The following is a 288358-nucleotide window of genomic DNA, read 5'->3' on the forward strand; positions in this document are numbered from 1 at the left end:
GTACTCCCAGCCAGACTCTGACCTCTGCTGCCGTGTCTCAGGAAGGAAGATTCCCTCCCGCATAATCACCAGCTCTCCCTGGGGCTGAGGGTGACAGCAACCCTGTTTTGTGTGGGGCTGGGCTGGATCAGTCATCAGGGCCTGGGAGACCAGTTCCACTGTAGAGATGGTAAAAAACATCAGTGGCATGGACAGAGCACAGCTCTGACAAGCTGTGGGGCCTTGAAGAGGCCTGTGCAGGGCTCACTGCATATTCCATCTCTGTGACCCCCACATCCTTATTCCCCAGTGCCTGACATACGGCAGACAATTTATACATGTTTGTTGAATGAATATTGTGCTAAGATGGGGAAGAGGAGAGTAAGAGAGAGAGAGATTGGTTGATTTTTAAAAAGGAGACAAGGTGGTACGTGGGGTACCAGGGACACAGATGTACCAGATAACACCACAGGGCACATGTTAAATGCCAGGCCTGCTGCAAGCACCTATGGGTATTATTAACTCTGTGAACCCTGCCAACAACTCCATTTTGCACTTGAGGAAACTGAGGCAAAGTGAGGCTAAATAACTTGCTCAAGGTCATGCAACTCATGCCCATGGAAGCTGGGTGTGAACCCAGGCAGTCTGCACTGCTAACCCTGCAATGTGATAAATACTGCAGTCATGGTAGGGAAGCATCTTCATGGGACACAGAGGAGACTATACTCCTGGGGGATGGGATCACTGACCAGGAGGGAGAGTCCCTCAGTGATGTGCTCAGAGCAGGCTCTGGCCCTCAAACCTCTGCACTGGCTTCTTGGATACCAGATCCTGCACTAATTGGCCTGAGAATTGCTCATCAGGAGTGTTGGGGTCTCTAGCAGGCCTTGGCCTCCACTGCCAGCTGTGGGAGTTCAGCTCTCAAAGCCTCTGACATCATCTATTTCATTGTAGATACGGCTGGCCAGATGGTCAGCTCATATAGCCCGGATCCCTGCCATATGGCTGCCACAGGGGGTCAGCAGAGTAAGGATGGGTTCCCACAGTGGCTTTCAAAGGTCACTGAGAAATCCTCTTCTCCAGAACCCACTGTTACTTCCCTCAGTAGCTGTCTTTGTCTTCTCCCTGGCCTGATACCCCCACCCCATCACCTCTGCTCCTCAGTGAACATTAATCACCGTCATTTGAGTATCACCTTGCACCAAGCCTATTGCATGATTCATTTAGTCTTCATTTTTTATACTGGGAGGGTATCATTCTTTGTTTGCAAGCAGTGAAGGGAAGCTTAGGGCATTCCTCCTTAAAGACTCCCTGGTAACACAAACGCTGGGTGGTGGAGCTGGATTCAGACCTGGCCACATTGGGGCCAAGCCCCAACCTTTAGCCTGGGCCTTTGTCCTCTAAGAGCCACTGGGAGTCCTGCGGCCTTCTCTCTCTTAGCACTTGCTTAGAGCCAATTTTCCTCATCTCTGTTGGGAAACAGTCAGAACAAGGATGCTTGCAAGAATGGAGCCAGTGGCCTCCATCACAGGTGGCTGGAGCCCAGGAGAGTCATTTAAGTGCTAAAATACCCCCAAAGGGATCAAAGGGGCTGCACACACTGCCCGCTACAGTGGTTCACAGAGGTCAAAGGGCATGGCTGCACAGGAGAGGCCTGCCCAGAGGAAGGGAAGACCCACTGTGCTGGGGAGGGCAGAAAGGACAAGAGGATCACTGATTGAGCAGTTAACTGGTCCCATGAGAAACCAAATGTGACGGCGGGGGGTACCTTTTCAGGGGGCACACACCCAAGACTAACAGGAAGTGGAAACCTAGCCTGGATCTACCTACTGGCAATCTCTCAGGTGTTGCCCCACCTGACCCGGTTTACTGCTAGGAGCATTCTCCGGGACACAGCGCCATCTGCAGGCAGCCCCACAGTAATGGGGAGGCAACAGGGACTGGTCCTAGGAGCTGTTGGTAGTCAGCTTCCCTGCAATGACTGTGGGCGACAAACCCAGCACTACTACAGCCCTTACAGCTCAGGCAGTCTTACAGCCACCAACATCCCCCTTTCCAGCAATCTTCCCAATGATTTGGGCAGATACTATTGTACCCGTTTTGTAGATGGAGAAACTGGACCTCAGAAAGCTGGAGTCACCTAACTAACTGGTGGTGGAGTCAGGTGGATTCCAGTTTGGGCCCTTTGACCAAAGCCTCTGTGTTCTACAACTGTCTCTCTTGTTGCAGAAGAAAGAGAAGAAGTTGGAAGGTGGGAGACGGAGTGAAAACCTGCTGGTCGGAAGGGTCAGAGAGCCAGGAGTCGTGGCTGGGTTCTGTCACACGTGCTCTCAGAAAGGACCTGCCGCCTGCCAAGCCCCAGCCACCCCGGCCAGGGAGGGCAATCCCCAGACAGCCCACCCTTCCAGGCCTGTTACAGATTAAAATACAGGGAATTGAACTGCTTAAAGGGGACTGTCGAGGTGGGTGAGGTGGATTTTTTACAGGTCTCAGTAACTGGCAAGATAATTGAGAACATTGTTCTCTACTCCCTTCAGTGCCCATCTCAGCAGTAAGTCCTTGTCAGCCAGAACTGAGACTGTCTGTTCAAATGAGGAGAAGATACTCAAGTTGTCTAAATTCACCAATTTTTTTGAAATTTGAAACCTATCATTTCCTGAGCCACACTATTAGCCACCCAAATTCTTGAACTTATGGTTACGTGTCACTGATACAAAACCGAGCAACCCAATCAGGTTTACATTGATGGGTAATGTTTCATCAGCCCCATGTGGAATACTCACTCAGAAGTGGTTCACAGTGAATTTATTCCTGGGACAACCTCCTACTATCCAACTTAAATCTCTCAGGAGTTTGTTCCAAGAATAGAAGATAACTCTTACACTATCCCCAGCTAACTGCAGTATTGCTGTGATGGAAGCCTAACTAGAAAGGTTATCTGCATAGCTAGCCAATGCTTCCTCCTCCCTAAACACAGAGCACGTGGAGAGAGATTCTCCTGCTCTAGGGTAACTTTGTTACTTGATTGTCTATAATGCAGCTCATTCTAATTTACCACTTTTGCATATTTATACCCCTTAATTAGTCACCATTTATTAACTGCCTACTGCATGCTTATTCCTAAGATATTTGCTTTGGGTTGGGGTGCCTAAATGAGAAATATTTGCTCCTTTGGGGTGCTGGTCTCTTCTGGGGTCTTTAGTCAAATGAACAAATAATATATGTTGAGTAGTCTTTGTGTGCAAAACATTTGCCTGGAAATCCACACATCTGTGAACAGATGCATTGTGGAGACTTTCTAGGATCAGTTAAAGGAGAAAGAAATATAAATGATATTGGGGACCCTTCTCTACACTAGCCAGCCAGAAGAGCATAAGGAGAACACTTTGATTTCACTCATTAATTCAGCAAATATTTGTTGAACACCTACCCAGTGCTAGGCTCTAGGAGGCAATTTTGCAAAAAACAGTCCCTTATCTCAAACAGTTTGACAGCACAGCTGCGGAGGCTGTAACTTTTTTAAAATGCAAATCACAGAATGGAACAGAAGATCCTGAAGAGATGAGGAAATCCAGCTCTTTGGAAATCATTAGAAATGCTCAATCTGTTAAAAGTAGAGCATCCTATAAGGTCTTACCTGCGAGTTGTCAGCCTCAGTCCTTGACACATTAAAGAATTAGGGGAAAGAGTCTCGACTCATTTCTGAACCTCACTGTTGAAAAAAGAAATGATATGTGGGGGGAGAAAAAGGACCAGTAGGATCTATAGTGATATATGAGAGATTTATTATTATTTATTATTAGATTAGTTGTGGACGCTGAGATATGCCATGACATGATGTCTGCAAGCAGAAAACCCAGGGAAACTGGTGGCATAATTCAGTCTAAGGCCAAAGGAGGATCAACCTGGTCTAAGTCTCAGAGTCCAAGGCCCAAGAACCAGGAGCTCTCATTCCAATATCCAAGAGCAGGAGAGATGGATGTCCCAGAACAGAGAGAGAGAGAATTTGCTCTTCCCCCACTTTTTTGTTCTATTCTGGCCCTCAATGGATTGGATGATGGCTGCCCACATTGGTGAGGATAAATTTTTTTCTCTGTCTACTGAGTCAAATGCTCATCTCTTCTAGAAATACTCTCACAGACACACTCAGAAATACTGTTATTTATTTTTTTTTTAAAGAAATACTGTTTTACTAGCTATCTGGGCATCTGAAAGGATCACAATCAAGTTGACATGTAAAATTAACCCTCACAGATGGGTTCTAGCCTGCCTCCATCCAGAATGACTTCCTTCTCTCTACTTCCTGACCATTCTCAGATTTTAACCTTTGGACTCCTTACTCCTAGGGCCCAATGCTCAGCCCACCTCTCCACCTTCTGCTTCCTTCTGTGGTTAGATTTTAGCTTCTCTCCTCCCTTACACAGCCATCAATTACTCTGAGTTAAGACACTGCACTGTCCATCCAGCTCCAGAGAACCATCCCTTACTGGAAGGCAGGACCCCTCTATACCCAGCTGTCCTGGCCTCACAGGCAAGACACACCCACCCAGGAGAAAGCAAAGAGTGGTAGATTTTAAAGAAATGCCAAGTGGCCACACTGGGAGCTCATAGCTAAACTCAGATTTTTAAGAGGACATGAATTAGAAAAACAAAAGGACAGATTATAAGAATGGATGTTTTCATAAATGTTTACTAATGAGATGAGTATGTGTAAGGCATTTAACACAGTGCCTAGAACATGGTAAGTATACAATAAATATTAGGTGATATTAATGTTACTATTATTGAGTCCCAGAATGGCAAGGGCTTATAATAAAATGTAACAAAAGAAGTCTTTAAGAGCTAAACTTTTCAGAGCCAGAATAACAGAGATACTCAAGGCACATGACATGATGTTAACAAAAGACTGGAAAAAGTTAAAGCCTCCTTTCTCCCAATTTTCTTCCATTTCCTTTGTTAAAGAGAATAATCTTCAACCTGGAAAGGTTAACAAACATGATTATGGGGTAACTGGGACCCAAGACAGATGCTGCAGTGCTCAAGGAGGGCCCTGCTGCTTTACATGAGTCCTCTCCTGATTCTAACTAAATATATCCAGAACTTTCTGGCGTGATTTCAGAACCCCTACTGGTAAATGCTGAGAAATCAGGAAGCTGAGAGGAGTCGGGGGGAAACTGGAGGTGGAGAAATAGTGCCCAAATGTGACAAAGTGGATTCCAGATATTACAGATTGGTATGTCTGATGATGCAGATCTGTAGGCAGCTAGGTTTTGGGCTCTTATAAAAGATGGCGGTGTTTCTAGTGGACCGGTGTGACTCCCTAAGGGTAACTGATCAATTAACCTCATTTCCATTGTTGATAGGTACACAGAAGCACTGCTATGCATATTCTATACTTAATTTTAGTGACACACATGAGAATCTTTCAGGTTTCCTGGTGGGCAAGATGAAGAAATAAGGGGTAGATTTAAAATGCAAGGCTCAGAGAGGTTGGTATTTTTAACATGGGCACACAGCTGGCCTGTAGTGGAGTGAGGATTTGACCCAGAGAACATTAACTCTAGGATGCAAACCACCACAGCACTGGGCTGGCATCTACAGAATATTGGGCCCACCACTGGCCCCTCACATTTTAAGAAGGATGCTGACAGATCAAAGCAAGTGTGGCAGAGAGATACCAGAATGGAAGAGACTGGAAACCTAATCATATGAAAAGCCTTGGGGGTCTGTATGGGATAAAAATGATTTTAGGAAAACACAATGACTGATCTCAAGTGCTCAAAGAAATGTTACATAGTAAAGCAAAGAGGTTTATTCTGCACAGAATAAGGAGAAATGACAGATTCCAACTTTCTAAGGATTAGAGTTATTGCAAACTGGGATGGGCTGCTTTATGAGATACTGAGCTCCCTGGCACTGGAAGCATTCAAGCAGAGGCTGGACAGACATTGGTCAGGCTTTCTACTCTGAAAAGCTACTCTCCCTCTCTCTCTTCTCAAAGTGCCTACAGCACTGCTGAGACCTACTGATTCTGCACCCCTATTGGGATTGGTTTCGTGATTATAAATTCCACACAGCTTTGTTGAGGTATCATTTATGTACCATACAATTCACCCATTATAAGCAAACAATTCACTGGTTCTTAGTAAATTTATACAGTTGAGTAGCCATTACAATAGTGATTAGTTTTTGCTTCCCAAAGAACATTATTAGCGTCCAGAGTAGGTCCAAGTCTCCCTTGGCTACGATCCCCACTGGCCTGTGCCCCGGCTCCTCCTGCTCCGGTCACTGCTCATTCCCCACTCATCCCCCTTGCATGTCAGCTGGCGTGGTACTTTGCATGCTGCTCAGTATCCCTGGGCTCTGGACCCTCCCTAGATGTCACCACTGGGCACTTTTGCTTCCTTCCCTCCATGTCTGCCAAGCTCTGGAAGCCAATGTCCATGTATTAGCAGCAGTGTAAACTGAAAGGATATGGGCTCTGGTGCCCAGACCCGCATTTGAATCATGACCACATGGCCTTCAGCAAATCACTTGCTCTTCTGAAACTTGGTTTACCCCTTTGTAAAGCATATGTACTGCACATGCTTGCTGGGTGTGAAGATTATAGAGATGATGTATATAAAGTACATAGATGGTATCCAGTATGCTCAATAAATAGTAGTGATTACTGCTTTACCATGAAAATTACTGCTGCGAATCCTGCGGCTGCTTTTATTATTGGCAAAGTCCTCTGCTCTAGGTGCCTATTTTGCCTTTCTCTTCCAGGCATATCTATGGCATTGTCGCTGTTTTCTTGGTCACGTTTGGTGTCCAGATAAGAAAATGGATTCTCCTATTCATGGGAATCCCCATGGCCCACCGCAGCCAGGGCTGCCTGTGGGTCAACAGGATGGAGCATCAGCACCACCTAGTGGGCAAACACAGCAGCAACTGCTTACTGGCCGGACCCGGGAGGCCATCTGCTTCCGGCTCCATCCAATGCTTGCCACAGCATCGTCCTAGAGCCCTTCCCGCACCATGCATTAGTGTAAAAGAGGATGAGAAGAGTAAGTCAAAATAGGAGAGACATTCTTAGTGTGGTGCTCCTCAGAGACCAGCAGTGGTGAAAAGGCAAAGTTTAAAAAGCATCTCCCCAAATCTACAGAGACAGAAAGGGTCAGTGCTTAGCGGTTGCCTAGGACTGGGGGGTATGAGAAATGGGGAGTGGCTGCTAAAGGTACAGGGTTTCTTGTCAGGGCAATGAAAATGTTCCAGAACTGGCTGCTGTGACGACTGCACAATTCCATGAGTACCCTAACACCACTCATGTACACTTTCAGGGTGAACTGAATGGAATGTGAATTGTTCTCAACAAAGCTCCTACTGAAAAAGGTGGAAAATTTCAAAAATTTTAAAGGGATAAAAAGCATTGCCACAGCATGTATCATCAGATTCTCTGCATACTGTCTGACAACCTCTGCCACATACCTATGGACAAAGGACCCAGGTGTCATATTTCATTCCACTTGAACCTTCCACAGGAGGGAAAACCCTCCTGTCCTGTGAAACACACAGGCAAATTCTCAGCCCTGTTTAAGGCGTTACTTAAAACAGTTCAAATGACATGATCCACAATATACAGCTTTGACCCATGGAGCCCCCACATCACCCCAAACTCTTAGCATTCAGAAAGCCGCACCCCGGGTATGCCTGGGACCTTCCATTTCCAGGGGAGGAAATCAAGGGTCAGTGCTGAGTAGTCCAGCTCAACTCAGCTAGTGAATGGGCAGAGCTCTAAGTTTAGCTGCAGCCTGATTCCAGATTCAGAGCTCTTGCCATTCTGATACAGGATGACATCTCAATTTTCACCTGTCATCCCTACGTAATTATTATCCTGTTGCCTCTGCAGATAATAAATCCCATGGTCACCTAACTATGGCTCTTCCCTGGGGCTCCTAACTCAGACTGATGCCTCAGGACAGCTGCTGCCGTCAGGTCAGGCCCTCGGCACCCCAGCAGTTCTAAAGCACCCACCAGCTTACCCGCCAGAACACGCAAATCCATGGAGACAGAAAGGAGCCTAGTGGATGTCAGCGGCCGGGGGAAGGCAGGAATGGGGAGTGACACTAATGGATCCAGGGTTTCTTTACGGAGTGATGAAGAGCTTACAATTAGCACTGGTGGTCGCACAACTCTGTGAATATACTAAAAACCACAGAATTTTCAACAAAAAAAAAGCGAAAAAGAAGAAAAAAGAGGAGAGAGTGGACATAGTAATGTGCTTTTTAAATAAGCATACGAGCTGGTCTCATTCTAACCATGGCTAAAAAAAGGACTGAGCTGATTAGGTGAACAGAGCAGGACAGAGAATAAATACAGCCCCATCCCATCCCACTTCCCTTCTCCTGTAAGTAACGCTGATTAGTTTGCAGCCAGCGAACTGGCCACTTTGGACATCAAGATGTCCTTAGGGAAACACCAGAGCCAGGCATACAAAGGTCTGAGACATGTAGTCCTCACAATCTTACTAGGTAGGTATTGTTATTCCCCATTTAAGAGTCAAGCAAACTGAGGCTCAGACAGATGGAGGCTAAGAGTAAATGGTCTGAGCCAGCAGCTAGTGGGGGACACAGCTGGGATGTGAATATGGCTTTCAGGGGCCCAGATCTCTGTCCAAAGTCACTACACTGAAGTGTCTCTCACTTACCCTGCTCACCAGCTCCAAAATCATAGAAAGAGTAAGACTGTAGTTGAAGGTGCCGCGAAGAACAGCAGAGAGGAATGATGCTACAGGTGTAAGGGCAGCAGCACCTTCATGGTTGTCTTTTGTACAAGTACCCTGGGAGTTTTCAGTAGCAATCTGCTGAGATGGAGGAAAGGGGTTTTAAAGTAGTTCAAGACATTTAGAAGCACCTGGCTGTCCTCTCCTCCTTCCAAAGCAAGTTCTTTATTGGCCAACCAATCAGCAAGTGTTAAACGAGGCCTAGCGCTGTACTAGGTACACCGTACTAAGCATAAGTACAAAAGTGTGAGACACCGTCCCTGCCAATTTGAGGTGTACACCTAAATACTAAATGGTTAAAAATCACATCTGGACTTGGTTGCCAGTAGTGCAATGAACATTCTTTAAAGTTAGTATTTTAAAGAAAAACATTATGCTCCACATTTATCATGGTGTGAAATTTCTTCCTAGTAAAATCAACTTCATTGTTATCAATAAACAAGGTTCACTTAGGTTAAAACTCACCTTCTGTTCCCCTCCTCTGTAATTTGAATAAAGATTTTTTGAAAAAGGAATTTTAAAAGGTAAAGTAGTGGAAGCGCTTGGGTACAAATCTGGCCAACAGCTATCTGGGCAAAAGAGCTCTAGACTACTGAATGAACCTAGCTCATCTCCAGACCATTTTTATTAATATTTTGAGGACATCATAAAGCACATTTCCACATAAGACATTATTGCCATCCAGAAGAGGGGGTCAGTGCCACAGAGAGCAGTCTAGACTACACAATTTTCATAGCAAAATTTAGCACCAACTCAGGGGCAATACCAGGGATGCTGAGAATCTTGTCCCCAAAACTAACCTCTTGATTCTCTCACACTCTCTCAGAACTCACAGGTGAGTGGTTCTGGGCACAGAAACTAACCAACTGAAAGTTGGGCTAACATAACTGTACTTGGTGATTCCATCCCAGGAGTGAGCCTCCTGCTTCGAGCACAGCACATTCAGAAGAGCAGAGAAGTGGGAGCAGCAGTCTCAGGAGCCTGAAGCCTGAGGTGGTGATGCAAGGACACAAACACGACTATCACCTTACTTCCTTAACCTGACCCTCTGCTTGGCTGCGAGGCCCCAGTAGAGCCTTAGCCTCCCCGCTGGGTTACTACCCCACACAGTCTCCATTTGGCAAGTAAGAGGCAAACAAGGGAAGGAACCAGTGTAAGGGAAGGGCTGGATAATATTCTAGTGTTACGGAGTCTTGATCCTCTAAAAAAAGAAAAAGACCACTGAGTCCTTTAAATAAAGCATGTTAAACCAGGAAGTCTAGGCTAGAATATAACTTAAGGGGAAAGTTCAAATCTGAACCTCAAACTTACAGTAAGCCAAGTGCCTTTTCTTCTTGAGGATCATTTGCTTTAAAGCACTGAAAAGTGAGTTGCTAGCTCTGGCAGTGATGGGAAAGAATGAATTCCTTACTTTTCACAAAAGGACACCAAAGTCTAACAGGACTCTAGGCACGCAGGAACGCCAGGTCCAGGACTGCACAACTGAACACGGTCCACATGCCGACTCTCCTCCCCCTCCCCCACCGCACCGAGACCACGCTGGCTATCGTGCACCAATGAGCCCTCTGGACTTCACATCAACGACAACACTGATCGTCAAAGTTACTGACATGGAAGGTAGCACTTAAAATGTAACACTGGTTTTCCTTAAAATGTTAAGACTGGTTTTCTTATAGCATGTATAAGGCACGGTGTGAGAAAGCTGCTCCCACTCCCAGCCACACATCCACACTTGGCTCCTCACACGCACACATGCACACAGAAGAGGCCAGCTAATTCTGCCACGATGCACAGGGAACGGGGCGCTTGCAATCACTTCTGGTTTTTGAGCTGGTTGGAGAGCCAGTCCAGGCCTTCGTAAAGCCCATCTCCACTGGTGGCACAAGTAGCCTGAATGTACCAGTTTCTCTGGCGGAGGGAATGTAAGCCAAGCTTGTCTGTTATCTCTGCTGCATTCATAGCATTGGGAAGATCCTTGAAAAAGAAAATTCAGAAGTCATATTTTATTTTTATATTCAAAAGTCAGTTTGTACTCATATAATGAAATCTTATGTTCTTTCCCAAAAACCTATTCCAATCCACAGTCTTACCTCAGCTAATGGTAACTCTAGGCTTCCAGTTGCTCAGAGTCACAACCTTGAAATCATCTTAATCTCTCTTATTAACCTCACATTAGGAAATGCTATCAGCTCTCCCATCAAAATATATTCAGAATCTGACCACTTCACACCACCTCCACAGCCACCACCCTGATCCCACCACCATTTCTAGCTTAGATTCCTGAAATGACTTCTTAACTGGTCTCACTGCTTCAGCTCCTCTCCTCTAAAGTCGATTCCCAACACAGAAGTCCCTGCAAGTCAGATCAAGTCATTCTTCTCTCGGAGCCCTGCAAGAGTCCCACCTCTTCTGGGTAAGACCCCGAGTCCTGACGATGCACTGTAAGGCCTTCAGGACCTAAGCCCCCTTGCCCCCATAACCCCTCCTAATGGTCCTGCTTAATTTTTTTAAATACAGCACTCACCACATGTTACTATATTATAAAATTTGTTTATTTAGTATGTTTATTATTTATTATCTGTCTCCCTTAACTAGAATGCAAGCTTTGACAAGGACAGAAATCTCTTATCTTGTTCTCTGATGTATTCCAAGTGTGAGGCACATAGTAAGCTCAAACTAAATTAGAATAAATTAGCATTAAGGAGCAAAGCAGGTCTAAATGTACTGATATGGAATGACGTCAAAGATATGCTACGTGATAAAGAATGATGCAAAATGGAATACAATATATGATCTCCAGAATTTAAATGTGAATACAATCATATAAACTGCTTATATAAGCATAGAAACTATATATACCTCCAGGAAGTTTAACAATGTTTGACCCTGAAGAGTGAGGCTAGAATATTTCATTTGACATTTGGAACTATTTCCATATTATACCATGAGCATGTTCTGTTCTAATAATTTTAAAAAGCAAATGTTATTTTCTTTTTTGAAAGTCCATTATGTTCACTAGTGAAATTCTGGACTGACATCAACCTAACAGCAGGGTAATGGTTAAGTGAATGATGATCCATCCACCACTTAAAATCACATTTATAAAGAGTTGGATGACAGGAGAAAATGCTTTCAATAAATCTGAAGTGACAAAACAGGATGTAACACTGTCAGAACAGTATGATCTCAATTACCGAACAAATGTATTCCTGGAGGAAAAAGCTGAAGGAAACACATCAAAACGTAACCATGGTTATATTAGGCTACGTTCCACATGATTCTACCTTCCTTTCTGCGCTTAGTCCACCTGGAGTCCTGAGGCTTGGCCCTTCCCCCACCTTCTCTTACTGTTGTACGTTACCTGTACAGAGAAGCCCTCCTTCTTCCTGACCATAGTCCCCACTGATGTGATCATCTCCTGCCTTGTCACCTCCCACCCCCTTCCAGCTGCACTGGCTGACTTGCTGTTCCTAGACCCCTGTGGCTCTCTTCCTGCTGGCCTTCAGGTCTCTGTTCACATGTTATCTTATCAGAGAGGCATCTGGCTCTTCCCTGCACCCATCCTGACCCCTTCCTCTGCTTTATCTTCCTCCACACCACCTCCACCAGACACATTACCTACATTACCTATTATTTATTGACTGACTCTCCTCCCATTAGAATGTAAACTTCACAAACATGGGGATTTTTGTCTGTCTTGTTCATCTCCTATATCACCAATAACTAAAGTAAGGCCTGGATCTTAGTAGATGCTCAATTAATATTCGTTGAGTGAGTGACTGAATGGATTTCAAGACATATGCTAAATAGGACATGGACAGAAAGGTTATGGTAGGGACTGGAGAGAAAGAGGCAGACATCTCATTTCAGTATCTATATTTTTAAGTGAGCACCTGGCAGGAATTTCAGTCCCTGTATTCAGAAAGCCAACAACATACCTGTTTATTTACAAACACCAATAAAACTGCATCTCTGAGCTCATCTTCTGCTAACATTCTGGTTAGTTCTTCTCGGGCCTCATTGACCCGCTCTCTGTCATTACTGTCAACCACAAAAATCAGACCTGGAAAGAAACCCAAGCACGTTAGTAATCTGAACCTGGAAAGGGCAGCTGTTTATATGTCCTGACAACTTTTCCCTGCTTACATGTGCGGTTTCACTGAAAGCAATCAATATAAAAGGATACATAATCTCTAGAGGTAGGAAGTTTGCCTTGCATTCAATGAGCCTATCTTTTTCAGAATCATCACAGCCTTTACTAGATCGACAATTAAAAGAATTTACAGAGAAAAGGTTAAGCTCATTTTTAATCATTTCATTTCTACATCATGCCTATATAATAAAGCTCCAATAAAACCTATGGACATCAAAGTTCAGATAAGCTACCTTGGGGGGCAATACTCTGCATGTTACACACCAGTGTGCCAGAGGGTAGTGCATCCTGACTCCACGGGAAGAAGACGGTGAAGCTTTGTGTTTGGTATCTCACCTTATGTGTCTCTCCCTTTGGCCCATACATCCATATCCTTTTGCTATAATAAACTACAATTTTAAGTATAGTGCTTTCCTGATTCCTGTGAGTCATTCTAATGAATTATTGAACCTGAGGGGGTAGTAGGAACTGCCGAGTGTGTAGCCCATTGACCAGAGTGAGGGTGGTCTGGGACCCCTGAATTTGCAACTGGTATCTAAAGTGAGGGAGTCTTGGGCCCTTAGCCTGTGAAGTCTAGCCCGACTCCACATAGTTGGTGTCAGAAGTCTCTGCAGCCTCCCATGCTATATATCATCAGAGAAACAACAGGAAGCAAAAAGAAAGGTACATGAGCAAAGGTGTATCTGAGCAAAGATGGCTGAAACCTGCACAGACCTGGCACTGCTACACTGGCTGGAGGCAGAGGTGGAGCCAAAAGGATCTCCAGAGAAGGTGCCCTGGAGGAATCTAACACACTATCCAAATACAGAACAGAGAAGACTCTGCCACAGCAGTCCACATTATTCTCGGCCTGTCTTGTAACTGGGACATCAGTTTTCTCTTGCCTTCAGACCAGAATTTACACCATCAGTTCTCCTGTTTCTCCAACTCACCAACTGCAGGTCCAGGGAGTACTCAGCCTCCATAACCATGTGAGCCAATTCCTTATAATAAATCTCATATATATATAAACATGTATATATACAGTTGACCCTTGAACAATATGGGTTTGCACTGCATGGGTCCATCATAAGTGGAACTTTTTCAATAAATATATTAGAAGTTTTCTTGGAGACTTGCAACAATTTGAAAAAACATTTTCTTTTCTCTAGCTTACTTTACTGTAAGAATTGTATATAATAGGTATAACATAGAAAACAAGTGTTAACAACTATCTATATTATCAGTAAGTTTCCAGTCAAAAGTATGCTACTGGTAGGTAAGTGTTTGGAGAGTCAAAAGTTATACACAGATTTTCAGCTGCACAGGGGGTCAGCATCCCCAACACCTGCATCATTCATGGGTCAATTGTATAACCATCCATCCTATTGGTTCTATTTCTCTGGAGAACCAGACTAGTAACACAGGCTCCTATCTGAGTACCTATTACCTTCCAACCACAGAACTAAGCATTTTACAAAATTAATCTCATTTAAGTAGGTGTTACCTACATTTTATAGATGTGGAAATTGAGACAGAAACTTTTCCAAGATTTCATAGCAGAGCTGTGGTTTAAACCCACATTTTCTAGTTTATTACTGAGGAGGAATTGCAATAGTTTGGCCAGTATGGCAACTGTCAATCCAAGATAAGTGGATATTCTTAAGTATCAAAAAGTCTATTCTGCAATGGATTGAAACACAAAGATATAAAAATCTAAGTAAGAGTCATCACCGAAGTTGCTAGAGTATCAAGCTGTTTCTCTGAAAATAAAGAAAAGTAAGTATTTCTCCTGCCTTTCTTGTATAAACTATATTTCAGAAAAAACAAATATTTGATGAAGGAATTCTTTGTTTAGAAGAATTTCAGCTAACAAATGTAGATGGAATAACAAAATGTAGAAAAATCACCATTTTGTAACTCCCAATGAAAATAACAGGCCTAGGTAATAGTATTCAATGAATGCTAAAGTCATTGGGTGAAAGGTTAATAGTGAACTTCATTTTGGGAGAATTAGGCTGATACTATCTAAACTCACTCAGCATCACTGCAAGTGTGACAACGAAACTTTTGTGCTAAGATGTGACACAGTATGAAGTACTTAGCACCACTTATGAAGTATTCTTGCCCCCAAAATGAATCAGAATGTAATCAAGCCTCTAGAACAAACTACCATTTTACAAGATATCCATAGACAGACTAACAAGTTAAATGACATAACAATCAGCCAAATTGTTATCTCTAAATGTGAGATAAACATCTGACCAAAAAATGGCATAGAAAAAAAATGGAGTGGAGAACTGTCACAGAAATAAGAGATTAAAGAGACATAATAAAATGCAATGTGTAGACTCTGATTCCTGATACAAACAAATCAAACTAGGAAAGGACATATTTGACACAGTTGGAGAAATGTGAATAAGGACTGGGTACTTAGATATTAAAGAATTAATATTAATTTTGGAGGTGTGATAATGGCATGCAGATTGTTTTTAAAAATGACTTTATCAGTTTGAAATGAACACTAAAGGATATATGAGTGAAAGGCATCACATCTGGGATTTGCTATTACATACTCTGGCCAAAATGTCAATAAATAAGTGTTGAAGCTGGGCGATGGGTATATGGGGGTTTGTTACATATCTTTTCTCTTTCTGTAGCATTTTTTTTTTTTTTTTTTTGTGAGGGCATCTCTCATATTTATTGATCAAATGGTTGTTAACAACAATAAAATTCTGTATAGGGGAGTCAATGCTCAATGCACAATCATTAATCCACCCCAAGCCTAATTTTCGTCAGTCTCCAATCTTCTGAGGCATAACAAACAAGTTCTTACATGGAGAACGAATTCTTACATAATGAATAAGTTACATAGTGAACAGTAGTACAAGGGCAGTCATCACAGAAACTTTCGGTTTTGCTCATGCATTATGAACTATAAACAGTCAGTTCAAATATGAATACTCATTTGGTTTTTATACTTGATTTATATGTGGATACCACATTTCTCTCTTTATTATTATTATTTTTAATAAAATGCTGAAGTGGTAGGTAGATACAAGATAAAGGTAGAAAACATAGTTTAGTGTTGTAAGATAGCAAATGTAGATGATCAGGTGTGTGTCTGTAGACTATGTGTTAATCCAAGCTAGACAAGGGCAATAAAACATCCACGTATGCAGAAGATTTCTCTCAGAACGGGGGGGTGAGGTTCTAAGCCTCACCTCTGTTGATCCCCAATTTCTCACCTGATGACCCCCCTGCGACTGTGCCTGTCTTAGGTTGTTCCTCCCTTGAGGAATCTTACCCGTCTCTGGCTAACCAGTCATCTTCCGGGGCCATACAGGGAAATGTAAAGTTGGTAAGTGAGAGAGAAGCCTTATTGTTTGAAATGGTTAGCTTTTTATTTCTTTGCATATTTATGCCCTGTAGCTTCTATGCCCAGCATTTGTCTTGAGGTATCTTTACCACTTGGAAGAATTATGATACTCGGTAAATTTGATATGAGGCATGAGTTCTATTTAAGGGTTGTAATTAGGAAGGAAAAAGAAAAGCTATAGAAGTAGCAGGCGGAAGAAAACATGGGAAGATTGATTATTTCTTTGACATATCTTCTTGTAGAGTAACTTCAGCATGTATAGGTTTTAAACTACTACTTAAATTGTGCACACACATTAACATAATAGGAGTATAGTTACATAACCAAAGCATATCTGTAATTACCAGCCATCTCCAGTGAAACCAAGAAAACCAGTTAGGCACCTTAGGCATTTGTGAAAACTTATCTATGATATGGTGGATATTGTCCAACTGAACTTGAACAGTCTGAGAAAAATCCGACAAATTAAAACAACCCATTCCTGGGGAATGTTCACATCCCTTATGTTCTTTTAACAGTAAATAGTCTGTAGTTGTAAGATTTTGGAGCGCTACAATTTGCACTTCTCCTACTTCTTGGTTGAGTTCCAACAGTATAGATCCAGTCAAATTTGTTGTTTTACTGTATGCACAGGCCAGCTTAGATATCTCCTTCATTCCCATGGCAAGTCCAGGAACTGGTGGGGTGAGTGCATCTACAGCTGTAGCAGTGCGTGGATCTTTGTTGAGGTTTTTTGATGATCATCTTCTGGCATGAGTCTTCCAGAGAGTGCTGATGTTGGAAGTTCTTTCATATCGTATCTTAGTTCATTTTCGGGGTAGCCCAATTAGGCTTTGATCTTCTGTATAAACGCAAACAGACCCTTTGCCTACACTTTTATATGCCCTTTATACCCTTGTGTAGAACTCACTGGAGGTTACCACACAGGAACTGCCCTTTTTTTTGTTGTTTTTTTTTGTTTTGTTTTTGGTATCACTAATCTACACTTACATGATGAATATTATGTTTACTAGGCTCTCCCCTATACCAGGTCCCCCCTATACACCCCTTTACAGTCACTGTCCATCAGCATAGCAAAATGTTGTAGAATCACTACTTGCCTTCTCTGTGTTGTACAGCCCTCCCTTTTCTCCTACCCCACCATGCATGCTAATCTTAATACCCCCCTACTTCTCCCCCCCACTTATCCCTCCCTACCCACCCATGTAGCATTTATTTTTAATTTTCCACTAACAAAAGTTACAAAAAAAGATAAATGCACTATTTTGAGGAAAAACATTCTAATATCTACAGGCTGATAAAATAACTGCAGATAAAATGCTAAAGGTAACATAGCTAAAACAATGATACAAAACAAAGGGACAGTCAACTTGGGTATTTGGTCCTAAAAGACTGACAAATTTAAGCCTTTGCTATGAAACACATGCAATGGAAACATCACAGTAGTAGAATCTTCAAAATAAAAAGAATCCAAATAAATTGTAAAATGAGTATGGAGATGCCATATGGTTATGATTCTACATGAGAATCAGGGTGTAAAAATTATGTGAACAGTCTACAGATATCTTGATAGACAATGTTCTGTAAGATATCATTTATCCAAAATATCCACCAATGAAAAAAATTCAGATTGATGGGCAAGTGGGACACATTAAAACTCAACTTTTAAGAAACCAATGATAAGGAAATATGGTAACGATCTGGAATATTCATGCTTATGGATGCACCTGTAGACAAGCAGGGCAGCAGGGGAAGGACTGTGGCTACACAAGATGCTGGAATTTGGGGTTCTAGCCTTCCCTGTGTATCACTTTCTCGCCAGAGGAATGGTATTTAGACATTCTCGATGATTTAAAGGAGTTTACCGAATTCAGATTCTTCAAAAACTGGTACTTTGTCTAAGACACACATAGTTCTCAATTAACCAAAAGACAATATTCATCAGGAAAACTATTTTCTTAACTATTCTGGATTAAGAAGATTTTCCTATGCAGGGAATTAAAGCCCAAGTACTTTTTCCAGGAAGGCAGAGACCATTTCTCAAGAAGAAACCCTGCCAGTAAGTGTAAATGGATCATCAGAAGAGAAGGAATGACTTGACAGTCCAAATAAAGCAGAGCACCACAAGGTTTTGCTTCAAGCATCCATCTTTAGACATATTTAATATAAACGGTTCCCAGGCTACAGACTGGAAAATCTTTACCTTGGGTGTTCTGGAAATAATGTCGCCACAAAGGTCTGATTTTGTCTTGGCCACCAACATCCCAGACTGTAAAGCTGATATTTTTATATTCTACTGTCTCCACATTGAAACCTAAATTGGGAAGATGGAGGAAATTTTTAATGAAGACTTTTGCTGGCTGAACAACTCAAATTAATTTCAGCTAACATTTGGGCAGTAATTTAATTTATAAAGCAGCTTGCTAGTCAAAGATCTGCTGCTTTACAAAACAGAGTACGTTAGTCAGCTTGCTTTTCCATTCATCACAACAGGTGTCTCAACCTCCCCTCCTTTCCTCGGCAGATCTTACAGTGTACTTCAGAGCAAACAGAAGCCATGAATGGGACTGACTTCCACTTCCCACCACACAATGTAGAAACCTACCTACATCTTCACCCACACTTTTCTCCAATCTTTTTGAAACAGCAGCAGGGGACAACTATCTAAAGCCAGTCTCACCCACCTATGTGCATCCACCCACACTCTGGAAACTTTTACTATTGTTATTCTCTCACCCTATCCAAAATCTCCAACTTGTTCTACTCGGCATGGTTAAGTCTTTCTCATCTTTCAAAAAAACCCTTCCTTGACTCCACATCGTCACCTCTACTACCCTCTATTTTCCCTTTTAAAGTTAAACTTCTCTAAGAAGGTTAGCCACTTCACGGTGTCATGTCATCTTTCACCCAACAGCACCTTAGCTCAGCTTTACTGTGTTTACAAAGCTAGTCTCGCCAAGGTCAGCCACGATCACATCAATAAATCCAGCAGAAGCACTCCAGTTCTTACATAATTTGATTTTCTATCTGGCACTATTGCTCACTCCCTCCTTGAAACTCTTCCCTAGCTTCCTTCTATTTCTCTGGCTGTACTTCCCTGGCTCCTTAGTGCGCTCAGTCACATTTAATTGATCCTTAAATGACAGAGCTTGCAAGACTCTGTCCTGCCCCTTTCATTGTCCTGTTTCCACAAGGTAATCTCATTCACACTTAGGGCCTCATTCCCATCGTTGGGCTAACAACTCTCAAATTTATATGACCTCAACCCAAATTTTCTTCCTGAGCTTCAGGCTCATGATCCTACTTTCCATCCAACATCTTTGGCTAGATGTCTCTCAAAGGCTCCAATAAAGGCCATATGCCAAAAACTAACTTTTAAGATCTTCACCTCTTCAACTTGCTCCTCTACTAGCCCCCTTCCCCGCCCGCCACCCCCCCCCCCCCCATTGACTTCATTCCACAAGCTGGGAATCTGGCTGGCATCCCTGACACTGCCAACTCTCTCACCCCTAAAAATGCATTACCAGATCTTATCAATTCAACCTCTAAATATTTCAGTCCCCCTAACCTAAGAGACTGTCATTTCTAGCCTCCATTACTGAAATAGCCTAATTTATCTGTAGCTACTCTTCCTCTCTCCATCCATTTAACATTTTCTAATCAAAGCTATCAAAAACATATAATGTGGTTGTATCACTTCTCTACACATTTATGTTTGAAATCCTTAAAGAAGAAGAAGAAAAGAATCTCGCCTTCGCTTCCCACACCCAAATCCCAAACATGACTGTCAAGGCCCACCACAACCTGGGCCCGCTAAATTTCCAAATACCACTTTGAGTCCTGCCTTGTTGCAAGGAGAGACATTCATTCCATTGCAGCAATCTAAATTCTTGCTAAACAGATGTATAAATTCAATGCCATTCCAATCCTAAAGTGATGGGGGAGGGGGGTAGAAAACTTAGCAAAATGATCTTAAATTTAACCTGGAAAAATAAACAAGCATAAGCAGGAACTCTGAAAACAGTGAATTGTTTTTAAATATATTATCAAACTCTAGTAATACTTGAAGTACCTGAGTTTAAATGACTACAACAGGAAGTTGTCCAGAAAAAGACACACACATACCTATGAGAATTTCGTATATGATGAAAAAGGCATTTAAAATGAGCATGGCAAAATTATTCAAAAAATGGCATTGGACAACTCTGTCTCCCTGCACATGTCTAACATATGCGTAGCTCTTTAGATTTAACAAAATTTAAAAGGTGAACAATTAAAAGTTCAGCTCCTCCCTCACACTAGCCACATTTTAAGTACTCAAAAGCCACATGCAGCTAATGGCTACCACACTGGACAGTGCAGGCAAAGAACATTTCCATCATTGCAGGAAGTTCTATTGGACAGCACTGACCTACTCATTTGAAAAACGAGACTAAATACCTGCTTTACTCATAACAGAAAAACAAACTTCAAATAGATAAATGGACATTTAAATGTTTTAAAATTTGAAATAAAAATAACCCATAAAATCAGCAGGAAACATTACTGGTGAATATTTTTATGATCTTGGCATGGGGAAGGACCTTTCTAAAAATTACACCAAAACTAAAAAAAGAAAAAAAACAGGTAAATTTGACTACCTCTTAATATTTAACTTTTGTATGGCAAAACACAGAAAAACAAAGCTGAAAGACAATTAACTAGCAAACAAATAACACATGACAAAAGTTGTTCTTGACCCACGATGGCCTTCAAATTGCTCAGAGACAGATAAATATCCTAACAGAAAACAGTTGAACAATATTAAAAACAAGTACAGAACAAATACAAATGGCCAATGGACATTTGAATATATACATTTATAACAAAAGAAATCCCAGAAGAAGTCAGGGTTTTTTCCCTATCAGATTGGGAAATTCCCTGGAGAAATGAACACTTTTAATAGTTGGTGACACCATCTTTTTGGAGAGCAGTTTGACAATGTGTACCCACATTTTAAAGGTACATTAGTTTTAACATAGCAATCCTTCCTCCAGGGATTACTACAAGGAGAGAAAGTACATGTTTGCAGAAATGTTCAAGATGCTTACTTCAGCATATTTTACAAAGAACTGTTGCAAATGACATACTCATCCATCACTGGAAATTTATTTAAAACATATCCACATAATGGAATATTATCCAGTTACTAAAATTTGATGTTGCATTCAGCTAGTGAGACCACTGGGGGTTGGTCTGGGCACCTCTTTCTATACATGGTCTTTTTATTCTCAAGGAACGCTGAGCTTCCTTATAAGGTGGGGGCAGTTTTCCTACCCCCAAGGCCCAAGCACTTACCACATCTGTGTTTGAATTACATTTGCTGATGTCCCCTTGGCCAAAGCAAGTCACATGGCCAAACTCAGCATCACTGCACTGGGACTGCACAAGGGCATGGACACTGAAGGGCATGATTCACTGGGGACCACCACTTTAACAATCTACCACAAGATCAGCATTCAATTCATTCACCAAATATTTACTGGACATCTACTATTTGCCAGGTGTTTTACTAGGTGCTTGGGGACTGTGGTAAGTAAGACAGACATGATTCCTGCTCTTATTTTCACTGTAGGGAGGAAAAGAGACAGTGAGCAAGCAATGACAAATGTGCTGAGAGTTACTAAGAAGTCCAGGTTGCTATGGAAACTTATGCCAGGGGAAAACCAGTCCAAGGAGTCAGGAAAGGTGTCCCTGAGAAATAATGTTTAAACTAAGACCAAAAGAATAGCTGGCATGAGCTATATAAGTGGGGGAAGGGAGCTAAGGAAGAAGGCAGGAAAGCATTCCACAGAGAGGAAATAACAGAAAGAGCTCCAAACATATTGTCTAATGCAAAGTAAGCTGGAAAACAACATGCATATGATTTTATAAAGAAATTCTTAAAATCATAATAGTAGAGTGTTTTTAACACTTGTTTATATTTTTCTGTATATATGACATTATGGAAGCATGAAGTATTTTTATAATTGGAGAAAGTAAGCAATTATGATATTTTCATTTTTGGACTATAACACTTTTTAAATATGGGGGTTTGACTATTTTCGCCATCTGGTTTCCTCCTCCTTCAAATGTTGCAATCTCTGATGATACTGCCCAAGTTGGAAGATGATCATTTGGTTCCTGTACCCACTCCAATATTCAGAACACTACTGATGTTCACACATGCCATCTGTGGAGCCTATTCTTGCCCGGGAGTTTAGATCTAGAGGCAGTTCATAAGGCAAAGATTAAGTTCTGTCAAAACTGCCTTTGTAAAACTCTTAAATAGCCCCTAAAATACAGTGCTGGTTTTCAGGAATAACTAAACTGCCAGACTTCCTCCAGCAGTGGACAAATCAGGTTCTTCAGGTGATACCAGCTCAAGTAGTTGGCTTGAGCCAGAGTGAAGAAAAAATAAATCACACTGCATCTTTAAGCACTAGGTGTGGAGAAACGCTTCCATTTAGAAAAGCTGGAACAGTGACTGAGGAGGCAAAGCAGGTTCCCATTCCCCAGCCTCCATCTCAGGCTTGGGATGGAACACACACTGTGTCCCACACAATTAGTAAGAGGAATGGAGGGCCTAACTGCCCCCACTGCTTTAATCATTATCTTTCTCTTTTTTTGCCAAGAAGAGTGAAATATGCTTAGCTTAATGTGTTCATCTGACTCCCCTGTAAACCATGTACTAGAGAGTCTGGGGAGCAATTAGGAAATTATGTATAACCTAGTATGGGCCTCAAAAAGTTTATGCTCTTGGGGCAGACAAGATTTTCAAAAAGAAATATTCAGTAATATAAGAAGCATGTAAAAGTACAACATACTAAATTGTGAACTGATCTTGTCACAGGTCTTAACATACCTATTGTAGGGATGGTAGTCACAATCTCTCCCAGCTTCAGTTTATACAAGATGGTGGTTTTTCCAGCTGCATCCAAACCTACCATAAGAATCCGCATCTCTTTTTTCCCAAACAGACTTTTAAACAGTTTTTCAAAAACGTTCCCCATTGTAGTGAATTCTGTTACCTGAATAAAAAAAAAGGCAAGTCAAGTTGCAGAGATATGGAAACAAATACATAAAATACAAGTCTCTATTAGAGGTAGCTCCTAGCAAAAATTTTAAGTACAGTTTGGTCTATAAGAAGTAGTGTATCTTGTTTTCAAAGGGAAATTCAACTAAGCCTTTTGATGCCTTGCCACACAATTCTCTTTTCCACTGCAGCATCTAAGTGGGATATGTGGAAGAGAGTCTCAATGTACCACTATGGTGGCAGGTTTTAGTCACCTTATGAATGGAAGAAATGCCACAACAAATACATCTGAGTTTTCTTGAAATGAGAACTAATGAAGCAAAACCAGTTTACTAGAAAGGACATGAAGCAAAGTCCTTAAGGCAGGTTAAATACCAATATCTCTTAGAAACGTAATAGTTGCCTTTGGCTAGCAGACAGTATCAATATCCAGAAAAGAACCTAAAAAATGTCAGAGGTAAGTAAATAGAGCACTGGGAAAGTGCACTGCTAATAGAAACTAACTAGGCAAAAAAATGAGGAGATGCCGTAGCATCCAGAGTTGACCATAAACTTACTCTCAAACAATCTTTTTAAGTTTTTACTTAAATATAATTTACACATATGTAAACACACATGGTAACTGTACTGGTCAATGAAATGTCATGTCACAGATCAAAACAAGATGATTACCAGTGACCTAGATCTCCCACCATTATCCCCGAAAAGGTAATCACTATATGGATTTCTAACAACATAAATGTTCAATATTTTATTTTTCAGTAAAGTGAACGATAGATTCTATAAAAGAAGGCCATAGTAAAGACAGAGTAGCTTTGCAGAAATTTGGTTTTTTCTTTTAACATATCAGCCTCTTTGAAGTGTGAGCTTGACATTCTAATTAAAGACTTCTAAGTAGTACTGGGCCTACACCTCTAGCCAAGCTCTTGAAACTCTACGAAGATTTCTTTTTAAAAAAACCTTGTTACAAAGACTACAATTTTCCTTTTAAACTGCCAACTAAAAAGGAAAACTACTCCCGGACAGAGAAGGGAGAAGATGCAGTAAAGACAGCAAATCTCCCATCCATAAGGACCCTAGAGACCTCAGAGGGGAGGTCAACAAACTCGAGCAGCCCCACCTCTGAAATTCAAAGGTTTCCCGCAGTTCTTTAACATCACGGATAATGTCTAAGCACACACCATTCCATTCTACGACCAGAGAAAAGGAGCACAGCATTTATCCTGTACATAAATGAGGTATAGGTGGACGGCTGTAACCAAAGAATAATGACTGCTTTAATCATTCATAGACGACCCATATAGCAAGTATATAAAAGGCCAGTGCATTGCAGCACTCAAAATCTTCAGATGGACGACAAAACTAGAGATTCCTTGTTTTTGCTTCCGAAAAAAGACCAATCTCACAGATGAGAGAAGCCGTAAGGAACAAGGGTGAGGGAAGGTACTTGCCAGTTAGATTTGAGGCAAATACTCATTCATTCTCGATTCCCCCTCCGAACCAACACACAGCACACCTCCTAGGTTCTCGCTACTGCTTCTGTATTCTTCTTCCTACTCATCTACCAGAGGCGCCCAGACTGCGCTGGGCCGCTCAAGACCCTCTGGAAGGAGACGCCGCCGACCCCGGCGCCTTTCTGGCGTGCTTACACTCCCCGGCCCCGAGCACCAACGTCCATCAGGTAGACACTGCCAGAAACCTCCCGGGTACGAATCAGAGCGGATGGCCAAGTGCCCGGTACCGGAGAAAGGCCTCCGAATGCCCTCTCAGCCGGCAGCCAGGCCGCTCCCTCTCAACCGGCCGGCGCTCCAAGTCTCTCTCGGATGCCTGCAACCCCTGACCCACGGAGGGCGGAGAAGGGAAAGGGAGCCCAACCCCTTTCCGCAGGCCAACCGCTGCTCTCTAGTTCCCCTGCTGACCGGGCAGAAATCCAGCCAGGCCTTGAGTGCCGCGAACCCTTTCCTCCAGTCACAGACTCACCTGCCACCACAGTGAGCACCGCTACTGACACCGCTGCCTTTCCGATTTGGGTTTCGCTCTGCAAAATGGCGACAGGAGCGGGGGCGGGAACAGCAATCACCAATCACCCACCGCCTCTTGGAGCTTTGCGGCCTATGAGCTATGAGATTTGTGAATGACGACATGGCTGGCCAATGCCAAGGACAATAAGAGCCTGGGCAGGAGGAGGCCCGCCCCTCGCGACCTAGGCGACGGCACGAAGCTCTGGAAACGCCGAGTTCATCTTCCAATGACAGCTCCTCGCGTCCCGACGAGACACGCCCACGTGCCCCGCCCCAATGCCGCGCGTGACCAATCAGAAAAGTAAGGGGATTTCCTATTTGCCCCGCCAATCAACTCGGAGAAATCCCAAGGATTGAATTAACGCCCGGAGCACTCGGACCAACCGGGTGAGGGCATGCGGGCGGGTCCAAGTTCATAGTGATATTTAAGGAAATTTGCCGCGGTTGAGCTAAAAGTAGAAAGTACTTTGGGGCGGCTTTGGGTGTGGGAACCGTGTAGACGCCAACACCGAAGTTAGGATTAGGGAAGGCTTCCTATTCAGTCTGAAGCTAGACTGCAGCCCTACCTCTAAATATATTTTCAACAGTTGGGCAAGATACTAGCCGTCCGCACCTTCAGACATCGCAGTGCAGCAGTCCTCACTTCTCTAATAACTCAGCTCCAAAACACCAACTTGATTAGGTAAGATTACAAACGCCTATAAATGGTACACAACTGAGGTAATCAAAAAAACTAACATCTATTGAATGCATAATATGTTACAAGAACCATGCCAAGAATTTTACGTACCCGTATAACCATAATGCCCGGTGAGTTAGCAACTGTCATTTACATTTTACAAAGAGGAAAATTAGCCGGACAGATTCAAGCCTAGGTCTCAATCTTTTTAACAAAATTCTTTCCTAGGCACAGTAATTGTATATATGACGTAAGCGTAAGTACATATGAGGGAATTTTCTACATGACTCTTTATAAATTATATTTTCTAACTATACCATTTACACAAAGTAATTTTTAAAAGGCATCCCTCACCAGAAAGAGAAAGAAAAGGATGGGGAGGAGAAAAGAAAACATCACCCATCGTCCTAAGCAGAGGCAATCACCGTTATCATTGGTTTATTTCTTTTCAGGCATTTTTCTATGCAATTTTTACATACTTCAAATTATGAATCCATACAAATTTTTTCTAGTTAACATTTTAATCTGGCATTTTCCACATTATTTAACATTTTCCTTATACATTTTTGATAGCTGTGTGATATTCCATCATATGGTTGAACCCTGATTTATTCATTTTCAAGTAGTTCAACATTTAGATCGTTTTTAAGTTTTTCTATCATGAATAATGTTACAGTGGACATTTTTTCCCCTTCCTGTATTCCTTGATATTTTTTTAGGAACGAATTCCAAAAGTGGAATCACTGGACCAAAATATGAAGATGTTTAAGGCTGTTGATACGTACTACATTGCCAAATTATTTTCTGAGTAGATTATACAAATTTACACTTCCATCACCTAAGTGAAAGCAATTACTTCATCATTTGGTAAGCTCTTTTTAGAAATAAGGTTTTAAGTGTTTTGTTTGCTAACTTGATAACAAAAAAAGTATCTTATGTTGGTTTAATTTTCATTTCTTTGATCACTTGGGTTTTTTTTCAAACGTTTACCAAATATTTTTATTTCAACTCCTACAAACAATCTATTAACGTCCTTCTGCTAATTTTCAAGGCAAAGATGTAACATTGTTTCGCCAGCAATTGTGAGATTGTTTGAATGGAGTCATCATAACATAAAAAAAAGTGAAATAGCATAGATAAAGTTTTTACCTATCTCTGTTTCAATCTACAGATGGAATGTTGTAGCTGGTAATAATGGAGCTTTAACCCTCCACCTCATAATATGTATTATTTTCTCAAGATCTGCATTGTGCCTATGAATAAAACAAAGTCCCTGCCCACATGGCACTCAACTGTTAAAGGATTACAATGATATACATACACACATTCATACACAAAGACATATGAAATATATATAGGTATGGTTTATACACGCATATGTTTCATGTATATATATTTTTAACATATACATGAGAATGGTATGACGAGGAGACTAGAAGAAAACAGATTTAATTTACTAGTGTTTGTACTCAGGGGTTGGGGCTGTGATTTTTTTTTTTAAGTGATTGAGAGAAAATACATTAATTTTATAATGCAAGACTCAACTTATTTTTTTAAAAATACAAAACTATTAGGAAGGAGGCTTAATTGAAATCATGATAGCTGTTCAGGGGAAGTTTGTTAAGCTCACCTGTGGTGACTCAATAAACGTAAATTGCTTATGGTGCTATTGAGTGGGGTTTTTTCTTAACAGAAAGCATTCTTGTCAATATAACATTATTTGTCAGCATGGAAAGTACAAAGTCCCCTTGGGAGAAGCAGAGAGATAATTTCACCCTGAGAAACATCTTATTTGGAGATAGTTCCCTATCTCTGAGTTAGACTTTAAATTGGTTAATAGCATTATTAGTATCGTTATAGTTATGGTACTGTTGGTAGTGGTAGAGTCTGCTGTGTAACTGCTGGGTCAGATGGTGAAGTATTAGATGCTCTGTGATAATTATCTCATCTAATTCTCACATGAAAACATTAAAGTTCAGAGAGTTAAAATATCATGCGGTATATCCAGACCACCTTCACCGGAGTATCACGGAATTTATCCCTTTATTCTGGTCATACTTCTGCTCAAGAGATATCTTCTCCCTCTCTTGGAAAGCCCCGCTCTAAGTGTTTCTTGCCTTAGAAACAGCCCTCCAGTAAACTTAGCCTTAGGCAAAACCTTACGACACACCTTCACTTTTTCTCAGGAGCTCTCTGGAGAACTGTCACAGATAGGCAATATAGTCATCCCTAACTGTGGTTTGTGGGCCTCTAGCGCTCGTAAGGTTTTTGGCAACTCAGTCCCTCCCAGGAGACTCTGATTTCCTTTTCTCAAGATGCATAGAAGCTCATCCGACGAATATATGAATAATCTCTTTAAAAAGAGATGCAGGCAAAACAAACAAACAAACAAACAAAAAGAGATGCAGGCACCTCTCTGGACCCACAGTTAATACGCAGGGTTAGGCAGCCTGGCAAGTGCATTGGGGCTGGTACTAAAGGATCATCTGGTTTCCATAGCAACATTCATTCCTTTCCATGGAGGATTCTGTCATCTCCTACCCACTCAGATTTTCCAGACTGAATTGATTTTTTGTGACTATAGGTGTTTGTCCTTGATCATCTAAAGAGAAAAGACATACTTACAAAAAATAAAAAATCTGACTGCAGCTGAAATGCTGCATTGCATCAGCTGGTCTTTTTTTCTTTTAAAATTCTATTTTCTTTCTCCACTTTGCTCTGTTTTCTAGCCTTATCCATCATTTTGGGAAATATGACAAAAAACAAACAGATGGCAACTCCATCTTCCTGAAACTGGCTATGAGGGGCTGTAAAATGAAGTTTTCAACAGGGCTCCCTGAATGCCTGGGCTTAGGGCATGGGTGGCTGATCTGTGGGTTATGGTTGAAAGGGCAGGAATAAGGATCACTACCCACATATAGCTCTCCATAGAGATATCATGGTCTCTGAAGTTTTGCCATTAGAGATTTGTTTCCTTAGGTTGAGCATTGCTCTCTCTGGCAATATTCTCTTAAATTTTGTATACTTCTGGGAAGAGAAATATTTAAGGTTACTAATGCTGGAAGAACTGGGGAAAGAGTGAAGGTGGTGCAGAGGGATGGGCATAGAAGGGGCTCTGTAGACCACCTTTGCTTCACAATGACATCTGCAAGAGAAGCAGTGCAGATTCTTGTTACACAGTCACTGGAAGATACCCTTTGACATTTACATTGCAGTGGCAAATGTACAGCATAGTTCTATTCTGTGAAACACCTGTATGCAGTCTTGCTGGAAGACTTTGAACCCCCACCATGAAATGACTAAAGTTCCTCTTTAGTCCCCAGCACTATTTTTTTAACCCTTGAGTTTTCACAGACAAAATGTAGGAATAGGGATAGTGTCAGAGAGGAAACTTCCTTTGGGTAATGTGGAAAGGAACAAAAAGTCATGTTGCTTTCTTAAACTGGATGACATTGAATTGATTCAATTCTGTATAGCTTAATATTGCCCTCACTCCTTAAAACACAGAAGAAATTAATTTCCCCCCAGTGTTACCATAACTGTTACAACTAAAATGCCTGTGTAGCCAAAAAGTTACTCAGCCACATTCTAATGGAGCATTTATTAAGTGATATTTAACAGGATCTAATTTGAACATGGATTTATATCCATAGAGTCTTCAAATCTTTGAGACAGGCCTCTACCTATAGACGTTGCTTACCTGTCAGGAAATAACAGGTGATACTTTCACTATGTTAAAGCCTGGAATCACTTCCTTGCCACTGATAGGAAATCAGGTGTAACAGGTTTATCTGGTGAAACAAAATCTATAGGTTATATATATGCATTCTTATATATTATACATATATATATTCATACACACAAACATATATCAATATATATAGAATTATTTTAAGGAATTGGTTCATGTAGTTGTGGAGGCTTGGTGAGTCCAAAAACCTGATCAGGAGGCTGGCAAGCTGGAGATTTAGGAAAGAGCTAGAGTTTGAGTCCAAAGGCAGTCTTCTAGAAAACCAGCAAGAGCTGATGTTACAGACAAAGACAGAAAGCAGTCCATTGGAGAATTCCCTCTTGCTCAGGGAACTCAGTCTTTTGTTCAATTCAGGCCTTCAGCTGATTGGATGAGGCCCACCCACATGCTGGAACATAATCAGCAAAGTCCACTGATTTAAATGTCAGTCTCACCCCGAAATACCCTTATGGAATCATCCAGAATAACATTTGACCAAATATCTGGGCACTGTGACCCAGCTAAGCTGACACATAAAATTAACCATCACAGTGGTTGTGTTCAGTAAGAGCTGACCTTGGTAAAACCCTTACCCTTTTCCCTCCATGCCTCATTGTTCTTTATGGTAGGTCCTGCTATCTCCATTTCATCACTTCATTTTCTCTCCCTGCGCTTCAAGTGCCTAGTACCCCTTTCTTCTTTGACACTATCCCTAGTCCTACCTCATCTATTTCTTCTCCCCCTAAAAAGCTCTCTGGCCCTTAGAAAATGTTAGTCATTTACACCTGTGGATAAATTTAAACCATTGTGAGCAGTCTCACTTTTGTTTTCACTGTAAGAGGAAAGCATATTAAAAGGTTTTCAGGGATCAGTGAAGACCTGAAGGAGGTTTTTTTTGAGGAAGGGAAAGAAAATAAATGACCAACAGAAATCAAGACAAAGGGGAACAACCCAATTTTGCAGAAGATAGAAACCAGTACAATTTCAGCGGTGTAGATAATTAGTGTATGGACTTTTTTAGATGGTCACCATTGGGGTACAGGAGCTCTAGCTGTTTTCTGTCTTCCTCCATATTGTCAAGATTGCAGTTGCTTGAGAGAGAGAGTATCTGCTCGACTGAGCCTGGGTTCTGTGCTCCCTCCTGGGCCAGAGGAGGGCAAGGGTACCTTGTCTGACAGTGTTTCCACAGCTGCATGAATTGGGGGAGCTGTGATCAGAAAAGCAGGGAATGAATTTAGGGCAGCACAAGTATTTGTTGTCCATTGACCATCAGTGCAAGAATTACTCAGAAGGTGAAGAAGAATCAGCTCCACTCTGTTTTGAAGATGACCTTGAATATCAGAGCAAGGCACAGATGGGATGTGCAGACACATGACAGCCTGGTAATGTCTCAGAATCCCTCCGTCCAGCCGGATGCTCCCCAACCCATCCTGTTTTTGTAGCTTTTTCAGGTAAAGAGATCAGAGTTCAACTAGTTCCCTGTCTTTCCTGATAAACTCTCTGATCCACTGATGATTTAGTTAACATCTCATTTGTTCAGCAAAGCACTCTGGTTCTCAGGTACAGTATGAGAGTTTATGAAACTGGCCTGATTTTTTCTTCTGTTCCTGGCCCATCTTCAGGCACCTGCTGATTTTTCATTAGTTCTCAATTTTAAATCACTAAGAAGGCCCAGCTCTTCTTTCTTTCCATTCCTCCTATTGGAAAAAAAATTTTCTCTAACTGTGATAAATGAAAGTTAACAAATCCTATTGTTTCTTGTCTTCCGTAAACAGGAGGAGAAATATGATATTGGGGGCAATAAAAGCATCAGAAAACCCATTAGGCAGAATCTCTCTTCTTACAGGATGCTGTTATAACTATTCTGAGATTCCAGGGAGGAAACGGTAGGGTAGAAATCAAACAACGAGGTAAAAAAAGGCAGAATTTAGGGCATATTTCATTCAAGTTCCACCACAAATATTGTCTAAAATGAAACAACACTGGGGAATGACAAAGATTGTTAAACATAAAGATTAACAATAATAGATATGTATCTATAATAAAGATACAGAAATTATCACAATTCTCTTTTAAATTTGAAGAAAATACTGAGTTTTCCAGGCTACACATAAACCAAGAAATAATGCCACGACGATTATCTTCAGGAGATAGGAAAACAAATCCGCTCAAGGAGAAAAGCCAGAATTCACGTAGAATTAGAATTCAGAACCAAGTACCCATACAGATGTTCCCTGGGCGCAGGCCAGTACCGGCACCGGGTGCTGTTATGCACAATGTCGTATTTCAGTGGGTCTGAAAGCTCAAAGCTAAAGGTCATTAAAGGGCAAAGAGAAGCAGGGGCTAAGTGATTACAGCATCAAATGCCGAGCCAAATCCAACGCAGACGGCCGGCTGAGAAGAGATTCGCAAAAGAAGCCCTTGAGGAACTCAGCACAGGACACACTTTGCCGAAATATTGCCACACGTCGTTCTGGCCCAACAGTCATCGTTCAAAATGGCGCCGCCGCCCGACCTGCCCGGGGCGGCCGCCGAGCCCGCGCGATGCCCGCGGGCCGGGAGCGCCGGGAACGCGGCCGGGCGCGCGCGTGCCTCACGGCGGCTGCGCGCCTGCGCGAGGGCGCGCGGCGGGGGTGGGCTCTACCCAGCGCCCGGCTGCAGTCGCGGAGCCGGACGTATCGGCGAAGATGGCGGGCCGGGTGAGTGCCGGGTCGGCAGCCGCGGCTCGAGGCGGGGGCTCTGGGCTCGCGGGCACTCGGAGGTCCAGACGGCCGCAGGGAAGGGGGAGTGAATCTGAGCAAATGGAAGTCGTATGGGACGGCAGGCCAGAAGGGCTTAAGGGTGGGAAGGGGGGCTGTGACGGGGGTTAGCCCTCCTCAGAAACTCCATCCCCCTAAGGAAGCTCGAGGGGAAGTGCCTCCCTCGCTACCCGGGTCTCCTGCGCCTCCCTGGTTCTCCCTTTCCATCCCTTGGGGCTTGTTCCCCTCGTCCCTCAAGGCAACCGCAGAATTGTGGCCGTTCCCGCCCCGTCTGATGGGCTCTGTGGGTTCCTCCGCACCCCCTTGCGAGGACTTATTAGATGCGAGTGTTGAGTAACTGCGGGGCATCCGTCTGCTGCTTTGGGGCGAAGGCTGTGGGAAGGATCATTAGGAACCCGTTTCTGGTTCTTCACAATGAAAGGTCTTGGGAAAGGAAGAGGGGGTGCAAATGACTTTTAGTGTTAAACCCCGGCCATTTGGAGGACCTGTCACTGTCGGAGCAGGCAGGATGCCTGTGGCTTGGAGTGGGTATAGAATTGGGGGGTCGCGTTTTGCTTTTCTGAGTGACAGTCGCTTCGGATGCAGCAAGATATGTTGTAGTTTCAAGGGTTTTAAATTTTACTTCCTTCTTTAGCTTCTACGATCGCGGTGTAGTATGGGTTTGGCGGGGGAGATAGGGCTGATTCTGTGCTGTATTGCAGTGTGCGTTGGGCTAAAAGCACTCTGAGGAATGGATCCTGCTCAGAGATTATACTGGTCATAAACCTGGGACATTAACTGCGTCACTGGGGGATAAGGATGTGCTTAACTGATTTATTGATACTGGAATATTTGAATAAGTTTGCATAGATGTATGCATACATGTAAATATCCTATCCAAAGGAAATTGTAAGTCATGAGATTCGAGGGTGAGGAGAGACCTTAAAGGTCATTTAATTCGGCCTCTTTCTCTTCATTTTCCCGGTAGCCTCTCCTTTTATCTACCACCACTCCTTTCACTTATGTTCTGATTCTCTTTTCCCACCTTCTGAGGAACCCCACTTCTGTTACTTACCTGCTTTCTCTTAACATACTTTGCTTCTCCCATCTTAAACCCTCCCTCCACCCCCACAGCTGTCATCTTTTATTTAATAGCCAGAAATCTTGATAGAGTTGTCTTCATTTATTGTCTCTCATTTGCTCACTGCCTACTCACCCCTCAATCCACTGCAGTCTGAAGTCCCGCCCTGTCATCACATTGAAACGTGACCCTAAACTTAATTGACATTTTTCATTCCTTGTCTTGATGTCTCAACAGCATTTTACATTGTTGACCGTTGCTTCCTTCGTGGAAAACACTGTTCCTATGGCTTCTGTGAAGGCTTGCTCCTGTTCTTACTCTTACCTCTCTTTTGCAGACTCACCGTCCTCTACCCTGCTGTTAATTCAATGCGGGTATTTTTCAAGCCTCTCTTCTTAGTCTCTATTTTCTCCTCAGGCAATCTATCCTAAACCCACAGCTTCAACTACTACTTATATGCCAGCAATTCTCAACATTTTACTCCCAGTTCAGACCTAACCTTTAAATTTCAGATCAGTATGTTAGACTGCCTATTTAAAACCAAGGCAACTCAAACTCAACTTGTTCAAATCCAAACCCATGATCTTAGCCCACCTAAATCAGTACTTCCCTTTGTTTCCAATTTCAGTGAATGGTATCACCATCCATCCACCTATATAGGCTGGGAACATGGAGTTTGGCGGGGGGTGGGGTGGGGTGTTTCATCCTTTATACCTCTTCTCTATCACTGAATCCTCTGTCCCCCAGTAAAATTCATCACTGATATCTGTGCACCACTCCACAACCCCCAGAAAAAAGGTTTTAATAGGGCCGAAGAATCTGGCTTGGTTTAAACTATACTCAAATAACCCACTGGACTGGTCACACAGATTCTGACATTTTAACATCCTAAAAAATCTGTCCAGTCTGTCTGCCTCTTACATCTTTATTCTCACCTCCTTTTCCCAAACTACTGTTATTTCTGGCCTGGACTACTGCGGGAAGCTCACAAGGGGTCTCCTCATGGCATTGTCCACATTGATTGTCCCTCCGGTGCCCACAGCTACTTAAACCCCTCCGTCAGTAGAGTTTTGGGAGAAGACCATATCTTAACCAGGCCTTTAAGGCTCCTTGTGCTCCTGCTTCTTTCCACTCACCCCCTTACTCCCTGTGCTCAACTTACATAAGCCTTTCATTTCCTTGAACCTGCAAGGTTCTTTTACCGCAAAGTCACATGGGCTGTTTCCTTTCTTTGTGATGTTCTGCACCCATCCATTTACCTTCTCCTGATAGATCACTCAGGTACTCTAGGGAAGCCTGTTATGATCCCACACTACAAGTCAGGATACTGTGTTATATGCTCTTGAAGAACTGTATTCCTTTCCTTAGAGATTTATGTTTGTGTCTTTTAAATTTACTAGTGTGGTTATTTGCCTCTATCATTTACCTTCCGTGAAAGTAGAGACCGTGTTAATTTTTACTTACTCTCATCACCTGTGCTTTGCACACTGCCTGGACCTAGATACTCAATACATTTTTGTTGAAAATGAATCTAATGTCTGTTTGAGTACTCTAGTGATAGAGTGTGTTGCCATAAAGATAGCCCATTTTAGTGTCATGTTAGAAAGGTATTTTTAATATGGATTTCCATATAACTTTTATACATAGATACTATTTCTGTTGTTGAGAGCCACGTAGAACTAAACACAATTCCTTTTCCATTTGATAGCTTCTTAGATATTTGAAGACAGGTTACATATTCAATGAGATTTTCTCTTTTGCAAATTAAACACCCCCAATTCCTTAAATAGCCTACATTCCAAACCCTTCATCATTTAGGTTACCTTCCTTTGGAAATACTGTTTTGTCAGTCAGTCTTCTAAAATGTGCCTGGAGTGGAACACAGTGATCAGTGAAGAATGTACTTGAATTCTAATTCTCTTGAGCTAGATGCTAACATTATTAACAGAGTAAAATTGTATTTCTTTTTCTGCTGTAAATCACACTCATGGCTCATATTGAGCTTATAGTCAGTTAAAACTCTAATGTTCTTTTAAAATCAGTTCTTCCACCCCCATTCGAGGTGCTGTGCAATGGTTTTATTGAACCTGTGTAGACCACACTTCATTTTTTAGGTCAGGGCATATCTGCTACTTGTTAAAGGTCTTCTTGATTTTTGATTGTTTCATGTCATGCCACACAATAGCTTACTCTTCCCATTGTGTTTCATCTATAAGTTTAAAATCATGACTTCTATGCCTGCATTCAAGTCATTAATAAAAGGTAGAATAAGACGGGTCAAAAATAGCCCTGGAGCTTGGTGCTAGAGCACCTCCTCCAAGCTGATCCACATCAATAAATACACTTTGGTTACCATTTCTTAACTACAAATGGATCTCATTTAATGCTGACAAACCCACCCTGCAAGGTAGGTGGTATTAACTCTTTTTTTTTTTTTTGGTATTAATTTTTTTACTCAGGGAGAGGGGCTCAATAATTTGCCAGGTTCTTAGCTAGCAAGAAGTAGAGTCAGGATATGAATTCAGGTCAGTTTGATCCTCTTACCTAGCTCACCAGTTTAATTGCAAGGGTATAAAAAAGACTAGATTTCCCTTACCAAAAACTCTTTGGAGGTTGCTGTCAAAGTTTCATTTTCAAAAACTACCTGCTACTTTTTGGAAAATCTCAACACCTTTGGCCCATCTCTGATTGTCTTATCTTTTCTTCCAATAGTCATAATTTTCTAGTGACTACTTGCTGATGTCCAGAAAATAGAGTTAGCTTTGTTATAATACTCTTAAAATGGGTTTCTGTATTTGTGGGAGAAAAGCTATTTTGAATGATTATTGTTGCTTATGGTTAGAGAATTTTGGCTTTCTGGCGTCATCTTGTAATGGTATTTGTATTCACTATGTAATTGAATTTTTTTTTTTTTTTTTTTTTTTTGCTGTATCACTGATGGTTGCTGCTGATAGCATTAGTAACCAGTTTAGCTTGTCCTTTGCTTTTTCTGGCCAAAAAAGAAAGCATCATGTTTAGTTCATCTGGAAAATTGGCTGAAGACTAAAATGTGTGATGTTATTCATTGTATAGCATCTGGGTCATCAGAACCTGATTAATCCCTAAACTATCTTGAAGCCCCTAATATGAAAAGCAGAGAACCTAAAAGAAAATAACTTTTGTCATTATTCTTTTTGTGCATTCACTATATGAGGAAAAATATGGTGTATTCGGATACATTTTATAATAAATGGTCAACTGATTTAAACTTACCTTTGGCCTTTCAAAAGATTTAATTAGGTAGTAAGTTTTCTCAGCTGTTTTAAGTTTTTGCTAGTAATAAAGCAGATTCCTAAAGTTACAATTCTTATTCCTTACATTGAATACAGACTCATGTATAAATGAACTCCACGTACAGATGGCTACCATTACCCCAGGGCTTTACGCTGTCTTTCAGAACACTCATGTTACAGCTGCTCTGGAATCATGAAACCAGAAGGAGAGGAAAGAATCTGAAATGCAGCCTAAATAGCTTAGGGGAGCTGACTCTGAGGGAGAGGCTCCTTAGGAAAGCTACTCTATTTGGTGTTGCTTTCTAGGCCGCTTATATAACCACCGCCACCCAACTACTGAAAAGAAGTAAGGCTTTCCACATTGCCTGAACTTTTTTGTACTTTATCACTTAAAATTGCCAGAAATCTCACTGGAGGAGAGTCAGCAGTCCCTTTCTGAAGACATATGTACATTAATGCAAATAAAACCAATGAATCACTTTCTTCATAAGTTCTAACACCTAGTTGAGGTGATTTGTTGTGAAGAAATAGGAGTGAGGTGATGTTAAATAGCTATCTAAGGGAGAGAACTCTCTTAGGGGTTGAAAGGGATGTAGTAAGATGTTAAGAGTTAAAATTTACCTAGTCCAATGTTTTGACCAGGGCAGGCTAGTATGTTTAGTATCAGTATATTGAAGAAGCTTTTGTAGCCTAGTCCAAAAACCTAGCCATTTATAATGTTTTATGGGTGAATGACATCTTTTCAAATAATCAAACTTCAGATGAAGTTTTGGAGCACAAGCTGTAAATTGGGGATAGCTCATGTGCAGGAACCACAAGTCAAAACAGCTAATGTAAACCGTTTCATAGCCCCATTTCCTAAATCAACATTTTGTTATCCAAAGCACACCAACTTTCTAAATCTTAAATATTGTTTTTGTATATTGCTTTAGTGGAGATTTTAAAAAGTATCTTCAAGTGCAACAATACAATAGAATTCTTCATAGCATTATCAAGTAGTTTCTTATTTCTGAAACCCAGAGGAATTTAAGATGGTTGCATTCTGAAGTGTTTAAATCAAGGTATGCATGTGTAAGGTAAAAGTATATTTTCAGACTGTTGAAAATTATTGAATTGACCAAAAAGTGAACCGAAACACCTAATGTTGGCAATACACTAGATTCTTGCTATAATGCTGTTCGTAAAGGTCCATACTCTGGGTGTGGATTTTAGGTAAAAACCTCTTAATGATATCCTTTTTCATACTTTCAGTACTAACAGACTTTAATGGCCTCAGAGGCTTACCTTATGCTGCCTTCAGTTTTCCAGTGACTTAATCTCCTGATTTCCAACTTACTTTTTAGGATGAAGACTAAATATTTCTTGTGTGATTATAACTATTTATAAAAGCTCTATGAATTTTAAACAAGTATCATTCATATAAACTGCAGAGATGTCAAGCATGGTGAAAATTACAGCAAGTAACATATATCTGTGTGCTCATCATCCAAATTTAGGAAGTGTTAACATATTGTGATACTTACTTCAGAACTTTTAATTTTTGGAAATAAAATATTACAGATCCAATTGAATCCCCTTTGTATCCCTTCTTGATTCCACCAACCTTTGCCAGAAATAACCACCATCAAAGTAGGTATAGGTCCTTTCTGTTCACACCAGTGTGTGTTTGTGCTCAAAATAATATATTGTTTTGTGTTTGAAAAATGTATATAATGGTGTCATGCTGTGTATTTCCTTCTGCAACCTGCATTTTTTTCATTAAAAATGGAATTTGAAATTTAGTTGTTTTGATATATAGATAGATAGATAGATAGATAGATAGATAGATAGATAGATAGATAGATATAGATATATAGAGGGCCAGTTATTTCTGGTTAACTATTGTCTGTAGTATCCTATTTTGTGAGTATATCACAATTATCTCTTTTCTTATCAGAGGACAATTTAGGTGGTTTCCAGTTTTGTTTTCCCTGGAGTGCACATCCTTGTATATGTCTCCTTACATACATATGTAAGAGTTTCTTTAGGGTACATGTCTAAAGACATAGACATAGCCCTGTGTAGAATTGTTACATAGAATTGCTGGGTGATGAGCTACCTTTATCTTTCCTAGTTAACAGATCAGTTTGCATTATTACCAGCAGTATGAGTGCCTGTTACACATGTCCTCTCTAGCAATTAGTATATGCAGACATTTTAATTTTCATAATATGATAGGTGTAAAATAGTCTTACTGTTTAAACTGCACTTTTTTCCTCATTGCTAATGATACTCAGCATTTTTCATGTTGGTCATTAGGATTTCCTCTTCTGAGAATTACCTTTATATATCCTTTGCCCATTTTTTCTGTTGGGCTCTTAGCTTTCTTTTTTTAAAAATTGATTTGTATCATTTTCCTTTTAGGGAATACAGGGTATGCTTTGCTTTCTAATACTTTGTTAGTTGAAAACAGCCTCTCCCTGACAGTGATTTTATTATAGTTATAATTACCCATTTTTTACCTCTGTGATTAGTGTGTTTGTGTGTTTTTAAAGAAATCTTCCCCCACCTTGAAGTCAGAAAGATTTTCTTCTAAAAGGTTACAAATTTTGCTTTTCACATTTTGGTGTTTAATTCATCTGGAATTTGTTTGTTTGATGTGAATTAGGAAGCTTATTTTATCTTTCCATATGTATGACAATTTGTCCCAATATCATTTATTGAGTCCATCCTTCTCCCCACTGATTTGTAATGCTATCTGTTTATATATATATATAGTCTAAATCTGAACAGTATTTTGTTTCTTTTTTTGTTTGTATGTGCACTATGGACCACTATTTAATAATCGTAGCTTTAAAATTACTCTTGCTATTTGGTAAGGTAAGCCCCCTCTTTATGTTTCTTCATTTGGCATCTCTTGCTTGGTACTTTTCCATATGAATTTTAGGAGCAACTTAATTTCTCCTCCTTTAAAAAAATTATCTTTACATTTAAATTTACCTTTATCTGTTGCTATTGATTTTGACCTGTTTTTTCCCTTATATTTTACAAGGCCAGATAGATCATTGCCGTAAAATTCAGCTGAGTTACTCTAGGATGCTGATTTTCTTTTCCTTTTTTTGACATTAAACCAAAAAGTGCTAATAACTTATCACAACTTTGTGTGCCATAGATTTGAAACCAAATGAATTAGCATCAGCTGTTTATGAGTAATGTTGGGTATTTTGGTCCTTTGCTAAATTCAGAATGAAGTGCTAAAATTCTGATGTATTTTGCACTAGCCATATATAGATCTTTGGTAACAGAGAAAATAGGGAAATTATTAATATAAAGTAAGAAGTAACATCATTTTTGAAATCCAACATTCACTTACTATTAAACACTCTAAATAATAAAGAGTATTTCAGGGTTTCAATAGGTTTTTTTTTTTTAATTGTACACTGTTTTTAGTGTCGTGCATATGAACAAACATTTTCTTATTTGGTTTTGGCAAGTAATAAAAATAGCAATTATCAGTAATTCTGGGTCTTCCAAAAGAACATGTATGGTGTGGGGGGGGGATTTTTAAGATTTAATTATTGTAGTTACTTTTCTCCTAGAGAATAATATTGACAAAATTTTGTGAGATGATAGCAGACTTAGTTCCCACTGTTTAGAACAGAGCCTGGCATGGAGGTATTATTCAGTAAATTGTTGAATGAATAAATGAACATTTATTTCAGAAATAAATGTTGGACAAAGCATATAGTTTGAAATTTAATGTTATTAATGTCAAGCTTTTGAATACTCTACTGTTTATTCTGTTATCCAGATCACTAATAATATAGCATAGATTTAACTTTACACAGCTGCTGGACTCCATTACTGTTGTTTTTCTCTACCTGCAGATGTTGAGCCTGATAACTTTTTTGTGTATATACTTTTCCAATTTACTGTTATCAATTTTTTACTACTTATCAAGCATTTACTTGATTTACTTACTACTTATCAGGCATCTAAATGAACAATTATATTTACCAAGTTAAATTTTGAAATGGCTAAGCAGCCTATTTCTGAAGTTTATTTATCCTTAGTTACTACAGTGATTCTCAAAGTGGAGTCTACAGATCAGCTAATCACATCACCTGAGAATTTACTAGAAATGCAAAATCTTAGGCCCAACCCCAGGCTGATTAAAGTAGAAACTCTGGAGTTGGGCCCCTGCAGTCTCTTTTTTTTTTTTTTTTTTTTTTTTTAAATAATTATTTTTTATTGAAGGGTAGTTGACACACAGTATTACATTACATGAGTTTCAAGTGTACAACACAGTGGTAGAACATTTATATACATAATTCTAGGTTCCAGCTATCACCCTACCAGGCTGTTACAATATCTTGACTATATTCCTTATGCTATACATTACATCCCGGTTACTAATTTATTTTACCATTGGAAGTCTGTCCTTTTTTTTTTTTTTTTTTTGTGAGGGCATCTCTCATATTTATTGATCAAATGGTTGTTAACGACAATAAAATTCTGTATAGGGGAGTCAATGCTCAATGCACAATCATTAATCCACCCCAAGCCTAATTTTTGTCAGTCTCCAATCTTCTGAGGCATAACAAACAAGTTTTTACATGTAGAACAAATTCTTACATAATGAATAAGTTACATGGTGAACAGTACAAGGGCAGTCATCACAGAAACTTTCGGTTTTGCTCATGCATTATGAACTCTAAACAGTCAGTTCAAATATGAATACTCATTTGGTTTTTATACTTGATTTATATGTGGATACCACATTTCTCTCTTTATTATTATTATTTTTAATAAAATGCTGAAGTGGTAGGTAGATACAAGATAAAGGTAGAAAACATAGTTTAGTGTTGTAAGAGAGCACATGTAGATGATCAGGTGTGTGCCTGTAGACTATGTGTTAATCCAAGCTAGACCAGGGCAATAAAACATCCACGTATGCAGAAGATTTCTCTCAGAACAGGGGGGGTGAGGTTCTAAGCCTCACCTCTGTTGATCCCCAATTTCTCACCTGATGGCCCCCCTGCGACTGTGCCTGTCTTAGGTTGTTCCTCCCTTGAGGAATCTTACCCGTCTCTGGCTAACCAGTCATCTTCCGGGGCCATACAGGGAAATGTGAAGTTGGTAAGTGAGAGAGAAGCCTTATTGTTTGAAAAAGTTAGCTTTTTACTTCTTTGCATATTTATGCCCTGTGGCTTCTATGCCCAGCATTTGTCTTGAGGTATCTTTACCACTTGGAAGAATTATGATACTCGGTAAATTTGATATGAGGCACGAATTCTATTTAAGGGTTGTAATTAGGAAGGAAGAAGAAAAGCTATAGAAGTAGCAGGCGGAAGAAAACATGGGAAGATTGATTATTTCTTTGATATATCTTCTTGTAGAGTAACTTCAGCATGTACAGGTTTTAAGCTACTACTTAAATTGCACACACACATTAACATAATAGGAGTATAGTTACATAACCAAAGCATATCTGTAATTACCAGCCATCTGCAGTGAAACCAAGAAAACCAGTTAGGCACCTTAGGCATTTGTGAATGATTTGTGAAATCTATGATATGGTGGATATTGTCCAACTGAACTTGAACAGTCTGAGAGAAATCAGACAAATTAAAACAACCCATTCCTGGGGACTGTTCACATGCCATATGTTCTTTTAACAGTAAATAGTTTGTAGTTGTAAGACTTTGGAGCGCTACAATTTGCACTTCTCCAAATTCTTGGTTGAGTTCCAACAGTATAGATCCAGTCCAATTTTGTTGTTTTACTGTATGCACAGGCCAGCTTAGATATCTCCTTCCTCATTCCCATGGCAAGTCCAGGAACTGGTGGGATGAGTGCATCTACAGCTGTAGCAGTGCGTGGATCTTTGTTGGGGTTTTTTGATGATCATCTTCTGGCCTGAGTCTTCCAGAGAGCCTGCAGTCTCTTTTAACATATTGTCTAGGTGATTCTGATGTATGCTGAAGTTGAGAACTATTGACAGTATTTTGAGCTCTCTAATTTAGTTCCTTACAAATTGTTGAAGATAAATTTTCCAGATTTCTTCCCAAATGCATACTACTCAGCCTTGTTATTTCTAGGTTTCAGGGTTATTGTCTTTTCTCCTCTTTAATAGCTTCACCTATATCCAGTTTTCAGACATTTAAGAAAGCATAGTTACTACCTGCAGTATCGTGGATTTGGTGCCCTGACTGACCTTCCTACAGAAACAATTTAAAATGCTAGATAGCATGGTAACTAACTATAGTTAATAATAATATATTATATATCTTAAATTTGCTAAGAGAGATCTTAAGTGTTCCCACCACACACACACAAAATGGTAACTATGTGAGGTGATGGATATGTTAATTAGCTTGATTGTAGTAATCATTACACATGATCAGAACACCAAGTTGTACACCTTAGGCAAAATTCCCAAAAGCTGAACATACTCGTGTATGCCTATGACCCAGCAATTCTAATGGAGGCTGGGCGGGAGGGTGGGTGGGGGCAGGGAATAGATCCAATAGAAGTGCATACGTGTATTATTCAAAGGACATGTACAAACATGTTAATATCAACAGTATTCATAATTAAAAACTGGAAACTCAAATGGATAAATAATGGTGGTATAGTCATTTATACACTATAAAAAGCAATGAAAATGAACTGCTATATGCTATAACATTGATGTATCTCACAATGTAATATTGAGGGGTAGAGTCAGACAGTAATACATGCCCTATGATTCCATTTGTATAAAGTTTTCAAAAAATAGGCAAAACTAATCTGATTTCTATCTCAGGTGACAGAAACAAGATAGTCGTTATCTGTTCTTGGAGGTGAAAGGCTAGTGACCAGGAAGGGGCAATAGAGGATGCTGATTAATGTTTCCTGTCTTGAACTGGGTGTTGGTTACCCTGGGTGTGTTCACTTTGTAGAATTGAATCAAACACTGAAAATGTATGTACTTTTCTGTATGTATACTTTCCTTTAATAAAAAGTTGATTTAAAGAAGTGGCAGTGTTCTTTTTCTTAAACTGGTTGGTAGATACATGGTGTTTGTTTAATGGTGTATATCAATATAATTTATAAGTAGTTTATTCTTAATCAGTGTTCAAAAAATATAAAACTTAGTCACTGTGTCATTGTTGAGTATCTCTTGCCTGGAATTCAGTACCTGGGACATGATAGATATTCATTAAATATTCATTCCATTAAACAGAATCAGGCTGGTGATTACTTTTTGCCTGCCAACAGCCAATCTTTTACTCAATTATTTGTAATAATTATTCCTAAATAATGTATATAATAGCCTCCATTGTGTTTGTGTTTGTTATCAAGCTGATCTGTTAAATGAGAAACCTCTCAACATTACAAGCACTTACATCATGAATTATTAACATATTGTGTTTAGTTATAGTGACTCAGATTAACAACAGCAGTTTAAGTAAGTATAGTGTAGACTTATGGACATAAGTCAGTAGATTTTGCAGATTTGAAGATGTGAAAGTTATTAGACCTTCTGATATTTTCAGATGTCTCACTTTTTTTTCATTGGCTTCTAAGCAACTGAAATCACAACTAACTTTTTCCACTGAAACTTGTGGTCTTTCCTCTGTAACATGATGCCTTTTTGCTTCTTGCCTGTCTTGCATATCTACTTTCTGCTTTCCTGTATGCCCTGCATCTTGCCAAGGGAAGAGTCTGTAGGTACAAGACTTAGGGGGTTGGGACTGGGGAGAGACTCCAGGCCTAGTGTCTTTGTTCTGATTCCATCTCCAGGTTCTTCTCTTCCCCTTCACCCTTCAGAAGCACATTGGTGCTAAACTTTCACTGGGATGTTGGGAATTTAAAAAAAAAGAACTTCACATACAGTGTTTTGATTTCTTTAACAATGTTCAGAGTAAACTTTCAGAGTAAGAGCACTATACTGAATACAAACACCTTAAATTGAATGGTATTTTAGTTTTGAAAACTCCTTCATAGATCTTTTCTTGTTAGATACTCAGAGCAACCTTATGAGTTGAAACTGAAAATTCAGCTCAACAAAATTCAACTAACAGAAGAACCCACAGCTAACATAATACTTACTGGTGAACCCTGAAAGTTCTCACCTTTAAGATCAAGAACAAGATAAGGATATCTGCTCTTTCCACTTCTGTTCAACACTGTATTGACGATTTTAGGTAGAGCAGTTAAACAAGAACAATTTTTTAAAGGCTTTCAGATTGGAAAGAAGAATAAAATTATTTGCAAATGACATGATTTTATATATAGAAAATCCTAAAGCATTTACAAAAACAAAAATTATGTTACTTAGATTTTGGCAATAGGGAAGAGATTGTGGGCTGGGATGCTAGCAGGTATGTAAACCTATTAAAACAGTGCGTGGTACATAATAGGCTCTCAAAACATACTAGCTATTATTATTAACACCCCCATCCCAAATACAAATGCCACAACATGGAAAGTCAGTTGTCTTATCACCATTTATTGAATAGTTCAACTTTTCCCACTGATTCTAAACTTAATATTAAGTTCTCATGTGTATCTGGTTCTATTTCTGGGATGTTTATTCTACTCCATTGAACTCCTCCTCTGTTTCTGTACCAGTACCACATTGTTTTAATCACTGTATATGGCATGTTTTGATGTCTAATAGGGCTGGTCCCCCTCATTCTTCCTGAATTTTTGTTGGCTACTTTCACAAAATAAAAAAACTCCCTCCCATTTCCCCTGCTACATTTACTTTGCTAGTTGCAGTTTAGATTGGATTTATGAAAGACCCATTGGGGTCTATTAAATTTTGCTTATAATTACATTAAATTTATAGGTTAATTTGGAGTTGATGATCCCTTACAGTACTGAGCCATTGTATGCAGTGACATCATCATCTCTACATTTTTTGGATATTCTTTTATGCACATCCATTGGTTTTCTTCATATGGGTCTTACACATTTTTGCTAAACTTTTTTCTGGTATTTAAAAAATTGTTTCTGTTGTAAATGAAATCTGTTGTCTCTTTCCTATTTATAGCAAACTCTTTTATCTGTTAAGATAGGTATTCATTTTCTTTATAGATCCTTTAGTATCTCTGAGTTATCTCTAAGATAGACAACTTTACAGATTTATTTCTCCAAATTTTAAAAAATACAGCAAATATTTATTGAGTGCCTATTAGGTGCAAGATATTGTTCCAGGTACTTCTCCAAATTTTAAAGTAATTTATTTTGACATTGATGAATTTTCCTAAATTAATACAGTCTTGGACAGGAAATTATTCACAGAGCCAAGATTCAGTTAACTGGCTTATGAGTCAGTGCTCATTTTGATGCTGTCATTGATTAACCTTCCCAGTATGAACAAATCTTTATATTTATCTGTGCTTTAGACTGTATTTTATAGCATCTTACTGAGTTTACTAGAAGTCCTTTTTCTTTATTTACAAAAATCCTTTCACTGTTATGAAAGAAAATTAGATTTAACCAACATGATTTATTTATGAATAAAATACATACAAATGATGAGGTCATATCTTGTATTTCATGGATAATAACAATGGCCTTTCATTAAACATGGCCTTTGAGTTATTTTCCTAACGTGCATGGTCATCACTGTCTATACAGAAGCCAACAGAGGTCTGAAATGAAATATACCTTCAGTTAACTTAAATACAAAATTTTTAATTTGGTTAATAACACCTATCTGTATTTTTTAAATTGGACAATGCAGAAAAGACACAATTAAATTGCCCATAGTTCAATTATTCAGTCACAGTTGTTTTTTACATTTTGGTGTGTTTCCACTTAGTTGGTTTGTTAGAGCTTTAAAAAAAATCAGGCTAATAATACCCATTATCCTTAAAGTTTTCCAAAAAATAGAAGAGGAGGGAATACTTCCAAATTCATTCTATGAAGCCAGCATCACTCTAATACCAAAACCAGGCAAAGACACCACAATAAAGGAAAACTACAGACCAATATCCCTGATGAACGTAGATGCAGAAATACTCAACAAAATATTAGCAAACTGAATTCAAAAATACATCAAGAGGATCATACACCATGATCAAGTGGGATTAATCTCAGGGATGCAAGGATGGTAAAACATTCAAAAATCCATCAACATCATCCACCACATCAACAAAAAGAAGGACAAAAACCACATGATCATCTCCATAGAGGCTGAAAAAGCATTCGACAAAATTCAACATCCATTCATGATAAAAACTCTCAACAAAATGGGTATAGAGGGCAAGTACCTCAACATAATAAAGGCCATATATGACAAACCACAGCCAACATCATACTTAACAGCAAGAAGCGGAAAGCTTTTCCTTTAAGATCAGGAACAAGACAAGGATGCCCACTCTCCCCACTTTTATTCAACATAGTACTGGAGGTCCTAGCCATGGCAATCAGACAACACAAAGAAAGAAAGGGCATCCAGATTGGTAAGGAACAAGTTAAACTGTCACTGTTTGCAGATGACATGATATTGTACATAAAAATCCCTGAAGAATCCACTCCAAAACTACTAAAACAAATATCTGAATTCAGCAAAGTTGCAGGGTACAAAATTAATACACAGACATCTGTTGCATTCCTATACACTAATGATGAACTAACAGAAAGAGAAATCAGGAAAACAATTCCATTCACAATTGCATCAAAAAGAATAAAATACCTAGGAATAAATCTAAGCAAGGAAACAAAAGAACTATACTCTGAAAACTATAAGACACTCATGAGAGAAATTAAAGAGGACACTAATAAATGGAAATTCATCCCATGCTTTTGAGTGGGAAGAATTAATATTGTCAAAATGGCCATCCTGCCTAAAGCAATCTACAGATTCAGTGCAATCCCTATCAAAATACCAACAGCATTCTTCAACAAACTGGAACAAATAGTTCTAAAATTCATATGGAACCACAAAAGACCCTGAATAGCCAAAGCAATCCTGAGAAGGAAGAATAAAGTGGGGAAATAATGCTTCCCAACTTCAACCTCTATACAAAGCCACAGTAATCGAGACAATTTGGTACTGGAGCAAGAACAGACCCATAGACCAATGGAACAAACGAGAGCCCAGATATAATCCCAAGCATATATGGTCAATTAATATACGATAAAGGAGGCATGGACATTGTATGTCTTCATGCAGCTCTTCAGCAGCTGGTGTTGGCAAAACTGGACAGCTACATGTAAGAGAATGAAACTGGATTATTGTCAAACCCCATCCACAAAAGTAAACTCAAAATGGATCAAAGACCTGAATGTAAGTCATGAAACCATAGAACTCTTAGAAAAAAACATAGGCAAAAATCTCTTGGACCTAAACATGAGCAACTTCTTCATGAACATATCTCCCTGGGCAAGGGAACCAAAAGCAAAAATGAACAAGTGGGACTATATCAAACTAAAAAGCTTCTGTACAGAAAGGACACCATCAGTAGAACAAAAAGGCATCCTACAGTATGGGAGAATATATTAATAAATGACATATCCAATAAGGGGTTGACATCCAAATTTTCTAAAGAGCTCACATACCTCAACAAACAAAAAGCGAATAAGCCAATTAAAAAATGGGCAGAGGAGCTGAACAGACACTTCTCCAAAGAAGAAATTCAGATAGCCAACAGGCACATGAAAAGATGTTCCACATCCCTAATCATCAGAGAAATGCAAATTAAAACCATAATGAGATACCATCTCACACCAGTTAGGATGGCAACCATCCAAAAGACAAACAACAACAAATGTTGGCGAGGACGTGGAGAAAGGGGAACCCTCCTACACTGCTGGTGGGAATGTAAATTAGTTCACCATTGTGGAAAGAAGTATGGAGGTTCCTCAAAAAACTAAAAATAGGGGGCGGAGCCAATATGGCGGTGTGAGTAGTTCAGTGGAAATCTCCTCCCAAAAACATATATATTTATGAAACTGCAATAAATACAACTATTCCTAAAAGACACACCAGTGGATACAGTAAAACAGCCAGGATACATCTACATTTGTGAGAACTCAACATCACACGAAGGGGGTTAGATACCAGCCGTGGCCTGGTGGGACCCGAACGCCCACCAACCCCAGAACCCGGCGGGAAGAAAGGAGTCGGAACGGGGAGGGAGTGAAAGCCCAGGACTGCTAAACCACCAGCTCTAGAAATCTGCACCTGGAGCGCAGACACAAGGTGCACGGGGTGCTGGATATTAGAGAAACGGAAAAGCAAAACCTGCGGGCAGGTCCCTGAAGCCGGCGCCCCTGAGACAGAAGAAAAGCGAATGCTTTTTGCAAGTCTTAAAGAGACAGGGACCCCACAGCTGGATGAAGTCGTCCTGGCACACTTAGCCAGCAGCTGGGAATCCTGGGGAACTTTAGGTGCCCTAATCCCCTGGTCGGCAGTGCAGCTCTGAAGCCCCTCACAGCACTAAGCAGCCTGCTAGTCATTCCCCCAACTGGCGCAGACCCCGACACACCAGCCCAGTAGTGGGAGAGTGGCAGTGTGTGCTGGGGGCGGCCCGTGTGTGCCAGCAGTGCCAGAGGGGACCAGGAGCGGCTTGTGCGAGCCCACCGCAGCAGCGACCGAGTAGCCCGGGAGCGGCCCGTGCATGCCGGTGGCAGCGTCGCCACAGGGGCCCAGGATAGGTCTGCACAAGCCCACGGCAGCGGCGACCAAGTGGCCCAGGAGCAGCCCGCTTGTGCCAGTGGCAGTGGCAACGCCAGAGGGGCACGGGAAAGGCCCATGTGCACCTGCAGCAGTGCCAGAGGGAGCAGCCGCGCTCCCAGCAGCTGACTGGAATCCCAGCCCAACGCACAGCCACCCAGGCCAGACCCAAAGGCTACTGCTGGTACATAGCTGCCCGGTAGGGGCGCCACTATCATGGAGGAGCGCACCTGGCATGCCTGCCACTCCCCGCAGGGCTCTGCACTGCTCTGATGGAGACCCCACCCTCAGCAGCTTAGGGGATTAACCCGGTGGCTGCTCCAGGAGTGCGGGTAACCGACACAGGCAGCAGAGAAGGGCAAGGCATCCAGCAAGCAGGAAAGGACTTTCTTCTCCCAGCTGACACACCCGCAACCTGCCTACAGCCACTGCTATCACCATGAAAAGGCAGAAAAATTTAGTCCAGTCCAAAATAGTCCAGACAACCCCTGAGAGAGGATCTGCAGAGACAGACCTAACCAGTCTCCCTGAAAAAGAATTCAAAATAAAAATCATAAACATGCTGACGGAGCTGCAGAGAAATATACAAGAGCTAAGGGATGACGTCCGGAGGGAGATTACAGAAATGAAACAATCTCCGGAAGGATTTATAAGCAGAATGGATAAGATGTAAGAGGCCATTGATGGAATAGAAACCAGAGAACAGGAGCGCATAGAAGCTGACGCAGAGAGAGATAAAAGGATCTCCAGGAATGAAACAATATTAAAAGAACTGTGTGACCAATTCAAAAGGAACAATATCTGCATTATAGGGGTACCAGAAGAAGAAGAGAGAGAAAAAGGGATAGAAAGTGTCTTTGAAGAAATAATTGCTGAGAAATTCCCCAAACTGGGGGAGGAAATAGTTGCTGAGACTACAGATGCACACAGAACTCCCAAAAGAAGGGACCCAAAGAGGACAACACCAAGGCACATAATAATTAAAGTGTCAAAGATCAAGGACAAGGACAGAGTATTAAAGGCAGCCAGAGAGAGAAAAAAGGTTACCTACAAAGGAAAACCCATCAGGCTATCATCAGACTTCTCAACAGAAACCTTACAGACCAGAAGAGAGTGGCATGGTATATTTAATGCAATGAAACAGAAGGGCCTTGAACCAAGGATACTGTATCCAGCACAATTATCAGTTAAATATGAAGGAGGGATTAAACAATTCCCAGACAACCAAAAGTTGAGGGAATTTGCCTCCCACAAACCACCTCTACAGGGTATTTTAGAGGGACTGCTCTAGATGGGAGCACTCCTAAAAAGAGCACAGAACAAAACACCCAACATATGAAGAATGGAGGAGGAGGAATAAGAAGGGAGAGAAATAAAGAATCATCAGACTGTATTTATAATAGCTCAATAAGCAAGTTAAGTTAGTAAGGTAGTAAAGAAGCTAACCTTGAACCTTTGGTAACCACAAATCTAAAGCCCGCAATGGCAATAAGTACATATCTTTCAATAATCATCCTAAATGTAAATGGACTGAATGCACAAATCAAAAGACACAAAGTAATAGAATGGATAAAAAAGCAAGACCCATCTCTGTGCTGCTTACAAGAGACTCACCTCAAACCCAAAGACATGCACAGATTAAAAGTCAAGGAATGGAAAAAGATATTTCATGCAAACAACAGAGAGAAAAAAGCAGGTGTTGCAATACTAGTGTCAGACAAAATAGACTTCAAAATAAAGAAAATAACAAGAGATAAAGAAGGACATTACATAATGATAAAGGGCTCAGTCCAACAAGAGGATATAACCATTATAAACATATATGCACCCAATACAGGAACACCAACATATGTGAAACAAATACTAACAGAATTAAAGGAGGAAATAGAATGCAATGCATTCATTTTGGGAGACTTTAACACACCACTCACTCCAAAGGACAGATCCACCAGACAGAAAATAAGTAAGGACACAGAGGCACTGAACAACACACTAGAACAGATGGACCTAATAGACATCTATAGAACTCTACATCCAAAAGCAACAGGATACACATTCTTCTCAAGTGCACATGGAACATTCTCCAGAATAGACTACATACTAGGCCACAAAAAGAGCCTCAGTAAATTCCAAAAGATTGAAATTCTACCAACCAACTTTTCAGACCACAAAGGTATAAAACTAGAAGTAAATTGTACAAAGAAAGCAAAAGGCTCACAAACACATGGAAGCTTAACAACATGCTCCTAAATAATCAATGGATCCACGACCAAATTAAAATGGAGATCCAGCAATAAATGGAAACAAATGACAACAACAACACAAAGCCCCAACTTCTGTGGGACACAGCAAAAGCAGTCTTAAGAGGAAAGTATATAGCAATACAGGCATATTTAAGGAAGGAAGAACAATCCCAAATGAATAGTCTAATGTCACAATTATCGAAATTGGAAAAAGAACAAATGAGGCCTAAGGTCAGCAGAAGGAGGGACATAATAAAGATCACAGAAGAAATAAATAAAATTGAGAAGAATAAAACAATAGAAAAAAATCAATGAAACCAAGAGCTGTTTCTTCAAGAAAATAAACAAAATAGAAAAGCCTCTAGCCAGACTTATTAAGAGAAAAAGAGAGTCAACACACATCAACAGAATCAGAAACGAGAAAGGAAACATCACGATGGACCCCACAGAAATACAAAGAATTATTAGAGAATACTATGAAAACCTATATGTTAACAAGCTGGAAAACCTAGAAGAAATGGACAACTTCCTATAAAAATACAACCTTCCAAGACTGACCCAGAAAGAAACAGAAAATCTAAACAGACCAATTACCAGCAACAAAATTGAATTGGTAATCAAAAAACTACACAAGAACAAAACCCCCGGGCCAGATGGATTTACCTCAGAATTTTATCGGACATACAAAGAAGACATAACACCCATTCTCCTTAAAGTTTTCCAAAAAATAGAAGAAGAGGGAATACTCCCAAACTCATTCTATGAAGCCAACATCACCCTAATACCAAAACCAGGCAAAGACCCCACCAAAAAAGAAAACTACAGACCAATATCCCTGATGAACGTAGATGCAAAAATACTCAACAAAATATTAGGAAACTGAACTCAAAAATACATCAAAAGGATCATACACCATGAGCAAGTGGGATTCATCCCAGGGACGCAAGGACGGTATAACATTCGAAAATCCATCAACATCATCCACCACATCAACAAAAAGAAGGACAAAAACCACATGATCATCTCCATAGATGCTGAAAAAGCATTCGACAAAATTCAGCATCCATTCATGATAAAAACTCAACAAAATGGGTATAGAGGGCAAGTACCTCAACATAATAAAGGCCATATATGATAAACTCACAGCTAACATCATACTGAACAGCGAGAGGCTGAAAGCTTTTCCTCTGAGATCGGGAACAAGACAGGGATACCCACTCTCCCCACTGTTATTCAACATAGTACTGGAGGTCCTAGCCATGGCAATCAGATAAAAACAAAGAAATACAAGGAATCCAGATTGGTAAAGAAGAAGTCAAACTGTCAGTATTTGCAGATGACATGATATTGTACATAAAAAAAACCCTAAAGACTCCACTCCAAAACTACTAGAACTAATATCGGAATTCATCAAAGTTGCAGGATACAAAATTAACACACAGAAATCTGTGGCTTTCCTATACACTAACAATGAACTAATAGAAAGAGAAATCAGGAAAACAATTCCATTCACAATAGCATCCAAAAGAATAAATACCTAGGAATAAACCTAACCAAGGAAGTGAAAGACCTATACCCTGAAAACTACAAGACACTCTTAAGAGAAATTAAAGAGGACACTAACAAATGGAAACTCATCCCATGCTCCTGGCTAGGAAGAATTAATATTGTCAAAATGGCCATCCTGCCCAAAGCAATATACAGAGTCGATGCAATCCCTATCAAATTACCAACAGCATTCTTTAACGAACTGGAACAAATAGTTCAAAAATTCATATGGAACCACCAAAGACCCCGAACAGCCAAAGCAATCCTGAGAAGGAAGAATAAAGTGGGGGGATCTCGCTCCCCAACTTCAACCTTTACTACAAAGCCACAGTAATCAAGACAATTTGGTACTGGCACAAGAACAGAGCCAGAGACCAGTGGAACAGAATAGAGACTCTATTAAGCCAAACATATATGGTTTACAATAGCCAAGATATGGAAGCAACCTAAATGTCCATCAGTAGATGAATGGATAAAGAAGATGTGGTACAGATACACAGTGGAATATTTTTCAGCCATAAGAAGAAAACAAATCCTACCATTTGCGACAACATGGATGGAGCTAGAGGGTATTATGCTCAGCGAAATAAGGCAGGCGGAGAAAGACAAGTACCAAATGATTTCACTCATATGTGGTGTATAAGAGCAAAGAAAAACTGAAGGCACAATACAGCAGCAGAATCACAGAACCCGCGAATGGACTAATAGTTACCACAGGGAAAGGGACTGTGGAGGATGGGTGGGAAGGGAGGGATAAGGGCAGGAAAAAGAAAGGGGGCATTACAATTAGCATGTATAATGTGGAGGGGGTACGGGGCAGTCTCTACAAAACAGAGAAGCCAAGTAGTGATTTTACAGCATCTTAGTATGCTGATGGACAGTGACAGTCAAGGGGTATGTTGGGGGGACTTGGTAAAGGGAGGAGCCTAGTAAACAATGTTCTACATGTAATTGTAGATTAATGATACCAAAATAAAAAAAAAATAATAAAAAACTAAAAATAGAAATATAATTTGACCCAGAAATTCCACTCCTAGGAATTTACCCTAAGAATGCAGGATCCCAGTTTGAAAAAGACGTATGCACCCCTGTGTTTATCACAGCACTATTTGCAATACCCAAGAAATGGAAGCAACTTAAGTGTCCATCAGTAGATGAATGGATAAAGAAGATGTGGTACATATACACAATGGAATATTACCCAGCTGTAAGAAGAAAACAAATCCTACCATTTGCAACAACGTGGATGGAGCTAGAGGGTATTATGCTCAGTGAAATAAGCCAGGTAGAGAAAGACAAGTATCAAATGATTTCACTTATCTGGAGTATAAGAACAAAGAAAAAACTGGAGAAACAAAACAGCTGCAGACTTACAGAACCCAAGAATGGACTAACAGTTAGTTACCAAAGGGAAAGGGAACGAGGAGGGTGGGTGGGAAAGGAGGGATAAGGGGAAAAAGGGGCATTACGATTAGCACACATAATGGGCGGGGAGGCATGGGGAAGGCAATATAGCACAGAGGAGACAAGTAATGACTCTATAGCATCTTACTACACTGATGGACAGTGACTGTAATGGGGTATGTGGTGGGGAATCTAGTAACCACAGTATTGCTCATGTAAGTGTATATTAATGATAGAAAAAAAATCAGGCTGTAAAGTAAAATTTATATATGTATACACATGCACACACATTCATATTTTGTGGTATGAATCCCTCATTAATATATTATGAGGATTTTGATGACTGTGATATGTAATTAAGTGGATATGTTGTAGTTTTACATAACCATTACTTGGAAATAGGACTTTAGGTTGCATCTGTGCATTACTGTTAAAATAATGTTGTAGAGAACAACTTTGTAAATACAATTTCTGTATTTAAGATTATTCTGTATTTAAAATAACCCTAAGACAAGGGTTATTTATTGTAAAAAGTTCCAACAATTCAAAACTGTGAAAAGTGAAGGTGTTTCCCCTACACCTAGTTTTTCCTCAGTGGTAACTACTGCTAAAATTTGGTGTATAGTTTATTTATTTAAAAAAAAAAGCTTACTCTACATATTGTTTTGTAACTTTTTAAAAGCTTACAACTATATTATGGACATTTTCCTTTGTCAGTGCATTCAGAGATATCTTGACCTTTTAAATGGCTGCATAGTTGTGATTCTTTTAACCATGTTCCTATTTATAGAATTTATTTAAGTTTAGGTTTTCTATGATTTTTTTTTGCTATTTCAAGTAATTCATTCCTGAGTTCAATAATTTCTCTAGGATAGTTATAATAATAGCTGAGATTTATTAGGTATTTACTCTGTATCAAGTAAATGAGGATTATCTCATTTAATTCTCGTTGTGTATGTGTGGGTAGGAATGCATTTCTTCCTGTTTCCTTATGTTTCCATCTCTGCCTATAGGGAGGGTAGAACTTCAGTTCAACCTTCCTTGTCTCTTAAGGGAAGACTTAATATTGGGGGTGAGGGGGAACCTTAGTTACTTTTCTCAGCAGGAGAAATTGCCAATTTGATTGTCAGTGTGACATTCGTGCCGGTTGTAGCTTTTAATCTTTCCTTTTTTACTTCCTGTGCCCAGACTAGCAGGCCTATGTGGTCAGCAACCTTGGACTGGCTTTGTAAAGATAGATATGATCATTCTTTTCTTTTCTGTAATTCTACAGCTGGGATGAGGACTGGTTAGGGAGTGAACTGAGTCTCTTCTGCACACCTAGTTATCTCTGTCTTCCAGTAGGTATATCTGAGACGGACATGCCAAGTTCTAGGTCTTTGTTGCATGGGTGTGGGGGCGCTATTTTGACCTTGTACCTAAACTGTATTTCCTAGTTTGATCCCATCTTTACAGAGATTGCCTAGCCGTTAAAAAATTAGAACATTTCTCAACTTTATTGACATACATGCTATACACAATAAAATATAATCAATATATAGAACATTTGTGTCATCTCAAAAAATTAATTCCTCTTTGCTGTCCGTTTTCCCCAAGCAACCACTGATTTGTGTGTGTGGTTACTTTAGATTAATTTTGCCTCTTCTAAAATTTTATCTAAATATGAGATAAGTTTTATATAATATAGGATGGATTCTTGTTTTACATCTGACTTTTTTTCCTCAGTGTTATTTTTTTGAGGTTAGCCCATATTGTTGCATTTATCAATAGCTTCTTCTTAATGGCTGGGAAATATTACCTTGTATTTGTTTATCCATTCACCTGTTGGTAGACATCTTTGTGCTTTCCAGTTTTTGACTCTTATGAATAAAGCTGCTGTGAACATTTTTGTGTAAGCGTGGCTATATGTTTTCATTTCTCTTGATTAAAACATTAGGGGTTGATGTGCTGGATCACATTAACTTTATAAGAAACTATCACATCTTTGCCAGTATTTAATGTCAGCTTTTTTCATTTTCCTTTGCATTTCCCCCCAGAAAAGACGAAAATGGGAACTTACTTTTCTTGTTTTTCAATATAAATTATAAAGGAATTTTAAGGCCCGGAGGAATGTGAGGAGGTTCATCTCTGTGAATAGATACTGGTCTGAAATGGATAATGTGAAGGGTATCCCTACAGGCTCTTTCAGGGATAATTAAGGGACATACAAGTTTAACTTATTTCTATCTTATCATTTCTGGTCCCACATGACTTTAGGCTTTTAGCAGAAATTATTATGATAGGAGTTTATGGCACATAGTGATTCCAGAGGCCTGAAGACAGTTGTTACTGTTGGCCTGTCTCACATTTCTAGACTAACACTAGCCGATGAAACTTTCTGCAGTGATAGCTACTGGCCACATGTGGCACTTGAAATGTGGCTAGTGCAACTGAAGAAACAAATTTTTTATTTTAATTAATTTTAATAGACATATGTGTCTAGTAATTATTGAACAATGTAGTTCTAAAATGTCATTTTTCTGACAAGAAATAATTGAGTGAGACTTGTCAGCTGAGCTAGCTCTGGGGCAAGTTCGTTTTCCATCCTACTTCCCTTTCCTGTGGGGTGTTTGTATGTCTGTACAGAGATGTAACTGAGGCCTAAAACACCACAGAGGAAGAACCAGTGGGCTCATGAATGCTGCTGTTCAGGTGGGGGTAGGTATTTGGTAATGAGCTCTGCTCGTCAGGTACTACACTCTTTTTTTGTCTGCTTATTTTGCCCTAATAAATTCTTTGTAAACAATAAAGTATATACTTAAATAATCCAATTTTTAAAGTGGATTTTTGGATAAAACTATGTATTTAAATTTGAAAACTATATAATGTTGCCCAGAGAAGTTCTGGTTAAATCCCCCCAATTTATTTGATTAAGCATATTCTCTTTATGTACTCTAAAGGCTCTCAAATAAGTAATGATATAATTACTTCCACTAAAGTTTCCATTAAGATTTTGTTGAGATTTTCATTCTTTTGAGTAGTAATGAGTTAATAATTTCTATATTTCAAGTTATTAATGAAAACATTTTACAGCCTTTAGACAGTTAAATATTCCAGTAACTCAAGTAACTAAACCTATATAAAGTTGCCTACCAGTTTGTATTTTCATTTCTTACTAGTTGCATGGCTATAGTAGCTGGGCTTTTATTATTGTTTTCTGGAGACAAGGTCTATGTGAGAAGAATTGTGGAATTTTCCCTTGGCGTTACTGTGGTAAGTAAACAGCTACTATTTATAGGGACTTATATTTTGATGAGAAAATGAGATACCCTACTTCGCTTACCATAAAAACACAGATGCTTCTAGATTCCAGTAGGGAGGAATAGCATCTGTTTTAGTTGGCTAGCCAGATGACTCCCACAGATTTTTTTCACTCTTTTTTGAAGGACACCACCTCTTTGACAAGTAAACAAGTTTACAAATGAAAAGGTTAACTTAGGATTTTGTACAATTTTTATTACTTTGGCTATATCAAGTCTGTTTAATTTTAAACTATTAGATAATTAAATTATATCATGTCCTCAATAACCTTGACACATACTTTGTGTGCTGTTTATTCTGCAGTTGAGATAAATTTGTATTGATCCCTAAGTTCATTTATTCAGTAAGTGTTTTGTGATCACTCAGTTGTGCCAAGCCCTCCCTGTACTATCTGAAAGATAGAATTTGAGTCTTTGAGAAGCTTATAATCTTTTATGCAATGCAAACATGTGAATAGACAATAAAAATACTGTAGGGTGCTTCTACTTGAAGTTTATTTTATCAGTTTGGTAGGGAAGAAAAGGTGTCTAGAAAGGTCTTCTAGAAAAAGTAATGTGTGAGCTGAATATTATACAATAAGTAGGAGTTGGCTAAGCAAGGGTCTCAAGAGTTAGGGGAGAAAAAAGAATATAAAAGGAAGAAGCTTGTAGGTGAGAGGAACTCCAGGGTATGTGGGAAACTAAAAAGGATTGGTACGTTTTTGTCAGATGGCTTGTTATACTTTGACTGTGGGCATAGTATGTAGGTCACACTGTGACTGTCTCATTCAGAAAGCAAAGTTATGACCTAGACTTTATTCAGCTGACATTTTAAATTAGTGATTTCTAAACATTTTATCATGAATCCCATATGTGTAAGAAATGTTTTGGTCATGTATCACCAATATATTTGCATATTTATTTATAAATGATATTCTAATAGTTTATATTCATAGTAAAACATCTACAAAAACAAGTATGGGCTAGAGATGAAATATACTCATTTTAATTTTTATTAATATATAGAAAACAAATACTTAATTACTCTTTAAAATTGTGGTTCAGTATTTTGTGATACACTTACTCAGAGGTTTGTTTCTAAATTTAGTTTATTTCAATACTTGGCTTATCTTCCAAACACTTGAGTGCACATATCCCACTTTAGAGATCACTGCTCTGTAAACAGCTGGGATAACTGTATTGAAACTAGCCTTTTCATTAACATAAAAACAAAACTAAAGTAATTTATTTTCCTTTATGAGTTTGTATTTGTGAGACAAATTTAAGAAAAATCAGCTTTGGCTTGAGCTTTGAAGATAAGCACATCAGTCATAAACAGACTATGACTATAAGTGTCATTTCACTAACTAGGAAGCCCTAGAGAATGGGGAAAAATTACTGGATAAATAAGTTACATAAAAGAAATGAAAGAACATTGTGTTAGTAGTTGTTGATCAAAAAGATTAATTGCTGTTTTTTAAAAATAGTACCCTGTAATTATATTCGTTGGGCGATATCGAGATGTTTTTTTCTGAGTCTATAGGAGATACAGTTCATAGCCTCTTGGGATGTCTTATAAAAATATACTTTTTCATGATATACTCCATCAAACTTATTGCATTTACTTTATTGCATTTGAATCAATCAAATTCTTTTCATTGGAAGAGATGGAAAACCAACTTGAATAAGCTTGAGTAAAAAGAAAACTTACTGTCTCATAACCAGTATTCAGGCCCATCTCAAGGGCTTTAACTTGGTTGTCACTTCTGTGTTTCAAGGTGTCTTTTTGTGTGTTTCTCTGTCACCTTGCTTTCTCTGTGATAAATATACTCCCTTTTAGAACACACTCCATGTGGTATTGAGGCAAAGGGAGAATGCCTTTCTTCTAGCACATGTATACCAATCCCATTGGTGAAACAGGAGTCTCTATGGTGGCATGTGTGCTGTGATTGGCAGGCCTACCAAAGCATGTGGAACGGGGAAGGAATATTAGGGTTTGCTGTTATCACAGAGGAAGATGCTAGGAGTAAAAAACAATAGGTGTTTACTACAGGTGATGAGGAATAGAGGAGAGAAAGGCATAAACTATTCTTTAAGGTTATAAATGATGACTTAAATTTATTTTCCCTATCATTGATTTTTATAGAGTATGCAAGCTGCAAGATGTCCTACAGATGAATTATCTTTAACCAATTGTGCAGTTGTGAATGAAAAAGATTTCCAGCCTGGCCAGTGAGTATCTAACTTTGCTTTCTTCTAACATGATAAATGGTATTTTAGAAACTTCTAGGGAACTCTTACTTTTTAGGTACCTTGACAATAATTTTTAAAATTATTCTTGCTGAACAACATGGATGGAGCTGGAGGATATTATGCTAAGTGAAATAAGCCAGGTGGAGAAAGACAAGTACCAAATGATTTCCCTCATTTGTGGAGTGTAACAATGAAGCAAAACTGAAGGAACAAAACAGCAACAGACTTACGGATTCCAAGAAGGGACTAGCGGTTACCAAAGGGGAGGGGTGGGGGAGAGTGAGTGGGGAGGGAGGGAGAAGGGGGTTGAGGGGTATTATGACTGGTGCACATGGTGTGGGAGGATCATGGGGAAGACAGTGTAGCACAGAGAAGGCAAATAGTGACTCTTGGGCATCTTACTATACTGATGGGCAGTGACTGCAGTGGGGTATGGGGGGACACGAAAATATGGGTGAATGTAGTAACCACATTGTTTTTTCATGTGAAACCTTCATAAAATTGTATATCAATAATACCTTAATAAAAAAAATTATTCTTGCTGAGTTGGAAAGTGAAAGAGGTGAGAAAGAGCTATGTATTTCAGTCTTCACCGTATTTAATATAAACTGATAAAATAATGTTTTCAAAATCATACGTAGCTTTTTATTAAAATATAACCTGTTTTTTATCGATTTTCTTAGCAGAACTAGACATACTAGTTATATGAATCAATCATATACAACCTAGTCACTAGGTTTTTGGCTCTGGAGTCAGATTGTCTGAGTGAATCCTGGCTCTGCCAGTTACAAACTGGGTGACCATAAGTAAGTTATTTACCGTCTCTGTGCCTCTGTGTCCCAGCCTATGAAATGGGGATGATGATAATGTCTTCCTCAGGGTAGGTGTGAAGAATGACTTAGACAAATAAAGCACTTAGAAGAGTGCCTAGCACATTAATAAGCCCTCAATAAATATTAATTATTTTGATCATTATTACTGTGATAATCTAAGAGACATGAAAATTGGAAGATGTACAACAAATGTAGAATCTTTATAAGCATCTTTTATTGTCACTTATTTTAACTGATTCCCCCTACATCACCCACTGTCAGAATTTCTGAAGACCATGCTACCAAGTTCCATGCCATCCATATGCTTCTGAAGTTGGTAGAGGTAAGGAGGTGAAGGGGCTGTACCAGAAGGCAGACTAGGGAAATAAGGAACAGAGAAGCAAGATTTTAACTGAGCCTTCCTTTGGTTTTTTTAAGGTATTCTATGAAATACTTGAGTTTCATAGAGTTAGAATTGCTAATCATCTGTGGTTTTCAGCTTCAGAGTAAGGGGCTGTACTACGTGATTATATTAATATTGTTTCCAGTCCTAAAAATTCTATGATATGAAGTTGAACACAGAGCTTTCCACATATAGCTGGAGTACAAATACTCAGGGTGGGAATTTGTTTATGGAATTCTTTTGCATTTGTCAAATGGTCACTGTACTCATGGTAGGGTTACTTAAAATATAGTAGATATAAGGAACTTGTGTTCTTAGTGGCAAAACAATATGTATAGAAACATTAATGGTGAATAATTAAAAATTACAGCATTCTACAAGATAATTTTTTAAAAGTGCTCTTGCATAACAGAGTTTGAAGCTTCTATCTCACAGTACTTGGTAGTGTCTTGGTGTAGGAGATTGTCATGAGATGACTATATTTTATCTGTTTATGGGTAACTTCTGAGCAGAGTGAATTAGCACAAAATGCTTTGAAATAGTAAGCACTGATATCTATATGAAAACATGTATTTTGTGAAAGTTTTTCATTTTTGCCGTCTCTTAAATTTTACAGGTTGTTACTATTTCAAACTCTTGTGAGAGTCTACAAAGAAATTTAATGAACAGTCCTAAAAACTAACTTTTTTTGGACTGTTATGTCCTGGCTCTTCTATCTTTGGTTCTCCTCCCTTTATCTACTTAAGATGTGAAATAATTCTCAGTAGAGGAAATTCACCTAATTTTTACTAATATCAAGGACTTCAAATCACTCCTCAGTTTTACGTAAACTCAAAGTGTAATGAAATTGAAGTTTTGGATATTATGTGCTGTCTTGAACTTGGTTCTGATTCTGCTTGATGTGTGTTTGGCCCAAGGTGCTCCTTATGTCTGGAAAACATTTTGAAGTGCTGACAGTTTCTGGAAATGAAATTTGTGGTCCTCTTCCTTCAGGACTCTCATGTAATGCCATGTTTCCACCCGATACTCATAAAGCATCAGTTGTTGGAAGTGTGCTGGAACACATTTGGAACTGATGTTCTTTATTTTCTTTATCATGGAGTATTGTATGTGTTGCTGTCTTTTAGGCATGTGGTTGTGAGGACATCTCCTAACCACAGGTATACCTTTACACTGAGGACCCATCCATCAGTGGTTCCAGGGAGCATTGCATTCAGCTTACCTCAGGTAACTCAGATATTAATTTATATTCTTCTTTTCTTGAAAGTTACAGAAGAATCAGTTCATTTAAAGCAAGCATCATCTTATAAACATGTTGGTATATAGTGATGAAAAACATCTAGGTATTTTATAATATAAGGAATTTAAAGATATATTCTTAATTGCCAATTTTTACTATACCTGCTTTTCATTGTCTTGATTTTTCCCGAATATTAAAAAATTCTGCAGTAATATCAATTAGCTATCAGATATAGTGTCAGTTATCTTAGCGTTAACTTGCAGGGTAACATAAAAAAATATAAAAACATTTACTTCTAAGATTGACATTTAGTAAGAGTGATTTTAAAATGCAGTGATGTCAGACGGAAGAGTATGATATGAGAAGTTGTTATCTCAAATTACAACCTGACTTTCTGAGCTTCCATAACCAGTGGAAGGATTATGATTCCATTTGTAACTATTGGTGGATTTTGTGGAGGGAATGGGTGCCTAGCACTGTCAAAGGCATCTAATACATAATTTAGGAGCATCACAAGTACTAGTCTGTATTCTTTCTCCTTTATCATCTTACTCATGCTGCTGATCCCACAGTCCTAAGCAATGTAAAACACAACCCCTGCCTCCTTCTAGTATGTTAATAAGCATTAATTTACTGCCCTGGGGTTTAGGGAAAGAGATCAAACACTAATTAGGTAACTACTCCAGATCTCTTCAAAACCTGAAAAATCAAGGAAAATTTTCACCCCATCTCTCTTTTTGGATGCCTTAGCATTATCAGGACTACTTTTCACATTTGTTTCTATAGATCAAAGGTCTGGTGTATTTCCTAGAGTTTGCCAGCTTTTACAGAACTACATTTGGAATTCTGGTCATCAGAAATGGGGTTTCTGACTATTTTTCCTTGTCTCTCTGCTTTAAAAAAAAGGATCCCCAGCATTTACTGTAGGCCAAGTACTATTCTAAGTTCTTTTTTGTATGTTAGCTCATCTAATTCTCAAAACAACCCTATATGATAGATAATGTTATCCTTATCCCTTGAGCCTGTCTTTGGGATTAAAGTGCAGAACCTAAATGTGGCTGCTTTGTAAACCAAAGTCTGGGCTTAAATACATGCTGCTAAATTTCAGGTTGGCTGGAAGTGAAATGGGTAATTACAGAAGAGGGAGGTGAAGGGCAGAGGGGCAGGAGAAGTGACCTGTGGTGAGAAAGCTGGAAGGGAGAGCACTATTGTTACACATATTCAAAAAGCAGCATCTTCTTACCTACTCCCACAAAATCCATCATGTTCAGATGAGCAAACAAGCTATTGATTTTTCAGCCAAAAATTACTTTTCTGCTGTTCTTTGGAGTGTTATCACTAATTATGAATTCTGAATCTATACTGAGCCAGGCCTGGCGTCCTGCCTGAATACCATCTGTTCCACCTCTGTACATTCTTGCCACTGTAACCAGTCAATACCTAGGGAGAAGCTAACATCTCCTTGCAAATGCCTGAAAATCCTTTGGCTAGTACCCAGAGAGAAGTGGTGACCATCTAATGATTTGAATCCCTGCTTGGGTGTCAGTAAAGAATATCTGACCAGTTCTAATTTAGTTTTCTTGAACTGAATGGCTTTCTTTTGGTGATACTTTAACAAACAGTATAACTAACCATAGTACATTTAGAACACTGACATATTATGATACTACAAAGACCTTCTAGAGGATTATATATGCAAAGGAACATCCTGCTCAGTGGGGCCAGCTTTACTGTAAAAAGGCAAGCTTTGAATGTTTGGGATAGATGTTCAATATAAACTAGCATGCAAGTTTCCTAGGGCCACTGTAACAAAGTACTGCAAACTGGGTGGCTTAAAACAACAGAAATTTATTCTCTCTCAGTTTTGGAAGCTGGAAGTCTGAAATCAAGGTGTCAGCAGGGCCATGCTCTTTCTGAAGGCCCATGGAAAAATCTGTTCGTGCTTAGCTTCTAGGGTGGCTGACAGTCCTTAGTGTTCCTTGACTGGTAGATGGATCACTTCAGTCTCTGCTTCCATCATCGCATGACTTTATCCCCGTGTGTCCATGTGTCTCTTCACTTTTTATAAGGACACAGTGGTATTGACTTAGGGCCTACCCTAATAAGATATGCTCTCATCTTAATGTGATTGCAACTGCAAAGACCCTATTTCCAAATATGCTCATATACACAGGTGATGGGGGGGAGTGCTAAGACTTCAACTTCACCTTTTTGTGAGACACAATTCAGCACATAACAGCATACCATGGTTTGTTCTTTGAATGTGCTCCTGAAATTCATAGAAATTCCTCTTTTCCTCATTTCTCCAATTTCGCTTGATTTGCTCTTAAGCATCTTTTTTCCTTCTTTTTTATTTTACAGCGAAAATGGGCTGGACTTTCTATTGGACAAGAAATAGAAGGTAGGTAAATTTTTTAGCTACCTGAGGTAGATTTTTCTTTATGATTTTCTCACAGAGAGATCTGTACAATTTTCTGTTGCTGGTTGCCAGGCCATTAAACATTCATCCTATTCTTATTACTGGTTAGATCTATGAAAACAGCAAGTAAATAGTTATAGTGTCTTCCTCTTACTGACTTGCTATTCTGCCTGGAAGTTGGAATCTAATGGGGGGAAGAATATCCACATATTCATAACTAGCAGAGTGTGTAAAAGGTAAATATGTGCACAAATATTACCATTAGGAGTTCTGTGTAAAAGTGCCAAGATAAAGTGGAACAGGATGAATTGGAGACTGGAAACTTAGCCAGAGAAATCTTTCTAGGCACTGGAGTTTTGAGCTTGATTATGAAGTATGGGAAAAGCATTACATGTTAGACACAAGGAAGAGAGGCTTTTAAGATGAGAAATAATATAAATAAAAGGTTTGAGATGGGAGCAAGCAAATCATAGACGGTGCTTGTGAGGTATGTTTGCCTATTGAAAGGACCTGGGTTGTATTTAGTGGTGAGAGTTGAGTAAGCTGTTAGTGGAGGGCCAGGAAGTATATACTGAAAAATTTGGATTTAATGCAAAGACAATTGAAAGCTCCTAAAGATTTCTAAAAGAACCTATCAAAATCCTACCTTTAGAACAGATTTCTAATGTCAATGTGGATAGAATGTAGTGAGGGGTGGGGAGAACTTAGGAGTCAAGGAAAATAACTTGGGGGTTATTTGCCTCGCCTAGAATTAAGTTGAATAGGACTTAGTGAAATTGTGGCTTCGGAAAAAATTTTAGTCTAAGTTATACTGAAGAGGAATAATTGGTATTCCTTGGTGATTCATTTTACTGTATACTGAAATATGTTTTCTGCTGGGTTTGGAAAGATAAATCAGGAGATATCTTATTTATCCAAAGATAGGTTATCCTCTCTTTAACCAAAGATAAATTTAGGTTAAAGGGAAGAAGTGGTGGCAATACTTGAGCAAATGATATATATTTTTTAGTAAAGTATGTTATAAAGTCATCATGGGAAAGGGCATAGAAAGCAATTTATGACTTGAGGGGGAAAAAGGATTAAGCCACTTGCAGATTATAAGCCAAAGAGCTAATAAGCAAAAACTTGGCATCCTGTCTTACGCAGTGTGGCAAAGTTCAAAAAGTAGAGTATGAATCTTATTGTCAGATAATTTCATGTCAACTTCATAGATACAGTAGGAGAAGAAAATAAAATGCAAGTGTAATTAAGCCAGCTTTTTTTCTGCTTGCTTTTAAAACTTAAAAAATTCATGTTTACAGAAAGGTTGTAAAAATAATACAGAGAATTCCTATATGCTACTTTTTCCCAGACTGACCAATTGTCATTTTTTTTTCTTCTTTTAGTATCATTAATCTACAATTACATGACCGACATTACAGTTACTAGACTCCCCCCATCATCAAGTCCCCACCACATATCCCATTACAGTCACTGTCCATCAGCGTAGTAAATGCTGGAGAATCACTATTTTTTTTCTCTGTGTTGTACAGCTCTCCCTGTGTCCCCCCACCCCTTACATTCTGTCTGCTAATCGTAATGCCCCTTCTCACCCCTTGTCCCTTCCTTCCCACCCATCCTCCTCAGTCCCTTTCCCTTTGGTAACTGTTAGTCTATTCTTGGGTTCTGTGAGACTGCTGCTGTTTTGTTCCTTCAGTTTTTTTCTTTGTTCCTATACTCCACATATGAGTGAAATCATTTGATACTTGTCCTTTTCCGCCTGGCTTATTCCACTGAGCATAATGCCCTCTAGCTCCATCCATGTTGTTGCAAATGGTAGGATTTGTTTTCTTATGGCTGAGTAATATTCCATTGTGTATATATACTACGTCTTCTTTATCCATTCATCTACTGATGAACACTTAGGTTGCTTCCATTTCTTGGCTATTGTAAATAGTGCTGCGATAAACATAGGGGTGCATATGTCTTTTTCAAACCGGCTGCTGCATTCTTAGGGTAAATTCCTAGAAGTGGAATTCCTGGGTCAAATGGTATTTCTATTTTTAGTTTTTTGAGGAACCTCCATACTGCTTTCCACAATGGTTGAACTAATTTACATTCCCACCAGCAGTGTAGGAGGGTTCCCCTTTCTCCACATCCTTGCCAACATTTGTTGTTGTTTGTCTTTTGTATGGTGGCCATCCTAACTGGTGTGAGGTGATATCTCGTGGTTTTAATTTGCATTTCTCTGATGATTAAGGATGTGGAGCATCTTTTCATGTGCCTGTTGGCCATCTGAATTTCTACTTTGGAGAAGTGTCTGTTCAGATCCTCTGCCCATTTTTTAATTGGCTTATTTGCTTTTTGTTTGTTGAGGTGCATGAGCTCTTTATATATTTTGGATGTCAATCCTTTATCAGATATGTCATTTATGAATATATTCTCCCATACTGTAGGATGTCTTTTTGTTCTATTGATGGTGTCCTTTGCTGTACAGAAGCTTTTCAGCTTGATATAGTCCCACTTGTTCATTTTTGCTTTTGTTTCCCTTGCCCGGGGGGATATGTTCATGAAGAAGTTGCTCATGTTTATGTCCCAAGAGATTTTTGTCTATGTTTTTTTCTAAGAGTTTTATGGTTTCATGACTTACATTCAGGTCTTTTATTCATTTTGAATTTACTTTTGTGGATGGGGTTAGACAATAATCCAGTTTCATTCTCTTGCATGTAGCTGTCCAGTTTTGCCAACACCAGCTGTTGAAGAGGCTGTCATTTCCCCGTTGTATATCCATGGCTCCTTTATTGTATATTAATTGACCATATATGTTTAGGTTAATATCTGGACTCTCTATTCTGTTCCACTGGTCTGTGGGTCTGTTCTTGTGCCAGTACCAAATTGTCTTGATTACTGTGGCTTTGTAGTAGAGCTTGAAGTTGGGAAGCGAGATCCTCCCCTGCTTTATTCTTCCTTTTCAGGATTGCTTTGGCTATCCAGGGTCTTTTGTGGTTCCATATGAATTTTAGAACTATTTGTTCCAGTTTGTTGAAGAATGCTGTTGGTATTTTGACCAACTGTCATTTTTTGAAATCATTTTCTCTCTCTATTCTGTCAATTCTAAGTGATATCTTTTGACTGTCATCTATTACCTATGCAACAATTAACAATCATATTCTGCCTTCCCATTTCTCTTCTCATTTTGTTAGTTGCTTTTTTATAAGTTTTAAGTCTTTTGTTTTAAGTGGAAGAAGCAAATTTTTTAAAGAACTGTGATGTAATTGACATATATTAGTTTGATGTTATATTAGTTTCAGGTGTACAACATAATGTTGTACATAATGATTCAGTGTATGTCTATACTGTGAAATGTAGTTTGAATGTAGTTGAAATGTAGTTCCACAATAAGTCTAGTTAACATTGTCACACTTCATAGTTACAAAAGTTGTCTTTTTCCATATGATGAGGACTTTTAAGATCTAAAAAATTCTCTTAGCAAATTCCAAATATGCAATACAGTATTAACTATAGTCTCCATACTGTACATTTTAGTTGTTTTCTTTCTGCTTTGTCAGAGCATATTTACATGCTATTCTTCACAGATAATCATACACTTATTTTAGTCTTAACTCTACAATTAAGTCTCTTAAATGATCATAATCAGTCATTTTGCTAGTTTCTACTTGGTTGGATAAAACCTATCCTCTAGTAGATTCCTCCAGGAAGTATATACATTACCGTGTTCCCTAAGTTCTTGCATGTTCAAACTATTTTTCTGTATCTTTGATATTTCAAGCACAGCTTGGCTTGTTATAAAATTCTTGGCTTAAAGCAATCCTGAGAAGGAAGAATAAAGCAGGGGGAATTACACTCCCCAACTTCAAGTTCTACTACAAAGCCACAGTAATCAAGACAATTTGGTACTGGCACAAGAACAGATCCATAGACCAATGGAACAGACTAGAGAGCCCTGATATAAACCCAACCATATATGGTCAATTAATATATGATAAAAGAGCCATGGATATACAATGGGGAAATGACAGCCTCTTCAACAGCTGATGTTGGCAAAACTGGACAGCTACATGCAAGAGAATGAAACTGGATTATTGTTTAACCCCATCCACAAAAGTAAACTTGAAATGAATTAAAGACTTGAATTTAAGTCATGAAACCATAAAACTCTTAGAAGACAACATAGGCAAACATCTCCTGAATATAAGCATGAGTAACTTCTTCCTGAACCCATCTCTTCAAGAAAGGGAAACAAAAGCAAAAATGAACTCATGGGACTACATCGAACTAAAAAGTTTTTGTACGGCAAAGGACATCATCAACAAAACAAAAAGGCATCCTACAGTATGGGAGAATATATTTGTAAATGACATATCCGACAAGGGATTAACATTCAAAATATATAAAGAACTTACACACCTCAACACCCAAAAAGCAAGTAACCCAATTAACAAATGGGCAGAGGATATGAGGAGACGGTTCTCCAAAGAAGAAATTCAGATGGCCAACAGACACATGAAAAGATGCTCCACATCACTAATTATCAGGGAAATGCAAATTAAAACCACAATGAGATATCACCTCACACCAGTAAGGATGGCCAGCATCAAAAAGACTAAGAACAACAAATGCTGGCGAGGATGCAGAGAAAGGGCAACCCTCCTACACTGCTGGTGGGAATGTAAGCTAGTTCAACCATTGTGGAAAGCAATATGGACGTTCCTCAAAAAACTAAAAATAGAAATACCATTTGACCCTGGAATCCCACTTCTTGGAATATACCCAAAGAATACAACTTCTCAGATTCAAAAAGACATATGCACTCCTATGTTAATCGCAGCACTTTTTACAATAGCCAAGATATGGAAGCAACCTAAATGTCCATCTGTAGATGAATGGATAAAGAAGATGTGGTACATATACACAATGGAATATTATTCAGCCATAAGAAAGAAACAAATCCTACCATTTGCAACAGCATGGATGGAGCTGGAGGACATTATGCTCAGTGAAATAAGCCAGGCGGAGAAAGACAAATGCCAAATGATTCCCTCATTTGTGGAGTAAAACAGTGAAGCAAAACTGAAGGAACAAAATGGCAGCAGACTCAGAGACTCCAAGAATGAACTAGTGGTTACCAAAGGGGAAGGGTGTGACCAAAGGGGAAGGGTGTGGGAGGGTGGATGGGGAGGGAGGGAGAAGGGGACTGAGGGGTATTATGTTTAGTACACATGGTGTGGGGGATCACTGGGAGAACAGTGTATCACAGAGAAGGGACATAGTGGATCTCTAGCAACTTGCTACACTGATGGACAGTGACTGCATTGGGGTATGGGTGGGGACTTGATAATATGGGTAAATGTAGTAACCACATTGTTTTTTCATGTGAAACATTCATAAGAGTGTATATCAATCATACCTTAATAAAAAGTAAAAAAATAAAATTCTTGGCTTATTTTCATTCCTTAAATTTCTTGAGAATGCTGCATCACAACTGCCTTGCTTTGTATGATGCTCTTGAGAAGTCTAATGCCAGCCTAATTTACCTTTATAGGTGGTTTTCCTGCTGGGGAACACTGAGGTTTTTTTCTGTCTTTAAAGTCTAATATTTTTATTAGTATATATCTTGGAATTGGTCACTCTGGGTCAATGACCTAGGAATACAATGGGTCGTTTCAGTATGTAGATTTAAGCTTTCTCTTATTGCCAGAAAATGTTCTTAGATTATGATTTTAAATATGAGTTCTGAACCAATTGTTTAGATTTTCTTTTCAGAGGCTCCAGTTATATGTATGTTAGACCTTCTCTGTCTTCCATTACACCACTTTATATTCTTTTAAAATTATGTATCTTATTTTTATCATCTTGGTTGTTTTCCTGTCTTTCTTCACTCCCTCTTATTATATTTTAATTTAAATCTACTCTCCCATGCTGTGATTTATTATTCACTGCTCTTTCTTTTTCTTTATCTTTTTCTTTAATTTCTTTCCTGAGTTCAATAAACTTTCTTTGCATTTCTTTTGTTTGTATATTTCTGTTCTTAGTTTTTAATCTTCTGATTTTAGGTGTTTTGTTTTTAGTATTATATGTCTAAATACTTGTTGAGAATATTTAATTCAGTTTAAAGGTACAGTAAATATGTATTTTCTATTTCAAGATTGATATTTTGGGGGAAGACACTTTATCAGTTGAAATGCTACAATATTTTGTTACCTTTTTTTTTGTTTTACAGTAACTTTGTGGAGTTATTTTGTTTTCTCATAATTTTATAGTCAAGATTATTAGTCCAAGAGCATTCTCATCTGTCAGTATAGAGAAGTGCAGTTTCTTTAATAAATAATAGTGGTGAGATGGGGTAGAGAGGTTGACATAGCTTGTTTCTCTTTTGTTTTTTCATGATCCTTAATTTTCCACTCTTACTGCCTTTTTTGTTTAGTGTTTTGGTATTTGGTGTTGGACTTTTAGGAAGTTGGTTTTGTCTGCTCTCCTCTCTATGTCCTGCTCTCCTTTCTCCTTTTCTTCCACAATGGGAGTGCTGTGTAATTTTGTTGTGTGTTTCTGTACTTTCAAGTAAGTTGGGTTTCATGGTATTCTCTGTCTCCTAGTAAAGCTGAAGGTGTGGACTGTATGTGGCATTATTTGCCCTTGTTGTTCCCAGGGGTTTTGGAGGGTGTATGGGAATGTTCAGATTCATGGACCACCATTATCCTCTAGATCCAAAACTTTTGAAGATATTCAAGGGTATCGTAACTTTAAACTTGTTGAAAGAAGACAAATACGTAAAGCAGTTGTCTGGAACACATTACTACCCTGGTTTAGACCAGGCTACTATAGAGATGTCCAAGAATAGAAGTTGATAAAGTGACAAGAAAGAACATCCTACTTCTCATTAAGGGACATGGCAACTTAAATTTCTTTTCTGAGTATGAAGGAACATAAATATTAGGGCTATATTTAGTTGGCTTTTTTCTTTTTCTTTGTGTAAGTAGAATAAGGGATACATTTTTTTGATTGGGGGTGAAAGTAAAGGAAATTACTTTAGATATGGGCTGGTGGAAAGGGTTGCATAATTAGTGCATTCCAGACTTACCTGAAAGAAATGCCTGGGGAGTTTGTTTTGTTTTTAAAAAAAAAAGATCCCCAGGCCCCTCACTTGGGGAGCCTAATAAATGAGTCTGTGTTTTAAACAGTCACCCTTAAGTGGTTCTTACCACCCACATTTTAGGAAACACTGACATAAGTGATTCCCTTAGTTACCACCTCCTCACCTGAAGCACAGTTAGAAGCTGAGACAGTGGAAGTGTTCAGCACCAGAGTGACGTAGGTCAGTGCATCAAACCAGGGTTCCCTATATGACACAAATAAAAATGAACACTTGTTAAATCTAATGAGAAAATCGGTGTTTATGTAGCTTAGATTTCTAACTCTTTTGAACTTATTTTTCTAAATATAAGGTTAAGAGTATGCTTAAATTTATCTTTTAATGTAGATAAATTCTGTTGTGAAAAGGTATGAAAATTCAAGGTTATAAATCTTGATGAATTGATAAATTTGTTTTATCAATTATTTATTTAACTTAGGTGGCTTAAATTGTGTTTAAAGCATTCTCCTGCTTCTAGAAATGCTTATTTTGATTGTAAAGTTATTTCTTTAAAAGGTGATTCAACTAGATTTAATAGGCAAAATTATAAAACTAATTTTGCTTAGGTGGGACTAAGGTGGAGTAAGCTTGAGGCAGGGAAAGGGTTGAGGGTCTAGGGGATGTGGATGATGTGGCCATACAGGTAGAAAACAGATTCATTTAAGTAGAGACATTGGCAGAGACAGGATAGGAGATGTGGTATGAAGAGGAGGGCTAATTCAGAGATTCTGGAACAGGTGAGAATTTTTTAGTTAAGTCAGTGATTTTAGTCTGAGGGAATTTTCTAGAAAAATCATTTAGTCTTCTCTCCATCTAGAAATGCTGTATTTTAAGTATTACAGAGTGATGTTCAATGAACACATGTTTTTAGCTATTTAGTATACCTGTCCTTATAATGTCTGTTTATTCAAAACATTGGCTATAAATTTTGTTTTACTTATAAAAATATTTTTATTGGTCTTTTGACATTATATTGCTATTAGTCATTAAATTGGAAAAAAAACAAAATCATTTTGGCCTTTTTCTCTTGGATCATCCCTCAGGGCACCTGTCCCTTTAGGGCGACAGTGGTGCTGACCATGGTGCTGCCTGCGATACTGTCCATGGTCCTGCCCATAGCATCTGAAACTGTAACAGCTTGGTCTTTTCTATTTAGGAACATTGACCATAAATTAAAGTGCATTTGAAAACTATAGTCAGTCATGATCATATTTTAATACACTTACACATATTTTTTGATAAAAAGGTGGCATACACATGTATATATACATGCATATGTGTGTACACACATATGTATTATGACATTGTGGAATTGTTTTGGAGTCTTCAGTGTACACAGTGATATCATACGGTACAGATCTTTCTGTGGTATATGTTTTTTACTCAATATTATGTGCCAATGGGCCACCCATCTTTATTAAATACACATCAAGTTTTTATTTTAATTGCTGTACAGTATTCTACATTATGAATATGCCATCTTGTATTTATTCCCCTACTGACCTGTGTTTTTTCAATGTTTGACTATTACAAATAATGCTACAATAAAAATCCTGTAGATCTTATAGATCTCTTTTTAGGCAAATGTTCAAGAGTCTTTCTGGGACTGATACCTGGAAATGGAATTGCTGAATCAAGTTATTTATTTTTACATTATTATTTCTTATACATATCTGCACTATGTGGGGAAACAACTAAGCTTTCTTGCTTATGAAAATTACTGTCATATAACCTATACTCTCTAAGAAGTATTTAGAAAGAACAAAGCATCCAGAAGGGGAGGCAGGAGAATATTCTGAAATTTTCAGCCAGGATTTGAACTTACTCTTTGATCTTCAGTGAATTTTCCATTCCTCACCTTAGCTTTCTTTGTTAATTTGCTTTTGAAAATGTTTACCTTTAAAATATGTGTGTCCCCCTTTACAACAGCAAGCCAAAATATAAAAATATGATTACACAAGCATCTTCATTCAAAGATTTTTATAAGAAATACTTGTATGTAACTTAAGTGGCTAGTCTACAAAAATAAGTTTAGGACAGAATTTATATTGTGAGAGAACCATAAAGATTTATCTAATCCAGTCTTATTTTATAGATATGACAAATCAGGACACAGAGAGCTAGATGATTTACTTAGATTCTTCTAGTTACTAACAGAATCTGTTGAAACACACAGACACCAAAGTTCCTTTGTCTTGCCTCCTTTGTTGTTAGCATGGACACTATAGGTTTTATGCTGTTTCTGTTGTTTCATTTAAACAGTGCATTAATATATTAAGCATCTACCAAACACTGTTAGGTACTCTTAATACAAAGATGAGTTAAAAACATGGTCCTTGCCCTATTCTACATGCAGAACTTACTGTAGTTCCCTGGATATAGTAGGTACTTAGAAAGTATTTTTATAGTATTAAAAAAAAACATGCCAAACTCTAACTTGCTCTGGAGCAAATCCCCCTAGTAGACATTGTTTTTTGAACTGTTTTTGTTTTTTGTTTTTTGTTTTTTGTTTTTTGTCCTGCATCCTAATTTGTTAGGGACAAAGAGTCCACACACCTCTCAGCCCTTTCTTGTGTCAAACAAAAATCTTGTTTGGAAACAGCATGCTATGCCGACTCCACTGGGACTTCCCATGCTGTCACTTTGTCCTCTGGTAAATGAGAAGGAGAGAGATGCAGAGGCCTTGGAGGGAAGGCTGCGATTTCCCCATATAAGTCAAGTGAGGGGTAAAACTAGAGAGGAGAGTGCTATTCAACATATTCTAATTAATTCAGAAGAGAAGAAAATCTCTAGTGGTTACTCTTATTTTTTAACCTGTGCCTATGTGTCCCTCCAAAGAGGGCCATGTAAAGCCCCTCTTGATCAAGTTCTGTTTGGTTCATTTATGTGAAACTTTTAGTTGCTCAAAACCCAGCAAGTATTTGGTGTCCCTGTTTTTTAAAAAAGTTTCTTTTTTTTTCTAGTGTTCTTATATACATTTGACAAGGCCAAACAGTGTATTGGCACAATGACGATGGAGATTGATTTCCTGCAGAAAAAAAGCATCGACTCCAACCCTTATGATACTGACAAGATGGCAGCAGAATTTATTCAGCAGTTCAACAACCAGGCATTCTCAGTGGGACAACAGGTGGTTTTAAATTTTCTCTTATTCATTTCACTTTACTGGCATTCTAATCTCTCCAGTTGTCCAAAATTAACTTTACTATTTAAAAACTGAAAGGAGCTTTGCATGTGAACACGTATACCCACGATGAGTGATTAAAAAGTGAGGGGGTTGTATTTGCTGAACCTCTAGGAGTTACTTCAGAAAAATTCTAAAACAGCTTTTAGGTTACAATGTCACATATAATTACATCTTTTCCCTCTGTAAATTTGGGAACACTGCACACATATATGTCTAAAATTTCTTCTTTTCTTATTGTGGGATAATTGTTCTCTATGTGGATGTCTTTCTGTTTTACTGGTATATTTCTGTAGAAAATAATTGTTGGTTTTTTTGGTTATGAACTCAGAATCTTTAAGTTGTGTATATGTATTTTCAGGCTTATCATGGAATCTCTGAAGCCCATATTTTCTCTTATTTGAAATGATATTGCCCCCTTTTTTTGGAACTTCTGTCAATATATTGTCAACCCCCTAGAAAAAAACTGTGTTCTTTTAAATTTTTACTTATATGAGTTCACAAATTGCTCTTTGTACACATAAATAATTATCACTCTGTTGACCTTCCATGTTCCCTTCTTTTTGGCTTTTCTTAATCATTCTTAACTCTAAGCTCCATAGCAGTGATTCTCAAAGTGTGGTCCAGAGACCTCTGGTGGGCCCTGAGGCCCATTCAGGAGGTTTGCAAAGACACAGCTATTTTCATTAATACCAGGATGTTACGTCTTTTTCTTCTTACTGTCTCATTAGCCTACAGTGGTATTCTACAGACTGTGGGATGTGGGCTAGCATGGCACATTGACTGCTGAAGTAAACATGAGGGTCCAACTGTCTTCCATTAAGTGTGACAGTAAAGAGATTTACAAAAATGTGACAGTGCCACTCTTCCTGCTTATGTTTTCTATTTTGGAAAATGGAGGTTTTTAAAATAACTTTAAAATGTTATTTATATCAACACAGTGGATTTATTGTTATTTTTAATAAATAATTTAAAGTTTCTTGTTCTCATTTCTAATATGGTAAATGTCAGTAGATGTAATCCATATAACAAAGGCTGTTTGGGGCCCTCAGAACTTTGTAGTCATATAAAGGGATCCTGAGACCAAAAAGCATATAGCATTCTGATCTCTAATGGCTTAGTGAGATTCTCCTTGCAGTTGCTCACGTGGGAAAGTGTGTAAGATGGGGAATAAGAGAGGTAGTAGAGGGAAAACTGCTGGAATGAACAGAGATTTCCACCTTTCTTTTGATTCTCTTGTCTAACTGAAATGGCATTAATCTGGAAGAACATAACTCTAAGGCTCTGGATAATCCATATGTTAAATATAAAACTTTCCAAGTGGAAACTGAGTTACTGACAGACAGGAAAAGGATACAGCGCATTTATTATTATTTCTAAGAGTTCTATAATTGGAATGATACTCATCATCTTGTCTAGCCTCCTCATTTTGCAAAAGAGGGATTTTAGGTCCAAAGAAGGTAAGTGGCATGTACATGGCTCCACAGCTAGGGACGTAGCTGAGACAAGAATGTATCAGTCAGTCGATCAGTTAGTTAATTAAGTAAGTGCTTACTAAATACCTAGTATGTTTAAACTATTTTGGGCACTGCAGATCAGCAATGAATAAAATAGCTGCAATTTCCACTCTCATTGAGCTTACTTTCTAGTTGGGGAAGAGAGAAAATAAGAAAGAAATGCCATGTTCTGATAAGTATTTTAATATAAATTAATGAGGAGAGGTACTTGAGAGCCCCTGTGCTGGTATTTTGGATTAGATGGTCCAAGAACGCTCCCCAGTGACATTTAGCTGATAATTTGTTGACTACCTGTCCATATTCCTTCTGGATTTCTATACTTTTTGATTAATAGTTGTGCTTATATTGCCTAGCTAAACTTCATTGTTTTTATCTTTTCCTTTAGCTTTAGTATTTTAATACTAAATGCTTTGGTATTTGTAGTAATTTAAAGCCCAGAAACATGCAGATGTCTATAAACCCATGAAAGAAAATCCTTTATAATACAGAGAAGAAATAAACACCTTACCCCATCACTGTCGTTAGTATTTATTCCCATTTGTAGTATTGGCAGAGGCAGGACTGACAGTCAGTTTTGTCTGTTACATTTACTGTTACCCCCTGGCATGTAGAGGAGGGTCTAGCTTGTAGAAGGTACTTAATAAATATTTGGTGAATAATGAGCATCCAGAAGCTGTCTTTGTACTTGTAAGGCAGGCCCTTTGTATTGGTTGTAGAAAAGCATGACTTTTAGAGTCACAGACTCACAGTTGAATCCTGGTACTACCATTTACTGTGACTCTGGGTCCCATTGCTTAGCCCTTCTCTGAATCTCAGCTTTATGACTAGTAAAACTGAAGAATAATTTGTTTCCATGAGAGTTTTCGAGTATTAATTATAGGACCTCCTGTAGTGTTCGTTTGGAACATAGCAGGTACTCTGTACATGTTAGTTCCCTTGTATTCTCATTGGCTATGTGGGTAGTTTGCCTGTGGAGAAGATTTGAGAGGGATGTACAGGGGAAAGCTGCTTGCCTTGTTTGGAAAACATTGGTGATGATATGAGAATCAAGCTATTATTATCATGAAATAATTTTTCTCCCTTTACTTCCTTTCTACATAGCTTGTGTTTAGTTTCAATGAAAAGCTTTTTGGCTTACTGGTAAAGGATATTGAAGCCATGGATCCTAGCATCCTAAAGGGAGAGACTGCTACAGGTAAAAGACAGAAGGTATGTTGTGTTTTTAGTAATCTTTATTAGATATAAATTTATAATGTGAATTGTGCAGATTAATATAATTTTCCTACCCACTCTGTTGTTCAGTGATTTATTTCATATTACGTATGCTTTCTTCTAAGACAGTAGGGAAGAAAATTGCTTTTATAGGCAGAATTGTTATTAAAATAGTGTAAAATACACAAATTTTCACACCTAATAATAATTTGAAATTTGTATATGTACTTGTAATCCTTGTTGAATGCAAATGCTGTTTATTGTAAATAAATAATAACAATAAGACACATTATCAAAAGATATGTGCATTGAAATAAAATAGGAATAGTAGAAGGTAGTTATGACAAGAGTAAGTGTAATTTACATGATAGTTTAGAAGATTTGCTTTGCTCAGAGATACCTCATTCCCTTTTCATTTTTGGCCTTGCTTTGAGAAGTTCAGGTGTCTGCTATTAGACTAACTCCTAATTATTATCTTTCTATACAGATTGAAGTAGGACTGGTTGTTGGAAACAGTCAAGTTGCATTTGAAAAAGCAGAAAATTCATCACTCAATCTTATTGGTAAGATTCACAGTTTTTAGAAGATTCTGAATAAAATGGATCTATTTCTGTTACTATATATGGCTCAACTACAGTGATTTTCGAGTGGGCAAGGAAAATAGAGGCTCTTCCCTTGAGAAGGCTTATCACAAAGTCATGGAATGTTCCATATTTGCCAGATGTAGAAAAGTGTTTAAAGCCTTCACTAGATCAGCATTGTCTAATAGAAATATAATGTGAGTCACATACATAATTTTTTATTTCCTAGTAACCATGACAAAATAAGGAAAAAGATACAGATAAAATCAGTTTTTAAACTTTTAATATTGAGATCAGTTCAGCCTTAGAGAAGATTTGCAAAAAGAGTTCAGAGTTCCTATGTACCCTTCACCAGCTTCCTCTGATGTTATATCCGAAACAAAAATGTACTGCTATCAAAACTAAGTTAACATGGTTACATTGCTACTAACTAAAGTACAGATTTTATTTGGATTTCACCAGTTTTTTTCATTATGTTCTTTTTCTGTGCCAATTCAGGATCCCACATTGTGTTTTGTTATTTAGTTTCCCTGGTCTTCTCCGGTCTCTGACAGTCCCTCAGACTTTCATTGTCTTTCAAGACCTTGAGAACTGGTCACTTACTCTGTGGACTGTCCATCACCTGATTTTGTGTTTAATGTGATACTAGCATCACTTCTATTAGTGGTTGCATTAAATGATCAATGTGCAGATAAGGAAAGTCTTTCTAGCAGATTCATAGTTCAGTCTTATTTTTGTATACTAGCCCTACTTTTGCTATATTAAAATAATGCAGATTGGTTTCTAAGAATAAACTCATCAGAATCATGATGCCATTAACTGTATAAAAATTTATTTAGTTGATCTAACTATGTAACATATGTAACAATGTCTACCCCAATAGAAAGTAGAGGATTTTCATTGGTTGCACACCATAATTTCTAAAGGTATTTAACTTCACCTGTAAGTCCTTGTTTCTTGATCTGTAAACTATCGTTCCTCCCTTATTGGTTTTTCTTAATCATAAAATACTCCTTTCATAAGATATGGATAGGCACTCAAAAACAACTCACACACTCTAAAATTTTTAAAATTTGATTCTGTTTTCATAATGCTTTATAATTTATTCTTTTTTCTAAATGTATTTCAAGCATCTTAATAAATGCACTTCAACAACATACTTTTTAATGACTTGTTTTATGGACCCAGGATGTATCATAATATGTTATTGATCCAGTATATTTCCAAAGTGATTTCTTTGTGTTTCATGTTTCATGTACCTTTTGTTAAGGTATCTTATCCCAAAAGGGTTGCATAACTTTCAAACAGTGTGGATATTTCTAAGTAATTCATGTAATGGTGTGATAGGTTTTTTTCCCCATTGTAAAATAAAATTGTATAGTGATTTAGCATGCAGTAAATATGGCCACCAGAGGGCAGTAGAATGTAAGAAAAATACTTCTGATAGTTTCATAAGGGAAATGTGAAGTCCACAAAACTTAACCATAAAATTACCATCTAGGATAAACTTTACTAATGTGATCTTTTCTAACCTAATTTTTGAAATCTGTAATATTGCTTTCTTTTTTTATTTATAGTAGAGGGTACTAAGAAGGCACTTTTATTCTTTGAGTTAATGTTGTTCTCCTGAGTTACTTTAGGTGGCACTATGACATTTCAGTTAAAGAATTTTCATCTTTGTGAAAGAATTTGCAAACATTAATTTTGAAATCATTAAAGACTTTAGGATGGTCTTAGACTTCTGTGTCAAGAGAAGATACAACAAAGAAGACATCATACTTATTTAGTGCATCTTCTCAGGCTAAGGGGTTATATGCCCGATTATAAGCTTAATCTAGATAAATATATGTATTTTTAAATACACACTTGCTTGAGGAGCCCTGGGGGACTGCTAGATTTCATTTGCAACAAGTGTTGTTGTCATCATCAGGTACGCACATGGTGTTTCTTCTAATCAACCAAATTAGTTAATTTAGGATTAGATGTTAATAAGACCAAGCTCTGTGGATTGATTACAGATGGACAGCATGAATTCAGCTAGTCATTTTCAAAGTGTTTTGCTGACCCTGAGTGGAGACCAAATAAAGTAGTTCACGTAGCAAAGTTCGTCCTTCTTACTAGAAAATCAGCTAAGAGCATGTTGTTCATTTTTTAAAATTTAGCTACTCTTTATTCATTGAGGTTGCCTGGGGAATTCTGCTTTTTTAGAGAGGAAGTTCTTGTTTCATATTTGGTTATCTTTGTTTGACATAGGCAAAGCTAAAACCAAGGAAAATCGCCAGTCTATCATCAATCCTGACTGGAACTTTGAAAAAATGGGAATAGGAGGTCTGGACAAGGAATTTTCAGATATTTTTCGACGAGCGTTTGCTTCTCGAGTATTTCCTCCAGAGATTGTGGAGCAGATGGGTGAGTTTAAAAGGAAAATTTGATAAAATCTTGTATTGTTAAAAAAAAGAGGTGAGGTGTGATATTTCAATAATATTTTAGAATTATTTTTCAGACCTGCTCAAGTATTCTGTTTTAACTTCTTAAAAAATGTGTTCTAAAAAAATATTTGAAGCATTAAAACTTTTAAAATTACATTTTAGTTTTATGGGGAAATCATAGAAAAATGTTTATGGTTCCATTTTATTTATTCATTCATTCACTCAAGTATGTTTTTCTATAGGACATATTTAGAAACTTTGTTTCATTTATTTATTTATGAATGTTTTTCTGTTGGACATATTTAGTAGTTTCACCTGACTCTGAAGATCCACTATGGGTCAGATTTACCCTGCTCAGTAATCATCACCAATAGACTGCAGGCATTTTTCTGATATTAGCTACTGCTTCTTTTTATTGTGCTTTTGGGTTACCCAAATACCTAGTAAATGGATACTTGGCATGTTTTTAAATTAGATAAGTTTGACCCAAAAAGACAAATGCAACATATACATGGAAGTTTTCCATATTGCATACAAAAAAATGCACTCTTCATTTATCACTTCATTCTTGAAGGTTTATTTAATTTATGTGTGTGTGAAGTGGCTCTCTTTGCCCTAGTGGAAATACTGTCATGACTGTTCTCATATCCCTATCATAGGTTGGATTGGAATGTGAGCAACAGAATATCTGAGAAAGGAATTTATAACATAACAGTTTCTGGCAGACTATTAATGTAAAAACAGTGTCCAAAGAAAACCTAAAGGAATATGAAGATATTACTCCTCTCACCTCCATTATTCTTTATCTTTAAATTGCTACCAGGAGATAAAAGTATATTCATCATGGTGGGAATAAGAACTGCTTTCTAGGCACTAAGTGCTTGGTTCTATTAGTCTCCTATTGTTAGTAGCTTTTCTGCCTGGTTGCTCACTGTGATAAATTATAGGCACAGCACACACCTGTTCACTGGGTAAAGGTCGAGTTTGGAATTGGATTAAGAGAAAATGACAGAGACCCTCATCACCTGAGTTTTATATGCCCTGAAATGGCAATAACAGACTTTTTAATCTGAAAGATACAAAGGCCAAGCCCATAAAGAAACAGAATTTTAATTTGGAAAATAATAACAAATATGGTAGTTCACTATCTTGGTAATGTGTATTTTGAGGCACAGTAAGTCCATAAAGTGTTTTCATCAAGACATGGAAATATTGTTTATATTTTGGGTATAAGCAGACACAAAAGGATAATTCCAAATGTTCAAAGCTATTCTTGTGGAATATTTTTACTGGTTTTCAAGACTCGGCACTGACAGCATCTAATGATACTTTTTTTTTTAACATTTATACTGTCCAGCTAACAAGTAGAAAAATAACTGATGTTGTAATATGCCATGTCTTTTAATTGTATTATAAATATTTTCTCACAGTTTGGAAGCTATCATGGGTTCAGTTTTTAAGATACTAGTTTCCTGTTTCTGCATCATCCAAACCCAGCTCATTAGGGCCACTGTCTGAGGCTGAGTAGATGTCCATAAAGGAGTAAATCTCTTATTGGTCGATTTGTGACTTTGTCAGCTGTTGAAGAGTTTGAAATTAAGTCAATACAGATTTGAAGTTTCTGAGTGAATTTAATCTGTTTCTACAGTCCAAATTGAATTTAGTTAAATTATAGTAGTATGCCTTTTGTTACCAGGCTTTTTGACTAAGGACTATGGATTTGAATTTTGTTTGTGAGTGCTGCTGTCCAGAACCTTCTTTATGGATTTATTTTTCTAATATTTTTGCACTAATTAGACAAAAAATTAGCTCTGTCCTTTTCAAAAAGTAGTATGTTTTTTCTCTTTATGGCTTTTTGCTACCAAGAAGCATATGTTGTCAATTTGATTTGAAAGACCGGAAGCATAAAGCTACCTTGGCTTTTGAGCTCAATTGAAAGACATTATTTTCTTTATTCTGAATGAAGATTCTCAGTGTCGGGCTACTTTTTTATGGCAAAATGGCTGAGAAATAATTCTCTTGCTATGCATGTGTCATTCCTTATTTTCCAATAGAGACTTCTTTTTACCTTTGAATTTTGGAGGAATTACATAGTATAATACATTGCACCCCAAAAGCAGTGCAATTATAAAGTTCTCATTAAGCTCTATTAATAAAGGTATATAAAAATTCAAATTGCTGCATTTGGATAGAATATGACATAACATTACACAAGTCCTTTTTTATATATACCCTGTGTTCTTTTACCTTGCCAGGTAGGAACAAAGTTGGGTTATTTTTTCCTCACTCACTGTTAACTAAATACATAAACCTGTATGAATTTGGGGATCCAAGTGGATACTAGTTGGATCTGTGAAATCAATTCAAATGGAAAAAAAACAGTGATTAGAAAATAATAATTTATGTGGGTTATGGGGCTATTTTGTTTTGTTTTAAGCAGAGAACTTTTTTTTCTTTTGGCTTGAGACCAAATCATTGTCTTTACCATGGAGCCTAGAGTTATGTCTACTTTGTAAACAGGAACCTTAACTAAATGGATCTTTTTGCCTATATATCAACATTTCAGGTTCACAAAGTGATAAATTTAGAATTCTCTTCTGTCATTGTGTTTATGAGACTGATAATTATGCTTCTGGGTAATACAGTTCTTTTCTTTTGCTTGTAAAACTTCATGTTGTTTCTCAAAATTGGAAATATAGTTTAGATACATACAGAATGCTGTGGATGAGATAGGAAGACTAAAGGACTAACCAGAGGCACACAATTATGCAGTAAAATTAGGGTTCAAATGAGGCAATATACACGAAATAGTGTTCTAGAGTTTACAATCTGTTAGTTTCTCTCTTGAATTACTTTCCATTACATAGTATGTACCTTCCTGTTGTTGTTACAGATTTTTATAGAATTAAAATCAAGGAAAGCTTTAAAGGGGAATTCAAGTCACATACAGCCCCCTACAGAAAGAGGAAGAAGGGTTATATGTAGGAATAGGAAAAGGGATTACTTAAAGGGTACATCAGTTTAGACTTTTGTTTTCATTGTTGTTTTTTTAATCAGTGTGACTCTTTACTTTTTCCTTGTCTGTAGCAATTGGACTTACCCAGACCCATATGGGGTAGCTCTTACTTGGAAGTATCTAAAAACATTAGCAGAGAAAACTAGACTTACACCTGCACTTAGTGGGTACAAATAGCTGTTTAGTTAGAATGTTCTCCAGCCCTCCTCTAGACATTTAGTTAGGAATGACCTTAATCCTTAGTTTGTGGGATATCATAGCACCTGTTGAGTCTCAGGGTAGAAATGTGGGTATAAAAAAGCAGTATCTGGAAGTCTAGGTGAATAAACTCAGCAGCTGATTGCTGTTAAGCGTGCTCAGGTGTCAACTGCATATATACTCCCTTTAGACATTTACCACATTTACTCCCTTGCATGCAATTTTGTGGAGAGTGCTCCGGATAAATAACTGATAGCTCTTTTGTTGGCAAAGGTAGAGTTTCTGCAAAGACACTCCATTTTTCAGCATCCCTGGCAATTGCTTCTAAACTGCAAATGTCAGAGCAAAAAAAAACAAATACAAATCCTTTTCAGAGAACAGTAGAATAATTGTTAAGGACTTAGTCAGCATCTCTTAATGTCATTTTAGGACGAGGTTCACAGGTATCCAAGAAAAGGGGCTTTGGCCAAAGTTACCTGTTTTAGAGGTAGAAGGAAAAGGGTGTGTGGAGATGTAAGCCTCCAGCCTCCCAGTGTCTTTGGTGGATCTAAACCTTGCAGCTATCCAGGCCACCGAGGCAGAGGGAAGCCACTTGTTATGGTCTTGTGCCTCCCTTCTTTGAAATTGACACTGTTCTTTTTGGTCCCCTTTCCCTTGTGCCTCTCTCTCTCAGCCCATTTTCAATCTGTATTTTTAAAGTTTCTTTTGAAATTCTAGAGGAAAGCAAGTCTTTTCTGATATCATAAGTGAAACTGCAATTATTCTATGAAGTAGAGCTGCAGAGAAGATAAGGAGCCTTTCAATCACATGCAGACACCTTTCACATGCTTAGAACCGTGCAAATAAAACACAGTGGAAGAAAGGGCACTAAGGTTTTATACATGCCATAGTCGGGAGAGAAGGAGTTCTTGCTAAGATTAACATAAACACTGACACTCTTAAATGCATTTTCACACCCCCACTCATGAGGCGAGATTGCAATTTAAATGGGGGTTAAGACATCTCACAGAACTCCAGGGCTCTGCAAAAGGAACCCTAAGGCTAAAGAGCTTATCTGAAATTTGAAAAAAAGAAAAAAAAAATGAAGCTTTCTGACATTCATCTTTTTTCCTTGTATTAGTCATAACTTGCTTTTCAGCTATATTTTAGGTTTTGAATGCCAACCTGACATCTGTTCAAGTCTGCCTGTAATTTATTAGGAAAGGAAAAGAAAGCAATTGCTCACTAGTTAGAGATGCAAAACTTCCCCCTTCTGCTTTTCCACAAAGTACTTAGAGAAGATACTTGGATATGAAGAATGCAATAATTTACTAATTTACTAATTCTAACTTCAAGTTGGGAAATTTATAGTTTTTTTTTTAATTAGAAGAAAATGGCTTATGACCAGTGATTTACAAAATCTCTAGAGCAGGATTTAGAGATAAAGCAACACCCTAAAAAATTACTGTAGGTGTCTTTTTATAAATTGAAGTTTTTAACCTTGAATTAATTTTTCCATTGGTTTTAATTTTTTAAGTTGAATTTACTTATATTTGAATAGAAATTATGCAGCTGTCATTATATCTCAAAGTCAAACTATGTAAAATTCAGCTGGCATTTTTAAATTATAGACAGACTTTTAGAAATAAATCATTTGGGGAATCAGAGCTAGTTGTCTGTAGAGTCACCAGTGTATTAGATTTGCTGGCAACTACAATTGAGTTACTTACAGATCAATAATTGGGTCACTATAAAGTTGAAGTCTGATTAAACCTAAATGTCCACAAATAAGGGAATGATTAAATAAACTGTAATATCATCCAATCCTCATTATGGAATGTAGTGAAGAAAATCTTAAAATTATATGGCTCTAATGTACAGAGTTGTTTGTTTTAATAAAAATAAAAGTAAATGTGTTATAAAAATTATGTGTAATAAAAAATGAAAGTAAATATAAAAGGCTCTGCAGACACATTAAATTGAAAAAAATTGTTTATTTTTGTGAAAGGAAAGTTAGGATGGGAAGTGTAGGGAGATCTTTGTTCTGATATTTTGTGTCCCTCTGTGTCTGAATGTTTTACTGTGATATTGTAATTCTATCTCTGTAATCTAAAAAAACAACAAAAGATAATATCACAGGCTGTTGCTCTCTCATGGTGTTTCCACTGTCAGCACAGCAAGAGAGCTGGGAAAACAGGAGCATCCCACTCCCCTCATGAAGTCTCTGTGGAGAAGAGTGAGGGGTAAGGGCCTGCATCCTAAGGGCTTTCATTGCAGCCCCTAAAAGGAGGAGGAGATGACTAACTGCCCCTCCAGATATTAGAGAGAGGAAGCTAAGAATCAAGTGGTCAATAAAGCCTTGAATTTTATGTCAAAGAATATCCTACTATGTGCAAATAAGTTCCACTTTTGCCTTTCTTCCTCAGTGAATTCTCAAAGAAATTTACAAAGCTTTCCATATATAAAGGTTCAGAAAACTTAGATATAATAGCTTTGGGAGTGAAAAGGAAGAGAGGAATGATTTAAACACTATATGCATTTATAAATGACAGGCATAGCATTCAGAGATCATCCAGTACTTTAATAATTCAGTAGAACCTACATATTGAGTATATATAGAGACAGTTATAAACTACAGAATCTGCCCTTTGTGTTTAGGTGTCAGACAAACCAGCAGTTTAAATGTTTCCAGCCTCTTTTCTTCTGCTAAAGAATCAAACCAACCTCTTCCTCCTCCTCCTCCAACCCCCGGCTCCTCCTGCTTCTCTTCTTCCTTCTCCTCCTCTGCCCCACTCTACCTCCTCCTCCTCCTCCCAACCCTTTTCTTCTGCTTCCCCTTCTTTTTAGTATTAAAGGCATTTTCTAAAATCTCAGATTTTTCTCAAGGCAGTGAGTATACTGACTAAAAGCATAAAGATATCTTTATCTGTTTGGGTTTTAAAATTTGAGTAGAGAAACTATCTCAATTGGGATTTCTTAATTTTCTTATTTCTGGCAGATTTTCTGGAACTTGAATGTGGCAAGAATCAGTGGACTTATCTTGGCCTGAAGTAAGACATATAAGTGCTTAGTGTCTGAGCGTGAATGAACTCTTAGACACTATGGTTTTATAAATAAACTTCTTTTCTAGTAACCTGATATATTCAAATTGTCATGAGCTCAAGAGGCAAGAAGAGTTGGGTGGTAGGACTGTAATGTCTAATACCCGAAAACTCTAGTCCACTTTCTTCCTGTGTTTCTTGGCACCTGTTGTAGCATGATACAGGAAGGAAGTGACTACTATGGGTGTGTCAGAAACTCTGGCTTAGGTGAACTGTCAACTTAGAGATCGAACATAAGTGTTAAAATTAAATAATAATTTAGAAGTTAAGCAGTGTAACCTAACAAGTGATATTAAGCCAGTATACAATGAACTGCCAAATGAGTAATATAGATGATAAGTCCTATAGGAAATTTAAGGGAGAGAATCACAGAAGACTTCACGGAGGAGGCAGAGCTTGAGGGAGGCCTTAAATGCTGAATGCTTTTGGATAGGAAGAGGGAATGATTGTCCATATCCTGAAAAGAGTGACAGACTAAGCAAGGAATAGGATTCACAGCTGAGATGGTCTAGCAGGGCTGTTGGGAAGAAGCAGGAAGTTAGATTTAAAAGGTAAGTTGGGGTTGGGTTGTGGAAAGCTGTGAATCAGCAGACAAGAACTTTTTTGGTAAGTACTGTCTGTATTTAAACTCCGAACAGACTCAGGTGCTTCTCTATGCTTCCCCTGCATCTTGTATGTACCTAGAATCTAGCTCTGCTCTTAATGTATTAAAGCTTTTCCTTTGCACTACACTCATAAGGCAGTTTCTCAACCTTGGCATTTTTGACATTTTAGGCTGGGTAATTCTTTGTTGGGAAGGAGGGAGCTGTCCTGTTTACTGCAGGATGTTTCTTGCAGGATGCCTTTATCCACTTGATGCCAATAGTTCTCTCCCTCCCGCTATATTGACAATCAAAAAGTCTCCCTGAATGGGGAAAATCACCCTGTATTGAAAACCACTGCTTGCTCAATGGCCCTTGAAGGCACAACCATAATGTCTATTTTATCCATGTATTATCAACCTCAGGGCTCTTTGGAATGTGGCCTGTAGATGGTTGCTAGACTATGAATCATTGTTATCCATCCACTGTAAGATAAATATTGAAATTGGAAGTACTGATTTAGAATTTTTTTAGCAATTTAACATTACCACAATTTTTTATTGTGTTTTACTAAAAAAAAAAGATTGGAAACTTAGAAGAAGAAAAAAATGGACTTTAGCATAGACAGTTTGAGTAGTACTGCCCTACATAAATATTTGCTAAATGAATGAATTTTTTTGAACAAGTGATTATAATAGGAAGTCTTTGGGGAATTTTTAGCAGTGGAATAAAGCAATTAAAGTTAACGTGTTAGGATGATTACAATTGTTATTCTGCGTGAAAAGAATTGCTCTAGAGTGGAGGTGGAAGACTGCAGAGAGACCAGTGGGCTACCATTGTCCGGTTGTGTGGTACCTAGAGCTGGATTAGGGAATGGCCAAAGAAAAGAAATTATCTGAAATGATTACAAAGATGAAATTGACAGAATTTGGTGATTATTGTGGGTGACAGAATTGGAGGTGAGCCTTAGCTTTCAGTGAGAAAATAATAGAAGTGGGAAAACCAGGAAGACGTAGTTTGGGGGAGTGGAGAACATCATTGCACATATTTTCATGTGATAGAAAGAAATGCTGCCATTTTTAGTTACTGAAGGCTAGCTTTAGTCAGTCTGCAAATGTTTAAGAAGCACACTGTTGATCACTCTTTCTTGAAATCTCCTCTTTACTCCTGTCTTACTCCAGGGTTTCTGATTTTCTTTTTACTTCTCTGGCTGTCCCTGTTCAGTCTCTCTTGTGTCTTTTAAAATGTTGGAGTTCCTCAGGAGTCTGTCTTGGACCTACCTGTTCCTTTGCTCACTCTACAGTTGTTGTCCTCAAAACTGATCACTTTTCATTTCCGTAGCTTCACTTAATTCTCAAGTATGCATATTCTATCTCAGTTCCAAAGACTTTTTTCAAGCATAACCTAGCTCATGATCATACAGTAAGTTCAAAATTGAACTCATTCAACTGACCCCTCCATCTTCCCTAAACATGCTTCTACTTGTGTTTTCTACTTTATGCTGTGCTCTAGCTGAAAATCTAGGCACCTTCTTTACTCCTCTCTTTCCCTCACCTCCACTTTCCAGTGAGTTACAGAACAGTCTGTTAGTGATGCAGTCTCTTTAGTACCTCAGATCTGTCTAGGCCTCTCCATCTCCCCTGCCACTGCCTTCCTTCAGGACACCATGATCTCTTGCCTGAATTGCTCCCTAAGCCTTCAGCTTTGCCCTTCTCTAATCCATTCTCCACACTGTAACTGGAGCAATTTTTATAAAAAGGCAAGTCTGATCCTGTCACTCCGCTGGTTAAAACTCTTTAGTAGCTCTCCTTAATGCCCGCTGTGGCTTATGAGCCCTATGTGGTCTGGCCCCTGCCATACTTTCCCATCTCTTCTCTCAGCCTGTGCCCTCTCCCCCGTGCCCTGGGTTCCAGCCAATCTGTGCTGTTTTCAGTTCCTCTAATTTGCCATGCTACTGTCTCTTACCTGTTTATCCAAGGGTATTTTTTCATTATCTTTTCCTCTAACTAGTATCCATTAGGCCTCAGCTTTTAACCCCACTTTTACCAGAATGCCTTGGCTTTAGTGTCTCTCCTGTGTTCCAATAATTCTGTGCATTCTTTTATACATTCTTACATAGTTTATAGTTGCTCATTACATGTCTGTATTCCAGCATCTCCCCACCACCACCACCATTACCACTTTCCTTCCCATACAAGCATAATATAAATTCAGTAAGGAAGAGACCTTGTTTATTTTGGTCACTGTTCTTGTCCTGGTACCTGGTTCATAATAGGAGTTTCCTGGAAATGAATAAATGCCAAGAACTTAACTAATCTCCATTGTAGAACACTTAGACAGTTAGACCCAAGGCCTGCCCTCAAGATGCTTACAGTGTATTTGGGAATAACACTGTGTTTGTAGATCCCAGAGCAGTACTGTGTAAAGCATAAGGCACATTGTGAACCTAATTAGCTAAGTAGGCAGTATGGGGAAGCAGCACCTACACTGAAGAGGTAAAGACTTGAACTGTGTCTTTTAAAAATCAGAGCAGATAATGATGTTACAGTTCATTACTAAATCTATGTAGATCCTCTTAGATTCCTTCTTATCTAGGAATGACCTTTTGCATTGGCCCCAAATGTAATTAGACTACAGGACAAGTATTTTGCTTAGGCACTTGTCACCTACCATCTGCTTCACTACTGGGAAGTGCCACTTTTCATGTAAAAGTACTGTAACAACAATGTCCAAATTTAAATGTATTGGGTCAGTAGTGTGTATGTGTGTGTTTGTGTTTGCATATGCATGCACGTTGCATTTTCTATTTTACAAATTATAAGAGTAACACAGCCTTATAAAACAACACATATGTGCAGAGTAAAAAATGAAATCTTTCTTCATTTTGCCCACCCCAATTTTACTCCCTAGAGGTAGTCACTGTAAAAAGGTTGGTGTGAATATTTTCAGACCTTTTCCTAAGCTTTTATACATATATGCATTTTTGACTGTTTGTACTTATGTATAGATTTGCTTTTCTGTTTAAATAGGATCACAGTAGTCACTGTTCTGTGACTAGTTCTGTGACTTTTTTCTTTATGTAATAGTATATCATGGGCTCTTTTCCATGTAAGAACATAGAGATAACATTTTGTTTCTTAAGAAGATAAATAGTATTAGCAAAATTGTATCCAGCTAAGTCCTGTACTGATAAATTAGCATATCTTCCTCATCAGTAAGGTTCACTGCATACCAAAACAAGGCAGGATTTGAGTCTATCACTACCACTTATCACTTGAATGGCCCTGAGCCTTTTAATATTAAGGGCCCTGGGCCCTAAATTCTCTTAAACCTTGATACCCTCACCTGCAAACCAAACCTTACATTGTAGGTTTATTGTCAAGGTAGCATTGATGTGTATAAATTTTCTAACATGGTAAAAAACTCTGTACATAATAATTGGTTGGTATTATGATATTGCCAAAGGTACTTTTATAGCTCTGTAAAAGGCAAAACTCTTTAATCCATTCCCTTTAATCAAATGTTTAGGTGTGTTTCCTTATCTTAAATTTGTTGCTGTTGAAAATAGCACCTTAGATTATCCTCTTATGCTGTTTTGTAATTACCCATTTTCAACAGTGTTTGTTGATAAGGTAGTCAAGGGGACACTTAGAAATATTTTTTTTTTGTGAACTCATACTTTGGCTGATTTATATTTACTTTTTATCACATTCCATCAGAGAGGAGCTGATAAATGCTCTACCACTTCTATAAATCTTGTCAGTTTCTTATGTGTGATATACTGACTTGGAAAAACAGCAACCATCTTGATAGACACAACAGAGAATAGGGTGTTGGAGGAAGGGAAGTGGAAGAAAGAATTAGTAATAATGTTAGCAAAAAGTTGCTCAAAACTTAACACAGTATTGTTAGAAGAGTAGTTTTACCATGACTCTAGCAAGAATTTTCTCAAGAGTTCCAAAGGATTTGTTACTTGGAGCAATCTACATTGATAATATGTCCATAATTAAAAAAACAAACTTGGGTTTTGCTTTTTTCTCTTTAAATAATTAACGTGATATTCTTTCAGGTTTTACAAAGAAGTTAGACAGCCGTAAATCCCTTCTATATACCATTGTACTAATAGTGTCATATTTGACATTCAAACTTACTGTAGATAATGAATCCAATACCCAAAAGATTTATTTGTGGTTTTTAGTTCTTCACTAACACCTCTGGCTTTAACACAGTGTCTTTTCTCTGGACAACTAATAGTTTGAGTCCTTATTCCAGGGTGATTGAAAACTGATATATAAAGATACGCACATCTATAGCTTGAACTCCTTTTACCATTTACACATGTATTTACTCGAATTTATCCACAATGACATAATTTTTTTTAGAAGTGCTTTGATTTTTAAAAAATCTACCTAGAATCCTGTCATGAGGGAGAAAACTTAGTAAGACTTAAGAGCCTTTTGATAATGAAAGGTTACCATAGGATAAACCTATAATTAGTATGCTGCTAAGCCACACATTAGATATATTCAGTCAAATCTCAAATATACATAGGAGAATTATCCAAATTGCAGATTATTAGTGCATTCCAGGGACACTTCCATGGTGATCCACAACTATTTTTTTGTCTAACGCTTTTCCTGTTACTGGGCTTCTCTTTGTTGGTTCATCTTGCTTTTCTGTTACCTGCTCTACTTTGGCTTCCTCTGTAACTCTTCATTTAGGCAACCAATTGTGGCTGTGAGTTGCTTAGAAAAAGTGAGATAGGGAAGACTCACTTCACTGAGTTACAAATTCCTGTAGTCTGATCTTTATCTGGCTGTAGAAGGCTGACCATATGTGACACTAAAAGACATAGAACTCAGATGGCTCAAATTTCAGTTGTCTTTTATAAGTAGTAATGGCTCCAGGTGGGATACTCTGTCAACATAAGACCACAGTTTATTGCCGTAGTGAAAAGATTCAATCTTTCTCTCCATTTTATCTAAACACTGAATTTTTTAAAAACTGAATGGGTTTTTGAACTTATACTTGAGTTATTCTATTTTTAGTAACTCAAGAATTTGTGGGAACAGATCATTTAGGATAGACAGAAACAGAATAAAAGACATTGTTTACATTTGTTACTTTAATTATTCAGTCTTTTCTCAAACACTATTTTTGCTCCTCTTGCTAGTAGATAATAGACCCTTTTCTTTCTGCTCTCAGTTGCTGCTGTCAAGGTATGAAATTTTCTCAAAAGGATTATCGCCCATTTTACTATCTAATACTCCTTTCTATGAGGTAATCAAAAGTAAACAGTATGCCTGTAGATATATATGTAGTAGATTTAAATTCATTAATATTTGAATCAGAACTAGATCGTGTTAGTATAAGAGACCTTAAAAATGATCTAGTCTCACATTTTCCAAATTTACTTAAACTTACTTAACATAGTTACATAAAGACACACCTAGTAATATTCCAAGGGACATCAGTTTGAGAAATGCTGATCTTGTCCATGTCATTCTTATTTTATGGATGAGGACGTTAGGGCCCCAGAAGAGTAAGCAATTTAGTTAAGCTAAAGTCGCAGTAGAGTCTAGAAAGCAGGTTACCTTGTTCCAAGTCTAATGCCCTTTAGGCCTCTTGATTCATTCACTTAAAATGATATGATTTATTATTGGTTTTTTTTATTCCAGATTTCACAACTTGGATATGAAGCTATACTTCCCATTCTCAGGAATAAGCTTCACTGTTTTCTAGAGTCTAAATTTGATTGAGATTCTTCCTGCCTTTAGATCACTGCAGGCTCTTTGGTGGGCTTGGAGGGGCCAGGCAGTGCATCTTTTTTTTCTCCTGGTCATCGTTTCCCCATTTTTAAAGGTCTCTTAGATCTAAGATCTGTTTATGAAAATTCTTTATTCCTTTAATTATGGAAATACAGGTTTATTTTTTCAGAAATACAAATTAATTAAAAAGAAGATAATCACTCAATGTAAAAAAAAAACCTTAAAGCTACTGTTAATATTCTGAAGTATATCATTCTACTAATTTTTGCTTTGCCTATGTATGTATTTTTCATTTGTTTGTTTTGTTTTATTTTGGGGGCAGGATATATTTTACCATTTTGCAACCTGTTTGCTCCACTCAGGAACTTAACAGTTTTTCCCAAATAGCATTCTTTATTTCTTAGAATGATAATGCCATGGTTTATTTAATCAGTCATAGTTATACATGTAAATTATACTCAGTTTTTTACTATTATATACTATCTGGTGACAAGGATGCTGAAACTAAACATTTTTTCAAGTCTGTATTTCCTTAGGATAAATTCCTAGAAGTGGAATTGTTGAGTCAAAGAGCATTCACAAGGGTAAACTTTTTCATGCACTGTCAAATTGAGACTTTCTTCTTAAAAAGTCAAAATGTTACCTAAATAAAATCAGTCACTAAGTAGTTGCTCTGGAAGAGAGAGAGAAATATGAGAAACACAGAATGGCTTAGTGGGAAATTGATGGACAAGGTGTCAAGAGACTTGGGGCTTAGTCTTAGATTTGTTGTTGATTGTGTGACTCAAGTCTCAGTTGCTTCATTAGTAAAAAGTGGAAGATGGACTAGATATAGAAAAATTTCCAGACCTGCTACCATCTGAATGCCTCATTTTAGTGAGGTATGAGGTCTGTGCATAGACTATGGCAGGAAGCTGCCATATATGCACTCATCCTTCAAGTTTCAACCTATGGAAGCTCCCTCCCACACATCCTCCAATAAGAGCAATTGTTTTCTTCTTTGGCTTCTCATAGTCCTTTATCTTGTTTCTCTGTAGTCATGTCTTTAATTTTTAATATTGAGCTACTTATAATGGGGGTGATCTCATTTATCACCTGAAAGAACTCTGCTTAGCATCGTTTTTGGGTGTATGGTAGAAACTTAGTAAATATCTATGGAAGTTGAGAGTGAAACCTAGGTATCCCTCAGTCCTCAGGCACAGATCTATACTGCTCAAAGAGGAAGTTTAATAATCCATTTCTAAAAGATACTATTTCATATGAATTTAATCCCTTTTATCCAAGCATTTAGTGGTAATTTTTTAGATTACCTTTACTGTTTATAATATATGGCTGTATCTTCAGCTGCTTTTAGCATCTCCCATTAGAATTCTTACTGAAATGAATTCTTGAAATGTTCAAAACTTTGTTATGTTTTGAATGTTAGGTTTGGACAGGTTGTCCTATCCCACAAATATCCCAGTTACCTCTATTTTCTAGGCCCTTGGAGTCACATTTTCTTCCTTTTTTCTTTTGCATGCATTTTTTTTTTTTATTGAGGCTTTTGTTTATGGCAGTTTTAGGCTCACAGAAAAATTGTGAGGAAGGTACAGAAATTTCCCATTTATTCCCTGTTTCCTTACATAGCCTCCCCATCATCAACATCCCACACCAGAGTGGTACTGTTGTTACAACTGATGAACCTACATTGATATATCATAATCACCCAAGGTCCATAGTTTATATCAGAGTTCACTCTTGGTATTGTCCATCTTATAGGTTTGGACAAATGTGTAATGACATGTATCCATCATTATGGTACCATACAGAGTATTTCACTGCCCTAAAAATCCTCTGTGCCCCCAAACCTGGAAACCACTGATCTTTTTACTGAACCCACAGTTTAACCTTTTTCAGAAAATCATGTAGTTGGAATCATACATGTAGCCTTTTCAGACTGGCTTCTTTCACTTAGTAATATGCTTTTAAGGTTCTTCCATGTCCTCTCATGGCTTGATAGTGCCTTTCTTTTAAGTGCTGAATAATATTTCATTATCTGGATGTACCACAGTTTATTCACTCACCTACTAAAGGACATCTTGGTTGCTCCCAAGTTTTGGCAATTATGAATAATTATGATAAAGTTCCTATAAACATCTGTGTGCCGGTTTTAGTGTGGACATAAGTTTTAAACTCCTTTGGGTGAATACCAAGGAGCATGATTATTGGACCATATGGAAACAGTATGTTTAGTTTTATAAGAAGCTACCAAACTGTTTTCCTAAGTGGCTGTACCATTTTGCATTCCTACCAACAATGAATGAGAGTTCCTGTCCTCCATGTCCGCACACATTTAGTGTTGTCCATCTTCTGGATTTTGGCCATTCTTACAGTGTGTATACTGGTATCTCATTTTAATTTGCTTTTCCCTGATGACATGTGATGTAGAGCATCTTTTCGTGTGCTTATTTGCCATCTGTGTATCTTATTTGGTGAAATGTCTGTTATTGTCTTTGGCCCATTTTTAAATTGTGTTGTTTGTTTTCTTACTATTGAGTTTTAAGAGTTCTTTATACATTTTGGATAGCAGTGCTTTATCAGATGTATCTTGCAAATATTTTCTCCCGGTTTGTGGCTTGTATTCTCATTCTCTTGACATTGATTTTCACAAAGCAGTTTTTAGTTTTAATGAAATCAATTTATCAATTATTTCTTTCATAGATCTTGACTTTGGTGTTATATTTTAAAAGCCATTGCCATACCCATGGTCAACTAGGTTTTTTCTCATGTTATCTTCTAGGATTTTTATGGTTTTTCGTTTTACTTCTAGGTCTGTGATACATTTTGCATTAGTTTTTGTGAAGGGTGTAAGGTCCATGTCTAGGTTACTTTGTTTTGTAAGTGTTGTCCACTTGTTCCAGCACCATTTATTGAAAAGACTATCTTGGCTCCATTGTATTGCTTTGCTTCTTTGTCAGAAATCAGTTGGCTGTATTTATGTATGCATGCATTTTTAAAATCCATTATTGAATACTACTATTTTTTTTTTGAGAGGGCATCTCTCATATTTATTGATCAAATGGTTGTTAACAACAATAAAATTCTGTATAGGGGACTCAATGTACAATCATTAATCAACCCCAAGCCTAATTCTCAACAGTCTCCAATCTTCTGAAGCATAATGAACAGGTTCTTACATGGTGAACAAGTTCTTACATTGAATACTACTAATTTTTTTTATCTGTCTTGTTTTTGGGGTCATTCCTTTTCTCTCTTTCGTAGCTCCAGTAAATTATACTTGAACTATAGCAATAGCCTTCCTATTAGCTTCCTAGCCTTCAGTCTCCTTCCTTCCAATTCTGGTGTATTTATTTCACTCTGTTTGCAAAACTGACTGGTTCCATCAGAGAATATCAAAGGAATTGTAGAATCTCAGCATTGCAAGAAATCTTAAAAGTCATTTAGTTCACACACTTCTCCTTTGTTTGAATTTTCTCTCCATTTCTGGTGAATAACTTCTGCCAATTTCATTAGGCTAAGCTTAACTTCCTCCAGTGATGCAAAACTTATATTCTCTGAATGCTGCATTCCATGTTTTGGACAACCATAGGTTTAATTTGAGTCTTCCTTATGCTGAGGTGAGGTGTTATATTTCTAGTTCTCCCCCAAGACTATGTGGAACAAAGATAATCCTACTTCCTTAGAAAAACGCTTTAAGTCGGTGAAGAAAGCTACTCTGTCCAGACCTAAACTCCTTCCAAATTTATCTTTCCTCTAAGCTAAATCTCCCAGTTTGGTTGGTTCCTCCAGCCAGTCCTTTTAATAGCTTGATTTTTATCCCTTTACCATCCTACTTACATTTCTCTGAACTTTAACTTTTGTTTATATTCGCCTTAAGTTGTGAAACTGAGAAATCAATGGAGTGCAACAAGTGTGGTCTCTGTTTTAAAATAGACCAGAACTACCCATCTTTAGTCAAAGTACCCGTGTTCTTTTAATGCAGGCTGAAATTGTATTAACATTTTTAACATCCACATTCTGTCTTGACTCATATTGAATTTACTGTTGAGTAAAACCCCCAAGTCATCTCTCACAAAACCATACCTCCCCCAGCTGTACTCAAGTACAGAAATCTTGAATTTATTCTCAATAACTTTTATCTTGTTAGAATAGCTCTTTACTGTTCTGTAGCCACAACTTGTCAAGGAATAAAAAAATGTATCCTTATCAGCTTATAACTTAATTAAGGCTATAGAACATATGTACTAAATAAAATAAAAACCAAAAACCTAGGACTCTTAGAAGGCAGCTTAATACAGTGTCAGTTGTAACTATGAATGATGGTTCTCAGTGTCCTTTGGCCTACATTAGAATCACCTAGGGGAGCTTGTAAAATATTCAGTTTCCTCAGCTCCACTCCACACTTAGCGAATTTGAATTTCCAGGAGTGATAGCTGCCTGGAAATGTGCATTTTCACAAACTCCATTGGATGTTGGTGCACGTTAAAGTTTGACAACTGCTACTGTAAATATTGAAGAATAGAACCCAAAGATGAGATCAGAGCTTAATGGTAGGAACAGATGTGATCAGTTAGGCATTAATTAAGGTGATACCTGAAGAAGAGAACATGAACTGATAGAGTAAGTAGAATTTAGAGGAAAAGGAAGAAGTTGTTGTATGCTAGAGAAGACAAGATGTTTGCTAGTCTGAAGCAGAATCTTTATAGAAGACAAGGAAAATGAGTTTAAAGCTAAGGGACAGAGGAAAAAGAAGAAAGGAAAAGAAAAGCTGTAAAATTCTGAAACCAGTAAGGATACATGCTGCCAGGTGGCAGCAAGGCAGGACCTGCTATGGTAGAAGCATGATCTTTGTCATCAAGAATTCATGAAATACCAGGCCACACCCTGAAAGGGAGTGTAAGAGGGTGAGGGTGTCAGCAGAGATTAGTTGGGAGAGTTGCTACACATACCCCCTCTTAGGTCTAGGCTATCTAATGAGAAGATCTATATTAAACCTCAGTTGACTAATTTGGATATAGACCAGTCAGGTGGTAGACATCACACAGATGCTTGGTGCTCAGGGCAAAGGCCTTTTTCACTTTATCATAACAGAACTTAAAGTGCTCTTGGTATTTTAAAATTGGTGGGGTAACCGCAAGTCTCTACTAGGCATAACGATACCCAGAAAATGGATAATCAAAGCCCTGACTGCTCAGATGGGGTCAGGAGCTGTTTTTAGTCTTAAATATTTCTTTTTCTTGAAGTTCTGATAAGTGCACAGTGAAGCAAATATAGCTGATAACCTGTTTTAGATACTGATTGACAGTCTTAGAAGCAAACAAACAAGAGACCCTCTGATAAGTGTAAGTTGGAAGTTATGATCCAAGTCCTCACTGTGTAACTGGAAAATCAAAACTGTTAAGAGTAAATAATCAGATTGTACTACTAAATTGATAAGTTGAATGGAACTAAGAAAATACCCATTAGTCTAGAAGTTGGAATTATGCAAACTCTAAAACAAAAGATCAAATATTAATATTCATTTGTGATTGTATTTCCAGGTGCATGCGCCATTTAAAAATAAGCATTCAAATCTGGTTTGCACATCTGCAGAGAGAAGCTTGCAAGACTTATAACTATGTCCTGACTTGCCACTAGTCTGTTGATAGCCTCCCTCTTTGGCAAACACAGCAAGTCTGTCTGCATTTGAACTAGAAGCTACTTGGGCTTCTTCTTTACACATCAGTTATTGTTCAAAACCCACTTCACACTTCTCTTTATAAATCATAGTACCCACAAAATGAATTAAACACTCCTTACCCTGATGCTAATTTGACACAGATCACTTCTAATTTATTATCATTCTGTTCACTCTTGTGTGAAATTAGTGTTTCTATGATTTTTCATCCTTTGGATACCTAAAAGTTGACCAACAGTTTTTCCTCAGTGCAGCTTGCCTCTGGTTTCATCTCAGGAAAAAAAAGAAAATTCACTGCTTTTTAAAATAGAAGAGCTTAGCAAATACAAACTCATCACTTTTTTTGATAATGTTTTAAAAGATTGTTAACAGTAAACATTACTGCTAATTGCAGAAGTAAGGCTATGTGTTTTTCATTGAGCTATCTCAGGAGAAGAGATTACAACTAATATATTAGATAATATTTTTGTATCATTTTCATCTGATGTATCATTTTCATTAGAGGGTTAGATAAGCTTTGTTATAGTGGATAAGGTCCTATTCAATTCAGACTTTTAAATCAGAAGTCATTTCAAGTTATCTGTAGCACATACCCTAAAGTCTCTTAAAGTTCTCCCCACCAAAATCTCTATGATTATAATCACTTAATATCAATATCTGGGCTCAAGCAGCATTCCAGATTTTGTACATTGTTGGAGAATTGTTAATTCAACTGAAAAAAAAAAAGGTAGCTAGAAGTACAGTGAGAAGGCATATATACTAATCTGTCTCAGACTGAGAGGCAACGATGGGATGTGGTAATCTGGCAAACATCCTTTTGTGGGTGAAATACCTAGAAAAAGCCTCAATTCCTCCCAATACAACCAAGTCATCCCAGGTGAGTGCCATCAGAGCAGAGGGGGTACTCCCTAAGAAAGGCAAGTAGCAGCTTCTAGTATCTGTCAGGGACTATGAGAGTAGTTAAATGGGGAGATTATGGGAACTTTAAAAAAAACATACTTATTATGATAGAACAAGGGGGGAAAGATGGTAGAAGGATGTAAACATGTGGAACTGAAAATCATGGTAGGTTGGTTTTTATGGGTGAGCTACATATTGACCCTAAATAAGCTTGGAAATCTTGAGAAACAGATATGAATTGACTCTACCTGAGGCATAAGTGAAGCAGACAGGATTGACTATGATAGTAATCCACCTGAAAGAGAGAGGCTAAAGCTTCCTGCCTTCCTGAAACACTAGTAACATCTTTGTAAAACTGCTGTGGTCCAACTTATTTACTGCTTTGGACCTTTAGGTTCATCAGTGCAATGTGTACTGTAACTTGCAATGTTCAAGTGACAGTAATGTTCCATAAAGTGTTAAGGGGCTGGATGGCCACAGAAGTCAGTCTCAGAAAGAATTTCATAAGAAAAATAGTCATTTTATTTTCCAATTTTACAGTCACCTAACAATGATGTAATTCTCACATAACAGTTGGGAGTCTTGTCTACTTCATCATTCACCTATAGAAAGGTGATAAAAATTAAGCTAATGTTGATTAATAACCAATAGGTATTAGCTCTTACCACATGCCTGGAAGTATGCTAAATACTTTTTGTGCACTGTATTTATTTTTCTTTATAACCTCCTGAGGTAGTTGCTTATTTCTAGCTAGTAAGTGGAAGAACCAGAATTTGAAACCAGGAAAACTGACAGCAGAGCTCCTACTTTTCACAGTGTATATAAAAGTTTGTTTAATACAAAAAGACTGGCCTTTATTCTGAGATTATGTCCATCCTACCTTTTGATATTGAAATATATTTTTGTATGAAATGGTGGTAACAGAAGATGTCAGGTTTGATTTATTTGTGAAATGTTTACCTTGTAAAATAAAAACTAAGCAACCAATGACAGCACTTCCCCCACTTAAAAAAAAAACCTTTTGCTAGCTTGTAAAATCTAAGTCTGGGAACCACTGGTCAGAAAAATGGGACTCTTATATTTTTAATGTTCTCTAGAGATTTTTCACCCAATTTATTTCCTGATTCATTTAATCCAATCAGTCCTCACCTGTCTGGCACCTGACCACAAACCATACTTTCATCCTTTGACATATATATATTGTGAAACATAATTAACATGCAGCTTTGTGGTTCATATTCTAGGAAATCATTAAAAATTCTTTATGACAATGGGTCTAGAATAAGATACAAACAAGTCTTAGACTGAATCCTTTACAGAGTATAGTCTTACAGTGAGGCTCCAGTGTCTTGTTCACTTAAATCCTCAGTAAACAATGGCATCATCATATGCTATATTTATTTATTTAGCATTTTATGTTAGTCCTGCCATTGGTAATAGCTCTTCCATAATGATATGCCAATAAATATCAACACTTTTCACTGTTGGTAACATTTGGACAACAAAATGAGAGCAAGGGTAGCCCTGCTAGAGAGGAGAGGACAAGAAGCCAGGTGGAGGAGCTGTCTGCCTTACTTGTTCCTCTCAAGTGCAGTCTTGCTATGTATTTTATTTGTCTGTGTGTTCTTGGTGACTTTAGCATCCTTGTTGGTGATTTGTCCAGTAGTCAAGATTTTCTTCACAGTTCTTTGCTTCATTTCTGTTGAATTTTCTTTCACCACCTCTCAGCCACCCACTCTTCAGTCTTACCCAAGGTTGTGCTATTACCAGTAACCACCCCTTCAGGGATCTCAGTTTTAAGCAGCCTGCTTTCTAGCCACCCCCCATTTGTTTCATGCTTATTGCTAGCATTCCCCCCACCATAACACTGGCACGTTTGATCCCATGGGGATCCTCCAGTTAATTTACTCTGTCACTTCCCAACCTTTTTGTCCTCTCTTCCCTCTACCCAGCTTACATTCCGAGGTCTATCATGTTTATCCTCCTTGCTTATACTCTTAATGGCCGTGCTCCTCATCTTCTGTGTGTCAAAGCCCCAAGTATTTCTCCACTACCTGCCTTCTCTGTATCAGTACCCAGACTGTTAAATATGGCTTAAGATAAACAGAAAACCATGGTGTTCTGATCTCACTTTAAATTTAATATCCTAATCTCAGTGGGCCCTCAGTATTTCCTGGTATTCCTTCTGTATTGTCATTTTACTCTCCTGCCCTCTCAGAAGACTAGTTCTTCTCCATCATCCTCAATACTACTCTTCTCATCTGTCCTTACCAGCAGCTGATGACCTGGAATCTTTATTTCACTGAGGAAATAGAAGTAATCAGAAGAGAACTGCCTCATCTTTTAAAAAAAAAATTTTTATTAAGGTATTATTGATATACACTCTTATGAAGGTTTCACATGAAAAAACAATGTGGTTACTACATTTACCCATATTATCAAGTCCCCACCCATACCCCAATGCAGTTGCTGTCCATCAGTGTAGTAAGATGCCACAGATTCACTATTTGCTTTCTCTGTGCTACACTGTTCTCCCCGTGATCCCCCACACCCTGTGTACTAAATATAATACCCCCCTATCCCCTTCTCCCTCCCTCCCCACCCGCCCTCCACACCCTCCCCTTTGGTAACCACTAGTTACTTCTTGGAGTCTCTGAGTCTTCTGCTATTTTGTTCCTTCAGTTTTGCTTTGTTGTTATGCTCCACAAATGAGGGAAATCATTTGGCACTTGTCTTTCTCCGCCTGGCTTATTTCGCTAAGGATAATGTCCTCCAGCTCCATCCATGAGAACTGCCTCATCTTCCCACCACCAAATATAGCATTTGTTGAGTGAGTGAAAGACTAAGATATCCCAGAACTTCATTTACTCCTGTACTCAAATATAATTAGCAACTTAAATTCCAAAACCATATATAAATCTATTTTTGGCCATTTGGGATTATACTTTTCACTACTACCTTGCTTTATGTTTCTATTACCAAGAGTCGTTAATTTGTTTGTGCCTATCCAAATAAACATTAGGTATTTTTAAGAAGATACTTAATAGAAGTTAGTAAAATAAGCGGCTAAGTAATTGAACACAGGAAATAAGAGAAGAAATCCTTTGGAACTACATTTAGTTACACTGTTAGCTCACAATCTAGGTTATAGAGGATGGAGAAATGATGGGAATGACTTAGAAATGAACATTAGAGCCTTTGTGGAAACTTTGTGGAAACTGGAGGAAAAACGTAAAGAACAAGCCATATGGTAGTTTCAACCTCACACTTTGGATGGGAAAATCAGATAATTGAATTGAGCTATTAATATGTTGACTTCAAATTAAATTAATACTCCTATTTACCTCATTTTGCTAAACTTTAAGATTCAGCATTGAAAAAAAGAGATGGTTTGAACTAAAGTCAGAATTCTTTTGCCAGCTTTCATGACATTTATATTCATATATTTAAATAAAAACCTACACCTTACCTAACACAGAAAGTTGTTTATATAATTAGAACAAAGAGGTGAGTCCCTCAGTGAGCTGAATTTCATGTGCCGAGTTCACTTGTCTAATGGTATCTCTCTGCTCAGGCGCATTCTCCCACTTTTTCCCATTGCCCCATGAGCTTTCCAAACCTTTACATCATTTCTCACTACCATCCTCTCATCCCTCAGTGCATATGACCTTGTTCTTATTTCCCATACTAAACTGAACCCAGCAGGCAGAACATCAGCTTTATTTAAACTAGTTTCAGAAGAAGAGGTTTCCTTGCAAACTATCTACCTAAATCCCTCCGCTGTGTTGCCACAGTTCCTGAAAGTGTGGCTTCAGTCTGTTCCTGCTTATATTGCTTAGTTTCCCTCTCCTACCTCACCCCAAAATGATCTGACTGTGTTCTAAGACTCTAGAGCCCAGATCAACATGAACTGATTTTTAAACTGCCTGTGCTCTTTGCAGGCCTCATCCTCTTTATCTGCAGCATTTGTCCCTATTGTCACATTCTTCTGTTTAACAGTTTGTATGTCCTTTCATGTGCCCAGAAGAGGCATAAGTATTGAACCAGTAATACAAATATTTTCTGAGCTTTCAAACTGTATTTTTAAATTAATTAATTTATTTTATTTTGCTATCATTAATGTACAATAACATGAACAACATTATGCTTACTAGATCCCCCTATTATCAAGTCCCCTCCACATACCCCATTACAGTCACTGTCCGTCAGCGCACTAAAATGCTATAGAATCACTACTGCCTTCTCTGTGTTATACTGCCTTCCCCGTGTCCCCCGCCGGCTACATTATATGTGCTAATTGTGATGCCCCTTTTTCCTCCTTATCCCTCCCTTCCCACCCATCCTCCCCAATCCCTTTCCCTTTGGTAACTGTCCATTCTTGGGTTCTGTGATTCTGCTGCTGTTTTGTTCCTTCAGTTTTTGCTTTGTTCTTATACTCCACATATGAGTGAAATGATTTGATGCTTGTCTTTCTCCGCCTGGCTTATTTCACTGAGCATAATACCCTCTAGCTCCATCCATGTTGTTGCAAATGGTAGGATTTGTTTTCTTCTTATGGCTGAATAGTATTCCATTGTGTATATGTACCACATCTTCTTTATCCATTCATCTACTGATGGACACGTAGGTTGCTTCCATTTCTTGGCTATTGTAAATAGTGCTGCGATAAACATAGGGGTGCATATGTCTTTTTCAAACTGGGCTCCTGCATTCTTAGGGTAAATTCCTAGAAGTGGAATTTCTGGGTCAAATGGTATTTCTATTTTGAGTTTTTTGAGAAAGCTCCATACTGCTTTCCACAATGGTTGAACTAGTTTACATTCCCACCAGCAGTGTAGGAGGATTCCCCTTTCTCCACATTCTCCCCAACATTTGTTGTTGTTTGTCTTTTGGATGTTGGCCATCCTAACTGGTGTGAGGTGATATCTCATTGTGGTTTTAAGTTGCATTTCTCTGATGATCAGCAATGCGGAGCATCTTTTCATGTTGCTGTTGGCTATCTGAATTTCTTCTTTGGAGAAGTGTCTGTTCAGCTCCTCTGCCCATTTTTTAATTGGCTTATTTGCTTTTTGTTTGTTGAGGTGTGTGAGCTCTTTATAGAATTTGAATGTCAACCTCTTATTGGATATGTCATTTATGAATATATTCTCCCATACTGTAGGATGCCTTTTTGTTCTACTGATGGTGTCCTTTGCTGTACAGAAGATTTTTAGTTTGATATAGTCCCACTTGTTCATTTTTGCTTTTGTTTCCCTTGTCCGGGGAGATATGTTCATGAAGAAGTTGCTCATGTTTATGTCCAAGAGATTTTTGCTTATGTTTTTTTTCTAAGAGTTTTATGGTTTCATGACTTACATTCAGGTCTTTGATCCATTTTGAGTTTACTTTTGTGTATGGGGTTAGACAACAATCCAGTTTCATTCTCTTACATGTAGCTGACCAGTTTTGCCAACAACATCTGTTGAAGAGGCTGTCATTTCCCCGTTGTTTATCCATGGCTCCTTTATCATATATTAATTGGCAATGTATGTGTGGGTTTCTATGTGGGGTTTCTATTCTGTTCCATTGATCTATGGGTCTGTTCTTGTGCCAGTACCAAATTGTCTTGATTACTGTGGCTTTGTAGAAGAGCTTAAAGTCAGGGAGCGTAATTCCCCCTGCTTTGTTCTTCCTTCTCAGGATTGCTTTGGCTATTCGGGGTCTTTTGTGGTTCCATATGAATTTTAGAACTCTTTGCTCTAGTTCATTGAAGAATGTTCTTTGTATTTTGATAGGGGTTGCATAGAATTTGTAGACTGCTTTAGGCAGGATGGCCATTTTGATAACATTAATTCTTCCTATCCATGAGCACAGGGTGTGTTTCCATTTATTCGTTTCTTCTTTATTTTCCCTCATGAGTGTCTTGTAGTTTTCAGAGTATAGGTCTTTCACTTCCTTGGTTGGGTTTATTCCTAGGTATTTAATTCTTTTTGGTGCAATTGTGAGTGGAATTGATTTCTCTTTCTGCTAGTTCATCATGAGTATATAGGAATGCAGCAGTTCTCTTCGTATTAATTTTGTGTCCTGCAACTTTGGTGAATTCAAATACTTGATCTAGTAGTTTTGGAGTGGATTCTTTAGGGTTTTTTATATACAATATCATGTCATCTGCAGTGACGGTTTGACTTCTTCCTTACCAATATGGATGCCTTTTATTTCTTTGTTTTGTCTGATTGCCATGGCTAGGACCTCCAGAACTATGTCAAATAAAAGTGGGGAGAGTGGGCATCCTTGTCTTGTTCCCAATCTTAAAGGAAAAGCTTTCAGCTTCTCTCTGTTAAGTGTGATGTTGGCTGTGGGTTTGTCATATATGGCCTTTATTATGCTGAGGTACTTGCCCTCTATATGCATTTTGTTGAGAGTTTTTATCATGAATGGGTGTTGAGTTTTGTCAAATGCTTTTTCAGCATCTATGGAGATGATCATGTTGTTTTTGTCCTTTTTGTTGATGTGGTGGGTGATGTTGATGGATATTCAAATGTTCTACCATCCGTGCATTCCCGGGATGAATCCCACTTGATCATGGAGTATGATCCTCTTGATGTATTTTTGAATTCGGTTTGCTAATATTTTGTTGAGTATTTCTGCATCTATGTTCATCAGGGATATTGGTCTGTAGTTTTCCTTTATTATGGTGTCTTTGCCTGGTTTTGGTATTAGAGTGATGTTGGCCTCATAGAATGAGTTTGGGAGTATTCCCTCTTCTAATTTTTTGGAAAACTTTAAGGCGGGTGGGTATTAGGTCTTCACTAAATGTTTGATAAAATTCAGCAGTGAAACCATCTGGTACAGGGATTTTGTTCTTGGGTAGTTTTTTGATTACCAGTTCAATTACCTTGCTGGTAATTGGTCTATTCAGATTTTCTGTTTCTTCCTGGGTCAGCCTTGGAAGGTTGTATTTTTCTAGAAAGTTGTCCATTTCTTTTAGGCTATCCAGTTTGTTACCATATAGTTTTTCATAGTATTCTTTCATAGTTCTTTGTATTTCTGTGGTGTCCGTAAGGATGTTTCCTTTCTCATTTCTGATTCTGTTTATGTGTGTAGTCTCTCTTTTTTTCTTGATAAGTCTGGCTAGGGGTTTATCTATTTTGTTTATTTTCTCAAACAACCAGCTCTTGCTTTCATTGATTCTTTCTATTGTTTTATTCTCGATTTTATTTATTTCTGCTCTAATCTTTTTTTATGTCTCTCCTTCTACTGACTTTGGGCCTCAATTGTTCTTCCTTGTCTGGTTTCATTAATTGTGAGTTTAGACTATTCATTTGGGATTGTTCTTTCCTGAGGTAGGCCTGTATTGCAATATACTTCCCTCTTAGCATGGCCTTCACTGTGTCCCACAAATGTTTGCAGTGTTGAATTATTGTTGTGATTTGTCTCCATATATTGCTTGATCTCTGTTTTTATTTGATCACTGATCCATTGATTATTTAGGAGCATGTTATTAAGCCTCCATGTGTTTGTGGGCTTTTTTGTTTTCTCTGTGTAATTTATTTCTGGTTTCATACCTTTGTGATCTGAGAAGCTGGTTGGTACAATTTCAATCTTTTGAATTTACTGAGGCTCTTTTTGTGGCCTAGCATATGATCTATTCTTGAAAATGTTCCATGTGCACTTGAGAAGAATGTGTATCCTGTTGCTTTTGGATGGAGTGTTCTGTAGATGTCCGTTAGGTCCATCTGTTCTAATGTGTTGCTCAGTGCCTCTGTCTCCTTACTTATTTTCTGTCTGGTTGATCTGTCCTTTGGAGTGAGTGGTGTGTTGAAGTCTCCTAAAATGAATGCATTACATTCTATTTCCCCCTTTAATTCTGTTAGTATTTATTTCGCATATGTAGGTGATCCTGTGTTGGGTGCATAGATATTTATAATAGTTATATTCTCTTGTAACAACTTGGTATGGTGATAGCTGGTACCTAGAATTATCATGTATATAAATGTTGAATCACTGTGTTGTACACCTGAAACTAATGTAATGTAATACTGTTGTCAACTACCCTTCAATTAAAAAAAAAAAAAAAGTTATATTCTCTTGTTGGACTGATCCCTTTATCATTATGTAATGTCCTTCTTTGTCTCTTGTTACTTTCTTTGTTTTGAAGTCTAATTTGTCTCATACAAGTACTGCAACACCTGCTTTTTTCCCCTATTTGCATGAAATATCTTTTTCCATTCCTTTACTTTCAGTCTGTGTATGTCTTTGGGTTTGAAGTGAGTCTCTTGTAGGCAGCATATAGATGGGTCTTGTTTTTTTATCCATTCAGTAACTCTGTGTCTTTTGATTGGTGCATTCAGACCATTTACATTTAGGGTGATTATCGATAGGTATGTACTTACTGTCATTGCAGGCTTTAGATTCGTGGTTACCAAAGGTTCAAGGGTAATTCCCTTACTATCTAACAGTCTAATTTAACTCACTTCGTATGCTATTACAAACACAGTCTAAAGGTTCTTTTTTTTCCCTCCTTTTTCTTCCTCCTCCATTCTTTATATATTAGGTATTATATTCTGTACTCTTTGTCTATCCCTTGATTGACTTTGGGATTTGTTGATTTGATTTTGCATCTGCTTAGTAATTAATTGTTCTACTTTGCAATGGTTTTATTTCCCCTGGTGACATCTATTTAGCCTTAGGAATACTTCCATCTATAGCAGTCCCTCCAAAATGCACTGTACAGGTGGTTTGGGGGAGGTAAATTCTCTCAGCTTTTGCTTATCTGAAAACTGTTTAATCTCTCCTTCAAATTTAAATTATAACCTTGCTGGATAGAGTATTCTTGGTTTGAGGCCCTTCTCCTTCATTGAATTAAATGTATCATTCCACTTCCTTCTGGCCTGTAAGGTTTCTTTTGAGAAATCTGATGATAACCTTATGGGTTTTCCTTTGTATGTGATCTTTTTTCTCTCTCTAGCTGCTTTTAAAAGTCTGTCTTTATCCTTGATCTTTGCCATTTTAATTATTATATGTCTTGATGTTGTCTTCCTTGGTTTCCTTGTGTTGGGACATCTGTGCACCTCCATGGCCTGAGAGACTATCTCCTTCCCCAGACTGGAGAAGTTCAGCAATTACCTCCTCAATAACACTTTCTATCCCTTTTTCTCTCTCTTCTTCTTCTGGTACCCCTATAACGCGGATATTGTTCCATTTGAATTGGTCACACAGTTCTCTCAATATTCTTTCGTTCTTAGAGATTCTTTTTTCTCTCTGTGCCTCAGCTTCTTTGTATTCCACTTCTCTAATTTCTGTTCCATTTCCATCTCTTCTACTACATCTACTCTGCTTTTAAATCCCTCCATTGTATGTTTCATTTCAGGTGTGGAATTTCTTAATGATTGAATCTCCATCTTAAATTCTTCTCTGAGTTCTTGAATATTTTTCTGTATCTCCATGAGCATGTTTATGATTTTTATTTTAAACTCCCTTTCAGGAAGATTGGTGAGTTCAGTTTCATTTGGCCCTTTTTCTGGGGTTTGTGAGATTTTGGTCTGTCAAACTGTATTTTTTAATGGATGTTAATGCCTGAATCTCAAATGCTTTATAACCAAAACAAAGTTATGATTTCTTCTATTCTCTTCTTACTGACTTCTTGGTTATCTTCTGAGGTTATCATCATTTTAGTCATGTGCTCAGGCTAGATACCTTAAGGTCATCCATGACTCCTCTCTTTTATTTTCATTTGATCTTTAAGCTCTGATGAATAACTCCTGTATCTCCTGTCTTTTCCTATTACTGTTTATTATGACTATTGCCTCTTTCTATTTCTGGTCTCTTGTGTGGATTAGTTCAGTAGTACATTCAGTGGTTTCTAATTTGGAGTCCATGAATGGACCTGAAAGGATCTAAGAATTCCCTCAAAATTGCATGCAAATGTTTTGTACATGTACATTTTTCTGGGGAGGTTCACTGAGACTATCCCATGGGAAAGGTAGAATGAGAGAATATGACAAATTGAGTCTGTTCCACTGATTTCTCCTTCTTCCATGCCTGCCCTTTGCTATTTAGTTCCCTAACCCAGGACACTGATCTCTGAATAATGAGAGGGCATGTAAGACATAAAGAAAGAAAAAGTAACAGCCATCATTACAGCTTGGCAGTCAGACAGTCCAGCAGCCAGAGATCATAGGCTCCCCAACATCAGATAGGCCTTAATGTCCTGGAAAAGCTCAGGAGAAAGCTGGGACATCAGTAGGGTGGTGTCCTCCTGAGGCTTCTGAAGTCATTTGTTCATGTGCTTCCAAAGAACTTTGATATGAAAGCTTGATTGGCAAGTATCCAGAGCCATCAGTAAGGCAGTGTCCCTAGTTAAAGGTTAAGAACATTCCTCCAACTAGATTTTTACTCTCTGGTCTTTGTTCTCTAGTCCTTCCTTCACTGTCTAGCACCAGGTAGTTTTAAAACACATATCTCATTGTGCACCTTCCCTGATTAAAAACTTTAGGGTTTTTACAAAACAAATTAAAAACTCCTGGGCATGGTGTCAAGGCCTTCCATAGTTGGGAACCTGTCAGCATTGTCTTCAGGCACTCCCTTCTCTTCACCTCCAAGGCTCTAGCCACAACAGGTTCCTACTGGCTGTTTTGAGCGGACAGCTTCTATATCCATACCTCTATGCCTTTGATCATGCTATTCTCTCTCTTTAGGGTGCCATTTCCTCTCCCTTGCCCAACCATGAACCTTCCACGGTCCTTTAGGTCCAGACTGAATGTTACCTCTTTCCTGTGTCCATCTCTAATGTTCTGCCATCACCCTGGCAGAATCAATCTTTCTTGGCTAGGTTCCAAAAACATTTCATACATGTCTCTGATAATGTCCTATTTTATTGTAGATAACCTATTTTCATTTCTGTCTTTCCTACTAAAGCAGAAATGCCCTGGAGGTAGGAACTGCCTTTTTCATGTTTGTATCTTTATAACACCTAGTTTCTTGCTTAGTCCAAACAGGAGCTTAATACACTTTTGTTGAATGGAATTATTTATGAAGAGTTTTTATGACTCATTTAAAATTAGAGACCAATGCTTATTTAATAAGTCAGAATAGACTCTAATAACAGTAGTAATAACAAAGTCCCATTTCCACTGCTTGTTCAAGTAACTGCTTCCTTTGTGGAAGTGGATTTTGAAAACCTTCACATTTCAATGTATATTTTTGATGGGCTTTCTTGAGATCCTAAAAGAATTATATTCTAATACATACTAGAGCTTCTATGACATTCCTGTTGATCTTACACTGAATAAATTCTGTCATTATATAGATCTGTAATATCTAATATCTGTAAGTTCCACAGGTATGCATTTCTTTCTCTCAAACTTCATGGTAATATTTTGTGAATTGTTTGATAAGATCTGAATCAGTTTACTTCAAAACACATTAAATCAAACATTTTACACATACAAAAACAAAGTTAAAGTTTCTAGTGCACACAGTCCCCTGGCTTATGATGGTTCAACTTACAATTTTTCAACTTTACGATGGTGTAAAAGCAATATATATTCATTAGAAGCCATACTTTGAATTTTGAATTTTTATCTTTTTCCCAGGCTAGCAGTATACCTTACTATACTCTGTAGCAGCAGTGAGCACAGCTGCCTGTCAGCCACGCAATCACAAGGTTAAACAACTGACACACTTACAGCCATTCTGTACCCATACAACCATTCTGTTTTGCACTTCCAGTATAGTATTCAATAAATTCCACGAGATACTTTATTATAAAATAGACTTTGTGTTAGATGATTTTGCCCAAATGTTGGCTAATGTTAGTGTTCTGAGCATGTTTATGTAGGTCAGGCTAAGCAGTTACGGTTCCACAGCTAGTTGTATTAAATGCATTGTTGATTTAGTGATATTTTCAACTTATAATGGGTTTATCAGGACGTAACCCCATCAGAAGTTAAGACCTCTATTTATATATTATGTAGTTTGTTATGCTAAATTTGCAAAGTCCCAGTCATGCAAATGTGTGTTTTAGGTATGTAAATTAGTTTAGCAATGAAGGTAAGCACTGTTCCATAAACTAAAAGCTTCAAATAATTTTTAAAAGCAGTCTTCTCTCCCTTATTGTCTTTGAGTTTTTATAGGAAAAAAACCAACAATTTACTTATTCAGCCATTTATTGAGTACATATTATGTGCTAGGCATTATTCTAAGTGTTTGTGATCCTGGATTGATGAGACAGTACATGCTGTTGAATAGCTTCACAGTCTAATAGAGATAAAGGTATATAAACAAATAATTGCAATTTAAACCTTGTAGAAAAGAGAGGAAACTCCTTTGAGACCCAGTGAGAATGGATGTGTCTGTAGATAAATTTTTAGATAGAGAAGGAGGGAGCTGAAGGGAGTTCATACCTGATAATCTTTTTTTTTTAAATATGCAAAGCAGAGTCTAGATTGTCTAGAAGACTTAATGGCATGGGGTAGCACTTGAGAAGACTGATAAAGATCTGGATAATTACTAAGGAGAGTGGGAAATTAACTAACCAAAAAAACATAAAGGGTGGCAATGCAGTATTGAGAAAGCAGTAAGAATAGAACTGAAATTGGATAGCATGAAATTGTGAGGATATCAGTCAGCACAGTGAAGTAATTTCCCCTGGCTGGGCTCTGGAGCCAATGTGTAGGTAAACCGTATGCAGTAAAGCCATACTGTGTTCAGGGCTTGTGGGATGGGTATTACAGAAGAATAAAAAGACCAAAGAGTTGATAATCCTTGAAATAAAGTATGGCTCAATATGGAAGGAAGTACAGTCAGGAGGAAGTTGATAACTTGGACAAAGTTAAGAAACTGGAGATGAGGTTTAGGTACTTAGGTATTTTGTAGGTACTTAGCAAATCTTCATGTTCTCCTTTCAGGCTCTACTCAACTTATGCCTGTTTCACCATCAGCACCACCTGCCTCTGCTGTGGTTTATATGAGTAGTTTCAAATCATGATTGTAGCAGTTGACTTAATGGGGAAGACTAAGAGCCAGGTTCCAAGGTTTTCATCAGCTGTGTCCCAGTGGCTTCTCTAACACTCATGCTCCAGGGGTGGGTCAAGGGCAAAGACGTTTTATTGGGTCATCATTTTTAGGACAGAAATTTACTCTGTGATAAGAAGGGCTTAAGATCCTAAAAGAGTTTCCCCTAAGTTCCCCTTGTCCCTACAAACCTCATCATAAGCACAGCTCTCATTTCTTTGAAGGATTTAAAAGGGAGTGTTTTTTTTGACATAAAGACAGAAACAGTGACCATACTGGGAAGACCCAAAGGGTCTTCCTTCTCAGAATCTAAAATATATAGTAGAGTTGGTTATATCTTGTGATTCCTTTTATATGGGTTATTAAATGTTTTGTCATAATTTTTTCTTAAAGATATAATTTTTGAAAGCCTTTTTTCTAAATGAGGACAAGCTGTTTTCCATAGAAACTATTTATATTACATTTCCAGATATTTTCTTTTTCAACTGTAGTTTTGAGTTTAACTTTATTTAATAATTCATCATTTCACAGAGTGCTTTTTTGGTATAGTATAAAGAAAAAACTGCTAGGAAAAGGTGATGCATCTTAAATGTGAAGCTGCTAGACAAGTGAGAATTCCTAGAATGAGTAAACAGAAACCATGGGTCATCTGTGTCTTAAGAAATGGAGTAAATGCTCCTGTAAAGTTGGCTAAAGAAATACTGGGTAGTCTAAGTCATCAGTCTTGTTACTTTGCTCTTGTTGATCACACCTTCAAAGCATTTAGCAATGCTTCCCTAGAAAAGAATCGAACACTATTCTTTTGAAACTTCATCTTCATTGGGGTGGCTCTGAGAAATCATGTGCCTTATATTAGTCACATGAAGTAGGACATTCACTTTATCCACAAAGTCTGTAACATCCATCTGGATCCTATGGATTGCTCTATACCAGTCCAACTCAGACATGTTTGCCCTTTCTTTAAGGGCTTGTATTGACAGGTAAACCTGTAATTTCTATGACTAAGATACAGTTTCCATAGCCTACTATATCATAATAGATTTGTGTTGGGTTAAATTTGCCTAGAAACAGATCTCTTTTTTTCCCTGCCTTCAATATAAAGGGTAATGAAAAATAAGTAATAGTTCCTAATTACATATATAAGTCAAAGAGAAATATTCAGAGTTAAAAATATTTGTTCTAAATGATAGTTAAGTATACTTTTCCAAAGACCTTTAATTGGCAGCTTTTCCCCTCAAATATTGGTACTGGTATAGGAAGTGTTTCTAGATTTTCTATTGAAAAAAGAGCTTCAGTTGTTCATTCTTGTTCTGTTCATGGCACCTGGGCATTAATATATGTTAATGGCATGACTGTATTTTTCCTAATATGCATACGAAAAAGAAGGAAAACTTTCTTTTAGATATCTTGATTAGATTTTAGATAGTTGATATAAGACTGTTTTCTTTTTCTTTTTAGGTTGCAAACATGTTAAAGGCATCCTGTTATATGGGCCCCCGGGTTGTGGTAAGACTCTTTTGGCTCGACAGATTGGCAAGATGTTAAATGCAAGAGAGCCCAAAGTGGTCAATGGACCAGAAATCCTTAACAAATATGTGGGAGAATCAGAGGCTAACATTCGTAAACTCTTTGCTGATGCTGAAGAGGAGCAAAGGAGGGTAATGTTAATATAATTTAGTAAAAGTTTGTTATCACTTATATGATGAATGAAACTCAGGAGTTATGGTGGAAAACTTGTTACTATGATCTATACTTAGAAAAACTAGCAAGTGAAATGTATTTAGTACAAGTTATATCACTGAACCAGGTATTATGGGGCATTTGCATGATGTGAGTAGATGTCATCACCCACATGTTCATGATACTAAGAAAGATGATTGTATAAACCAAAGGCTTTGCAAAAACAGATCATGAATGTATTTTCAGGTAACACTTTTATTCCACATTACATCTAGAGATTTGAAGTCACTTATCCTTTGGAAAAGGGGGAAATTAAATCCATAAAGGGACTTGTAGAATTATATATACATGTGAGGTCCATGTGCAGAAAACTAACTTGCTTACTACTGAGTCAACTCATTTGTAGAGTGACAGGTATGAGTTGTTAGGTCTCAAAGGAAAGCTTGGTTTGAGTCTTAAAAAAAGAAAATAAGTTAAAAATCAAACCAGTTTTCTAATTGTAATAGTTAATATTATGTGTCAATTTGATTGGGCCTCAGGGTACCCTGACATTTGGTTATTATTCTAGGAGTGTTTCTGGGGATATTTCTGGATGAGATTACCATTTGAATTAGTAGACTTAATAAAGCAGTTGCCCTCCCCAATGTGGGTGTGCCCTATCCAATTAGTTGAAGGCCTGTTAGAATAGAAAGGCTAACCCTCCCTTGAGTATGAGGGAATTTCCTACTACCTGACTGCCTTATACTAGGACATCAGATTGTCCTGCCTTCACACTCAAACTGAAACATCTCAAGTTTGCAGACCTGTGAGCTGGAACTACAACATTGGGTCTCCTGTGTCTCCAGATTGCCAACTGCAGATCTTGGGACTTGTCAGCCCCCATAACTCTGTTAGCCAATTCCTTATAAGTAATCTCTCAATAGATAGATAGATAAAAATATAGATCTAGATCTAGATATATATATCTGTACTTATGTATATGTGTTTTTATGTATCTATGTATATCTTGTGCAATAGGATGGACCTACAGATACATAGATATCTATAGAGATATAGTTATATATAGATATAGATATATAGATATCTATAGATCCATCCTATTTGTTCTATTTCTCTGGAAAACCCTGACTAACACACTAGTGTTAACATATTAATTTCATTGACAGAAAGTTTAAAAACAATGCCATGGATTTCTGATTCTGGCAATACAGTAGACTAGGTCACCTGAAAACCTTCCTCCCTCAAACACCTCTAAATACTGGGTAACACAAAGTTAAAATCATTTTAAATGCATAATTTCACTCTCAGGAAAGAAAAAGAAATCTCCAGAAATGAAAAGAAAACTATAAAATTAGAGTGGTAAAGATATGAGCTACAGCTTTCGATTTTGATAATGTGTGACTTTGGGTTTTAGCACCCTCTATGGGGCAGAAAACAAGCCCTTGAACCCACTTACTGTGTGGACCAGGAACTGGAAACTTCAGAAGGATTGTGTCCTCAATGAAAAGAATGAGATAGAAAATATCTGGCTACCAGCACAGAGAAATAACAAAAACATTTAACTGTCTGCCTAGGTTCTGGAGTGAGAGCTGTGGAATTTCCCATTAAATTCTAAACCATGGATCCTTAACTCTTGCTTAGGATTTGAAAAAAAAGAAATACACACACACCTTTGTGGTCTGGAGCCCTAAGCTGAGAAATTAAAGATGAATCCTAAGCTGACAATACCATAAGCTTGTTAGATATAAGCATATCCCAAGGAATGCTCCAACAATGCAGGCCACAAGAGATTGTCACAGGAAAAGCTAAAATAGCTTCAAAAAATGGAAAATATCATCATCAAAATTTGAAACTCAGCAGCCAGGTTAAACATAAGCTAATAAGTTCAGCTATAGAGAAGTGATAAATGGGAGAATAGATCTAAAGAGCCACCCAGAATGTAGCATAAAGAGAGAGAGAGAGAGAGGAGATGGAAAATACAAAAGAGAAGTTGAGAAGCTTAGAGTTAAAATGAGAAGTCCAAATAGGAGAATAGTGTAGAGGCAATATTAAAAGGTAGAATGGCTAAGAATTTTCTAGAATATAAAAAACATAAATATTCAGATTCAGGTAGCACCATAAGCCCAAATAGGATGAATAAAAATTAAGTCATTTCTAGACCCATTGTATGAAACTAGAGAATGCCGAGAGAGAAGAGAAACACCTTAGTATCAACAAAAAAATGATGATGGTAATCAATATCCATTATGTTGACAGCAAACTTTTCAACAACAGCAAGAGAGACCAGAAAACAGTAGACTAAGCTTCACAGAGCTAAGTGAAACTGTCAACTTAAATTTTTTATACCCAGCTGAATTCTTATTGAGAAATAAAAGTGAAAAAAGATATTTTATTAGGCAAAGACTAATAGAACTAACTCTTCACAGAAGCTTGCTAAAAGAATATGAAGTAGGATGTACTTGAGACTGAAGGAAGTTGAACCCAGAAGGAAACAGTTCTTGTATCTTGTATCCAAGAGCAGTGGAATTGGTGAAAGTGTAGATAAAATTGGGAACTTCTGGTTCTGGTAGTGGCACATAAGGTAATTTGAATCATGGCTGCCACTGAAGACTACCAGAAAAGCTCAACAAAATATTTAAAAATTTTTTGCTTAAAGGCATCAAAGAGCTTATTAAATCTAGGGGGGAAATGGACACCCAGAGAAAAGGTCCTGGTGTATGGGGTCATTGTTTGTCTAGAGAGATTAGCCATTGCTGGAAGAGTCACTCACAGTTATGTAGCCCTTTTGACAGGCTAGTAAAAGTAAGGGGAGCAGAGATTAAAGCCCATGGCCTACAAAGGGGGGTATCTGATGAATATGCTTTATTGTGAATTGGGACCCTGAAAGCTACACCATAGAAGCAAGGGTTAACCAGAAGTAGACATGGTCTCACAGAAGCTAAAAATTAGCTTTGAATCATGTCATTCTCTAAAATCAGATTGAGGGTTCCTAAATTGCCAGTGCTCCAAGGCATCTGGCAAAATTATAGATCCTTCCTGGAGGAAGGTAATATGTAAGTCCACAGATTATTTCTGTAGTTTTCAAATGCAATGCCTGGCTTATAACCAAAAGCAACCACAAAAGACATAAATAACATGAAGAAAGAGAAATAAAAGATGATAGAAATTGGGCCTGAAGACATTGGAATTCTCAGATATAGACTTTAAAAATAACTACATTTATCATGTTCAAAGAGAAACAAACAAGACCAAGAATTTTGGCAGAGCAGTGGAAACTGTAAAGAAAATAACAAATAGAAATTTGGGGAATGAGAAATTCAGTAACTGAAATAAACTCAAGTGGTAGGTGGGTTTAAAGAGCACATTAGGCACATCTGAAGAGAGAATTAGTGAACTGAAAGACAAAAATAGAAACAAGGATGAAAGGAATGCCAAAAGAAAATACTGTGAAAAGGTCTAGTGCATGTACTTGAAGTTCTAGAAAATCAGGAGAAAGAGAATGGGGCAAAGTAGTATTTGAAGAGAACATGGTTTAGAACTTTCTAAATCTGATGAAGTACATCAGTCCATAGATTCCAAAAGTGATACGAACCTCAAGCAAAAGAAACACCAAAGAAGTCTACACCTATACATTGTCAAATTGCTGAAAACAAAAAACAAAGAGAAAACCTTAAAAGAAGCTAGAGAAAAAAGAAAGATTACCTTCTTTAGAAGGCAAGAAAGGAATAACAAGACTAAAAATGTGAAGATACTGAAAATGTAACTTAAAAAAAATTTTCATGTACAACAGCAGTCAGAATAAGATACCTAGAATTAAAGCTAACAGGAAAATTAAAGGAGAAAATTATAAACATTTTGAAACTCTTTTAAGAACTAATAAATGGCAAGATATAACATGTTCTCATGTGAGAATACTGAAAATATAACTGAAGATAAGCAAATGAATCAGGAAAACACATAATAAAAAAGACATTATTTTATAAACAACCTGGCAAAATTTTCAAGAGTAACCACACAAAAAGTTTGTGAGGTTGTGGAGAAAGAGGGCTTTATATACATTACTATTCATAGTATTTAGAAGATTATGCCAAGTCAGTAGTATCTTGCAGATTAATTTGACAACATCTTATAAAAATGAAGATACACAAACTCCATGACTCATGAGTTCTACTTCAAGGCAACTGCCCTAGAGAAATCCTCTTGCACTTGTGCACAAATGACATGTATTAGTATGTTGATTGCTGCACGATTCATAATGGGGGAAATAGGAGGGACATCTTGATTCTTCCTCAGTAGGAAGTGGAATATCAAACATTAAAATGAATAATAGATTTACATGGATCAACATAACACTCAGAAACATAATAACATGTAATATATATTTTTCAATCTAGTAAGCATTACTGAATTTAATCTGTGCTGTCATTTCCTACTTTTTAAAATTTTTGTTGAAGGTAAAAATAAATTTTAATCATTGTCTTTATAACAATACTTTTAATGCTTTGAGTCTGCTTGTTGAGCGCTTAATTTTTTCAGTTTTACATAAGGTTATTTTCTCCTCTGCTTTCCTACATCCCATTAAATTCTTGTTCATGTTCAAATCTCTGGCTATCTCAGCTACATTTGTTCTACCAGGCAGAAGCAGATTGGTGCAAATCCAGTAACTAGTCTCAGTTCTTCAGACAGTCCCAGAACCCATTCAGGTTTGCAGTTCATCCCTAATATTACAATGTTTTTTGCTTTAAATATCTGTTTAACACTAGTATACCAAGAAAAATAGTTATCACCATTTACTACCTAGGTTGAAAGAACTTTTAAAATTTATTTTTAAGTTATTTAGAAATCACTTACAAACATGATAATAAAGGGAAGTGAAAGACTATTAAAATATTTAATGAGAACTCAAATATAGCAAACCAAATTTCAATTCCACATTTTCTTGATTTTTAAGACATATATGTATATATACTAAGAGCCTCTAAATATAACTGTTTATGAGTTGTCATACACTAACTTGCACATACTGATTCTAAATTTGGAATACATCTCTAATATAGTCTAGCTTATCATTTCTTCTGGGTCTTCTTCTTGTACTTACATCATTAAGACACAATAAGTAGCTCTCAGGCACCCCCTCCCCAGATGACCAAGAAAAGAAGGAACAATGGTCATGCCAAAAAGGGCCACAGCCACATGCAGACTATTCGTTGCACTAATTGTGCCTGATTTGTGCCCAAGGACGAGGCCATTAAAAAGTTCGTCATTCGAAACACAGTAGAGGCTGCCGTCATCAGGAATATTTCTGAAGCGAGTGTCTTCAACTGTTAGGTACTTCCTAAGCTGTATGTGAAAATACATTACTGTGTGAATTGTGCTATTCTCAGCAAGGTAGTCAGGAATCGTTCTAATGAGGCCCGGAAGGACTGAGCACTCCCCACCCTAATTTAGACCTGTGGGTGCTGCCCCATGACGTCCACCAAAACCCATGTAAGGAGCTAAGTCCTTAAGGACTGAAGAAAACTTTTCTCTGGAAAAAAAATAAAATGGAAATTATACTTAAAATTTTAAAGACACAATACTTGAAGAATTTTTTGTAAAACATTTGGCTCCATTTTGTTGCAGCGAGGATCACCATCGGATGCTCCATATTTGCAAAGCATTTCCATTTATAGATTTGTATACTCCTTTAAGAATGGTCAGTTCGTTTTTTAAATGTCTATGTCATCCATTTCTTCTGGTTATCTCTCTATAATACCTGCCCTTCAGTATCTGTCTACTTAGAAACCATATCAAGGAAATTTTGATGCACAGATGAAATAAAAGATGAGAGGACACTATCAAGTGTTCTTTTAGAAAAATAAGATGGCCTGGTTTCTCGTCACAAAATATGCACAATAAAGACTTTTTGTTGAATAAGTACTGGATGAAAGTGCCACATTTTTTTTGTCTTTAGAAATGTATTATTCATTTATTGTTGAGTTTGAGAAAATTTATGTAGGATACCCTCACCTGCAGGTACAGAGTATGAGATTTTACTTACAAATGATCAATTTCACCATCTTCATTACTCTTTGCATTCGTCTTCAGATTCATCCAATAGTTGTGAAATATCTTCCTCTGTCAATTTTCTTTTCTTTATCATTATGGCCACGGAACAAAAAAATCGGAATTCTCAAGTGTGTTCACTTAAAGGTAAAATCAGGCAGCAGAGATAGTGGGTGGTGTCTCCAGATTTCTTCTTATACCTTCTTGAAATATAATACTTCAGGCAATGCAGTAAGAAAACTGCAGGATGAAGTCATAGTGACATATATTTCACTGTTGCATCATTCTTCTAACCAAGTTCATCACTCTTCCATATTCTAATTATTTTACCTTTTTTTAGTATAGTTGGGAGTAATTGACGAGTAATGATGACATAATTTCTAGAATGTTGAATTAGCATAATATTTCTTAGATTTGTAAAAATATCCAGTGGACCCCATATGATAATTGCAAGATAGAATTAGTTTAATTCTATTTTTCTGAAATACACCTTTTTGTTCTATGGAAGACTTCTAAGAAAAAAAGTCATAAAATATCAATCTTTATAAATGGTTAAAATTGCTCAATAAAGAAACTTAAAAACTGAAATTTGTGTCTAATGGGCCCTGATGGGATACTGAGGATTAAACACTAGGTAAGGTTAAAATGCCCTGTAAAAAAACATAAAATCTGTTTTGATAGCTAACCCATAGCTGGCTGCATAGGTATCTTTGGTGCTGTTTTGAAACTTGCAGACAGATTAACTATGACACTATTAATGATAACACTGAGTTGGCAAAGAATTTCTAGGTAGGTAGTAATGATAGCCAGCCCTTTCAATTACACGTTCCTCAATCCTTTCTTCTGGAAATGGCTCGGTATACTCAGCTAATAACCCCATGGAAGGTATATGTGCGTTACAGAATAAAAAACTGCATCACCTTTGTGATTCTGGACAGTCCAGGCTGATAGAGATGAACACTTACATATAGGTCAAACCAGTTAAATATAGAACAGCCATTTCTGAAGGCTGTTGCCAGGGGCTCAACAGCATCGGCTATGTTCTATGAGGAGGACTTTGCAGATGGTAAGAAAGAGCTAGAAGCCAGCGAATTAAAGGTTGCATTGTGGAAATTTAAACTCTGGCAAAGGATTTATTGATGATTCAGTTATATTAATCCGTGAACATTAATCTTGACATGTTCTTCACCTGATTCCTAATTTATTGCAATAATAACTTGCCTTTATTTAAGTAACACACCTGTAAAAATTAATGTTATTGTACTGACTGCTTGGGGAAGGGACCTGCTGACAGGCCACAACATTAGTAAGGTTCTGAAAAGGTCAGAATTGTACTGAATTATGTTTAGGACAGATTGCTCCTGTGATTATTTAATCAAACACAGTGTTCTCATTGTTGCTTGCTTCCCTTCCTCAGAGATGATTTTTGACGTTGGACTGAGAAGGAAATCATGATTCCAGTGTCAATATAAAGTACACTGACAGCAAAATTCATACATAATACCAGCTTTTGTTCCATGCTGTATTTGCAGACAACTTTGAATAAAAATATAAAAACAATGTAGAATCTTACAGTTTTTCAGTCACAAAAAGGTGTGTCCTTATTTTGCACCGAAGATGGCAAGAATTAATCCCTCAATATGTAGAAGTGTTGGCAAAACTAAGGTTGTAGTTCCAATTCTTCATTCTCAGTCTTTTCTATAGATGGAAAGATGAATAGTTTATGGTGTTGAACTTTTTTTAAGTAGAAAGCTATCATTTATTATCAGACCTCTGTTCAGTAAATATGGTGATACTGAGAAATTAAGTTAGTTTTTTTTCAGATTTGACTTTAGTTTTTAAAACATTTGTGGAAGGAGAAAAAGTTGTAGGTAATGTTCAGAAAAAAAAACCTAGTTAAATTTTGGAAACTTTGATGAGCATATGACTGTCATCTTGCATGGGATTGCATTAAAGAATAAACAATACTCCAAATAGGAATAATAAAATTTAAGTATTATAAATTAACTTTTTTGTTTATTATTATTATGAGGTAAAATTGAGTTTTCTGGTATACAGTTTTATGAATTTTAGCACATGTAGTTTCATGTAACTACCACCAAAATCTAGATACAGAACATTTACATAACCCCTGAAGATTCCCTCATGCTGTCCATTTCTGGCCACTTTACAAGTAACTCCCGGTAGCTACTGATCTGTTTTCCATCCCTATGGTTTTGAGAATGTCATATATATGGGATCATAATATGTAACCTTTTGAGACTGGCTTCTTTCTTTTGGCATAGTGCCTTTGAGATTCATCCAAGTTGTTGCATGTGTCAAACATCCCTTTTTATTGTTTAGTGTTCCGTGGTATAGATGTACTACAGTTTATCTATTCCCAGTTTGGGCCAATTATGAGCAGAGTTGGGCCAGTTATGAACAAGGAGTGAAATTGCTGATCTAACAGTGTTTTATCTCTTTTTGACTAAAAAACAACCCTATATATATTCAGGTTTATTTTAGACCCAGTCTAATTTTCTTCAGGTCATTTTTGGAACTGTTTTTCTTCCTACTTCTGATGCAACATTACATCTTTTAGTTTTGTCATGTTTTCTTGATTCCCCTTTTCTTCACGTTGTCTTTATTTTATGCATCTTCTGGTATTGTAGCCCAGAATCTCTTGCTTTTATATCCCTCCAGCTTAATTGTACAATTCATCTTCTTACAGGATCTAGTTTACTACTAGACTCTATTGTTTGTAGATGACTTACAAATCTTTTTATCCTCTTTTGTGCAGGTGTGTGTATCTTATTCTATGGAGGACATTACTAATTAGATGTCCTATTAACACTTTAATAATACCATGGTAGAAACTTTTAAAAACTTCCCTTCACCTTTCCCTTCTGCAGCTTTATCATAACTGCCAGGTTATTTCTTATCTTTGCTATTGTTTCCCCCGTTCTCATGCAGACAGTAACCAAACCTAGGACTTGCTTTTTAGTCATCACCATTCCATCTCCAAAATTCTCTTACAGATTCTGTTTACCTCATTTATGTACCATTGTTTCTCACTGACCTTGTAACTGTGTGCTTCTTTTTCATGCTAAAGTCAAGATTAAGATAATTTTATGCAAAGAACATTCTGCTTTTGCATATCCTTTAGTGATCTTCCTGTTTCAATAGAAAGGCCTTCTTCTGGATTTTAGTCCCTGTACTATAATAACTTCCTCTCATGTGGGGTAAATTTTATTCTCCCTTCTATAAGGCCTAGATTGCCTGTGAGCCTTTTGTTCAGGCGGCCCTGTGTGCTTCTGAATTCTTATATGTTAGGCCCTTTCCTTCTCCTATATCTCTTTGCTCAGGGACAATTTCTCATACCCAAAAAGAAGTTTACCCATTAGTAAGGAGAACACAAAATGGTATTTGTAAATGGTATGATTGTCTGTCTAGAATTCAAGAGAATCAATTTTAAAAACTTAGGCATTATAAATAAGAGAATACTGTGTCCAGATATAAAATAAATATATGAAAATTAATATAGTTTCTTCATACTTATGTACTATTTCTGAAATATAAAGGAAAAAACTCATGTACAGTCACAACCAAAAAAATGCAAATAGAAATCTTTATGAAAGAATTTATATGACAAAAACTATACTTTGTTGGAAAATATAAGTGACTTGAATAATAGAGATATATCATTCTTCTTAAGAACTGCATATGCTATAATGATTTTAGTATTTGCTAAACTAGTTTAGAGATTTAATCTAATTTCAATCAAAATTGGATTTTTCATTTTTTACTTTTCTTTTTTGTATTTAATTGGTAGAGGTTGTTTTACCTGGTAGGATGATTTTCATGTTTATCTGGAAGTAAATACAGTTGAAAATGTCTAAGACACTTAGGAAAAAGAAGAGTAGTATGTGTAGGGAAAGAGCTTGCCCAACCCAGTACTATAGTGGTATAGACTGGTAATAATCTACCATACATAGAAATATAAAGCCTAACAGAAATGGCATTTCAATCAATGAAGAAGGGATTATTTATCAGTATTGGATCGGTTAGTTAATTATTTGAAGAAGAATTACTTGGATTCTTCTCTTGTACCATATATAAAAATAAAACTCCAGATAGATTAAAGAATTATATAGAAAGTAAAAATTATAAAGAGAAGAAAATGTAGGTGAACATCTCTCTGTAAGGGGGAGGATTTTAAGGATAAAAGTGGAAAACATAAAAATAACAATTATGTTGGCTATTTGAACAGTAAAAACAAATTTTTAAAAACCCTTCCATTTGTCAAAAATACCATAAATAAAAAGATGAATGGCAAACTGGGATAAGCTATTTATAACAAATATAGTAATATTATTATTATATAAAGAACTTAAAAAATAAATCAATAAGGAAAACTTAAATCCTAATAGAAAATGTGCAGAGGATATGAACAAATAATATGAGAGAAATTACCAATGGTAAAAAAAAATACAATTTAGAAAGTGCCAGCCTCGACAATAATTAGACAAATGCCAGTTATTTGACAAACTACTCACTTCTATAAGTATATAATGTATATTTTTGTTTTATTAAATGAACCTATTAAATATGAGGTTCTGGAATGTGTTTTCAGTTTGCAGAATTCTGATGCTGCAGTTCCAACACCTTTTGGAGGGCAGCAACCATGATTATACTTGCTGTATGTATTAGTCAAAATGAAATGAAGCCAATCTCGAAACAGTTGTTCTGCTTTTCTGATTAGTTTGGTTAATACATTCAAATTATGACCTTTAATATTCTGTAACTTCTTCCCTTACTAGCTTGGTGCTAATAGTGGTTTGCACATCATCATTTTTGATGAAATTGATGCCATCTGCAAGCAGAGAGGGAGCATGGCTGGTAGCACAGGAGTTCATGACACTGTCGTCAACCAATTGCTCTCCAAAATTGATGGGGTAGAGCAACTGAACAACATCTTAGTCATTGGTATGTTTGCTTAAAAAAAAAATACTATGATTTCAAAAACATTAGACACAGGTTCTGAATTAAGATCTGTGTAGTGTTGTAATTACACTGTTTTGCCAATGTTTGCAGATTCAAATCAAGTGGTATTGAAGAATTTGAGTATTTTAATGTCTGGTTTAATAGGACAAATAAAAGATGGGTTTTAGTGACTCATGGGTTTACACTTCAAGCTCACACATGAGAAGGGAAACACAGTGTAATGCAGTGGCCTTCAAACTGGGTCCTGCATACCTCCAACAGTCCTTAGAGGTGTTTTAGGTTCTGTGAGGGCCGGGGAGCGAGCTTCCAGTCATGCATCCCTATCATAACTTCTTCTTTTAATTGTTTTATGTACTGAGGTTATTCTTAAGACGACTTTGGGGGGCAGGGGAGAGAAACCCCTACTATTTATGAAAGTTAAAAAACATTGGCCTACAAAAACAGGAAGGGACTTGAGGGTCAGGCAGATCATGTTCACATTGCCCTGTCTCCCTTGGGTAGGATACTTATCCTCCCTGAACCTTAAGTTTTCTTTTTAAATAATTGAGGTTCTCATTATATTTATATTTCATTTACTAAAGCAAAGTCTCCAGGTATTTTCAATAGACCAGTTCAAGAACAAATGATATTTTTCTTATCATTTATTATGATTAGAAAATGATAATCTAATTTGGTTTTCTATTTGACTTTTATAATATGTCCTCTTAGTTTGTCAGGGAAATTATTATTCTTACATATACTTAAGGGACATTTTATCTTATTTTTGAACTCTGATAATTTGAATGTTGTTTCATTTTTAACATCTGTGCTCAGGAATGACCAACAGACCAGATCTGATAGATGAAGCTCTCCTTCGACCTGGAAGACTGGAAGTTAAAATGGAGATAGGTGAGCACTGTCACTGACTGGGAGAGCGGGTAGAGTTCATTAACAGGAGCAAAGTCAGAAAAGTTAGAAGTTTGTTAGAAAAGTTGTACATGATGAGAAGCAAATGTTTATATGCTTGAGTACCTATAAGAAAAAATATGTTTTATTTTCAATTTTAACAGGCTTACCAGATGAGAAGGGTCGACTACAAATCCTTCACATACACACAGCAAGAATGAGAGGACATCAGTTACTCTCTGCTGATGTAGACATTAAAGAACTGGCTGTAGAAACCAAGAATTTCAGCGGTGCTGAACTAGAGGGTCTTGTGCGAGCAGCACAATCCACTGCTATGAACAGACACATAAAGGTCAGTAAAATCAACTAACAGATTAGGAGTCTGCCGTCCTGTCAATACCATGTCACTATTCTTTCTCTTCCCTTTCAAGCTTATCACAGGCTACTATAATGATGACTTTTGACATGGAAGAAACATGGTAAAAGGAATAGGAATTGTCAACTGCTGAATCTTAAGAGTAGCAAAAAGAAAGATAATGGTAGCATCTGTTCCATGGTTACCATTAACCCCTCTGTCTTAGGTTGCCACCATTTGACACAAACGTGAAGATGAAGATTTTGAAGAATTTATTTTTTAATCTTTGTGCTGTGTGGAGTTGTTAGCAAGATTTTCTACATGCTAGAACTATGGCAGTAATTGAGCAAATAAACTGAATACCTGCTATTTTTGAAATAGTAAGTTGGAGATACAAAGATAATAAAGCATGATCTCTTCAAAGAATTTAGTCAGGCAAATGGACATATTTGCAAATTAGTACAATAATGTTATTGATACTATGGTAGAATATATATCGGGATACTTTTATTTTGGTAAAGTTTGGTAAATGAAGTGCTCTTGATCCTTTACCATCCCTTCTCCTCTTCAGGTTTTAGTTATCATCTGTAGGTAGGTACTCCCAGATTTATGTCTCATCTTTGGAAAGTATCTTTTAGCCACTTTCAGATTTATACTAAATACTTCCATCTGGATGATTTATCAGGCCCCAAATTTAATATTCCAAAACTAAATTTGCTGTCATTTTTTTAAACTACTTTCCTTCCTGTTTCTGTTTCCCTGTTTATCCCAATTTCTCAGGCTTAAAACTTCAAGATTATCTTTGATTCCTGCCACTCTCCTGTGTCCTATATTGAATTCCTTTTCAAATTTAGTCAGTTATATCTTGGCGGTGTATTTCAGTTTCTGCACACTTAATGTTTGATTAATCTTCTTGTTTTATATCATTCTGCCTCTCAGAAACATTCAGAATGAAGCATAGACTTCTTAGCCTGGTCTTTTAGCTCCTCTAGATCTGACCCTAAACTGGCTCTCCCAGATGTGTTCCCAATTATTCGCCATACACTTTAGTGAAACGGGAATAATCACAGGTCTTCAGACATTAATTCATTTTTTCACTTATCTACTTTTTTTTTTGCCTCATTAAGAGTCTTTACCTTCTATGTTTACTTATCTTTTCAGTACGTGGTTCATATGTCACCACTTTCTTCAACCTTTTCTGATTCTTCCTTTCAATAATGATTTATTAGCTTCCTTCTTGATATAGTAATGTATCATTTATGATACCTTCAGTTGAGTTTGGTTCAAAATAGATTTATTCCTCACCTACTATATGCCAGACCTTGTGCTCAGAGTTAATGATACAACTGAAAAGAAGTAAACTGCCTACCATTGAGCAGCTCACAGTTTAATCCTCCACAGGCAGTAATAGAAAGTACATGCAAGGTAAGAAAATGAAATGATGTCAAGTGTGGTCAACTTGTGGGGTGAGGGATGCTTCACAGAGGAATTTCTGGGTGGATGTGTCTCTTAATGGGGTAGGGCGTTTTAGGTAGAAGGAACAACATACAGAAAGGAACAGAGACACAAAATAGCATGGTGTGTTAGGGTAATCCAGTATTGCTTCAGCATGAAAAGTAGGGGAGGAGAGGTAGAGAGAGACATTGTGGGGAATAAGTCAGGAGACTAAAGCAGGAGATGAAGCACAAAGAGCCTTTTATACTGTGCTAAGGAGTAGGGACTTTTTTTCTACCAGTAGTGCAAGCTATTGAAGAGTTTTAAGAATAGTAGTGGCATAGTGTTAAAACATAAGCTCACTCGGGCAGCTGCGTCGAGTGAAGTATTTAGGGGAGTGGAGTTGGCAACACAAGTTGAGGGGAACTTTTATAACAATTCTTGGAAGAAATAATAAAAACCTGAACAATTAGGCTGAGTATGTTCTAGTTATTTGGGCACATCCTTTAATGGTTCTAAACCAAGGGTCAGCAAACTATGGCCCATGAGCCATATCCAGGTAACCATCAGTTTTTATAAATAGTTTTTTTCAGAACACAACCATACCCATTCATTTATGTATTATCTATGTCTGCTTTCATGCCACAACAGCATAGTTGAGTATTTGCAACAGAGATTGCATGGCCCATAAAGCCTAAGATATTTACTGTCTGGTTCTTTACAGAAAATGCTTGTCAGCCCCTGTTCTAGACTTTAAGCCCATCTCTTATTCAGTCTGAATCTCCCATAGTACCCCCAATAGGTTTATATATTTGAGAACATGGCAGGCATTTAGTAAATATTTTTAAAATTAGTAAACTTACATATGTATTCTGAATCAAGCTCTATCAATTAAGTCATACTTTTCTACATAATGGAGGTGACTTTGTTCTACCTCAAGAATGCCAGAGGTCTGGATAGTGTGGGAATGTAGTATAATGGATTCATTCATTGATTCATCCTTTCTTGCTATAAGAAATGTCTTCATAAGGAGTGATCAGGACTTCAGGAAAAATTGTGAAAATGATGTGAAAATTGTTCCCCACCGTATGATGTTTCATCTCACACCACATCCGTGCTTCTTGATACAATTCACAATAACTAGTTTACTAGTTATCAGATTTTTCATACACATTGGCAGCTGGTTTTCTATTTAGTCATTTGTCATTTTTACCACAATAATCCTATCCCAAAATGTCACTCTAAGCCATTTTCTTAGTAAGAAACATGCTTTCTTCTACTTCATCTATATGTGCTGTATCTACACAGGAGACAATGAGGAATGGTGGAAAGCTCACAGATTTCATAGTCATGGTTGTTGTGCATTACAATTCTTACACTTTTTTGTTTCTGTCAAGGGAAAATACCTATCTCAGGTTTTGGTACAAATGAAATCAATATATATAAATATTAGTTATTTCCATTTTTGTTACTGGCTGATGAGAGAGAATACTATATATATCCTTTTTAATATCTGAGTTTCTGATTTTTGTTGATTATTTGCAGTTACAGTTTTTTAATTGTACAGCTAAAATGTTAGTTACCACTGTACGAATATATTATCCTTCAGATTTGCAAGTAAGAAATAGTACAAATAGTTGACATCCTTTCTTTCAGTTTTCTCATGTGGTTACTTTTAAACTTTAGGTAATTATAATCTTTTGATCTTTTAATCAATTCCTTTTATACCAAACAGCTTTTAATTTTTTACAGTATCTATGGAATGTCTAATGCAAGAGACTATGTTGGCACTTTGAGGTGCTTAACACATTTATTTCCAAACAAGAATCCTCCTCAGCTGAACAGAAGGCATACAGTTTTAGTATATTCTCATAGCTGTAGATGTTCACAGCTTTACTAATAGTGACTGATGAATAAGTAACTTGAAATTTATGATCTAAAGTTGGTATAGAACTTCAGAACATCCACAACATTCAACTGTTTGTTCTGATGTTCTTTCTTTGTGTTATAAAAAATCCATTATTAGTGTTATTTTGCTCCATTTCAAAAGATTTAGCCTTAAAGTCAGATGGACTAAGCTAAACAAGTCTTCCTTGTTAAAGTGTTTTTTTTCAGAAACAAGTGGAGAATCCAGTCATAAACAGCTGAGGTTCATGTCATTTGTACTTGAATCCGTCTTTGTGGTCAACTAAAATTTATGTGACATTTGGTTGTTTTTATCTTGAAAGAATTTCTACTTCAGTAGAGAAGATTCATAACCCAGTTTCTTCTGCTGTACTCTGTAGTGAGGAAATAGAGGGCACACACACATACATACACACTTTACAACTGAATCAAAGATGTGATTTATGTTTGCAGAATTTTGATAGAAATTATTTATTTTCTGTAAACTTTTGATAAATTAGGGTCATTCTACCCTTAATTTAAGAGGAATGATAAAAACTTTGAAAGGTCAGATTTAAAAGGTTATGAAACTTAAGGGTGACCACTTGATATTTGCTGGTGTTGAAATACAAGTTTATTAGTTTCTGCAGGTATAAGCTGAAAGATGCTGCCTCTTCTGTATTGATTAGCTGTTATAAATAAAATACAGGAAAAAAATCACACTAATTCAGACAAGTGAGAGGTTTTCTGAATGAGTAAAATTTCAGATTTATAAAATTTTTAAAAATAAGATTATACTAGTTTTTATAAAATAGTAAAAGTTAGCTAAGAAAAGTCCTTAGAAAACTTATTTTACTGAATAGGTAAGAATAATTTACATTTGGAATATTGATTGTTTATAATTTAGGTAACTTCTAAAATTCCTGGAGTACCTAAAAACATCTTATTCAAAAGTAACTCTCTGCCAGCCATCTTAATTCACTTTTAATTCATTGGGTGAGTCCTTTCTAAATAGTAAAAAGACAAATTTTACACCTGTTTCAGTCCTGGAATCTATTACATTTTTTGGCAAATGCCGAAAGATAGCATTTTCCCTTCATATGTTATATGATGGATTAAGAATTAAGTTTCACTGTAAAAGGAAATCAAAATATAAAACATTGTAGTAAAAGAGGAAGTCATTTAAAATGAGGCTGGTAGCTTCATTGGGATTTTAATATGATTCTGTCAGAGCTCACTTCTTCACTGTTACCTGAGAGCTTACATTTTGTAGAGCCTCTTTAGATGTGTCAAAAAGTTTTAATCTGAGTTTAAAACCTTTATAAAAGATTACTTAGGAAGGAAATCCTATATCTATGCTTAATTAAATTACACTTGTCCCTAATTTAGGCTTGCATAAGGATAAAATGAGCTAATGGATATGATAAAATGAGATAATGTATATAAAAATATTTTATAAACTATTAAAGCACTATAGAGATTTATATATTATTACCTGAGCACCACAATTCTTTCATAGATAAGTTTATTTACTGTTCACCATTTCTCTTTTCTTTAACTGAAAAATGTCAAATATATGATTAATATTTATTGAGTGCCTAATATGTGCCAATGAAAACCCTAATAATTTAAATGCTAATTAATTCTCTTTATTTAAGTAGAATATTTGTCTATTTAAATGTCACTTGTTACTTTCCTTTTAAAAATCTAGAAGTCATACATGAATACCTTATCTTTATAGAAAACTCAAGGATGCCAACATACATAGACAATATTGAGAAAGGCCGTCTCTAACACCCCTTCTCTTTCCCTCTGCAGAGGTAGCCAGCATTTGGATTATATCTTTGTAGTCTTGTTTCCTTTACGTTTACATTTATATACATGTATGCTTTTTTGTTTTTTTTAAAAAGCAAATATTAATAGAATTGTACTGCAATTTATATTTTTCACTTGATAATATGTCTTGGATAGATTATCCTGTCAGTATATATATGTACATCTTCATTATTTTGGACAAATTTACAGTATTCTAGAATATTACAATATAATTTAAAATGTAAGATTCATGAGGGCAGGGACCTTGTCTGTTTTATATACTGCTATGTCTCCAGTACCTCAAACAGTAGGTATACAGGACTTTTTTGAAAATGCGTATAATGCTATCCCTGTGCCTCCATATGTACATATGAGAATCCTTTGCTAGCCAGGGTAGATAGCCAGATGTATTTTTGAAGACATAGTGTTGCCAGTGAGAGGTTTCATGCCAGTTTTATTCTGGTTCCCTTGCAGGTAACCTATTTTTGTCTCTCAAAAAGTTCTAGGACTTGCTTTTCACCTTTGGTGCTTGTAGTTCACAACAGTGTGTCTAGATAGGTGTAGGTTTCTTTTCATTTATCCTGATCAACACTCATTAAACCCTTTGAACTGCAAAGACACATTTTTCTTCAGCTATGAAATATTTATTTTTTTCTTTTATTGTTTTTTCTCTATCATTATTTTTTCTCCTTCTGAGACTCCTCTTAGATCCATGTTAAAATTTCTGGATATCTCTTCTGTGCTTTTTAACATTTCTCTCTTACTTTCTGTCATTTCATGGGCTTGGCACAGGAAGGGACATAAATGTGTTCTGTTTACCATCTTGATTCAGTGTTCTGATACAGTTCTCTTTTTATTCCAGAAGACTGACTTTTAAAAAATGTCTGTCATTTTGTCCCAGCTGTCTGTTCCTAAAAGAACATGCATGACTCATATTTTATTATAATCAATGGAAGGTTGATATTGCTCAACATACTTTTGTTTTACAGTCAGATTTTTTTGAAGATAACTTTTTAAAAATCCATAGTACCATTTAAAAAGTTAGACTCACTCGCCTTGTGCTATTGGGAGTGAGCCCAGTCACATTAAAAAATGTGTTGGTATCTCAATCACTCATCACGTCCAGGCAGCTCCAAGTGCTGATAAAGGCCTTGATGTTCTCCAGATGTCTGTTCTGTGTTAGCTCCAGGTGCAGTAAGCAGAATATTTGGAGCTGGCTCACCTAGATTCTCAAGCACAAAGTATGAGTACAAACTAAAGTTGTATGTAGATCCTTGGTCTCCTAGAACAATGGTTCACAAACCGAGTTGAGCATCAGAATCACCTCTGGCACTTTATAAAAATATAAATGCCTGGACCCTCTGCTTAACCTATCAAATCAAAATCCTGAAGCAGGTGGGGCTGGGTGTCCATGTATCTTTAAAGGCTCCAGGGGTTATTCTGAAATGCTGCCAAGGACAGTAACCACTGTTCTTAGAGACCCTCTGTATATGTTTTCTCCTTCTTGAAATGTATTTGAAATGTCCAGTGTTCTTTGGTACAGATGTGACACAACTTACTCAACTGGTTCCCTTTTGGTGGACTTCTAATTTGCTTCCAGTCTTCTGCTATTACAAATTACTTTAGTAGATACCCTGGTACATATAACTTAGCACTCATTTGTTAATATATTTTTTGGGATAAATTCCTAGAACTGGAATTGCTCAGGCAAAGGGTATATATGTTTGTGGATTTAAGAGAGGTGTTTTTTGTCTGTGAAAATATGCTTTTAAAATCCTTAGGTATTATATCTTAGGCTGGAAATATTCTTAAATCTTGCAAGTCCTTACATTTGTTTTCATTTCTGACTAGGCCAGTACTAAAGTGGAAGTGGACATGGAGAAAGCAGAAAGCCTACAGGTGACAAGGGGAGACTTCCTTGCTTCTTTGGAGAATGATATCAAACCAGTGAGTATGAATATTCAGTGATATATAAGCCAAAACTAATAATAATTCAGGAGAAAAATAAGTACCATTTTACTCAGTATTATAGAAGCATATATGAATTTATCATATGTAATTTTTTAAAAATTAGAAAATCTCAGTACTGGAAGTATCCATAAGAGAAACATGTATACATTAAATCTGATGGCTGGTTAACTGACCGATACTTTCTGAATATTTCTCCTGATAGGAAGCTCACCATCTTATAAGGCAGACAGTCAATTTTGAGACTTTGTAATTATTAGTTTTTACTTTATATTGAGCTAGAATTAGTTTTCTCTTTGATTCTTACGCAGTGTGAAGCTACTATGGAAACCTGAATTCAGTCTATCCTCCATATGTCAGTTATTATGATATTTAAAATTAACTCTGATATCCTCCTCTCTCTCTCTCTACCTTTCCCAACCTCTTCAAGGCATCCTTTTTTCTTGTCAATGCCTCTAGTTCCTCTAACTGCTATAGTTTCTGACACTATTAACCTTCCTAGGTGCCCTTTAAAAAAAGCTGTCAATTTTCTTTAAATGTACTCAAAACTCAACAGTTGCAATTGGAACTTTAGAATACACTATGATGCCATTAATCCATTTTCCTATAAAACAACCACTGATGTTTAAGTTAACCATTCTTTGGAGTCCTCTGTTATATCTCCTTTAAAGAAAATCAGTTTGTTTTAGCCCTGCCTACATTTTTATGACTATTGTGACTTTTAAATATAAAATAAGACTTTCACAATTACTGAGCAATAGAAATGGTTTTATCTTTTGCTGTTGTCATTTATGATATTTACCAAAAATATTAGAGCCCAGCTTAACTGATCTATCCCAAGATTTTTTTAATGACAAATAATTTGGCTATGAAGAAGGGAAAACTAAGATAAATAACCTAAGTAAGTAGTAACTTACATTTATTTATTCTAAGAGTCTGGAGGATAAAACAAAAAAATGAAGTGACAGGATAAGTAAGGAAGATTCATACATATTGTATAGCCTGGGAAGGTCACTGTTTGCTGTTCAGGTATCTTAAAGCTGCTTGGAGTGTATACTTAGAATAGTTAAAGCCAGTCACTCTATATATTTCCTATAACAGCCTTTCAATCAGTACTTACTAAGCTCTTCCTTTATAACTTTTTACAGGGCCACTAAATTTACCACATCCAGACAGGCGATGAGGACTTAACCTCTGTACTCAGGATAGTGCATTCAGGGGCAAAGAGTGATCTGAAAAAATGATTCCGTGGCAAAGTAGTAGCGTAATAAAACTGCTATATATTGTTTAGAGACAGTATTACAAAGAACAACTCTCTGGGGGTACAAGTTCTAAGGGACTATTTAAATTATTCCATACATACAAGTAATGAAAAATGGACTTTTTGAGGGATGTGATAAGTTTTTAAAAGTTGAAATTCTCAATATCTATTACCTTTACATGACACTGGGTTATGTTTTCCTACTCTTTAATTCTCCTGTTAACCTGAAAATGCAATTCACTTAAGTAACTTAAGTACCAAAATAATTGACTGGTTTTGGCAGCTGGTTTGGTAGGAGTTAACAATTGAGATTAGAAGCTGAAAATGAAGAGGATGTGATTTAAGCTCCAATATGTAGTGAGCACAGATAAAATTATTATATATAGTAATTGTTTTTATTTCCTTTTCCTAACCCTTCAATTTTTCATTACAGCTGCTCATTTCTACCTCATTCTAAATCTTACATTTACGCATATATGTTTACCTTGGTGCCATGTAATTTATATCCCCTCCCACCAAGCTGATGCCATCTTCTCTTTACCATTTCATTTCCCACTTTAATCCATGATGCCTATAGCCAGTGTTAGGAGAGTATCTTTGTCTGCTGAGCCAACAATTTCTAATTTCTAATCCATAATCTCCTTTTCTCTTTGTTCTTAACAGAAGGGTACAGCCCCTGTACTCCTTACAGAAGCAAGGACATTGGAATATACCCTTTCTCGGGGACTATGAGGACTTGGGCTCTGATAGAATCTGAGCCTAGAATAGTTTTATTCCATTAAGTCACCCAAAACAGCTCCCCCCACCCCCACTGTTTAATGAGAAATTATAAAACAGTTTTGTTTTTGCTTTCCAGGCTTTTTACATTAATATGGGGTATTGCTCAATACTTTTAGTGAGTGGGGAATGGGGATTATTACCTTTTATGCTTTTAAATATTTTAGTTTTTAATACTAATGCTCAAAATGCTTTTAACTATCCATTTCCTCCATAGGCTTTTGGCACAAATCAAGAGGATTATGCAAGTTACATTATGAATGGTATCATCAAATGGGGTGATCCAGTTACTCGAGTTCTAGAAGATGGGGAGCTGCTGGTTCAGCAGACTAAAAACAGTGACCGCACACCATTGGTTAGCGTCCTTTTGGAAGGTGAGAAGGAATGATGAGATGGCACTGAAATTTAAAAAAAAAAAAAGTTTTTACAAAACCATTTAGCACATTCCAGAAAGATGAATTATTTTCAGCTCTAAACCCGCCCATGATCTGAAAATAGTAATCCTGTCTGTATACCAATATTGTGTACAACTCCTCTTGGGATAGAATGCAGCTAATTTTCTTAACAGAATTGTATCTAAGTGTCTATGTTACTTAATAGACTATATAATAGTACATAGTACTAAATTTTCACTGAGTACCTACAATGTTTTAGGCATTGAACTAGTTGTTGAGGATACAAAGACATTCACAGAATTTAGTCTGGTCATAAAAAAAGATGCATCAACAAATTCCTAAATACAATACATATATATAAAGGTGTGTGTGAATACAGATCATTTTGCCTGAGGGTAGTCCAGGAAAGCTAGAGGTGGTGTTTAATGTAGACTTTGAAGAAGAATCAGTTAGGATTTTCCCAAGTAGACAAAAATGGGAAGGACAATCTATTCACCAGTTACTTATTTATGCTTATGATTAGTACAACAGAAAAGTTCAGTGAGTTCATGTGACAGGAAAATCGAACTACTTCAAAAGGTCTGGGGGTAAGGGTTCTTCAAGAGAAACAAGCGAAGACCTGAAGGATGAGAAGAAGCTGGCCAGACAAAGTAGATGGAGGTGTTCTAGGTAAAGCGTTCAGCATGTGAAAAAGTCCTGTACAGGAAGGAGATGGAAACTGAAGAGAGATTGGTTAGACATGAGACTGAAGTAGACAGGAGTCAGTTCATGTAAAGCCTAGACCATGTTAAAGATTTAGAGTCTATCTGACAGCAATGGGAAGCCTATGTAGGGTTTTAGGCAGTGACATGATCAGATTTGTATTTTCAGAACATACTGACTACTTTCTGGTAGAGAATGGATTGGCAAAAAAAAGGTATAGGAAAGACCAGTGGTTAGAAGCAGGTGCGCTAGTCTTGATGAGAACTGATTGTGGCCTGAAGTAACAAAATAGTAGTAGAGATAGAGGTACATAGACTAATTGAGAAATATTTAGGAGGTAGAATAGAAGAATAGAAGAGGCTTTATTATTATTGCAACTGAGTAATCATTAATCACAATTAAGGTAACATAATTTTGAATTCTTACTACTTCCAGTCACTTTACCAGCTCTTTACACATATTATTTCCTTTATACCCACTTCAATCCTGTGAGGGTGGATGCTGCTGTTACCCCAATTTTGTTGATGGGGAAGCTGAAGCTTAGAAATATTAAGTAACTAGATAGAATATGGAGAGAGGTATCAAACATGATCCCCAGGTTTCTAGTATATATGGCCTGGTAAATAGTGCTGTTTGCTAAGATTAGGAACCTCGTGGAGGAGCAGACCTCAGGAAGAAAGATCATGGGTTCAGTTTTGGACGTGTTGAGTTTGAGGTTCCTTTAGGATAATTGAGTTGGGAATGCTGAGTATCCCTGGATATGTGGGTTTGTTGCTCAGAAGGGAGGTATGGCTGGTAATACACATTCATGAGTTATCAATATATAGGCTGTTGTTGAATCTATGGAGTGGGTGAAATCACATACAGAAAGGGTATAGGTTGAGAAGAAAAGGAAACCTAGAGGACTAAGTAGAGCAGGAAGAATTGACTAATGAGGCTGAGCAAGAGTAACCAGAGAGGTAAGAGGAGGAAAAGAGAATGTGCTATCATAGAAGCCAAGAAAAATGTTTAAAGAAAGAGGAGAATTATCAGTTGTTACCAAATATTCCTAAGGGGCCAACAGATAGTGTCTGTTGGATGTGGTGGTATGGAGGTCATTGATGACCTTGATGGGAGCCTGTCCCATGTAATAGGAATGGACACCATTGGGTTTGTTAGAGGACAGATGCAAGGTGAAGAATGAAAGCAACAAGCATAGATGATTATTTAGGGAAGTCCCATTTTGAAAGGAGAAGAAAAAGTAGTGTTAAGGGGCTTGAAATCCAGAAAGAGTTTTTGTTTTGTTTATTAAACTATCAGGTAGACTAGAGCATGTTTAAATGCTGTTGGAAAGGCTTCAAGGAAGAGGAAGAAATAGAACATATAGGGAAGAAGGTGCAGTCAATAATGTCAGGTTCCTGAGAAGATGGGAAGGAAGGATTGGTTGGTTTATGGAGTGAAGAGGGACACATCTCTGTTACATAGATGGGAGAAGATGTCTAAATACATATAAGTTTGTAGATTTGGTTGCCTTTATGAGAAGGCCTAAGTCTTTAGAATTCTAGCTTTTTAAGTCACATTTGCTTCTATTAAGGCAGCTTTTCCCTGCCCATAATTTCATTTCCTAAGAAGATTGTATTTTTGTGTTAGTCAATAGATTTGAAAGAACTAATAACATAAATACTGATATGCACTTGAATGCATTCTTTTTTTTTTGGAAACAAAACCCTTGCATTTTATATATTTAGCAAAAAGTTTGCAAGAATAGGCTGTGTGAGAAAGAAAGAAGGAATGTGTTTCATCATACCTTTGAGAAATGCTAATCAGTTCATAAAGTTTAGTTGCTAATAAATAAGAGAAAACACGTCTGCCCTGAAATTGTGTCAGAAAATGTTAATGAGCAACTAGTTGAGACCTCAGTACATTGTGGATAAAAGTTTAAACTTGTTTTATTCCCCTTTGCTTAGGTTGGCTTTTTTCCCCTGACTAGCTCATATCTTTATGCAGGCCCTCCTCATAGTGGGAAGACTGCTTTAGCTGCAAAGATTGCAGAGGAATCCAACTTCCCCTTCATCAAGATCTGTTCTCCTGATAAGATGATTGGCTTTTCTGAGACAGCCAAGTGTCAGGCCATGAAGAAGGTATCAAGATTTTTACTTTCATTTTAATTTCCTATCCGAGATGTGTATGTCTGTGTGTGTGTGTGTGTGTGTGTATACACAAGTACATATATATCTATCTTTGTACATGTATATATGTAAAAGCCATAGCGACTATGTTCTTAAGTGGAATTAAATTATCAGCAGAATTTGGGAGGGAACAACGACGTTTTAGATATATTTAACTTTGTGATACATTTTTATTACTATAATAAAAATGTATCACAAAGTTAAGTTATGTTTTGTTTAATACTTACAACAATTAATTTTCATTTCTTAAGTTTGTATCAATTGAGTGAAAGAGTAGAGTGGAGCAAATTCATTTAGAATATATATTTTTTAATTTAAATGTATAAACTGTTTGGGGTCACTTAAGTTGACTGTATAGTTTTGGAAAGAACAGAGGTTTATCATCAGATAGATTTCTTAAAACTCGTACAAAGGATGGTGGTGTATTAGGTAATAGTCAGAGTCTGCTTGGCAATTCAGTGCCATCCTCATCCTTCTTCCTGTCTCCAAATGCAACGTGTCACCTTCTTAATATGGCTGCTTTGAACCGTCAGTGAACATTAGAACAACAGAATAGAATCCCAGAGCTGAAACGACTCTAGATCATCTGACCATGGCTCTACATTCAAGCAAGTGCCATGAAAAGTATCTAAGACATTTGGTGGCTGCTTTTTAAAAAACAAAAACAACAACAAAAATCAATAATGAAGACTTCATGGCTGTTTCCTCTCACTTGCGATTGTTTCCATTGATATTCTGATTTTGTGTACTCCCAGTGCAGAAATTATTTTTTATATTCACCTGAAGTATTTCTTTTTACTTATATCCTTTTTTTCCTGCTTGATCTTTTGTAAATAAGAACTGACTGTAAGTTGAAGAGATGTGAGAAAATCAGAATCAGGGAAAAAGAGTCTTGAGAATTGGAATGCTACTGAATAAAGATAGCTCAGGTGTTCTTTTACTTGCTTTATAAAGATGTAGGGTAGAATTACTTCAGTTTTTCTTCAGGGAAGAGACTGAAGAGGAAAAATATATTTGAAAAGAAGTAGACTCCAAAAAAATATAAGCTTGAGAAGTTAGTCTCTTGTTTGTGCAGGTGGCAGAAAACTGTAGGGTGCTTGAAATGGATGGAGGAGACAGAGGTTGGAACAGGATCCCCAGTCCTCTAGACTGAAATGTCAAGATAGATACTGTGTATAAAGACCTTTGCAATTGAGTATGGAAGAGAGGGAAATGTTACCAGACACAAAAAGAACTTAAATGTCATAGTTTATTCTGTGTCTGAGGTGCAACTACTAGTGTCTGTTCTTTCCAGGAAAATCTGGGCAGAATCACCAGGACCATGTATTGTAGGTTGGGGTTGCTTTTCTCAGATTGCTTTTCTTTTTTCCCCTCTAAAGGGAACCCTTATATGACTTCTGGTGAAAATATAAGTAATAGCCCTTGGAGTCTGTGGCCATTGAATATAACACTTAATGGAACAGCTTATTCTATTTGTTTCCCTAGCTTCATCTATTCCTTGTACTTGCTCAGAAGCCATCGCCTCCTGGGCAGATGGTAAATTACTCCATTGCTCTTCACCAGCTGCCAGCTTCTACCTCAGATGTACTCTGAGATGTGGGTGGATGGTCCTGCTTTTTCTATAAAGTTTTTAAAAAGTACTTTAGGCTCCTGCAGATCAAAGCTACTTTGTAAGTGTAAGATATTATCTTTTTTATTATTTTAATCTCTTGCAAATTGACTTGAGGGGGGAAGGTAGTGTGTAATGACTTTAGAGGCTTAAATGGTTAAATTAATGGCTTAATAACTTAGGATTAATCTTTAAATTGCTGAAGCCTTTCAAGGTAGAGTTTTAGATGAGTAGAAGGAATATAAAAATAAGTGTGTATACAAGCTTATTCAAAATTGTTTTGATTCATGATTCACTGTATCATCCATGCATCCTTAAAGTTACAAAAATTATGCCAGCATCAGCAGTATAATAAATTCAGATGAGACTTTTGGTTTTCCTTGGGGAAAAATATTATTCCCTGTAACTAACGTACACAACAGAGAAAAGAATGAAGCATAGGTGTCTTAGAAATATATTAGGAATATTGCAAAATCTTTCCCTGCAAATAGTTTTCACATTGTTGCCTAATGATAGGTTGACAAAAGCCTAAGGGCTCAAACCAGTCTAAAGATGCTAAGTCTTCCAGGTTGCTTTTGAAAATGAAATATAAATGCCATTCCTTAGTAGTTCTAGTCTACCTCCCACCAATGTTGTCTTCTCCTCATTTTAAGTGTGAGGATAGGAAGATGTTTATTTTTTTTTTTTTGGAGCACAGATAATTTATAACTTATTATCATTCGGCAGAGGACATTTCTTTCCTTCCTTTAAAATTGAAATATACTTGATACACAATATTATGTTAGTTTCAGGTGTACAACATAGTGATTTGACATTTATATACATTACAGAATGCTCACCATGATAAGTATAGTTATCTCACCAAACCAAGTTATTACAGTTTAATTGAGTACGTTCCCTATGTTGTACTTTGCATCCCTGTGACTAATTTATTCTATAACTGGAAGTTTGTACCTCTTAATCCCCTTTCACCTATTTCAACTGTTCCCCTCCTCACCCCCTTCCTCTCTGGCAACCATCAGTTTATTCTCTGTATCTATGAGTCTGTTTCCATTTTGTTTGTACTTTTGTTTTTTAGATTCTACATATAAGTCAAATCATATGGTTCTTGTCTTTCTCTGTCTTACTTATTTCACTTAGCACAATACCCTCTAGGTCCACCTATTTTGTTGCAAATGGCAAGATTTCATTCTTCTATAGCTGAGTAATATTCCATTGTATACATACCACATCCTTATCCATTCATCAATCATTAGGCACTTTGGCTGCTTCCATATCTTGGCTATTATAAATAATGCTGCAATGAACATACATATGCATTTATCTTTTCCAATTAGTGGTTTCATTTTTATTTTGAGTAAATACTGAGTAGAATTGCTCAATTATATATTGGTATTCCTATTTTTAACATTTTGTTAAAATGTTACCATCAACAGTGTAGGAGGGTTCCTTTTTCTCCATAGCTTTACCAGCACTTGTTATTTCTTGTCTTTTGGATAGTGGCCATTCTGACTGGTGTGAGGTGATAACTCATTGTGGTTTTGCTTTGCATTTCCCTGATGATTAGTGATGTGGAGCATCTTTTCATGCGCCTGTTGGCCATCTGTATATATTCTTTGGAAAAATGTCTGTTCAGGTCTTCTGTACATTTTTTAATTGGATTGTTTGCTTTTTTTGGTTTTGAGTTGTATGAATTCTTTGTATAGGCATTTCTTTCCTTTTAAATGATTCCCTTCCCCACTCCCCCAAAAATGTAGCCTTTCCTAATTAAAAAATAATTTAGAAAATGCAGAAAAGAACATAGAAGAAAAGAAAAAAGACTCTGTATTTGTCCTTTGGTTTCTTCTCTACTCAGACATACATGCACACACATAATGTATGGGGGATCACATTTGGACAAACTGTTTTAAACCTGCTTTTTTCACTTAATATATTACAACCTCTTTTCAATATCATTAAATATATCTTAATATTATGTTAAACTAATAGCTGTATAATATCCATTTAAACTTTCCTTTTTGTTGAACATTTAGGTGGTTACACAATCATAAATTATACTATGTAGAACTACCAAACTAAGGAAATTACCACCCCCATTTTCTTACTAGATTTTTCTTAGACTAACATCATGTTTTACTGACAGAGAACTTGGGCTTAACTTTTAAACAGATTGGAATTTGAAATCCCAGCTCCACCACACTTATCAGCTCTCATAGTCACTTAACCTATAAGCTCCTGTTTTCTTATCTATAAAATGAAAATATTTTTAATAGCTGCCTCATAGGGTTATTATGAGAATTAAATGAAATGGTCATTTATGTAAAGTATTACACAATGTCTTGGAATATAATATGTGTTCAATAAAGTGCAGTGGTTATCTTTTCTTATCATTATTATTGCACATACATTTCTGGTTATTTCCTTAGGGTAAATTCTCAGAATTAAGATTGCTAAGGTAAAGATATTAATATTTTAAAGATTTTTAAAATAAATATTGCTACCAAAACTCTTACATAAAAATACTAGTGATGTGTAAAGCCCACCTCTTCAGACAGTTGTACCAATTTACACTGGCAGCCCCATCATATGAGATTGTCAGTGTCCTTGGGCTTTACCTCATAGTTGATGTTATTAAAATATTTTTTGCCAGTTTGATAGGTAAAAGATTGGCATTTAATTATTTCTTCAGCTATATTTTAATGACTAAATACTTAATTTTACAGATTTCCTAAAATGTTTTCCAATGGCAATAGTTTCTGAAACTCAGAAATATTATAACACATTAATTTTTATTGAAAAAGAGGTGATCTGATTAGTTAATTCATAGAATATTTTCATATGTCATTACTTAAACCAAGAGGTAAGAATATTTGTCAGTAGAGAGGGCCATTAGTTTGCTTTAATGAGACTCTAAGATTTAATTCTAATTAAGTCACTGCTCCTTGTTCACATATGGGTGGTGCTAAAATATATGAGGTAGTTTATTCTCAATTAATTAAAAATTTACCTTGTACTTCTCCTAATTTGCTTACTAAATTCTTTCTCCATAGATAAACTCCCCAACATTACCAAAGCCTGCATGAGGTAGTATTCTCACATTCTGTGGGAGGTGGTACCATATGTTCCATTAAGATATTTTCAGTATTCACAGATCTTCCTCTTCTCCCCCATTTTATGTTTGTTTCCTTTATTCTATTTAAAAATTTTATTTCCTGTAACCATTTTTGCATCTGCACTTTAAAAAAATCTGTTTCTGTAGTTCTTTTAGTAGCATTAAGTGAACAAAAGAACAGAATTTTATTTTAACTAATAATTTTTTAACTAATCTTGATACTTTCCAAGTACACAATCAGTACCAAGATGAAAGAGAACAATCTGATGTCACTAAGTTGTTTGAACAAAATTAAGTAAAAATATAAGTGATTTAGATTTATAAAACTCTACCCATTAAAAACATAAGATAGTCTTGTTTTTAAAGGACTGAAAATTAATGGAAGAAATTTTCCTTTCCACTAGCTTTGCAAGAAAGAAATAATCTTCTTTGACTATCCTCCTGTAAATCCCACTGCAAATTGTAGTCTGCACAGAACAGAATCATGGTGCCTAATCCTCCTCTTTTCATGGTTTAGTCCATACAAAGAGCAGAGCTGGAAATTGGTCTTTTGACAGCAGTTACTAAGCAACAGAATTTGGATGTTTTTAGTTAACATCCTAATATATCGTGTAGCTTATTTGTCGAAGTTTGTGCGTGTATTAACTGAGAGAAATGGACACTCCGGAAGTGACTATGAGTCCTTGTACTGCTCCGGGGGTGGGTGCTTTTTGTTGTTGTTGTTGTTGTTTTGCTTAATATACCTTGTCTTCTGGCATTTGTATCTGTTTGGCACACAAAGGAATATGATGCAAATCTTTAGTAGAACTTTCAGACCTTGTGAAAGTTTTATAGTACTAAGAATACCCCACTTGGTGGCTCATGTTATGAGAAAATGTAAGAATTTTTCCTGAAAAGCAGGGAGAACAAATAAGGGATTCTAAGGTCATTCCGGGAAGCTTTAGTGCTTTGCCAAAAGTTTGGGTCCACTTCCTGAGGCAGTTTCATTAGAAGACAGCTAATGTTTGCTTGGTCTACTCCCAAGTTATTTTTAGAAACTAGAGATTATTACTGATAGCACCAATTTAAATTTGCTCATTTATATTTTTATATGCTACCAAATATGATTAGGGTATGCTTTCAACTAATTGCTGACAGGTTTACTACATTAGGGATTTTCTAAATCATCAGATTCCTACTGTCATCAGATTCCTACTAACTAGGTGCTTCATGCCAACCACTTCAGAATTGAGATAAACTCTTTCAGTCCCAAAAAGACCAGAGAATTTGGCTTCACTTACCACAGAGCACTAAAGAGGTTATAGAAAATGGAGGTCGGAATCTCCTTAGAACACACTTCACTGTGGTTTGTGATTTTGAAAGGCTGGGATTAACATGGAGCTAATGCTGGCATGTTCCCATTTGTGTTCATGTAGACTCCAGAATCTGCAGCTGCAGCCCTTCCCCTATCCACAGGTGGCTCCTAGCTTGTCTGAAGATTCCAGGAATGGGCTCTATGCGTTGAGAGCTTGCAGCATCCCTAAGGACCATATTCAGCCCTGCCCCTAAGCCTTATGCGGCAGGGGCCCCATACCTCCCTTTTCTCAGTGCTTATGGAGTGCATCCAGCATGCTCTTGCCTCAAGCCCAGGCTCCGCACATTCTAGGCTGTCTCTTAGACCCACTACCTGCCTTTGCACACAAGAGCAGTGGTACCTGAGAGTCTAATGATGACAATTTTATATATCTACAGCTAGAAATAGACTTTGGGATTGTATGTTCTCTAGATATAGTCTTCATCTTCCAGAATAGACCTCTTGCTATTTCCATGTTGACTGTCCCAACTGTTTTCCACACTTTTTTCTTTCTTCAATTCTTTCCATTCTTTTTCTTCATCCTTCTCTTTCAGACCTCTCACCTGACTCTAAGCATACATATATGCTGATAATTTCACTTGCTCTACAGGAAACCTCCTGATAAAACTAGGATGACTGTACTTTCCAGTTTACTTTGTGTGATCCCAGTGTTTACCTGTTGCTCCAGTGTGATTAATAACAGCTCTCCCCCTTTCAATCATCTTGGTTTGCATGATAATTTATATGATCCCTGACTGATAACCTCTCCAACAAGAAAAGCTCGAGCATCTTACTTTTATCATACTAAATGAGAGGATCAGAATTTAAGTTAATTTTTTAAAGAGTCTTTAAGCTACAACCATTAGTTCCAGCTTCAGGCCACCTGGCCAGGCATTGTTTTGGCATCATTTGATGTGGAGCAGGCACTCTGTATCTGCTGTGTGCTGTTACTCATAGCAAGTTTGGCACTTCAGGTATATATTCTAGCTGGGACAGTTTGTACAGTTTTCCTTTCCTGCCTCTTTCTAACACCTCTTCTCCTTTTCAGATTTGTCTGTCTAAAGGTGTGGCAGAACTTCCTAGCTCACTATGTAAATATCTCACTCAGATTTAGTCTAGCAGCTAATTGCATATACTTGCCAGTCAAATCTCAGTATCATCTTAGTGAACATTCTGCTGGGGCCTTGGGCCTAGAATAGGAGAGGCTGAGGAGACTAGGCAGAAAACAGAGATACAGAGAAAGAGTAAAGACCTTATATTAACCCTTGTGATTGAATAAGAAAAAGAATGTGTGTATAAGAAGTGGAAGGGGTGTGTGTATTTAAATCAAAGCAGAATTGCTGCTCCAGGGAGTCTCAGTTGACCCGTCCACTGAAACTGGTCAAGTTACAACTGGAATTACACAGCCTTTGTCATGGTCAGTATGTTGTTAAGGGAGTCAGCTGTGAGTGCTCCTCTCTCTGTGATAGTAATTAGTATATTAAGCTCTGTCTGTAAGAAAAAAAATTACGTTAAGTGACTGCTGTAAGTATTTTTCTTCTAAATTCTTACAGGTAGCCCGTGCAGTCAACTGTAAAGTGATTTGTAATGCCTCATCAATCAGAGTCTCTGAGATAAATTGGTGAAACTACATACCAATTTACGATCAGTTTTGACCCCAGCAATGTCCTGAGTGAGGTTCCTGTGGTTGTGTAAGCTCTACATTGTTCTTGAGAAGAGAGAAGGGCTTATTCAGGGAAAATGTAGAAGTACTACAAGTAGCTAGTGCGTGATATCCCAGCCCCTGTGGCTGTAACCCACCGGATTACAGCCTGACAGGATTATATGCTTGCATCAGAACCTTTAGTAGAATTCTGAAAAATGTTCTGAAGAGCAAAGCATTGTTTTCAATGACTCCTTGAAATCACCCAAGTTTAGAGCTACCACATTAGCAGCTGTATTGGTCCAGTGTTCAAAATATCAGAAAGCCACTGTGGAACTTCTTCCAAACTTTTCCATTGTCTTGTTCACCAACTTAAAGCCAAAAGGAGCCATCACTATGTATCAATTAGAAATAAATATCCTATCTTCTCATTTTTTCTTCACTTTTTTGGTAGGGGAAGGGATGCAGGTGGGAGTAAGAAGGAATAAAGAACTCTTCCCACAGCAAGATGAAATTAGAACTTGTGTTTCAGCCATTGGATCTATTGGACAAATATCATTACTAAAAACTACTAAATTTAGTAAAAATTACCTGAAAGTGTTCTGTGCTGGGTACTGGAGATAACATGAATAAAGTTTTTATCTACCTCACAATCCAGTGGGGAGAGACAGCTAAGGATAGAAAGGTAAATGGGATTTTAACACAGTGTGAGAGGGTGACTGACAGGTAAAGAGGATGGTGCAGAGGAAAGCAACAGAGGCATTCTTTCATGCATGCATATAGCAGACATTTATTTAGCACCAGTGAGGTGTCAGACCCTGAAACATTATACTGAGGAAGACAACCCCTACATTAAAGAACAGAAAGTGTGTTGGTAGAAGAAAACATAGGCAAAAATCTCTTGGACCTAAACATGAGCAACTTTTTCCTGAACACATCTCCTTGGGCAAGGGAAACAAAAGCAAAAATGAACAAGTGGGACTACATCAAACTTAAAAGCTTCTGTACAGCAAAGGGACACTATCAGCAGAACAAAAAGGCATCCTACAATATGAGAGAATATATTCATAAATGACATATCCAATAAGGGGTTGACATCCAAAATATATAAAGAGCTCACACACCTCAGCACCCAAAAAGCAAATAACCTGGAGGATCTGGACAGACACTTCTCCAAAGAAGAAATTCAGATGGCCAACAGGCACATGAAGAGATGCTCCACATCACTAAAAAAATAAAAATAAGAACAGATAGTGTGTTGGGAGGAATTTAGCACTGAGATTGCCAGCATGAATGGGATTTTTTTGTCATGATTTTTGTTTTTGTTTTTGTTTTGCATCTCTGAGGGTGACTTTTGAGCATAAAAGAGACCCTGTATAGCTAATTTGAAGTTTAAAAAGTAAAAATTATGCAACCTAAATCCTGGTTTTTCAACACAAAAGAAAACTCAAACTTTAAAAAAAGTCCACTAACATCTCTTACTCTATTTGTAAGTCTAGCAAAATTTAGCAGTTATTTAAAAGGGGACTTTTAAAACTTAGATTTCTTTATTTCAAACTATGTTTACATGTTCGGCATATTTTGTTTTCTCTGTGAAGTACTTCAGTTGTTTGTCCAACATTCTGAGTTTTAAAGTAAATCTATATTTATTTAATAATAAATTAAAACATAATAGAAATATGGTGAATCTTAGATTATCTTTACTATTTAATAAGCTACTGAAGTTGTCTTATACTTTCTGATGTAAAAGCTTATCAAAATTCTTCAATTGCAATTTTAAATTGGACTAGCAAGGCTAATTTATTCACCTAGTATGGTAAATTTTCTTAACTGTTACAAATTCTTTAAAGACCAGGTATAAACAGGTTCTCTTTGAACTTAATATGAAAAACAATAGTATAAGTTTGATTTACTTTATTTCTATACCTAATATTTAATATTCTATAGTTAAAAGATTAGGAATTATGCAGGGGTGTTGCCCTATTGGTGCACTGAGGTTACTTATCAACCAGAGACTGGGCTGTGGTGCAGGAATTCTTAGATATGACACCAATGGGCTGTACTGAGCCATAGTTGTAATTGCTGGAATAGGAACCCCCAGCGTTGACAAAAGGCTGGTTTCAAGGCCTTAGCGCTGATATTCAACTTATGCATAAATTAATTCTGTCAGGCCTGAAAGTGCCACATTCTTGCCAGGATATAACAACCTCCTTCGACTCGCTTCACTTTGCATTTCTTTCACTGTCGTAAGACAATGTATGATTACATTTTGTGTGGATCTAAAGACATGCCTATCTGATTTTTTATAACCAACTCTTAATTCTTTTGTAAACATTTTTTCATGATCTGATTTGAGTTGATGGAATTCTGTTCTTTCAATGTTATTTCTGCTTAACAGATGACAATTCTTATAGGTAATAAAATGAAATCCAATTTTATCCCACACATCCCTTGTGGTTCCATCTAACTCCTGAGTCATGACACTGAAGTTCATGTCCCTGACATAGATAGGAGAGACCACTGTGATAAACTTGATGGGCTCTGTCAGTTGATTAATGACCAGTTGTTCCTCAGCATGACCAGGTGTGACACATCCAGCTTTTGGAAATGGAAACAGCATTACCTTGCTCCTTGCTCAGCCATGATCCAGTTGTGTTGTCTTGGGCAACTGAGGACACAGTTTAACTGCTTTGGGCCTCAATTTTCTCATTTTTAAATTGCAATGACTTTTTTCTAAAATCCTATTTATTAAATTCTAATGTAGTATAAGTCTGAACTATTGGTGTTTTACTGTGCTTTGTTTAGGCATTGCTCAAGAATTAACTAAATTTTATCTTGGAAATTGCCATAATTATGGAGAGCAGTGAGATAATAAGTGGTTTTGCTTTCTTCCAGATTTTTGATGATGCATACAAATCCCAGCTCAGTTGTGTGGTGGTGGATGACATTGAGAGACTGCTTGGTGAGTCATAACTTTTGCCATTGTACGATCTTTGCCATGTTACAGCTAATGTCCCACAAATTACAAGAGAAAAATAATGGGCATTTATAAATTATAGGACAGTAGAAATGCCTTTCTTTAGTTTATAAGGAAGTATCTCTTATATCTGAAATCAATAATGGTATTCAAGTTAAATATGCTTTATGACTATAACTCTGTTATAAACTGCTTTCTCATAAGAGCCCATGCCTCATATTATTTTTTTTGTTGATGGATAATTTTTGTTGATAGATACATTTGCTGTTTAGTATCTCTGAGCTGCCTATACCTCAGAGGTTCCACTTAAGAACTCTGACAGAAATAATGAAAGAAGCGCTTACAGTTGAAGTGAAATAACACTTGGGGCAGAAGCTGTTAGTTCTCTGTGCCTTTTTCTGCTCTTAAAATACAGACTGTATTCCATTTCTTACTTAGCCCATATATACAGTAGTCCGGGAGACAAAAATGGGATAATAATGTTGAAAACTGTGTGAAAGATAAGAGTGCTTTACAGTAAGTTTTAGAGATATTTACTCAACACCTCCTACAGGGTCAGAGATGAATAATACAGGCCCCCCACTCAACTCATCAGGTATAATCTACAAGCAAAATGACAGAAAACTGTTGTTACTTTTTACATTTATTTCATTGCCAAAATTAGATGAATCTGGAATAAATTCATCATAAAAATGGCTCGGGATATTGTGATAAACTCCATTTAAATTGAGCCTACCTGGTGACTTAATAAATATTTGAAAATACTACCCAACACCTGATTAATCCATTCTTCCTTAAGTTACCCAAAATGGTGTAGTAATGATTTCAAGTTATCTGTTCCTGCTACATTTTTCCCATGATTTTTAGGCTTACTTTAGGTCCTCTGTTACTTACTTTCCTGTTTCCTAAGGCATTAACTATTATAAAACAAAGCAGGTATATCCATGAGGTTTTCTTAAATTAATAGTTTTATCTGGTGACCTGGGTTTTTAGTCCGCTATTTTTGATACATTTCAGCCCAGTTTATAGGATTACTTCTTTAGAAGCTTTTAGGCACATACTCATAGCTCTGGGTAAATTCCTTTATCTAAACACAATTGAGACATGTGGTCATAGCAACACTACTATGTCAAGAATGTGTGCCCTCTGAGTATATTTTCACTTGTTTGAATAGTTATTATCTGTGCTTGTTTGTTCATTCATTCAACAAGCATTTGCTGAGCCCTTACTACTGTACTAGAATTATTAGGGTCCCAGAAAAATAAGGTGCTGTCATTATAACATATATTGACAAAAAATTAATGCAAAGTAACATGAGCCATGTGCTCTGGATATGCAGAAAAGGGAAGGATCACGTTTGACTTCAGAGGGCTGCTGCCTAAAGGTAGCTGTAAGGGCAGGGCAAGAGTGCATATGCAATATGCAGAGGAAGCTGTTGTAGCATTCGTGCCGAATTTTGGGGGACTGGTAGAAGTTTAACAGGCAGAAGGTTCTTTTAGAAAGTTCTCTGTTCACCATCTGAGGACTAATCTTGTTCTATCACTTAGCCATATGGAGTACTTTCTTACATTAATATTACTTGCCATTTTCCCATCTACCCATTTTCTAGTATCATGTCATGTTGCCTTTGTACTTACTGTATTGCCATGGTTTACAGTAGTTTCTTGGAAATGCTTACTAGATACACCTGAGCCTTTTTTCCCTTAAAATGAAATGTTTCTGAATATCAGACAAAGATGTGTACATAAACTCAAAATGGATATTTAGAAGCTTTTTTAAAAATTGAAAGATGAGAGTTCTTTTATAATATTTTAAGCATTTAAGTTATTGGGGGTATTTTTTTCTAATTATTAAGTTGCAAGACAGTACTTTGAACTATTTACTCTTGATGCAGAAAAATCCGAATGTTTTGAATATGTGCATATGTGTATCAAATCCCTAAACATAGCAATGTTTCTCTTCTAGATTATGTCCCCATTGGCCCTCGATTTTCTAATCTGGTATTACAGGCCCTTCTTGTGTTACTGAAAAAGGCACCTCCTCAGGTAAAAATAATACAAAGAACATTTTCAGAGTTTTTCTAGAAAATTGCATATAATAATAAATAAGCAGGCTATCATAAACATATAAAATCCTGTTGTTGAAGGGATTTTGAAAAGTCATCTAGTCTGGCCTTCTGTCTTAAGGTAAATGATTTTTTTAACAATCAAGAGTTTTCCATTCCTTTCCTGAAGATCTCAAAATCCCACAGTTAGTATTCTGTTCTGTTTATAAGTTCTCCACCGTATTACGCTTCCCTTCCCCTCTTCATCTCCCATGTGGTGATGATCTACATTAATATTATTATTAATATTATGATATTAATGTAGAAGGGATTAAATACATGTTCTTATTTGTTTCATTTATCATTTCCTAGGTTTTCCTAAAAATTTGTATTTATCTCGCGTGGTACTTTTGAGGAGTGACTTTATAGCCAGTATCTTGGTACTTGAAGGTTGTATTTTTACTGATGTGGCTCTTGGAGACTGGTGATTTTGATAGCTTAACACATTTAAAACTAATCTATAAGGATTGGTTAAATATGCTAATTATGTAGAGGCTGCCAGAGCATATTTGGCTATGACACAAGACACAAATTCTCTTGATTGATTCTGCATGCTGTAACCTCAAAGAAATGCCAATCAAAGGCAGATACAATGGGGTTAAGCACTAACTGAAAAAAACATCTAATATCTCTATGGGGATCTCATATTTGAAGTTAAAGATATAAACTAAGCTGTATGGAAAATATTTAATGTTAAGCTGGTGAATCTAATTTTTAATTTAATAGTTTAAATTGTGTGTGTGTGTGCGTGTGCATGTGTGAATGCTAGACCTAAAGGTAAAGGACTTGTCTTGATTTTCTAGGTTTTTTCTTTTTACAATATTGAAAAGAAATATAACCTACAACATCCTTGAAAATTCACTACATATATACAATGTGAAAATATTTTTTAATCATCTTTTCATAAACTTTCATTTCTAGTAACTGGAATTTATCCTATACTAAGACTGAAGTTAGAGAAATTAGTATATATTCCCTTCTTTGATTCCTTCAGTAAATACATATATACATCTAAAGTTACTGGAACACAAATAAATATATATGTCACATATAAAAAAGTCCTTTTTTATGAAATGAGCATTTTAAAAACTGTTAGATTGGGAGACTTCCAGATATTTAAATTTTTTCTAATACTTTTCAGTTTTAGCTAAAAGTAATTTATGCTGAAAGTCATCTTGGAGAAGGAAGAATAATTTTTCAATCTCTTTTTTTAACTGCTTGTCCTTCACATTGTTAAATATTATATACATTGATTTAAAGAGAGACATTCCCTAGCTGAGAATTATTTGTAATCCAAAATAAGTTCTAACAGAAGTAAACAGAACACATTAATAATAACTGGTAATAGGAATAATTTCTATTTTGTAAAAATAATTATGAGACTCTTGAGGAAAAGTCCATTATGTTGTACTTTTAAATCTTACAGCATCTGGCACAGAGGTTCATGCAGATGCACTTGATGAATAACTTACTCAACAAAAATATGTGTAACTTACTTTTTAAAATATTTTTTTAGTGTCCCCTTCCCCTCAGTTTGGTGGGATCACATTTTTTAGTATTGCTGTAATTTATATTTGGCAAGGTATGATTAAAGTGAAAGCATTTAAAAATAAGTAAGATTCAAATGGCCAGTAAGCACATGAAAAGATAACATCATTAGCCATCAGGGAAATGCAGTGAGATACTACTTCACACCCACTAGGATGGCTATAATAAAAAAGTCAGATAATAACAAGTGTTGGTGTGCATGTGGAAAAATTGGGACCCAGATACACTGCTGGTGGAAATATAGATATTGTGCAGTTTTTGGAAAACAGTCTAGCAGTTCTTAAAGTTTAAAGATAGAGTTACCTTATGACCCAGCAATTCTACCTCTAGGCATATGCCCCCATGAAATGAAAATGTATGTCCATACAAAAGCTTGTGTATGAATATTCATAGCAGCATTATTCATAATAACCAAAAAGTAGAAACAACCCAAATATTTATCAAATAAGATGTGTTATATACACACAATGGAATATTATTCAGCAATAAAAAGTAACGAAGCACTGATATATACTGTAACATGGATGCACTTTGGAAACATGCTAAGCAAAAGAAGCCAGTCACAAAGACCACATGTTGTTAGATTCCATTTATATGAAATGTCCAGAATCAGCAAATCTGTAGACACAGAGTGTAGATTTGTGGTTGGGAGAGGTAGATAGGGAGAATGAGAGGTGACTCCTAATGGGTATGGAGTTTCTTTTGGAGAGGATGAAGATGTTCTAAAATTGACTGTGTGACTCCTAATGGGTATGGAGTTTCTTTTGGAGAGGATGAAGATGTTCTAAAATTGACTGTGTGATGGTTGCACATATCTGAATATAGTAAAAACCACTGAATTGAATACCTTAAATCAGTGAATTGTTTGTTATGTGAATTATCTCAATAAAACGGTTACCAAAAGAAAAAATAGTTTCAGAAGCTTGATGAAAGGAGGCTTATCTGGAGAGCTAGAGGTAAAGAGTGAGCACTCAAGGTATATGGCCTACTTTGGAGGAAATCCTAGAAACAGGAATTGGATCATTAAAAAAAGATGGGAAACGAATTTCTCTAAGGATGGAAAAGGAAGGCTATAGGAACACGTACGAAGTAAGACAGATGTGGTTGCCTTAGCAGTTGGAAATGGCAGGGATTCTCTTTTGAGAGAATGCTAGCCTGTCATTAATCAGAATTTGGTGACTCTAACCTGGACTGCTAGATGACCTGCTGTATAAGTGAATGTGACAAAAGAAATTAATGTTTAAAATATTTCTAGTTGGCATATATTTAACAAAATAAAAATATACTTTTCTCTGTACCTCCTTGCTTTTTAAATTAGTTTGTATTCTCTCAGGAAAAGAAGGGAAATTTGTAGGCTGATCCAGTATTAAGAATATTTGTCATTCTAAAGTAGAAGCATTCACTTCACCAAACCATTATCATGTAGGTTTTTCAGATGTTTTCAATTAAATATTAAAAGTATATGAATCTGAATGTTGTAGAAATGTATGGAATGGTAGAAAACTATTATTTTTATCACTATCAAGAAAACAGAAAAGTTATAGGCCTTTTTCTTTAAAAAGAGGAGCCATACATGTACACAATAAGCATATCAGTCACAGAATCCTTACTTTTTCATTTGTTGTAATTCCAGCTTTCATACAGAAAATGTGTGTGTGCATGTGTGCACATGTTCAAATAAAAGAGTCCCTTCAAGGGCACCATGTTGTTAGTATCAAGATATTCTCTTTTCTACCTCTCCCCTCCCCCATTCCCCTCCCTCGTTGTAAATTGGCTTATTAAAACTGGTTCACAAGCCTTCCTTTTTTCCCTTTGTGATTGCTTTGGTCTTGGATTTTCAGTGTAGGACTAAAAATTCAAGTCAGATTTCAGTTACTAGGATAATTTTCTTTGAATTTAAATTTTTTCTAAGTAGCATGGATTTTTAATGAAGCTAGTATTCAGTGGATTGCTTTAAATTTAGCTGGAGAGTTAATTTCATGATTGATTTATTAGCCCTTTGAAAGTACAAAAAGTGGTATCTGTAGTTCATGAAGACTAAAAAACATCATCACATTTTGTTTAGCATCTTTTTAAAACCAATTAAAAGCTTTTCTAAAATGGATTGAACAGGGGAAAATAAAACATGTTCCCTAGGTCTTTATTTCAATCAAGTTTCCCTGTGTTCTGCAGGAGAAGAGATCGAGGGGGGATAGAAAAATTGAAAAGGGCTGCCCCAGCAGGGAGCCAGGCCGGAGAAAAGGGCTGCGCTGAGACCTCAGCAGCAGCAGCTAAGAAAGCCCCCAGCCTGCTTCATCTACATGCAGAGTCACACAAGGCATGGGGGCGCTCACCGTCACCACAGAGGTTTCACATGTGCTTCCCTGCTGATTCCTGTGAAAAGCTAACAATTGGCTTGGAGGGTAAAAGACCACTGCAGTTCACCCTCCCTGAGCTGGATGTACAATTTGTCCAGTGTTAGGAAATGTCCGGCTTAGCAGTGAGAGGCCCAAAGACACCCCTCCTTCCAGTGAGATTCCTAAAGCCGGCTCTTTTACTTGATGACACTGGGGCTCTTTTCAAGTTTTGCAGATTTATGGAAGTTGAGTGGAATGTGCTTTTCATGTTCAGGAGGTTGAAAGGCTTAGTCTTAATGTGAAGGAAGAAGCAGTAGTCAAGCGGTAAGGCAGGTACATATTCCACAACCTGGAGCACCAACAGCTTTATTATTTTCCTCATGGATCTCTTCTGGCACCTTTATTTTTCTTTGGGGGAAACAAAATTAAGCACCTGAAAGGGAACTCCTCAAGCTATAAAATGACATGACTTACTACTTTCCTCAACAAGTGTGAGAGTAGTTAGTTAAGCCCATTAACCTGACCACTTTAATACTAGGTTTACTTGATACTTTTGGGAATCAAATTGGGAGACTGCAAGTGTATGTACCAGAATAGCCTTGTAATTTTATGGAGAACCATTCCTTTTTTAGTTCAGTGTTTCCCAACCCTTTCCATATCATGGCAAACAGAAAATGTTGGGCAAATGGATGAAGCCATTCACAGCTGTCCAGAGGGGCAGCCACCCTAACTGTCTTCCCAATGGCTGCCGAAAATTGATTTCTTACTCTACCTGTATAACTCATTTGAAGCATATCAAGTTGGAAAATTGTTTGGAAACTGTAAATTTTTACAAAAGAAGATCACTCCAAAGTCATAGCAAGACTACTGAAGTAGAGTTCTAACCTCACAAAGTTTTAGCTAAAGTATAAAATTGTTGGAAAAAATAACTTCCTCACTGCCCTGACACCTAGGAATATTACCTAATAAGAAAGAAGGAAGGTTTGGGCAAGGCATGACATGTGAACCAATAAACTCTTAGTAAATTCCTGATGGTAACTCAGGCAGATATATTGGTGTCTGTATGTTTCATTTTAACATCACGAGTCTCTAGACAAGATTGCTTTTTATGTAATCCTTATGTGACATCTTAGTACAGTCTATTAGGAAGTCTTGGTAGTATTAAGCAACTCTTAAGGCTTTGGGTTGCTTTAGCAAAATAAGCAGATAATGGGAAGAGACTCCCAATCATGCAGGCCTAAACCTAAGTATCTCCTCATCTGTTCAAAATTAACTCTGGGTAATGACTACAGTATGACTCAGTAAGATATATAACCACTTTAGGAAAGAGATTTAGTTATTTTGCCAGACACATTAATTGTAATCACTGATGTGACCTTTGCATTGGACTTCTTTACTGAAGAAAAGCTGTGTGATGATAATTAGTGGCCCAATTTTCCCATTTATTAAGTCAGTAACATTAGATGGCTACTATGTTTTATGAAATTCTCTGTAAGTATACTTTGCTTAGTAAAATAGATTGTCTCAGAAAGTTCTATGTAAATTAAATATATATAAATGCATATATATGTAGAACAATTTCAGATACATCAAAAACAGTGAAAGAAACAGTCCTTTTATAAAACATTGCTACAGATAATGCTGAATAAAACCATGTTTTCAAAATAGGTTTTTTGGGGTTTTTTTGGTAGAGCACATGTATAAGAGGTATTAATGAATACCAGAATTTTTTAGGGTGTGTGTGTATGTATGTAGACCATTTTCAGATAACTCAAAATGAAATATCAAAATTTTAATCATCAGAGAAATGCCAGTGATGCTAGAAAAAATATTCTCTTACTGCCAGGATGTCTTCATCTAACCCCATTTATATATATTACTGTGACATGGCATCAGTGTTAGAAAAGGGTTGATTATTATATCATAATATTCCATGGTGTCATGAATCTAATTCTGAGCACCCTCTGCAGAACTTACTCTTTCTGTTGGACTTGGAGTCAGGAAACCTGAGTTTGAGCCTTAGCTTAGTCATCTTTTGGCTATATAACCTTAAACTAGACCCTGAATATCTTTGTGTCTATTTCTTCATCTGTAAAATGGAAGTAATTCCTCCTGCCTTACCTACCCATTGAGGGCCAACTATAATAATGTATGGTGAAGTTCCCTGTAAACCCATGGACTACACAGATAGAAAGTATTAATGCCTTATGAAAAGCATGGAGTTACTGAAAAGCAGGAGTATTGTCCACAGAGAATGCCATTTGTAAAGAATTGATTTATAGCATTATCCTAAGATCTTCAAAAGGGAATGGGTATTTGTCCTGCTTGATTTGAATCTTCACATTGCTTGGGGCCCAGGGGTTGACATCTCAGATTCTATTTCTTCCTGTTTTATTGCTGTTTCAAAGTTCTTAGAGGGTCTTGTATTTTTTTCAGACTGTTATATGGAGCTAGAAGTGTGTTTTTCAGTTTTTTCTTTAAGGAAGTGCCTTTAGATAGTCCACAGACCCTTTTCAGCATGTAAGATATGAAAACTAAGGAGTGTCAATGCTATATATGGGAAATTTCCCAGGAAAGTGAGTTCAGAGTCCCAACTTCAAGCCCAGGCATAGCTTCTCTCATTTACAATACTAGAAAAAAAAACCAGTGATACCCTACTTCCCTATCTCCCCCCCATTTGCTGAAATTTAGAGCTTCTTAAATCCTAAAACAAATAATCTGGTATGGAGATTCTCTGTTATTAAAGGAAGAATAAAGTAGAGACAGGAATTTGGGAGCTCAGCAGGGTAAGGATTAAAGTGGAGGCCGGGCTTCTGGCCTTTGTGAGACCCCCGAAGATACACCCATTGCGCTGTCCTCAGCCTCCAGGCACTGGCCCACCTACATTCTTTGTCCCTGAAGCTTATGACTAAAGTTTCCCTTTTCTCCTAACTCAAACAGAATAGTGTTCTACGACTTCTCTCTTACGTTTCCTGTCCCTGAAACAAGTACCCAGATCTTTGGAGATTTCCTATGAGTTTATAGTACATGGCATAACAGCTACTGGGTAAGAAGGGTCAAGAAGAGAACCTTACAAAGCTTCTGGAACAATTTATCAATATTCCTGATAGTTATTAGAATGCAGTGGAACCAGGCCTTGATCTATTTAAGTCACCACTTGGTCTATAACCACATCTTCATCTTGACAGTCCTGTTTACCCCTCACATTGGGAAATGGGAAGAATGTTTTTCATAAGGAAGGCTCCAGACAACCTGCAGGACAATCTCCGCCCTTCCTCGCTTCCTTCCTTTCTCTCTATCTCTTCCTTCCCTCCCTCCCTCCCTCCCTTCCTCCCTCCCTTCTTTCCCTCCTTCCTTCTTTCCTTCTCTCTTTCTTTTCTAAAACTGTTTAGATTATGTAGATGATTATATTTGTTGAATCAATATTTTGAAGATGGTGAGTCTTAACTAACAACTGGCATTGGCAGTAAATAAGAGCACAGGAGTTAGAATTTGAAATCTTGCATTTGAATCCAGTCACTTCTGAGCCTCAATTTTCTCATTTGTAAAATGGAAACAATAGTAATATTTAAGTTGTGAGAATTAAATAAGATAAATATTGATTGTAGTTCTTTGTAAACTGCAAAGCACAACTCAATTATTAGTTTATCATTCACTTCAAAGAGAACTCTGTGTTTCCTCACACAAAAATACATAAAACCAACCCATATCAAAGGAGCTTAGCTCCATGTTGCTAAGGCTGCTGCAGCAGAAACCATCCCTAGAAATGTCAGTCAGAAAGAGCATAGCAGCTTTTTTTTACCCTAGCTACCAGCCATCCTGCTTCTGCAGACGCTGCATTAGCCAGCCCTGAGCCAGTGGAAAAAGGGGGAGTTTCTTACTCCAGTTTCCGGAATAAGAGGAGTAATGGGAACAGAGGACAGGGAGAAAGACCAAGTGACAGCAGTCAGATGAAAAGCCCTGGCCATCCAGCTAGTAACCCATTAATCTGTATAAACTGGGCCTATGTCAGAAACTGCCAGTATAACTATCAGATCACCTCACTTAATCATAGTGTGATTTCAGTTAGAAAGAGGAAAGTACTGGAGGAAGTATGCCAAAATTGTTTATCGTGACTACCTTTATACCAGTGGCCTCCAAACTTTTCAAACACATATCCTGCCAGTTAAAAAAAGACATTTGAGCCCATACTGCCAATATTTTGTTATATGTGTTACTCTGTAAGATGATGTTCATTTTAAAACATATATAGAAAAGGAAAATTTTTAAAGAATGAAATTATAAATGAAAGTAAAAGGAGTTGTATTAAGTTGTTTTATTTCTCCATTTTAAAGACAACTGCTCTATATTTGATGGTAGAATCCGAGGTGATTTTTTTCTGCTTTATTGTTTCCTGTGTTCTGCAAATTTTCTACCATAAGCATTTATTACTTTTTAATAAGGAAAAAATAAAAACTGTGTATACAATTGTTTTCATTTTTAATTTAGCATAACTGTCAAATTCTTTAATTCCAACCCTTCCAATTAATTGGCTGCTTGACCAAACAGTTAAATGAATCTACCTTTATCTCAAAGCTTATCTATATGTAATTTTTTTAAACTTGTTTTTTAATTTAAGGCCATTTTAATTTAAGGTCTGGTCTATAAGACACATTGTGGTCCTGAGAGTAAAAGAATGAAAGTGCCCTGTGATTCTCACTCCCAGTTGTCCTTGGAAACCCACCGGGCATTCAGCTCAGTGCTGTGCTTCCAGTCGGAACTTATGGTAGTTGAATGCCAGTGTGACCAAGATTGACTAAGACAGATGGGGACAACTGTATTAAGTTTCATAGAAGGAAGATGGGAAGTTTCTTTTCCAACCAAAAATATTTCTTTTGTCACTCAAATTTGAAATATTACTTTAAAGAGTATATGATTTACTATGATATGCATTTAATAAACATTTGTTCCACACTATAGAAATACAAAGATGAATAAGATGTTGTACCCACCCTGCATGAGCTCATAATCTGGAACCAGCTGTTCAGTTTCACAGTTTGTGCACAAGGTGTGCACAAGGTCAGGTGGCAAGTGGGGGTTAACATCTAGCCCACACCCTACGTAACAAGCTATCTACCTGGTGTAGGGCTAAATCTGCCCTAGGGGGGCTTGCCAGGTTTAGTAGATAAGAATATAAGATGCCCAGTTAAATTTGAATTTCAATAGTTCATAATGCATGAACAAAACCGAAAGCTTCTGTGATGACTGCCCTTGCACTGTTCACCATGTAACTTATTCACTATGTAAGAATTTGTACTCCATGTAAGAATTTGTTCGTTATGCATCAGAAGATTGGAGACTGACAAAAATTAGGCTTGGGGTGGATTAATGATTGTGCATTGAGCATTGACTCCCCTATACAGAATTTTATTGTGGTTAACAACTATTTGATCAATAAATATGAGAGATGCCCTCACAAATATATATATATATATATATATATATATATATATAAGCACACTTCCAATTGTAAAATAAATAAGTAACCGGGATGTAATGTATAGCATAAGGAATATAGTCAAAATATTGTAACAACTTGGTATGGTGATACCTGGTATCTAGAATTATCATGTATATAAATGTTGAATCACTGTGTTGTACACCTGAAACTAATGTAATGCAATACTGTTGTCAACTACCCTTCAATAAAAAAATTTTTAAAAAAAATTTGAATTTCAGAAAGACATCCAGTACTTTTTTAGTGTAAGTGTATCGCATGCAGTGTCTGTGATATACTTAGGCTCAGAGCTCTGTCTGGCAACCCTAGACCTAAGGAAAAGGAAAGTGGTGCCTTTTACTCATACATACAAGTTGCTGGAGCTTTGGGGGATGAGGGCAAGAGTGAATGCATGACCCAGACAACTGCTTTTTTCTAATGCATCCACCTAAGAAGAGCATTTTTTCTAATAACTGGTTTCCCTGTCACAATCCCCCAGTGAGGGAAAGAGATGTGTTAACATGGTTTATATAGTTAGGTTTTACAAGTTATAATGGGTTCCAGTGGGATGTAAAGGAAAGCATGGTCCATTTTACTGGAGAAAACCTGCAAATGTTTCATAAACAGTAGTTCTTGATCTTGGTCTTGAAAGATGAGTAAAAGAGAGATGTATCAGGACCATAACGTTATGCCATGTTAAGGAATTCCAGCTCTGTAGCATGAGGAAAGACAGTAAAAGATGTGCCTATGCCAGAATTAGCAAATTTTTGTTATTTCCATACTAACTGATAGGAATTCATAAGACATCAAAGGCTTCATTTTTTCCAAGCAACTAAAGCTTACCCTCTTTAAGTATCCATTGCTGTTACACTTTAGCCTCTTTTAAAAGGAAAAGGTTGCTGCATACATCTTTGGTGTCTGAAGCTAAGTATAATGAACACTATGTTAATGAATAAGGATCTCCATTATAAACCATAATCACATGGATCAGCAATATCCTGAGGAACAACAAGAACTATTGGAATGTATAAAATTGCCCTGTAATCATTAAGTAGGCCTATTATGCTCTGTTTTTTAATTTTTGTACCTCTTGTTTTTAATGGTTTGGCTGTCCTCTGTTACTTGCAGAATCCAGGTAAGTTATGTCACTCTGCCTGCCTTTGACATTTCCCCCTTCTACGGCTTCTGGTCAGCTGTGAACTCAGCGAGGCAACCACCAGGAACCATGACTTACTTGTAAAGTAAGAGGAACTAGGCTCTCGTGAGAGCTGGACAAGCTTTCTTGTAAGCAGGGCCACATTTTGACCCCTGTGGACCCTTTCCTCCATAAAAATAATATTTAAATTTTTATTTTACAGCTGTTGATACTTAAAACTTTTATTTGACCCAAAAGTCCTTTTTCTCTTCTGATTTTAAAAGAAACTAGAATATTTTTGTGACCCTCTCAAGAGTTTTATGGGCGTTTGCCACTGTGCCTAGTAGATAAGACACCACCACCTGTGAGTAAAGCCGCTTGAACCTCACTTTCTTTTGTTGTTGTTTTTATTCAGTCCTTGAAGTTAAAGGATTTTGCTTCTTTCTTGGTTCTTGGCTGTGTTCTGCTTAGTTGAAATTGTTCAGCAAGTTGGCCTCCAGATAAGTGAGATGTTATTACTGGGCACACTGAACCCATGTTCTGAAAGGTTGTGACCTAATGGAGTAAACTGGGTTGTGTAAGGTTAAATTAGGGCAGAGTGTGAAGAGAAGACAAGTACTGAAATATCTGGAACATAAGGGGTAGTTGAAAACTGAGATAAAACTCTGGAAGGCATTTTAATGAAAAGGAATGCTATGGATAAAAATCACAGACACAGAAATTAAATGAGAAAGAAGACAACTGACCTTATCAGAGCACAGGGGTTATTTTAGGGCATGTAAGCTAAACGCTGCAGAGGTGAGGAAAATCTGGGTACAGAGTCACGGAGTTTGGATTTGCTGACCCACCAGTGGTCATCTTAGGCTTCTCGTGAGAGGGTGTGCTATGAAACTGGGCCACTGGGCATTAAGAATACTGTGACATGGTCAGTACAACTTTATTTTCTTAATTTATTTAACCTTTTCTCCCAAGAACTAAGAGATCACAATTTCTGGGTGATGTATCTATGTAACTGTAATTAAGAGATCAGCCATTGCTATTACGATTTAATGACACAAATAAGAACAGTGGACAGCAAAGAACAGCAATTTCAGAGGCCTGAACTCTGGTTGTACTTCCCTGGGTGTAAAAATTTCCAACAGGTCATTCTACCCTCACTTCAGGTTTCTTGTCTACGAAATAACCAGAGAAGGAGAAGGAGAGGACTAGGTAACCTTTAGACTACGTCATCTTTAAGAGCTTCTCCAAGTGTAGAATTTGATGATTCCATGTCTTCTTCCTAAATTGGTACTAAAATATTCTTTAATATCATAAGGTGGTCTGCTTTTGCCTAGAGTAATTATTTTAAATTATGCAAGGTGAAGTTTCTCATTTCACACCCAAACTGCTTCATAGATTCCCCTCCTTATTATCCTCTGCCCTGCTCGTAGCACCGTGAGGATGGTTACAAAGACAGTAGACTAAGAATTTGCTTCAGGGTAAAATCTAATGGAGAGTTGAAGCATAGTTGTCTGCCTAGTTGTAGCATGATTTATTTGAAACATCCTTCCTTTGGTATTCAACTTAAACATTTAACTACCCCAGAAAAAGAAGTTACAGACATTTGAGCATGAGAAATCAGAAATGCATGCAGGATGTGCAGAGGCCCCATTCCTCTCCCCTCATGGTCCAGGCTCCTGGTTGTTTTTAATGGTAGTCAGTTTTTACCCCTGTTGTGGGGAAACCAAGAGTTTTAGGAGATGCTTAATAATACTTGTTATCTCACTAGCTTCAATTAATGGTATCTAAAGAATCTTATCTTTTCTCTGTGAAAGTCTGTATTATCCAATCAGTAGCTTAACAGTTGATCAACCTAAAAGATCCATTTCTTTGGTTATCTAAAAGAAAGAAATAGGACAGTCTTTGGTTTCTACTTATTTTGTAAAGGAAGCATATATGCCATTCATTCCAGGTTATTTTCTTTAAAGCTAGGAATATCTTCTGTGTGCCAGGCATGCTGTGCTTAGAACTGCAAGGATATAGATGAATAAAACATGGCTTCTACCCCAGAGACTTGACAGGCTAGAAACAAGATTCAGACTTGCAAACAAGTGCAATGATAAAGTTGTATGGGTACTATAGTAGATAGAATTTTTTTTTAAAGATCTCTATGTTAGATAATACAAAGTAAAAATATGAGAAATTTTTCCCATTTCAAGCATGAAGCTAGGATAAGTGACGGACTACACACCTCTTACCAGGAAAGCTTGCTTTTTTGCACCCTCTGCCCTGAATTGGTCTGTCCCTCAGAAGTCACTGCCTCTTCCTTCGGCCCCTCACTCTCACCCGCTGCCATGACTCCCTTTGCTCTTCAGCATCAGGCCTCCTCCCTGCCGCACGGTAACCCTAGAGAAGCCAAAGACAGACAGACGCTCTCACCTTCCCTAGCACACAGTGAGCCGTGGTCCTCTGGGAGAGTGCTCGCTCTCTCTGCATCATCTGCTGCCAGTACCCTGTGCTGTTGTTGGGAAGAGAGGAATTCCCAGGCACCCCACTGCTCACCCACCCAACCTAATGCTGTGGATTCCTGACATCCTAGGCAGAGAGAGTTTTTCCGGTTCCTCTCAGAACCATCTGTTTAAGCTCACATCCTTCCATTCTTGCCTCCTCTGACAGTGATGGCAAAGGCGCCCCTTCCCCAAGCATTCTTCACCTCATGCTCTACTCTGACAGGTAGATAGGGTTCTTAATCCCATTTTTATGGTTGAGGAGGAGACAGGTGCTGAGAAGCTGAACAATCACACAGCTCTGAATGGTGGGACCAGTGCTTTTCTACTGCACCAGGCCACCCATCCATCAGGGCACGCCTCTCTTCCCCTGCCTCTGCCAGTCCTGGGCTTGCAAGAAAAAGGGTGTCACGTGTGAGAGGTATCCGTGAAAAAGTACAGAGCCTTCCCAGGCACGCTTCCTCTTAGAACTGGCATGTCATTAATGTGGCAGCTCCTCACCGGCCATTACTGCCCTGCATGTGCTGCCAGGATCAGCTTTCACCTGGTCACACTTCTTCCTCCTCACGAACCTCCTTCAGTTTCCTGTTGCTTCTATATTAAATGTCCTCCTTTAGTTTAGCACTTGAGTCTTCCTTTAATGGCTGCCCACCCGCGTCTGTCTAAAAAGACTTGTTTGCAGCCCTTAGTGCTCTGGCTTGGCTACCTCCACCACCCACCTAGGACCTAGTGGCATAGAGACCTGTCCGTTCTCCTCCAGGGCCTCCTTTTTGTCGGGGTATCTATAATACTACAGAACTCTTCCCAGGTGACTTCACTCCAATGTAACTGTCCCCATATGCTGTGTCCTCCCAGCCACTGTATTTGCTGTTGGGTTACTTGGTATGGTCCCAGAATATTTATTTGCTCTTCCTTGCTAAATTGTAATCACTTGGAAGGCACAAACCAGATCTCACAGTTACCTAAGTACCTGAACAGAGTAAATTCTTGTTAATGGTCTGATCGGCTAATTGATTTATCTTTTCTTACCAGGTTTATAAATCAGTACTATTCTGAGATTTTTCACTCTCATTTACAAAAACCTCAAATTCTAACACTCAGAAAATAAAGTTTAAGGCCCTCCCCAGCACACAGCAGTCTTGAGTTGCACTTTTAAACTCACTTCTTAATCCCCATTTCAGGGTTTCCAATTGTTCACAGTTAATTCTTCTTATCAAGGGTGTATTACACTTGCTCAGCATTGAATGATAGGGAAAGAATGGCCTTTCTTTACTGCATAACTGACTTTACTTTTGTTCACAGGTTAAAATCAGCCCTTCCATTTCACTGCAATATTATATTGGTGGCATTTTTGTTTTAGGTGGGAAAAAAAAGCTTTCTTCCACGTGAACTTTTGTTACAAATCAGTTTATTGGGGCCAGTCAATGGGCAGGACCTATGAAAGGGTGTGGATTATCTGGTAGTCCATTGTGTGGCAAAAGGCTTAGATACCGCTTAGTACTTTGCTCATTCTTCATCATGTAAAGAAGTGTTTTTTTGAAGGATCAACACCTGACTGAGCCCTGCCTTTTTCATGGTAATGTTTTCACCTGAGTTGCTTCTTATGGTACTAAGAATTAGTTAACTAATACTTATTTAACCTTGGAACAATGTTTATCATAATCCGATTGGCAGATAGTCATTTTATTTAGGCCTTTGCTTTGTTGCTTCAAGACTAGCAAATCTCAGTAAAGAGTATACTGGGAATAAATTTTTTTTCCAAATGAGTTAATGCTCTACTGTTTTTCTTTCCATGAAGGGGCACGTTTCAGCACTGTGGACTTAAGACTAGTAGCCACACATTAACACATTGGATTTCCCCTCTTGGGCTGAGCTCTACTTTTATTTTTAAAGCTAGCCTTCCTATTTCATGCTGCTGGCAGCTTTTCCCCCAAAATGTTCTCCAATGTGATTTATTACATTAATACGCTCAGAGCTGTTTTTTCATGATTAAGCTTCCTCATGAGCATTACCACTAATTAATATACAAAATGATCCAGCACAATTTAATTATTTGGTAATGTTTTTCGGTGTTTTCCTGAAGATGATGCTTTACAAGTCAAGGCCTGAACTTGCCTGGGTCATGACCTCTCTGCAGTGTTTGCAGTCTTGTTAAACAAGAAGAAAAGCAAAACATAAATTAGCATCTCCATTAAAAGTTGCTCTCCGTTTCCCAAGTCTTTCAACACTCTGAAGAGCATAGTCATTGCTGATATAAAAGTTTCACTGTAAAAATGGCAATTCCTGCTTTCTGGAATGAGTAAGAAGCTGCTTCTCCAATGCCGTTCTTCCAGGACCAACACTGACCTCTGTGAAAGAGGAGCAAAATGAGGGAGTTTGAATTATGGGCTGTGAAATGTTAAAAACCCAAGGAAAAAAGAGAAGTAACAGTTACCGTTAATAGTAATGAGAATGTCCTAGCCTGTGTGGCCTTTGACATCTAGTAGCGTTCAGGGATATGTTCCTAAGCTTACAGCTAGAATTTAGTGCTGAAAAATAATTTGAGTGTAAAAGCACCACTTTTCTGTTACATTAGAAGTTTTATGTCTTTGTGTTCATAATTACCCCAACAGCCCAGTTTTGGTTTTGTTATTTTGTCTTTAGACTTAAGTATTTCTGCTCCTTCTGGCTTGGTATGTCCTTCCCTTCATCTTCCTAATCAACCTACTCATTCCTGAAGAGTCAGTTCACGTATTGGCTCCTCCAGAGAAAGAGGAGATGTTTCTCTGCCGCATGTTTCTTCCATTTACCATGACATCCTGTGCATATATCTCCAGCCTTCCTTACTGTATTATAATTCTCTCTTTTGTATCTATATATATACGGTCTACTCCATATTCATCTAGGAGCTTAGTAGGTCTGTTGACAACGTGTTTGATTTTTAGTTGGTTGATTTCTTGAATAATAATAATTACCCTTTAATCTGTGTATTTCACAGTCATACTTCTATCCCATAGTCTTTGCACTATTATCTGGCATGCCAATCATTAATTGTACTGGAAGATCCCATCTTTGTTTTTTCACTATGCCTCTGTTTATGTTGGTTCATTATCCATAATTGGCACTATAGATGGACAAAAACAATGAGTAAAATTGAGAAAGGGTGGCATGCTTTATTGGCAGTAGCAGTATAATATTTACAAAAAACTCAAATTGAAGTTGTTTTAGCCTCTGATATTCAATTTCTTAAAATCTTTTTCTGCATTTAATTTCAACATTTTTTTTCTCATTTATTTTAACACCCTGAGTTTCTAAGATTCATGAAAGGTTTAATTATTTTATTAAAGGCCTATCTGTGGAATGAATGTGTATCATAAGTCTAGTGACATAAATTTAAAATGTATTCCTCTTTCATTTCCATGCCTGGCTCCATCATTTATTCACCATCTGACCTTATATAAATTACTTATATCTTTGAGATTCAATAGCTTCATCAGTAAGATAGGAATAATACTAGTACTTAATTCTTAGGATTCCAGTGAACATTAAATGAGATCTAAAGAGATACTGCAAATAGGAGAAAGTGGAAGCCTCCATACTAAATGGTGACATACCCAGGACTCTTTCCCCATCTACTTCCAGTGTGCTAGAAACTACATTTTATAGCCCTAAAGAAGGAGATTGGAAGATTCTTCTCTTGGAAAAATTTACACATCCTGACCTTTGAGGGACGCCCCCCATAATCAGCCAAGTCTTACCTGATCATCCTATAGTGATGCCCTCAAGAGTTAGCACTTCCAGTCATTAGTTTAATCCTTAAATGTGAACAGCCATCCAACAATACAAATTAGTTTAGCTCCTAAATATGAATAGTCATTACCAGACACTTGAGGAAATCTTCCAGTGAACAAACAGGAAAAAAGGAACTCAAAGGAAACACACAAAGCAGAGAACAGAAAAAAAACATTTCTGTAATACCTGTAATATTCACAGAGATCTAAAATAAGGTATTGTATCCACAATATAAAATAGAATGTAATAAAAAATCAAGAAACAATAAAGAGCTGTTAGAAATAAAAATATAGAAGGAACTTAGTATAAAGGTTAGAAAATAAAGTTGATGCTAACCTAGAAAGTACTAGAGAAAGAAAAATCAGGAGCAAAAAAAGAAAAGATTAGTAATAGAGCAGTGTCCATCCCATGGAGGTTCTAGGGTAGAGGGTAAAAAACAAAACAGTGAATGGAAGGAAATCTCAAGAAATAATCCCAAATTATTTCCTAGAACTGAATGATTGGCATGTCCGTTTAGAAAGGATCCATCTAGTGCCAGCAAAATGAGGAAAGAAAAACTTATCTCAAGGTACATAATTTTGAAATTGCAGAACATAGGATAAAGAGAAGATTCTTTAAAAAAAAAAAAGAAATTGTCAGGAAATCAGAGTGGCATCAATCTTCTAGTCAGCAACACTGAAAATTAAAAGACAGTAGAGCCAATGCCTTCAAAAGTCTTAGGAGAATATTATTCCTAACTTTGTTCTCTATACCTAGTCAAACTATCAAATATAAATAGAGTGTACAGTACTAAGGGTGGAATAGTATTTCCAGACATTCAAGGTCTTTAAATTTTTACCTCCCATACACCCTTTCTCAGGAAGCTTTTTGAAGTATATGCACCAAGAAAAAGAGGGAATAAATGAATAAAAAGGAAGGCTAAGATACAGAGAATCTAACAGGTGAGGAAAGTTCTCGAACTACTATTGTGCAGCAGGTCTAGAGAGCAATTGAGTTCAGATTGAGCTTTGAGAACAGAGGACTGCGGAGGGGGAATATCTTTAAGGGGGGAAAAAAACTTTAAAATTCCCTAACATGTTTGGATGTACTGAAAGGATGTTCATTGTTGCACTTGAACTTGTGATAGGTATCTAGTAAACTAAGCAAAGGGGAGGATGGCAATTTTTAACTCTATTAAAAATATAATGTTGCCTAAGAAAGGATATTTAATAATATACTATCATGACTTAGTCTGTAAATCATATTTATGGAATCATAGTAGATACTGAATATAGATTTAACTAAAGACTGAAAAAAAAACTATACTGGAAGAATGAGAAAAGGGACATATGGGGATCTGGGTGTGGTGGGTGGGCACTAAGTACAAAATGAATATTAAATCCCCATCTTCCATAATGGGAATTCAGCAAATAATATTAAAAGCTGAAAACAAAAATATAAAAATAGTAGTATAGCCTTGTTATTTAAAGATAAGGAAGTAAATACAAAAAGAAAAGCTGAGAAACTTAATGAAAATGGTTACTTCTGGAGAGCAAGTCAGGAAAGGTAGCAAAATCCTGGTATAGTTTTTAAACAATTTTATGTATTTTGGGGTTAAAAATAAAAGCAAAATTTTAAAATATTAAATCACAATTATGTATAGCATTTAGCAACATGCCTTTCACATTAAGTGTTGCATAAAGGTAAACTATTGTTATTATCCTACTCCTAAAAAGCAACATAAAGCCATGCTAAGTGGATGATACAGATTTGCTATTCATTCATTTCCTTTTATTCCCTACTTCCCACCATACATATACCATAGGAGAAATGCATTACAGACATATACTTCATTGTCTTTCTATTTGGTTTGTATATCTCCCTGATTTGCTAATCCACTATTTTACTGATGTGAATGAGAAGAAATAGCTGTTGCCACTTTGTAAATCATTTCTGAAGAAAGTGTTACTCTTTCTGAATTATGTGGTTAATACTTTTCTTTAGATTTTCTTGAGGAAAATTCTGGATTTTTTTCCTTCTCTTTTGCCTAATCATTTACATTTCCGCAATTAAATAAATGGATATCCTTTAGGCCTACTCTGGTTTCCTAATCAGCCTTATCCTATGTTTTTTAACATGCTTTCTGTGTCTGATCAGGGCCGCAAGCTTCTTATCATTGGGACCACTAGCCGCAAAGATGTCCTTCAGGAGATGGAAATGCTTAATGCTTTCAGCACTACTATCCACGTGCCCAACATTGCCACAGGAGAGCAGCTGTTGGAGGCTTTGGAGGTGAAAATGAGTCAATGGGTTGCACACTGTTTATAAGAGAAGCTGGGACTGAAAATAATGCTAAGTGGTGCCACAGACATTGTACCTGGTGTTTAGTTTCTATGTTAACCTAGAGTAAGGGACCTGGGACATGTCTTAACATGTTTTCAGGAACTAGAAAAAGAAGTTATGAATATAAGTGAGAGTAAATTAATTTCCCATTCCATGGTGTAAGCAGGAATGAATTACTCTGTGCCCACCATGATTATATGGACCAGAAACTTGGAATGGGGAGGGAAGGTAAAGTAATCAATATATAGAAAATGTAGGCATTCATAGTAGTTTTCAACCCATTTACTTGCATTTAATAAATTTTAACAATGATTAGAACCTTAGAAACTTAGAAACTTCAAAAGCTACAAGAATAAAAGGAACTGCTTTATTAAGTTCATAATATAGAAGTGTTTTCTTAAATATTTCTAAGTGTAACAGTCTTTAATTTAAAAAAATAATAATCCTTCATTAAACTTTTGATGAATATCAATGTGCACAAATGATTCAATGAGATCTGTCAGAAAATACTATCCAGTGACTTGTGCAGCAGTGATGAAGGCTTCTTAAAATCATCAGAACTCATACAATTGGGGCATACTCCCAACAAAATAGAAATTATCTATATGATAAATATCTGCAGGTTACCTGTTTGAGCAGCTTTCATTCTGGGGTTGGGTAAGAGAATTAAATTTCATCTGCTTTGACACATACAGATTGTTCCTAGAAAGGAATGTTAAAAATTTTAACTGATATTTATTATGGATTGAAGGTATTTTTTTCTCCCAGCAAATATATCTCCAAATTATAATGGAACCCTTTAGGAAAACAGGATTTAGAATACCAGTTTTCACTTTCATAATTATACCTAATGGATTTAGGAAGGTCAGGTTGGATTTTAAAAGATGATAGAATCCTGCCAACTTGAACCACTGCAGGTGGGTCTTACCACTCTTCTTTTGAGGATATATGTGAGAATTAACTAACATTGATGCACAAAAGTGCTTTCATTATGTTTATTGTTTTTGTAGCTTTTGGGCAACTTCAAGGATAAGGAACGTACCACAATTGCACAGCAAGTCAAAGGAAGGAAGGTCTGGATAGGAATCAAGAAGTTACTAATGTTGATCGAGATGTCCCTACAGGTAAGATGCTCCCTTCGCCATGTGATTCAGACATAGATGCTTCATGACATACCAAGAGGTGTTATATTTCCTTTGCTAGGGTTTTAATTAACTTGTTACAATTCTCTTATATTATTTCCAAACTCAAGCCTGCCTCTGAGATCCAACAACAACTTATTGGTACTTTTCTTTCCCTCGTCTTAAAATTCAAAAGTAGAAGAGAGGATAAAGTTAGTTTAAGTTTTCATTTAAACTTTTAGGAGTCACTGGAACTAGCCAGGACTCCAAAGAGCAGTTGTCCTGCTGCCTCCTCATTTTAGACATGGGTACCTCCATCTTGTCCCACGGTTTGTCAGCAAGCTATCCAAGGTCAAGGGGAGAAGGCACTGTTCATCAGAGGTCAGGAAGCTACTGCATATACGCCAAAGGGGCTTGTTGACTGAAGGGACAGGTTAATTGAGTTGTGCAGATTAGATTTAGGCTCTGTATATTTTCCCCTGGCTGGGCTCCTAGAAATTTCATGCAAACTACTGTAGGGTTGAAGCACCCAGGATCACATAGGAAACTGAGCCCCAGGCCACTACCTGGGTAAAGACATAGAAAACATTTGGGACTTTCTCATGTCTACTGGCAACTCACCTTTCTTCTTTTTGGAACTCCACCCCTCCGTGTGCCCATCCGGTCTCCTTTTCCTTATCTGACATGCTAGTTAGATAATAAATGTATTCCTGCTGAGCTCTATTGAGTTTAGGGACCTTGGCTGTCACTCATTATCAAATCCACAGCCCCTAGAAGACAGCCATACACACAGTAAGGTGCTCAGTAAACTTGAGTCAAATGAATCCATCCCAAGTCCTTGGTGGACAGACAGGCTGCATTCTAAGCATGGTTACTGCTCAGTCCTGTCCTTGGGTCTGTGTGAGCAGCAGGTGCGGAGGTGATATTTAACTTCACAGTCACATCTGAAATAGGCCCTTGGACCAGTCACAAATTGGAAACACAAAGTGAATGCTTTTTAACCTCTACCAGTACATTTATTTTAAAATAAAACTGTGTCTTTCAGAAACCTAAAGTTTAATCTACTGAACTTTCAGCTGGACTGTTTTTAAGCTAGTTTATTTATTTTCCATTATGAACAGTAAAGTTACAGACTAATCATTTTGCTTAGGATTATTCTTGGTAAAGCTATGTATACAGATGTATTGGCTCTTTCCTTGGAAAAAGATAAATCTGTCAGATAGCTCTACTCTTCATTTTTTTTGGTTTCAGCACAAATTTTTTTCAATAATTGCATGGAAGAAACTATGTGGGTTTTTCTCTCCAGTCCCTACCCCTTCCTCTTCCTTTGATGCCTGCAGGTCAGTGATCAAGTTAATTCCTCTTATGTATGGGGGGTAGAAAATGAGAGTGGGGTGCTCAGGCCTAATCTTCAACAACTGACACTTCATAGGCCTCTGAGTTTGAACCCCTTCATGTCAAATGGATTTCGTGCAGCTGAGTGAATTCTCTTTAGATCTGCCTTAGAGAGACTGAGCCTAAGTGAAGAGGCATGTAGTTCAGCAGAATGTAAGTCATGTTACCTCTCTGCTCACTATACATGATTCTGTTAAAACTTGCACAGTGCTGAGGATCTGCTCTGACTGGATGTCACCTGAGGGAATAAAGTCATTTATCTAGATTACTTTTTTCCTCCCTTTCTCTTGACTTTTAATTCCATAGCTACAGGCAAGTCAGTAAGTCGTTGCTCACACATATTAAATATATTTAATGGGCAAAGACCTGCAAGTACTGACTACAACTGAGCTCTAGCCTGCTTCTTTTTTTTTTTTAAGAAGTTGACAATTGATTCATATGTAATTCTATTCCCAAAGAAGGAAGATGTTTCTTTTGTTAGCTATTCACACTTTTTCTTAGTCCTTTGTAGTCTGACCTCTTAACTTTGATACATTTGAAACTTCTGTTCAGTGTTTTCCTGGGATAGAAGAGATCTTAAAAAAAGACATGGTTGGAGTGGGGGATCCAATTGCACATTTACCCACAGCTGCACTGAGCATTTGAAAGCTATTCCTGGAGGGCAGGGAGTTCCCTCTTAGGAAACAGACTCCTACCCTGGAACATTTTTTAAAAGTTAGGTGTGTTTCTTACAATAAAAATTTGTCTTAAGAAATTAAAGATGTTTTTAATCATTTAGATAACTTCACATCTTTGTTGAACCAATGAGAATAAAATACAGTTAACTGAATTAGCATAAATGTGAATATAAAATGAAAATGAATAGAGATAATTGATAATAACAACCTCAACTTAGCACCTGAACCAAAACTCCATCTTGCCCTAGACTCAATGTGCTTTTCTCAGTCATAGGCAACCTGGATTATCCAGAGATCATGTCAGAAAAGTCAGCCACGCTCTTCATATTTTTAGTTACAGCACAATTTTTTTCAATAATCGCAAAGAAGAAACTGTGCAAGGGATGAGAGCAAGGCTAAGAAAAGCAAAATTGTCAATCATAAAGAATTAATAAGCCATTTTTTAGTCATTTAATCAACTTCAATTGATTTCTTCAAGTTTGGTCTCACTTTTATACTTTAGATGAGTTCTATGAGTTGGATACCATTTGAACCCCCACAAACGGCCACCGTGTAGTTTCTCACTGGTCCTCTCCGGCATCACCCAGATTCTGCCTCCTCACACAGCGCCAGCTAAGGGAGCCCTTGGCTGAAGTGCCTGTAAATACCCAGCTTGGTTGTTGGGAACCTTGTGTACAGCGATTCTCTGTGCTGGGAAATCCCATTCACTTCTCTTGAATGATGTAATCTACTTCCCTGTGTATCAGAATCCTGGCTGAGGAACAGGTAACATCAGCAGAGCACTGATGGAAGTGTGAGGCCAAGCATTTCCTTGGTGTGAAGCAAGTGCACAGTCATTAGAAGGTACTATTAACCCATCTTCTTTATTTCTTCTCATGTATTTAGATGGATCCTGAATACCGTGTGAGAAAATTCTTGGCCCTCTTAAGAGAAGAAGGAGCGTAAGTACATACAACACTTAAGACTGTCAACCAGACTTACCACTCTGTTAAGTCCCAGTGCCTATTCTAAGAGTTGCTGTACAGTGCATATAAAGATGAATTCTCAACTTTTCTTGGACATCTTTGTTTCCATTTATTAGAGTTCTTTGCTGTGTTGTAGGTCTGAGAGACCAAGCAAGGAAATTGGTTGCACTGTTGGTTTGCTCTCCCTGTCCTGCTTCGCAAAACTTCCTTGTCACAATGCAGGAAAAAACTCGATGGTACATATTTATTGGAACCTGCTTCTAAATGCATGGAGCTGTGACCATTTTCTTTTGTGAAATGCTCATCTAATAGCAAATGCATAGTGAAAAATGTAGAAAACCATTAAGATGCTTTTAGCGATTTTGAGGTGGTGTTTTGCAGACCCTTATGTTTTGGGTATTTCTTTCTCAGTAGCCCCCTTGACTTTGAAAATGGACTACTTGCAAACATACAGTGACCAAGGTGAAGATGGCCTGGGATCTTCACTCAGTTTACCCAAGATACTGGACACAGAAATGTTGCTACCTTCAACACGTGCTCACTCTGCATGATTAGTGCAGTCAACTCCCTTGTGCTTATTGAGATATGCTACTGTTTTGTGGAAGGCACAAATTTGCTTTAGAATGCTGTGCTTACTTTCTGTGCAAGCTAAGGTGATTCCTTCTTCCTCGGTCTTTAGTGTGGGAGCTATACTGTAATTGTGAACACTACACATTGTGAGCTCCTTACCACCACCGCCTCCCCACCCCAAAACTCAATGAATGTGATGATGTTGCAAGGCACTTGGCCCCTTAGAAGGAAGACTTTCTATCTGTAAAGCAGGAACAGTGACCAGATGTATGGGTTTGAAGCAAGTATCTTACAGCTTCCCTGTGCTCACACTAAAGGCATTTGGTTAAATTGGATATTTGGTTATAAGTCCTCTTAGGAAGTTTGTTGTTACCTTTGCCTGAAGAAGCAGGGCTTGAATTTCCAAGATGCTGTTCTCAATCATTTTTAGAGATGTTTCCAAGTTGAAATCAGGTGCTCTTTCTTAATAGAAAGTCAGATGACTGCTATGTTGGCTATGACATTTCCTTAATGGTACTAATTTGCTTTGTGGTAAAAGATAATGCTAATCATTACATTTGGTAATTGTTGTTAAAGTCTTATGAAAAATACGTGTGGAAAAAGTGTACACCCCTAAACTCCTTTCTGTTTATAAACCTCTCAGCACTAATTAGTGTCCAACCCTAAATGGGTCAATTCCTTAGTATATTAAAGGCTTATTTGTATCACCACTTTTCATTTTCCTTAGCTTAATGTCTTACTTAGAATTTATCCTTCACTTTAAGTTATCTGTGCTATCTAACATCTGAAGAAAACACTATTCTCCGGAACAAACCACTTCTAGCCCTCTCCCTTCAGTCTTTTAACATCCATTCTAATACATTTAACACATTTTCTTTACTCTCTCCACACTTCTTCCAAAGGGAAGGAGAGTGGGTGGTTTGTCTTATACCTGAGTTAGAAGGAGTTTAATTAGGTCATCATGTTTGTGATGAGACTTAGGGAGCATGCCACTGTCTCCCCACTGCTGCTTAAAATGCAGGGACCAGCATTCAGAGGCCATCTGAAGGTGCTTAGCACCTCCCGGGAGGCTTGTTGCCGTAGTGCCACTTGGGTGTAGCTCTGGCATTTGTCCCTCTGGTGGAAGGCACATTATCTCCAGATCTTGCTATCTGTATATTTTTGGTAGACTTGTATGTCATATCTGCTTTCTTTTGGGTTTTCATCCCCAGCTTATTTTGTGGCATTTTAAAAAGTGGGTTGTATTGTGAAATTCTGTGATTCCTGGTGGGCAGTATCCTGGATTCCCTTATCCGTTTTAGATCTCTTTTCTCTTCCCATGGAATCAGCATAGGTGGTGTTAACTTATGTCTCTTGTTAAATGAGGTTAATGTCTTTGTTTTGTCCAAAACTATATTGAAAAATAGAAATATTATATTGTTTTAATGCTAATGAAGGAATGAATAAAGAGTACATATACTTGAAAACATTCTGTAAACCAGTATTTTGTACAAAACAGCATATATAACTGATATGAATATATGAAGGTGGGGGTTTAGAAAAACAGATCAATAGCACATTTTGAAATGTTAATGCAGAGCAAGAATCTCTATACTTAGTTCACCTTACTACAAAAGTGAAGTGTACCAAAGCCACGAGTGAGTAATAAACCAGCAAGAGGAAAACTGTCACTCGGTCAAAGGCATTCCTTCTTGTGAAAGGTGTGAGCCAAGGGACTCAAATACTCTCAGTGAGATTTTTTCACGTTTGGTTTTGGTATCCTTCATCCTTTTCGCCTTTTTCTGAGCTTTCGGATCTCTTAAGCCTAAGCGCCAGTCCTTAGAGATGGCTCAGTTAGGATAAAAGGCAGCCCAGAGAACTGGCAGGCTCTGCGGGAAGAGGCTGCTTCAGACGTTGGTGGAGAGCAGGGCCAGGGCCCCAGGAGTGGTCCACACCCTATGAGAAGGAAGACCCTGCGGCCACCACAGTCTCCGCGTAGCCTTGAGAAGGTGGAGTCCGGAAGCTCTCCCAGGGCTCCCAGAGCCAACACTGGGCCGAGTGGGAGCTCACAGGCCTGATGATAAAGCAGAGGACACGCCAACTGGCTGCCCTCTTAGAGTCTGTGGATAAACTCCTCATGGGCAATTTTTGTCAGAAGATGTAGTGATACTTCAAAAAAGGAGGTTATTTTATCCTTTCTAAAAAATGTGTCCATCTTCACTGAAACACTCTTTCTAATGTAACACAGAAAAACTATATAATGGTGGTTAAAATCTGAAATAAGTTTTGCTTTTAAGCTATTAAGTCTGTCTGTTCAGATCCTAAAAATTTTAGTGAACAGCCTCCCCATGAAGTTTCAATAGCAAGTCATGGAGCAGATTCAAGTGTGTACGGTAATCAAATCCAGGTAAACAAACTTGTTGAAGCATGGGGGCAGCTATAAACAACCATCCCAGCCCAAACACCAGACTTCATTTTCCTTGCCTGGCGACTTGATCCATCAGCCTCTTCAGTGAAGTGCTTGGGTGAGGTGTGTAGGAGAGTTCAAAAAAGCATGTAAATTTTAGAAGTTATTGTAAAATGATCTAAAGTTTCTCATCAGCTGGCACACAGGGCTGAGACTGGGTCCCGGTGCCGAGCCCACAGAGGGTGTGCTGTGGGGACACTGTGGCATTAAGACACAGGAGATAGCGCCTTGATGGGCAAGAATCCCAAGTAGGGAAGACAGAATTCACAAGGAGGACTCATGCTTGACAATTCCCAGCATACAGTCTCCACACAACTGCCTTTGTCACATTATTTTGGGAGTAAAAGATTAACAGTCATGTAATTATTTGCCTTCTAGAAAGTTCTCTTTTAAGCTAGGAGAAATAAGGACAGTGTGGTGGCCGTAATTTTGCTGCATTAACTTCACTCATGTGTGTGGATCAGCCACGTGCATTATTACATGTCCACATACACAGGGCCAGCACGGATACACCACTGGGTCCCTGGGCACTCTCACTGCGTACATCTACCCACCGCACCATCATCCTTCCCCTTGCTTTGCTCCACCTTCGCCCAACTCTCCTTTTGCTTTTATTTGTACCTCATCCCTCCGTCCTTGAACCCTCTCACACACTGTCCTTCCTTTCTTCTTCATAGAATAATACTGCTTTGAAAGGTATCTTCTCATTATATTGTGTCTTTTTCTTTGGGATCTCTTTTAACTTCCTCTTGTTTTTAAATGTTTATTAGTATTTATGCTTATGGAGAAACTAAATGTTTAAGCACTGCTATAAACTGCATTCTCTTTAAACATAGAATATGATTAATCATAGAAAGGATTACAACTGACCTTAGTAAGTGTGAATAGGGACCATTTAAGTATTTGGCAATCTTGATAGGTTAAAAAAAAAAATAGTACCCAGAATGCTGGTGTAGATGAGTGTTAGCTTTAAGTAAAAGTGAAATACAATGACCAAAACTGTAAGACATGGGGGAGATCTGTATACTCTCCCTGTCCAGTTTCTTGCACAGCTGAAACAACCATTTGTGGTTTAAGCTTTTCAGGGACTAAATAAAGACACATCATGGGCAAAATAAAGTTTGTGAACTTCTAGTAGCCATTCCTAATCTAAGAGTGGAGGTCTGAATGGAGCACAGTGTGGCCCATCACCACCGCATAAGGCTGACTGCTTTATTTTTCTGTTATTTTTTTTCTATGAAGTGAGACAAATAAGATTTGTCCCTAATAAAGGTAAATCGGGGGAAAGAAAAAGAAAACACTTCAGCTGTGCCAGATAAACCAAAGGTGACATATTATGGGTAGGTCTGGAGACCAAAGGATTGTCTGCATCATAAAACTGAGTTATAGCCTCTTGTTAAGCAGGCATTACTTGTGAGCTTCAGTGGAGTCCTTTTGAAGCAACAGTCCAAGGAGAGAATGCCCTTCCCTATGGCATGCCCACTGGTAGGTCCCTTCTGCCCAAACCAGTATAAAACTTCAAGTGACACCTATTCCAGACAACTCAGAGCCCAGTGACACCATTTCGTCTTCCCAGCCAACCTCCCCCTCTCAGTTTAGCTCTCAGTGGAACTGTCAGGCGAGAGCAGTTCCAGTCAAGTGTCATTTTCAATAAAGCAATATCCTCTTCTCCCAATAGAGCTGAAAACATAGGGAAGGAAAGGATTAAGCCAGTGGCCAACCCCATGGTCTGCTGGCCTTGAGCTGCATCTTTTGAGTGTCAGGTAGTAATTTGTGAATATAGAGTGTGAGGCTCTATGAAATGAATTAACTGCCCAAACTGCTTATTTCTAAAACTGGAAATTGTTTGTTAGAATTGATTTAGAACAAAGCCTGTAAGAAGTCCTATAGTAGATCAGACCTACTTATATGACATCTCAGATAATCTAGTTTAAAGAACATAGGACATGACATCAATTTGGGCCACTAATTTAAGGGTGAAAGGTGAGGCCACCACATTCAGAATCGGGTATTCTTGACTCCTGAGCATTAATCTGGAAACTCCACACATTGTACAATGTATCCATTTGAAGTTTGTTTACCTTTTCTTTAATGACTTAACAGAAAAAAACTGCATGATGAAATATATTTTCTCCAAATATATATATATATTTATATAATATATAATCTTAGTTAACTCAAAGGTATATACATTGTATAATAAATAATATTTATAAAAAGAGACTTTTTGAATATAAAATCAAAAAGATCAACAACTTCTACAGCTTTTTACAAAACTTTGGATACAGCAGGGTGGTAGGAAATTTCCATTGGATACTATTACCTGACTACGTCGGGAATAATTACAATGCACTCAATGTACTATTATTAAATAATTACTTGTCAGCTACTTGAATACGCCCCAGAAACATGACTTTATCACTTTTAATATAGAATACATAGATATGAAAAGACTGTTTTGAAAATTTGTATCCATTCTGCTGAAAAACTGTCACACAAAGCAAGCATTATCCCGTTGACATGTTTTAAAACTTTTCAGTCTAAGCTGAGATGGGCAGGGGCACTTCAGACTCTCTGTAGAGGGAATGGGATGTGTGTCTTTAGCAGGGCTCATTGCCAGCAGATTCGAGAATGCAGGCATGGCCATCTTGGCAAGCCTGCCTGAGCAAGTAGGAAGGTCACTTGACCTGGTATGTTAGGTCAGTGTGAGGAGACCAAAGAGAGAAGAGGACAGAGGAAGAAAGACCATGTTCTTTTCTATGCCCCTGCTGCCTCTCTTTCTGGGTCCCCTTTAGCTAGAGCTGTTGGCTTGATTCATACTGTCAGATTGTTTGCTTCCATTGTGCTAGCTTCCTTCGGGACATTCTAGAGGACCAGTGTGGAGCGAGGAGACCTCAGCTGTGAGATGCTCTATCCAAGGGAGCAAGTGAGTGCTTGTCCCCCCTTTGCACACCTAATCCTGACCCTTGGTAACTGCATGGATTGATGCTACCCTAGCATACAGGGGAGCCTGGAAGGTCTCTGTGAAAGAACTTGGTAGTTCTATTTACTCACACAGGCCAAAGAAAGAAAAGGATGCAGAAAGATGTATCCTTATTGGAGAGGAAATGAAAGAATCATTTTTTTCCTCCCTATCTACTAGTTGCAAAATTGGAACTTCAGGGATAGATTGCTATTCTCTCTCTCTGACCCTCTGTCTAATTTATACTAAGGTGACCTAGAGTCCAACTGCTCTACTAGAGTTGTTTTTATGGAGACTGAGGTGAGCACGTCTGGGAGGGATTGAATGGCCCCTTCTAAAGATACCACTTCTTTCTTTAGGAAGGCATTTGAACTGGAGAAGGCTTGCCCCTGTCATCCCCGCCCTGCACATAACCTATTTACAAGATCCGCCACAAAAACCGTACTGCATTAATGGTGGAAACTGCAGAATGGCAGCAAAAGATGGAGATCTGACTGCAGTTCACAAGAGCCTCTTGTGCAGAACAGGGCTACGGAAAAAATGAGACTGAGAAGCTGCTCTTCAAACAGTTTGCCAGGTCCCCTAGAACTCCTAGTTCTTTGAAATTCAAAATCCTACTCTAACAATTGCCTTGGGCCTCCCTACCCCTTTATCCTAGCTAAACCTATGGCTTTTATCAGAATGTGAAAGTATCAGGTTTGAATGGGAGTTGACAGAAAAAAGGAGACTGGGGGGCTTTGTCTTCCTCCATGACTCCCACCTCACAGGCATCTTGGCATGTCACCATAAGAAGCAGTCTGGAGACAGAATCTGGCCCACGCTGATGTCTTTACCACTAGGCAGAGAGCTCACATTAGACCTGCCTGTTCTGTTGGAGTAGAATTTTTTTTTCCACTTTTATTTTCTTTAACATGTGCAAAGATAAGCCTTGGGTCTATTCCTTTCAGACCCTAGAGAACTAAAAAGAAAGCCCCTTCTTTAAAAACCACACACCATCCAGAGTAGGGTGAGAAACTTAAGATGAGAAGGAGGGAGGCCTCCCAGTCAGCAGGCAGATTGGATCCAGGGGATTTACCACACGTACACCTGGCAGCAGTCCGATTCCTTGCTGTCTGACGTGGGGGGCTGAGCCCGGCTCTAGGTCCTGCTTCCCACAGAACTTCGTTGAATCTGCCCAGCCACATGCTTCACCCGCTCCCAGTGCCCTTTGAAAAATAAAAAGGAAGAGTTAGAAATACAGTTCCTTTCTCAAAGAGACCACCCATTGAGATGCAGAGATCAGAGGCTGCTGACAGGACATCTCAACGTACTTGTAGGTTAAGAGGGATCTTGAGTAGCTTTCCGAGCCCCCTCCCATACTTTGGAGTCTGCCACTAAGTAAGGGCATGTGGTTTATAGAACAGCAGGGCGTTGACATCCACAGCCTTGGCTCCGACCTCCCCCACCTTCTAGCGGAGGGCTTGGGTGGCAGGAAGCCCTGCAGCAGGTCACTGCCCTAATGCAGGAATCTGTCTTGCATGGAGACAGAGAACCTTGCCTGTCAGGGGCCCAGTTCGTGACTAGAACAGACCCTGTGTACTGTGTTTTCTCATCACACCAAATAGTTTGATGATGAGCTGTCCAAAAAGGAGAAAGTCTACCTAATTGATTATAAGTAATTCCTTCTAAGGGGGTTACCAATATACATCTTATTTGTATATTTACATCTCTCAAAGGATTTAAGGCCCAAAGCACTTTGGGGGGCATTCCCAATCAACCCTCCACTCCTCGGGGGCCTGGGCCAGTGTAAAACTATTTTGCAGGAGCAGAGATGCAGCAAGATTAAAGGCACATGTCCAAGGCCTCACAGAAAGTCAGTGACAGATCCAGCACCTGCATCCAGCTCAGCCAGGCCACCTGCCTCTTGCCGAGGGCCCTTTTTTTACTGTGCTCACAACATCTGAATAACAAGGAATAAATCTGATGCTTGGGAGGTAGGAAATCAATGGTTAGCCTGAGACACTGGACAAAAGCTGCAAGTGATAGACAAAATGTTTTCCCTACGGGGAGGTGCCAGGGCCTCCTGGCCTTCCTGTGGCATAATGCCATTTTGACTGACCAAGCAGCACACCTGGGGGAAACTTGCCCTTGGAGGTCAGCTCTGCTTAGCCTAGACCGCTGCTGTGCCAGGGCTCTTGGTGTGCACGGCCTCTAGTCCACCCAGCAACTCTGCAAGGGACATGATTCTTCTCTCCAGTTCACAAATGAGGAAACCAGGGCTCAGAGAGGCAAACAGCTTGCTCAGAATCACTCAACAAGGTATTTGTCAGAAGGGCACCACAATGGGAGAGAGGCCTCTATTTGTCCCACAGCGAGGGCTCCAGAGTGTCCAGACAGGAGAGGCCTGGGGGCCATGATCTACCTAGACTTGGTGTCTTGAAATCACATCTATGTAGCGCTTCCCATGAGATTGGGGAAAACACCATTCTATTTCAGAAGTAGAGAGAAAAAAGAACTGATGACAAATACTAATTCTTCCACGATCGGGTACTAATTACAGGTGGGGATTATCTGGACACTGAGGGCCAACCCAGTACCTCCTTACCACCTCGTAGATGGCTCATTTCGGCTGCCCACTCAGGGGAGGGGAGATGCTGGTACAGAGATGCTGGGGCCTGAATCTGTGATACCCGAGAGTCCCCTGGAGCCGCTGACGCGGCCTGGGCTGCTGCTGTTGTTGTCTCTGTAGGACCCCTATGTGGGGCTTTCTGGAGGCAGAGACCTGGGCTCAGTGTCCCTAGCTGTGCAATGGGAAGCTAGACAAATGGCCCTCTAGGCCCCGTCCACTATTAGTGACCTAAAACTGACTTCCCCACAGACACTCAGAGGGGCCAGAGTATGTCCTGCTTGGGAGGGGGACAGTATTGCCTCCGAGCATGCTGGACATGCCACAGTGAACCTGTACATTCTCTCTTATTGCTGACTTCTATCATTTTGAAAAGCAGTAAGTGAAATTGCCCCAGTGATGATGCCATTTCATTGCATGATACTGCCCTCGTGTCACGGCTCTTTGATGGCATTTACCACGCTTTCTATTAGTATTATATTCAGACAGGCATTCATGTCTGTTAGCTCACTTGAGCCTCATAAAACTTGTTAGGCCCCCATCACCACTCTACAGATGAGGAAACTGGCCTTCAAGGTTCGATGGCTGGTAAGTTGTGGAGCTGGAACCAACTTTGTCCTCTTTCCACTTGGCACACTGCTTTCATTCGGACACCAAGGAAGGTGGTGCTTCCTACTGCCTTCCTGCGCTCTGTCTCTGCCAGGTCATAACCTGAGCTGTATGAAGGGGCTTCCCAGATGGGTGGGGTAAGTTCCCCTCAACCAGAGCTTTCTCCATGATGTCAGGTCCCTCCACACCCCAGAAAGGCCTGGTCCCCGTCCCTAGTCCCACAAAGCAAAACTGTGCCACCAGCTCCAAGGTGCCCTCCACTGAAATGCATCACCCAGTGGGGTGCTCTCCCCAGCAATGCAGGAAAGTCCTCCACAATGAACCAAGTACTGTCACCAGTGTCCTTTCTTTCCTTCCTCGCAGCATCTCTGGGGAGGATAACAGAGGAGGACAGGTCTGTAAAGAGTGCTGTCTGGGTCACATGGCTGGCAGGTGTTGGAAGCTGGACCCTGTACATCCTAGGTTCCTTCTCAGGGCAAAGAAAAGGGAAAGAGGGCATACCTGCCTCAGAAGCCTTCCACATCCAAGACCACCCTATGTCAGTCTTGACCTTTCCTGGGGACCTACGGATCAGAGGGCCAGGCAGTGTCTCCCACGCAGGCCACCTCTGGGAAGCTTGGGAACATAATCCACCAGCCTTTGATCCCTTGCTTACTCATCACCGTCACTCTGAACTTGAGTCCCTCCTCCTCCCCATCACCATCCATAAACTCGGAGAGAGCGCCCCTGCTCCACCCAAGCTTCAGATCTGCCAGGATATGGGCTTAGATGCCGCTTCCCCCCACCCACCTCCTTGAGGTTGGTAGGGTTTATGTGTGTGCAAAAACTTGCCCTCTGAGTCCAAAGTGGATGCAAAATGACTCTGCCCCAGGGGTAGAAGAGACTTTTCTGCCTACTATTTGAAGCACCCCCTCATTTTTACAGTAAGAGAACTGAGGCCCAGGGAAGTGAAAGAATAGAAAGTTATGGGCCCAGCAGGGACCAGAAATCAGGTGTCCCAGCTTCCAGCCCCATGGGGCCCCACCTCTGCCTTCACAAATGCTCAATAATGATAGCCAGTGGCTGTGCAAAAATTTGACCTGGCTCATAATTTACTAACTTGTATAAGAATTTTAATCAATTTCTTGCAGCCTCGTGTGCACACACTTGGCTGTTATCTGTGCTTTTTGTAATCAACCAAGCTGCTGCCCAAGGACCATGCCCACTGAAGCTTGGGAAACCCTAGCTTCCCATTTTGGCTGTGGGAACTTGCGTGCCTTGGATGACTCAGAAGTAGAAAGAGGCTGTCAAAAGGAAGAGATAGGTAAACCCAGTCCCCTGCAGCCCAAGCCCCCGGCTCCCCACCCCGCCACCCTACCTGGCTCCCTACTTGCAGGTGTGCACGTCGTAGATGCGGATGCACTCCTGGCAGCTCACATAGCAGCACCAGTGGAAGATGCAGTGACACTTCTCCTTCCGCTTCTCCGTCCTCGTGTTGTGGCCGCGGCCACAGCAGAGCAGGTCGCAGCCATCGATGCCGTGGGAGGTGACATTGCAAGTTCGGTCCCTGGTGCCGAAGGAGCCCGTCTCAGGATTGGGCTCGCAAAAGTTGGGGGAGTTCTCATAGTAGACCAGGTCCCTCTCAGTGGGCGGTTTGAAGAGTGCGTACTTGGCGCGGAGGGTCTCCACCCAGCCGCGGGACTCACGGTGCTTCTCTACCACCATCTCCGAGGCGCTGTCATATTTGTCCTTAAGGAAGTCACCAATGGCACGGAAGTCAGGCTGTGCCCACCAGCAGGTCTTGACCTCGCAGCTGCCTGACAGCCCATGGCACTTGCACTTGAGGTGCATATGGTCCAGGATGGTCTGGGGAAGAAAGTAGCAGTTGGCACGCAGACTGACTCCCGCTCGATCACACCCAGGCCCTCCCACTCCGCCCACCCTCCCCATCCCCGGAACCTTCTCTATGACTACTCTGTCCCAGGAAGAGGACTGATTGGGGACTGAGCCATGGACCTAAAGAATGGTGATCACTGTTTCCCTCCCGTTCACACTCCTTGCACGGGCAGAAAGCACACCCATTTCTCAAAGCTGTAGGAAATAAGGATTGTTATCCCATTGAACAGATGGGGAAACTGAGGCTGGGAGCATAAGTGACTCGCCCTAGGTCAAACGACCATAGGAAGGGGAGGAGGCTGAACTCACAGCCAAGCCCATGGGTCTTCACAGCTCTACACAGGCAGCCCAAGTGCACAGGATGGGCTGGCCAGCACTTGCTCCATGGGGCTGCCCTACTCCTGGGCTGACGCATCTCCCAGCAGGCGGAGACCGGGAGAAAGGAGGGTGAACAGAGGGGTGACTGTAAGGTGGGGGCCAAGCCCGGCAAAGGGAAAAGAGGAGACCAGGGAGCCCAGGACGCGCAAGTGCCATTGGAAGGGGCAGCGCAGGGGTGAGGCCAGCCTGTGAGGGGCAGGGACGGTCTGGGAAGGGACCCAAGGCAGGGCCAGGGCAAAGTTGGCCGCAGCTCACCGTGCGACCCGCTTCGTTGTTGTGCTTGTTCATGGCTGAGCGTGCATCCGGCCTGTTCTCACGCGCGTCCGCAAACTCCCGGGACACTAGCACCCCGAAGTCGGCGTCCTCACTGCAGCCGCCCCACTTCCAGCCCTCGCCAGGTGGCCCCTTATGATGGGAATCACAGCCGCAGATGGTGGAGGTGCCCTCAGCACAGGAGCGTGTGACAGCAAAGGCCACACCAGCCGAGGCAATGGCGTGCACAAAGGCTGATTCGCGGGTGGCTGCGGGAAAATGTGGGTAAGCATTGCTCAGGCTGGAGGCCAGACCTGGGACGCAGACCCCACCTCAAACCTCCGCAGCTAAGAAGGACTCATCAGCACAAGGGACAAGGAAGGAACTGGTGTGCCCTTCCCACCCTCTTTGGCTGACCAAGCCACTCGGTATCCCTGCTTTATGGCTAAGCAAACAGCCCAGGGCAGCTAACTGATGAACCCAGGAACTCAACATCTGGCACGGGGCAAAGCAGAATCTGTTAAAACACAGGGGTGGAAACAGCTCTAGCACATTGCTGAAGAGATAGTCCTGTTCTGTCCTGACTCCAGGCCCCTCTGCCTTCCATGTGCCCAAACTCCAGAGGCCTGGGCACAAACCTGAGCCCTCCCACTCCTAAGAGCCTGAGGTCTGTGGTGGAGGCGGCCTGGGAACCCACAGTCCAAACCTACCCAAGTGCACCCGTTCGACCTAGGTACACTCAGGCAGACTTTGCCTTTTCTGCTCCTGCTACCCTCTTAGTGATGTGGGTACAACCTCCCTCTGCTGCCAGAGTTCCTGACCAGGAGGGCAGGGGCCTGCATCTGTCTCCCCCTTACCATTCTCCTGTCCTCCACCTAGATAGGGCCAAGGTTTTGCGAGAAGCCCAAGCCCCTCCTGGAAGGATCAGAACATAGGACAGTTCCCCTGGTTCTGCCGCAGGGTCCATCAAAGGAAAAGGAGAGATTCTCAGGAGGGCCCCCCCAACCCAACCTCATATAATGATAATCACCTCTGAGTGCTTCATAGGCACCAGATTCTACCTTTCACGTGCCTTATCTAATTTAATCCTCTCAACCCTATGAAGCAGAAAATCTTACCATAGGCCCATTTAACAGACGTTGACGTTTAGGGGGCAAAGGCCTGAGAACTGTAGACCAGCCATCTCCCTCCTTACAGGCGAGGTGACCTGCCCAAAGTCACTTAGGTCGCAAGATGCCTGTCTGTCCTAGAAGCCAGGGCTCACGCCTCCTTTCCTGGGCCGTGACTCCCGTTCTGAGTGCTGACATCAATGCTCAGCAGAAGAGAAGGGCGCCTAGGCTGATAACCCTGGTAGCCACTGCAGGCCCTGGTGGTCCCAGCGCCATCTGCAGAGGAAGGGTGCGTCCCACTTGCACCCGCAGGCCGCCGGCGAGTGCGGAGCGGCCCGTCAGCTCAGTGCGGCCCGCGCGGCCGGCGCGCTGCGGACGGGAGCCGGCCAAGGCCTGAGGCCCCTCGCCCGGGGTCTCTCCCGGCCCCGGCTCCTCTCCGCCCCGCTCCCCTCGCCCCAGTTCGAGCTGCCGCCCACCCCTCAGCGCCCGGGGACAGGGCGCGGAGGACAAGCGCCCCGCTTCCGGCCCGGCCCGCGGCGTCTCGCGGCGGCGGCGGCGCCCAGGCCTCAGGCGGCGCTCAATTCCCAGCGCCGGGGCGGCGGGGGTGGTGGGGGGCGGGGCGGGGATTAGCCTGGGAGCGGCGCTGACAGCCCCGCTGCGCCGGTCCCCGTCCGGCGGGGCCCGCTGCGCCGCTCAAATCCGCCTTTGTCTGCGCGGTGTCACACCGCATTACCCGCATAATGCGGCCGCCGGGCCCGGGCCGCCAGGCCGGCCGCCACCGCGTAGCAACGGGCGGCTCCCGGGGCCGGGCCGCGCCCCCGGCCCCGGCGCCGGCCCGCGAAATCCCCATTGAAGCGGCGCCCCCCGCCCCCGCGCCGCGCCGACCGGCCAGAGGGCGTGTGAATGGCGCGGCGGCCGCAGCGGGCGCGGGGCCGGGCCGCGCGGTGGGGGGCGACGCTCGGGCCCTTTTCAAGCCGCCTAAGCCCCTCCGGACCGCCCGGCCCCGGCCCCGCCAGGGAGAGCGATCTCGGGCTCGCCTGCGCCCCGCCGTCGCGGCCGGTCGCTTTCCGGCCGCCGACCCCGGCGCCCCCGTCCACACAAGTGCCGCGCGGGCCCCCCGGCGGTGGCAGCCCCGTCCCAGGCCGCCCCTCCCGGACCCCGGGAAGCCGGTCCCCGGCCTCCGCGGAAGACGCGCGCTCCGTGGCAGACAGACTCCCTGCCCCCCTGGGTCTCACCACACACAGCGGGGGTGGGGAGCTGGCCAGGGGCGGGCGCAAGCGTGGAGCCCAGGGCAGGGTTCGAGCGCGGGTTCACTGCCCGGGCTCTGGGCGCTTGGGCGCGTGGGTGCGCGCCCTCCTCCTGGCCGGCGGGACTCCTTGGATCTCATAAAATTCCTGGAGTCTCACATTACCCATCCATCCCCATCACAAAACTGCCCCCTGCTTTCTAGAGATGAGGGCTTGTCTCTAGAACTTGGAACGGTGGTTTAAAACGTCAAACACAGATGTGAATGGGTCATAAACTCAGAGACCCGATTTTCTCTGGCTGATGTCCCGAGAGGGGAAGAACAATCAGAAGGTGAGTCTTGCTTTTGGGGAGCGCGTCTAGACGCCAGGCTGTTTGATTAAGCGCTACCTGGCCCGAGGTGGGGCACCGGAAGGCACTGAGACTGACACACTGGCAAGATTAGGTTTGAAATGCAAACCGCCGCCACTTGGCCCCAATTAGAGGCCAAACCTTATATGTAAACAAGGAATAATTAGCTTTGGTAAAAGAAGCATGAACAGAATCATCATCCATTGATTGGCTAATTGCCCTTCTTGTCCCATGAAAAGCCTGTTGGTTGGACAAACCCTGCCCACCTGAGGAGCAGGTAAAGGGGGACTGCACTATAAAAGGGGGCGGGAAGTGGGGCAGGTGAATGTGCGCCCCACCCATTCCCCCGCCGCTGCCCCCACCAGGTCCAGCTAGCGCTCAGATCCCTTTTCTTTCTGGCTGTAAATGCAGCTCTTCTAAAAGAAAGGAAGGCTCACCAGTTTGGGTGTAAAGCCTGGTGGTGACTGGAAGCGTTCAAGCTGCTGTGAAAAAGGAGTGGTGGCTCTCAGGAGGCCAGCTGGGATCAGTAAGTTCCTGGACACTGCAATTCCTCTATGGGTCGCCCATCTTCGGCCCAGAACTCACCAGCCCCAAGTCCCCTTCTTGGGAGCAGTTGTTCCCCCTCATCCCTCTTCTCTGGGTGCCTTCATGTGCAAAATGAAGTTGTGTGAATCCCATTCATTTGAGGCACGGGCATTTAGACTCCCAGGTTGCAAGCCCCACTACAATCCATGGGCATATCCAGCTTGCAGGGCCAAGGGGACCACCAGAAACTTCTCACAAAAGCATTTACAGACAGTGCAATGCCACCAGCATGAGGCAGCTTCCTCAGCTCTAGAATTTTCTTTATGGAAGGGATCTAGGGGTGGAAATGTCCCCACCCCACCCAAAAACTAGATTTGCATAGCACTTAACACAGCATTGGGAAACATCACAAATGTCCATATTAAAGTCTGGAGCCCCTGCTGGGCAAGCCAGGAAGCAGGAAGGCTGCAGCCACCTAGCCTGCCCCAGGATCTCAGGTCCCAGAGCATCTCAAGGCTGTCCTGCCTCCAGAAGAACCTGGGAAGATGTGGCAGCCATGGCAACAGCCTAGGTAGGTCCAGAGGAGCAGAGGCTGCAGGTCATGACCAGCTCTATTGCCCTCCTCCAGGTACCCTGGGCTCCGAGCTGAGGCACCCTGAGGTGGAAGAGTCACAGCAGCCTAACGCTCTCCCCCCACCCAGCCTCTTCCCCGCATCCTGCCCGGCCCAGAGACAGTACCTTTGTCGAGGACTGGCCCGAAGATGGCCAGGCTGTCATCTATGGTGGTGCAGTTCCAGCGGCGGCCCCGGAACTGGTGCTGGCACTCCTGGATGCCCAGCTTCACGCCCTCAGCCACACTGGGCATGATTTCGATGTAATTGCGGCAGAAGCGCAGTTGCTTGGGGACCAGGCCTGGGATGGAGCCGCAGAGTAGAGGCTGTGAGCCCAGGGATGTGTACTGCTGGCCCAGGGCCAGGGACCTGTGGGCAGAAAGATGGCAGGGCACTGCAGGCACAGAGCACACGGCCCAGAGGCCTCGGGTGGGTGGGGTGACAGAGGGCCCGTGAGCCCAGACCCATGGCCCCAGAAAACCCAGCCCCCAGATGTGCTGCCTTTGACATCAGGAGTACACTGCCCCTTGTAGGACAGAGCTCTGACCCAGACAGTCAGCCCTCTGTCAGGGGCACTTCCAGCCTGCAGGGGCATGGGGACCGGTAGAAATCTTCCCTGAGGGCGTTTGAGGGAAATGCAATACCATGAAATGAAGCTTGGACTGGAAAGATGGTACTAGGGGCCCAGGGCAAGTCCCTCCCAGGCTTGGGTCAGTTATCTTGGTGAGCATTGAAAGGGTTGGGCGGGGCAGTCTTCTATGGAGTCTAGATTTCTGGAGCCACACAGGGACTTCCAATGACCCAGGGGAAGAAACTCAAATCTAAAGACAGGAAGCCAGCAGGATCTGGCTTGGCCCCAGCTGCAGAAGCCTCAGCCCCAGCAGAGAGCTTGGAGGCACCTTACAGGCCCCTCTCGGCAATGCCCCTCCACCTCTTCTCCAGATGCTGCCTGCCCAGCCCAGTGCCTCCCGGTGTTTCCCCAGGGAAGCAGTGGCTTGCACCAGGTTGTCTGCTTTTTGTTCAGTAGGGCCTCCATAACCATCTTTGCAGCAAACTAGAAGTTTCTAGAGTGCTATCCCTCCTCTTATCACAAATTGGAGCTTAGCTTTGTTTCAAGACAAGTTTAGCTTAATGTCAGAGTGAGAAGATTATACTCCCCCAACCCAAAACTACATGACCTTGGTCAAGTCACCCCACTCTTCTGCCCCTCATTTTTCAGTCAATATCCTGTCAATCTCAGGTTTGACAAAAAAGCCAACAAAAGGAAAGTTCTGGGGGGGGGCCAGGGAGGAGGAACAAGAGTCTGAATACTAGAAAACCAAGTTGCTACTCTTCCACTCTCTTCTCTCTGCACAGGACCAGCAGGAATGACATTTTATGGGAGAAACTGAGAAAATGATCCTTGGCTCTCAGTTGACTTCAAGGTCAACTGCAATTAGCCCGGGATCAGGAACAGTGTGAGCTGGAAGGAGCACCTCAGGGGCCATATCCTCTCCCTTTGTGTTCAGCACTCACCCAAGGCTCTGGTCTGGCAGCGACCCTGGTCCAGTTCCCCACACAAAGTGATGGCAGAAGCCTTGGAAAGAGGGTCCAGAAGACTCCAGGTGCAGATCAGGAAAAAGACACGCAAAAGCTTGCTGGACTAGACATGGGGATGAACCAAATGCCGACCGTTTATCAGCTCTTACTGTGTGCTGGCACTTTACGTGGGGCATTACCAATCAGTTCTTCAAAGTGGGGGTTACTATCCCCAAGATGGGGAAGCTGAGGTTCAGGGAGTAAGTTGGCTTGCTCAAGGCTTTTTGGAGCTGGTCTGTGGCAGAGCAGAGCTGTGGGTCCCAACCTTCTGAGGAGATCCCTGCTCCCTGGCTCCTCCAGGTCCTCCCCGCAGGGTCCAAGGCAGGCCTCCCCAGCAAAGCGGAATGCCCAAGCCTTGAGCACTAGCGGGCAAGGCCAGAGATGCTCCCCAAACGTCTCCCAGCAGGGAGATGCCACAGTCTCCTCCACTTCCCTGAAGACACCAAGCCCTTGATGGCCAAGTCCTTCCTACTGGACCACTGCAATCTCTCTTCAAATCAAGTGGATTTCTTCTTGTCCTCTACAGTCACATTCACCACTACCAATCTTGACAACCCTTTATTTAGCACTTATGTGCCAGGCATGTCACATATACTCTCTTATTTAATCCTCACCACAGCTTTCTGAGATAGGCATTGCCGTCCCCATTTTCCTCGTGGGGAAACTGAGGCACAGAGAAGTTGGGTGATACAAGGAAGTGACTGAGCCAGAATTCAGCCTCCGGGTTTGTCTGACAAGTGTGGTGCTCTCTGAGAACAACTCCCAGCCTCAGGATGATGAGTTCTTTTCCCCCCTCCCACCAAACCCTCTCCCTCCTGCTGCTCAGGTCCAACCAGTTGTGCCCCTGGGAGCCAGGCTGCCTAGGTTCAAATCCAGCTCTGCCATTTCCTAGCTACTGACCTCAAGCAATTTACTTAACTTCTCCGTGACTCAGTGTCTTCATCTGGAAAATAGACATAATGGGAGGAATAAGTGAAATACAGCACCTAGCACATAGGAAGCCATTAATAAATGGTGGTCCTTGTGGTTACCGTGTGTTTAGGGGCTGTCCCCAGGACTTCATCCTCACCCTGTTATCAACCTCATTCCTCCTGCCCTCCCGTGCCTGACTTGATAGAACGCATCAGAATTTTCAGAGCCCCTTCCCATTCATCACCGGGAAGGATTCTTAGGGTCAGAGCAAAGCTGTACCCTTCCCCACTGCTCAGTCCTAACCAGAGTGGCTGAACAGACATTTGTGATCAAGCTGAGAGTTAAAGGTAACTAAAGGGCAGGGGTGTAAGGAGATTTCCAGGGTGCTGCATTCAAGGGTTTCAGCCCAGAACTGGACATCCTGCCAGTAATTAGCAAGGGCCACTGAGGATAAGGGTTTAGGTCCATGGGCTGGTGAGGCTGTGGCCATGGGGTTGATTTCTGCAAGATAGCTGCCCTCCCCACATATGCCCTGCCACCCCTTACCCTGAGCCTCCTACCCCACACTGCTCATGTCTGAAATTCCACTGCCACAGATGCATCAACAACCCTTGTCCCTGTTATTGAAGTGCATGGTCCCCCGGGGGGGGTCACACAGTGAGCCTCATTCTCCTTAATTCTTCCTACCTAAGTGTCAGGAGCTTTGAGCCCCTGCTGAATGCAGCCCAGCTGTTTCACACTCCACCTGTGCCTGTCAGGCTGAGCCCTCCGCCAGGCGCCTGTCCGCTGCCCAAGCCCGTGGCACACAGCTCACCCATCCTTCAACACGTGGCTCCTGGGTCACCTCCATTGTAAGATGTGGGCTCCCTGACGGAAGGAGCTCTCCTCCCTCCGTGTTTCTTTCTGCCTTATCCAAACCTTATCACAAAACGCTGAACTGATTCCAGCAATTCCGTGTGGCCCTGCTGGTGTAAGTCCCTTGAGGACCGAGGTTGTGTCTCTTCCATTCTTGCGCCCACCCCCACCCCAAGCACACTCGGTCTGCCAAAAGGCCAGGCCCATGATAAGCACTTGCTAATTCTCAAAGGAAGGAATAAAGGAGCCACTCCTTCCTCCAAAAGGCCAGTCTGATCACCCCCATCTTGCAGTCCCTCGGCCCCACTCCTCAGGCCTTCAAGCATCCGGAGGAGGTTCCGCCAACACACAGGATAAGACTCCTCAGTTCCACTGAGGAAGTTCCTACATTTAGGACCTGAGATGATGCCCAGGCTCCTGAGAGAGGTAGGGACCCGCTTGGCACTGGCAGCTGGTGAGGGGGAAGCGGAGGGCCCTGCCAGGCCTCCCCAGCTGGCAGGGGCTATTGACACCCAGCTCCCGGCCTGCCCTGCCTAGGGCCCTGCCACCCTTCCCTGAGGATGGTTCATCCTCCCCGCAATCACCCACCATCCAGCTGGGCTGAGGACAGACGGGCAGCCTGGGAGATGGGCAGCAGGTGCCCACAAGCAACAGGCTGCATGCTGAGGCCACCCCCCCACCACGCTGACCTCCCAGGGTGAAATCCCCTCTCCAAACAGGCTGGACTGAAATGTGTGCACTTAATTATGGACTAAATATGAGCCTCCTTGGACTCCCATCCCCACCCCAGCTCATCACCTCTACCCGATGACACGCTCTGTCTCCAGACAGCTGATGGTGGGCCTGCATGGTGAGCACTGGGTGAAGATAAAACTTGTAACCAAAGAATTTAGGGCAGCCTAGATGCTGAATTGACTTACACATGTCATGTGATGAGACACCCACAAGTGCCCCACGCAGTTCTTTGTACCCAGTGACGCTAACATTGTTGGCCCACAGATTCTGCCATCCACCCAGCATGGCCTGAACCACTTTAAACCGACTACATACTACAGGGGGTACTGTCCCTACCCTGCTCCCCTTAACGATCCACTGGGGTTGCGACCAGTAGCCTCTTCTGAACCCAAATTTGCCTATATTTTTTACCTGGGACCCTCCCAACATAATAGGATTTTAGAGTTTAGAGGGGCCTCAGGAGTCATCTAGGTTAGGGTGTTTTTTTTGTTAGCCATTTTTTCCAAATGGAATAATAGACAACCTGCCCCCTCTCCTTTATACATAAACCAGATGAAAAGAGGGGCCTGTTCCTCAAAAAGCTAAGCATAGAATTACCATAGGATCCAGCAGTTGCACTCCTACCCAAGAGAAGTGAAAGCAGGGACTCAGACACTTGTCCAGCAGTGTTCATGGCAGCACTCTTCACAATAGCACCAAGGTAGGGAACCCCAAGTGTCCACCAACAGATGAGTGGATAACACAATGTGGTCTAGCCACACAGAGAAGCATTACTCAGCCATAAAAAGGAATGAAATTCTGACACATGCCACAACACAGATGAACTTTGACAACACTGTGCTAAGTGAACTAAGCCAGTCGTAAAAGGACAATCTGGTGTGATTCCTCTTATGTGAGGTACCCAGAGTAGGCAAATTCATAGAGACGGAAAGTAGATGAGACGTGCCCAAGGGCTGGGATCAGAGGGGAAGCTATTGCTTAATGGGTACAGAGTTTCAGTTTTAGATGATGAAAAGCTCCAAAAATAGATGGTGGGGAATGTGGCACACACTGTGAATGTACTAACACCACTGAACTGTACACTTAAAAATGGTTAAATTAAATTGGAAAAAAGGGGGGGTCCTGGAGCCCCATCCTTGACTCCCCTTGCCCCTACCTAGGGCCCCTCTGCAGGATGCAGGCTCAGAGCCACTGGCCTGGGCTAGTCCCTGCCTTCTCCAGATGGGAAGGCTTAGACCCAGAGAGGGTTTCCCATTTCCCCAGGTCACACAGTCATGTCATATATGGGTGGGGCTGTGGAAGGCAGATCTGGGGGCCCTGTCCAGGCAGACTCCCCTCCTCACCCCTCCAGTCTCAGGGTGAGCTCCATGGCCAAGCCTTCCCCAGTCATGCCTTTTGGAGTCATGGTCCCCCACCTCACCTGTCCCCAGGGCAAGGCCTGACCAACTCTGCCAGCCCGAGGCAGGGCACCTAAAGAATCTGACCTAAAGGATTAGTGTCTCTTAAAATGTTTACATGGTACTGAGAGAGAGGGAGGAAGATGGAAGTGGGAGGGAGTCTGAAACCTTCTCCTCTGTGGATTTGTCCCTCTCCTCCAGAGCGACCGCCATGTTTCCGGAAACCCTACAACTGCCCAGTGCTCGGTGCGCCACCTGCTGGCTCCTGGGCAGTAGTGGACAGACATTCTCCCTGCTTCCGGGCCCAGGGGGGACCCACCCTGGCCTGGGATAAGACAGAAACTTCCAGAAGGGGCGGGAAAGGTTTGAAAATGGGCAGGAAGTTAAGAGCCAAGCATTGGCCTTGGAACTCAATGACTGCCTTTCCACTGAGGTCAAGGGCCATCAGGACTGGTGGACGTCATGAGGTGACCCGACAAGTTCAGGGGCCGTGTGCCCTATTGGGCAGGCCAGGGCCCTGGTGCACCTAGCTCCTGGAATTTCCAATGAGCTGAAACCTAGAGTGGTAGAATGGCAAGCCAAACCCTGCTGCTGACATGGGAGGCCCGAGGCCCTGGCCTGGAGCCTCACCCTGGGACCTTGTGACCGAAGGAGAGAGAGGCGGGACCTAACTCAAGATTGACAAGTCATCATCTGTCGTCGCTCATCCACTCTTCCTCCCTGGAGCACATGTAGGCCCCACGGGCGCTGAGCACAGCTCTGTAGCCCCCAACTCACCTCTGGGCAGACCAAGGGTAGGGAGTTGCTTCTGAGTCCAAAGGGGCTCACGTGGTCCTGTGGTCCATGGAGCAGGCCTAGACATAGCCCAGCAGATGCCTTTCATCAAAGAGGCAGGGATATTGCTCTGGACCTTTCCCATCAGCGGCTGGTTTATGCTCTCAGCAGGCACAGACGGAGCACCGATTGTTTATGTACAGGAAGGAAGGGAAAGGTGAGGCTGGAGAAGGTCCACAGTGAGCTGGGACCCAGGGTCCAAAAAGAAGTCAATGAGGGAGCAACTAGGGTTTCCTAGAGCTTCTGAGCCCCTGAGGGCCTCCTGCTGCACTTCCCAGCCTGACTCAGTCCCAGCCAAGCAGACTGGGGCCCCAAGAAGGTGAGAAATGTGGAGTGAGTGGCAGTGCCTGCCTTTGGGAGAACAGGTTAAAGTCTTCCCTTGGTAAACAACTTCATTCCCCGCCTATTCACTCAACACACATTAGAGTGATGACTCTGAATCAGGCGGAGTGCCAAGCACTGTGACCGTGGAACTGAATTAAGCCACACCCATGGAGGACGCAGACCAGGAGGCATCTATCAATTACAGCACCTATTAGGTCTGGGGACTGTGGGTGCCATGAATGGGTGACAGGGTCCTGAGGCCCTTGTAACTTACAACCCTAGGAACCACCATGCCAGAGAGCATGGTAAGGGCACGGGCAGCCTGGAAGGGAGAGGCACGGGTCTCAGCCAGTGGCAGGCAGGAAGACACCATGCAGGAGCAGCTGCTGAGCTGGTGAAGAATGGCTGGGGCTCCCTCGGAAGGACGTGGGGTGGCAGGGAACAGCCCCAGGCAAGAGGCAAAAGAGGAAACTGCAGCTGGTTCCCCCCAGCTGGAGTCCTGGGGCCAAACAGCTGGAGCAAAGGAGAAGAAGGGGGCCCTGAGGGGTCAAGACTTAATCTAACTGCAAAATGCAGCCTGGGGTGGGAGCCGGGAGGGGGCAAGGGACACTAGTGGCCAACGGCTGGGAAAGCAGTCAGGAGGCCAGTGTGACAGTTTATGCCAAGGAGAGTCTCAGGCCTGGCTGCACATTACGGCCCCTGGAGGATGGGTTTCCCTGGTCAGGGGTGGTTCTGTTGTGCGGCGGGGGCTGAGCACCACCCCTCTGTGTTAGTAGGGTCTGTGGCCCTGGTCTCGGGGCAGTGGCACCAGGAGCAGAGAGGAAGCAATGAATGAAGATGGGCACATGGGTATCAAGAGGAAGGAGGGGAGGATGACTTAGGTTTTGAGCCAGGATGACCTAGAACATGGAGATGATGTCAACCAAAGAAGGGAAAGTAAGAGGAGGGGCAGGTTCGGGGACAAAGGTAAAGATAGTAGGTGGGGTCCAGAGACCCCCCCAAGCACCCATGTGCTGACAGTGTTGGAGAAGCAGAGCTGGGGCCCAACAGAGAGACGGAGGCGAGAGATTCAGATCTGGGAATCTGTCCTGCAGCTCATAGCTGGATAACTTTTGAGGCACAAGGTAAAGGGAACGACACAAAACTAGGAGCCTCATGGCATGGTGCGGGCCTTGATGCCATGTGCCAAGGGAGGGGCCAGTGGTGGCTGGAGGAATGCAGGGCTCCCCCAGGAGGGAGGGCACCGGGGTGGGCACTGGGACCTCACACCAAGAGGTGGGGAAGGCTCTCCTGAAACCCTGCAGGGAGCAGGTGGGTCAGGCCTGGCTCAGCCCACACTTGCCCCCTGTGCCCAGGTCTGGCTTCTCTTTCCCAGAATTCCTGATGAGGTCCCCAAGGAGGTGCAGCCAGTGTACTTGGACAGAGTGAGTCACCACCCATGTGCTCCCTTCCTTTCCTCTGGGCTTTCCTCTTCCACTTTTGTCCCCACTGTCATCCCTAGGTGAGAACTCTGATGCACCCTAATCCTTCAGTCCACAGCCTGGTCCCCTGCAGAGCCCTCCCTGTACACACCAGGACCTCCCAGCCCTTCTCCCTGTCTCCGAGGGGCCCAGGTTCTAGGCCTCTCCCTCCCTCCTCTCCGCTGAAATCTGGGCCCTTGGACTTTGGTCAGCCCTTCCTGGACCTGTCATCTTGTACGGTGTGCCCAGGGTTGCCATGAGCATGTCAGGAACAGGAAAGTGGGGCCCGAGGAGAAAGCGAGGGAAAGGGTGCTGCCCTAGGGCAGGGATCCACATCACCAGGGATGTTAAAGCCACATACCCCAAAAACTGAAACCAAAGTAAAAAGCCATTCCCTCCCATTGGGCAACAGCCCTGGACGACTGTCCATGGAGCCTCTGGGGGCTCTCCCCAGCCTCCTCTCCCCCCCAGACTCTCCAACACAACTCAGTGGCCCACAGCTTCTCCACTCTGTAAGGGCTTGGACAGCTCTCCTCTGCCCCCTGACTTGGAGACGTTGCCTGGCAGGGCCAAGCGGGGTCGGCGGAGGAGGTGGAGTAAGACCACCTGAGAGCCTCTGTGGGCAGCTGTCCGGGGGGGGGAAGAGAAGGCTCAAAGCCAAGGGGTCGGTCCAAGACTGAGCCCCCAGTCGCGGGAGGGGATGGAGGCCCTGGCCCTGCACCATCCCTGGAGCCCCGTGGGGTGGTTCTCTGGGCAGAAGGGGGCGGGGAGCGCGGGGAGGGAGGGGCAGGGCCTCCGCTGGAATGTTACAGCTTCTGTTCTCCCAGCAGCTCCCAGAGCGCCTGGCCTGCGGCTCCCGGCTGATCTGATAAGATGTGACAGGGCAGCCTGAAAAATGTTGAAACCTGTAAAATGTTGAAACCTGTTTTTTGTTGTATTGTGAGCATGAGAGGTTTTGGGGTTTTTTTTTTCTTCGATTTCTTAGGAAAGTGGAGCTGATCAGAGTGGAAGAGAGGGATTGTCCCCTTCAGCCAAACTGAGGGGGAGCACAGAGCAGGCGGTGAGACCTGAGGAGGCGGAAAGGAGGGTGAGAACGGAGGAAGAGGGGGAAGGGGCCTGAGCAAGCGGGCAGGGAGGAGGGAGGTGAGGAAAAGGGGCAGGAATGTCCTGCACTCCCGGGCCGTCTGCAGCTCGGCCTGGGCCTCAGCAGCTCAGGGCCACGGCCTCCCTCAGCACCTGGGAGGGCCTTGCAAGCTGGGGGCATCTCCCTTCAGGCAGCTGTTCCCCAGGAAGACTCACTTGTGGGGTTGGGAGGAATGGAAGGGCCTGAGCCCAGGTGGGTGTCCAGAGCGAAGGGAAAGGGGTCCAGGCCCGGTGGGGACTCACTCCTCTGACTCCCAGAGGTTCTCCAGAGAGGCACCCAGGCCACAGGAGGGCGATGTTTACAGGTGACCGCAGAGGCGGAAACCATTTCCAAGTGCACTTGCTTTGCTGAGCAGCTCAGAACCCACAGGTGAGCCCGTGCTTGCACACTTCTTCAGTAGAGTCCGGCCCCCTTTGGAGGTAGAACCACAGTCCAGCCTCTGCCTTCAGATACCCAAAGGGTTGTTACACTCTATTTTTTACAGATGAGGCCCAAAGACACCAAATGACTGGCTTGGGGTCACAACACTCCTGGCCATCAGGTTCAGGCAACTCTCTCAAAGTTCCCTCCAAATAGGTTGTCTTTCCAACTCCAAAGATGCTGAGCATTCTAGAAACCATGGTGGGAGCAGGTGTCTCTGGAGCGCTCACTGGGCACAAGGTAGACGCTTATTAAAGTCCTGTTGAATAAAGTGTCTGCCTGAGAAGGTTCTGCTGCTGGTCTCTTGCTAGTTGGAGGGGTTGGGGGTGGGGGAATAAGACGCCCTAGGAAGGCTGTAGAAGCATTCTGCGCATGGCCACGCAGTCTATCACAGTATCGGCCCTCAGAATGTCCGAGAGGGTGGGACCTTGGGCATCATCTAATCCAGGTTCTTGGGGGAAATAGAAGCCCGGAGAAGCAATGTGATTTGCCCAGGAATCCTCCATTGGTTGGAGGGAATGCAGCCCAGCTGGGACTGTCTCCTTGACACCACACAGTTCCTTCTCAAAGCCTCCTGTCTGAAGGCTGCAGTGTCATGTATCACGTACCTGCCGTGCATAAGATGTAACCTCCACCCTCCCCAGAGGCTCCCACCCCAGTGCAGGAGAGACATCCCCGCAGGTGACCACAGTCAGTGGCAGAGGTTGAGAAACCCCATTTGCAGTAGAAACCACAGGGAATGGGAGTGCTGAGGGAAGAGGGACTGAAAAAGCTCAGAGCTGGGCCTTGAAGTTCAGTTCGGCTAAGACATCTTTCAGTCCTGAGTCTCTGCCATTTATTTCTTCATCTTCCATTGCACCAATCAGAATTCTAGTTTAAACTTTTCCTAAACTATGTTTGCTTCCTAATTCAGTTTTGCCTTATAATACTTTTCCCCTTCCCAACTCCTCCAGGCCCTACATTATATAAGGCACGGGTTAGTGGCCCATTTCTCGGATGGGGAAATGAGGGCCTTAAAGGGTTATGTGGCTTGTTCTGAGAATCCAGTCTGCTGGTTCCCAGGCCAGCACTCTGCTGGGTTCCCAAATACTTTACCCTTCAAGTCCAGTTCAGGTAAAAGACAAGACAAAGCCTGCCCAGCCCAGTTCATTTTGGTGTCCTATTCATCCATCAAGGTCTGATTTTAAAATCCCCTCTTAATGTGTCCAGTTTAAACTACTCCCTCATCTCCCAGCTTTTATACATACCTCAGGAGGAACCTTGAGCACATTTTATTAAATTGTCCATTCACTGTTTCTCCACTAAAACTGAGGTTTTCGAGAAGAGGAATTATTTCATTCATTTTTGTATGTTGGGCAGAGTGCCTGACTCACCAAATGGGTACAACACTCCAGCTCCCACCCCAGGGGGCGGCTCCACCTGATTGGCGCAGCCATTCTCCTCACCTCCCCTGGATCCCGTAGGCGGCCACCAGGACAAGCTGAGGGCAGGTGGTGGCCCTCTTGGTTCCCTGGGCCTTGTCACCCCCTGCTTGCTCCATAGCCTGGAAGTCCTCTGTTTGGATCAGGAAGAAGCCTGGGGGGAACACTGCAAGCAGAGCCACTTCTCTGGAAGTTCCCAGGGCTCCTTTGGAAGCCAACAACCTGGTGTGTGTCTTCATTCAACAAACATTTATGTCAGGCCAGGCGCTAGGAGCAGAGAGGCACATGGGGGACCCGTGGTCTTGGAACTCCTGGCTGAGCCCCCTTGACTCCTCCCCTACTGGGACCTACCCACCCTGCATCACACCCTGACCTCCTACCCTGGTAAAGGCTGGGGCTTCAAGGACTTCACCTACTTTGACGATCCCACCCACACCCTTACCCCATGCCCTTCGGAAGACCAAGGATATGCACTTACCAGCTGGCTGCTGGTCAGGGATACAGGCCATTGCACCACGGTGCTCATACCACTTGGGGTGGTTTTGAAAAAGAGGGGTACCTCGGCTCCAAAGCCAGCCCTGCAGGATCAGATTTTCTGGGGAGGAGTCCAGGAAACTGGATCATTGAAAACCTCCCCCAGAGTGTGACAATAGCACAGCATGAGATAATGCAATACTAAATACCCAGCATCCCCTAGGAAGGTATCTGGCCGAAATGCTTAATCTGAATCTCCACAAGGTTTTAAAAGCTACTTTCTGCTGCCAGGAAACATGAGGGACAGAGGAACAAACTAAATGACACTCTGGGGAAGAAACCAGACAAATTCAGAATATGGGACAGTACACAAGGCCTGACCTCTCCAAAAGTCTAGATCATTTTTTTGAAAGTGTGGGTGTGTTGGTTGGAGGGGAGGTGACAGAATATGTTTTAGGTTAAATAAACACTTGAGACATAACAATCAAATAATTGGAACACAGTTTCAAAACTCCTAGCCATGAGGGCATTTTGAGCATAACTGGGGAAATCTGAGTCATTAGGAATCATTAATAATTTTGTTAAGTGTGATAATGTTACATGTAGTCATGGGAGTCATCCTTATATTTCGGAAATGCAGGTGTGAAGAAGCATGATGACTATAACTTACTTTGAAATATTTCAGCAAAAAAACAAACCGAACCAAACGGGAGGTGGGTGGGGTTTAAGGGAAGGAGAGGGGAGGGGAGGAGAACAACTACACCAGCTGAACTAAACTGCGTGCATCTGCGTGCTCCTTGTACTATTTTTTTTCCTGATTAACAATTTTCATACTAAAACTTTGAAGGAACGCTAATAATAAAAACCAACCAGCTCTTGGGGGCTTATGGCCACCGCCCGGCAGGGCTCGGGGCAGGAGGAGCCAGAGGCGCCGCACAATCGCTGGGGCCCAGGGCGCCTTCGCCGCCTGCCTTTCCAGGTGGGTATTTCCACCTGGTCCCCAGGATCGCTTCCTTGCTCCTAGTTCTCGGACGGCCCTGAGCTCGCACAGGTGAAAAGAGCCCTGCCCGGCGCCTGGACTTCCCCCACCCTGCTTGGGGAGGCTGCACGCAAGTTCAAAGCGCTGCCTGCCCCTCCCTCCCAGCCCCATCTGCGTGCGAGCAGAGCGAGCCTCAACACCTTCCTTGGCGCACCGCCCCCCACCAGATTCACCGGTCCCGGAGTCCCCACCACCACCACCCCCGCTCCGCCAATCCCTCTGTAGGGGTAGCAACATCCACTCCCTCTGTCATTTCTTTTCAAGGGGCTCATTGCCAGCGGGTTTCGCAGGCATCTGTTCAGCACCTCTTAGGAGCTGTCTTCCGGCTGCAGCGTAGACCCATGCAGGACCCCATTAAGTGTTCCAGCACTCAGAGCCGTGGGTCACTGGTTCTCAGCCCGGGCCGCCCGTCAGATGGCCCCGGGGCACCCGCCCTGCCTGCGTTTAAGAAGGCAGGCACTATCCTAGGTCACAGACGAGGCTCCGTACCTGCCCAAGGTCATGCGGAGGAGAGGGGAGGGGTGGCTTAGCGGGGGCTCCGAAGCCCGCTGCCATCTATCCCCGGGGGCCCACCTGTTGCCCCTCCCAGCACCACCGTCCTTTCCAACCACTGGCTTTGTACACTTGCGCTCATGAAGTAGCCCTCCCTCATTATCTCTCTCCCGCCCTCCCAACAAATCTCTGTGCAGCAACAGAGGCAGAACTTTTTGATCCAGCAGCAGCGCATTAGTAAAAGGTGTTGGGACTTGCCCCTTCATTTACATACACTTAGGTCTAAATCTCAGCCAGCTAGCCACCGGGCTCATCTTTTATGTGCGTTACAAACCAGACGCTAACATACAGTGGGGTAAGATAAACAGTCTATTTCAAAGAACTCTGTTCCCCCACAGCCTAATGCTTTAACTGGCGACCCGTGTGCATGCCTTCAGTCCTGTCCTCTGGTTTTTCCTGTCATTATTTCCCCTTCTTTCTGATTTTCAATGTTCTTTTCTTAGCCTCAAAATGGGGTGGATAAGATTGTATGCAAAAACTCTCTGCAGAGATGCTGGAAAACAATGACCCCCCAAGCCATTCAAGGTAGCAAGGCCTTCCCCTGCTGGGGTCCCACGTCTTCCTTGGTTATTGCCTACAGCTCCTTTAGGTCTAGGACTTTGAGTTCCCCACTCGTCCCTCACAGCAGATGCCCTTTCCACAAGCCCCTGGTGGAGCCCCCCCCCCCCCCCCGACCACCAGCCCCTCTCCTCTGTCCTGGCTTCCTGTGCCCTCCCCTCCACTCACTGTGTACACCCTGTCAGCCCACCAGGCTAGTGCTGGTAGTACAGAGAATTCCTGTATTTTTTGTCCTGTGTTCTAGTCACATTCATTACAAAAGTAGAAAGGGATTTCTTCTGGAGAAAGAAGATAAAAACCACATACACGCACACAAATAACAAACATTAAAGTAAAAAAAAATGTTAATTACCAATTTCTCTACAAAAAGGATGTGTGTTCAGCATGAGGGCAAACTATCAAAGCGTATCAGCTCCAGTTAAGGTTGCCTCAGGAATCACCCAGGTCTAAGAGAAGGTCCGAGTCACCACCCACAGGGAGGGTGCCCACCCAACACGGGGAGATGAGGTAATGGAGACACTCAGACCCATAAATGAAATGAAGGGGAATGCTTTTACAGGTGCACACCCAGTGGTGAATAAGATAATGTGGGGTGTATTTATTTGGTTAGACAGTGGTTAATAAGGTCATGAGGAAATGATTTACTGGAACTCTGTAAGTAAGAGAGTGAGGGAACCAATTTACCAGTGGCTCTCAGCGTGGTTATTAATAATAATAATAATAATAGCTAACATTTACAGAATCTTGGCCAGGACCAGGAGTCCTGAAAAGCATTTTACAAAGAATGTATCTCTTAATTCGCCAAAGAACCGTATGACATTGTTAATACCCCCATTTGACAGGAGACGTAGGTTCACAGAGGCTAAGTAAGTGGGTCTGGGGTCACACAGCTAGGAAAACGGTGGTGCTGAGATGGCTAAGGAAGCATGAGGGGAGACATTTACAGGCAGACCTCATCTTACTGCTCTTCCCTTTACTGCACTTCGCAGCCACTGTGTCTTTTACAAACTGAAGGTTTCTGGCAACCCTGTATCAAGCAGTAAGTTTACTGGCACCATTTTTCCAACAGCATTTGCTCGCTTTTTGTCTCTGTGTCACATTTTGGTAATTCTTGCAACATTTCAAACTTTTTCTTTATTATTATATTATGGTGATCTGTGATCAGTGATCACAACCCTGAATGCTCAGATGATGGCTAGCATTTTTCAGCAATAAAGTATTTTTTAGTGAAGGTATGTACATTGTTTTTTAAACACAATGCTGTTATAGCTTAAAAGACTATAGTATAGTGTAAGCCTAACTTTTTTGTGTGCTGGGAAACCAAAAAAATTCATTTGACTTGCTTTATTGCAGTGGTTTGGAACAGACCCTGCCATACCTCCGGGGTGTGCCTGTGTTAGGACAACATCTGCGTGGAGCACACCGATGGAGCATGATAATGAGGGCTGGAGGGAAAGGGAAAGGAAATCCTCAGGTCTGTCCTGTCATTCTGGCTGTGCTCTGGATTCACAGCCCTGTAAATTCAAATGCAGGGGCCCCTGCCTGTGGATCTTTTTTCTTTTGAGTGTTGTCATGGATCTTGCACAAGGGTGAACCCACACTCACAGCCCCACTGGGGAGAAGACCTCTGTCTGCGGGCTGGAGGCACTTGTGAGACAGGACATATGAATTCAGGACTTGTTTCAAGAGGAGTCCAAGAAAGAGCAGAGTTCTAGCACCTTCCCATCACAAAGCATTTTGCCACGGCCTCTCAAGTCAATCCTCCCCAGCCTGAGAGAGAGATGTTCTCTCTACTTCACCAATGAGGAAACTGAGGTTCAGACAGGGAGGCACAAGCCAGTAAGTGGAAGTGGGGTTGGATCCCCTGTCTGTCCAACCCCAAGTCCCATGCTGTTGCTATTTTACTACTCTGTCTAGATCTCACCCTCTGGTTCACTGGCCAGAATGCATTTATCCAGCACCTGCTGGGTGCACTGAACTGGGTGAAAGACAGTGTGTCAAGAGGGAGGAAGGGGTAACCTAATGGGAGGCCAGGGGCACAGGGACAGAGGTGGGAGCAAGGAGACCAGCTGGTGGACACAGGGAGACCAAGTGAAGGGGGACCCCGAGTGTGTGTGAAGGGGGACCCCGAGTGTGTGTGGGGGGCACGGATAATCCAGGAGACCTCAAAGGGGTGTACTCTGAGACAAGTGTTGATTCCTTGAGAGAAAGGGAAGAGAAAGGGTCCTTTTAGACCACTAACATGACTCAAAACACCAAAACCCAAGGAGGCCGAAGCCTGGTAAGTCCAGATCCCATAGGCTGCGAGGCAGGGACCACCGGTGGGCCTCCTCCAGGCCAGCCCTGCCTGAGGCCCAGGCCTCCTGGAAAGGAGTTTGGCAATGCTGAACGGAACACCGCGGGTCATCTGGCACAGAATGAAGGCCCACAAGAGGCAGTAGGACCCAGTGTCCACACCCACTGGCTCCAAATCCCCAGTTTGGGAGCTCAGCTGGGATCCTGGGGGCTGAGGAGCCAAAGAACTCAGCCAGTGGTGAGAAGGAAATCCTCCAAGTCTTTATGGAATTCAGATTCTCCTTTGTTCACAGAACACACTGTACCACCATAGGGTAAGAATCCACAGCCCGACACCTTCCCAGATTCTCACACGAGCAGGCTTCTGATAGACCAGTCAGGCCATAGATTCCTGGGAATGCCCTCCTCTCTCCAGGCCAGAAAGATCTCAGCCCCGCTTCTCACTCCGTCTGCCAGATCCATAGGCTGCTTCCACGCCTGGACACCTTTGCCTTGGGACACCCGATGGGGAACCTTATCTGTTTCCCTCCCCTCCGTCCTCTGAGCCACCATTTGGCCCTCGTGTCCTGTCCTCAGTGCTGAGGGAGCAGCTACTCCTCTTCTTGGAATGAAGCTCCCCCAGCTTCTCGGCTCCAAGAAAGAAGGCCCACGGCAGGTGCATTTTGAATCTTGTATGTCCACAGCACCATGTTCAGCCCCTCCCCCAGGCCCCCTGCTCACTTCTGTTCTGTGGCCAGAGCAGGGATGGGGCTAGAATGAAGCCCTTAGCAGGTATGGAGAAAAGAGGACAGTCAGCCCCATGACTTCTGGGGTTCTCCTCCTCTAAGTGGGGAATAATGGAGTCTGCCTATGAGGTCTGAGAAAGCACCTGGGGAAGGGATTCCAGCATGTTCGCGGATGGGCCCCCAGTCCTGATGCCCCCTCATGACCATCCCTAGTCCCTGGCGGCTGAACTCTTCTTCCGCCTGGATAACCTGCCTGGGTAAAAGCGACCACAGATGTCCTGCCTGCAAGCGTTTCCTGGGCACACGCTGTGGGCGGTGATACCAAGCTGAATTCTAGATCTCTGTCAGTTCTGCAGCATTGCTGACTCATAGGTGATTTTTCTTCTGTGTATTCAAAGTCCTGCCTCAAATCTTTGTCTTCCTGGATCTACCAGGAAGGTGCTGGCAACTCCCAGGCCTCTCACATTAACTCATTCTCACCTGCTTACACTCTGTCATGTGCGCACGTGCACAGAAAACCCACCAGGCAGTGCCATGGATTTCTCTCTTTTGGGGAAGGATAGAGGGTTAAAAAAAAAAAAAAGACTGCCTAGGTTTTCAGTGGGGTAATTATAGGTGAAAACAGGTGCAAAAAGGTAGGAGGAAATGCCCAGTCCCCAAGGGGTGAGCAGTACCGCTTACTCTGGCTGACTGGCTGGCCTGAGTCCGGGCCCCATCGCCAGCACCCACTACTCATCCCTTTGGGGGCACTCAGCTTCCTAACTAGAAAAATGTAAACATCACCTACTTCACAGACACTGGAGGGAGGAGTCACTGAAATAATGTAGGAAGAGCTCTTATTGTGGCCCCCAGCACAATAAATTCTGGTCTCTTTCATTATAAGTGCCAGGCAGTCTCCTGTGCTTTCCACAAGTTAACTCATTTACTCCTCTCAACAACCTGATGAGGAAGTACTGTTATCATCACCCCCCTCCCCACCCCACCTCCGTTTGCACTGGGAACTGAAATGCAGAGATTAAGTAAATTTGCCTGAGCTTCTCCGGGCAGTGAGAGACACATCCAGGCTGGCTCCAGAACCTGCAGGCTTGAGCACAGCGCTCCGCCACCGTCCCCCTGGAAGGAGGCAGAGGGGAGCCTGGCATTCAGCGGCCAGGCACTGAGGACCTCCGTGGGAATACAGCCCCTGCCCTGCAGGATCTCCCAGTCCCGCAGGGAGACAGATGCCCAAAAAGAAAGTTACAGGAGGCCTAGTGCGGAAGAGTGAGCCATTCCAGTTGGAGTGACGGGGCGGGCTCTGTGGAGAGGGCCTGACACGGGCCAGATAGACCCGTGTCCCTGGGGTACCATGACCAGCTGGGCCTGGTTTCCACTTGCCTGACAGGAGAGGCGCTTCAGCTGGATGACTGACCCATTGGCTGGTTGCTTCATTCATTCAGTCATGCAGCTGAAGACCCTCTGGAATGGGTGCTCTGGACTGAGCTGCTTCACACAGGATGATTTGAAAGCCAGAGGAATCGCAGTCTGACTGCTGAGAAGAAGAAGACCACAGGACAAACTGATGTATGAAAGGGGCAGGAGAATCTTTAGGTCACATTTTTCAAATGGGTAATAGTTACTGGGGAAGGAGAGTGGAGGTGGAACTTTAAGGTTAAGTATTTTTGGAAACCACAGTAAACAAACCAAAACAGGGGTCCTCCCAGCCAGCCCCGTGCTGCAATATGCTAATGAGCATCAGAGACTCCAAGAGGCTGCAAACTTATCTAACTGCACAAGTCCTACTGGGCAGAAGCAAGTGGAACTGGACGAAGAAGCACATTTTGCAAAGCTTTGCTGTGGCCCAAAAGGTGTGCAGAATTGCTGGGAGGGCAGGTGGAAGTCAGGCTGGGCAGAGTCCCAGCTCTGACCTGGATTTTGAAAATTTCCAGGAAGGTCACGGCCAGGTGGAGAGTGATAGGAGGGGGTTTTTCGGTTTTTATCTTGATAGTGAAGGCCTGAGGGTTTTGCCCCCGGTGGGAAGGGACAGCAAGCCAGGGCAGAGCTAGGAGGACAGATTCCCACGGGAGATGGCTGCCCCGTCTGCTTTCTGATGGATGCTGAGTAGCTCATGGCTTTCCTCTCAGAAGAAAGGAGTCTCGGGGTTTTCATAAAGATCTAGCAGAAAGAGTCTTTACCTCTGGTCCTCCCTGAAGTGACACCTGAGCAATGTTGTCACTCTCACTCAGGCAGGGGGAGGGCCGGGAGGGCAGTGTGCCCTCAGTCTGGTGGGGCTGATGGGATAGGGCCTCCAGGAAGGAGTGCTGTCATGTCTGGAGAGCCAGCCCAGCATTCCGGGCCCATGAGGTTGCATTTGAGGAGCAGAAAGGGGAAGAGGAAGTGGAGGTGGCAGGTGAGGAAACTGTGGTTTCCAAAAATACTTAACCTTAAAGTTCCACCTCCACTCTCCTTCCCCAGTAACTATTACCCATTAGCTAATGTTGCCCCACAACCAAATGCCAGTGATGCCCTCTGGCCCTGAGGTAGATAATGTGAAGAGTCTGAGGGACTGCAGGCCCGGGTCAGGGAGGATTTCCAGCAGACACACCAGACATGGGCCGTATGTTCCTCCCAATGTGCCCTTTCTGGGTCGACATGAACACTTGGGTCCCGGCTCTGGAACCTTAAAGCAATCCCATGTCTGCAGATGAAGATGTGAACAGGTCACATCTGTTAGCAGTCAGATTGACAAAAATGATGTCCCTTGACTCCAAGTGTCAGTGAAAGTGTAGACCAAAGATGAGACTGCAGATGGCACGAGCTCTTCCCCCTGCACGTTTGACATCAGCGTGCAGGGGGAACATCCTACAACCCGAAGTTCCTCTCCTAGGAAGGCGCGCCCATGAGCTACTCTCCCTCCTGTGCGTCTCGAGACACTCGTCTGTGGACAGGAGATGGAATAGACAGGTTGTGTGATATTCAGATGAGGGTGATTATAAAGCTGTAAAGATAAAGGAACTCTAGTAACATCCTTTAACATAGTTTGAAGTTTAGAGACATAATGCAGAGGAAGAAAAGCAAATCACAGAAGACTGCCTACAGTATAATACCATTTTTATAATGCTTAAAAATAAGCAAAAGGAAATATCTATTGTTTAGAAGCTTTCTTAGCTGGGAAAACTATTATTTTTAAGTAAAGGATAAATATGCAAAATTCAGGATGTTGTCATGTCTGGAGGGGGATAAGGGAGTGGGGTGGGGAGGAGCCCACAGAGAGAGCCCGTGACCTTCACCGTGATCTGGGTCTTCAGCGACAGGGTGACTTCCAGGTCTGCATCTTGTTACTGTGTCCTACATATTACATAGTATGTTTTCTTTCTTGTGTGTGTCAAGTTACACATAATAAATATTTTTATCAGTTTCCGATCAAAAATATGTTTAATAACAAAAAGCATTTTGTGGCCTCTTCATGCCTCTGTTTCCTCCCATTCCTTCCCACAGTTTAGCAGGCCCCTCTCACCTCTCACCGCCATCCCCGATCAGTCTGCACCCAACACAGGCTCCTGGTCCCCCAGAGAAACCTTACTCCTGGTGCTTAGCAGGGCTGCGAGGGCCAATGGCTAAACTGTTAACTCAGGCCAGATTAAGCCCACACAGACCAGTCCTTGGAACCCCAGTAAAAACCCCAACAGCCTCCACATTTGATTTACCTTCCCTTCTGGAGGGCTGAAGGCTTTTGTGAGTATTTTGGCTGAACAGGACAACAGGGCACAAGGTCAAGCCACAGACCACATTTGCCTTAGGTCCACTGAGTCACAGACTTCCACCACATGCCCATCACCCACTTCTTTCCTCAAACAGGCTGATTAGTTGGGACCGACCTACATAAAGCATATGGCTTTCCCCGAGTGTAGCCATTTCTGTTTTGGCAGTAATTCTGGTTTTTTTGTTGCAAAAAAGCCTGGCCTGGCATAGAATATTGTTTTAACCCTTGCTACCCTGGAATGATCTGCAGAACATCCTTAATTCATTCATTATTTATTCACTTTTAATTCATTTCCAGTACATTATTTCATTTCATTCTCACAATTGCTCTGAAATCAGAACTTTTACCCCCATTTTACAGATGAACATGTGGAGATTCAGAGATTTCTAAGAAACTACCCAAGTTTCCAGAGCTACAAAGTAGCATTCCTGAGATTCACACCATGGCCATTTGACCCCTTTTCCTAGAACCCTGGGCTGTCTTCCAGCCCTGGAGCTACAAGTTCCGAGCTGGACCCTCTGGGGAATCACAGAGATAGAGGAAACACGGTGCCAGGGAGTGGGAACCAGCTGATGCTGGACGTGAGCTTGCCTGGCAAGGAGTATGGCTCATTGGACAACCAATCAACAGAATTACCAACTGTGCTCCTGCAATATTCGGTGCTATGAGAGGCCCACCAGGGGTACAAAGACATATAAAGCAGAATCCTGCCCTCAGGGGGCTGAGTCTTTAGTTGGGAAGACAAAACAGATGCACAGGGAAGGAAAGTAAGAATACAAGAAAATATGTGACTCATGTCGGCAGGTCTTCTCGGGAGGGCCTTAGGGAGGCTGTGAGAATCCAGCCAGGGCTGGAAAACTAAGCCTGTGACTGGCTGCTGACTCTCCACAATGTCCCTTCATCCCACAACCAGTTGTCGAGGACCCACTGTATGTGTGCCTGTGTTACACTGGTGAGTGCAAAGCTGATGGCAGCCTGGTCCCGCCCAGGGGGACTCCCAGTCTAGTCAATAAAACAGGTCCTCTGGTAAGGGGCTGAGTGGGGCCGAGGGCAAGGGAAGGCTGCCCAGGGAAATTGGTGCTTGAACTGTGCTTTGAAGGATGAACATGAGTTCACAGAGGTCACTCCAGGGACAGACAGGGTGAAGCACGAAGGCCTAGAGATAACAGGGGAGTGTAAGAACAACACAAACAGTAAGAGGAGATTGATGATGCCAAAATGTGTGGACACCAGACCGTCTACAAAGTCTCACAAGTGTTCTATCCTTCACTCCTCTGAGCAGACCTCATTTTACAAAGAAAACTGAGACTCAGGCAGGTCACCCTGATATTAAAGGCAGAACCATCTAGAGCCCGAGATTGCTATCCCTCAAAGCCCACACTCTAACCCATGCACGTGAAAGTAGGTCATGGGGAGAATGTAGGGGTGGGACATGAGATGGGCAGAGAGTCAGGAGGGGGCTAGATCATGCAGGCCTCGCAGTCAGAGCTGCTAGTTGAATGCCCTTCTGATTCACCATCTAAAAATGACAAAACTGACCATCTAAGAAGATCTGTTTGACGCCAAGAATGGGTAAGGCAATGTGCCAGTTTAACAAAAAGGGACTTGAAGGTAAGAGGTGTCCATGGCCTGCATGGGAGCCGGAAGGTTGTCCAGCGTGGAAGGCAGCCAACCCCCTAAGGTAGCAAAGGTGGAGAAAGCAAGCCTTCTCCCGATTCTGCGCTAGTCAGGCCCTGAGGAGCCCATTTCTGTCCTAGTTCCAGGTCTGGCTCACCTACCATGCGCCCAGTGTTTGTAAGTTTCAAGTCAGGTTAACAAATGGTTACATATAATATATTCTATCCAACTTGGGGAGCTGTACTCTTATCATCTGTGTACTTTCCTGTAGGTACGCTTCAATAATAAATAAGGATCATTTTATCACCCTGTCTTGGTAAAATAACCTTATTTGCTACCTGGAAGGCAAGGAGCTCCAGCGAGTTGTGTAGTAGAAAAATGACGTGGGGGAGCCAGCCCCCGCCTACAGCCCGCTCGTCCCCACCCCACCTACACGGGACACACCAGCCGACAGCCTCCAAGCTCCTTCCACAGCCCCTGCAAATGGCCTCCCCTTGACTACCTCAGGCCCAGCAGGACCCACACCAGAGCAGGCCTGCCTGGTAGAATGAACCCCAGGCCGAGGTCTACACAGGCTCATGGCCATTTGGGCAAGAAAGTTCACGGCCCGAGCACCTGGAGCATGGTTACTGGGTGGGAGGTGTGGGCTCTGGGCGGGTATGACCCCCTGGACAGGGAGGGGCATGGCCTTAAGCCACCGGAGTGGAGTCCTCTAACTGGAGGGCTGGCAGCCCCTTTGCCTCGGTCTAAAGGCAGTTCTGCAGGCCACAGCCCTTGCAAAAAGTTGCAGAGAAGCTGGAGAGCGATCAGAAGAGGGGGACAAGGTGGCTAAGAGTGGACAGCAGACTGGGTCTTCTGGGAGGGATTACTCTGGAGAAGGGAAGACTCGGAGAAATGTGTCCTTGCCCTGGATGCAAGCTGAAAATCTATAGTGATGCTCATGTCCCCAGGAGACCAAACAAGAGAATCTGGACTTGGACCAGGTCAAGAGAGGCTGCAGTCAGACCTAAGGAGGAACTTCCCGACTGTCAGGATGTGGTGTGGTATTGCCAACAGGGCTGTGAGGCCCCGGGCAGCGGTGGGGGCTGGGGCTGGCTTCAGACTATTTCTTTTGTGACTGGGGCTCTGGAGTTTGCCAGCTGTAGAGCCTTGGGCCACAGAGCGGCTCTGTGGGGCCTCATTTCCTCATCTGTAGAATGGGGATAAGAAGAGTAGGAGAACTTGCACTTTACAAGCTGACATCTGAGGCTTCCCTCCCCAGATGGGGCCCTGTGTGTGGTTCAGCCCCTTCCCTCCGGGAAAAGGCAACCAACCCTGAATCTGGGCTTCACACTTCTCTTCTGAGGCTGTTGGGAGGATGCATTAAAGTGTGTGCCATTGCCTCAGCACACACCAAAAACAATGGATTATTAGATGACTGCTAAATCCTGCCTCCCCACTTGCTTTTTAGCTCCTTACCTGGACTCTGAGAGCCTTGTTTTTGCTCACAGATGAAGTGGGGACAAGGATGCCAATCCCATGGAGCTGTTTTAGCTTCAAGGACAGTACTGAAGTCATAGACTCCATCCTAATGATAGCTGAGGAGGGTTCCAGAATCTCTCCTTGCAGCAGATGGAGGACCACCCAGTCTGTGGTTTGGCATTCTTTTTCCTGAAGTCAAGGGCCTGAGGGGGGTGGTCCCCACAGGCGCTGCTCAAGGACAGAAGCACTCAGAGCTGAAAGGACACCTCGCTGGCCTGGCCTCCATCACTGGCTGCTCTCTGTCCCTGCGTGATACTCCTTCATCAGATGGGAGCCTGGCTCCTCCCAGTGTCCTAGAGGGTTTTGCTAATGGGAAGGGCCTGGCTGGCAGTGGCAGACCCTGGTGCCTGTCCTGCATGACCCTGGGCCCAGCCTCCCTCCGATCCACCTTCCCACCCGTGCCTTACAGCGACAGCAGTTCTCACAGTGGCTGCTGTGGGGGTGAGTGCAGCGCAGCTGGAGAGATGGGGTGGATGCCACTATGGGACCCTGCCTGTCACCTGCAGAATGGCAGCAACAGGGCAAGGGCCCATGGAGGAACCAGACGTCCAGGGCGCCAGGGGAAGGGGACACTACAATCACTGGCCAGGAACAAAGCTTGCCAACAGGAAAATGACAGGCCAACTTTAAGTTTAGAATGAAGCCAATCATGGAGAAAAGAAAAAATGGTGACTTCCCTAAAGACAAGGCTTTTGTAGATTTGGAGGGGAAAGTAGGCAATAAAGAAACAGAGAGAAACTGATGGGAATTCTTACAGCACAACCTGATATGGGAAGGTTTTTTTGTTTGCTTGTTTTTTTAATTTACACGTGCCTTGCCTCTTTCCTGGAAGGATTTGAAGTGGCCAACAGCAAACCTTATTCCATAGACAACAGTTTATTGAGCATCTACAATAGAGCTGCCAGGCATCTGGAGAAAACAGCAGTGTTCAAGACAGTGCCTGCCCTCAAAGAACTTATAATACAAAATACAGGGGACTAAATAATAACATGAACACACAAAATCAGGATCAAGGTGAAGGACAAGACAAATACATCAAGTCGAAGTCAATCCAGGTGCAAAGACTGAGCTTCAAGTCTGACTCCGGGTTTCTGAACAGGACATAAAAAGAAGCATACTTTATCTGAAAGGAGAGATCATGCTAGCTCCTCAGGGAGAATGAACGCTGAATATTGAATTGTGAAGGTCAAGGGGCAAGTTTGCCAGTGACTTGAGCACATCCCCAAATAAGAGACCTCCCAGAGGTTCAGAAATAGTGTCAGTAAACCCAAAGTAGAAGCTTTCAAGTTGACGGTCAAATGTAATCTTGCCTCAAGGCCAACCTTTGGGGAATAAGGTGGAATATGAATAAGTAAATTCTTGTCCCAAATAAGAAGTCCTCTTCTGAGCTGATTGGTAGTAGAAGGAAAAGCTTTGGGCCCAACAGGATATGGACTCCAGGTACAGGCTGTGTGACCTGAGTCATCTGTGGAATGGGGAGCTTTCACTTCTAGATCATTGCCATGTGTATAGGGACCAGCACATAGATGCTATCAACAAACATACGGACTTATTCCTGGGTGGAGAAACAAGTCCCACCAAATGTGAGTTTAAAGACTTGAACACTTAAGCATTGTGTGAGCAGGGGAAGAAATAGTACACAAATAGGAAACATTTGCAAATGGAGCTAGGATGGAAAACTATCCCAGGAAACTGACACTCTGGAGTTAAGCCTCCCCTCAGCTTCTGGGATGGCAGCCTGCCCGGGTCACGGGTCCCATTCTCCTGGGCACCCTGCACAGTTCAGGGTTGCCGTTCAAAGTCAGCAGAAGCAACGTGCCCCAAGCGTCAGGACTTGCCTAGGATGAGGTTTTTATTCATTCTGCCCATTCAGTTTGCTCATGGCAGTGTCACGACTCGCGCATGCAACCGGCACTCTTAGAAACATCTTTTGTCCGTGTGCCTTTACAGAGTGTATTCCATGCTTTGTGTTCTTGTTTACTGAACCCCACTATATACTAGGCACTGGGGGAGGCACAAGGAGACTAAAACACAGGTTCTCCTGTAAGGGGAACAACTGCAGTAGTAGAGGAAAATAAGACACCCAAAGTAGAAGGCAACGGGAATGTATGGCATGTCTGTCCCATGAGGGAGAAGAGGGGGTGATGACATAGTCCCTGCCATTTGCAAATTGGAGGGCAGTGATTTGGGAATCTAGGAGGGCTTCCCTAAGAAGAGGGTTTTGATCTGGAAATCAGAGGTAAAATGAAATTTTGGCAGCTGAGTTTGGGGAGGGGAGAGAGGAGGTGGGGAGATATTTCCATGAAAAGGCATAGAGGTCAGTGTTTCGGTATAACAGTAAACAGGCACAGAGGAATGTTGGGGGGCTCATGAGCAGATATGAAAGGTGCAGCTGAATAGGTGGGTAGAGGCCAAATCCTAGGGAGGCTTGGTGCCAGACAAGAAGTGGGGAGCCACAGGAGATTTTAGAGCACAGGAAAGATACCCTTAGAAATCCAGGATAGTAAGATAAGTGGTGAGGAGCCGACCTCGCCAGGGGCTCCTATTTGCATTCCTAATGGCCTTGCAAGGGGAGATTGGTTTTCCTCGCTGGCCCACCTGGCCCTGGCAGATAAGTGGGACTCAGTGCCCAGGGGCAGGTTTCGCAGAACCGCCTTCCAAAAGACGGGGGGCGCTTGGTCCTGTTGCTCCCATCCCCTCCTTACCACCCCCAACGCGTCACAGCACACACACACGCACAGTCCTCCCAGATTCCAGATTTACTTCAATGAACATTAATCCTCATCCAGATGATTAGGATTTCCTGATGACCACGGGCCTCAGAAGAGTCCCTGGCAGCTGCCGGCCCTTTACCCTCACCCCTCCTCACCTTCATCCGCACTGCCCACCACTGTGGGTCCCTGCTCAGAAATCCTACTCACTTCTGGCTGAGCCAGGCCAGAGACCTGTGGTCTGCACATTAGGTCTGGAGGACTCCCAGGCCCCCTGCCGTGAGCTATGAACTTGGGCATGCCCTGTGGCCACTTGGCCTCGACCTCTGCTCTTTCGTGCTCCCTACTAAGCCTCCTGAGCTGAGCACTCCCCTGTCCAGCTCCATTCCTTCCTCCTCTGCTGGAAATACCAAGCTCAGAGGCTCAGAGTCCTGCTGGGTCCATTCCTAGCACCCTATGACCAGGGATTGGCTCTCACTCCCCTTTTCTGGTAGGACCAGCAATGACGGCGCCTTCTCTGAAAAGAACTCGATGCTTCTCCAAGGGCTTTCTGTAGATTATTCCCACCAGCCCTGCAGGTAGGTGGGCAAGTAGTTGTGTTATTGACATCAACCATCTTGCAGATGAGGAAACCGAGGCCTGGAGGTTAGAGACTCATCTATGATCTCACAGCTGATTGGGTGTCACATTTTGTGCTCAGTGCTCCCCACCCTACCCTGAGGCTGGCTCTCAGTGACCGTCTACTAGGCACTGAGAATCCAAAGAGCTGGGTGAACAGAATCTGGAACTGAGATCTCAGAGCTGGAAGTCTAAGGCCAGCAGCCTGTCCAACTACTCTTTTTACTGAGGCCTAGAACAGTGAAGGGATGTGCCCAACGTCATACCAGAACTGGAGGCAGGACCAGCTCTCAGGTCCCCTAGCTCCATGCCCAGAGACCTCCCTCCGCCCCAGGCTGCCTGCTCTTGTTTCGGAGCACCCTTCTGCATCTCCATCCTTCCTCTAGATGTATGGGTGTGCCTGACATTTCTGGAATTCACTCCACACACATAATGAGGCCATTTTGAGAAGGCCTGCCTCAGGGGGAACCAGAAAGCTAGCTGTCTAGTGTCCCCATCCTGACCCCTGCCAACTCCTCCCGGCTGTACACTCCAAGCTGCAAACAGATAAAGACTCTGTTGGCCTAGGCTACCCTCCCCCTCGCCCCAACACACCTTTCTAGCCTCAAGAACTAGAGGTGGAGCTTGGGCCTTCAAACCTGCCACGGAGATTGCATGGGAGCTAAGAAGCAGCAGGGAGATGTCAGGCTGGTGGCCGCATGGGTCAGCGTTCACGAAAGGAATCCCGATGTCACTACCAAACTATGGAAGAGAATTTGGACGGCTTGTCAACATGCAGAAGGGATTTTAGCTTTAGCTACTGAATTGTAGTAACTCCCTGAGACGCTGCTTTAATACAAGGATAGGAAAGTTCTCCCTCTGATACAAGGCTGACCCTGCCTGGAGAACCCTCCTGGCCATTGTGCCCATGGAACACAGGTTGCCTAACATGAAAGAATTGAGTTTCAAGCTCAGAGCACAGAGCTCCATCTCCAGTCCTCACCCCCCAGCGCAGGACCACTGAGAACAGGAAAACAGAAAAGGAGCACACGGGAAGGAAGGACCCCGAAGCACAGGATAGGGCCCCGGAGGGAAACTGTGGGATTGGCACCTTCAAGAAGATTCCAGAAACCCTCTGCACTCGTGGGTTAGCTATTCTTCACCTGCCGGGAAGCAGGAAAGAGACCAGATGGTCTTCCCCAGGCAGTCCCCTATCCGACTCCCCTGGAGGAGTCCCAGGAAGTGGGCCTCTGGCCTCTTCCCTCTCTCGCCACCACCTCCGGCCCCAGAAGCTCCTCCTGCTCTGGCCTAGTCTCTGAGAACAGGGATTCCCTCTCCCGCAGCAGGAGAAAGAGGTTGGGGTTGGGGCACCTTGGGACTGGGGCAGTTTAGGGTTGGGGCAGCTACAGGGAAAGGCCCAAGGGGGAGGGGACAGACGTCGATCCCCTGCTGTAGCCCCACTCATACCTCCACCCCCCCAAGAATGTAATTAAGCAGCAGGCCTCTGCCAGGAGCCAAGCTTTCTGTCTTCCGTCTATAAATCACCTTCTGAATCATCTCTCAGCTCCTGGAGGAGCAACTTCTGCTCGGGCTGCTCCAGGCGGCCCCAGTGCCACTCCCCCCATGAGCCTGCCTCCCCCACCCCTCCCTGGCCCAGCCGAGGTGGCTCCAGGTCCCAGCTGGAAATGGCAGTGGCTGCAGGAGTCCGGCAAACTGTGGGGTGGGAAGAGCGTTAGCAGAGACTCCATCACCCTCCCAACCCTCCCCTCCCTTCTCCTTTCTGGGCAGGCAAAGAGCTACAGTTAGGCTAGCCTGGCCTAGCTCCTTCAGGTTAAGAATAAAGCTACAAGCTCATGGTCACCAGTGCCAAGTAAAATGGGGCAAGCTGGTTCTGAGGATAAGGAGAAAACCGAGTATGGTGGGGCCAATCTGGGGAGGCTTCTTGGAAGAGGTGAGTTTGGATCCAGGACTTAAAGGAGTCAAAGTAGCTTACAGACGGGGTGAAAATAACAAACATTTATATAGTACTTGCTGTATGCCAGACATATTCTAAAAGCCTTACATATTTTCAGTCATTTAATCTTCACAACACTATGAAGTAGAAGTAATCACTATTCCATTTTACAAATGGGGAAACTGAGGCTCTAAGCAGTTAATTTGCCCTAGGTTACCCAAGTAGTACATGAAAAAGCCAGATGTGAATGTGAGCAGCCTGGATCCAGAGGAACATGAGTGTTTGGGGTAAGTGAGGTTTGGAGGTGCAAGCAGGCTGTCTTGGGAGTATTGAAGCAAGCAGCTTTGGGATTTAGGTCAGATGGAGCTGCAGAAGGAGAGGACTAGGCTTCCCAAGGCAGGCTCTGAACTCTGAATGGGCCTGCAAAGGGTGGAGCGGGCAGGCTCACAGGGTGGGTGGGGGCCACTGGGACTCCATGCTTCACAGCAATGAATCAGGTCTCTGTCATAGCCCTGTGGGCTCCAAGAGGCAGAAGGGATCCCCCAGGGTGTCAAGGAAAATGAAGCCAGGGGAAGACAGGAGGAGCACAGAGAGGGAAACAACTCATCCTAGGTTACACAGCCAGTTGGTGGTAAACTCAGAGCTCAGACATAGGTCAATCCACTTAGCTCTAACCCCTTCTTGGTACACAAGGTGACATGAATGTATAGATGTAATATCGGGATGACCCTAACCTTTGAGTGGGGAGTTAGGCATGCCCCCTCCTCCAACTAGAGGTAAGGGGTAGAGGATGTCTTTTCCTCCTTGGTGGCTTTAGAAGGACTCTGTGGCTCATAGCAATGTGGGTGGAAAAGGCTAGAAGACCAGGTCCTCCTCAACGACTGAGCTCATCATATTCTGAGCCAGAAAGATCTCCCACTTTCCCACTCTCCCTGGAAGGGCCTGCTACATCCTCCTCTGAGAAAGTCACGTCTCCTGCTCCGACCCCAGGTACCTTGACTCCTGCCCCAAACAAAGAGAGACCTATTCAGAGTATAACCAAAACCCAAGGTTTTCCTTGCCATACCTCCTGTCCATATCACCTTCTTGATCCTACATCTGCCCAAGTACCACTTAGGGTTATTAGCATTAAGTTCTGTAGTGAGTGGGATGGGAGATGCATGCTTGGCTGAGTCTGTTCTTTGGGGATTTCTCCCTAGAGTCTTCTCTGCCTCAGTTTCTCCAGCTTCATCAATGATTGAGCAAGCCACTAGAGGCCAGAGGGTGGGATCTAGCTGGGTTCCCCACTGGGGAAGCTGCAGGGAGGGAAGAGACAGAGAGTGCCTGATAGAAGAATTGGCACCGTAGTCCAGCTCCTGTCTCTTTGGGCCTCCCTGAAAAAGGTCTTCCCACCGAGCAGCTGTACCAGACTTGAGGCCCTTGGGATCCCTGGGGTGGGAGTGTGCTCAGAGCCCAGACTCCACCAGGGGCTCCCCTCTTGGCCCAGGAGCTGTTGATAAAATTCTCTGAGACTCTGGGAGAACTTTCACTGACTATTGCCGCCACCTCTGTCCACTAAAGCAGGTTCTTCCAAGAACATAATTCAGCTCCAGTCTCCTGGTATTATAACATCTGACCTGTTTTGTTTTGTTTTTTGAGCCACATGTCGTCCCATCAGAAGAATACAAACAGATCAGCCACCAATTTTGCTCCCTGTGGACAGCAAGCCCCACCCACAAGGGCAGGAGGGATGTTAACTCACTTCCCAGAGAGCTGGATTAATTTCCCTGCCACATCGCCCCAGGGAAAGAAAGGCCTGCCCTGGAAGGGAGACCACCCGGTTAAAGCCTGGCCATCCGATCTGGTATCTGCCCATCTGTCTGTCTGTCTGTCTGTGGGATCACAGCCTCCAGACAGCTCAGCTCCTCGCCAGCCCCAGCCCCAGCCAGCTGTAATTCCTGCCTGTTACAAGTGTTAACACCTGGCCTGGGGCCTTCCTCCCCCGCAGTCTCCAGGTGCCTCCTTGGGCCCAGCCCACTGACCCCCACAGGGTTTGACTGAACTTGTTCACAAGGCTCTGAAAGGCAGGTGGAGGTGGGAGTGGGTGGGGAGGCAGCAGGACCTCTGACACAGGGAAACCGAGGCAAGGCCTAGGGCAGGCGCCTAAGGAGAGGAATAGGTCCCAGTATGGTGGGAAGAGAGCTCAGGCGTCTTATTTCCCAGGTCGCTGCCCTTGACTTCTGCACAACACCTTCACCCAAGCCGTGATGAGGCCGACAGTCCTGGACAGAGAGATGAGCAACAGGCCCATGTCAGTGGGTCCCACAGAGGCAGGGTGTGCTCCTGACCCCCCAGCACAGGCCTCCCATCAGGTACCTGAAGTGTAGCAGGCCCTCGATGGGCCCTGATAAGACAGTCCATTTCCCCAAAGAAAGAGAAGAAAGACAAGTTCCTCTGCCAGGAGCTAGCTGGGACTGACAAGAATTATAGAAATCTTGCTGCTGTCCCGGCTTCCTGTCCTAGCTCTGCCACTACCTGGCTGTGCAGCCTTCGAGCACAGCTCTTCCATGAACCTGTCTATGGCCTCTTAGCGCTATCACCTGGTCTGCCTTCTCTTGGGTGCAGTGTGGGAGTGCCTTTCCTGAGGAGTGGCATGGACAGAAATCCCAGCTACCTGACTTCCCTGTAATCCCTCCTGGGGAATGTGTGATCTGGGTGGCCCACAAAGGGCAGGCAAGCTGTGATGGGCTCAGATGCTAAAGGACCTGGAATCTGACTGCCCTGGGGGTAGAATGGGAGCAGGAATCTGAGGCCCTTTCACTCTACTGTCCCAGACCAAAGGCAGACGGCCTGAGGCACAGACTGCTGACCACAGTTCTCAGGTAGGCAGGATGAATTTGTGCCAGGGGAGGCTCTGCACCTCATCCCACACCACCGAGCCCAGGATCCCAGGTCAGCTGTGCCCCTTGCAACTTGTTAGACCTTTGTTTCCTGCTATAATGTCCCTTCAAAACCACTGGCGCCCACCAAGCACCCAAGCTTAGGATGTCCCTGACACCCACAGGTCATATATCTGCAAACACAGCCACAGTCATGAGTCCAGCCATTGTCACTGGCACTTGAGAACAGGATCACAGAGGTAGACCCAGACACAGCCCTCACACTCCCACTTACAAGCACAATCAGGTCATGGCCATGAGCACTGAAATCCATGCACAGACATTTGTGGGGCTTTCCTCTTACACTGTCGTGAAGGCATGTGCGCGCGCGCGCACACACACACACACACACACACACATATGCCCCATCAGGAACACAGTCATGCAGTGTCACAACCAGACACAGGTGCTGACCTTTACCAGGCATAGACACTTCTAGACTTTCTCTCACACACACATCCACACACACATCATGGAATCAGCCACTTGCTGACACTTGTATGCAGAAACACAGTATATCCTGTGATGGGCTGTGGGTCCCACAGGCACATCTCACATGAGTTCACATCCACAGTCACCCAGCTACAGGCAAACACTCCCACATACAGAGACACTAGTGTATAGTGGATCCTCTTAGGGTCACGGACCTAGAACACACACACACTTCTCTCCTTGGCTCAGACAAAGCGGCATCCCTGTCCATCTCAGCCCCCAAACAAGCCATGTGTCCAGTATTACGTTAGGGCAAATGTCCTGGCTTTTGAGGCTTTTCCAACATCTTTCTATTGGGTGGTCGCTCTCTAGATCCTCCCCGATACACTATCACACACCAGACTCCCACCACCACCCCTCCCACCAGCACTGCCCCGGGAAGTGCGCCCCTCCAGTTCATAGGGCAGGGGGCCCTGATCTCTCTTCCTTGTCCCTGCAGCCTATGCAGCTCCAAGCCTTCTCTTCCCACCCTCCCCCTGCCAAGGGCGCTGTGAAGAAAAAGACCAGCATGGCGTGGGGTGGGAAGAGGGTCATGAAGGGCTGGAGAGGCAGTTTCTGCACTGGCCTTCCCCAACCAGCAGAGCCCCCAACAGGAATCCGGGCGGCCCCAGCCACCTCCTGGACTTCTTTATGTACAGGAGGCCTCAGGCCAGCCCAACGCCACGGTCAGGGTGGGCCGGGTTCCCCTTGGGTGGACGTCCAGGGAGCAACTCTCAGCACCCTCTACCCAGAGAGCCCTGGCTATGCCCTGCTTCTGCCACATCCAGGCCCCCAAACACCCAGACACAACTGTTGTCACCCCCAAACACCTAGAGGCAGATTGGGGTGTGGCCCCCAAATCTCACTGGCTCTGCTCTCCCTATCCCTGGCTGGGGAGGAGGTGGCAAGGCAGGAAAAGGGGGACATGCAGGTGGCATCACAGTCTGGTGGCACTCCTCTCTATCACCCAGGGGCCACAGCTCGTCCTACTCACAGATCCCAAATTCTTCCTCCTCACCTCCCACCCCCAGGCTGAGGCTTTCCTGCGTCCAGGAGGGGAAGATTCTTTAATTAAAGTTTTCCGGAATGCAGGGGGCTGGAGACTGGGGAGAGGCGGGGTGTAATTTAGAGAACTGGTTTCAGTGTGTCTTTCCCCTCTGGCCTCTGGGACCTGCCGGGGGGCAATGGGGCCGCTTGGAAAACAAGGGGACTCCCTAGAACCAGGGCTTCCCGAGAGCTGTTTATTCCCGTCAGTCCCCCATACATGCACACCCCCCACACAAACACTGCGCCCAGTTTCCCAGCCTTATTTACTAAAAATGTCTTTTGTATCTGCATTTCTCAGGGACGGAATTCTCTTCCCTCTTTCCCTTTCTCCTCTGTCCTCGGTTTTCCAAAAGGAACGAATTTGACATGGAGAATTGGGTTTGGGGTCAAAGAACAAACCCATCCCCTCCCAAACAACTACATTTTCAAGACCACCCTCCCTTTTGCCAGGATGGACAAGCAAGAAATGAATAAAATCCGAATTCAATGGCATCTCGGATCAGCAAATACCATATTCACTTCTGAGGCTCAAGATTAATCTAGAGCAGAGTGGGGAGAATGATGAAACCCCCCCACACTCCCCTGCCCCAGGGATCCCCCAAGCCACTGGGGTCTGCAATATGACGGCAAAAGCGGGTTATTGTGGGGAAATCTCTTGATGGAGGCGCCGGTGGAGGTGGGGGCGGCAATGAAGGAACAGGATGATTTCGCTCAAGAAGACCCCAAAATGGAGAAGAGGAGTGGCTGGGCCCCGGGGACAGCGCTGGGTTTCCAGAAACCTAATTGCAAGCAAATGGAGGGTCTTCGGGTCCCCCAGATTGGGACGGGTAGAGGGCTAGGATCCAAGGATAAGAGACCTTCTGAGACGGGGAAAGTCCTCCAGCCTCTGCAGCGAGTAGCAGGGAAAATGGTGATTATCAGAGAAGCCAGGAGTTGGATTCTGAAGGCGACACCAGCAGAAAATCCAGGAGGGGTGAGCGAGTAAGGGGCTGGGGGGAGGCAAGGAGAAAGGAGCCCCCGCCCTGCTGCGGCCCACCCCGCCGCTTGCCGCCCCCACCTCCCCGGACTCGGCGGAGAAATAGGGCCGCGGGCAGACAAGAGGCGAGTCTTACCACCAAATTGGGTAGCCGGCGAGGACCCTGGTGCCACAGAGCAGGAGGCCGAGGAGCAGCCCGAGCAGGTGGGGCTCCATTAGAAGCGGCGCCGAGGAGGAAGTTTGCCCGCGATCATGAAGAGGGGGAGCGACGCCCCCAATAGTTGGAACAAAGTCCACTTGAGATTGGAAATGACTTTCGGGCTTGTCAGAAGCGCACCTCCACCCGCAGCCGCCCCCCTCCCGAGCCCAGCGCGGAGCAGCCGGGTTTGAGGATGTCAGCGAGCAGCCAATCAGCGCCCGCGGCCTAAGGTAAGAGATGAGTCTGTAGTTCAGCCTGTCAATCACGCGCCCCTCCCGCCTGGCCCACGAGTCGGGCTCCGGGAAGGGCATCGCCCGGCAAACTTGGGCAAAGCCCGCGCCCCGGACACAGTGGGAACTTAGGGGGACCCGGCACGCTAGACCCTCTGCTGGCCCCGGACCGCCGCGGCCCCCAGCCAACCAGGTTTAGGGAGCCGGGGCTTTGACGGGGGCGTTCACGTGGTGCCAGGTTGGCGTGGGCATTGATGGGTGGTTCCTTTTCTCTAGGGGAACGGTGACCCCTTGGGACTTGGGCCCACGAGAAATCGAGAGTGGAAAGCACAGGGATGTTTCCAGATGCCTCGCTCGGGCAGGACAGGATCCGATGGTCTCTGAAGGGATTGGGAAATGAAACCCCTCCCAGCCTCCAGCCTCCCGAGCCCCGTAGCCTGCCGGCCACCCGTCCCGGCCGCAGGAGGTCGCTTCCCCGGTGTTCGAGAGGCGCGCAGAAGGGTCCGTGGAGGCTCATAGGTCTGGCTGCGGGCGGCGCCGGGGGACGGAGCCGAGTGTCATTTGAGTCTTTTGTCAGGGATCAGATCGGTATCGGGACCTCCTGCTGCCTTTGCATTTCCTGCAACTGACACCAGCGGCCAGTTGCATTTCCTGCTCGCGGAGTCGGGTCACTTTCTCCTCCTGGAGGGGTTCGGGCTCAGTCTCCAGCTCCCGTTAGAAGCCCGACCCTCAGTCCCATTTGGATCTTGTGAATGAACCGTTTGGGGCAGGTGAAATGCCGCAGCCGCAGCAGGGAGCCGCTGGGGGCCTCCGACGAACTGTGACTCCCCAGGCCCCCCTCCCTGCCTGAAGCCCTGGGCTCCAACCTGGGATTTGGTGATAACCCCTTTTCCTGGGTGGACACCAAATACAAGATACTCCACCTGTCACCACAGGAAAGGAGTCCTGCCAAGCCCCCTGGGTTTTCTGTCCTCTCCATCTTCAGAGTCAAGGAATTAGGTCTCACCCCTGACTGGTGCTGAGATGGAGGCCAGATCTTGGGGGGCTTGCCCATTGTCACCTGGGCAGCCTGCCTCCCCAGTGCCCCCTTCCTGGGCCACCTGAGGCTCCCAGAGACACCCAGAACCCTGAACAGCCCTGGGCCTAGGGGCAAAAAATGCGAGGCCAGTGACAGGGGGCAAGGGCAGCTGTTCAGGGAGTTGCAGCAGAAGGGGTGTGGTATGAGCAGCCCCTAAGTTCTGCTGAGGCCTGGGATGGTGGGCACTCCACCAGGAGGGGAGGCATAGCTGGAGAAGGTCCATGCCAGGGGGCCAGACATTTCTGCCCTGTGATCTGGGCCTACTGTGCCCACAGCTCAAACCCCCTGCCCCTGCCCATCCCAAGAACCCTCTCCACACATGGCTGCTGTGGGCGCGGGAGCTCCTGGAACTGGCCCCGGGGCACCAGGGGTCGGGAGAGCTGCCTGGGCTTGTCGGGGCTTCTGCAGCGTTCCTAGCCCGGTCGGTGCTCGACTGGAGGGGGTGGAGGGAGAGATGAAAGAGAGGAGGGAAGGGGAGAAAAAGGAGAGACCGAGTGAAGTGAGAGTGAGAGACCTACGGAGAGACCGAGAGGGAGGGAGACTAACAGAGGGGCCCGAGGACCGAGAAGGGGAGGGAAGGGGAAGGGGCGAGGCTGACAGGGAAAGGGTAAGCCAGGCAAAGAAAAGGCCCTTAACCTGCCCAGGAACAGTGGCTGCGGAGATGGGGACCTTTAGAGATGTCCCCACAGTAGGCTGATTCTGGGGTGCCTTGTTTCTGACTCATCTGGAAAGGGGAGGTCACAGTGCATTTACCATTGTCCCTGACTGCAGAGCTCCAGGGCCCCGACTCTAGGATAGAGGGCTGCCCACACACACCCCTCGTGGCCTGCGAGGTCCTACCCAGAGTTCTGTCCCACCCAGCAGGAGCTCTCAGCTGGTTTTCTGATCAGAGGTGCCTCCTGGAGCTCAAACTCTGCCTGACAGCATAGGGGGGCTCCCCAGCCATGTAGTCGTTCTGAGAGCTGAAGAAGCCTACCTTCCCTGGCCACCAAGACACCAAGATTCAGTGTGGCCGAGAGGTGGGGGCTGGACTAGATGACCGCTGAGGTCATTTCAGGGCCCCAAGATTCCACAGGTGCCAGCCCTAGGAGGTGGGGGCAAAAGGTCCCCAAGGCTGCGGGTGGGCTGGGGGTTGCTGAGACACGCCCAGCCAGTAGCCCTGGTCAGTGTAGGCGAAACTGGTCATTCTCTAAAGGGCCATGTATATCTGATGCCTCCTCCAGGAAGCCTAGGAGCTTGGGGAGACCTGGGTCATGAGCACCAGCCAGGGAGCGGAAGAGAGGCGAGGACATCAGGATTCCGGACTTTTGCTGGCCTCAGAGCCTAAAGAAGCAAAGAGGAAGGGACGGGGTGGGAACCTCCTAGCGCCGGGCAGTGCGCCCTGGAGAATGGACTTCTGTGTGGGGATTTCCCCCGACATGAAAGCTCCTCAGAGGAGGGGATTCCTGAGGCCTTTCTCCTCCCCTGCCAGGTGTCTTTCCTTCAACACAGGCTTAATTTCCTCCCTCCTGCCCCCCACACCCCCAGCGCTGCCCATGGAACACTGGAATGGTCCCCGATGGAGAGGGAGAGGTTGTCCCCGCACCACGTGTCACAAATAGTAACACCCTCCATTAAACACCCCTAACCACAGTGAGAGTTGCTCTGGATGGGGAGAAGGGTTTTAAAGTCACTGCAAGGCCAGCAGTGTGGGTGAGGTGGAGGCGTCCGCGCGGTGGTCCCTGAGGCCTCCGCCCTAAATGGGAGGGTGGTCTCCAGAAAGAAGGCAAAGAAGGTGGGGAGGGCCAGGGCCTGGAGGCTGTGGGCTGGCACGTGGGAAGCACTTGTGTTGTGCGTGTGACTATCAGGGACCTCAGACCTGCCGAGTGACTGCCCATCCCCGTCCCGCCCCTACCTTTCTAGCTGCCCCGAGGTTCCTTTTGATGTGCACACCTCCGGGGCACCCAGTCAGCAGCTGGGTATTCAGCGCCGCTCAGACCCGGCGTCCTGCAGAGGCACCGCCAAAACATTGAATACAGCGGCCAGGCCCCCGCCCGCCCGCAGGGGAGTGCCGGTCTGTCGCGAGGAGGGCGGAGGAAATCTCCGATCACGCACGGTGCGATTCATTTTTGCTGGGAACATGCCCTAGGGCTGCTGGGGCCCAGGAGCCAGGCGCCCAGACCAACTAGGAGAAATTGAACGGAGGGCGAAGCTGCTGCAGGCGAGGGAAGCAGCAAGTACTAAAAGGCCAGAGGCCTAAAACGACGGGACTCGCGCGGGGAACCGCACCAAGGGGGCTTGTGGGGGCCCACGGTCTCTCCCTTGGAGAGAGGGGCTTTTAACTTTCTTCTAAGAGCTATGGGAGCCGCAGAGTAGCTCCTTGGAGCCCACTAGAAGGCTGGACAACCAAAGAGGGCAATCTGGAGGCTGGCAGTCCATAGTGTGGGTGATGGGCACAGGAATTAATTGAATAAGATTTATTGAAACTGCCCAGCATAGATGCAGCGTCCTGGAAATGCCGGAAGCCTACACAGAGTAATCACACAGGTGACCAACCTATGTTAACGGAACACCCAAGGATGCCGGGAGCCTGCCAGTCTCTCCGTCTCCCGACCCCGGGGCGCCCCCTGGTGGCGGTGCTGATAATAAGGCAGGAAGTCTTTAGCCGGGTGGAGAAGGTGGCCCCGCCCCGCTGTCGCCCCAGCCTGCTGGGGCCTCCCTTGGTGAGCAGGCTAGATCTGTGGGGATCCCGTTTAAGTAGGCGTCCTCCTGAGTGAATACCCTTAATCTACATCTCAATCCTCGAGCTTAGCGGTGGATAAAGTGTGCGTGGCTTGGGGCTCCTCTCTTCTTCCCACCCAGGTGGTTCCCTTGGGAGAGCAGGCAGACCCAGGTCATGTGAGGTTCCCGGCTAGCAGTCCTGGGCACCGCCAGACGGGAATGTACGGCCTCCTCAGCCTTGTATCTAGATATGTACGGGAAGCTGCAAACTGCAGGGTGATGTCACTGAGTCCTTTCTAACCTGGCCCACCCGCACCCCAAGGTCACAGGTTCCACCTGTGGGAATGTGAGGCTCTCCTTGTCACAGTAGTTTCTCGTGTCTTAGTCATCTCCAGTTTCCCAAGGGCATTCTGGAAAGTGATTTGGGGGTCAGAGTCCTTTAGGAGGGAGGGAGCCGTAGAAAGCATGGAGGGGCGCCACTGGCCCGCTGCCTGTTATCTCAACCTCCTCTCTTCCCTGGGAGGTGGGGATAATACTTTATATCACACAGGGAGTCCTCAGCGTTAAATGACAGTGGCACTGACAGACTGCCCCACCACTAGAGTGAGTAATAAATATTGGGTTTCTTTCTTTTCCTCTTCAGGGCTGAGGCAAGCTGCCCTCTTGGGCTGCCCCTCCTGCCTCAGTCAGCTGCAGCTAAGCAGGAGCCGCCTCCAGAAGGATTTATCCAGGAAAATCTTGTCTGACACCCCAACTGGAGATACCCCCCTCCAAAATCTCTTCAGAGAGACCCCTATACCTTAGCTGCTCCCCTGCTCTGACCTTCCCAGCCTCTTATTCTGCTTTGCTTTTCTGCATAGCCTATAACATTGATCTTAAATTACATATATTACATACCAAGTATGTCGTTGCTCACTTAATGTTAAACTGTTTCTTACTCTAAAACCTAAATTCTGTGGGACTGTTGAGGCCCCAACACCAGAGCAGGGTCTGGCACATAGCAGGTCCCATATAAACACTGTTGATGACTGGCCAAGGAAGGGAGAGGAGGCAGGGGCTGAGCCTCAGATGGCAGGACTGCTGTCTCAGGTCTGGGCTCCTCATGGACCTTCAGCGCCCTCATCTTGAGTGGATTTGACTGCTAGCGCTCCCTGCTCACCCCAGCTAGCCCACTCTGCTTTCTGGCTCCTGCCTCCCTCTCAGATGACATTGGCACTGCCCACCGTGGGGTGAGCCCAGGGTTTGGCAGCCCCTTGGCACCTGGGGCTTGGTGGTCCCAGGCTGCACAGCCTCCTTCTGCCCCTTTCCCTCCCTCTCCTTTCGTTTCTTCCTCCTCTTCAGCCTTCCTCCATCCCCTTTAATTCTGCCTTTGCCTTAGAAGACTTAGCCTCGGCCCAGGCATGGCTGGCCTGCCCGAGGCCTCGGGGCTCTAATCCACGGTCAGTTCCTGCCAGGGGAAGTAGAGGCAGTGCTCTCCATGGCACTCTGTGTGGCTAACGTGGTTTCTCTTGGTTAGGATGGCCGCCCCTGGGTTTTCCTTCCACTCCGCAGCAGGTGGGACACCACCAGGCAGAGGAGAGGGGGAAGCCCTGGATGCAGACCAGGAGCTATCCCTATTTTCTTCTGGCCCCAACCCCCGCCAAGCCAAGGGACCCCTTCACTCTGGCTCCATGGGCAGGAAAGGGTTTGTTCTTTGTGTCACCCAGGAACATCCATTGGTGCCTGCTGTGGGCCAAGCCTGGGGCTGTGCTCCCATAGAGGAATGGCCCATCCTCAGGGAGCCTGGGCCTTTAATGACCCCTCTCCACTGCCGCCACAGCAGGGGCTCTGTGTGCAGGGGTGGGGGGTGGCTCATTCGTTCAGCACTTCACTGAAAAGCGGAGGTGAGCGCTGGTGACCAAACAGTCCAGATTCTGGCCTTGCGTCCGCTGGGGAGACAGTCATCCATCAGATGATCGAATGTTTCCTTTAACACCAAGATAAGATCTGTGAAGGTTCTTTCCATTTCAGGGGTTTTGGGAGGAAGACTTCTGTGGGGACACATTGGGGAGATGGGATAGAAGAAGCCTAATACCATTCTTGGTGATAGTGCAGAAATTTCTTGTCATACCCTGTTTGTATCCTTCAGAGCTCTGCCAGCTAATTCTCTTTCCCACAGACCAGTGCGGCCGGCAGCAGCCACGGCTGGAACTTCAGGACAGGTCCTAGGAGCCTGGGCACATGGATGGGAGCCCAGTGGGCTGGCAATGGAGTCAGAGCTGCCTCACCAGCAGGGTCCCAGGAGCAGGCGGCTGTGGCTGGGACAGGTGTAGCAAGGTCCTTGGGCAGACCACGGGTACCTGTCTGGCATGACCCCATACCTGGCAGAGCTCATCTCTGTTGTTCCTTCACCTTGGCTTCCAGATAAGTCCTGATAGGACTTCGTATGTCTGGCTGGGGAGACCCTTTGTCTGAGTGGCTGTCTTGGAGCCCAGATCTCTTGCCACCACCACAATTCCAATGAATCCCAGCTCTGCCTTTTACTGTGTGGCCCTGAGCACATTACCTAGTCTCTCTGAGCCTGTTTCCTCACCTGCAAAATGGGTATAATGATACCTGCCTCAAAGAGCTGTTGCCTGTTTGGTGGAGTGACATCTGCGGTATCTGAAATGGCACGTGGGACATGTTAAGTGACCACTAAGTGGCCCTTCCATTCTTTTATGTCAGTCAGCTGCCTTCTCTTAGCCTCTTGAAGGCACAGTCTTCTATTTAGTTGCAGCATGGCTCACACGGCTGATGACCCTTTTCTCCAGATTGTCAGAGGTTCTAGTTTGTTCTGATATCTACCTCCACCACATCAGGCTCAGACATAAGTCCCTGTTGGTCTAAGCCAGTCACAAGGACCCACTCCCCTTACCAGGGATTGGTTCAGAGGTAAGCATGGGACCAGTTTGGGCCAATGTGAAGTGAAGTGAAGTCGGCTGGTGGGTGCAAAAGGATTTATAGGAAATGTTTCTCTGGGCTTTTAAAATGTGACCCCCCAAAATGTCCCTTTCTCCTGTTTTGGGGCATCATTGTGTCTGGGTAGGATGCATAGAGCCGCAGCCACCATCCTGTGACCCTGAGGGAAGCTGTCTGAGGATGAGGCTGACCATTAGAGGAAGAAGAGAGCACAGGGAAAGAGAGAATCTGGGTCTCTGACACCCCTGCTTCAGAATTTCTTGTGTGAAATAATGTATTTCCCTAGTTGATTAGGCCACTTCAGGCTGTTACTTGCAACCAAAGTCCTCCTAGCTGAAATCTAACTGGCTGTCCACAGGGTCTGGTACAGAGCAGCTAGATTAAGTGTGGGTGGTTGATTTACAAGTTGAGTTGCCTTATTTTAAGTGCTGGTTAGGCTTCTTCTTGGTTTGAGGGTTTAGTATGGGTTGGGGTGAGGTTGCATTTGGTGTCTGGAACTAGGGGAGGCTCACTCTGAGATGAGCTTGGTGAGGAGGGCGGGGAGGAAACAACAGAAGAAAGGGTGCAAGGCTGAGATGGGGCTTAAATTTAATCCAGAATAGCAAATTAAAACCACAGTGAGATATCACCTCACACCAATTAGGATGGCCAACATCCAAAAGACCAACAACAACAAATGTTGGCGAGGATGTGGAGAAAGGGGAACCTTCCTACACTGCTGGTGGGAATGTAAACTAGTTCAACCATTGTGGAAAGCAGTATGGAGGTTCCTCAAAAAACTAAAAATAAAAATACCATTTGACCTAGGAATTCCACTTCTAGGAATTTACCCTAAGAATGCAGGAGCCCAGTTTGAAAAAGACAGATGCACCCTTATGTTTATCGCAGCACTATTTACAATAGCCAAGAAATGGAAGCAACCTAAGTGTCCATGAGTAGATGAATGGATAAAGAAGATGTGGTACATATACACAATGGAATATTATTCAGCCATAAGAAGAAAACAAATCCTACCACTTGCAACAACATGGATGGAGCTAGAGGGTATTATGCTCAGTGAAATAAGCCAGGCACAGAAAGACAAGTATCAAATCATTTCATTTGTTCACAAGAACAAAGCAAAAACTGAAGGAACAAAACAGCAGCGGACTCACAGAACCCAAGAATGGACTAACAGTTACCAAAGGGAAAGGGATTGGGGAGGGTGGGTGGGAAGGGAGGGATAAGGGGGAAAAGGAGCATTACAATTAGCACACATAATGTGGGGGGGGGCATGGGGAAGGCAGTATAGCACAGAGAAGACTAGTGACTCTATAGCATCTTACTACGCTGATGGACAGTGACTGTAATGGGGTATGTGGTGGGGACTTGATAATAGGGGGGGAGTCTAGTAACCATAATGTTGCTCATGTAATTGTACATTAATGATACCAAAAAAAAAAAAATTAATCCAGAATAGAGTTTCACTGGGTGCTGCCTTTTCCTTAAGGAACTGCAGCTTGATTGCTGATGGGTACAAGTGTCTTCCGGAGGTGACGAAGATATTTTGGAATTAGATAATGGCGATAGTTGTGTGATTGAATATACTAAAGCCATTAAGTGGTACACTTTAAAATGGCGAATTTTAGGGTTTGTGAATTAGATCTCCATTTGAAAAAAAGAAACAAGGCTGCATCTCAGCTGCCTGCCTTCCACTGTCTCTCCTCCACCCATGATCTCAGCCCGGCGTTTGCTAGCTCGCTCAGGTTCTCATGCACCCACATAGCGCTCCTGAAGGGGGCTGCTCCCGAGGCTGGTGGAAGTCTTGTCTGGGCACAGGGGGCCACATTCTGCCTCCCGGCCACCATTTTCAGACCTCTGAGAATCAGACGCACCCTTTTATCTGGGGGACCAGGATCTCCTAAGTTCTGTCCCCACTGGTCAGATAGCCTCAGGTCGCGGGGAAGTCTCAGAATAATGCTGTAGGGATAGCATGGGCTCTGTGCGCAGACAGAACAATTTCAATTTCAAATTGCCCCAGAAGAACAAATCATTCTGACCAGAGAAGGAAGAACAGAGTGAGGAGAGAAAAGAAGTTGGGTCTCTAGCAACAATGCTGAGAATCCAGCAACCCCAGGCAAGTCCTGCTTCAGAACAATTCAAATCCTGGCTCCTTCCCCTGCTTAGCTATGACTTCAGGCAAGTCATTTAGATCTCTGTGTACCTATTTTCTTCTCTGGCAAACGGACATCCTAAATGGGTTCAATGGGATAATTTGCCCAAAGAGCCTGAGAACATATAGTAGATAAAAAATGCTAGTGCCCCCCCTCAAAAGGCAATCTTGTCCAGACCTTTTAAAGATTGAGGGCCAATGGTGATGATGATGAGGTTCCCAACTGTCTTGTCCTGCTGGGCCTGGAAGTCTTCCTTCCCTGTATCCTCTTACCTACCCTACCTTGACCCTCCCCAGACCTCCTTTTTATTCTGCACATTGGGGGTGGGGGATGCTAAGATGAAAAATCATTTTTTTGAATCCCAAATCAGAGAACATGGTGAAACCAAAATATTTTGTTTTATTTCATTATTTTCCTCTCTTATTTCTGCTCCAGAATTTAAGAGTCTGAAATTTGGTTTGGCCAAATGCTGGATTTCGAACATTCCCATGGCTAACAGTAATGTTTTTCAGAGGCTGAAGAGGACCGTGGATGCCCCATGAGATGAAGTGTGGTGTTAAATAACTGCATCATACAGTGAGAAAGCTCATTTATTCATATTCCTTATTCCATTCTCCTTCACTCCTTTTGAATATCGTCAAGAAGAAAATCTGTTTGGTGCTAATACAATGCTTACTAAGACCCCTTTCTAATAGAGAAGGTCACACATTCAGAGCCTTTGAGTGGCCATAATACTGGTTAGAATGAAATCACACTATTGAATATCATAGTAATCTGTTTCCTTTTTAATTGAAGTTGTTAAGAACAAAGGGAATCAATTTTATGACAAGTGTGAAGAAAGTAACAGAACAGGTTGCATGCAGCTATGGAGTGAAGGTGCCATGGAAATGCCTGGAGCCTGGAAAGCACTGGATCCTGGGCCCCACGAGCTGGGTGCAGGCAGGGTGCCGGCCTGTGTGGTCAGGGCATCTTCTTGGTGGCCCACACCTGCTGGTTGGCCAGGAGCCCTGGAGGTGAGTTAGTCTGGAGCTGGCAGAACCAGAGGGCACCCTCCCAAGAGCTGAGATTCACTCCCAGCACTGACCCTCTCCTGAGGTATCAGATACAGTTGGGGCCACCCATCCAGCCTTATGAGCAGGTTGGATGACAGGGTGGCCCAGCGTCAGGCCTCTGTAGCCCAGATACTTGCGGGGGGGGGGAAGGGAGGAGAAGGAAACTTAATTGTCTCCCAGTTGTCCAGAGATGCTGGGTAAGGTCCTGGGTCATCCCTCTAGTCCAGGCCTGACAGAAGCTTTCTGCATGGGGTGGAGGAGGGACTTGAGGTAAGAGGTCAGAGCACAGAAGGTGCATCTGTTTCAGAGAACCACATGTTTCCCTTCTATGAGGAGCATAAAGAGCCACAGAAGAGGGAGACTGGAAACCAGCGTTCCAGCCCCAGCTTCCCCCTGATTGGCTGTGTGACCCTGGGCAAAGCACTTACCCTCTCTGGGTGTCAGTGTCCCTCTAGATTGAAGTGGCCAAATGAGGAGTCCTTTGGGTTTGGAGGGTCTGCCTCTCCATGATCCCTGTGGCCACGACCCTTTGTATTCCTGCCCCTTTCAGGGCAGACCAGGACACTGGGCCAGAGCCAGCTGCTGGCCTCTGGCTGGGCTTGTCCCCGCCTTCAGCAGAGTCTAGTCCTTCTAGGTGACAGACTGGAGTTGGATCCAACCCTAGCAAGACTGGGCAGTGCCCAGTGGCACTACTGGCAGGCTTTTGGCACTAAAAGAAGAGGCTGGGACCCAAGTGGGAGGGAGCGGGGGAGAGAGGGAGAGGTGCTGGGCCAGGGCTGTGGGGGTAGTGGGGGCGTCCAGGGGATGCCCCTCCTGAACGTGCCGAAGGTTGCCAAATTGAGTTTAAGCCTCAGTTCCAGAACACAAAGCCTCGTCTCTGGGGGCTTGACCCTGCGGAGCCCCAACCCCCAGGGGTGGCTGGCTGAGCTGCCCCAGAAGGGCCTGCTTGTTGGCTGCGAAGTGGCTGGGAGGGAAGTTTTAATGATACACAACACAAGACACAGGGGGGAAAGGAGAGAGGGGGGTGGTGGAGGAGAGAGGGGAGATGGGGGGGAGAAAGAAAGACCTCCTGCCAGGCCTGTTGCCAGGAGACGGCTAGGCAGCTAGAATCAGGCCTGCTCTTTTCACAGTTGCCTTTAAGCACTGAGAGAAAGCCGGGCCATAAAGGGGGACATGTGTTGCTGGGTGTGTAAGGCTAGCCTCTGCAGTTAGGGGAGCCCGCGGCCCCGCCCCCTGCCGCTGCCTGGAGAAAGCCCCTTTCGCCCCAGCCCTACCCCTGCTCCTGGGGGTTATGCATGACCGAGATTGGAATAGAGAGCAGTGGAAGAGGACTCCGGAAGGCAGTGGTCCCGGCCACCAGAAGGCTGCAGCCACCTCTGGGGTGCAACTCACCAGTCAGGGCCCCAGAGCGCTGGCAAGGGCAGGCGGGGGTGGGAGACCAGAGAATCCAACAAGGCACATCCATGGGAAGTGCTGTGCTGGCTCTGGGTGGGCCATGGGGGCATGGGGTGGGGGGTCTAGGTGTCTAGGAATCCTCAACAGGGCACTTGATGAGAGTTGGCTGGGGAGCTGATGAGTCTCCCAACCTATACTTTGACCTCTGGTCCTTGGCACGGATCTCATAGTGGGAACAGGCCCCTCTAGGCTGTTCCTTGGCTCTTGGGGACAGTGCCCTTGAGCCTGGTCAGGGACTGCACCCCTTTCCATGAGGAGTCCATCACACCACCTGAGAGTAAATAGAAGGTAGGGCTGTTGGCAGCACAAGGACTCAAGTGTTCCAGGTCCTGGCTGTCAATCAAAAGATGTCAACTGTGGGGGACATGCACGGTGCACTCGGTAGAGGGACTGTCAGCAAACAAGGCTAAGGCATCCTCTGCCTAGGCAGCTGGGCTGGAGCCCCGGTGGATTTTACCTGAGTCAGTGTGAGCTTTCTAGTCAGGGCTCCTTCAGCATTGTGTTCTTGGGCCCCCGCTGACAGCAGCCCGCAATTTCGGTTGCTTCATGAAGCAGTCATTTTAGACTTTCTGGCTTCTGTTTGAGCTCCAAGGACACCGCCAGAGGCTCACCTGCTCTCGCACGCCTGTCTGCTGCTCAGGGCGGTGGGCAGCCCTGCTTCCCGCAGGATTGCCAGTGGAGCAAAGGAGGCAGCGTGTGTGAAATAGGCCAGTGGAGGCCAGTTCTGGACAAAATGGAGAAGTCATCGAATCTTCTAAGAAATCTCATACTCGCATATATGTGTGCATTGAGATGTTTTCCACAGAAGCCAGCGTCCTGAGGAACAGGACTCCCGAAGGGAGGAGTGGGTTGATACTGCTCACTAGAAACAGTCTGTCGGGGGTTCTTGTTGGGGAGGTTTGCTTTTCCTCCAACTAATTTTGCATCTTGTTCCTGCTGAAGCATGTGTTTTTACTAGTTCTCAAGTCTTTCCTATCCCCATCCGAGGCCAGGCCCACCCCAGGTGTCAAGGCTTGCTTCCAGAAGGGCCAAATCTCCGCGAGGTGATAACCAAAAGGGCAAAATTGCCAACTCTCAGAGAGGCGGACAGGATGGGAGTAGGGGGTAGTGGTGTTTTGGGCAGGGGCTGAGGGTGGGCGGTGACGGTAATGATTACAGGAGAGCCTCTGGGGGTGAGCAGGCTGGCTGGGAGGTGGGGGAAGCAACAGAGATGTGTTGGGGGTGGAGAGATGGGCCATCAGAAGGTGCAGAGGAGGGGACTGGGAAGTTCTGCCAGGCCCCATGAGGTCTGGTGAGGATTCACAGCAGGAGGTGCTGAGCACCTTTTGTGGAAAAGCCCATCTCCCTGGCTTGTTACTGACTTTTCACTCCAAGAAAGGCCAAGGGCTCAAGGAAGCAAACACAGCTGGCAGACTCACCCCTGTCCTTAAGGCTGGGCACAGGTCTAGCCCTTCCTCCCCACCTCCTCTCCCGCCCATGCCTATCATACCCCTCCCCGACACAGATAACCCAACTTTACCCTGCAGAAAAAGCCTCCGCCTCCCCTCTCACAGCTCAGCATCCTGTTACCCCCTATGACCCCTGGTCAGCCCCTTCAAGGCGCCTCTCACCCCCAGCTCCCCAATACCTTTCAGTCTGTGGCTCTGCTTCTCTGGCTGTGAGGGGAAAGTCCCTGCAAGCCCACCCGACTCCAGAAATATTCCCCCAAATGGCCACTGATGCCTCCACCTGTCAGCACTCCTCCCCCAGGCAGAACCAACCCCCTAGGTTGGCCCCTCATCTCCCTTGTTCTTCCTGTGAGTTTATCAATTAGGTCCACACTCACCTCCTCCAGGAAGCCTCCCTGTGCCTTTGGGCTCCTCATCAGTGTAGTGATTCCTGACTCCAGGTGGCCCTCATCAGTCACCAAGATCTGTCCCCAAAGCTCAGCGCAGGTGGTCAGATGAGTTGAGGACCAGTATGGGAGGGGGGGGGGACACTATCCTGATGCAATGGAAAAAGAGACACTGTTGGATTGGAGAAAGAGAGGAGGGTCTAGGGTCCCTCCTTCCCCTTCACTCTCCACCCTCTGCAACCCCTTCCCAGACCCTTGACCATGAGGCTGAACCTTCACTGAACCACAGTCCTTCCTTAAAATGGTCCTGGGAGAGAGTGAAGCAGAAGCAAGACCCTTCCCTCTGGAAAAGCACTCTCCCTGTGGGACTCTTTGGAGGTGAGGTCCTACCTCTGGGAGCCTCCCCAGGCCTCACGAGTGTCTGTGTGCCCAGGCCCAAAACAGGGGCCCGAGGATGGTCAGGGTCACAGTGCCACCTGCTGGGGCTTCTAGGAACAGCAGCTGGAGGGGCACTGCCAGTGAGTGTTTTGGGGGGTTGAGTAAAGGCAAGTAACCTTACACCACAGATCTTGAAATTCACCTCCAAAAGTAAAGCCTCATCCCCTTTCCAGGTGAGAAGCACAGGGAAGTACAGAGGGAATGGGGGTATTGGAATTCCAAGTGGGGCTTCCAGGGAAAACCAGGGCCCCAGGGACACGGGCTACATTCCTCAGAACTGGAATTCACTCTGGTTTCTAGAGATGTGTCTGGAAGGGAGTCTGAGATCGTTCTTTGCATTTCTATGTGAAGCGGAGTTTTAAGGGCGAAGAATAAGTAAGTGCATCTTCTGTACCTCTTTGGGTCGAATTGCGTGGAGAAGAGGAAGAGAAGTGTGTGATGCTGCAATGTCAACGATGAGAGATGATTCAGCTGATCGCTGTAATGTCAACTTCTAAAGAAATTAGGAGGACTAAATAAGATAATGAAATGAATAAGCACAGTGTCTGACATGTAGTAAATAGTCAATATGTTGGGGCAATTCGTTGATAAAAGGAAGCCCACGGTGGAGAGAGCCATCAGCCTCCCTGGTGAGCCAGCCTGGAGGAGAGCAGGTGCCTGGGCCACAGGGTGATGCCTTGGTTGGCAGCCACCAGCTGACCTGTGTCCATCTAAAGCACAGGTGTGCTGTTCAGTAACCTCCCGGAATAAATAAAAAGCCAAGTCTGTGAATAAAGAAATCCAGGGATAAAGATTTCAGTTTGTAAAACAATCCCCCACTTCAGGAAGAATCCAGCATAGGACTATTGTAAATTTCCTAGATGATTGTCTTACCCTATAACACTTGGATTGTGTGATCAAATTCCACCTGCAAGGAGGGGGCTGGCGAGAGAGAGGCTAGGTAAGCCAGATGCTGATGTTCCTTGGGAAGAGTTGGAGTATAAATGGGAAAATATTGTGCAGGGTGCGGAAGCTGAAGGGTGGGGACCTCAACAGGCCCCAGGCCCTGATCCTAGTTCACTACATTTGTTTCCCCCATCTAACCCCAGGTAAGGGCTGGCACAGCTCTCACTTCACAATAAGGGACCTGTGGTTCAGGGAGGCCATGTGACTTAGCCAAGGTGACAGTCCTAACAAGTGCTAGAACTGGGATGTGTACTCCCAAGCCAGGGAGTGAGGGGTGACTCTAAAGGGCTGAGGCTGGCTATGCAGGAAGGTGGTGGTGTGCCTACTGGGAATGTGCAAGGGGTAGATCTGGTGGGACTGTTGATGGTCAGCAAGACTCAGTTTCCCACTCACAGGGCAGAGGACCAAGCTGGTGTACACTTCTGGGCTGCCGTGCACAGCAGGCTTTGTACCACAAAAAGCTACCCTGTGGAGAAGGGCACCATCCACATCACAGGCATATTTGCAGTGACCATTTTCTGCCATTTGGAAGTGAAGTGCCTGGAGGAGGAGTTATCTGCTTCTAAATCATGCAGAGGGGCTGTGTGGGTGGACAGAGCCCTGCCAGCCTTTCCCACACATACATCACCTCTTCCTCCAGACCTCCATCCTAGGGAGTGAGCAGGTGTTGGGGCAACTCCAGGCCTTAGGCTGGGAGTAGAGGAGCCTTGTGCATTTTCTGCCCCATCTCATTTCTCCCAAGCAGTCATCCAAAGGGCAGCAGGGAGCAAAAGCCTTCCTTGTACCACTGGTCCATCCTGCTGTTTCTTCTCAGAGGCATCTGGCTGAAGAGTCAGGCCTTTGCTCTCTTTGCCTGGGGACAGGGGAGGGAAGGAGGAAAGAAGAGGAAGGGTCTCAGCCCAGTGGGTGAGTGGAAGGGAAGATGCAGAGCAGGGGTTGGGTTTTGTTTTGTTTTGTTTTTCACATCACAGATTCACTTTTTGAAAAACATCATAGATCATTTGGGGAAAGGGGAAAGCCCCCCTCTCAGTACCATCAGTCAGGTTGGGGACGCTGAGACTGTTTCTGGAGCATTATTTGTTGTAACAAGCATATGAGTATATCAAGCTTCAAGCAGACATGGTTCATAAAAATCTGAGTGTACTAAACATAATTTGGCATGGAGGTCTGTGCAGGTACATGGGATTATTCACCGTCTAAAATAGTTCACAAGGGGTTGTTTCCTAATGAATTTCAAATTACTTTCAAATATTATTATTATTTATAACAGTGTTTTTTGGCTGCTTATTCTATTAGATGTGCAAATACGTCTGTGGCTATGCTTCACAGCACATGCCCTGGCCCTGTGACCATAGTCACCTGGACCAGGTGTGTATACCTGACTTGCTGACTGCCTTTGACAGGCAGCACTAGTGTGGTGTTCCTTTTTTCCCCTCAGACACATGTTGGGATACATGGCAGATGGCACTGGACCCCAAAGCCAAATGGCCATGGTACTGTAGCCGTGATTGGCCACATGCAGGCTGTAAATTCTAAGAAGCAGGAACCAGGAGTTAATAGACGCAGAGCAGAAAGACATGTTCAGGAGGAGTGCAGGGGAGGAAGCCAGCACAAATCCGGGAGCAAGAGAGGCAGACCCAGGTACCTGAAAGTGGGGTCAGTGGGAGGATGTGCCCCATGGCTTGGTGACCCCCACTGTCAGCCTTTTCTGTCTTCTGACAGCATCCTCTTTTCCTATGCTCCTTCCACAGTCACTGTGTGGCCCCGGCCCTGGTCCTGCTCACAGTAGGAGGATTAGGTTAGAAGGTTCATGTCTGGGAAAGAGGGTGCCAAACAGGAGAGGGATGAGCCCAGACAGACCAGCCTCGGGCTCCTTGGAAGTCTGACTGATCGCTCTTGCACCTACTGTGTTCCAGGCACATTTTATACATCATCTCATTTAATTCTCACAACTATCCCAAAGGATAGCTTTATCTGTATTTTACAGTCAGGGAAACGGGGGCTCTGAGAGATTTTCAATGACTTGCTCAAGGTCACCAGCTAGGAAGGAAAGCTCCAAAGCCAGCACAGGCATCCGGGCTGTCCAGGGCCATAGACTCTGCGGGGAGGCTTTGCAGTGGGAAGACAAAGCCATTCATCAGTGTTTTTCACCAGGTGAGAGTTCAACCCTATATGAGGCACCTCAGGGTGGGGAAGGTCTGGGTGGGTGAATGTAGAATCCAAAAGAAAATAGTCTCAACTATGGTCCCCAAGATCTTACCATCAGTCTGACAAAGTCATGTCCCAGAACTGGAAGTCATTTAAACTCGTGGCTCCTGGAGGCTTGGGAGAAGGGAGAGAGCCCCCCCGCGCTGCAGAGCCAAGGGTTCTTGGAGGAGATGGGCTGGTGGGACTTTGAGGAGAGAGGAGGGATGGGGGCTGCCGGGAGCAGGCGGGAAGAAGGGGCTCGCTGGGCTCCGGAATGTGGGGTGGGAGGGGAGGGGAGGTGGAGGGCTCTGCAGGGTAGGCAGGACTCTTGGGAAAGTCGCATCTCGCTGGCGCCAGAGAGCCCTTGAGCAAGTCACTTCCTCCTCTGAGCTTTGCGTTTGCATATGCAGAACGAAGAGGTAGGGCCGACCCCTCTGGGTTCTGCCTGCTCTACACTGTGGGGAGGCTCGGGTGTAGTGGAAAACAGCCCCTGGACTCTGAGCGTCCTCCTCCGCCCGCGGCCGCCGCAAGCAGCGGTACCGGTGACCAGCAGGGGGCGCTCCTGCAGAAGGCTGGCCGCCGTAGCCGCCCTCAGCTCGGTCGGCGAGCCCGGGTGTCAGGACAGGAAAGACCCACCTTCTGAGTTGCCTCCCAGCCCGCTCAGGTCACTTGTCTTCCCTCACTGCCCGTCCTCACCTCACTTTCTGGGAGTTATTTGGAAACCGTATTCGTGGGCAAGTCACTTGCTTCTTTGTGCCTCAGTTTCCGCATGTGCAAATTGGGCTGTGTGAAGAAGAGATGAGTTACTGGGTGGGAGAGGCTTCCAGCCCCAAGCTGAAGTAGACGTCCTGCCGCTTCACACCCTATTATCTCTCCCAGGGCCGGGGATGCTAGAACTTTCTCCCACTGTCAGTGGTCCAGTTTGCATTAAAACTTTTATTCGAAGTCCTTTTATGCAAAGGTAGAATTAATTTCTGGATTCCATACAGCCCCTGGCACAGTGAGTGATTCTCAAAAGGTAGCTGTGGAATGATGTTTTTTTTTTTTTTAAATCATCTGGCCAGGAGCTGCCTCTTCTGAATCCCCCTGGAAGATGTCCACATTCATTCACCTTTCCCACCACTGTCCTGTGGTGGTAACCTGTAGGACCTAGCTTCATTAACTACAGATGTCCCACCCCATTGTACTCAGCGACCCCTTTTGGACACATGCAGTATTACATCCAGGTCATAGTAGACACTGAGTGCCTGGTAATGAGGAAGGAAGTAAGCATATCCTAGATGCTAAACCCAGAGAGGAAGAGACCAGGGTAGACCTTGACATTGGTGCTGGGGGTGGAAATGATATTTCAGAGTCAATAACAGAGTGGCAGGGTTCAGCAAATCTCAAAGGCATTTCCTATTCTAAAGCCCCCAACGCCTTTCAATCTACTTCTCAATCCCAAGGTGAGCTCCGCATAGCAAAGGAAAATGCTCTGCAGTGTCATCCCTTAGAATTATATGACAGCCAGTGGTAAAACTTGGTTCTTTCTTAAACATCTGTGGGTAAATTACGATGGACTGTGTCATTTGGTAAAGTGAAGAAAGATGTAGTGGAAAAAGTCACTCTGTAAGATCTAGCTCAAATACTACTGGATCTCGGTATTGTCCTAGACACACCTTCCCTGGAACAATGAATGGGTTGTCACATCTCGCTGGCACCAAGAGCCCTTGAGCAAGTTACTTCCTTCTCTGAGCTTTGCGTTTGCATGTGCAGAACAAAGAGGTTGGGCCGACCCCTCTGGGTTCTGCCTGTTCTACACTGTGGGGAGGCTCAGGTGTACTAGAAAACAGCCCCTCCGGCTCTGAGCATCCTCCTCCGCCCGCATTCCCATTTCATCTGGTACTTTCTTCTCTTTACTGCAGCACAGTGATGACACCTATGGCATCTGGGGCCAGCCACCTGTGTTCTAATCCCGGTGCTAAGATCACTAGCTGGCCAGTTACCCTCTCTGTGCCTCAGTTTCTTCGCCTACAGCATGTTGTGAGGATTACATGAGTCAGTATTCCCAAGCACTTGGAACAATGCCTGGCACATAATAAGTATTCAATAACTAGCTTACACTTATATTAAAATGCCCAAATGCTATATGCATTTATTTACATGTCTTTCCCAACAAACTGTGTTCTCCTCAAGACAAGACCTGGCTTAATCATCTCTTATTCTCAAGGCTCAGCACCAGATGCTCAAAGTTTGTTGAACTGAATATTATATAATCACACTTCATATGAAATGGAAATTTTGCAGTACAACAGAGTTAGTCACTTTTTTTTTTTTTTGAAGAGTTAAGCCCGAGCTGTTTCCCAGAGATAAATCAAAGTTTGAGTCTCTCCCAGTTTAAAGAAAAACTTCTGACTAAGACACTGGAGTCCCACACTGAGTTCAGGAAAACACGCTGTGGTCCAGTTGCCTATTAATGAAGACTTTATTAATGGGCACTTCCTGCAAACTTATCTGTAGTTCTGAAAATGTGACCTGGAGGAAATGGTCTGCGATGGTCATCTCCTAAAACCGCAAGGCCCTGGCTGCATTCTGAACTTCAAGGCGGGACCCCTTCCCTTTCAGAAAGCAAGAAGTTACGCAGATGAAAACCAATTAAAAGGGAACATTGAGAATGCCTTGCGTGGAGTCAAATCTTGAGGATGTCATTTAGTAAATTAAGGATTATTTTTCATTTCTATTTCCTAAGAAAGTTACTTTTCTTTCCACCTTCTTTCCCTTCCTTCCTCCATTTTTCTTTCTTTCTTCTGAGCTATATTAGCAGCAGTGCCCTGCATGGAACACCTTCCTGTTGTAAAACACCCCAAAGCAGAGTCTTCTTTTAGTGCCTTACCTGTGGGAAAGCAATTCACAGTAGGGAAAGACGCTAATCATCTCACGGTGTTCTAATGCTTCCGGAAGTGGGAACCTGGGGGTTGGGTATATCCTTGGTAAGCCCAATGCCCAGGCAGAGAGTGGACATATATGCCCTCTGACATTAATGAGTTGATGTATAGGGTCAGTGGAGCAGGCTATTCAATATTGGGATTGTCTATCCAGATTGTAGTCTACCTACCTATGATTACTAGACAGAACTGGACTGCTTAGAACACACTCCCCATTTCCAACCATTCTAGGGTAGGGGGCAAAACATCTTGTCTCTCCTGAAAATTATAAAGTCAAGGGCAAAGTTTGTAGCCATCAGTAAGTCAGGTCTGACATCTCCATAGTTCAGTGTTTATTCATTCATTCATTCAAAAATTTAATGATTATTGTGTGCTGAAGCTCAGTACCACTGTGGGACCCCGTGTCTGATATAAAAGAAGCAGGTGACAGGATCTCAGTCCCTGAGAAATCTGCAATCTATACATAGCAGGAGTTCCTAACACCCCTCAAACTCAAGGACAGTGTGCATTACCATAGTCACTAGCATAAAATTAAGTTGTGCTAAGAGAGTCCCTAGGGCCAAAGTGGTGAGTGAGCAGAGCCAAGAGTGGTCAGTCAGGGCGGGCTGCCAGGAAGCGGGGAACACACAGCCTTGGCAAGGGGAGCATGGCTGCATGGGAGAAGCTCAAGGGCACCCCTCTGCATTCAGTCTTCCTTGGCTAAACTCAAAGGTGCTACTGTATCCAGGGTTGGAGAAGGGCCTCAGGCAGGCAGGGGAAAAGGGAGGGCCATATGACCCTCCATACACACAGCCTCCACTCAGGAGGTGAGAAAGGGAGAGGTGAACAGAAGCCAGAGGGCCTCGAATGGAGCTGCCATGGGGAGGGTGAGCTTTGCTAACTCTGGAGCAAGCTCTGCAAGAGGGGACAGGGGCCCTTCCTACAGAAGGGTATATGGATGGGTGCCATAGAAGCATGTTCAGGAATACTTGCCTCTCCACCTCCTAAATATCTTTCCTGCCATGCTTCAAGTTATACCATTGGAGGTTTACTCTTGTGCATTTGTCCCTACCCCTTTTTGAAGGAATTTTCATTATGACTGTTAAACATGCTTGTAACAGAAAATCTTGAAAAAATTATGAGGATGAAAACAGTTTTTACCCACACTCCCAACCCTAAAGGTACCCACTTTTTTAACATTGTGGTATCTTTTTCCACCATCTTTTAAAATTGTTTTCAAGCATAGCCATGAGCCTCCTGTGTGTGGAATATGGTAGCCCACTTTCCCCACTTAATTTCAGCCCTATTCAGTCTCCTGACTGAAATGTTATGAAAATATCAAATCCCCAACCACCAGTGAGTTCCATGATGTCGAGGAAGTTTTCTGGACTTTAGTCAGAAAATTCACCTTTTTGGACTTTAGCATCCTATTTGTATGCTAATGTCTGACTCACTGCCTCACAGAGCGTGGGAGCCACATAATGCAAGTGAGAGTCCAGTCCAGTTCAAATGTTCGGGGGTAGGACCAATGGGCGTGATCAGAACAGGAGTCATAATGAGGCCGCAGCAAAGAAGGCTGGGTCACGGGGAGGCGGGAGGGACTCGTGAACACACCCATAACTGTCCTGTTGGGGCCTCCCCAGGACCGGCTGTCCTGGGCAGCCTGGCTACTTCTACCTGGCCTGGGCCCTGGTGCCTTTCCCGCAGCTGCCAGGGCATCACCTGCCCCACTTCCTGCAGGGTTGAGTCCCTTTCCAGGGCAGCCTTGAGGGTTATTAGAGAGAGATGGCCAGCCTGGACTTTCTCATTTGTGTGTGCTCTCGGCCTGGGGGTGAGCTTGGAGCTCGTGTGATTGCCAGGCTCCCCCTGGGGCCTGGGCTGGGTTGGGGTTTGGAGCCAGGAGAACCTGTGGCCAAAGATGGATGGTTCCTGAGAGTAAGCTTCAGGCCAGGTGGCCTGGCCTGGGGGCAAGGTGGGAGGCGGAGAGAAAGGTCTGGAGACACACTGGACTGGGATTTGATGCAGCCATTGAAGGCCTTTCAGCCTCCCAAGTGTGTGTATGTCCACTGGGGGAGGGGAGGACTGCAGCCCCAAGCGCGGCTGCCTTGGGCTGGTTAACAGAGACAGGTGGCTGCATGTGGCTGTCTAAGAATGTTTCTCTTGCATACCTGTGTGAACGTGTGGGTCCAGGAGCAGCTGTGGGTCTGCCTAGGAATTTAGACATCCTTGGGGGAGGTGTGGGAATCTGTGTCACTGAATGCCTGGACTTGTGTTGTAGAGTGTGTGTGTGTGTGTGTGTTTGTGTGTATGTGTGAGAGAAAGAGAGAGAGAGAGAGAGACAGCACATGTCTGAGCATGGGAGAGGATACTTCTGTGAGCATGCATGGTGTCAGTATGACATTGCCTGTCTCTACAGACCCTTACAAAGGTCACAGACCAAAGTTACAAGCTGGCAACAACACATATTTCCTGAGCACCTACTATGTGCTGGGTCCTGTGCCAGGCTCTGGAGATACAGAGAGAAGTAAAACACGGGCCTGCGCTTGAGAAGCTCCCAGAGCAGAAGGGCAGTGGGAGTAGCAAGCCATCTAGGGCATGAGGCTCTAAATCCTGAGGGCCACCCTCATGCTTTCCTCAGGAGTCCTGCAGCACTATAGTTGTGGAGATGAGAGTTTTCACCGTCATCTGCCCTCCAGAGATGAGCCCCTTGAGGATCAGCACTTGAGAGGTACATGATGCTCCGTAAGGATGAATTATGCAAAGTCCACTGTGAGTCAGGTTGTGCCAGTCATGAGTCACAACAGCCTGACAGTTCTGCGGGAGCTGGGGCCAACTTCTCCTTCCAGTACTTACAGCTGGGTCACGTGCACCGGCTACTTAACCTCTCTGAGCCTCCAGCTTCCTCGTTGGTGTAATGATTGCTCTGACCTCACAGGGCATGTGTGGCTTCTGTGAGACCTGTTCCGGGCCAGGCACACACACACAGAGCTTGGTATGCAGGAGCCGTTGTTGGAAATACTGTCAGCAACAGGAGCTGCCACCTGGGCAGTTAGTTCTGTGAAGCCCTGTTGACCAGGAAGGCAGAAGCACAACTCGGAGGTTTTCACGATCATCCCAGCAGGCAGAGACCACAAGGTTCTAACAGCAGGAGGAAGGAGCCCAAAGGAGGGAGTCATGCCATTGACCGGAGGGGACTCAAGAACATCCATCTGGGTATTTCCTGTGTATCTTACAGTCCAACTACTGATACCTCCTTTGTAGCTGTGGCGCTTCCTCCAAGTTCTTTGCATCACAGCAAAGAAGTTAGCTGTCAGCTGTCAACATGTAACTTTGATGAAATGTTGAAAATGTGTCACTTTGGTCTCCCTCCCTTATCCCCCACCTTCTGTGCTCCTCCCTCACCCTCCACCTTCTCCAGGCATGCGTGCTTGTGCATGCTTGTGTGTATGGCACGTACTTACGGACATGAGGACAGGAGGGGCAGCTTGGGCAGCCCAAGCTGGACATGGACCTGCTCCCTCCTCGCTGCCTGCACTTGGGTGCCCCTTGGGCGTGGCAGAGGCCTGCTGGGGCTCTTCCTCCCCCCTGACTCACACTGGTCCACTTTACCCGACCCTCCCACCCCCATGCCTCCCTGAGCCTGGTTCCAGGTCTTGCTGGAGGTGTGCTTGAGCCCCCAGCTGGGACTGGGACTGGCTTGCAGAGCCGCCTGTGCAAATGTCTTCCTAACTCCAGTCCTCGGGGATGATGTCACACTGACAGCTTGCAATCAGCCACAGTGGGAATCTTTACAGGACAGAAATTGGCAAATGATACAATTTAGACACCCATCCACCACTTCTCCGCAACCCAAAGCATGTAAACAGTCAGCTTACCCACTGGTCCTGTTTGCAGGTGTGACAACCACCCTGAGTGCCAGCACCTGCTAGGCATTTGGTGTCACTCTTATCTGCACAAAAACACTGAGATATTTGTCATCATATCCATTTTGTATCTGGGGTTCACAGTCTATATGTTTTGAGACCCCAGCCTACCCCAAGGGGTTGTACACCCAGTAAACAGAACCATGAGGTTTGACAGGGCTGGCAGAGTTGTTAAAGATCACCCACCATCGAATCACTCTGTCCATTTGACAGGGACACTGAGCTCAGAGATGCTCATGATGGTGGTGGCCTTCCTCTGCCAATACTGCCTAACATTGCAGCTGCCATCTCCCCATCAGTATCCCAGCCTGTCCATCATGCTGGTGTCCACCCCAAAGCTAAGGTCGCTGTCACCTGATGTTCTACATGCATCGCTGATTTTTTGGAAACTTTACATGCTGATCTTGACACTCAGTGCAGCTTGATTTGACCCGGTGTTCAAGACTCAGAAACATTTAAAATCTTGCTTGGATCATTTTTTGTATGTCTCCTTCCTAGACTGGTGCCACCCACTGCCTTGATCACTGCTCTTTTGCTGCAGAAATTGGGGTTAATCTTTAAAATGGAATAAGCCAGACAGCTTTGTGGCCCAACAGTGGAGATTCCCATTCTGTCTGACAGAGATTCTGGCATCTAGACACTTTGGAAAGCAGGTTCTTCACTGCTCCCAACCTCCACTTTTTCTCACTGACCAGAGAATCTGGATTTTTGTCCCCCAAACATCAAGAGCACTTTGTCAAATGCCAACTGAGACCAGCTCTGCGCACCCTGCCCTCGACGCAGTTTCCGGTATAGAAAGGGGGCTCCATTTTCCCTCTCCGCTGTGGTTAAGGGACCCTCCCCAGGTCTCCCTTTGCCCGGCAGCAGTGTCCCCTCAGCCATTAGACGTAGCCTCCCCGCCCATGGAGAGCGCCCATGCCCTTCCCGCAGGGTCCCGGATCTGGGGCAGAGAGACCCGCGTCCGGCAGGCCGGGAGCAGACACCACTCGGCTTCCCCGCAGACTCCAGGCATCTCCCCGCTTCTACGTTCCCACCTCCTTGCTTCCGAGGAGAGAATCCTGCGTGTCCCCCCACCCCACCCGCAGTTACGGAAACTCCCTGGTTCCCGCCTCTGCAGGCACTAGAGGGTGAGGGGTTTTACTTTCCGCTGCCAAGTACCCTGGCGGGTGTCAGGTGAGCGCTCACCTGGGGCAGGTGGGCGGGGGTGATGTGGGCGGGGCAGAGGCGGGCCCGAGGCGAGGCCCCACCCTCTATGGGGCGGGGCGAGGCCGGCAGGGCCAATAGAGCGGGGGGCTCGCCACCCGGGGCTGGGGGGGGCCTGCGCTGCGCCCTCCCCCACCCGCCCCGCCCCTCCCGGGTTTAAGGCCCCGCGGGCAGCTGGTGGCGGCGCTGCAGGAGCTGAGCGGCGCGAGGAGATGCGCCTGGGCGCCGCGCCGCCGGCATCATGCACCCCCAGCTCGCGCTGGCCCTGGCTGCGCTCTGCCTGCTGGCGCTGCCCGCTGCCGCCGCCGCTGCCTACTTCGGGTCAGTGCCCGCCGCGCCCCGGCCCACCGGCCTCCCCCTCCTCGCGCTCCAGCCGGGCAAACTTTTCCCTTCCGCCGACCCCGGCTGATCGAGAACACAAACCTTAGCTCCGGCGGGGCGCAGCCCCACCTCGCCGGAGGAGTTCGCTCCCCAAGCTCGGTCTCTGGGTTCCCCGGCTCAGGCCCCCATCGCACCTTCCAACGTCCGACTCTGGTCCGCTTCGCCACCGCTTTTCTCACCCCATCCTATCCGAGACCCCCGCCCTGTCTCGGACCCCAGCCCACGCTCCCGGACTCTGCACAGGTCTCGGACCCTGGCCCCGGCGCGCCCTGGCCCTGCTGGTCCAGGAGTCTCTCCCGCGTTCGGATGCCCTCTCCTGATCCTCCCTCACTCGGCGCCCTGTCTGCCCCCGTCTGGGCTCTGTCCAGCCTCAGTCCTTGCTTCGGGCTCTCTCTCCACCCTCTATTTTCACCCTGCGGAACGTAGACCCGGAGAACTGGGTGGGGTGAGCGGTTTCCGGGGCCAGGGGAGGGGAGCCCTACAAGGGGAATGGAGCAACTTGCAGACCCTGGGGTGTCAGCTGGAGACGTGGGAGGGAGCCTTCCTCTTGGGGAACCCGACCAAATCTCAGGCCTGGAGTCGGGTGAATTCTCGGTAGAATGAAGAGAGAGTGAGAGGGGAGATCGTGTACATGATTGGAAAAGGAAGCTCAGAGTTGAGGCGACCCCTGGGGAGAGTGGGACGGGCGCGGGGAGTATTTGGGGCGCAAGTTACACGGCAATTAATTGGACTTGGGGTGGGAGGTGGGGACGTGGGTGCGGGGGTACTTTCCTGACTTCCACCCAAAGCTCACTCCAAATATCTAGTCTGTTACTTTAAATCTTGCCACTTGCTGTGATCTTCATCCCAAATCAGGGTGAGGTTTAGTCTGACTACAGCACAGGCAAGTAAACACATCAGGGACCTGCCAGAGACTGCTCTTAAGCACCTGTCAGGGCGGGGGTGTAAGGGTGTGAGAGGGTCCCCCCGGGCTGGAATAAGGGCTGTGGGCTCATTTCCAGGTCATGACCCCTGGTTAAAACGTGCTTTGGCTGTGGGCAATGGCCTTTCCTGAAATACATGGAATGAGGGTCAGCCCAGATGCTAGCTCTGAGCTCAGGTCGCTGGTGACCTGGGAAGACCACTCAGTGTCTGGGACTCAGTGATCCCTCTGGTACAACAAGGGGCTGAACTTGATATGTCTGAGCCCCAAATGCACATCATGAGCAGTACAAAAACATATTTGTTTCCCAATGATTTCAGGCTTGAAGGGACTGGTGTTGCCTCAGCAGGCAGGATATAATAGGGCACAGACCCTCGGTTCAGTCCTCAACACTGCTGCTTGCTAGCTGTGTGCTCTTGGCCAAGTCACTTAACCTTTCTGTGCCTAGGTTTCTCATCTATAAAGTGAAGACAATGTGTCTTTCATGTGAGGATTATGTGAGTTGCTACATGTAAATCACTTAGGACAGTGTCTAGCACATAGTAAATGCTCAGCTAATGCTGGTAATTATTATCATTAAGGAATCAGACACATTACCTTGATATCCCTGCCCAGCTGGAATGGAGAGGAAGAGGACAAATGGTGCCTAAATTCTCTGGGACAGCTCATTTCCACAGTTCTTTTGTTTGTTTGTGTTTTGGGGGTGAGAATGGAGCAAGGGCCAGGTGGGGTGGGAGGAGAGGTGCTCCAGGAGGCCTGGACCACCCTGGCTAGTGTGGTTGGAAGAGGAAGTTTGCAGCAGTGCACGGGGTTAGAATTTGAGGGTTGTGAGCAAGGGGGCAGCCCTGGCAATGAGAAAGGAGATGGTTGATTAGGCCTGAGTTAGAGCTGTGAGTGCTAGGGCCACCATTCCTGTGTCATGAACCCAACTGGGCAGAGCTGGCAAAGTATGTTCAAGCCACTACCACCCCAGTCTGGGGAACAGGACAAATATACTCAAAGAATAAGCTAAAATTGGGGCCTCCTGCTGTTACATATTTGGTCCAAGAGATTCTTGGGATTCAGCTAGAGTTTTCACTGAAGAAACCCTGCTATGACTCGGTCAGGCCAGGTTTTCCAGCTTCCCATCAGAATTTGCTCCCTGGAAGGAATCTGATATCAGTCACTCACACTGTAGTGAGAATAGAGGCAATGTGCATCTCCTTTCTCCAGGTCATTTGCATTTGAATCTCATTTCTAATTATAGTGTTTTGTCATCTTGATAAAAGAAAATTCAAGTGTCAGGAGAGCGGGGAAGGCCAATCTGCTTGGGGTCTTTGAAATCATAGAATCATAGAGTTGGAAGTGACCCCAGGAGGATCTCTGGTCCAAATCCTTGCTTCAAGCAGGTCATGTATTATTATTCCCATTTTTCAGATGAAGCAACCATCATCCCCAAACCCCAGTAAGCTGGCAACTGCTTCTCATGCTTTTGTATGAGCCTAGAGCCTTATTCTGTTTATGGTGATAATAACACAATAACTAGTATTGCAGTTTACAAATCACTTTCTCATACAGCCCCTCTCTCATCTGATCCACAGGGTCATTTTTGAGGTATATAGGATGTGTAGAAATAACTCCTAAAGGACACCAAGGATCTGAAAGTTTCAGCAACTCACCTAATGTCACACAGCAAATTAGTAGGAGAGGCAGGATAGAAACCAGGTCCTGCCTCCAGTCTGGGCTCTTTGCCCTACAAGGATCAGCCTCCAGAGCTAATGCCAGTTGACCACCTAAAAAGCAGCTGTTGCAGAGGAGCTGCAGAGGGTGAGTGGGTGGAGGGTAGCCCTACCCTGCTTGGTTGACTCTTAGACCCTCTTGGCTGTAGTGGGATGGGTGAGACTGCAACATTCATCTCTGCCCTCAGCAGTGTGACAGGATGCATTGGGCCCTGCTAGGGTGTCAGGTGGGCTCCTAGAGGATGGTATGCTGACAGTGGGATGGAAGGTAGGCCAGAAGCCAGGGGCCTGGGTTTGTCCTGGCTCTGGATCTCTCTCTGTGTTGTCCATGGTCAAGTCACTTGCCTCCAAGGTCTTTAGCACCTAGAGGTCTAAGATTCCCTAATCCTAACAGGCTGATCCTGGCCTGGAAGGTCTCAGATTACTCGAGAGCTCATATGTTGGCATGGATGGCTTGGGAATTTTGCAAACATTAGCTCTTGTGGTGTTTTATAAATGAATACACACTCTATATGTGATGAGCAAGGCACACGATAGGCCTTGCCATTCAAATCTAGTCTGTGGGTCAGTGGCTTTGTAACTAGTAATAGGTCCTGTGGATGCAACTTTTTAAATCATAGTTGATTTTGGTAGTGATTTTTAAGTGTGGGACCTCCATGCTGGCTGGATTTCTTTCCTCTCTAGGGACGGTACAGGGAAGTTTATGAAAGCACAGACTTTTTTTTTTTTTTTGGTATCATTAATCTACAGTTACAGAAAGAACATTATGTTTACTAGGTTCCCCCCTTCACCAAGTCCGCCCCACATACCCCTTCACAGTCACTGTCCATCTGTGTAGTAAGATGCTGTAAAATCACTACTTGTCTTCTCTTCTCTGTGTTGCAAAGCTCTCCCCGTGCCCCTCACGCACTATACATGCTAATCATAATGCCCTCTTTCTTTTTCCCCACCCTTATCCCTCCCTACCCACCCATCCTCCCCAGTCCCTTTCCCTTTGGTAACTATTAGTCCATTCTTGGGTTCTGTGATTCTGCCGCTGTTTTGTTCCTTCAGTTTTCCTTTGTTCTTATACTCCACCTATGAGTGAAATCATTTGGTACTTGTCCTTCTCTGCTTGGCTTATTTCACTGAGCATAATACCCGCTAGCTCCATCCATGTTGTTGCGAATGGTAGGATCTGTTTTTTTCTTATTCCATTGTGTATATGTACCACATCTTCTTTATCCATTCATCTACTGATGGACATTTAGGTTGCTTCCATATCTTGGCTATTGTAAACAGTGCAGCGATAAACATAGGGGTGCATCTGTCTTTTTCAAACTGGAGGAAAGCACAGACTTTTGAATCAGACCTGAGTTTGAACCCTGGCTTTGCCTCTTGCTAGCTGTGTGACTCTGGGTAAATGTTTTAATAACCTTGCTGGGTGGTGATAATACCCATTTTAAAGGCTGATGAAACAATGAAAGAGCCCAAAAGGTGCATGGCACATCCTAGGTGCTAATTTTAGGCTTGCTCTTGGTGGTTGTGGGTTTCTAACCAACTTCTTTCATGTTGAGGTGTCATCATTGTGAAGAAGCAAAACACAACCTTAATTCCTTTTTCCAAATCAATGTTACATGCACAAAATACATGCATTCTAAATGCACAGTGAGGGAGGGCTTCAACAAATACATACCCCTGTATAACCATCACCGTAATTACCATATGGAACACTTCCATCATCCCAAAGGATCCCTTATGCTCCTTTGCAGTGAGCTCTCCTGCACCAGCCCCAGGCTATCACCTCTCTGCTTTCTGTTACTATAGATTAGTTTTGCCCATTGTAGAAGTTCATATAAATGGAATCATATGGTATATAGACTTTTGTGTCTGAATTCTTTTGCTCAAGATAACATTTTGAGGATTCATCCATGGTGTTGCATATATTAGCAGCACATTCCTTTTAATTGCTGAGAAGTACTCCGTTATATAGATATACCATCATTTGTTTATTCATTCATCAGTTGATGGATATTTGGATTGTTTCCAGTTTGGGGTTCTTCCAAATAAAGCTGCTATAAGCATTCATGTACATGTCTTTTTGTGGACATATGTTTTTATTTCTCTCGGATAAATATCTAGGACTGGATAGTTGGATCCTATGTTACGTTTAACTTTCTAAGAAATGGCCAAATAGTATTCCAAAGTGGCTATTACACAGTAATGCATGAGGTTTACAATTACTCCACAGTCTTGTTAGTTATTGCCAGTATTAATTTTGACCATTTTAGTGAGTATGTATTTGTAAAAAATCTCATTTTTTTATCTGATCTTAATTTGCATTTTCCCATTCATGAATGATGTGTACATTTTTTGATGTGTGTGGTAATTATTTGAATATCTTTTTCACTGGATTGTTTGTCTTCTTATGAATTGTTAAGAATTCTTTATATATTTTGGATACAAGTCTTTTGTCAGAAAGTATTGGCAATATTTTGCACTGTCTGTGGCTTGCCTTTTCATTTGCTTACTGGAATCTTACAAAGAACAGAAGTTTTAAATTTTTATGAAGTACAATTTATCAACTTTATCTTATGTACTTTGTGCTTTTTATGTCCTACCCATGAAATCTCTCCCTATCCAGTGGTTAAAAAGATTTCCTCCTAGATTTTCTGCCAGAAGCTTTACAGTTCTAGCTTTTGCACATAGGCCTGTGACTCCTTTTGAATTAATTTGTGAGTATGGTGTGAGGTTAAAGGTCAAAGTTTATTGTTTTCCATGTGGGGGATATCCACTTGTTCTAACACCATTTGTTGAAAAGTTGATCCTTTATCCTTTATCATTTTTGTTGCAAATTAATTGATCCAATATGTGAGGGCCTATTTCTGGACTCTATTGTATTCCATTAATCTATATGCTTTATCTTTATGCCAATACCACACAGTCCTGATTACTGCAGCTATATAGTAAGTCTTGAAACCAAGTCCTATAGGTTCTCTAACTGTTCTTTTCCAAAATCATTTTGGTTATTCTAAGTCTTTTATATTTCCACATGAATTTTAGGATCAACTTGGCAGTGTCTGTTGGAAAGCCTGCTGGATTGACTTTCTCACAACATTGAGTCTACTGATTTACAAATAGGCCACATTTCTCTATTTTGGTGTTTTAGTTTCTTTCAGCAGTGTTTTATAATTTTCAGTCTGTAAGCTTTGCAAATATTAAAAAAAAACATTCCTAAGTGTTTCATTTATTTGGGTGGTATTTGTTTTTATTTTAAAACATTTTTAGTAATTGATTGGGTCTTGGGAGAAAAACAGGGTTGGAGGGAAGAAAGGGTAAAAGAAATTTTACTGCTTTGGGGTGGTGGATTGAAAACCAAACATCACTGATAAGAATCATTGTGTTTGGGGAAGGAATTCAGGCCGGCTTGTCCCTGGCTGAGTAACCACCCCCTCATCCCCCACCTACAGAGCTGGGCTCTAGAGTTGGGCTCAGGGTCAAACCAGCTTCCTTGGTGGAGGGTGGTGGAGTTTCTGAGGCTGAGGAGGGGGTGAAGCAGTTGAGGGGGTACTCCTGGGCTGCAATCTGCTAGGAGGGGAGGTCCTGGTGCCTTTAGGATTATGGGCTCATGTAGAAGTTGGGCTCAGGGGAAGGTGGACCAGATGCTGGGAGGGTAGCCCCAACCCTAGCATCAGGCTGAGCAGGATGGGGGGCAGCCCAAGGCCCTGCTATAGTGCAAGGAGCACTGGACTTGGAATCACACAGATAGGGCTCAACCTCCACCCAACCACTTATTAACTATCACCCGAGGCGAGTCAGCTATTCTGACCTCAGCTTTCCCATCTATAAACAGATTAATCTTCACCTGGTAAGGTTATTGTGATGGTTAAATAAATGCATATAGAAGTGCTGAAATGCTATCCATAAATAGGGAGTCCAAGAAATCTAGTGGTCTGTCTTAGAGCATCCCGTTAAAGAGCATCTTTGGTGACATCTGTTCCTTCCTCTCTTCATCTTTATCCCTGTCATTGTAGAATTTGAATCCTTTCTGTGCTCAGCATTTTATGTATATAGTCTCATTTAATCATTGTAACACCCCAAGAGGTAGGTGTTCCTATAATTATCCTCACTTACAGGTAAGTGGAGGAAAAGCTTAGAGAGGCCAAATGCCTTGCCCAAAGTCACACAGCTAGTGTTTGGCGGCACCGAGATTTGAATTCTAGTCTGCCAGAATCCAGAGCCAGCCTCTTCATCCCAGCCCCCTGCCGCCTGTTGAGCCCCAGCAGAGGTCTGCCCTCCTGAGCAGCTCTGATCCTCCAAGCCTTCCACTCTGTCTCCATGCCCTCCACTTGGTGTATGTAGGCGTCATATCCTGCACTGTGTATCTTAAACTCTTGGTTTGTTACCCACGTTTTCATGTGTTCATGTCTCCAATTCATGCATAGCTCCCTTTAGGCAGAGGTCTTGGGGCCCTGATGTTGGCTGACTCCCCCCGCCCAGTCCCTAGCATTGTCTCCTGATCCCCGGTGAATATCCGGGTGATAGCCCCTCTCCCTTTTGCTGACCCTTCCTCTCCCCCAGCATCTCCCTCTCTGCCCCATTCTGTTTGCTTTTCATCTTCTGCTTACACATGGCTCTTTTGAGTACATGCTGCCTTGCCTTGACCTGGCCTCTGTCACAATAGGACCTGGAAACAGCAGAGAGCAGAGACTTGCCCCCCTCGGACTCCAGAAGTCAGCCATACACTGCACGTGGCCTTCCGTGGGAATCCTAGCTGAGATGAGCTGGGGGGTCGGGAGCTGCCTCAAGCCCAGACCCCCCACTGGAGAGACGAAGACTGATGACGGAGGGCAGAGAGTCTCAGAGAGCCAGGAGACACTTAAAACCCCAGGTTCGGTCCGTTCCTGGAAAAACCAGATTCCTGGTTTCAGGGCAAGAGTGGGGAAGATCTGGCAGTTAAATCCCTTTGAGGCCAGATGGTTTCTGAATTCAAGAATTTACGAATCTATGGCAGATAATATAACACATATGCCACGTGTAACAGAACATGCTTAGCATGATCTCGGGTGGAAACCCATAATCAGACACTTCATTATTTCTGCAGGACGATGTCTACACCTTGGGATAAAGACCACAAATATCCTCGCTTTGATTTGGGTCAAGACTTGCTGCCATATGAGTTCACTGCAATTGTACCAAATATTTGTAGCTGTCCAAACTTTCTAGAGTTGGGAAATATGGATAAAAGTTTGTGAACCTATAGTACATTTTCAGCATGTGTCACCACTAGAGGTTGTGCAGGCTGAGTTTTAAAGGAAGGCTTGGGCCAAATTCTTGGCTGGTCCTCAATGGCTATCAAAGGGAGGCTCGGGCTGCCTGGGCACAGCTCGTCCCCAGGAACTGAGGTTCAGAGGGAACCAGCCAGGCTCTCCTGGCCCCCTGAGGGGCTGAGCCGGCCAGCTGGAGGAGTCGGGATCTGACTGACCATGGCCAGGTGGCCCTGAGATTTAGCAGCAGGGAGAGCACATGCCAGTGATCATAGCCTGAGGACCAGGCCCTCCCAGAGCCCGCAGGGCCCAGCTGGGGAAAGTTGTTGGGTGCCCCCTGCAGCCTGCAAGTGAGACAGGAGGGAGGCCAGTGGTGCGGGGGTGGGAGAGGCTGAGGGCCTGCCTGGAGCTATCCTCTCTGCCTGAGGCTGGACTGCTGAGGGATTTATGCAGCCAGCAGGTGTCTAGGAGCATCTGCTCAGGGTAGGGGACCTGGGCTGGGGTTAGGGACTTCAGGGGATGAGAAACCAGGACCTCTGCCAAGGGGCTACGTGGAAAGACTGTGCAGCCCTGAGGAGGAAGAAAAAAGCACCAACTTCATAGAACTAAGGGCATTACATCCACAAAAGTGGGAGAAGACAAAAAGGATGGTTAGACTAAGATGGGGCTGGCAAGTAACAAGGGCTTCCTGGAGGAGGCAGAGAAGCATCAGAGCATGCTAGAGCTGGATGGGTCACCAGCATCACCTTTCCCATTCCCTGCAGTTTGGAGTTAAGCATTGAAAAAGGCCATGGCTATGAAAGTCCAAGTGACACATGAGGGCTTTTGAGCCAGGGAGGGCACCCAGATAGGGGTTTCTGCAAGAAGGACACGCAGGTTGGACGAGTTAGCCGTGGCAGGAGGTCAGGGAGGAGACTGGCCTGGCCTGAGAGGAAGGCCCAGGACCATCCGAGGTGGGCAGGTGTTCTGGTCCTGCTCTGGAGGACTCTGCTCTAGTTCTGAGGAATTCCTTACCACAACCCCAGGGGCTGTCCTGGCCACTCTGGCCCTCCTGTGGCATACTCAGAGAGTGGCTCCTTGACCAGGTTTGGAGGTTCCTGCTATGCCTGGAGTGCAGGGGAGAGGTGTGGGCCACCCCTGGGACCAGCAGCGATCACAGACAAGGCATTCCCCAGAGACCTGGCTCTTCTAGGGCCCACAGCCCAGCTGGAGCCTGCCTGCCTGTGGGGAAGAGGGTGACCACTCAAGAGCCTGCAGTGCTGGTTAGGTGGTCAGCTGACCATAGTTAAATAACACGGCTGAAGTTACCTAGCCCGGGAGCCAGGGTCCCATGGTTGGGCAGAGCCGGGTGGGGTGTTCTCGCCACAACAAGATGCAGCCTCAGTGACTACTTGCCTTTCCCTGCAGTGCCCACCCTGTGCCTCCTAAACTAGTCTCCCCGGGGCCAGTGCTGGGCCTGTGAACCCAAGAAACTGGGGAAGCTTGTCATAAAGCTTCCGAACCCCCTTTTCTCTACCCTTCCCCTCTTCCTTCTCCTCACTTCAGGCTTCCCCTTTCTTTCAGTCTCTTCTTGATCCCAGACCTTCTCCTTTGTTCTTCCTTCTATCTAGTGAAGTATGTCCTCAGGCACTGGTCTATCAGACACTCACACCTTGGTATGAATAGGCAGGTCACTTCTCTGAGCCTTATTTCTGAGTTTTGGCTGAAAAGAAACTGAGTTTTAGACCAAGGAAAAGTAGTCTTTTAAACAAAGGGTGCTTTTCTCCCTTCAGCTGCCCAGGGGCCTGGAGGAGTCCTGACCAGGCTTCCTTCCCTTCAGACCTACTTGCCTTGTGTTCCTATCACCGTAGTCATTTGCTGTAATGGTGGTGGCTGACTTTGTTTCCCTGAAGTGTTACATTGAAACTGAAACCAGAAACCACCAGCCTTAAGAGAAGCAATCAAGAGACCCGGGACATAGTCCTAGCCCTGCCACTAACTGTGGGTCACATAAATATTATACAACATCCCAGGGCACCAGACAGGTCGACGCAGAGACCTGCATACTCAGCAAACCTCTTGCCCTCCTTCCTACCCCCAGAAGCCTCTGGGATACCTCCCAGGAGCCATCAAGGCAAAACCTCTGGACTGGGTGGTCTTGAAGGGCTTCTCCAGCCCTAAAATATAATGATTCAAATGGTATGCATTTGGACCCAGCCAGGTAACTGGGGGAGATGTTTATGATTCCAGACTTGTACAGGCTACGGATTCCTCTGCACAGGGGTGACTTTTGGGACCCTCCATGGCCACCATGCCACCTGATCCAGGCATGCCAGGGACAACGTTTTCCTCTCAGCCAGAGCCTGAGTCTGAATGGAGAGGGAGAGACAAGGAGGGAGGAAGGGGGAAGCATTTCCTCCCCAGATGTTGCATTAAATACCCAAGATTGTTGAGATGCAAAGCATGCTTGCTGTGCCGGCTGCTTGCTGCCCACGTACTTGTGAGCACATGTCTCGCCAGTGCCATCCTCAGCGGGCAGCCCAGGCTGTGCCTGCGAAACAGGACGTGGAGCTGTTCTTGGAGAGACAAAGCCCACAGCTGGGCCAGGCGCTTTGTCTCTGAGCTGGGGTGGAGTGGTAGACCAGGCTCTGGGGTGGGCTCTGACTGGGAGGTGACCAGGGGTTCAGTCCTTGAGGAGGTTCATGCGGTCCTGAGGTTAAGAGCTGGGAGGAAAGGAAGGCTGGAGCCAGGGGGCTCAAGGGGGGCCCAGAGAAGGAAGCAGTGACTGATCTTTGTTTATTTTGGTCTTCTGTGGGTGGACCTGGACCAGGATCTGGAAGCTCATGCTCAATAAAGCCCTATATATTTATATTTAAATTGAGTGAGTGAATGAAAGGAGGGGGCGGAGTTTGTTGGAGTGAAGGTAGGAAATGGTAAGTGCCGAATTTGTCAGGTGCCCGTTAAGGACATCTTCTGGGAGGGAGTGCAAGGTGACAGTGAATCTTTGAATTCATTGTTCAAAAGATGGAGGAAAGGATGTGTTCTTCAGCAGCCTAAACTGGAGCCCCTCAGCGTGACAGGGGGAGGGGACAGAAGCCTGGGGTGGAACCACCCAGAGCCACGTGTCCTCTCCTCTTGGGCCACACACTATCCTTACTAACTCTCCTCTGCTGGGAGGAGGGGCGTGGTGGAGAGCAGGGTAGGGCTGAGGAGTATGTGTGTGTGTGTGCAGGGGGATTTAGTAAGGACCCGGGAGAGGTGGACTAAGACGTTTGAGATGAAAGCACAAAGGGAAAACTTACCATGCAAATGGCCCCGCACGGAAGCCTGTTATCAGGAGCATCTAATGGGGTTTGGCAGGGCCAAGGCCAATGCTCCAGGCAGCGCAAGGCTTTCCTGGTTCCCAGGCCCCTGCCTGCAGCTGGCATGGGCTCTGGTGCCAGGCACAGCTCCTGGCCCCTCCAGCTAAGGATCCAGACACACTGGCATGACCTGGTGCCCTGGGAAATGCCGGTCGTGTCCTGCACCACTCACCCACCTACATCCTGGGAGCGGCCTCCTCTGGAACCATCAGACCCTCTCAGGCAGAAACAGGGGTGGCGGTGGGGATGGAAGAACAGAGCCCAGGGCGCCCCCAGGTGATGGGAAATGCTCTACACCTGCCTGGTCTTCCCCAGCTAGCCAGGGGGGCTCTCTGGGAATTTCCTCCTGCTTCCTCTGCACCCCCAGGCTGCCCATGGTGGGTGGAATGGGACTGGCTAAGTTCTCACCAGATGGGGCTTGGAGTCCAGATCCGGGTCCCTGAGACCTGCTGATTGCTCCTCAGGGAAACGGTCTGGTTCAAAATTTTCTTCTCATTCCCCTGATCCTTGGGGCCCTGAATCCAAACTCCCTCTAGACTGAGTCCTTGAGGGCAAGAGTGTGACCCAGCAGCCAGCACAGCACCCTGCATATAGCAGGTGCTCAAGAAGGACCCTTATCTGGAGCTTACTATGGGCCAGGCGCTATGGTAAGAGCTTTACAAATGTTAACTCATTCAGCCCTCAGGACAGCTTTGTGAGGGAGGCACTGTGATTATCTGCAGTCTACAGACGAGGCACAAAGAGGTGAGGTGCCCTGGCCAAGGTAGCACAACTAGTAAGGGGTGGAGGTGGGATTTGAACCCAGGCTGTCTGGCTCTGGCCATGCTCTCCCACCTGTCATTCTGAATGATAGAGGAAATGAGCTTAGCGGGTGCGTAGATGTCCTAAGGTCACCAGTGAGCAAGGGCAGAAATCATCAGACCTGCACAGCCCTGAGGGCCCAGCGGCCTTGGGCCCCCTCTCTGCAGCAGGAGGCGGGTGGCTGTTCCAGGGTGAGCCCTATTTCTTCTCAGGGGTTGGCGGTTCCTGGGGTCCTGATGATGGTAGACCAAAGCAGTCTCCCCGGAGGCTTTCCCCAAGGCCTAGGAGAACCTTCTTTTGCTTCCTTCAAGGTCATCCTAGATAGGGCAGCTTTAGACAAAACTGTGGATGTCGTGAGCATTGGAGAGTGTGAAAGGGGGCAGGCAGAAAGGGCCAGGAGTGAGCAGAGGAGATCGGGGGGCTGGGGGCTCTGTGAGATGAAGCCCCAAGTTGACTCTTCCCACTACAAGAGCCAAGGCCCCCTGGGGAGTGGCTGGAGATGCTCCAGAAGCATCTTCTTGTGTGGAGGTGAAGTCTCCAGTCTTATTACTAAGCTAAGGGCCATGGGCCAAGGGTATGTGCATGAGAGCAGAGGGGCATGGATGGGGGCATGGAAGGGGGCAAAATGTAACCGGTCCCATGGCGTTTTTGCTTTCTCAATGGGAAAAGAGAGGCTGGAAGTCATCCCGGGGGGGCCCCACTGGAAGCCGGAATGGGAGAGACCAGCCGGGCCAAAGCAGGCACTTACCCAATGGGCGTGGGGTGGCCCCAAGTGGCCCAGGAGCCCTTTAGTCAGGCAGAAGCCTGAAGGAATACTTGTCCCCCAGCTCAGAAGAACAATTAGCAAGTTCTCAAATTATCCATCCTCGGCTTCCCAGTTCAGAACACTGGTGGACTTGCTTGGCTAATAGTATCTGACCTGACCATGGGGCAGTGTCTTTATTAAAACCCCCAAATTTGCCTGAATTCCTAAGACTGATGACATACACTTGATCTCTGGTTATTCATCTTACTCCATGGGGCTCAACTAACATGTGGGCAATTGAGATTCTGCAGAGGGACTGGTGGGTGGGGTTCTCAGGCCTGGGTGACAGAGTGTAGTTTCTTGAAGGGGAGGGCTCATGCCCACTGACCCTGGAATGGACTGGAACCTGCAACACCTGGAACACCTAGAATTCTTCTGAGGTCCAGGAAATCTTCCCCAGGAGAATCCATGAGATGGCTTGTGGAGCAGAGCTCATTAGCATCTGTTTAAGGAAGTAAGCGGAGGTGTTTTCTAAATTTGATGTCATGGCACTATTTCTTCAAAGGGAATCTGATCCCAAACTGTGACATAGAAAACAAATGAAAGGGAAGCTGGGTCCTGGAAGGTCTCGAGCTATCATCCTCAGCCCTGTGGAGGCCGCGAGGGAGCCTTCTCTGACTGCAGCCCTGGGCAGACCAGGGCCCAGTGTGGCCTGAGGCCTCTGTGCGGTTGGCTGCCTTTCCTGACCATTAATCGCTACTAAGTGTCATTACTGCTAATAAAATTAACCGACTTTATACTGGACTCCTGGGGCCATCAATCACACAGTCTGTTACAAGAAATTTTTAAAAACCTAGGTGCCTGTGGATAGGGGAAAGGGTGTTTGCTGAGCCTGGCACCCAAGTGCAGCCAAGGGCGTGCGGGTACTCTACATCGGTCAGAAGGTCATGCTCAGGGAGCCTTAGTTAGACGAGGCAAGTCCAAGCCTTCCACTGGACTGCAGACGGGAGTGCTTCCTGTTGTTCCCTGCTTGTTCTCTCCTCTGTCAATCAGCTGTTGCAAGGGAGTTCCACATTTCTGAAACACACGAACTGTGTGAGCAGAAGTTGTCCCTCACACCAGCCCCTGGTGTGGGGAGGAGGACATCTGGGGACTAGATGGCTAGTGCCCCCTCTGCTCCCCGCAGCCTCTGAGCTGCTGTCCGACCTGGAAGCCAGTCGGGGTGGGGCCTCCTCAGCTGGAGTAGACATCAGGTTCTGCTCTGGACCTGCCAAGGCTCAAGCTCTAAGGGTTTCCTGCCAGGCTGCAGGGAGGGGTTTGGGTATAGACTTGGTGGACTGGAAATTTACCCATTTGCCCCCAGATTAATGATTAACAGGTCCCTGCCCTCACCCTGTCTCGGAGGGGAGCCCAGGGCCAGGCTGGGCCAGGAGGAGCCTGATAGCATCTGTCTCCGCTCAGAGGTTTCGGAGATATGCTCCACACTGGGTTGGCTGCATCTGATGGATTGGGAATCTGTGGGCACTTTCTGGGGGCACCTGGGGCCTGGCCAGGACCCATGCTCTCCCTGAGGCAGAACGGGAGGGTGTGGCATCCAGCCAGATGTCCTGACTGGGTCAGGTGACTTTGAACCGGAGAGCCATGTCTTTGGTTCCGTGGGACATGGGACTCTCTGACCACTCGGGGCCTGGCCAGGGCTTGATGAGCAGCAGTGCTAAGTGCCACATCCAAGCAGGAGCTTAAAGAGCATTGCTTGGTTCCACCTTTGCTCTTTCACCTTGGCCATGGTCCAGAAAGGGGCTGCTTCCCCTAGCATGGATCCTGGAATGATGTATATGCCACCCACAGTGAGAGCCACCAGCATATGGGACAGCAAATATTTTGAACTAGGAGAGGCACCTCACAGAGAGCTTCTGGGGAGAGGGCGGGTGAGCTCTAATTCTAGTCCCCGTCTTGCTGCTGATGGGCTTTATGACTTGGACCACTCACTGCCTCTTCATAAAACCTTTGTTTCCTGGTCTGGACAAAGGGAAGACTGTCCAGGATAGAGAGTAACACATCTTGCAAGGGGAAAGGATTTGGAGAAACTCCAGCTAGCAGGAAGGTGACCCAGCATGCCCCAGGCACCACGGTTGGTACTTTTCACATAATCCTCCCAGCTGCCCTAGCAGGTCGAGGTTATCACTCTTTCCAGAGCCGAGAACCAAGGCTTCACGGGGATGCGGCTGGGAAGTGGCTGTCAGCTTCAGATTTGGGAGCCTGACTCCAGAATCCGTGGACTTCAGAACAAGGAGTCTGGGGCTGAGGGCCTGATGGAAAATCAGCTCCTTTCCCTTTGTTCGCCCATCTGCCAGTCCATCTGCCCATCCACCCATCCTCTTCTTTCCTTCCTTCCCTCCTTCCATCCTTCCAGGTATTCCCCAAGCATCTCTTTGTAACAGGTATCGAGTGGCCAGATGAAGACGTATTTGGGAATTATGGAAACAGGTCAAGGTGGCCTGAGATTACTTGGGTGGCAACGTAGTGTAAGGGAGGGAGGGCTGTCAGGGGACTGGCCACGTGCCTGCCCGACATCAGCTGCCTCTGCTGCACCCCCTGAGGCACATGACTCCGTCTCCAGGGAGCAGCCAACACTACATGCAGCATTTCCCAAACTCCCCTGATCATAGAAGCTGTCCAGGGAATGTGGTAAATATACAGATTCCCAGGCTCCACTCCAGACCAATAGAATCAGAAATACCAAATGTGGATCCGTGGAATCTGGATTTTTAGTAATAACCCCAGATGATTTTTATGATTGGGCAAGTTTGAGAAATGGAGGTCGGGGGTGGTAAGAAGAGCAGAGACCTTGGCATCTGGAAAACTCGTGTTTGACATCCCGCACCAACCCTTGTTATGAGCTCCTTGGTTCCCTACTCTGTAAAATGGGGACATAACCCCCAGGGGGCAAACCTGCCTCCAGCAGGGCAGTAAAGACCCCCAAGGGTCGCTCACTTGTCTCCCTCCTCTCGATCTTTCTAGCCTGACCGGGAGGGAGGTCCTGACGCCCTTTCCAGGACCGGGCGCTGCTGGGGCCCCAGCCCGGGGCGGGGCCCACCTGAAGCAGTGTGATCTGCTCAAGCTGTCGCGCCGGCAGAAGCAGCTGTGCCGGCGGGAGCCTGGCCTGGCCGAGACCCTGCAGGATGCCGCGCACCTCAGCCTGTTGGAGTGTCAGTTCCAGTTCCGGCAGGAACGCTGGAACTGCAGCCTGGAGGGGAGGACAGGACTGCTCAAGAGAGGTAGGGAGGGGGGCAGGGGGAGGAGAGAAGGTATGAGACACAAGGAGAAAGCCGCCCTTTCTGCTCCCCTGGCCCCTGTGCAGGCCACACTGCCCTTGCAAACCCAGCACAGTCCTGAGTGAGAAGAGTCTGGGAGTTAATGAGGCCCAGCCTTCCCCTCACTTTTTAGGGAGAGAAAGAGCAAGGTGACTCAGGAGAATAGGCAGCACATCCCATCCCGGAGGAGCCCACAGATGAGATGGGTGGTCCGCCAGTCCCCTCTAGCAGCCTCCTCCACACACACACACACACGTGCATGCGCAAAACAAGGTGCAAGAACATACAAGGATGGAAGGCAGTCTTCCAAACAGCACCAGACAGGCCGAATTCATTGTTCACTCAGCATCTGTTTCTTTGTTCACCACATCCATTGCTCCATCATTCCCTCCTCCCATTCCCGCCGCCTTCTTCTCTTCCTCCCTGCATCCCTCCAGGCCTCCAAGGCCATTCTTTCACTAAGCATGTGGTTAGGCTTGCAGGGGACGGGGCTGGGCACGGTGCTGGTGATACAGAGCCAAATAAGACCCCATCTGCCCTAGGGAAGCCTACAGGCCTGCAGCCTGAGGGGGAAACAGGTCATCCTGCAACTCAATCACCAAGCAGCAAGGGCTTTTACAAAAAGGCACTGGTGGTAATAGGAGCAGCCAGCCCCCTTCTAGGCCAGCTGCTCTCTGTGGCTAGGGAGGGTGTGGGGTGGGGCTGATACCATCGTGCCCACCAGGGTCACCAGCCCCCAAAGTACACGGGATAGCAGGCAGGGGGAGAACAGGTTTGGGCTATGCCCCAACAGTGCACAGTAGCAAAAGTTCTAGATGTGGGTGGGGTGGTTATTCTGGGACTACTCAGGCAGGAGACCTAAAGTCACTCTACCATTGGGTCTACTCCACAGTAGGTCACAGGGAATAACATCTGAGAGGTATCATGAGGCACAGGATGCCACAGGGCATATTTCAGGCATCAGGGGCCCCAGAAACGTATTGGTCCAATTTGCTCACACATTGATTTGGAGTCAAGATCAGTGGTTTAGCTCCAGCTCTGTCCCTTGCCAGGGGTCTGTGTCCTTTCTCTGGGCATCTCAGTGTCCTCATCTGTTCAGTAGAGGCAGTAACCCCTGTCCTGCCACCCTGGAACTCCTGGCAAAGACTTCATAGTGAATTTGAACATTTCATTTAAGCAACAACTTGCAGCCAGAGTTTAAGGGGCAGGTGACGGGAAGTTACCCCGAGCTGTGTCCACATGCCCCTCTTCTGGCTCACCTCAGTTCCCCCAGTGCCCCATTCTGCCCTCAGAGAGCACCAGGCGGCATCTGAGCCCACTCTCCTCCTCCCTTCCGGACCCCCCTGCCTGGCCCAGGTTTCAAGGAGACGGCCTTCCTGTATGCAGTGTCCTCGGCGGCGCTCACCCACACTCTGGCCCGGGCCTGCAGCGCTGGGCGCATGGAGCGCTGCACCTGTGATGACTCTCCGGGCCTAGAGAGCCGGCAGGCCTGGCAGTGGGGTGTGTGTGGTGACAACCTCAAGTACAGCACCAAGTTCCTGAGCAACTTCCTGGGGCCCAAGAGAGGGAGCAAAGATCTGAGGGCACGAGCAGATGCTCACAACACTCATGTGGGCATCAAGGTGAGCATCTTCCTGGGCAGCCCAAAGCCCTTCCCCAGCCAGGGAACATTTTACAGATGGGGAGATGGAGGAGGACCAGAGTGGGAAAGGGACCTGGCATAGGACACACAGTAGTGGGAGGGCTGGAGGACAAAACTATCTAGGTCTATCAGGACGAGAAGGCTGGGGGATGCTAGGGTTCTAGTTCTTTAGGAAATCGAGTTCTGTGTCCTGTGTTCTCATCCCTGTGTTGGTGTGAACCAGGGCTGCTGTGTTCAGTTGTACAAGCTGTCTACTGCACAAGAACTCCATTGCCAAGGGAAGGATCCAGCCCACACTGCTGTCACCAAGGTGTGCACATTGGCACAGGGCTGCTTCTGCCCAGTGGAGGAGGGACTTGGGCTAGTGTGCACGAAGGAGCCACGTGGGCTAGCTGGAGCCCTGTTTGCCCTGGTCATGTGAACCGTCCCCATCTCTCTCCCATCCTCCCGCCACTCCCCTACCAGGGTTGGAGTTCTGGAGGCAGGCTGGGGCTGTAGGCTCTGGGCCTCTGACCACACTTCCATTCTGCCTCTCCTCTCAGGCCGTGAAGAGTGGCCTCAGGACCACGTGTAAGTGCCACGGTGTGTCAGGCTCCTGCTCTGTGCGCACCTGCTGGAAGCAGCTCTCCCCGTTCCGCGAGACAGGCCAGGTGCTGAAGCTGCGCTATGACTCAGCCGTCAAGGTGTCCAGTGCCACCAATGAGGCCTTGGGCCGCCTGGAGCTGTGGGCACCCTCCAGGCTTGGCAGCCCCTCCAAGGGCCTTGCCCCGCGGCCTGGGGACCTCGTCTACATGGAGGACTCGCCCAGTTTCTGCCGGCCCAGCAAGTACTCGCCGGGCACAGGGGGCAGGGTGTGCTCCCGGGAGGCCAGCTGCAGCAGCCTCTGCTGCGGGCGGGGCTATGACACCCAGAGCCGCCTGGTGGCCTTCTCCTGCCACTGCCAGGTGCAGTGGTGCTGCTATGTGGAGTGCCAGCAGTGTGTGCAGGAAGAGCTCGTGTACACCTGTAAGCACTAGGCTCACTGCCTGCGCGCCCTCTGGGGATGGCCAGGAGCTCCCACGGTGCCCGGCCACCTGGAAGCCACCCAGCGGTCCAGCCAGCGCCTGGCAGGCACACACAGTGTGCACGAGCTCACCAGTATGTGCCAGTGTAGACACTCCTCCCTCCACTGGGCCTGAGCAGCCTTCTCCTCCCTCAATACTCAGCAAAGAGAAGTTCAGGCCCCACCCCCAAGCCTGAGGGTCCCCAGCCTTGTTGAGGACTTGGAGCAGGAGGGCAGTGGGAAAGGATGTGAAGGAGGACAGGGAGACCAAGAGGAGGGCAGGACTGAAGCTTTGGAGGAGGAGAGAGGGTTTATCCTGCCGTCTCAGTTCCTGGGCTGAGAGGCCTGGGGACAGCCGGATGCCAGGAGGCGAGCCGCTGGGCCGGGAAGACCCGGGAGGCAGGGCTGGCTGGAAGCAAAGGCTGGCATCTGGCTGGAATGGGTCCGTCTGGCCCTCAGGCCCTGCTCAGACTGCAGTGAGCCCGGGGGGCCGTATGTCTTCACTACCCCTGTGGTTTTGCTGTGCTAAAGAAGCGGCCAAAGGCCAAGTGATAGGAGCTGTTTCTTCGGAGAAAGGAAGGCTTTCTGGGCTTGAGGGGACCCAACTCAGATACGTGCCCAGGAGCCCTGTGTCCTTGATTTGCTTTATAAAATAGGCCTGCAATGAGGCCTCATGCTTGTCTTGAGAGCTGAGTTACCCACCCCCACCCCCTCTGCTCAGTAAGAGCAGCAGGGATGCAAGGCCAGCAGGGAGAGCTGGTCCCCCGGGTGGGGCTCAGATGGTGCACCGAGGTTGCTCAGGGAGACGGTGACCCCACACCTACTTCCCTCATTTACCCTGGGACACGGAACCTTTAGTCCGTCCCGGGAGAGGGTGACAGGAGCTCAGTTTCTCAGCCTGCTTTGGTCAACTGCCCGTGGCTGCAGTCCACCTGTGCGGTGAGGCCCTGACGCGGCTGACATTCGTGATACAGGAGAGATGGTTTCTGAGTTCTGATGCTGGTTACGTTTCTACTCTTACAGCTACTCACCTAATTAGGTTTTGTGCCCTGGTGGGAGGTATTGGTGCAGGAAAGCCTTTGCTAAGCCTAGCTCCTTGGGGACCCCTTCATTTACTAATGGCCCCTGTCTTTGGTTCTTAACTGAGGAATAGAAGTGACTTTGCTCTGATCCTGTGGACATTTCCAGGGTCACCTCCTAAGCCCTGTGTGGGAGGAGGAAAGAGAAACTGGAATGGACACACACATATGCACCCCTTAGGCCTGCCAGGCTGAGGGTTCCTGTCTAGTGGCACACACCTCTCTGGTTCAGGACCAAGGGGTCAGTGGCAGGGGTCACTCTGCTGGAGGCTGCATGCTTCCCCGGCGCAGGGCCCAATGTCAGCCAGGGGGAGGTGCCCTCCTTCGGGAAGCCCTTGGCCACTTTGCCTGTCCTGCCGCACCCTCCGTCAGCTTCCTTTCTCCCTGAGCCCAGAGGTGCTGACCCTCTGCTGAAACAGGAAGCTTCTGAGTTAGCTGAATGCTCAGAAGCCATCGTGCATGCCCCAGGAAGAAGCCCCTGGGGCTCCCTGAGACCTCCAAGGGGTAGGAGGCATTGCCCGGCCTTAGGCGGATCAGGGAAGCCTGGGAGGTGCTGGAAGGATTTTTGGCTGCAGAGACCGATGAGAAACCAAACGGACCTGAGGGCCCCCCCCCAGACTGGCTTTGCTGACCCAAGCGGTTGGCCCACATCTTGGCAAGAAGAGCAGAAAGGAAAGAGGGCTGGTTTTCTAGTTTCTTCCACTCTCCCACCACATGGAGACTTCCTCTCTGCCAGCCTGATCCATCTTGCTCCGTACACCTGGCTCAGCCCCAGGCATGAGGTGGTGGAGGCCTCACTGGCAAGAAGAAGGGACCTCATCTGCCAACATGCCATCTTTGCCTCAGCTTCATGGCCACCAGTGCTGGGGCTGAAGGAGGATAAAGGGCCGGCTCTGAGGGCCCCTTGGCCTGCGGGGTCCTCCCTGTCCAGTCCTCTCCCTCTCTCCTCTTCCTTGCTCCCACCCCTATTGCCCACAAAGGTCCACCTCAGCCCTGCTAGGGCCCCTGAGGACCAGTGACCACAAACCCTTCTATTCTACAACTTAAAGGGAAAGACTCACAGGGTATTTTTTTTTTTTTTGTCTACCTCACATATATAGTTTTTAGGGCAAAAGAGTATAATTTATATAGCTAAGATATATGAGAAAATAATTTATCTTATTTATATAGTTTCTATATTTCACGCACAGCACCTGTGGGTTTTGGGTGTCTTGCCAGAAGCCGTCTGTCTGGGCCCCCACTGAGCTGGACACCAAGTGGCCAGGGAGGGTGTCTCGTAGGCTCCTGTGTCCCACAGCCGGGGCTGTCTTGAGGCTGGTGAGAAGGCGTCGCCTCTGTGCAGAAGCCCTGGGGCGCTTAATCCAGATCTGCCTTGTGAAGTCTTTGTAAATTCTCTGCTCTCCTGGGTCCCAGGCCCCTCTTCTGCCCTGGCCAAACTGTCCTGCTCACAATAATAATGACAACAGAGGTGACCACACCTTGCATTTGCAAAGCACTTTCAATCTTCAGAAACACTTTTGTCCTTTAATCCCACTCGATTTCCCCACCGTCCTTGTGAGGTTGGTGGGGCCACATTACTATGCCCACCCGCCTGGTATATAGATGCGGCCCAGAGAAGGAGGGCTCTGCTCAAAGTCACACTAAAAAGGTTCATTCAATGATATTAAGTGAGTTTCTACGTAGGCTACCTGACTTCCCCTGACCTGGGAGCCCCAGGCTACACCCTGGGCACACCCTGAGCCCAAGAAACCAGGGAAGTGGCTGCTTCCGGGGCTGTGTGTGAGCCTGGCCTTTTGGGTCTGGATGCAAGTCAGCATTCCTCCAAGTGGGGTCCTGTGTGTTAGGGGCTGGGACTGCCATGGAGCCCTGGAGAGATGTGGCCCCCTGGAGGCCACGCCAGGGGCTCCACCATCCGGCCCTCGCTCCTGCTGCCCACACTGCCCACAGATGGGTTCTGTTTGCTCTCATTTGTGTTTTTCTTTTAAAGATGTGTTGCTTTCCATTGGATTTCTGGCCTGTCTTATAAAATCAGCTGTGTTGGCAAACTGGGCCTACAGCCCACAGTCAGGCAGTTAATCCTCTCCGGACGCATGGGGGCTCCCCAGTTTGCTGAGTACCCTCCACCTCAGCCCACCTCACTTACGGACATTCCTGCCCGGCTCTTAGGGGCACATCGTGTCTGTCCCCAGGTCCACATAAACCAAGCTTCCTTGGTTCGTCCATTGCCTGGCAGACAGACTGACAGACAGACTCATGTCAGCCCTAAAGATTATTTCTTGCTGTCCAGTTTCCTTTGTCAACAACCATGAACTTCAAATTATTTTTGTCTCAGCCATTTAAAAATTATAATGGGAACTAGCGTATATCAAGCACCTGTTGTGTCCAACCATTCAATCAACAATTATTTAGGGAGCACCTACTGAGCTCCAGGCGCCTCTCTGGGTGCTGGGGGGCAGCAGTGGGCAACACCAGTTCCTGCCCCATGGGCTGACTCTCTAGTCAGGGAGAGATACAGCAAACAGCAAACCAATAAACTACATGTCAGCTATTTGTACCTATTTTGTCTTGATTTATTGCATTAACCCTGTACATTGGACACAACCAGTGAAGGCTCCTGAATGCCAGTAGGAAGCAGTGATGTCAGGATTTAAACAGATCTGCTGGCCTCCAAAGTATGGGTTTTTTCCCTCTCGGTACAGCTGCTTCCCCTCAGATAGATCACCCCCTTTTCTGGATTCTGGGTAAAATAAGGCCTAGAAGAAGGAAGTAACCCATTCAAAATTACATACCAGTATAGCCAGACCAGACTGGAGGTCCCCTCCCAGTGTTAATAAATATTTCTAGTGCCCTCATCCAATGGCCAGCAACTTGGTTTGGGGTTGGGGGTAAGGTAAGACCAAGCAGGAGCCTTTAGGGACTTGCGGTCCAACGTGCAATGGTATGGGTCACTTACAGGTCAGTCCTGGAGTCCCTCCTCTGGCCACACTGCCTTCCCAGCATGCTTTGGGAAGTGCCTGTCCTCAGTCACCACAGCTCTGCAGGTCTCATGGGGGAGGAGGCCCCTTACTGCGCAAAGGCAGCAGGGAGCTTGGCAGTTGCCCTGCCCCAGCATCCCAGTCCTGCTGAGAGCCACACGGGGCCCCAGGGAGGGAGGCGGAGGGAGGTCCACAGCCCAGGTGTGAGAGTACCAACATTTCCACCTGCACACCAGTGCTATCACGTTCCTGCCGCTCGGTGTTCTTGCCCCAAGACCAGCTGATGCTGGAAAGTGACGGATGTGTCCACATGCAGCAGCAGGCTCTGCGTACCAAGGGATTTCTCGCCTTTTTTGTCACTTGAGCCTCACAAAGCAGGCACCCTTCTTCCCTTTTTACAGATAGGGCAAATGAGGCACCAAATAGGTAAGTGGCACACTGAAGTCCACAGGACTAGGAAGCCAACCCAGGGCTTTGCCTCCAAACACTATGTTTTCCTACTGTACACTGCCGTGTGCCTCCCCTCACCCCAATCAGAGCCTTTCCTTGCTTTTGCCCATTAACCGGCTCCCAGATAGACCCTCAGGCCACTTCACCCTTGGCTGCGGGCCCACCACTATACCTCAGCTGCCGCTGAGATGGTCGCTAGTGGCACCTTACCTATGGTAACCCTCCTTTTAAAAACATTTAGCCATGTTTGCTCTTCCTCTGTCTCTCCATATATATACACTTATTTTGTGGCACCATTTATGAGATTGTAGACACCAAGACATTTAAATACGTCATCACGTATCTCCGAAAAACAGGAACATTATCCAAAAGAATCCTAAGCTCACCATCACATCCAAGAGATTTAACATGGACGTGATATAATCTACCACACATTTCCTATTCAAACTTGCCCAGTTGTCCCTCAAAAGGTCCTTGAAACTTTTTTCCTGATCCAGGATGCAGTCAAGAATCAGGCATCGCATCTTGTTGTCAGGTCCCTCTAGCCTCCTTAATCTAGAAGAGTCTCCTTGTGGCTTTCATGACACTGATATTTTGAAGTGTTCAAGCAGGACGTCTTGTAGAACGTTTCTTGACTGAGATTTGTCTGTTTCCTTACGATTAGTTTCTGGTTAAGCATTCTGGCAAGAAGTCCTCATGGGTGATGCGGGTCCTCTGTGCACACTGTGAGGAGCTGTTGGGTGTCAGTTTGTCAACATCACCAGTGATACTGAATTTCATCACTTGGTTGCGGTGGTTTCCACCAGTTTGCTGCTGTAAAGTTGCCCTTTTCCCTTTGTGATTCGTGATTTGTCTGTGGGGTAATGTTTTGAGACTGGAAATATCCTGTTGCCCAACTACATTTTACCGAACTTTTCAGCATCCATTGGTGATCCTCTCCCAAATCAATGGCAAATGGTGATTTTTTAAGCCCACCATTCCCGGCCTGTTTTTTAGCTGGCATTCCCCTCTGCAGAAGAGCTTTGCCTTCTCCCTTACTCTGTGGTATTCCTCTCACTCTGCACCATCACCCTGCAGGGTTTGAATTGTTACACCATTTTATAGATGAGGCAGCTGAGGTTGAGGGAACTTCAATCATTTGCCAAGTGGCAGAGTTGGGATTCAAACTCAGGCCTTTCTCATGTCGGACCTCTCACCACGGCCCTCTGCAGTCTTCCAGATTCTGAGGTTTCTTCTCTGAGGACTTAGCTCTGAGCAGGGAGTGGGAGGGACTGCCCTCTCCCAGTGGAATTCCTGTAGCAGGTGGGGAAGGCATGTAGAGCAGCGGTGGAGGGGGTAGGGGAAGATTTCCTCCCTTGAAATCATGAGACAGACTTGCTCCTGCCGCCCTGGGCAACCCCCCGCCTTGGACGCTCATCAGTGCCAAGGCCTCCCTCTCGGCTGAGAGCCTCTCCCCCACCAGCCCTGCTCTGGCCTTTGCTAGGTTCCTGGCCCTGCGGAGCATAACTGTGCTGACCCCAACTCCTGAGCCCCTGCGATGGGCCCAAGGTCAATTACTCTGCCCCACGGACTCTTAAAGACTCATGGGGTGATCCCGTATGTCCAACTTCCAGTTGGGAAATGTGGTCACTGCCTTGCAACAAACATAGCCTGACCAAGCTTTGCTCTAAAAGACAGGCCTTAGAAGACCAGAGAGTGACCCCTGACTGGGGTGGGGACATCCTGGAGGGAGAGCAGCTGGGTGGAGTCCTCTGCCTATCCCCCACCCTTCCCATTCATTTCCCACACTTTACTTGGCACCATCTCTCACCTGGTGCCCCTGCATGTAATCGCTCACTCAGCAAACTGGTGTGCCAGGCATGTGCTGGGTGCTGGGGTCACAACACTTAGACCCAGCCTTCAGGGAGATCACAGACAAGGAGACAGAGATCACCAGTGTTAAGTGCTGGGAGAGGTGCCTGACTGCACTGGAGTTCTGGTGCTGTTTCCTCAGATTAACCACTATGGCAACCTTAGGGGTGCATATAAGCAGGAACCCTATTTTATACATGAGGAAACTGAAGCTCAAAATGGTTCCCAACCATGTCCAAGGCCCTACAATAAATAGTGGGCTGGGAATGAAACATCCCCTTCATGCACAGGGCCCAGATTGTGCAGAAGCCTGGATATTTCGGGGAGAAGGCAGCGTGGGGGAGCTGCAAGGAGCCAGTATGGCTGGTGGCATCTTCTTCTCGGTCTGTCCTACTTGTCTTCCCTCTCCTTCCCCATCCTCCCTACAGACCTGCAGAGCTGAGGCTGACTGCCTCTTGGGTGTCTTATCCCCTCTACTCCTGTCCCTCCTGAGTCCCCAGGGGTGGTGGGGCCCACATTCCTCCCTGGCCTGCTCAGGCCCATTAGTGTGTTTACGCTCCCCACCCCACCCCCACCATGCAGCGTGGACAGCTGAGAGGTGCAGGCTGGTCAGAGCCACAGGAGAACCTGACCCAGCATCCAAATTCCTGCCCCCCTGTCTGAACAAGTCCAGGGCGGCCAGCGGTAGCCCCGGGGTCCCCGCACCCCTTCCCGCACAGTTCCTCTGGTGGCTGACAGGCCCTAATCTCAGCTGTCTTCATGCAGCCAGCCCTCCAAGCCTGGGGTCACCTGACGCCAACACATTTTAATTCAGAAGCTGATTCCTGCTTGTTGGCAACATGTCATTTCTGAAATTGCTTTCTCTGCCCAGAGGCAGGAGATGTCAGAGCCATGCAGGTGTTACAGCAGAGCTGTCCCCACCCTCCACCCCCCACCCCAAGTTCAGGAAGGATTAAGGGGTGTGGGGAGGCACACATTAGATCCTCAAGCTCTGCTTCTCATGTTTCCCCAAGGGCTGGGGGCCTCAGATGGGGAATGCTGGGAAGAGCCTCGGCTTTCCTCTCCTGCTCGCAGACGGAAGCCCAGAGCTGGGTCACTGAAGTTGCTGCTGCTGCTGAATCTGACAGTATCAACAGTAGGTTGTTTTGAGCGTTTTCTATACAGGTGCCAGGCACCCTGCAAAGTGCCTCTCATGCATTGTCATAGTCGAAGAACATATTTGAACCCTCCAAGTTGGTGTCATCTCTACTTTACAGCTGAGAAAACTGAAGCTCAGAGAGGTTAGATCACTTACATAAGGTCACACAGCAAGTACATGGCAGCAGCGTGAGGACTCAAACCCAGTAAGGGCAACAGGCAGACTGGGATTTGGGTCACAGAGGCAGGGAGGACTTGGGGGCTGGCTTCCCTTATGCCTGCTTCATGGTTTATCCTACATATCTTCAGTGAAATTTTTCTGCTCCCCTAATTTCTCCATCCTCCAACCTATCAATAGTTTATTTGCTCCCTCTTTTACATCTTAGCATTTTGCATATATCTTTATTAACAATAATCTCTTAATATCGGCATCCTTTGTTTTATTGGATGAATGAATGAAAAGACGAATGAATACGTGAATTTATAAGTCTTGCTCTACAGACTGTTCCCTGTCCCTACCTCCCTCCCCAGCAGCATCCTACCATAGCATCCTGCCCCAAGCAGAGAATGAGTTTCTTCTTCCTCCTCCTCTCTCTCCTGTTCTTCAGAGGACCCATGGCTTTGTGTACTTGACCCTTGACCAGGGCCAGAGCTAGCACATGGCCAGATTGGCTGGTGCGCAGAAAACTGTCTTGACCTACCTCATGTATTTGTTGCATTGCTATCAAGGATTAGCTTTAAATCAAAAGGTTTTCACGTCTAACATTTCATTTTAATATTGGCACAAAACTGTATGACAAGGGGTAAAAATAGAGAAGATACCAAAGATCCAGCACTTCAAACCTAACGGGCACCTTTCCATCTTACAAATAAGGAAACTGAAGCCCAAGGTGAGTAGCAGGAATAACATCCTGAATACAACATTGGGGTCAGGATGAGGTGGGCTCTAGGGGGACTTCTGAAGGGTGGTCATATTCCAGTTTCTGCTACCTGGCTTTTCACTTTGTGATAATATACTGAGGGGTAATAGTTATGTTCTGCAAATAAAATTAAATTAATAAAATAAAAATTAAGCTTCAAAAAATGAAATCAGGATACATTTCACAGAGGATGGTCAAATGTCCAAGAAGCAGGGACAAGTGGTCTTTAAAAGCCAGATCACACCGAGTCCCAGAAGAACACTGTCTTGGGAGTTAGAGCCAAGCAGACAAGTTACCCTTCTTTTCTGAGCCCCATTCAAGAAAACACATAAACAAACGAACAATAAAAACCTTAATGTAGGTATCTCTTGATAAATAATAAGACAGACAGACAGACAGGTAGGTAGGTAGGTAGACAGACAGACAGACAGGCAGACAGGTCACATGCACAGTACTCCTACTGTGTGCCTGCACTGTGCCAGCCCCTGGGATGAAGCGGTCAACAAGGCAGGCAGAGTCCCTGCTCCGAAGGACACAAGACAGATAAACAAGTCATCACTATTCAGTGTGAAGAAGTTGACAACCCTGGTCGCCCCAGGCAGCTGAACCCAGTGGCTGGGGAACAGGGGTGGCGGAGCAGGCAGACTTTTCACTGTAGTCCATGTTGCTTTTGGATTGTGAACCATGTGAATACATGACTTACCCTCAAAAATAAATAAAATAAAAAATAGAATAAAAATAGTGTGATGAGTGTTAGCAAGGGGTAAGTGCAGGGTGCTTATGGGAACGCTGTGGAGGGGTGGGGTGCAGACCTGGCCTAGGGGAAGTAAGAGTAGGCTCCCCAGAGGTGTGATTGCCCGGCTTCAGCCTGAAGCTCCATGAGGCCTCAGCCAGGGGAGGCTTTTGAGGGGGAGGCGATAGCTGCCAGTGGGGAGGTTCCGGCATGGGGTGATAAAACCAACGTGGAGGGTCACTGGGGCCATCTCTAGAAAGTACCTGGTAGGCAGGATGTGCTTAATGTATAGTCACCACTACTGTTAATATTCCTCAATTATACTTTCTGTCTTTGGCGAAAGCTGGGAAAAGGGGGCCCTCAGGCTGCCACTGACTCTATGCCATATGTCCCTCGGTGGCAGGGACTCCTGGCACAGCCCTGGCATTTTACAGCTCATGTGGCTCCAGCTCTGGGGCAGGAGGGCACAGAGAAGGCCCTGGCTGAGGGTGCCCTGTTCAAGGGGGCCCTTGATTCTTCTAGAATCAGCTCCCCTCAAACAACCCCAACAACCAAAACAGCCCAACTTGTGAGGCAGGAGATGGCCACCCAGGGTGTTTCGTCTCCTGTCACAGACTGAGAAACCTCCCCGAGCTGGGAAGGGACAGCCTCCTCCCCAGCTGCCAGCCCAAGGCCATGCTCCACACAGCAAAACCAGGGCCGTGAGCACCAGTGATGCACTAACGCATGCTCGCCACCACCTGACCGGGAGCCAGGCGCCGGTATTAATGCCACCATTTTGCAGACGAGGAAGCTGAAGCACGCAAAGGTTAAGTAATCTTCATGAGGTCATATTTGACCCCGGTGGCCTCTTACCCACTTACTGGCCCTAAGGCAGAGCTCCCATGTGTCAAATTTCTCTGCCTGCTCAGCCCTTCCCTACAACAGGAAGAGCACCATTTCCTCTGACTCAGTAGAGCCCACTAAAACCTCTTTGTGTCCTAGACTTAGAGCCCATGATGACATCAATAAAAATTTGAAAATCTGATTTCCAGGGAGGCCGGATGGTCAGTAGCTGACTACACCTAGATTCAGGATGAGGCGGGGGTGCGCAGCTCCCTTAGAGGTGTTCCCTTTGGAACAGAACTTCTGGGGTGTGACAGCCTTAGCCTGATAGGAAGTGCTTCCCTCAGGAGGGGACTCGGCAGGTCTCCCGGTGACCCAGGGCCACAAAGTAAGAGCCCTGATCCCTGGAGGTGTGAGCTAGCAAGCCACAGGGAAGCAGTGCTGGTGACCAACCCCTTTCTCCCTGGAAGAATGCAAGAGCCACATAGGCACCAGCTTCAACGTGGCCTCGGCAGGGTTCAACCAGCTGTCAGTGGTCATGGCCTCCAGCCTCTGGATGGCTACATGGACCTCAGATCCTGATTCCTAAAGGCTAATTTAGACTTCTGACCACTGTGCTCCTGGCCCCCATCATCCATGCCTGTGCGGTAGTTACCGGAGCAAGTAATTTCTTCCCTTCCAGTTCCTGGAGGGAGGGGCTCCCACGACTCTGAATGTGGTAGTTGCACCTCATTGACTCCTGAGTGAGGACTTTGACTTTTGACCTGTAGAGAGCAGAAGAAGGCCTCTGCCAACAGCAGACCCCGGCCTCACAGCAGGGTCAGCATTCTTTATTGATGGACCCCTCAGTGCATGATTTCTACATCATCTGTGAAATGGAGATAGCAATACTAACACCAACGACTCAAGGATTACACTCGTTAATATGAGAGCTTGGAATGATGCCTGGCACCTTGTCAGCTCTAGACAAGCATTAGCTGCTATTATTATTATTATTATCACTATTATTCTAAGACTCTGCCTCCAGGCTCCTGGACACCCCCCACACACCACCACTTGGCCCTGCTGATTCTCCATCCCAGAGGCCCTGCCTCATTCTCACATCTGCTCTGTGTCTCTCCGGCCGGTTCCTCCTCCTCCTCTCTCCCTTGCTCTCCCGCTATCCTGCAGCTCCTTCAGCCCTTGACTGGCTAATAATACTGCTGTCAGTTCAGATTAGAGCCCATTACGTCCCTTCATCTCAGCTTAACATTTTTGTGGTTTCCCAGCTCTGCCTAAAGTGCTCCAGGAGGGGCAAGGGCTGCCCAGCTGCAGGAAGCTTCGGGAGGCAGTGGTGTACAGGTCTGTGAGGTTCCCAGTGGGCTCTCCTGGACTCCTGCCCGTCACAGCTGGAGCCAGTGGGAGGGTGGGGGTGCCAGGAGGGGCGGCCCCTCCGTGGGCTGCCAACAGGAGACCAGAGAAAGGAGGTCTTGGAATCTCGGCTTCATTGCCTCACGGAAGACTTCCAGCCTGGGCTGGTGTCCTGTGACAGGCAGAGCCATTCTGGTGACTGTGTCTTGGGCGCTCAGGCTGAACAGAGTCCCAGAGTCTCGGAATTCTGCAGCTGGGAGGCTCCTGGTGAAACCACTGGGCTTGAGCTGGAGTCCAGCACTGTCAACTGCAGGTGCCACCTCTCTTCTCAGCCCTTCTTGGGCTTCGCCACAAGCCCACCCTCCTTAGGCCCAAGCTCCGGGCATCTCTCCAGCCACAGGGGTTCCTCAGGAACCTTGTGCAAGGCTCACAGGAAGAGACTAAAATGGGAGCAGGGGAATGGGAAGGGGCTGAGTGCAAGATGGGGAGGAAGACAGGCAAACAGCCACCCTGGTATGTGTGCTCAGTGACCTGACAGTGTGCCAGGACTTTGCAGGCCTCATCTTTCTTAATGCTCACAGCAGCCCCCTGAGGTAGGCATTTCTATCACTGCTTTACAGGGGAGGAAACTGAGGCACAGAGAAATGAAGTGCCTTGCCCAGGGTCACACAAGCAGGAGGGGCAAAGCAGGATTTGGATTCAAGTTGGCCTGTTTCCCTTGCAAAGCATCTAAGGAGGAGAGACAGGGGAGGTCCCTAGCAGAGCCTCAGGGCTCTCTCTGGCTAGTCCCAGCCCCTAGCTAATTTGAGTGCAGAACCCTGATTATTTTATTTCTGGGTTCTCTGCTCTGTAACTCAGGTATCATGTATTAATAATCACACCTAACTTGTGTGTAAGGCACTCCCATTGACAGCGTCTTTCATGTTGTTTATTCCTTTGCTGGGCCCCCTACCAGCTTTCAGGGAGGCAAGGACTTATCATTCCCTTTTGCAGATGAGGAAACTGAAGCTCAGAGAGTTGAAGCCCCTTGCCAGGGTCACAGGTGGACCCATTCCACCTGGCCCAACAGCCTTCCAGCCAAAACATCCTCACCCATGACCCAGTCTCTCCCTGCCACCAGATCCCTATCCTTTGTGCTCTGATTATGCAGGTCAGAGAATTACCCTCTGCAGGAGCCTGTGGGACCCCAGAGTTTTCTGGGCTCCAGCCAAAATGATCTGTTTATTGGGCAGGTTAATGCCCATCCTCAGAGTTTCAAAGTCCTTATCTTTACACTCCTCGGTGGCTGGACATGTCGGTCCCCTGCTTGAAAACCTTGAGTGTTGACCCCAGGTACATTCCTAGGTCTTTCCCCACTATCCCAGCCCATGTGTCCAGACTCCCCTCAAGGTGCCCCCATCCTGTGAGCTGAACCATGTGACCACATCTTCCCACCTCTGTGCCTTTGCCCATGCCAGTCCCACTGGGAATGTTCTTCCCTTTGTGCATCTAACTCACTCCTGCCCAGCTTTATAGACAGCCTCAGAAGCCATCCCAACACTTCCCAGAATGAATCACTCGCTCCTCTGAGCTCCCACCACCAGACTCTTTTTCCTTCATGTTTGCACTAACCACCCTGCATCCTGGGCAACTGGGCCTCCATCTCCCACCCTGACCCTTACACACACACACACACACACACACACACACACACACACACACACACACACACATGCACACACACACACTGGACTGGGAGCTGTCATAGCAATCCAGCATTGTGTTGGCCTGACTCTTAGAATATCCATGTGGCCAGTGCAGTTTCAGCTTGTGGTCCTTTATGAGCCCCAGCTTCTTTTCATCTGTCCTTGCTCAGACTCACTCATTCCCCCAGCCAGGCATTTATAGGGACTCTACTAGCCTGATCTAGTCCAGATCACTGGGGATAGAGGGTGTCTACCTGTGGGACAGTGTATGGGAGGTACTGGAAAGGCCAGGGCCCCCTTGATTTGGGCAGGTCATTGTCCACATGTCATTTCTGGGATTTTTCTTACCTTGGGGCAAGGTGAGAACAACATCAAGTTCTGAATTGAGGTTCGAAGTCCAAAGAAACCAAACCAGAAAGGCTCTGGCTTCTAAAGGCTGAGTGGACAGAAAGAAGCAAGGGACCTTCTTCTTCTCCTGGGGAAAGGCAGGTCCTCAGAGGAGCTGAGCTGGCCAGAGAGGGCTGTGAGTCCCTAGCGGGGCCAACCAGTGGACAGAGGTCATGCTTGCAGGGTCTCTGTGGGGGTGGAGATGTCTTAGCGGATGTCTTTGTCAGGACCCAGTGAAGACTAGCAGAGCTGGCCTGGCACAGCTAGCTGCCTTCACACCGCCTGCCTACAGTCAGTCTGCCTGTGGTGCTCAGCAGCCCACTCCCCACTGTGCCTTGGTTGGTCCTAGTAACTCAGACCGTGATACTCACCTGCATCCATTCTGCATGGCCACTGGCTCCCAAGATGCGGAGAATGCTCAAATCATCATCAGGCTTCTTAGATGCTACCTTTTCATCATCTACACAATCAACAAGCATTCATTGAATAACCAGTGTGTCCAAAACACTGTTAGGTGCAATGGCATAATGAGGTCACCCTGGCCTTGATTTCTCCAAGCTAAGCACTCCAGTTCCTTTATACTCTATACTTAAGGCATAAAGAGGAGGCTTGAAGATGTAGTGCCCGTCCTCAAGGACGTTCAACCTCATGGAACTAACTGCACAGCAATGTGATTGACAGAATCCCTTTCCTGCTTTGGGCCTTAGGCTCCTGCTCTGGGAAACAAGGATCAGGCTCCCTGACCTTGAGCCCTTGCCAGGCCTCATGTAACTCCAGTGTAGGCTCTGCACCTAAGGTCCCTGGGTGATGTACAGGAATCATTTAAGTCTCCCTAAGACAGGTGCCAGGAAACCTACCAATTGGATAATTAGGCTTGCTCTGACCCCTCATCCCTTGAGGGAGCAGACGTGGACCTCAGCTGCCCTCCCCACAGTGGCGGGCGGAAGTGCTGGGCGCCGCGGGGGTCCCCTGGCGGAATGTGGCCACGGTGGGCGCTGGGACAGAGGGCTCGGCTGACAGATCTAAGGCTGCCGCCTGCCACCAGGTCTCCGTGGGGCGGTCTGCTGGCCTCCCTCCTGTGGAATGACGAGCCTGCTCCCCCCTACCTGGCGTTTAATCTTTAATGCAGCCCCAGCTGCCCTCGGGCAGGACCCATCAACCCACCCGCTCTGATAAAAGCGATAATTAGCTCTTTTTCAACTTTTCACTTCTCCCCCCCTCCACTCTGATGTGTGAGCATTGGGAGAATTCCAGCTAATGGGCCTGCCCTCCGCCAATTCTCTGGCCCATGCAGGCCGGAATGCACGGGGTCATTAGCGGGGCCTCCCAGGCAGGGGCCTGTGCTTGGGACGTGATCCCCTGCCTGCTGTGGGGTGCCCCAGCCACCCTGGAGAGGGCCCAGCCTCAGCAAAGCAGACCTGCCCAGACCTGCTCGATCCCACTTTCCTCAGTGGCAGCCCTTCCTGCTCCTCAGCAGAGCCCACTGGGAGGTGGCCTTAGGCTCCCATGGGGCCAGGCTGAGAGGACACGGGGCCATCTGTCCCCAGGCATCATCCTGTTTCCAGGGCAGACTGCCCAGCCTGGGTTCAGCCTCCGGTCAGTGCAGAGGCTGTTGGCTGGGATCCCCACAGTCCTGCCCCGTCAGTGACTTGTAATAACTAACTTGTGCATGGTGCCTGTCCCTTACGAAGTGCTTCCATAGCTCAGCTCAGAGGTAGTGGACGCCCAGGACTTAACCATGGCTCTGGAGCTGCGTCTCAGGAGCGCAGGACAGTTCTGGCTTAGCTCCTCTTTCCTTCTTCTCTGACCAGCGCTGGCCAGCGTTGTTCACCTAGTGCCAGAGGCTGGCAGCACCAGAGACATGAGGCCTCCACCATTACTAATGCCACCAGGTCACCAGTGCCCAAATTGCCCAGGGCTACTAAAGTCAAGAGCCACAAGGGTCGTGAATTGGACCACTAATGCCTAGAATTAGAAGTGGCCATTAGCCAGGGCCACCTTCACCTAGAAACCAAGGACTACCTTCACCTGGTGCTATTGACACCTGGAACCACCTAGTCCCACAGGACACAGGCACCTTAGAAACCCAGAAAAGTCCATCCAGGGCTGCCGCAAACTAGAACTCAAGGGTCCCCATGAACCAGTACGTTGAGCCACAGAGCCACCGATGTCCATCCTAGGACTTGTGTTAGACTGAGGAATGTTATATGAAGGTCATGCTGGCGCTTAGTGAATGACTTTCCTCATAGAGGCCCTGGGTATATTTTTCTTTACTGACTCTACTTGGCAGTGAAACATCATGGATACTTCTGGGCCACTTCCCCCATGGCTTGAACCAAAGGTCTCTCACCTACCTAGGTCCTGGGTGGGTCTGGCACACCTAGCATCTGTCCCTGAGTGGAGCCTGTTTAGCAAGAGAGGGAGTGCATGACCTTCTAACGTGGTTTCCTCTTTTTCCAGAAAGTACTTGGGGGAGTAGGATCGAAGGGCTTCCTGGAGGAGGTAGCATTAATGTCCCAGAGACAGAACAGAACAGCACACTATCAGGGATGGGTCACTGAGGCCAGGGCCTCCCTAAATACACCCTCTCCATCCCACCCACTCAAGGACCAACATTTCTCCACACTTTTCAGCCTTGGACACTACTGTGACCTTGCTGAATACTCCAGGAAAAATGTGGGAAAGGACTTTTCTCTTTCTACTTCCCTGCCCTCTCCCAGTCAACGAATGCACGGCTTCAGAATATCGCAAATGTGCATTGTTTTAAAAGTTCCAAGCTCTTCACAACTGATATCTTAGTAAATCAATGAAAAAAAAGGCTGTACATTTTAAATAATTTGCATGGGGTGCTACCCTCAAGGGTTTCCACCATCAAATTCAAGGGTCCCCCAGGAATCTGGCTACTCAGCTGCTCTCCTCCCGCTCTGGCTGTGGCCCAGGCCCATGGCTGTTCTCATGAGACCTGGCCTCATCTCTGGCCACCGGGGCCCCCAGCCACCCCATTGCGTGTGAGGAGGGCATGCACAAGAGTTATGGGGTGACCAGGCTGGAAGAGAGGTGCAGATTAGTTCAGGTTTGGGAAAGCAAGGAGGAAGGTGGAAAGACACCAAACAAAGACAGCCTTGACAGAGAGTCAGACAATTGTGTATTTCAATAGTAGTAACAATAGCACTGAGCACCCTTCATGTACTGGAACCCTTCTCCACTGCTGGTAGGAATATAAAGTGGCTTGGTTGCTTTGGAAAACACTCCAGCAGTTCCTCAAGACATTATATGTAAAGTTGCCCTGTGACTCTGCATTACACTCCTAGGCATTTACACAAGAGAGGTGGAACATATGTCAGTATAAAACAGGAAATGTTCATAGCAGCATTATTCATAATAGTGAAAAGGTGGAAACAAACACCACCAACTGGTGAATGGATAAACAAATGTGGTTGATCCCTACAATGGACTATTATTCAGCCATCAAAAGGAATCGAGGATTGATCCATGCTACAACATGCCTGAGCCTTGAAAATATGATAAGTAAAAGAAGCCAGACACAAAACACCACATAGTGTCTGATTTCATTTGTATAAAATGTCCAGAATAGAAAAATTCATAGAGCAATCAAGGGGAGAGGTGCAGTCACAGCAGGGGCCCTAGTACACAGAGGGAGCAGGTCTGCATTAGGGGCCAGGCTTTTGTACACAGTGCAGTCAGCTGCCATGGGAAGGTTCTCTAGACTCCTCTCTCTCTCTCTCTCTCTCTCTCTTTTTATTCTCTCTCTGTCTCTCAATTTCTTGTGGGGAGGAACCAGAATAGAACAGCAGAATCCCAACGAATATGTCCAGTGTGGTGTCTCTATGCTTCCAGCTGAAATGAGGGTTGAGTCGTTTGCAACAAACCTTTTGGTTTCCTCCACAATGTCAGCTGCCTTGCATTGTCGCTGGGGTAGATGGAGCAAGATTTTTACCACTGCAATTCCTTCGGGTGCCTGCTGTGTTCCCAGCTGGATAAGAAGCCTCCCTCCCTGGTCAGACCATGTGGAGCACCTGAGGTTAGGTATCATTTTTCCTTTGCTTTAGATCAAGCCGTCTTTGGCTGTGAACTCTTCATGAAGAAATGGAGGTTCATAGATGCCTACTTGTGCAAACCTTGTCAGAAACAGATGGGGGTACGGACCTGTGCCGTGGAGAGGCAGTGCACAGGAACAGGCATTTTCCTCATACAGATGTAGGGTTCAGAGTAGTTCAACGGACATCTAGGGAGTGTATGTGTGTGCATGCATGTGTGTGTGTGTGTGTGTGTGTGTGTGTGTGTAAGACTGAGAAAGAATGCTGTGGCAGGAAGTTTTCACTCGGCCAAATTTTAACAACAAACAAGGGGCATTTTGTGGCCAAGTCTAGGGGGAAAAACAGACAGAGCAGGGGGCTGAGAAAGCCAGGGATGGGTTTACCAAGCTGCTCCTGGGGTGGGAGAAGAAACACAAAACACTCGAATCTTTCATCTGGCTGTCAGTGGACATTGAGAAGCTAGCTCCCCTTCTTCTTGGGGAAGAGAACCCCAGTCCTGATGAGCTACCCATTCTCCGTAGAGAAGGGATCTCCACCCCAGCTCAGGGATAAATCCAGGTGTGACCACCCTTCATCTTTTTCAGAGATCAGTGTGAGCGTGGGCGGGTGCTGCAATGCTAGCCAATGAGAGTTGAGGGCAGGTCCTGCTGGGGCTTGTGGGAAAGGTCTCCTCTCCCTTAAAAAGGGATGCAATAAGAAACCGTTCCTCTTACACGTCAGTTGTGCGTACTATTGGCCTGCAGTATCCAGATGCTTGGTGACCAATTTGATACATTGAAAGGAGTAATCAGGCAGAAAGAGAAAAAAATCCAAGTTCTCAACAACGTTAGTGAGTCCCTGAATTGACGCATCCCAGAGCCTCCACCCTCTGGCATTCTTGCTTTGTGAGATAAGTTTTCCTTGATATTTAAGCCATTTCAAGCAGGTACTTCCCAGGAACTTGTATCCAATTAACGCTGTCTCCCTCAGCGGAAAACAATTTGAAGGTAAGGAC

General features: G+C 43.1%; 4 protein-coding genes and 1 pseudogene across 7 annotated transcripts; 3 read left to right on the top strand and 2 right to left on the bottom strand.

The window, feature by feature from the left end:
- Positions 1-6064: 6064 nt before the first annotated feature.
- On the bottom strand, positions 6065-25368 carry LOC118919671 (ADP-ribosylation factor 2). The gene is made up of 5 exons (XM_057501592.1): positions 25289-25368; positions 23138-23303; positions 18458-18568; positions 12682-12806; positions 6065-10717 (listed from the first exon to the last, which is right to left on the bottom strand). The coding sequence occupies exons 2-5, from the start codon at positions 23283-23285 to the stop codon at positions 10556-10558; spliced, it is 546 nt and encodes a 181-aa protein (XP_057357575.1). The 5' UTR covers positions 23286-23303; positions 25289-25368; the 3' UTR covers positions 6065-10555.
- Positions 25369-32290: 6922 nt separating this feature from the next.
- Positions 32291-177746, top strand: NSF (N-ethylmaleimide sensitive factor, vesicle fusing ATPase). 4 transcript variants are annotated; one of them, XM_036899739.2, is made up of 22 exons: positions 57342-57376; positions 57838-57931; positions 60104-60189; positions 62553-62652; positions 65027-65066; positions 75177-75343; positions 78016-78123; positions 78614-78689; positions 80961-81116; positions 114808-115007; positions 125874-126039; positions 126871-126945; positions 127107-127294; positions 134282-134377; positions 136654-136810; positions 139520-139653; positions 150293-150359; positions 152340-152419; positions 171367-171501; positions 172563-172676; positions 175631-175686; positions 176122-177746. In XM_036899739.2, exons 1-22 carry the CDS (start codon positions 57357-57359, stop codon positions 176165-176167), a joined length of 2361 nt encoding a protein of 786 aa, XP_036755634.1. In that variant the 5' UTR covers positions 57342-57356; the 3' UTR covers positions 176168-177746. The 4 variants fall into 4 exon arrangements, with proteins under 4 accessions (XP_036755638.2, XP_036755634.1, XP_036755637.1 ...); XM_036899742.2 differs by having other exon boundaries at positions 176125-177746; XM_057501591.1 differs by lacking the exon at positions 176122-177746 and adding an exon at positions 175847-176033.
- On the top strand, positions 115014-120520 carry LOC118919647 (40S ribosomal protein S26-like; annotated as a pseudogene).
- On the bottom strand, positions 177688-225895 carry WNT3 (Wnt family member 3). The gene is made up of 5 exons (XM_036899745.2): positions 225659-225895; positions 191376-191617; positions 187411-187676; positions 186260-186747; positions 177688-182893 (listed from the first exon to the last, which is right to left on the bottom strand). The coding sequence occupies exons 1-4, from the start codon at positions 225736-225738 to the stop codon at positions 186268-186270; spliced, it is 1068 nt and encodes a 355-aa protein (XP_036755640.1). The 5' UTR covers positions 225739-225895; the 3' UTR covers positions 177688-182893; positions 186260-186267.
- A 25073-nt stretch (positions 225896-250968) lies between these two features.
- WNT9B (Wnt family member 9B) lies at positions 250969-273503 on the top strand. The gene is made up of 4 exons (XM_036899933.2): positions 250969-251083; positions 266938-267194; positions 268587-268852; positions 269415-273503. The coding sequence occupies exons 1-4, from the start codon at positions 251004-251006 to the stop codon at positions 269886-269888; spliced, it is 1077 nt and encodes a 358-aa protein (XP_036755828.1). The 5' UTR covers positions 250969-251003; the 3' UTR covers positions 269889-273503.
- Positions 273504-288358: the final 14855 nt, after the last annotated feature.

The sequence above is a fragment of the Manis pentadactyla genome, chromosome 4 (assembly GCF_030020395.1).
Source record: "Manis pentadactyla isolate mManPen7 chromosome 4, mManPen7.hap1, whole genome shotgun sequence".
NCBI lineage: Eukaryota > Metazoa > Chordata > Mammalia > Pholidota > Manidae > Manis > Manis pentadactyla.

Bases quoted from the DNA above. Each gene is read 5' to 3' on its own strand.
- WNT9B (XM_036899933.2), top strand. From the start codon at position 251,004: ATGCACCCCCAGCTCGCGCTGGCCCTGGCTGCGCTCTGCCTGCTGGCG. The intron at 267,195-268,586 runs GTAGGGAGGGGG...TGCCTGGCCCAG, and splicing joins GACAGGACTGCTCAAGAGAG to GTTTCAAGGAGACGGCCTTC. The intron at 268,853-269,414 runs GTGAGCATCTTC...CTCTCCTCTCAG, and splicing joins ACACTCATGTGGGCATCAAG to GCCGTGAAGAGTGGCCTCAG.
- LOC118919671 (XM_057501592.1), bottom strand. From the start codon at position 23,285: ATGGGGAACGTTTTTGAAAAACTGTTTAAAAGTCTGTTTGGGAAAAAA. The intron at 12,807-18,457 runs GTAAAGATTTTC...GTTTCTTTCCAG, and splicing joins TTATTTCCAGAACACCCAAG to GTCTGATTTTTGTGGTTGAC. The intron at 10,718-12,681 runs GTATGTTGTTGG...TTCTTTTTCAAG, and splicing joins TGGTGTTTGTAAATAAACAG to GATCTTCCCAATGCTATGAA.
- WNT3 (XM_036899745.2), bottom strand. From the start codon at position 225,738: ATGGAGCCCCACCTGCTCGGGCTGCTCCTCGGCCTCCTGCTCTGTGGC. The intron at 191,618-225,658 runs GTAAGACTCGCC...TTCTGCCCACAG, and splicing joins GCCGGCTACCCAATTTGGTG to GTCCCTGGCCCTGGGCCAGC. The intron at 186,748-187,410 runs GTGAGCTGCGGC...TTTCTTCCCCAG, and splicing joins ACAACGAAGCGGGTCGCACG to ACCATCCTGGACCATATGCA.
- NSF (XM_057501591.1), top strand. From the start codon at position 57,357: ATGCTGCTGTTCAGGTGGGG. The intron at 60,190-62,552 runs GTGAGTATCTAA...GCTGTCTTTTAG, and splicing joins AAAGATTTCCAGCCTGGCCA to GCATGTGGTTGTGAGGACAT. The intron at 136,811-139,519 runs GTGAGAAGGAAT...ATCTTTATGCAG, and splicing joins GGTTAGCGTCCTTTTGGAAG to GCCCTCCTCATAGTGGGAAG.